Here is a 288,358-nt window from a genome sequence, read left to right on the forward strand (position 1 = left end):
GGGGCTCACGGGGGATTAAGTGTGTGTTGGGACAAGTGGTGGGAACTGTAATGATATCAGCAAATAGTGATGGTATTTGCCTGTTTGATTATGATGCCTTACCAGCATATTTGCTTGTTTGATTACTTATGCCTGACCAACAGAGGGCATGTGAGAGACAAGCAGTTTAGTTTTAGTTTTGTTTTAGATGGATCTCTAAGATGGTGCCTCCTGTAATGCTGTTAACTGAGTTGAACATACTTTAGATAAAAAGTCATTCTCTTTCATGAATGTGTCGTCATTGAACCCACATACAAATCGATACATGGTGTCAGAAGAAGTGATTGAAAGAGATGAAGAGGAAAAATCTGAAGTTAAATCAGCTCTCCACATATTAGCAAGCCAAAAGAGAACATCGTTGCTTACCATTGGAGAATAGCTAATGAAGTGAAAAAATGGAAGGTTTACACCCACCGGCGAAGCTTCAGTTGACAGGTAATGTGGCAGAAAATTGGAGAAGGTTCAAACAACATTTGGAGTTGTATTTATCAGCAATCGGAGCTGACGAGAAAAGTGATAAAATGAAAGTGTCAGTGTTCTTACATGTCGTGGGTGATGAAGCGCTGGAGGTGTATAATAACTTCACATTCGCTGCTGATGGAGACAAAATGAAGCTAGATAAAATAATGGAACAGTTTGAGGCCTACTGCATACCTAAACGTAATGTGACGTTTGAGAGGCACAGATTTTTCACATGTGTACAGAAAACGGGAGAGACTATTGATCAGTATGTGATTGAACTGAGAAACCGAAGCAAAACATGTGAATTTGGGGGACTGACAGACTCGCTGATAAAAGACAGACTGGTGTGTGGTATTCCAGATAATGGTCTAAGGGAAAGACTGCTAAGAGAGCAAGATCTAGACCTGGGAAAAGCCATAGCACTGTGTAGGGCTACAGAGACTGTGAGGTTGCAGGCAAAGGAGCTGTTCAGTGACAGTAGCTGCAACGTGGATGCAGTGAGAAAGAACGGACACAAACCGTTTAACAAAAAGAGCACCAATGTGAAAAAAGAGGTGTGGCCAGCGAACAAAAATGAAAGGGGCAATCGAAAGTCATGTGGTCGATGCGGTAGACAGCATACACCAAAAAAGTGTCCAGCATATGGTAAAACATGCAATAGTTGCAACAAAAACAACCATTATGCCCGTTGCTGTAAGAACCAAGCGCAACAAAGCAAGGTCCATGCAGTAGATGAAAGCGAGATAGAGGAGTTCTATGTAGATGTTGTGTCTGAAAACATAAAAGAAAAAAGAGACTGGATGTTGACACTAAAAGTGAATGACATACATATTCCATTTAAATTGGATACTGGAGCACAAGTTAATGTGATATCAGAGACTGATTTTAAGAAAATTAGACCCAGACCAAAGATACATGGAATAAAAGTGAAAGTAACAGGATACTCAGGTACTGATATACCAGTGAAAGGAAGATGCATTGTCAAAGTGACACACAAGGACAGAGAGCACACGCTAGCATTAATCGTGGTGCCAAAGGATATGCAAGCCATACTAGGTTTAAAAGCCTGTGAGAGACTGAACCTGGTAAAGAGAGTCCTCGTTGTGGAAAGCGAAGGAGAGACAGTCTATGATGAACTCATGAAAGAGTACAACGACCTATTTCAGGGTCTAGGCTGCATTCCAGGAGAACACACGATCAGAGTAGATAAAAGTATGCCAACGGTCATACATCCATGCAGAAAAGTTCCGTTTGCTCTTCAAAAGCAACTGAAGGCAGAGTTGGACAGGATGGAAAGCCTGAACGTGATTCAGAAGATAGATGAGCCAACTGAGTGGGTGAGTTCCCTCGTCGTTGTGGACAAAAAGAATGGAAAGCTCAGAATTTGCCTGGATCCAAGAGATCTAAACAGAGCAATAAAGAGAGAGCACTTCAAGCTTCCTACACGTGAGGAAATTATGTCACAGTTTGCAAATGCAAAGTATTTCAGCAAGTTAGATGCATCATCAGGATTTGGGCAGATGAAACTGGATGAAGCAAGTTCAAGACTGTGCACGTTCAACAGTCCATTTGGCAGATACAGATTCCTAAGGTTACCATTTGGCATTGCCTCAGCTCCTGAAGTGTATCACAAAACTATCCATATGATCTATGAGCACCTGGAGGGAGTTGATACATCAATGGATGACATCATAGTATGGGGAACCACGAGAACTGAGCATGACGAGAGACTGAAAAAAGTGCTGGAAGCAACAAGGAAAACAAACCTGAAGCTGAATAGAGAGAAATGCCAGCTCGGGGTGACAGAACTGACATTCGTGGGAGATATCCTTAGCAGTGAGGGCATCAGACCAGATCCCAGAAAGGTGTCCGCCATTGAGAATATGCCAAAGCCACAATGCAAAAAGGACGTGCAGAGGTTTAATGGAATGATCAACTACATGGGTAAATTCATATCCAACCTCTCAGAAAAGATGGCGCCACTGAGAAGACTAACTGAAAAGAACATAGAATGGGAATGGAATCATGAGCATGAGAAGTCATGGAGCGATCTAAAGAAACTGCTCACAGAGGAACCAGTTCTGAGGTTTTATGACCCAGCGAGACCCATCAAGATATCATCAGATGCATCACAGAGTGGGCTCGGTGCCGTTCTTCTGCAAAAATATGACTACTGGCAACCTATTGCATATGCATCGTGCTCAATGACAGACGCGATATGCTCAAATAGAAAAGGAGCTGCTCAGCATCACATACGCCTGTGAAAGATTTCACCAGTTTGTGGCAGGACAAGCAATCAGTGTAGAGACTGACCATAAGCCCTTGATTGCATTGTTCCAAAAGCCACTAAATAGCTGTCCGCTTAGAATACAAAGAATGATGATCAGGCTGCAACGCTATACACTGAATGTTGCGTACACACTGGGTAAGCTGATGTATACAGCAGACACGTTGTCCAGAGCTGTTGACCCAAGTGAGCCCGCAAACACCAAAATGGATGAAAAAGTGAACGCCTACGTGGACATGATCACAAGTGCACTGCCCATAGCAGATGCAAAAATGGAGCTCATAAAGACTGAGACAAACAAAGATGAAACACTGAGACGACTGAGGAAAAGCATCTTGGATGGATGGCCCAACATGAAGCAAGACTGCTCACCTGACATGGCAGAGTACTGGAGCTGCAGGGCGGAACTATCACTGGTCGAAGACATCATCTACAAAGGAAGTAAAATAGTTATCCCAAAGAGTCTGAGAAGAGAGATGCTAAAAAGGATCCATGGAGGACATCTGGGAATCGAAAAGTGTAAGAAAAGAGCACGAGAGGTGATTTACTGGCCACGAATCAACCAAGATGTGACAAATGAGGTGTCAAACTGCACAATATGCCTGAAATATCGAGCAAGCAATCTGGTAGAACCACTAAAGCCACACCCAGCGCCAGACAGACCTTACCAGAAGGTAGGCGCTGACCTATTCGTATGTCAAGGGAAGGACTATCTTGTAGTCACAGACTATTACTCCCTGCATCCAGAGGTTTGTAGACTGTACACCACCACTGCAGATGCTGTGATAACATGTATGAAAGCCATATTCTCCAGACATGGCGTGGCAAGCGAGGTCTTCACAGACAACGGACCCCAGTTTTACAATGCAAGTTTCCGACACTTTGCCAAAGAGTGGGACTTTGTCCACACAAGGTCAAGTCCTCACTTTCCACAGTCCAATGGACTAGTGGAAAAATCGATCCAGACAGTGAAAAGACTGATGTACAAGGCAAAAGACAGTGGAACTGACTTCTACTAAAGCATGCTTGTATACCGCACAACGCCGCTCGAGTGTGGTATGTCACCAGCCCAACTCCTTATGGGACGTCGGCTAAGGTCAAACCTACCCATCCCGGAGAACCTCCTGAAAACAAAAGAGAGGGAGAAAGTGAGGAAGTTCAAACAACAACAGAAAGAAAAGCAAAAGTACTACTATGACAGAGGAACACAAAACCTACCTGAACTCCACACTGGTGACCAAGTAAGGTTCAAAGACAAAACAAACATATGGACTCAGAAGGGAACTGTCCTGAATGAAGTCCAACCAAGATCATACACTATTCAGACAGATGAGGGTGCTGTTCTGAGAAGAAATCGTCGGGATCTTCTCATGGGACCAGCCACAGCAGGTCAAAAGACTGATACTGTTGAACAACCTGATCACACAGCAGGTCAAAAGACTGATACTGTTGAACAACCTAATCACACAGCTGAGAAACCATCATCTGAGGCAACAACTCAGATTCAAGGACAATCAATCAGAAAATCCTCAAGACACGTGAAGCCTCCTGAGAGACTCATTGAGCAAATTTAAGGACTCTTGTTATAGAAGGAAGTAATGTTATCTTATTCTTTCTTCAAGTTATAGGCCTAGAAATTGAGTTTTGGCGCAGCCAGGGCTTTAGCGCCGGAAGTTAGTGCCGGAGCTAAGTCGCGCTGGTCGGGCCCAAAATTCAATAGTTTTGCGCCCAAACGGCTGCCGGCGCTGCTGAGAGGTGTTTGCGCCTGAAAACTGGCGCTACGTGCTGAATATTGGCGCTATTCCGGCGCTGCGGCGCCCGCTGCGGTGCGGCAGGTTCGGGAAGTGCAGGCCTCCTCCTTCCCTTAAGGAGGAGCTGCCTGCACCCGGCCGCGGCCCGCGAAAATCGTTCTAAAAATGAGCCCGGCACCTCGGACAAGTGCCGGGCTTGCTTCTGTTCCGGGGGGGGGGCGGGGGGGAAGTCCGGGGAGGGAGCTGCGGCCAGGCGGCCGGCGGGAAGGCGGCCGGCCGCCGCGGGGCCTTTAATGCGCCGGCGCAAAGTCAGGTAAGACTCTGTTGCCAGAGTCTTAGTTGCGGCTGCCACGGGCGAGGCGGCCGCAACTGAATTTTGGCGCTGGGGCCCGTCGCCATGGCAACCGGGACGCTGCGCACACCGATGACGTCATCGGTGCCGGCGCAGCGCTACCGGTCTAGCGCGGCGGAAGGGCCCCAGGCAATTTCGGCGCCGGCGCCAATTGCAGCGCTAGGCCCTCTAGCGCCGCAAAAGCGGCGCTAAGGCAACTCAATTTCTAGGCCATAGTGTATTTACATATTTCATGTGAACACACAAAGCAAGGTTAAAAAACCTTGATAATGATAATGATAATGTAAGTTCATTAAGTGTTACAGTTAAAATGCAGATTAATACAAAGAAAACATGTTGTTAGTTAAAAGTAAAATACTTTTGTTTTAAGAAAGGGAGATGTAATGATATCAGCAAATAGTGATGGTATTTGCCTGTTTGATTATGATGCATTACCAGCATATTTGCCTGTTTGATTACTTATGCCTGGCCAGCAGAGGGCATGTGAGAGACAATCAGTTTAGTTTTAGTTTCGTTTTAGATGGATCTCTAAGATGGTGTCTCCTGTAATGCTGTTAACTGAGTTGAACATACTTTAGATAAAAAGTCATTCTCTTTCATGAATGTGTCGTCATTGAACCCACATACAAATCGATACAGGAACCGGACCAAGGGATTTATGTCTGTGTGTGGGTCAGAAAGGGTCTGCCCCACAGGCATGTCCATCATTTTCCACCGGCAGTGGCAAGACGCCGGGGAGGGGATGAAGTGGGATACCAGCCTGAAGGTGTGCACGGTCCCATACTTCCCGATCCCAGTCAATGCCACTGAGCTTGTAACCCACCTCCGAAAGCCCCTGCCCATGACCCAGGCAGCAAGGACACACAGGGAAGGGTGCCCCACCATCACCAAGTGACCAGGGAATGGGCTGGTACTAGTGCCTATGGATCAGGTACTATATCAGGGGGTTCACTACGCGGTAGCCTCCGTGATTTTAAATCTCACTGAGGTACATTTACCGGAGTGGTGACCCAAAGAAACAGCAGCTATACCAGGCCCTATTAAAGGAGATGTTCAGGAAATTTTATGAGTTCGATTTCGCCAATGTCGATAAACCGATCTGTACACCACACCCCATGAGTTTTTGGGTAATGCAGGGAGACAAAGAGGGGGAGTGTGGAATTATGTTTTTATTGCATTTAACACTGGGTCCTCTGTCATCAACAGTTTGGATGACATAGAATTACAGACCCAGATAAACAGTTTCAAGACTCAGTTGAAGAAAATATTGATGGATGAGAATAAGTTAGTGGGCTCAGAGTTGCATGAGGACCAGGCCATGACAGTCCATTTAAAGGAGATTATAGCGGAGTTGGAGAAGCATGCAAAGACCGTAAATGCCCTCATAAGGGAGGACAGAAATGCTTCTGACCAGGCTGCGCAGAACGAGGTGTGCGTGCTGTATGGGGCGTGGTTGCTGGGTGAGGGCCGCAGTAACCTGGAGGATTTAAAACAGGGTTTAGTTCCTTCCTGGATCAGCAACAAGCACCTCGTAGCCCTCCATCCATTTGAGAATGCATTAAGCCCGTGCCAACTCCAGCTAGCTTCTGAAGCCTACCCAGTCCCAGTGGATTGTTGATGGTCCAACCACACCATTATGGGTATAGTAGTTAGAATGTCGGTCATTGGTAGGACAGCCTGACCCACGCCAGTGTACAGGGTTGAGAACATTGGAGTCATTCAAGGGGGTGCGCACATTCATTTCACAGCGGTCCCACCTTACATCATAAAGTAGGAGCACGCTATGACAGGTACTGACCTCTCGGAGTGCCGGAGCCGGGGAGCACACATAATCCTGTGTCCCCAGCACTTGAACGCCTATTTCAAACCACAGTGTGGGTTCAGAGCTGCTGGCGCAAAACCTATAAATGATACCATGGAGGCAATGGCACAAGGCCATGTTCCCCCGCAGGTAGCATATATAGGAGGTGGGACATATTGTGTCACCACAGGAGAGCCCCACTACCAGCATGGACAGCATAGCTCATGTCCGGTTAGTGACAGCAGTTTCTGCTTTAATCCCAAGGCAGAAGTTCAAGTGGCCCAGGAACGAATTGTCCCCATTCCTGAACCCTCCACTGTTCACCTCACTGTAAAAGAGAATTTTACAAACTTGCAAAACTATGTAGTGCTTTTCGGCTACAAAATTCCCCCTCTCCCTGAACATTTTACCAAAATACTCAAAGCAGTTATAGTTTCACAGAAACATTTTTACACTCTGGAGCAGTAAACAGTAGAGATAGGGGCTAAGATACTGGACATTGTAGTTCCACCCTGGTGGGACAGTTTCACTAATATAGAGGTCCATTCGTGGATCAGACTGGCTTCCCACATTCTCGTGGTTTGCCACTTGGGGATAATATTGTACCTAGTATGCACGCAGTGCAGGGAAAAAGTCAGATACTAGAATTCCGAAACCAAAGGACCTGGAAGGAACATTATGTTAAGATGGAGGGAGATACACGTGTTTGAATTTGCTATTTCTATCGTTGATTAAAGATTGTGGGTTTTTTTTAATGTTCTTTTATTGTTTTTATTAAAGATGTTCAAACATGTTTGTAATAAAGATAATGTGTAGCAAGTGGTGCAGGGGTATCGGACCCCCTCCGTGCTTGGGGGTGTGTAAACGAGTGTAATATTATTCTATGTATGCTTATGTACACTACATTTTTACAGAATGGGAAATGCATGTGTCGTGGGTATATTAGATAGATAATTAGAGGAGAAGGTTAACTATGGAGGGTCGGAAAGTTTGCTCACCTCGTCAGGATGATACGTAAAGCAAGTTTAGTATCAACAGGGGGGAGTGTAAGTGCAGGGTTCTCAAAATTCCTGCACTCTCCAAATTATGGATCAAGGGGCCCTGTTTGGACAAGTTATTAAAACCAGGGTACCCAAAATGGCTTCTGCAGCCTCGTGACCAAACCGACAGGATTTTTAAAGCAAGGTTCTGCAGACAAGCAGGCCCAGAGATGAAACTTAAAATGCAGAAATCTTTGCAAAGGGACTCTCTGGAGCCAGCCAGACAAAGTAAACACAGAATATGCATTCATTCGACTTGAAACAAATCAAGCTAGAATGGGCCTAGAATCGAGGCCATTAGGTTTCTACATATTTAATCAGTAACAGCTCACAGTAGCCATCAAGTTAGGATGGGGACAATTAAGTCTTATCCATGACAAACAACCAGGACATCGGGGCCATTAGACCTGGAGACAACCACTCCAAAAGTCGTTAAAGTAAATGGTTGTAATCATTTAAACAAGCCCACCAAAAGTTAAACAATGGACTGACCTGATTTGGCGCACAGATAAGGAGTTGAAGAACGAGTATAATTGTAGGCCCATCAGTGGTAATCGCTCACTTGGCGCTTGCTCCTGCTCTCATCGTTTGGCCTTTAGCCTGCTGCCGCTTGTACTCACGCCCTGGCCTCGTGGTGGGTTCTCTTCTCGCTCCCCACACCGCTTAACAACCAAGGACGCCCATTACACCAGGGCCAAACGCGGGAGGAGAATGAGACCCGAGTTCAAAACCACACAGGACACACAGGCCACAAACGGGCAGACGAGACGAGACGAGGAAGAAGGTAAACCGATAAAAGCAGAGAGGGGCAGCGAAAGACACATTGGGAAAACCCAAAAGCCTAGTTATAAGCTGGCATTTGGTGAATAAGTCGGCAGTGCATGCATGGACAGTGAGAATAAGTTGGCGTTGCATGCATGAACATTGCGAATAAGGAGGCGTTCGAAGAGTGGGTGGAAGCGCCCGTGACAAATAAACTAGCATTCGAAGCATGGGTAGTAAAATCTTTTAGACGATAAAGACCGCCAATCGACTCCGATCGTAACATTACTGCCGACGACCGCCCGAGGGAGAAGAAGAAGAAAACCCATCGCGACGAGACGACGACGGTAGCTGAGGACAAGGGAGGGTGCTTCGCATCAACAACTTCAGCGCCGCGCCCTGAGACCACGTGGCGATGGGGTACCCCAAAGGACAGCGGGAGCGGACCTCAAAACTCATAACCATTTAAGCAACAGGTTTTGGGATCGGTGAGCATGAATTCCTGGCCCCTCATAGCTTAATCTAGTTAGGTACTACCTGTCTACTCGATTTTCTGTATCGCCGCCTGTACCTAAGTCCGGTGTCTAGAACCCAGGGGTGTGGGAATGATTCGAACCACTCAAAGGGGACAGCCAGAGGCAAAGCTGGCTGGGCACGACACATCACCCCCTACAGGAGGTGACTGAGAGGTGATCCTATAGTTATATAAGATAGTTAAGGAGATGTAAAAGGTAAATCTAGACTATTACTTTAAATTAAATGGTGAAAGTAAGACACAAGTGGGAATGGGTTTAAACTATAAAAGATAAATTTCAGACCGATATCAGAAAATTCTTCACTCAAAGAGTGACCAACACATAGTATGAACTCCTGGATAGAGAGGAGGCAAATACACTGGAATCATTTAACGAACAATGAGGGAATGCTGGGCCATTATAGATGCATTATTTAGGATGGACTAAACAGCCTTCCCCATCTGTAATTATAACGTGAGCTGAACTTTTATTTTTCAAATATTTCTTTCTTTTTTAAAGGCTATTATCGATTCTGCGATCACCACTATTTCTGGTAAGGTGTTCCATGTACTAACAATTCTCTGTATAAAAAATACTCTCCCATCATTCTTTTGGTAACTATCATTAATTCGTACCCTCTAGTTACCAACCAGTGGAAAAAGTTTTCCCAATTCCCTAAGAGGGTGCTAATGGGGCGCAAAGCAACTAGCGCCCAGGCGCGGCGATGAGTGCGCTGCTCGCAAAATTGACCAAACATTTTGCGGCGGTGCTAAACACTACCACCACGATCTCCTGCGCCCGCAGATCATGACGTCAGTCAAGCGTGCAATGCCCCAGTAACGCCCCGATCCGGATATTGAATGGCGCCCCCTGCCTGACCGCCTGCCGCTAGCAACGACAGGTTGAGGGGAGCATTTTGTAGTTGGGAAGATACTGGGAGAGTGCTATTTAAAGGTAATTTAGATGAGATCATTGGGCCTGCACTCTGAGCTCTTTCCCTGGGTCTCTCCATTGTTCTTTCCAGCAGATTTGATGTACAGGTCTCTCCAGGCCAAGATTCAAGGCTGCAATGAGCAGGGTGTGGATGGAGAGCAAGATCGACCCTCCCCTTTAAGAACTGGCCAGCGCCAGTGTGTCTGTGTTCCATTGCTGACTGACATCACATGAGTTTCGCCAGCGCTCTGAGGTAGCGCCTCGCTCCTCGACACTATCACCTTAAGAGAGGTGTGTAGCGCTTAATTTAGCGCCAAGTTTGCAGTCGGAGGCGATAGTTAGTGCCAGGCGCTAAATTTTGCGCCCGGCCGATAATTGCACCCCAAATGGGGTGATACCGAATTTCTTCCCCATAATCTATTAATGTCCCATGGCAACTTTCTACTCCCATCTACACTATTACTGTGCCACCTAATTTAGTGCCATCAGCAAACTTAGTTGTATGTCTCTCTATTTCATCATCTAAGTCATTTATAAATATCGTGAAAAGCTGAGACCCCAGTACAGATCCCTGGGAGACACCAGTAGTCACATTCTGCCAATTGGAGTACATACCCAGTAACCATAGTTTCTGTCTCCTACCTCCTAACTAATTCCCTACCAATGTCAATAGGTTGCCTCCAATTCTCTCAACCCTGTTTGCTCTAATGAGAAGAGTCCAAGGGGGTGAAATTTGATTAAGCTGAAAAACGGGCGTGGGGAGCACAAAGTGCGATCTGCCTGCACCTGTTCAAAGTGGTGCAGGCAGCATGCAAAATTCCAGACTCAATATCGAGTTCAACAATTTCAGATCATAACCTCAGCCCCTATTACATTTTTACTTATATTTTTTTTCCACCCCTTTGTTTTGGATCTTCCCTCCCCCCCCCTTTCCTTTTTTTCCCCTCTCCCACACGGCAGCTGTCTCTCATCCTGCCAGTACACTTCACACCTAATCTTGCCGTCTTTTGTCTCCATTGTCCTATTACCATCTCGCCTGGTTTTGAATACCTCTTAATGTCACTTTTACTTCTTTTACTTCTTTTGTTCTATCGCAGCCCTGCCTTCGATCTATTTTATTTCCTTTTCAGTTTGAAAAAGGGTTAGACCCGAAACGTCACTCTAATTTCTCTCCACGGATGTTGCCTGGCCAGCTGAGTTTTTCCAGCATTTTCTGTTGTTATTGCAAAATTCATGCTGCCTGCTCATTATAATGGTTGGACTGCTGAACTCAGCACTAAATGCGCTACTGGTTGGCTTAGCGCTCAACAGGGGGGCCAATATTGGGTGAAGTCTACTGGCCAATGAAATTTTGCCGAGGCTCTCTGCACTACTTAAAGGGGAGTTGCATTGTTGCAGAAACGACTCATTGTCACTCTGAAGCCATGGCTCAACAGGGAAGAGAGAGGACAAGGAGGTTCTCAGATGCAGCACTGGAGGCCTTGGTCCTGGGGATGCACGGTAGATGACAGGCTCTCTACCCACAGAGGGGGAAGGAGGCCTTCCAGACAGCACACCAGAAGACAGTGGGAGGAAATAGTACAAGCCGTCTGTGCCACGTGAGTTGCCCACAGGCCCCGGATCCAGTGCCGCAGGAAGTTTAATGACTTCACACACATGTGGTCAAGGTGAGTGAATGCATCTTCAAATGCCATTTCCAACAACTGCACTACTAGCCTCATACACTGCTCAATGCACCATACCCCTGTAGTGTATGTACCTTTAAGAGCCCCTGTGTACTGTAATACCGGTAGTGACCACTCGGGTATATAAGCCTGCATAGCGTCTTGTATCTTTTAGTTCACCTCCAGACTTTGTTCAGTAAACACCTGTTAAACCAACTCCTGCATTCCGTGTCTCCATTAACACACGGATACAACAGTGGCGACGAATTGGAAACGGACTTACCTGCAATTCGGCAGCACCTCAAGGAGATCGATTCCTCAGACGAAGGTTGAAGAAAAAAAAAGAAAAAAAACTGTAGTTTCACCAGCTAGCCGGGCTGGTGGCAGGTACTGCACTAATCCTTCCTGGGCAGCGGGCTGGGGCTCGATCGGGTGGCTCTGCAGCGGGGCCGAGCAGCGAGTCAGAAGGCGAAGGCAAACAGAGACGGAGGGTGGAGCACTCGGGAGACGGCCGGCGCTGCAAAGCAGGTCGGCATTCGGACCAAGCAGAGGGAGGGAAAAGTCCCAGAGAGTCCGGCGGGAATGAGTCTCCAACTATTAAAAATATCTGTCTAAATAAAAACCGCTGAGAACAGCGTTGTCAACAGTGGCAGTGGCGGGAAAGCGCGGGAGGCGCCATTTTTTCTTGGCAGGGAAGAAAGGAAAGCGCGGGAGGCGCCATTTTTGATTTTCAGGATGCCTAAGACTGGCAATATTACTGCTTTCGATAGTGATATAGAGGATTGGACCACATATGTGGAAAGAGTGGAGGTATATTGCACAGCGAGTGAAGTAGAGGATGATAAAAAGGCATCGGTACTTCTAAATCTGATGGGCGCAAGGACATACGGGCTGTTACGAAACTTAATCACTCCAGCCAAACCGATGGACAAGAATTTTAAGGAGATTGTTGATACCCTACAGGAGCACTTAAACCCAACACTGCTGCTGATAGTGGAACGATTCAAATTCTTCAGGAGGAATCAGCACAAGAATGAAAGTAACGCTAATTACCTCACCGAATTAAGAAAGCTGTCAAAGCACTGCCAATTCGGGGCAGGACTGGCAGATTCTCTACGAGACAAATTCGTCTGCGGCCTCCTAAGTGAAGGAACACAGAAAAGGCTACTTTCTGAGAAAGATTTGACACTGGACAAGGCTTTCAGTGTGGCTGTATCATACGAAGCAGCAGCAAGAGGAGCTGCAGAGATACAGCAAAAGCCACAGGACTTCGGCACCCATGAAATGACACAGGGTTTCGAGAGATGTTATCGCTGCGGCAGATCCACCCATGACCAGAGGGACTGCTGGTTCAAGGACAAAGCATGCAGGCAATGCGGAAAGATGAGACACATTGCACATGTATGCCGATCTGGAAACAAAAAATCCACTGACAGGAAAAAAATCAATAAGGAAAAGTACAGAAAGATACAAATGATGACGGACAGTAGCTCTGAAGACCAGAAGAGCCATAGCGACTCCGGAAACAAGAGACTAAGCTGTCTCAAATTACATAATGTAATTGCAAAAGAAGATTACCAGACCATTTGGGTTACCCTCACGATAGCGGGGTCCCCAGTTGAAATGGAGCTAGATACAGGATCAGCTCTGACCGTGATAAGTCAACAGGATTACGAGCGGCTATTTCCGCATATACCTTTGAAAGACACATCCATTATCTTGAAGACATATACGGGGCAGAAAGTATACCCCAGAGGGAAAATAAAGGTGCCTGTTGTATACAACGGCAAGGAAATACAGAAGTTGTATTTATATGTTCTGCAAGATGGTGGTCCACCGTTGTTGGGATGTGAATGGATCAGGAAGATACGTTTAGACTGGCACTCCATTCAGGCACTGACGGTGACCAGTAAGAAAAAAAATGATGATGACGTCATACATGAACGATTAAAAGACATCTTGGCTAACGCCAAAGAAATGTTTCAACAGGAACTAGGAACCTTGAAAGGCGTCACCGCCTCAATAAAAGTGGAAGATGCTGCAATTCCCAAGTTTTTAAGGCAAGGCCGGTGCCATACGCAATTCGTCCAGCAGTCGAGGCAGAGCTAGAGAATTTGGAACAAGCAGGCGTGTTATCCAAGGTAGATTGGAGCGAGTGGGCAACACCCATCGTCCCGGTCATGAAGAAAACGTTGAATAATGATAAATCTGAAGAACAGAGAAAAATTCGCATCTGTGGGGACTTCAAGGTAACTGTAAGCCCGGTCCTTCACACGATACAGTATCCTCTTCCAAGGATAGAAGATATTTTTGCCTCACTATCCGGAGGGAAACGTTTCACCAAAATTGACTTGGCACAGGCATATCTGCAGATGGAGGTTGAGGAAGCCTCTAAAAAGTATCTCATGATAAACACACACAAAGGCCTGTACCAGTACAATCGACTGGTTTTCGGAGTAGCATCAGCTCCAGCTATCTGGCAAAGAGCTATGGAGCAAGTCCTGCAAGGGATTCCGGGGACTCAATGCTACCTAGACGACATCCTTGTAACAGGAGAAAACGACAACGAGCACCTTGCCAATTTGGAGCAGGTGCTCACTAGGCTGAGAGAACGGGGCCTATGAGCAAATCGCCCTAAGTGCGAATTTTTCCAGAATCAAATATCATATTGTGGCCATATAATTAACGAAGAAGGGTTGCATAAGTCACCTGAAAAAATTGAAGCGGTCATAAAAGCCCCAGCACCTGAAAATGTCTCACAATTAAGGTCGTTCCTGGGATTAATAAATTACTATCATAAATTTTTACCGAACTTGTCAACTGCTCTGCACCCTCTTAACGCACTGCTACAAACGGGAGTAATTTGGAAATGGAGCGAAGACTGTAAACGTGCCTTCCATAAATGCAAAGGCTTGATCACGTCCAAGGAAGTGTTGGCTCATTACAACCCATCACTGCCAATCAGACTGGCGTGCGATGCATCCCCTTATGGCATAGGAGCGGTATTATCGCATAGATTCCCTGATGGCTCGGAGCGGCCGATAGCTTTTGCGTCACGCTCATTGAACTCAGCTGAGCGTAACTATGCCCAGATCGACAGGGAAGCACTCAGCCTGGTGTGGGGAGTGGAGAAATTCAACCATTACCTACACGGACAAAAATTTACCTTGTTGACTGACCATCAACCCCTCGTCTCCATATTCAACCCTAAAAAGGGCGTTCCCATTATGACAGCGCAAAGGCTACAGAGGTGGTCCCTTTTCCTAGGGGCACACCAATATGACATAGAATACAAAGGATCAAAACAGCATGGGAATGCTGACGGTTTATCGCACCTACCGTTGCCAATGGTAGAAGAGGCAACTACAGTGGACCCAGTGGAGATGTTCCACTCAACCATAGTAGAGCGTCTACCAGTAACAAATTCTACCATTGAAAAGGAAACGAGAAATGACCCGACTCTCTCACGAGTCTACGATTTAATGGTGAAGGGATGGCCAGCACATGGCAAACCACTGTTGTCAACATTCTCGCAAAGAAGAGAACAGCTGTCAGTGTGCCGAGGAACCTTGATGTGTGGATCCAGAGTGGTGATTCCACCCAAACTCCAGGATAAAGTGCTAAAGGAGCTTCACGAGGGGCATCTGGGTGGAGTGAAAATGAAGAACCTAGCCAGAGCATTTGTGTGGTGGCCAGGTATCGATGGAGACATCGAAGAAATGACCAAGAGCTGTCTAGGATGCCAGAAGGTCCAAAACGCCCCACCACAAGCCCCTCTACATCCATGGGAGTGGCCCTCATCTCCATGGCAAAGGGTACATATCGACTTTGCTGGTCCATTTATGGACTCAATGTTCTTAATCGCAGTTGATGCACACTCCAAGCGGCCGGAGGTAATAAAGATGTCCTCCACCACCACGGAAAAGACCATCACAGTATTAAGGGCCATATTTACCAGGAATGGGCTGCCTGAACAGATCTGTTCTGATAATGGACCGCAATTTGTGTCCGAAGAATTCAGGAAGTTCTTAAAAAAACAATGGGATTAAGCACTACACGTCCGCCCCATACCATCCCGCCACCAATGGATTAGCTGAAAGGTTTGTCCAGACCTTCAAGAAGGCCATAAAGGCCATGGGTAATGAAGACATAAATCTACAACATAAGGTAGATAACTTCTTGTTTGCATACAGGAATGCAACACATGTGGTTACAAACCAAACTCCCGCCATGATGTTTTTCAATAGAAGACTAAGATGCCGGCTGGATTTGATCAAGCCAAACATCAGAAGGGATGTAGAGAACCGACAATTTCAAGGCATGAATGAAAGGCCAACTAGAACCTTCCAGATAGGTCAACAAGTTTTGGCCCGGGACTACCGTACCGAGAAATGGCAGCCTTGAACTATTTGCACACGACTAGGACCGCTGATGTATACCGTGGACATTGGTGAAAGCATAATAAGGCGCCATGCTGACCAGATCATAGAGTCATCTGAAAAGGGACAACCTACACCACAACTCTATACGCCTAATGATGAAGCAGAGATACCCATAGTATCTACCTCCAATCCGGTGATACTGGAACCAGATGAACCTGACACTGGCATTCAAGCCGAATCGACCTTGTCAAAAGAACCTACTACACCACCGAAAACTATTACACCACCGAGGCGTTATCCGGACCGAGTCAGGAAGCCTCCAGAGAAACTGACTTATAATTGATTAACTGCAGCAAATGTGTAGATTATTGTTCTTGTAAACATGTTAATTAATGATTACTTAAAATGTTATGTACTAATTATCTAAAAGGGGAGGAATTGTAGTGTATGTACCTTTAAGAGCCCCTGTGTACTGTAATACCGGTAGTGACCACTCGGGTATATAAGCCTGTATAGCGTCTTGTATCTTTTAGTTCACCTCCAGACTTTGTTCAGTAAACACCTGTTAAACCAACTCCTGCATTCCGTGTCTCCATTAACACATGGATACAACAACCCCCATTACTCACCTACCAATAATCTCTAGCAATCACGACTCATACCTCACACTCATAGCTTCATCTCTCCCTCACACAATTAGCACTGCTGCACTGACACCCACATCTCACACCTTCTACACACTGCCAGCTATTCATGGCAGGCACATCACCCAAGCATATTGCACCACACTCACTGACACACTTCCCTTTCTCTTGCAGGCAAAGGTGGCACACAACCGCCGGGAGCAGCAGCAGACGGGCGGAGGGAAAGCCCGTCTTCAGAACCTCACTGAGCTGGAGGAGACAGTGCTGGAGATCATTGGAGCGGCCGTCACTGAGGTCGTGGCGAGCGGTAAGCGGCGAAGTTGAAAGCATTGCTGATGACGGTATGCTCATACCTAATCCTTATTCTCACATCCCACTTCCCCCTCATCCCACAATCTCTTCTCACTTACAAGCTTTCACCCCCTCCCCTCACCACAACCTGAACATTGTGCCTTTCTCCTTTCAGATACCCAAGAACTGCCAGCAGCCCAGCCTGTCCCAAACATTGTGGAGGAGGAGAGTGAAGGAGAAGAAGATACACCGTCCTCTCTCAGGATAATACCATTCATACCCCCACCCCTGCCACTCTGCCATTGCCCTTGCTTCTGCCTCTCAGCCAGCCCAGCCCAGACTGCTGCTGCCGATGCCAAGGTGGTGCAGTCTACGGACGGACCTTCTAGGCCCAGAGCTGCTTGAGGTCATCCTGCAAGGCCATCTGTAGTCTCCCCCACAGAAATTCAGCAGCCTTCCCCCAGCCATGCTGCAGCCACTGTGATGTGGGCGTCGCTGGCAAGGCCAGCATTTATTGCCCATCCCTGGTTGCCCTTGAGAAGGTGGTGGTGAGCTGTCTTCTTGAACTGCTGCCATCCTTGTGGTGAAGGTACTCCCATAGTTCTGTTAGGGAGGGAATTCCAGGATTTTGACCCAGCGACGTTGAAGGAACAGCGATATATTTCCATGTCAGGATGGTGTGTGACTTGTAAGGAACTTGGAGGTGATGGTGTTCCCATGTGCCTGCTACCCTAGTCCTTCTAGGTGGTAGAGGTTTGGGAGGTGCTGTCGAAGAAGCCTTGACGAGTTGCTGCAGTGTATCTTGTAGATGGTACACACTGCAGCCACTGTGCGCCAGTGGTGGGAGGAAGTGAATGTTTAAGGTGGTGGATGGGGTGCCAATCAAGCGGGCTGCTTTGTCCTGGATGGTGTCGGGCTTGTTGACTGTTGTTAGAGCTGCACTCATCCAAACAAGTGTAGAGTATTTCAACACACTCCTGACTTGTGCCTTGTAGATGGTGGAAATGCTTTGGGGAGTCAGGAAGTGAGACACTCACCACAGAATACACGACAGAATAAGTTGAGTAGGAACACTAGAGTAGGCAAAGGAACACGAAAGACAGACACTAAGGTAATGCACAAGGGTGATTAGTTGACGTTGTTATGTAGTTTTGCATTGATTAATTTATAAATTATGTTTGGAAAGTTTGTTTTGTGGTGGCTCTCATTTCAGCTTTGTGCCCAAGAGGATGCTATGATGTTCTGTGACAGAGGGAGGGTAAGGTGGGGAAGTGGTGAGCAATGGGGATCTGGGGTTTCATTCAGGGGAAGCGTATTCTGACGTGGCGCTCGTGGACAGCCCATCCAGAACGGGGATCTGCTGTATGCCTCATCCTTTCCTCTTCCTTCTCCTCCTCCTCCTCCTCTTCCTCCTCCTCTTTCTGAGGTGGTCACGGAACCCCTGGTGGCAAGGGCTGTGCCATCATGATGGCCAAGTTGTGGAGGATGCAGCAGACCACCACGAAATGGGATACCCGCTCCGGCATGTACTGGACGACTCCTCCCCAGCGGTCAAGGCAGCGGAACCGTTGCTTTAGCACCCCGATGGTCTGCTCAATGAGGTTTCTCGTGGCAGCATGGCTCTCATTATATGAGTGCTGGCCACGAGTGTTGGGGTTGCGGAGTGGAGTCATCAGCCAGGTATAGAGCGGATTGACCTTGGCCAAAATTTTCCCGTTGACGAGCGTTTGGATTTGGGGACAGGTCGGCAGTACAAGTTCCCAGACGTATCGAGCACTTCGGGAACCCGCCTCGCACATTTAACTCAGGCGGTTTTGTAGGCGCGACACGGACCCGATCGGCAGGGGCAGGTGACCTCATTGAAATCAATAAATGCTTGTTGAGAGATCCTTAAGAGTGATTTAATGCCAGCATTTGACTTTAAGTGCAGCATGGGATTCACAGAGGTCAGGTACCTCACCTGTGAAGGGGAGGTGGAAGCTCAGTGGCCATTGGCAAGTTCATTCATTGACAGCTGGGAAAAGCACATAAATACTGCAACATTACACCTCATTACTTGCCTCATGGAAAGGCTCTTGCTCACTCCACTTTGTCCACAGATTTGGGTGTCAGCAGCTTGCAGGTCATTTTTGAAACCTCGGAAGCCACTCTCACCACATTGCTACTCACTATCACAACATTGAAGGATTGGTCCTCTGATCTCCACTTTACCTGCCATCTATTACATCAACATGGGTGCCACTTATACTGTCTCACCTTGGTCCTCAGAATCAGACCAAGATGAGCCCCATCACCAACAACACCGGCCTCACCAGCAGCAGCAACCACAACAGCAGCCTTCTCCTCAATGACCTGATGCTCCACAGGAGAGAGGGGGGGGCACCACAGGGCTGCAATGCCCAGAGACGATACCCCAAACATAGGGTATACAGGCAGAGGATGAGCTTCCTCAACATGACTGAGCACCAGTGCTTCAGGAGGCTCAGGCTATCGTGCCAGGTCGTCGCAGATATTTGTAGCTTGCTGGAACAAGACCTGCTGCCCAGGGGTCCTGGTGGACACGTCTTACCAATGGCTGTCAAAGTCACCACCGCCCTCAACTTCTTTGCCTCAGGCTCCTTCCAGGGATCTACAGCAGATATTTACAGCATCTCGCAGTCAGCTGCCCACAGATGCATCACACAGGTGATCAATGCCATGTTTCACAAGTCAGCCAATTATATCAACATTGCCACTGACGAGGCCAGTGTCACTGAGCGGGCACTCGGCTTTGCGGCCATGACTGATTTCCCACAGGTGCAGGGCATCATCGACTGCACACATGTGGCCACGAAGGTACCCCATCATCACCCAGGTGTGTTTGTGAACCGCAAGGGCTTCCCCTTCCTCTGCTCGTCTGCAACCATAAAAAAATGATTATGCATGTGTGCGCCAGATTCCCTGACAGCTGTCATGACTCTATCATTCTGCGCCTGTCCACCCTCCCTCAGCTCTTCACAGCCCCAAACAGACTTACCGGCTGGCTGCTTGGAGACAAGGGCTATCCACTGAAGACGTGGCTTAGGACACCCTTGAGGATGTCAAGTACTGAGGTCAAGGAGCATTATAATGAGAGCCACACCTCCACCAGATATGTCATAGAGCAAACAATAGGCATGCTTAAGATGCGCTTCAGATGCTTTGACAGATCTGGAGGAGCTCTTCAGTACGCACCAGCCAAGGTCTCCAGAATCATCGTCGTCTGTTGCACGCTGCACAACATAGTGCAGCAGCAAGGATTGGAACTGCAGGAGGAGCAAGGCGTACAGTGCACAGCCTTTTCAGAGGAGGAGGAGGAGCAGATGGAAGATGAGGAGGAGGAGGAGGAAGATGAGGATGAACCTGAGGTGGAGATGGCACCAGCAGCGGTGCACATTGCTGCTCAGGAGGCCCAGGATGGCCTCATCATGGCCAGATTTACTTAACTTGCTCCAATGCAGCCACATGGCTGCCACATGCTGTACTAAATTCCCCCCCCCAACAACGCCATAAAGCATCCCTACAATGACCAAGCCATTCCTCTCACCCAAAGCCCCAGTGCTCGAGGTTAAGTAATATCTCACCATTCACTCCAAGTGACATCCAAGGTTTGAGGCAAAAATGGACAAGACCCGAAAGTGGTGCAAAGAAAAATATTTATGTGTGTAATCAAAATAACTGAAACTTAACATTAACATTTTTTGATACACCCATATGCATACCTGTGTGCACCTACTTTTGTGTCATTTTTCTTTTCCGAGTGCTTCTATGAGGTGCAACCACTGTGGCTTCAGCAGATGGAGAGGAGGCTGCTTACTTCCCTGCTGTGACTCATTAGACACTTTTGGCGGACGTCCTCTGGGTTTTGGAGCCTGTGATGGCCCTGCCAAAGTTTGCTCCTCCTGTGACTGTGCAGGGGCAGACTCAGCCATTGGGATCCGCGGAAGCATGTGGGGCACTGACTGAGGGGGAGGCAACAGGGGAGAATTGGGAGCACTTGGAGAAGAGCCGCTGCTTCCATGTCCACTCTCGCCATCATCCCGCTCATGGGTCACCCGCGCTTCTCTGCTAGCAAGGAGCTGGAGAGCAACTTGTTGTACAGCAGTGGGGTGATGAACGCCCAAGTCTACATTTATATCCCTCCTAGAGAGGAAGTCTATGAGCGCCTACCATCTGTTGTCCACAGCGAGCATGTGCTCACATGACTGCCGCATTTGCTGCTCCATGCAGGCGGACATCCTTTCCATGGAACAGCACATCATCGCTGTTATAAATCTCATCATCATCAAGAAACTACTCATGATATAATGCTGGACGGCCAGCTGGTGGTGCCGTCCAAGGAGTATAAATACTCGGGCGTGGGCCCAGCTTTCCAGGGACATTTTATAAGACAAGGAACTAGTGAAGTACAACTAGACCTCCATGTTCTGAAACAAGTTGATTAAAGCCTTGCTTTATGCTCAAACCAAGTGCGTAGTGAGTTTTATTACGTCAGTCGCCATCGCCTGTGACATTGTGGTGCTCATGTTGGAGATGGACTCCTCCATTCTCTGAACATTTGCAGACATTGCGGCTGTGAATGATGCCAGTGCTGCATGCAATCGTTGCTGCCCCTCCAAGATCACCCTCTTTCTCGATGGACCCCGAGGCTCAGCTTCTGCATTCATCTCAGCATAACTTGGAGCACCCTGCATCCTCCGGCGAGGACTCTCCACTGCTGTCCCTGTCAACACTACCTGCTCTTGCTCACTTGTGAATTGTGAGACACCAGGTGACAACTCTACTCTATGGTGCACAAGACCCACCGAGGTGTGTGTATCCACTCTCGTGCTGGGTGCGCTTGGGTCTGCGGATGGTGCACCCTCAGAGGCAAGTCATTCTCCACTTGCAGCATCACTCCCTGTCATCACCTCACCAACTTTAAATAACTGTAGAAAGCTCCAAACAGTTGCACAGACTTACACAGGGCCAGTAGAAATCAAAAGACAGGTCACCAGCAAGATGTTGCTGATCCCTTTAAATAGCGCTGGTGGGGGTCCCACGTGCAGCTGAACACACGTTCAGTTTCACAGAATTTCACAGAATCCCCACAGTGCAGATAGAGGCCATTTTGGCCCATCGAGCCTGCACCGACACATATCCCACCCGATCCCCGTAACCCCTACACCAACACATATCCCACCCTATCCCCGTAACCCCACGTATTTAATCCCCCTAACACTAAGGGTCAATTTATCATAGCCAATCAACCTAACCCGCACATCTTTGGACTGTGGGAGGAAACCGGAGCACCCGGAGGAAACCCACGCAAACACGGGGAGAATGTGCAAACGCCACACAGACAGTCACCCGAGGCCGGATTCGAACCCGGGTCCCTGGCGCTGTGAGGCAACAGTGCTAACCACTATGCCACCGTGCTGTTGTTCATGTTTTGGAAAGGGTGTCGAATGATGCAGCGACGTAAAAAATGGCAGGTCATACATCAAATCAGCGTTGCACACTGATTGACATCACGATCTGCCTCATTACCATTTTTCTAGTGAGCACTGGCAATGGCTGCGCTGCCGACCTGCCCAAAATGGCGGCCGCCACAGGACGCACCGGAAGTCGCAGCGGTTCAAGAAGGCAGCTCACCACCACCTTCTCAAGGGCAATTAGGGATGGGCAATAAATGCTGGCATGGCCAGCAACGCCCACATCCCATAAACGAATTTTTAAAAAGTGGAAGCGAGGCGGCCACCATTTTTTGCCGAAACTGGCCTTAACAGCCAGCGCTATGGCGCCGAATTACACGGTCCAAGTCTTTTCTCCTAACTAAAGTCTCTCATTCCTTAACACAAGTGGGATGAATTTCCTCAGGCCCTTGCCCACTCCACCACCATAACTTCGGTGATTCTGCAGGGAGAAACTCCGAGGAATTTTACCCCCAATAGGGTACTGGCAGAAATTGTAACTGTTACAGACAGATCAGTACAGTACAATAGAGAACTGGCAATATGTTTGGAAATTGTGGTTAGAGGTTATAACGAACTAAATCAACTAATGTTAATATTGGGAAGCTGCCTGAATTGTAACACTTCATTTTCCCACTTCTTGCAGCAGCAGGTCTATTGCAGAATCAGAAAACCTGAGGGCTCTGCCATGGTGATGTTCCATTATAAGTCTGTAGACAGCAAACAAGCAATTACATCTTCTTCCCAATGTTTGCCTGGAAAGAAATTACCTGTCCTTTAAACGGCAGCTGCAGCCCTTTAAACAGTTGCATCTACATCAGAAATACTGCCCCCAAATTTGTAAGCTCCCTGTAACTAGTGAGTTATATGCCAGGAGCTTGGAGGGAATACATAATTAGGTCTGACCCTGGAAGCTTTGTTGGGATTGGGTGTGTGTTGCTATGATGGGCACAAAGCCCACACTACAATGTTCAAACAAGAACTACAAACAACACAACAAATCTTCTCCCTTTTTAATGCCTTTCTCACACTATTTTTCTCCTTCTTGCTCTATTTCTCTCTATCCCTGTGGTTCTCAATGAGACATCCAAGGGCTACGTTAGTATCTTGTCTCTCTAGTTCCTTACCACAGCTGAATAAGCCTTGTGGTGTCACTGCTCATTATCTGCTACAGTTGGACAGATGCCCGCACCCTCCATTCATTCCCCAATGCCTGGGAAGATCCTCTGCTTAAAATGTAACTCCATCTTGTGAATGAAAAGTAAATTTGGCATACAGTGAGAAAATGTGTCTCTAGCTCTGCTCAGTTACCGTACTGATGTTACAGTGCTAGTTAACTTTCTGAGTTAATGATTGGACTACCGATAATTGAGTCAATGTGTAATTATTAGATGAACAAGACAATGTAGCTTTATTTGCTCAAGTTTCAGCATAGGACTGCTCTATTACCAAGTAACAGTAAATAATAGAGCAGATACCATGATAGATGCTCATTACCTTTTAGTCCCTATTTTTGAGTCTATTTTCACGCCTTATTTGTATCTGCTTCATAGAGGCAGCTGCACATAACAGGGGCAAAAAAAATTGATTGGACAAAGGATCTAATCCAGAATCTAAAACTGGTTTCAGCCACTCACTTCAAATAAAGAGTAAGTGCAGTAATTGGCTTTATTTTAGCATCCCTGCCAGTGCCTGGAGAATTTCCATGGTTTAAATGTAAAACAGGGAGTGGACATGGAATGGCGAGGAGTTTTACTCAATTGAAACTTATTAGAAAGAAAGAACTTGCATTTATATAGCACCTTTCACCTCGAGACATCCCAAAGCGTTTTACAGCCAAGGAATTACTTTTGAAGTGTTTTTAAAATTCATTTATGGAATGTGGGCATCACTGGCAAGGCCAGCATTTATTGCCCATCCCTAATTGCCCTTGAGAGGGTGGTGGTGAGCCGCTTTCTTGAACCGCTGCAGTCTATGTGGTGAAGGTACTCCCACAGTGCTGTTAGGGAGGGAGTTCTAGGATTTTGACCCAGCAACGATGAAGGATCGGCGATGTATTTCCAAGTCAGGATGGTGTGTGACTTGGAGGGGAACTTGGAGGTGGTGGTGTTCCCATGCGCCTGCTGCCCTTGTCCTTCTAGGTGGAAGAGGTTGTGGGTTTGGGAGGCGCTGCCGAAGAAGCCTTGGCGAGTTGCTGCAGTGCATCTTGTAGATGGTGCACACTGCAGCCACGATACACCGGTGGTGGAGTGAGTGAATGCTTAAGGTGGTGGATGGGGTGCTAATCAAGCGGGCTGCTTTGTCCTGGATGGTGTCGAGCTTCTTGTGTGTTGTTGGAGCTGCACTCATCCAGGCAGGTGGAGAGTATTCCATCACACTCCTTACTTGTGCCTTGTTGATGGTGGAAAGGCTTTGGGGAGCCAGGAGGTGACACTCGCCGCAGAATACCTAGCCTCTGACCTGCAGTTGTTGCCACAGTATTTATGTGGCTGGTCCAGCTAAGTTTCTGGTCAATGGTGACCCCCAGGATGTCGATGGTGTAAGGGGTTCTTAGATCGCAGAGGTCTCTCTCTCTCCAGAGGCCTCTCTCTCTTGCACAGTAAACTTTCGAGTGGTTCGACCCACTCCCCCTTAGATTCTATACACTGGACTTTGAGGCAGGAACTACAATGCAGAAAATACTCTATAGACCAGGTTTAATGAAAACAAAATGAAATTTTATTGCAAAAGAAACAAATCAAACTGCAAGCCAATAAGAGGGTACATGGGAGGGAAAAACAAATCATAATACAGTACTAGCTAAGATATATACAGGCATATTATACTCTACAGAAGTCATCACGAAATGGGGAAACACACAGAACATCGAGGGACAACAACTCATAATGAATTGCCCCTGAAATGCCCACCCCCTAAGCCTATCTAGATCAGATTATGAGGGGCCAGAAACATGCTCACCAATCCATTTGGAAAGTATAGAGTTTTGAAAAAGGTCTGCGTTTTGATCCTCTCAGGCGTCCTGTCTCCACGTGGTCAGCGGAACATGCGGGCTTGTACACACCTTCTTCTCCCTCGAGGTGAAGATCACGGACAGGCTGGATGTCAGCAGGCCTGGATGTCAGTGCGGGGAGAGACCAACTGTTTGACCATTTTCGTATGGGTTTCGTCGCACAGCCCAGCTGGTTTACCATTTTCATATGGGTTTCTCCCTGTCTCGTCAGCATCCCAGGGTTGGTCGATGATCTCCCGACAGTTACCCCGGGGCTAGATGCTGACTTGATCTCCCTTCTCGAACCTCGATCCTCCGTCGTCTCCACTCGAACTCTGCACCGATGAAGCTGATGCTCCTCAATGGTTACCGAAAAGGGTTGGCTGGCTGGCGTACCGATGGCTGGCGTTGCACAGCGGGGTAGTTATTATGTTTTAAAATACTTTGGGATGGCCAGTAATAGCTATCTCTGGTCTGGAATGACCCTATATTGTCTTTAATGTCCTCTTAATGTCTTTAACGGTTCTTGATGTTCCCCCTATGAATTTGAAACTGTTTTCCTTTGTCTGGGTAAACATTTAGATGGCCTTTATCTACAGGCCGATCTGACTGGATCTGCATCCAATCCATATGTATGTGGTTCTGTCTGGTTTCATTTTCTCCGAAACGGCCTTCCAGAACTTACTGTGGGCTGAATCCACAAAGGCTGTCTGGGGACTGCAGGGACCATTTTAAAGTGTCCCAAAAAGCTGGTCACGGGGTCTGGCGGCCATTTTTGTATGCCCCTTTTTCTGGGCTTCTTTTAAAACAGTCTTTAAAATTAAGGTCTCTTCTGCCAATGGACCCTTATAGGACAATGTTCAATTTTGCGAATCTTACAATGGTGGGGGAGTCGGCGATTATAAATGCCATTGAATGTCAAGGGGCGGTGGTTAGATTCTTGCTTGTTGGAGATAGTCGCTGCCTGGCACTTCTGTGGTGCAAATGTTGTTTTGTAAGCGAATGCAGCAATAAGCTAATCTATTTTTAGTGCTGTTGGTTGAGAGATAAATGCTGGCCAGGACAATTGGAGGACATCCCCTGCTCTTCATCAGATCTTTCCACAGGATCTTTTTACCCATCTGAGAGAACAGATAGAACCTCAGTTCAATGACTCATGCCAATGACAGCAGCCTGACAATGCAGTACTTCTTCAATACTACACTGACATGTCAGTCTACATTATGTGCTTAAGTACTGGAGGGGGGTTTGAATCCACAACCTTCCTTCAAGAGATATAAAAGCACTACCACTAAGCCAAAGGCGACAACAAATTACAGAGATTCCCATAGTTAGGAATTTACTACTGTGATGTGCAATGTGTGATATGGGTATGGTAGTGTAGTGGTTATGTTACTGGACAAGTAATCCGGAGGCCTGAACTAATAATCTCTGAGAGGTGAGTTCAAATCCCACCAAGGCAGTTTGTGAATTTGAATTCAGTTAATTATATAAATCTGGAATGAAAAGGTAATACAGTATTAGTAACAGTGACCATGAAGCTATCGGATTGTCATAAAAAGCCAGTCGGTTCACTAATCCCCTGTGGGAAGGATATCTGCTGTCCATACCCAGGCTGGCCTCTATATGACTTCAGACCCACAGCAATGTGGTGTAAGATCCAGATCACAGATTACCCAAAGGATCTTAGGAGTTGCAAGGCTTTTTATTAAAGAGCTACAATTTTAAAGCATAATCAGATATTATGGTTTAAGCGGAGTATAATAGACATACAACCCGTGACAGTAGAAAGTGATCTACGATTCCCGAATCAGAATGCCACAACTGGACGGATGGTTGGTTAGATGTCTGATGAGACAGCGTGGAGGTCTCGGGTCAGCAGGTGTCTGCAGCCAGTAACAGCAGTCACTTCTGTTGATTCGTCCCCCGAGCTGGTGGAGGTGTTAGGCATAAGCCAGCATTAATCCACCTCAGAGGCTAAACTTAGTCAAGGTGTTAGGCCTGAGCCAGCATTGATTTCCACCTTGAAGAAGCCTTCGCCCCTCGCTGTCTGATTCCATCTCTCAACCCTTTATATTTATAGTTATTTCGGCGGGCTGTGATCTATCTAGTGTCAATCATCTATAATCCATGTGTGGTGCGGGAAGACATTTCTCACTGCCCCTTTCTGCATGGTTGACGAGGCCTTTCTCTTATCTTTCTGAGGAATGTTTTGTTATGTTTCTTTAAGGACATTTTATGACTTTTCGGCTTCATTTTGTCTAGCTATGGTACTGTAAGGGGGGGGGGCTTCTTTTAACTGGTTTAAGGTAATTCACCTGGTCTGCAGCCTTTGCCTGCACTCTGACCAATTCCGAATAAACCAATTTTAAAACAGCGGTTTTGAATCGCTACCCCACCTTCCAGTTCTGACTGCAGGACTTATAATTAATGATATTAAAACAGACACGTGGTTTGGATGAAAGAAAAATCAAGTTTTATTAACTAAAAGAAACTATAATCAAATATCAAACTATACCACACGAACACAGTAATTACAGTAAAATTGCTTAAATGGGGAATGCAGATGGTAAAAATGAGGGGTAAGTGACTACAATGTTACTTAAACAATCTTAGCAATATCCCCTTAATTCACCATCCCCCAACTCCTTACTAGGTTGCTTTGCTGAGGAGTCAGAAACTCTGCTCACATGTGGTCCAGCGAAATGAGAGAGAGAGAGGCTCACCTGTGGTCCCAGGAAGTAAAGAGAGAGAGAGTGATAGCTTCTCAGGAGCTATCATATACACCTTGTGAGCTCCCCCCCCTGCTGTTTGCCTGTCTGGAAGATTCACGCCCAAAAAGTTCCAATTCACAAGAGAAAAGCTGTGATTGGCTAACTCAAAGTGGTTGGACTGGGTTAGTGTGTCTGCACTGTGGGGCTGAAATGTTCCCGCCCACATCCGGAGCCCACCTGGGCTAAAACAAAAGGGAAATTCAACTGCACTATTGTCCAGAATAATAGGTGATTTAAACCCATTCAGTTCTTAAACAGTTGCAGATCAAAAGTCCATTTCAGGGTTTCAGTCTCTCATTGTCTGTGAGGGAGCTCTGAATGGCTGTGTGAACAGAAGCAGTTTCAAATGGATTGTCCTGCGGTCAGTTCTCAAGTGGGCAATTGCTTAAGTCAATAAACAACTTCAAGTGTTGAGAGGGAACCTCCCTTTGATTGGCAGGTCTGACTCAGCCACTGCTAGATCCTCCCACTTTATACACACAGACAACTCGAGCTGCAAGCTGTTCCTTTTGCCATGCCTTCTGTGGCCATTTTAAAACCTTTTGTGATTGCCCAAACTCCAGGGAACGACTTTATTCATGAACGCACTGTCTTCAGGTGTGTGAATATTTTCCACAGAATTCCTCGACTCCCGTGTTGTCCACGTTCTGTCCATCTCAGAGCAGTCCTTTGCGGTTCTTGGCACATTTTAAAACACTGTAGACCAGTCACATCACCCAATTCTTCATCCACGATGTGGACCAATATTTTCAATCTTCAGGGCAATAGGGGAAATTTTGCAACCCCTACAGTACCACCACCCTGTGTTGTCTTGCATTTTATGATCTCCTTATCACTTTCAGGCCTCTTGGTGTTTGTTATTTGACCTTGTTGTCAGTCTCTGTTCTAAGAATTAAAACCTAACAGCTATTTCTTACAGTGGTTAAATCTTAACTGCCCTCTAAAATGGCCTAGCAAGCCACTCAGTTGTACAAAAAAGTGTTATATGAATACTTCCGGCATCAACCGAGCATTAGAATCGGACATGACAAAGGCACAATCGACCCTGCAAAGTCCTCCTCACTAACACCTGGGGACTTGTGCCAAAATTGAGAGAGCTGTCCCACAGACTAGTCGAGCAACAGCCTGCCATAGTGATACTCGCAGAATCACACCTATCAGCCAATATCCCAGACTCCCGCATCATGGTGGGTGTGTCCCAGTGGTATACAGTCAGGAGGGAGTGGCCCTGGGAGTCCTCAAAATTAACTCGAGGTTTCCTTGCCCATGTATGATCCCATGAAGTCTCATTACATCATGTCATGGGCAAGGAAACCTCCTGCTGATTGCTGCCTACCACACTCCCTCAGCTGATGAATCAGTACTCCTCCATGCTGAAGACCACTTGGAAGAAGCACTGAGGGTAGCAAGGGCACAGAATGTACTCTGAGTGGGGGACTTCAATGTCCCTCACCAAGAGTGGTTCGGTAGCACCACTACTGACTGAGCTGACTGAGTCCTGAAAGATATATCTGCCAGACTGGGCATGCAGCAGATGGTGAGGGAACCAATAGGAGGGAAAAACTTACTCAATCTCGTCCTCACTAATCTGCTTGTCGCAGATGCATCTGTCCATGACAGTATTGGTAGGAGTGACCACTGCACAGTCCTTGTGGAGACCATGTCCCATCTTCACACTGAGGACCCCCTCCATCGTGTTGTGTGGCACCATCACCATGCTAAATGTTTTTTTGTCTGTTTTTTGTTTTTCATACAGACCCCAGCATCTGCAACATTTGACCCCTTGTGACCCCACCTCATTGTTCTTTGATGTAATGTTTTCCTGACTAACCTGTTTGGACACCATTCACACCTTTGATCGCTGTGATTATCTCTCTGCCGAGGTGTGATAAATGGCAGTTAGAAAGATTACTGTAATCATCTGGCATTATTCTCTGACTATATAAGCTGTGTCTTTATGCATCTCTCCACTTCACCTGACGAAGGAGCAGTGCTCCAAAAGCTTGTGATTTCAAATAAAACTGTTGGACTATAACCTGGTGTTGTGTGACTTCTTACATTTGTCCACCCCAGTCCAACTCTGGCATCTCCACACCATGGCTAAATGGGATAGATTCAGAACAGATCGAGCAGCTCAAAACTGGGCATCCATGAGGAGCTGTGGGCCATCAGCAGCAGCATGACATTCTGTGACCTCATGCCCGGCATAACCCGCATGCTACCATTACCATCAAGCCAGGGGGCCAACCCTGGTTCAATGAGCAGTGTAGAAGAGCAGGCCAGGAGCAGCATCAGGCTTACCTAAAAATGTGGTGCCAATCTGGAGAAGCTACAACACAGGACATGCTAAAGAGCAGAAGCTAAGTGATCCCACAACCAATGAATCCAGTCATGAATGGTGGTGGACAATCAAATAACTAACAGGAAGAGGAGGCTCCATGAACATCCCATCTTCATTGATGGCGCAGCCCAGCACATGAGTGCAAAAGACAAGGCAGAAGCATTCGTGACAATCTTTGGCCAGAAGTGCCAAGTGGATGATCCAGCTTGGCCTCCTCCTGAGGTCCCCATCATTGCAGATGCCAGTCTTCAGCCAATTTGATTTACTCCATGTGATATCAAGAAATGGCTGAGCGCACTGGATACAGCAAATGCTATGGGCCCCAACAATATTCTGGCTGTAGTACTGAAGACCTGTGCTCCAGATCTAACCGTGCCTCTAGCTAAGTTGTTCCAGTACAGCTACAAGACTGGCATCGAACCGACAAAGTCTAAAATTGCCCAGGTATATCCTGTCGACAAAAAGCAGGACAAATCCAATCCAGCCAATTACCACCCCTACTCTCAATCATCAGCAAAGTGATGGATAGTGTCATCGACAGTGCAATCTAGCAGCGCTTACTTACCAATAACCTTCTCACCGATACTCAGTTTCAGTTCTGCCAGGACCACTCAGCTCCAGACCTCATTACAGCCTTGGTCCAAACATGGACAAAAGAGCAGAATTCTAGAGGTGAGGTGAGAGTGACTGCCCTTGACATCAAGGCAGCATTTGACCGAGTGTGGCACCAAGGAGCCCTAGTAAAATTGAAGTCAATGGGGATCAAGGGAAATCTCTCCACTGGCTGGAGTCATACAGAGCACAAGGGAAGATAGATGTACTTGTTGGACACCAATCATCTCAGTCCCAGGACATTGCTGCAGGAGTTCCTCAGGGCAGTGTCCTAGGCCCATCCATCGGCAACTGCTTCTTCAATTACATTTCCTCCATCATAAGGTCAGAAGTGGGGATGTTCGCTGATGTTTGCACACTTTCAGGTTCATTTGCAAATCATCAGATAATGAAGCACTCTGAGCCCGCATGCAACAAGACCTGGATGACATTCAGGCTTGGGTTGATAAGTGGCAAGTAACATTTGGGCCAACTAAGTGCCAGGCAATGACCATCTCCAGCAAGATGGTCAGTAAAAGTGACAATGAAATTGCTGGATTATTGTAAAAATCAAACTGGCTCCTTTAGGGGAGAAAACCTACCATTCTTACCCGGTCTGGCCTATATGTGACTCCAGTCCCACACCAATGTAGTTGACTCTTGTGCCCTCTGAAGTGGCCTAGCAATTCACTCAGTTGTATCAGACCCCTACCACCAACGGTTCAAGAAGTAGGCGTGCCAGCACCTTCTCAACTCGGAATGGGCAATAAATGCCGGCCTTTCCAGCGACACCCACATCCCAAAAATAAATTATTAAAAAAGCACCGGATCTCTCTGGAAATCAAATCTGCTTTAAGCACTCAGATTCCCTCTCTGCAGTTTCTAAATCCTCTGTAATCTTTATTTTTGTGTAGTGTAGATTAGTTTTTCCCCAAGCAATAAAAATCATTGACTGCTGGATAAAACTACAGTTAAAGCAATGACCAGCCCATGTCCCACTGCATCTTCAAAGTAACTCTTCATCTTCACCTGTCAGGAGTCCTACATTCAGAGCTATGAAAACAGCAAAGACAAACAGGGCAGCTACTGACAAAAGCCCAGAAATTCGGGTCGAGGGCTTCCCGCGGGTGTAAGCCTCCGACCTGCACTTACCTTGTGCACCAGCCGTTGAGCTGTGGGCCCCCGTGGAATTCCGATCCTGGGCCTGCTCCAACTGCCGGTGTGCAGTGCTTGCGTAACCCAGGGCGCAGTTAGTTCGATGCGTCCCCTGGGATCACGTGGGCCATGGGGAGAAAATAAGAACATAAGAAATAGGAGCAGGAGTAGGCCAATCGGCCCCTCGAGCCTGCTCCACCATCCAATAAGATCATGGCTGATCTGATCCTAACCTCAAATCTTCTATCACTCCCCATCCCACCCGAACCCATGTGATCTCCCGGGAGAGGCGAAAAACCAGATAAAAAACCCAATGGTCAATTTGGGAGAAAAAATCTGGGAAATTCCTCTCCGACCCATCTAGGCGATCGACAATCGTCCAGGAGATCACTCTGTCCCTATATTTTCTACAGTACTTACCTTCTGTAAAGATTTCCATCCCATCCAGGAACAGGAATAAAACCATCTCCTGAAATCTAACACAGAATTAGAACACAAGAAGTAGGAGCAGAACCAGGCTACACGGCCCCTGGGCCCGCTCCACTACCCACAGGGCCATGACCATTCCGAACCTAGACTCATGTCCAATTTCCTGCCCGCCCCCCGTAACCCTTAATTCCCTTTACTTCTAGGAAACTATCTATTTCTGTTTTAAACTTATTTAATGATGTAGCTTCCACAGCTTTCTGGGGCAGCAAATTCCACAAACCTACCACCCTCTGAGTGAAGAAGTTTCTCATCTCAGTTTTGAAAGAGCAGCCCCTTATGCTAAGATTATGCCCCCTAGTTCTAGTTTCACCCATCATTGGGAACATCCTCACCGCATCCACCCGATCAAGCCCCTTCACAATCTTATATGTTTCAATAAGATCGCCTCTCATTCTTCTGAACTCCAATGAGTAGAGTCCCAATCTACTCAACCTCTCCTCATATGACCACCCCCTCATCCCCGGGATTAACCTAGTGAACCTTCTTTGTACTGACCCTTTTCTTAAGTATGGACACCAAAACTGTATGCAGTATTCCAGGTGCAGTCTCACCAATACCTTGTATAACTGCAGCAATACCCCCCTGTTTTTATATTCTATCCCCGTAGCAATAAAAGCCAACATTCCATTGGCCTTCTTGATCACTTGCTGCACCTGCATACTAACTTTGAGTTTCGTGCACCAGGACCCCCAGATCCCTTTGTACTACAGTACTTTCCAGTTTCTTGCCATTAAGATAATAATTTGCTCTATGATTTTTCCCGCCAAAGTGCATAACCTCACACTTTCCAGTATTGTATTCCATCTGCCAAATCTCTGCCCACTTACTTAGCCTGTCTATGTCACTTTGCAGGTTTTTTATGTCCTCCTCACTCACTACTTTCCCTCCCATCTTTGTATCATCTGCAAACTTTGATATGTTACACTCGGTCCCCTCCTCCAAATCATTAACATAGATTGTAAAGAGTTGGGGACCCAGCACTGACCCCTGCGGAACACCACTAGTTACTGATTGCCAGTCTGAGAATGAACCATTTATCCCAACTCTCTGCTTTCTGTTAGATAGCCAATCCTCCACCCACGCCAGAATATTACCCCCAATCCCGTGATTTTTTATCTTGAGCAATAATCTTTTGGGTGGCACCTTGTCAAATGCCTTTTGGAAGTCTAAATACACTACATCCACTGGTTCTCCTTTATCCACCCTGTATGTTACTTCCTCAAAGAACTCAAGCAAATTTGTCAAACATGACTTCCCCTTCATGAAACCATGCTGAGTTTGTCCTATTAAATTATGTTTATCCAACTGTCCCGTTAATGTCTCCTTAATAATGGACTCTAACACTTTACCAACCACAGATGTTAGGCTAACAGGTCTATAGTTTCCAGCCTTCTGCCTACTACCCTTTTTAAATAAGGGTGTTACTTTAGCAGTTTTCCAATCTGCCGGGACCTTTGCGGAGTCCAGGGAGTTTTGGAAAATTATTACCAATGCATCCACAATCCCTACCGTCACTTCCCTCAAGACCCTAGGATGTAAGCCATCAGGTCCAGGGGATTTATTCAGCTTGAGTCCCATTATTTTACCAAGTACCACTTCCTTAGTGATTTTAATCGTATTTAGCTCCTCTCCCCCTAGAGCCCCCTGTTTGTCCAGTGTTGGGATATTCTTAGTGTCCTCTACTGTAAAGACTGATACAAAATATTTGTTCAGCATTTTTGCCATCTCCATGTTTCCCACCATTAATTTCCCGGTCTCATCCTCTAAGGGACCAACATTTACTTTAGCCACCCTTTTTCTTTTTATATAACTATAGAAGCTTTTGCTATCTGTTTTTATATTTTTTGCTAATTTATTTTCATAATATATCTTCCCTTTCTTAATCAATCTGTTAGTTATTTTTTGCTGTCTTTTAAAGACTTCCCAATCTTCTATCCTCCCACTAGATTTGGCTACCTTATATGCCCTTGTTTTTAGTTGGATACTATCCTTAATTACTTTACTTAGCCATGGATGGCTATCTTTTCTTTTACACCCTTTTTTCCCCTCAGTGGAATATATTTTTTTTGGAAGTTGTAAAATAACCCCTTAAATGTACACCACTGATCATGTACCGTCTTACCCTTTAATCTATTTTCCCAGTCCACTCTACTCAATTCCGCTCTCATACCTTCATAGTCTCCTTTATTCAAGCTCAGCACGCTTGTTTGAGATCCAACCTGCTCACCCTCTACTTGAATATGGAATTCAACCATGTTATGGTCACTCATTCCAAGGGGATCCTTTACTAGGACATTTTTAATTAATCCTGTCTCATTACACAGGACCAAATCTAAGGTTGCTTGCCCCCTGGTCGGTTCAGTTACATACTGCTCAAGAAACCCATCCCTAATACACTCAATGAACTCATCCTCAAGGCTGCTCTGCCCAATTTGATTTGTCCAGTTAATATGATAGTTAAAATGCCCCATAATTATAGCTGTTCCCTTATTACAAGCCTCAGCTATTTCCTGATTAATACTCCATCCAACAGAGTTGCAACTGTTCGGAGGCCTATAGACTACGCCTACTAGTGTTTTTTTCCCTTATTATTCCTTATCTCCACCAAAACTGTTTCACTATCCTGCTCCTTTGACCCAATATCATTTCTCTGTATTATAGTGATTCCTTCCTTTATTAACATAGCCACCCCACCTCCCCTCCCTTCCTGCCTGTCCTTCCTGATTGTTAAATAACCTGGTATGTTTAATTCCCAGTCATGGTCACCCTGCAGCCATGTTTCTGTAATGGCCACAAGATCATACCCATATGTAGTTATTTGTGCCGTTAACTCATTCATTTTGTCATGAATGCTACGTGCATTCAGATAAAGAACTTTCAAATATGTTTTGTGACACATAGTTCCTGTTTTTTCCCCTTTTACTACTTTACCTTTTACTCCATACCTTCTGTCCCTTCCTGACACGTTCTGTTTTTTAATTTCCCCACTGCTACCTAAGTCTATGACCTTCTCCGTTGTCATTTCTGTTATTTGCTCTCTAGAATCCTCCCCCCCACTAATTAGTTTAAAGTCCTCTCTACAGCCCTAGTTATATGATTCGCCAGGACTCTAGTCCCAGCACTGGCCAAGTGGAGTCCATCCCAATGGAACAGCTCCCTCCTGTCCCAGTACTGGTGCCAGTGTCCCAAGAAGCAAAACCCATTTCTCCCACACCAGTCTTTGAGCCACGCATTTAACTCTTTAATTTTATTTATCCAAGCCAAATTCGCTCGTGGCTCAGGGAATAATCCAGAGATTATTACCCTTGATGTTCTGTTTTTTTAATTTGACTCCTAGCTGCTCATACTCCTTTAACAGAACCTTCTTCCTTGTCCTATCTACGTCGTTTGTACCAACATGGACCATGACAACTGGATCCTCCCCCTCCCACTCCAAGTTTCTTTCCAGCCCAGAAGAGATGTCCTTAACCCTGGCACTGGGCAGGCAACACAGCCTTCGGGACTCCCGCTCTTGACTGCAGAGAACCCTATCTATCCCCCTAATGATACTATCCCCTACCACTACAACATTTCTTTTTACTCCCTCCACTTGATTGGCCCCCTGTACCACGGTGCTGTGGCCAGGTTGCTCATCCTCCCTGCAGTCCCCGCTCCCGCCCTCACAGGGAGTAAGAACCTCGATCCTGCTTGACAAGAGCAAGGGCAGCGGCTCCTTCAACACTACATCCTGGATCCCTGTACCTTCCTCACTCGTAGTCACACCGTCCTGTCCCTGACCATGGACTACATCTGCAGTAATTAATTTCATAGGTGTGACCACCTCCTGAAACATAGAGTCCAGGAACTTCTCCCCCTCCCTGATGTGTCGCAGTGTCTGAAGCTCGGTCTCAAGCTCTTTAACATGGAGCTTGAGTTCCTCTAGCAGCAAGCACTTATCGCAAATGTAATCACCGTGAGCCTCAATGGGGTCCACCAGCTCCCACATTTCGCAACAGTGACACATCACCTGTTCACCCATATCTGTGTAATTAATTAAATATTAGTTATGAAGACCCTGTGCCCTGATATAGATGATAATATTACACCACTATTTAATAGGACTTACCAACTTAAAGGTATAGAAGAGAAGGTAGAGGATCTACCAACCAGCTGATCACCAACATCCCTCGTGAATGCTGTCTGGGGGACCTGTCCGGTTGAATTGTCTCGCTGCTCCACGTCCGCAGTGTTGGATTAACCTGAGAGTGGGAAGCAAAACAGAGCAAAAAGCAGCCCCTCACCTCCCACTTGACTGAACTCTGCCACTTACCAAACTCTACTTACACTCAATGCGACCGTACTCAGCGCTACCGCACTAAGCCCGCCCCTTTTTATACCCGGATTCTACTTCCAGTTTAAAGTCCCCAACAGCTTAATTTACTCTAAAAAATTAAACTTACTTCAAATAATTCACTTTTTTACTCACTAACATTCAGTAAATGCACTTAAAAGACTTTTTCTGCCACTTACCAAAGTCTGCTTAAACTCAATGCTGTAAAGTCTGTGGGTTGTACAGTTAATAACGACACAGACTTCAGGAATAACAAACAAACAGGTCTTTACTATTCGAAGGTCAGGGCGAATCTGCCCAAGGAATCATGCCACAACACTTATATACCGGTGTGGTCACCGTCGGTATTACAGTATACAGAAGCCAAACAAGTAGTGCCACACCTAAAGTAGTTCTCTTAAAGGTGAACGGTTACATACAATAGTTCTCTTAAAGGTAGATGGGTACATACACTACAATCCTCCCTTTTTAGCTTATTACATACAGAGTCCCCATTAAACATAACATATCTTCAACTTCATATAAAACAATTTACAGACATAGTCTCGGTGGGAAACAGTTCACAGGTTCAGTCTCTGCGGGAACAGTTCACAGATTCAGTCTCTGATCTTGACTCGGTCCGAACAACATCTTTGGTGTAGATGGTTCACATTGCTAGCGTGACTCCTCCATATCCTTTTCTTGACGTAACAGCTTGAACTTTCGTCCTGCTGAACCAGCAGTGCTGACTTTTACAACAACTGGGTTGCCTTGATATTTTCCTACTTCCCAACTGATTTAACTCCTTTCGTAGGGTCCACGCATGATCTGGTAGAAGTGATAATATTTGCGATAGTTATCATCTTCTGCTTCTTCTTTTTCTTTTCTGCTTTTTGGAGACTCTCGGGGCTCCCTTATCAGCTGCCAGCTGTAGCGCCACCAACTCTCTATGTTCCTTCGACTTTAAGTGCTTCATCCTGATTTCGGCACTTTGGGAGTTCATCACAAACTGGGCAGACCACATCCTCGTAATATTCAGTGTCACTCAACAGGTCATGGTAATATTCGGGTTCGTCCTGAGTTAGGCCAGCGAGAGGGCCTTCTACTTCCTCCTTACCCATCTGGACGTTAGCTGACTGTGGTTCCTTCCCTAGACATCTTTCTTGAAAAGACTTCTTCATGCATTCATCTTCATCCCGCTCTTCCTGGGTTTCCTGCAAATCCTTCACTAATGACCTCATTTGTGATTTCAATACTTCCCCTTCCCTCGGGGATTGATTGATCGGGCTATTCAATCCTTCTACTGGAGCAGCTGTTTCAACATTCTGTTGTTCACATAGACGCGATGCAGCGTACTTTTGGCATCCCAGTAAAGTCTGTTTTGCAACCTCAGCTATTTCCCAAACTTTTGAGAGCTCCGAACTCCTTCCCATTGAAGATTGAAGCTCGTGTTCAGATTGTTCCCATTGCAGAGTCTTTTCCCTCAGCATATGAAGGAGTTGTCTGACCGTTAACTCTTCCATGGGAACACTGTGGATCAGAGTCTTCTCCATTTCATCCACCTTTTCCTCCAATGCTTCCACCTTCTGTTCCTCTTGTACTTTGGCTTTCAGCGCTCGGAAAAGTTGCGCCCTGATGCTCTCTAGCTCATGTTCAGGGACCATTCTTACAGTCTCTGTTTCTTAGTTTCCTTTTCTTCCACTGAAAAGATTCCCAGTTGAATCTGTTCTTCAAGTTGTTGAACCTCGGACATTGCCGCCTCATATTTGTCTTGGGTTTCCTTCAATATCTTTATGAGTTCTTGGACATCTTGTCTTTCATGTTCTGCCATGTCTTTCACCTCTAATTTCTCATCTATGGATGGAACTTCTACCGATGAGTCTGTCTTGGCCTTGAGCTCATCAAGAATTTCCTGCAGCCTTTGGACTTCTTGCTCATGTTCAACCTTTAGTTGTTCATATGCTTCTACTGAAACTAGCTTTTCGGAGGTTGCCGAGTTAACCCCCTCCAGAATTGTAGCCTGGGCCTGTTCATACTGTTCTTTCAACTTCTCACACTCTGCTTGTAAGGAGTCGTAGAGAAGAACTGGAATAACATCCTGGCTTCCTGAAGATTCCTCTTCATTTGCTTCTTTCGCAATTTCCTGTTGGAGTTCAGCCAAGGCTGCTATGCTATCTGCCTCTCGAAGTCTCACTGCCATCAAATCTTCTTTATCCTTGCAGTCTATCTCAGCCATTTTCCGATTACTTTCATTTAACTGAGTGAGTGGTCCCTTATTCTGGGCTGAGAGATATTGCACCTTCTCATGTAGACCGTAGCACTCCTTCTCTGCTTGACATAGCTGGTTACTACTGATTTGGTTCTGTGTTTCAAGTTCCAACATCCTTTGCTTAGCTTCTTTCAGTTTCACCCCTATAAGCTCCTCTTGCAACATGGCCACATTATTCACATCAGGTAAAGAAGCGTTTCTCTTTTCCATGTCCAAGATTTTTTTCTGCATATCTTTAAGTGCACACTGCGATTCAGCTTCTCTTAACCTTGCTTGCACTAGCTCCGTCTCCAATTGCAGAACAAAATCCTCAGTGTAGCGTGGTTTGCCTTTATGCTGTATCTCTAGATCATGCAAATATTCTAACTCCTGAACATCATAAGGGAGATGTGATCGGTAATTGGTCACGATGGCTCTATGGTCGCTCTTTGCTTGAGCTAGCTGCCTCTGCTGTCTTTCCAGGTTCTCCCATTCGGTGTCCCAGAACTTTTCCATTGTTTTCATCTCTTGTACGAGACGGTAACTCAACTGTTCTAATTGTTGTCGTACTTTGAAATAAGTTTGAGTCCGAGTTCGGTGTTCTTCCATCGTGGATAAGTCCTTAACTTGAACAGGCTCAGAATTCTCTGTCAAACTGGAGTTCTGCTCTGAAGCTTTATTCTTCTCGGTAGCATAAGCCTTTATGCATGTCTTCGTTTTCTCCACCATAGTCGGCAAGTTCATTTTAGCCTTGTCTTCCATATTTGAGTTGGTCTTATCGTCATCCATTTCAGAATCTGAGCTGATAGCTTGCACCGAGTCCTCACTCATTATGGCTTTTAGATAGTGCCATTCCATGTCTATTTTCTTGATCCACTCTCGTCCTAGAAGTGGTGGTCCTCCCTCAGATAATACGTACAAGTTCATTCTTGGGTGTTCTTTACCCCTATCTCTCACCTTGACTCTTATCTTCCCCATGGGGTATACCTTATGCCCAGTGTATGTCTGCAATACGAACTTGGTATTTCTTAAGGGTATGTGAGAATAGCCGGTGGTAGTCCCTTCGATTTATGACTGATAGAGCTGATCCAGTGTCCAACTCCATTCTTACTTGGACTCCAGCTATTTTTAGTATGACCCAGATAGTTTGTAGGTCAGCTTCCTTACTCACATTGTGAATTCTCAGACTACCCAGCTCCTGGCTGTTTGGGTCTGAGTCTGAATTCTGTTCGTCTGAACTCTTCTCAGCCACCTTGTGTACCTTGTTGTACTTTTCTTGTGGTGGCTTCCTTTGGTTGTTGGTCTTCTTCCCTGACCAGCATACCTTAGCGATGTGACCCAGTTTGCCACATTTCCTACGTTCTTAAACCAGCATTGATTCTGGTCGTGTGTTGTCTTCCCACAACGATAGCATTTTGTTGTACTTGAGGTAATTTGGTCCACCCAGAGTGCCGCTGCCTTTAGCTGCATTTCCGCCGTTCCTTTCGCTGCGGCTTCGTGCGATGCAGCTATAAGGACAGCCCTGTCAAGTATGAGGTCGTTCTCTTCGAGTAGTCGCTTTTGTGTCCCTTCCTTGGACAATCCGCATACGAACTTGTCTCGCAGTGCCTCTGTCAGATTCCCTCCGAACTGGCAGCATTTCGCTAGCATACGGAGTTCGACCTAATATTCCGCGTTCCTTTCGTCTTTCCGTTGCGTTCTTGCATAGAATTTGAATCGTTCAGCCAACATCAACGGTGTGGGGTTCAAGTGGTCCTTCAGAACAGCCACAATCCCTTCGAAAGTCTGATCCGCCGGTTTAGCTGGTGCTAGTAGATGCTTCAAGAGCCCGTATGTCTTTGCGCCCATCGAGTTTAGCAATGTTATCACTTTGTCGTCTTCCTCTATTTTGTTGGCTTCACAATAGATCTCGATGCGTTCCACGTACGTGGCCCAGTCTTCTATCTCAGAATTAAAATCGTTAATATTCCCTCGCTTAGGCATCTTCCTTTCCTTGGGAGCAGCACAAGTATTTCTTTAAATTCTTATTTATTATTTATTTATTTCTAAGATGGCGGTTTTTCCCGCGAAAATGGCGGTTTCCCGCTCTTTCCTTCTCTCCCCGCCACTTCAATGGCGGTCTCCCGCGTCTGTCGTCTTCTCCGCCTAATGGCGGCTTCCCGCGTTTCTTCCCTGGTGGGAGGGGTACGCTTTCCCCACAGCGGACAGGTTCAGCCGCTGGGCTGGCTTCCGCACAGCTCCCCTTACTCGGCTCTGTCTTTCTCTCCTGCTCGCACGGCTCTACCGGCGCTGGGTACCCCGTTCACGGAGAACAGTTCAGCCGCTGGACTGGCTCTCGCGCAGCCTCCTTTGGTCGGCTCTGCCTCTCCCACATGCCCGGCTCCCGTTTGCCTCCCAGCCCTCACGCAGTCCGGTGCTTCCCTCAGCGGCTGAGTTTCTCTCTTCCCGCGCCTGCTCCCGGTCTCAGCGCTTCGTGGCTTTGGTCGCTGCCCGGCTTTTCCCGCCGATCGCGGTCCGGCTATCGCACGACGCCGTTGGACCCGCCTTCCTGACCAGCTCTGCTCCCCCTCGACCGTGGTCGAGTGCACAGCCCTTATCCTCCGGATTTCGTTACACTTTTCCCTACTCACAGTCTCCGCGGCCGCCTTGTTTCCTGCTGATCGGCTCACTCCGCACCGTGGTAGAAGGGTAGTCAGTGCCTGTTGCTGATGGAAGCTTTTGTTGCTAAAGTCTTCCTCCTTTCTATTGCTGCAGCCTCGTGTTTTCTTCCAGCAGAACGACGAGGGTGGTTGCCTCTCTGACGCTCTTTAGTTGCTTTGGTAGTCTTGCTGCAGGGTACGATCAGACTCGTCGCCACTGTAAAGTCTGTGGGTTGTACAGTTAATAACGACAGACTTCAGGAATAACAAACAAACAGGTCTTTACTATTCGAAGGTCAGGGCGAATCTGCCCAAGGAATCATGCCACAACACTTATATACCGGTGTGGTCACCGTCGGTATTACAGTATACAGAAGCCAAACAAGTAGTGCCACACCTAAAGTAGTTCTCTTAAAGGTGAACGGTTACATACAATAGTTCTCTTAAAGGTAGAAGGGTACATACACTACAAATGCAACTTGCACTCACAGCCAATCGGAGCAGGGAATGCTTCATTCATAAGTTTGACAGGAAGGGCTGTCAAACTTATAAATACTATAAGCCCCAAAACATCACTAAATCTTCAAATAAATTTTAAAAAAACATCACATTTTTAAAATAAACTATAAATTACATGAAATAACTATTTTAAACAATAATTTAAATTCTTGAAAAAATTAATTTTATTTTCTAACGGGGCTAAAAATAAACTTACCTTTCTTTAAAGTATTTAAAAATAACAAACCTGTGGAAAAAATGTTTTAATTTTAATTAGTTCACCACTTACCTTGTAAAACGCAGGCCTTGCGGCTGCTTTTTACATGTCTAACTTCTGGAGACTTACCCTCCCGGGAAAACCTGCAAAAAAATGTAAGTTCAATGCGCACGCGCAGCCTCTCCTGCGCATGCGTTCGAACTCTGAACCTCTTTTTTAGGGGAACGGAAGTGCCGGTTTCCCGCGCATGCACAGTGCATGCAGGAAACTAGCACTTCCATTGGGCTTACGGGTGAGTGCCCCGTGCGTACTCACTCGTGGAGACCCGAATTTCTGGGCCAATGAGTGAAATTGGATTGAGTCCACTTTAAAGAGTGTAGAAGTGCCTTACTTCTTAGCTCTGGGTAATGACTCAATACACACTTGGATTCGTCAGACGGACAGGCCTTTTATTTCACTTCTTGCAAGGGGAATCAGCACCTCTACTCAAGGGGTGAGGCTACTATTCCAATGATACAGCGTAAGCGTTCCATATTTATACAGTGTAACAAACAAGTTTAATTGACATTCCTTTGTTCCTCTATCAGGATACATTTTAGATTAATCATCAGGTATTAATGACATATTGACAGAAGGATCCTGGACACATAAGTCAACCGTTAATCTATAACAGGGCATGAATCGTGTAACCGGAGGTCCTCTTTAATCTTAATCATGTATTGGGAGGCTAGGTTTGCTTATGGCCACAAGTTGTCAGGTCACTGGTTACTTCAAAAACGGAACCCATTGTTTCACTTCTACATTCTCATTAGGTGGGCAGGCATCTGTTCTTGGCTGTAATCCAAGTACGTGCAATAGCTCTAGTTACACATCGACTCTTGACCGGTGTCAAGTCTGAAAACTTTTACCAAGCAAGCACTTGAAATTAACCCCTTATATCATGTAGATTTCCTCATTCCCCCCTTTTGTCCTTTCTAAGGACAATCTATTTCGCTAAGTTTAAGAAATTCCACATCAAAGGTTTCACCCTTAATATCCTCATATTCAGACATCATGGGTACTGGGGGAGTTGATGTTAATGAGGAAAGGACTTTTGTACACAATTTTAAACAACCAATCAATAAACTAATTAAAATTATCATCACAATTGCGATTAAGGCTTCCAAAATTTGCTTTCCTAGTGCTCCTCCCCATCCTGAAATCCAATTCCACATGGACCGCGGTTCAGGTTGACGTAGTTTCTCTACAGCCTCCTTTATGTGGTTTACCAGGTTGGTGATATTTTCTGAGCTCTCTGGGATATAGGTGCAACATTCAGTTTTTATGATTGCACATGTGCCCCCTTCTTTTGCCAACAAATAGTCCAGAGCCATGCGGTTTTGTAAGGCAACAGTGCGCAAAGCCACCATTTCTGCGTTTACATCACTAAGAGCATCAGCAGTATCATTGGCTATTTGTTCCAACACTGCTGCCATGTTTATAGATTCTCTTGCTAGCTTCCCTGTTCCATACCAGGGAAATGCTATAGCAAAGAACCTTTCAGTTTCTGTAATGGCTCGTTTTGCTCGTGTCCCAGGGTGGCTATCCAAAGATGAAATATGATGTATATAGGGCACTACATATCCCAAGTAACATGACCCAGTCCAATTTTGTGGTAACTAAGGGTATGCTCTATGCCCACAGATGAAATAGGTGTTATTATAGGCTTCAAATTTGTTCCATATCTGGTGCAAATAACTCATGTATACAAAGGTATTAACATGATGATAGTTATGCTTATTTAACAGTCTTCCACCTCTCCCTCCTTGTTTCTTAGCGGTCCTATTAATTTTTCTTTTCTGAGTAATTGATGTTGAAACGAGGGGTTGTGTAAAAGGATTATCACAAAACATTGACTTAGCTGTCAGGGCCAGTCCTCCTCTCGAATTACCATTACAGATAACCCCTCCGTTCGCAGTTCTGTCACTTGGTAATACAGTATCAGGGCATGTGACCCATAGCTTATCAAGCCTTTGTCCACTATCTTCTTCTACTATCTTACCCTGAGATTTAGGGGTTGATACAGGGGTACCTGCATAGTATGGTCCTGGAGCTGGATTTTCATGGTCTCATTATAACATATAATATAAAAGAGATTTTTGGTTAAAAGTACACATTCTTTTATGCATGGTTTGCCTTGCAGAGGATCTGGGTAAATCCATATGGCAGTTTCAATTATTGTTGACAAAAAGAACACAGTCTTGTTAAAGTCCAAATCCAGTTCATCTTGGCAGTGTATCGCCTTCAACTGATGCCTTCTTACAATGGGACGCATGTATCCATGTTGGTCGCTCCTTTACTTTCACAGCGGTGTTTGTGGTCAGGAGTACTTGGAAGGGTCCCTCAAATCTGGGTTGAAGGCTATTCTTTCGCTTGAAGATTTTTATATAGACGTTATCTCCTGGCTCGAAAGTATGGCACTTTCCTTCAGCGGGATCGACCTGGGCTTCCTTCACCTGTTGATGGAAACTAGAAATGCATTTGGTTAGTGCAATGCAATAACTCAACATATCTTCCTCCATTTTATGAATGTCCATTTGTTTAGCTGTTAAAGGTGCCGAAAAGGGCAATCTTTGTGGTCTTCCCATGACGATCTCGTGAGGCGACAATCCTGTAGTTCTGTTGGTAGCAGACCGCATTGTCATTAAAGCTATGGGTAACAAATTAACCCATTTAAGCCCAGTTTCTTTACACAGTTTTGCAAGCTTGTTTTTCAGCATCCCGTTATATCTTTCCACTAGTCCAGCCGACTGTGGATGATAACTGCAATGGAGGTGCTGGTTAATCTGTAAGGCTTTGCATAGTTCCTTAATCAATGTTCCCGTAAAATGGGACCCATTGTCACTTGACAGTTTTGCTGGTATCCCAAAGCGAGGTACAATGTCCTTCAATAAACATTTCGCAACAGTAGTGGCGTCACTCTTTCTACAAGGAAACGCTTCAATCCATCTTGAAAACATATCAACAATAACTAATACATATTTAAAGCTCATACACACAGGTAGTTCAATAAAATCCATTTGCAAGTGTACAAAAGGGCCCATGGGGTTTGGGTGGGATGCGGGCTGTACCTTCCTTATTTTCCTTGCATTCATGGTCTGGCAGATAGTACAATTTTCACATATTTGTTTTGCCAACTTTGAGATTCCTGGTGCATACCAGGTCTTGAGGATATAGTCCGCCATCCCCCCTTTGCCCGCATGGGTGAATTTATGAACACATCGGGCAATTGGTGATAGTAATGATTTGGGTGCCACCATGCGGCCGTCATGATGAACCCATAAGCCGTCAGTGTTTTTAAAACAATGATTAACAACCCATTCCTTTACTTCATCAGAACTGGCCCTTTCTTGATGGGTCAGCACATCATCTAAGGACGGGGGCTGCGGTATCTCTGGCTTTTCCCTAACAGGGAAGGCTGAAACTTGTCGTTCAGTACTTGATATAGCTACTGACTTAGCAGCGCTATCTGCAGCAGCGTTTCCAAGCGCAACCTTGTCCAAATGCCCCGTGTGCGCTTGGCACTTAATAATTGCAATCTGTTTACGTCTCTGAATAGCTAGTAACAGATTTTGCACTTCTTGTGCATTTTTAATCTGGGTTCCCGAGGAAGTCAGGTAACCGCGAATTTTCCAAATTTGTCATGCTCATGTCCAATAGTGCTCTGGTTATTTCTAAATAGTTCAATATCCATTGTCTACAATAGCCAGTCATTCCTAGAAAATGCTTCATTTCTCTTTTAGTTTTTGGCAACGATGTGTTGCAAACGACCTTTATTCTATCCGGCGTTAACTCCCTGTTTTAACAATGATTCCATCACTTGCTCAATTCCTTTTTCTGCTTTCTCTGACAATGGATACTGTGACCTTTTGGGTAATGGTGCAGCTGGATTAATTGTAACTTTATAGGGCTATGCAGTCTACATCTTTCCTACCTCATTTGGGTGTTTTGCCCACAAAATATCGGGTAATTGTTTTAAAAGCGTTTCAGCCTCTTGGCATAGCCACGTTCTTGCTTCCAATTTTTCTTCTCTTGTCAGGAGTCCGTTGAAAGTTATTTTCTGATTTAATCTAACGGAAAATCCCTTATCTCCGTATTCTGTAAGTGTGGCGCCACCCCTACACCAAGTTTTTGAGGTGGGCAAAGAGCCCATACGCTTTACCATAGGTCCTAAATCTTTAGAATGGTGAAATTTGGCTACTGTAAGAGTGCAGTGAGGATCGGCATCATTTACCTTGTAGAGTGCCTTCGTAAACAACGGGCATTTGGTGGTCTGTGGCGCCTGGGGCTGCTGGTGTCAGTCAGTAATTCTGATCTCTATTTCTCCTAAATCCCTGTCCGTTTGTAGGGTAACCTCCTGACTAGTCTGAAAAAGGGTTATGGACAGTGAAATTAGGACCTTTATTCTCTAACGGAGGTCCATTATTGGAGGTTTGGTTCTGACGATTTTTCGCAGGACATTGGTTTGCCCAATGTCCGGGTTGTCCGCAATTGTAACAATTACCAGATCGTCCATACCCTCTTACTCTACCACGTCTTCCTCTATATTCCCCTCTATTCGTCCTTCTATAGTTATCCTACCATAATAGAGGAGAAAGGTGTTTCTTCGGGGTAATTTTTTTTTTCTTCTAACTCAACAAACATAGAGGCAGTCTTTTTATCTGGCTGTTCTCTATTTCTCTCTTGTCCGTTAAACATTCCTCGAGACAAGTAATTCTTTCTATGTTAAATGAACCATCTGAGGGAAAGGGTCTAGTCTTATTTACAGTCCATTTGGACCAATTTAGTGGGTGATCAATGAATGATTGACCACAGTTCTTTAACATAAAGGCTGCTGGCGTGCCTTTCTCGGGTGGCTTACTGGTGCTAGCACCCATTTTAGCAGCTTAAATGGTTCACTTAAAACAATCCAAACTCCCGTGACATTCCGTGATCTGCGTTGTACGCCCCTACAGATCAGATTAATAAACTATACATACGTATAAAACTCGAGGGTTCTCAACCCTCGTGGAAGGTATTTCTAACTGGGGAAAATACTGAATCTACAATAGCTTAGTGGATCATGTAAAAGACATCACTATTTTCTCAACAATACATTCCGCCGCGGGACTCACTTCCCCGGCTTGGGTCTTTTCCAACCCCTTCTGCAGTGTTTTTTTCAGCTTAAATATTTTAGTTAAAACATACAACAATTCTGTAACACTCTATGATCTGCGTGGGATGCCTCTACAGATCAGACATGACTAAACATTAATACATATAACAATAAACAATAAACAATATACTTGTTAAACAATAACCAAAGTGTTACTAAATCCCCAACCTATGCAGCCTTACTGGACAAAGTTGCAAAGTTGATTGATAATAACAAGTAGTTAAATACTCACTCTCATAAACATTAAACGTTGACACTGTGTTTCAGACAATCGCCCACTCTTCTCTCCTTTTACCCTATTCCCTTTAGCCAAATCTTTAGCAAAAAGGGCCTTCAATTTGTCCCAGCTAACTTCACCCACTCGCTCTCCCTCTACCCTACTCCCTTTAGCCAAATCTTTGGCAAAAAGGGCCTTCAATTTGTCCCAACTAACTTCAAGCTGGAACCTTGCTAGTTCAATTTCCAGTAAATCGCTAGCTCCTTAGTTAATCAAATTCCTGACTTAACCTTCTCTCTCTGGTACCTTTATACAGTCCTTTTCTGCACGATCCTGTTCGCGGGGCGTCAGCGCCTCATGGCTGGTCCTCTGTTCCGTTTCTGAAAGGGAAGCAGTCACAACGGCAGTTTAACCTCCGAACCTTGTGAGTCAATTACCCGATGGCAGTACTGTCCAATGGAATAAACAGACTATGCGCAGCTATGCTTCTGGCAGGGAAAGTCCCAAAAATGTGGCAAAACACCACCTTCGGCCGATGGGATTTTCCCAACCGAGCAACGTACTCGGCATCTGTTAACTCACCAATTGGTACAGCAAGCCATCTCGGTGGAACCTCCAAATTGTAGAAGTGCCTTACTTCTTAGCTCTGGGTAATGACTCAATACACACTTGGATTCGTCAGACGGACAGGCCTTTTATTTCACTTCTTGCAAGGGGAATCAGCACCTCTACTCAAGGGGTGAGGCTACTATTCCAATGATACAGCGTAAGCGTTCCATATTTATACAGTGTAACAAACAAGTTTAATTGACATTCCTTTGTTCCTCTATCAGGATACATTTTAGATTAATCATCAGGTATTAATGACATATTGACAGAAGGATCCTGGACACATAAGTCAACCGTTAATCTATAACAGGGCATGAATCGTGTAACCGGAGGTCCTCTTTAATCTTAAATCATGTATTGGGAGGCTAGGTTTGCTTATGGTCACAAGTTGTCAGGTCACTGGTTACTTCAAAAACGGAACCCATTGTTTCACTTCTACATTCTCATTAGGTGGGCAGGCATCTGTTCTTGGCTGTAATCCAAGTACGTGCAATAGCTCTAGTTACACATCGACTCTTGACCGGTGTCAAGTCTGAAAACTTTTACCAAGAAAGCACTTGAAATTAACCCCTTATATCATGTAGATTTCCTCAAGAGGAAGGCCATTTTAAATAGACTCTGGCCATCCGGAGCACAGTTCAGGCAGTCGGATTACATCATGAAGCCAGGACAGCATTAGCATTTTTCAGACTTGCAATGAGTCTGGCACACGACAGGTGATAAATTGTAACACAAGGCTCTGGCACCTGATGTACAGAAGCCTGTTGATGCCAAAATCACATTATCAGTCACATCCCGGCATGATGGGCTGAATGACCTCCTTCTATCATTCTGTGATAGTCGTTTTTTTCCTAACTCCATCCAAGCTCTATGTTGCAAAACAATTGTTGCTAACAAAGGCTGAGAAACATATCTGCCCAAATTCATTTCTTCTGGTTTCGTGGTCAGGTAAGAAACAGTAAAATGTGAAATTCTATCATGGCCAGTATTTCCTAATCTTTTGAATATTGGAACTTCCCAAAATGTAAAGTAAGACAAAGTTTATTCCCTAATTTACTGATATTAAATAGAATTAAACATTCCAACCATCTATGTTTGACAGAGATATCTGGGTACTAGGGTTCCTGGCAAAAATCAGAGCACATCAGGCAATCCCCCCAAGGCACTATTCTTGTTCCTGCTGCTCCTAAAAGTGATTGCTGCCATTCCATGAGATCAGGAATCAATTACTTAAGCAAGAGCAGCAGGAGATGGAAGATGGAAGATGGAAGATGGAGATGGGGGCAAGAGTGGAGAAAAACCGAAAGCATTGGTGTGAGGATGGGGAGAGTGGAGAAGCTGAGATCAGTGGTTTGGGGCGGGAGGAAGATGGATGAGGCACTTTGGAGGGCGGGGAGGAGGGAAGTCAGAAGTAGGGCTTTGTAGTGTCAACATTAATTGAGGATAGGAGGAAGAAGAGATTGCCAACAAGAAAAGGGAATGGAAAAGAGAAATGGGGGAAAGGGAAGAGTGCCAGATTGAATCGATTGGGGTAGGGAGAAATCTGTCATGGTGAACTGGACGGAGGGAGAGTAGAGTGACAAGTTTAACTGGGGGGGGGGGGGAGGAAATAGGGAGAAGAGAGCCAAGTTGAACTGAGGGAGTGATGGAGAAGGTTGCCAGCATAAACTGGAGGATGGAAAGTGAAGGAGTGTCCCTGTGAAAGTGTGGGGGTAGCGGTTGGACGAGGTATAGTGTCTTTGTGAACTGAGTCTGGAAGAAGTAGATTACCTCTGTGAAATATGGGGGTTAGATGTAGGTGAGTGACTGGCCTGAGTGAGTTGGTCTGTTGGCAATCCAGTGGGCCACAATCTCAGCAGTTATACCAGGATCACACCCGCCAGTGCCTTCTAGCACCGACCCCATCTGAGGTCCAGGGTCAATCAAAGGGCACCTAATTTACATAGGTCCAGAGGGCATATGCTCCAGTCCAGCATCCACCTGTCCCATCTAGTCAGAAGGGCACTTCCAAGCACTCAATTGGTCCAATGAAATCTTCCCTCGGCCCTCAGTCACAAAATGCCCCCTCCTTATCAAGAGAAAAAATGCAATGTTCATATTCATTGCAGATAACAAAATACTGCAAAGTGCATCAAATAACCTGATAAACATCTAGAAAGACAAACGATATTTAGAGGTTACAGCACGGCAACAGGCCATTCGGCCTAAACAGTCCGTGTCAATGTTTACCCTCCATGTGAGCATATTGCCCTAATCACATTACCCCCCAGATTCCAATCTCTTTAGCTTCTTTTCCTTCATCAACCTATCCAATCTAATATTGAATATTGACATAGTTTCTGCTCCAACCACTAACCATAGAAGTGAGGGTTGGTGAGTGTGTTAGTGTGATAAGAAGGAGGTGCAGTGGTGTGTTGCAGTGATTGTAGGAGAATGAAGGGTAGTGGGGACGAGGAGTCTTGTGAGTAGTGAGGCTGGAGGTGGTGGAGGTTTAAGCAGAGAGTAAGAGAGCAGGGTTATTACCTTGACAAATCTGGTGAGGTCTTGAACTTCTTCCAACATTGTAACCCTGTCCTGAGTGCTAGACTCCTGACATTGACATGCTCTGCTACCTCCTCCCACTGTTGGCGGAGTTGATGTCTGGAAACCTTCCTGGCTCTTGGGGATAAGAGGTTGTTGCTCCTCCTGTCCACTATTTACACCAGGACCTCCAAAGCAGCATCAGAGACCCTCAGTCATCTCTCAAGGCTTGTCTCCGCCATTTCCCTCCTTACAAGTGTTTACCTGGTAAATGTAGCCATCATGCACCTGCCTTTTAAGAGGTGCTGGCTGCCTTTAAGTAGTGTCAGAGATGCCCGATATCTGGCCCCACCAATAGGCGTGCAGCTAATGAGTAGCACAGGTAGTGCAGGCTGCATGTCTGCTTGATTAAAGTGATCAGGCAAAACGAATATCACGTGCTGCCTGAGTCAACATTAACAGGTGTCTGCAGTGCACTCCCGTCGGGTGCGATCGGATTTCTAGATCCATACACACTAAATCCACTGCATTTCCCCATCTACCATGTCTGTTACCTTCTCGAAGAATACTATGAGGTTTGTCAAGTACGATCGTTCCTTCATAAATCTATGCTGGCTGCTTCTGACTATTTTCTCTTTATCTAAATTTTCTTTTGGAGAGTTCCACCCAGACCCTCACAAAATAAATCTTGTACTTTCAACACTTGTGTCACCCTTCAGCCTTTCACATACTTATTGCTCCCCCTTCCATTGGGAGTGAAAGAACATTGGGTATACCTATAGCTATAAGGCACCACCTTCGCAAAGGCAATTAGGGATGGGAATTAAATGCTGGCCTTGCCAGCGACACCCACATCCCATGAACGAATAAAAATGTTTTTATAAAAGCCATGTCCTGCTGTACTTTCAGTGTAATGATTTGCTTTCGAGTTGACAAGTTTTTGGGGCTGTATCAGCGTTTTTGAAACCGTTGGCCAGTTTTTGCTAGTTTTGCAGATTGGCATGAATGTGGAAACTGGTGCTATAAAGTGAGATCATTGTAGATTCACAATATTTTGGGTTTATGTCGGCACGATGGAGAGGAGCATGGTCTGAGCAGGTCCTCCACATAGACCTTGAAATTGCATTTGACTTCTGTTTTTACAAAGGTCCCATCAGATTATAGATGTGACCTTTCTTAGAGAATGTATTCTGTTTTTGATTTCTATTTAAGTGCCAATTAATGAATAATATCTTAATTGTTCAGCAGATCAGACAGAGAAGATGTTTCTTATGCAATTTTTGATTATGTATTGATAAAGAGCCCTACTTTAACCTAGCTTTTTCTTTCAGATGCTGATCGACCTCCCCTTCAAAACTGCTGCCACTATCCCACCTCAAAAATCTCACCCTCAACATTTACTTTTCACCCCAACTACTTATCTTGAACCTCCATTTTCTCTCCAAGACATTGCATATTTTGTTGCCTCCCAACTCTGTGCTCAACTCTTCCAAAATCTTTGATTCTCTTCAGTTTCACTTCTGCCATGCTCACAGCACAAAGAACACCCTGGTTAAAGTCACTAATAATATCATCATGACTGTGGCCACAGCACATTATCGCTCTTTGCCCTCTGCAAGGCATTAGACATGTTCAAATTGAGTTAATGATGCTATCTTTCTCTTCTGAGTTCTACCTCCACAGGACTACCTTTACGTGGTTCCTATTCTACCTGCTCCAGTGTAACCAGTACATCTTAAGCAATGGCTTCTCCTTCCTCTTTGCATGGTCTCTTCATATGCATCGCAATATTGCCTCCTTAGCCTTTGCCTCCAGCCCATGTCCTCGGCACCACCAAGCCCGCTTACTGTGCAGCATTGCTTACTTCTGCCTCTCATTCCAACAGTGTAAGCCTTACTCCCCACTTTTGTCACATCCAGAACTTATTTCTCTGACACCCTCATCACTGTCTTTCCAAGCTCCACCCTCCAAAAATTCCAATTCATCCAAATTTACACCACTTGCATGGAAGTTGCAAGGCTGGAAACTATAGACCGGTTAGCCTAACATCTGTGGTAGGTAAAATATTGGAGTCCATTATTAAGGAGACAGTAACAGGACATTTGGATAATCATAATTTAATAGGACAAACTCAGCATGGTTTCATGAAGGGGAAGTCATGTTTGACAAATTTGCTGGAGTTCTTTGAGGAAGTAACATATAGGGTGGATAAAGGGGAACCAGTGGACGTAGTGTATTTAGACTTCCAAAAGGCATTTAACAAGGTGCCACACAAAAGATTATTGCTTAAGATAAAAAATCACGGGATTGGGGGAAATATTCTGGCATGGATAGAGGATTGGCTATCTAACAGAAGGCAGAGAGTTGGGATCAATGGTTCATTCTCGGACTGGCAATAAGTAACTAGTGGTGTTCCACAGGGGTCAGTGCTGGGTCCCCAACTCTTTACAATCTATATTAACGATTTGGAGGAGGGGACCGAGTGTAACATATCAAAGTTTGCAGATGATACTAAGATGGGAGGGAAAGTAGTGAGTGAGGAGGACATAAAAAACCTGCAAGGGGACATAGACAGGCTAAATAAGTGGGCAGAGATTTGGCAGATGGAATACAATACTGGAAAGTGTGAGGTTATGCACTTTGGCAGGAAAAATCGTAGAGCAAGTTATTATCTTAATGGCAAGAAACTGGAATGTACTGAAGTACCAAGGGATCTGGGGGTCCTGGTGCACGAAACTCAAAAGGTTAGTATGCAGGTGCAGCAAGTGATTAAGAAGGCCAATGGAATGTTGGCTTTCATTGCTAGGGGGATAGAATATAAAAATAGGGAGGTATTGCTTCAGTTGTACAAGGTATTGGTGAGACCGCACCTGGAATACTGCATACAGTTTTGGTGTCCATACTTAAGAAAAGACATACTTGCTCTCGAGTCAGTACAAAGAAGGTTCACTCGGTTAATCCCGGGGATGAGGGAATGGGCATATGAGGAGAGGTTGAGTAGATTGAGACTCTACTCATTGGAGTTCAGAAGAATGAGAGGCGATCTTATTGAAACATATAAGATTGTGAAGGGGTTGGATTGGGTGGATGCGGGGAGGATTTTCCCGATGATGGGTGAAACTAGAACTAGGGGGCATAGTCTTAGAATAAGGGGCTGCTCTTTCAAAACTGAGATGAGGAGGAACTACTTCACTCAGAGGGTGGTAGGTCCATGGAATATGCTGCCCCAAAAAGCTGTAGAAGCTACATCATTACATAAATTTAAAACAGAAATAGACAGTTTCCTAGAAGTAAAGGGAATAAAGGGTTATGGGGAACGGGCAGGAATTTGGACATAAGTCTAGGTTCGGATCGGTCATGGCCCTGTGGGTAGCGGAGCAGGCCCAGGGGCCGTGTAGCCTGATCCTGCTCCTATTTCGTGTGTCTAATTCTGTTAGATTCAGGAGATGGCTCTGTGATAGTAGATTGGCGGTTAGGATCAGATCAGCCATGATCTTATTGAATGGCGGAGCAGGCTCGAGGGGCCGATTGGCCTACTCCTGCTCCTATTTCTTATGTTCTTATGCATCCTCATACATTCATTTCTGCTTGACCATTACTCCAATATTCAGCAACTTATGTTGGGACGCTATTCCTTAAAGCATTAATTACTCCTGAATCCCTTCCAAATCCCCTCCACCTGTTTCCATTTTTCCAACTGAAATGGCTTCTGATAACCAAACTATCCTTTTGGTCGCCTCTTCTAACTCCCCCATTTTTGTTCCATGTCCATTTTCACGCATCAGTGAAGCCGTCGGTTGTTTATCTACAGCAAAGGTGCTTTAGAAATAGAAGTTTGTTGACTGGATAGAAATACTTTTTGCTCTGGATGTGTTGGGCTGGCTATTGCTGGGCTCAACAATAGGTGGAAGATTTCCTCCGTTCCCTATTACTATGGATAATAAAAATGCACGTTACTTCAGATCTTATGTCTAATCCATTGAGTTGAGAAGAGGCTGTTTCTGCCTTGCTGAGCAATGACAGTAATGCACCTCTACCACTTCTATATTTGCTACAGACTCCCACTTGGAAGCTGTGAGAAGCATCATGTGAACACTGAGCTGGGCCCATTTTCCTGATGGTGACAATAAGACTCCGGTAATGATGGACTGGATCCATTGTACCCACTACGAAGAGTCCCACAAACCAGAGCTTTGTGTGTCGGGACACTAGTGGGAATTCGGATGCGGAGCTGCATTAATCAACAATTATGCAAGGAGTGCTGACCCCCGTACTTGAATTCCCAATATGCACTCTGTCCCATGGGGCATCGGGAGCATTAATTTATAAAATCTACCCTACTGCCTCAGTGCCTTGGGTTTGGATCCAGCCCAGTCTTCTCTCTCTATTGGCTGCCAAATAACAGGGGCTTGGGTCAGTTCCAAGTGTAGAAAGCTAGCCATACTTCGGTACAAATCGGCACTAAATCGTTCCCCTACTCAGATAGGCAGCATGGAGAACTGGCACTGAAACTGGATGTCCTCATGACACCCTGGTCCAGTAGGAATCTTTTGTGGCAATAAAGCTGGGTCGAGGGAGATTTACTCTACACATCTGGCCCATGATAAACCTTTCGCTGCTGACACTTGCTGAAAACTGTTCAAAAAAGTTTCCATTCCCAGTGCTGACACTCTTCCTCCTGATAATGTAAAATTCATCAAAAAAATTAATGAAAAGCAGATCTAATGTAACGATTACATTTTAGACCAATGTTCCTGTATACATTGGGCGCTGTACCTACCTGTAGTGCAGAGAGCCGGCCGGTGCTGGAACTCACGGTCAGCTCACTCCCATTTTATCATGCTAATCCCATCACACAGCGCATGATGCATTCAGAGCACAGCAAGGTCAACGGACAGGCTATCTGGCATCAGTAGCTCTTAAAGACTCCGGGCCACCCTTACTGGTGTCTTGGCAGAGCTTTAAGGACACCCAGTGCTCACATCGAGAAAAACATAAAATTAATCAAAAATTTTAATAAATTAATAAAAAGAGGAAGTAATGTGAATAATAAATTTCAAAACACTGTTTCTGTGTATCCTTGTAAAAGAGGAATTTGATTCTTAAGCAACACTCTGAAAGACAGGAACCAATCCCATTTAATTAGTTTATTACTTTCTTCAATTTCCCAATCAGTGATGTTGCCATAGGACTTGAGGGGTGGATCCTGAAGGCAGGGTGACTAGAGTCGGGGACCTACTCGGTGGCGGAGGAGCGGGCTGGATGGCGCCAGAGGAGCTGGCGCGACGCATGTCGTGGGACAACGTCCGGCTCGCGGTCAATGCCATCGGGGCGGTGAAAGCGATGTTGCCCCCCGGCGCCACGAGGTGTGTCGAGGCGGCTCGGGCATGTGGGGAGATCCCGTCCGAGCTTACTCCCGTTCGGACGGAATTCCTTATCGGCGCCTTGCCCCGAAACTCCCCTCGGGGATCGGTGCCTCACAACTTGAGCCGTCTCGAGGAAATACCCTCCGTGCTTTTTCATTCTGCGTGGAGGGGTTTCTTGTACGGGCTGCTCTTGCACACCTTCCACTTTGCCATCTTCGCCTGCCGTCCGGACACGCCGTGGCGTGCCGTTTTACCTCCGGACGGAGACGGAGGTCCCCAATGGGGGGCTCTCTATGCGGGAGTCCTCCCTTGTTCTATTGGGGACTTGGCCTGGAGGGTGTTGCACAGAGCAGTTCCGTGCAATAGATTTTTAAATAGGTTTACGGACTCCCAGACCGCCTGTTTGTTTTGCGGTCTGGAGGAGTCCGTATTTCACGTATATATGGGGTGTGAGAGGTTGCAGCCCCTCTTCCATTTTTTGAGGGGGCTGCTCCTCAAATTTTGGTTGCACTTCAGTCCCACGCTCCTGATCTACGGTCACCCCGTGCGGAGGGGAGCGGGCAGGTTGGAGGACCTCCTCGTGGGCCTGCTCCTGGGCCTGGCCAAGAAAGCCATTAATTGGTCCAGGCAGCGGGCGGTCGAGGGGGTCGTCCGACCGGATTGCCTCCCCCTCTTCCGTGGCCATGTTCGCGCCCGGGTGGCCCTAGAGATGGAGCACGCGATGTCCGCCGGCGCGCTCGAGCTTTTTTGTGACCGGTTGGCGCCCCGGGGACTGGAGTGCATAATTAGTTTAGACAACCAAATTTTAATTTGATTGGTGAAGGGTTATTTAAAGGGTTATTGGATTTTTGTTAGTTTATTTGTTAACTTGTTTTGGTTGTACAAAAAGAGGAGGACTTGAGGGGTGGATCCTGAAGGCTGTGTGTATATAAAGTGGGAGTACACTCACTGTTTGATGGAGCTGCACTCAGAGGGTAAGATCATGCCAAGGTGAGAATGCTAATGTAAAGTTTCTGTCTCATTCCTTCTGGCATTCATTGATGGATGGGTTGGGATGGAATTTATGCAGATTTTGTGTGTATGTCCAGATGGAACGGGGTACAAATTCCTCAGTTTCAGTGTTTTGGGGAAGTGGTTTAACCTGTTTTAAATCACCAGGTTAATGAACTTCTCCTCTTTGTTTTTTTAATATTTGTTCTCAGGATGTGGGCAATGCTAGCAAGGCCGGCATTTATCCCCTGTCCCTAGCTGCCCTGAGAAGGTGGTGGAGGGCCTTCAATTTCAACTGCTGCAGTCCTTGTGGTGAAGGTGCTACCACAATGGTGTTAGGTAGGGCTCTCCAAGATATTGACTCAACGACAAGGGAGCGGCAATATATGTCCAGGTCAGGATGGTGTGTGACTTGGAGGGGAACTTGGAGGTGATGGTGTACCCAAGACATTGCTGCTCTAGTCCTTCTTGGTGGTAGAGGTTGCAGGTGAAAGAATAACCTTTTTAAATTTGCTAAAGCACATCCTGTAGATAGTAAATACTACAGCCGTAGTGCAGGGAAACTAAGTCTAGTAGCAGGGGCACCAATGAAATGAAATGTTCTATCCTGGATGCTGTTGGGCTTCTTGAGTGTTGTTGCGGCTGCAGCCATCCAGGTGAGTGGTGATTATTCCATCATACTCTGGACTTGAACCTTGTAGATTTTGGAGAGGCTCTGAGGGGTCAGGAGTTGAGGCACTTATCCCAGAGAACCAGACTCTGCCCTGCACGTGTAGCTATGGTGTTGATATGGCTGGTCCAGCCCAGCTTCTGGTCAATGGTATATACTATAAATAGGAATGTGCTAGCATAGGAGGGGTTTTATTTTTTTTGAGAAACCAAGATAGAGGGCCAATGCCCAACAAACAGAATGCCATGTTTGTAAAAGAATAGGAGTTCAGGGAAGCTAAATCAAGGAGTAGTTTGGCAATGCCAAGTTTGTAAAGTATTATAATGTATTTAAAGCGCAGAAACTGACCCTTCAGCACAAAAAATCCATGCGAATGTTTATGCTCCATGTGCCTCCACCCACCCCTCTTCATCTAAGCATATCCTTATATTTCTTATCTAGCTTACCCTTGAATGCATCTATGCTGTTCGCTTCAACTGCTCCCTGTGGTAGTGAGTTCCACATTTTAACCACTCTGGGTAAAGAAGTTTCTCTTGAATTCCCTATTGGATTTACTACTGACTATCTTATAATTATGGTCCCTAGTTCTGGTCTCACCCTCAAGTGGAAACATCTTCTCTACGTCTACCCTATCAAACTCTTTCATAATCTAGAAGACCTTTATCAGGTCACCCCTCAGTCTTCTCTTTTCTAGAGAAAAGATCCCTGATAGGTATAACCTTTCAGTTCTGGTATCATTCTAGTAAATCTTCTTTGCACCTTCTCCAGTGCCTCTATCCTTTTTTATTATATGGAGACTAGAACTGTTCACATTACTCCAAGTGTGGTCTAACTAAGGCTTTATACAAGTTTAACATAAGTTCTCTGCTTTTCAATTCTATCCCTCTAGAAATGAACCAAAGGGCTTTGTTTGATTTTTACAAGATCTTATTAACTTGCGTCACTACTTTTAGTGATCTGTGTGTCCGTACCCACAGATCCCTCTGTTCCTCTACTCCATTTAGTCATTTATTTTCCAAGGAGTATGTGGCCTCCTTATTCTTCCTACTAAAATGTATTGCCTCGCACTTATCTATATTGAAGTTCATTTGCCAATTGCATGGCCATTCTACAAGTTTATTAACGTCTTCCTGTATTTTGTCATGGTCCTCCGCTTTATTTAACTACACCCCGAATTTAGTGTTTAACACCAATTTTAAAATTGTACTTCCAATTCCCAAGTTAAAATCATTTATATAAATGGTGAACAACAGTGGTCCTAGCACTGATCCCTGTGGAACACCACTTTCCATCATTTGCTAATCTGAGTAACTACCTTTAACCCCTACTCTCTGTTTTCTGTTTTGTGAGTTCGAGGATCCTGCAGATTGTCGAGGGAAGGAAGGCCTGAGGGAGATAAGGAGTTCCACAGTTTTGGGACAGTGGTAAAGAATGAGCTGGAGGAGGAGATGGTGATGAGTCCTAAGGGTAGAAATAGCCATTGCCAAGTTATTGTACAGACATTTAATAAACTCACACCAAATTCCTAACTCCACCATATTAGCAAAGACATTAAGCCATATATTACAAAGCAGCAGAGAATGGGTTTTGATATCAGTGCAGTCGGTATCCTTGCAATAACATCGCAAATAGTACTTTCTACCCGTTGATCTCAGACAGTGAGGGCGGAGGGGTAGAGGAGGAGCTGTGTGTAGGCTAGTGTATTTAAAGCAGGAATAAGGAGGGGAAGGTCCAGGAGAGACTGACCATAATACTACAATGTGTACGATATGTATGTGTGCAGTGCGTGTAATTATTTACATTGTATAGAATGTGTGCATGTCAGTGCGTATATATATGATAATAATCAGTACAGTCTAATTGTAATACAATCACAGTGAAATAGCACAATCTGGTATGCAGTGGCTGGTGTTCAGTTCTGCTGCTCACTGGGGCTATGACTGGGGGCGGGGGGAGGGGGAGGACTCTGTTTCCAGTGATTGCAAGTATCCCTTTGAATGTTCACCCAGTATTCAGAGAGAGCAATTCTTGCCTTTGCTCTTGACTGGTGTGGGGCTTTTTAAAATTCATTCTCGGGATGTGTGCATTTCTGGCAAGGCCGGCATTTATTCCCTGATGTAGCTTGCTGGGCCACTTCAGAGGGCAATTAAGAGTGAAACACACTAGTGTGGGACTAGATTCATATATAGGCTAGACCAGGTAAAGACGCCCATTCTGCGAAGAAAGGGGATTTTGGGAAGAAAGAGAACCAGTTGGGTTTTTGTAACAATCCAACAGCTTCATGTTCACTTTTATGGCTGAATATAGTGACACAACTGTTCCTGGCCAGAGTGGAGTTAATTGGGTAATTCCCCCATCAATTAAGCCTGGCGACCACACTTTTATTGATACCAGTTTTTTTTATTTGCAGATGGTGGGATTTGAACTCCTGTTCGCTGGATTATCAATCCAGGCCTCTGAAGTACTAGTCCAGTTACATAACCACGTCACTGCTACTGTAGTTACTTGAGCCATTAACTTTCTGACTCAGAGGCGGGAATGCTACCACTGAGCCAAGGCTCACTCATCACTTCAGTGCAATTTAAATTAAGTTCACATGTTTTCTTTATAATCTGCTCTTTCAGATAATTGGTCTTAAATTTTGAACAACATTATTTAAATAGACTTGATGGGCAGGATGATTCCAATCCACTATGGTCGTGCAGTATTATTCTGTTCAGTGAAGCTAAGATGCAAAAATGTGAGAGCAATTGAAAGATGATTGGGGAGAATACTATCTCCATATATTGCTCTCCATGCAGAGTAACTTTATAAAGCAATATTTTCATAGTAATCTATGAATATTGTCCACTCCATGACTAATGCCCCATTAGATTGTCCATCATGAAGTTCTCTGTTTCTGGGCTGTGTGGTTGTGTCTATTCTGGTTGTAGCCTCAGGCCACACATTTGATTCAACACTGGATGAAGGTTGGAAGAACTGGAAATCACAGTATGAGAAGCAGTACACGGAGGTAAAAGAGAATTTGTTAGTACGGAACCTACTCCAAACTTTCAGCTCACTCACAAGGGGGAGGGGATTCTATGAACTTACTAAATTATTGAGCATTCCCAATTGGAGTTAAGGTGGGAGAGTTGAGTTCCCTGTTGGATGGAATGGCTATGTGAAGTGAAATTGAAATCATATTGGCCCTGAAATTCCATGGGAGTCCTCCCAGACTCCGTAACTCCAGTAGAAGACTGGCAGGGAAACAGCAGAGACTTGGTGTAACTCAGATCACTGGGGATACACTGGTCCTTGTTGAATTACCGCAGAACCCATAAATAACCCTTGGGAAGCTTCAGGCCCATTAAGTTTAAATACATTGTCATTGGCACCACACACGGCAATCAGAACATATCTCCCCTACTAATGGAGTACAGGTGACAAAATCTAATCTGTGAAATACATGACCTATATCCTTCCACTATTATCCAATTTCGATGTTGCTCACTCCAAAATATTATGTCCAGGAATAAAGATGTTGATATTGCTCAGCTGTTTATTCCTACTGTACTTAGTGTTGATCTCTCAATCTACTTTAGGTTTGAGTGTGTATGGGAAGGGTAATTAGTGCACCCTCTCTGATATGGATGAGGGGATAGAAACCTGAATGCAAAATATTATTTCACCTTTTGCACAGGGATTTTAAAACTGTTGTATAATTACACCAATAAAAGGTGCTAGAGCTTGGCTGGCTAAATGTCTTTTTCAGGAAGAGGAGGCGTACAGAAGAATGATATGGGAGGACAGTATGAGATACATCAAACAGCACAACCTGGAGCACTCAGCGGGGAAGCACACATTTACTGTGGGAATGAACCAGTTTGGAGATCTGGTGTGTACAAGATTTGTAATATGGGGGTCTATTAGATGACAGTTATTGAGGTGTTATTACTGAATGAGGTGTGATATAGTTAGTGATATCACAGCACCTCATTTTAACAAAGGGGGAGAAATTCCCCTCGAAGGCCATTTGGGGCATGTTAGGATAAAATTTGGTTTAAGCGATATAAAGGGGTCCTCCATATTCGACCGGTATAAAACTGTCTGAAAGGTACCATTTAGTCTTGTTAGCTGGAAAACGAAACACAAAGCACCATAAGAACATAAGAACAGGAGTAGGCCAATCGGCCCCTTGAGCCTGCTCCACCATTCAATAAGATCATGGCTGATCTGATCCTAACCTCATCTACTATCACACTACATCCCTCCTGAACCCATGTGATCTCCTGGGAGAGGCGAAAAACCAGATAAAAACCCAATGGTCAATTTGGGAGAAAAAAATCTGGGAAATTCCTCTCCGACCCATCTAGGCGATCGCAACTCGTCCAGGAGATCACTGTCCCTATATTTTCTACAGTACTTACCTTCTGTAAAAGGTGATCTCCACCCCAGCCAGGAACAGGAATAGAACCATCTCCTGAAAACTAACACATAATTAGAACACAAGAAGTAGGAGCAGAACCAGGCTACATGGCCCCTGGGCCCGCTCCGTTAACCACAGGGCCATGACCGTTCCGAACATAGACTCCTGTCCAATTTCCTGCCAGCTCCCCGTAACCCCTAATTCCCTTTACTTCTAAGAAACTGTCTATTTCTGTTTTAAATTTATTTAATGATGTAGCTTCCACAGCTTTCTGGGGCAACAAATTCCACAGACCTACTAACCTCTGAGTGAAGAAGTTTCTCCTCATCTCAGTTTTGAAAGAGCAGCCCCTTATTCTAAGATTATGCCCCCTAGTTCTAGTTTCACCCATCATTGGGAACGTCCTCACCACATCCACCCGATCAAGCCCCTTCACAATCTTATGTTTCAATAAGATCGCCTCTCATTCTTCTGAACTGCAATGAGTAGAGTCCCAATCTACTCAACCGCTCCTCATATGTCCATCCCCTCATCCCCAGGATTAACCGAGTGAACCTTCTTTGTACTGACTCGAGAGCAAGTATGTCCTTTCTTAAGTATGGACACCAAAACTGTATGCAGTATTCCAGGTGCGGTCTCACCAATACATTGTACAACTGCAACAATACCTCCCTGTTTTTATATTCTATCCCCCTAGCAATAAAAGCCAACATTCCATTGGCCTTCTTGATCACTTGCTGCACCTGCATACTAACTTTTTGAGTTTCGTGCACCAGGACCCCCAGATCCCTTTGTACTACAGTACTTTCCAGCTTCTTGCCGTTAAGATAATAACTTGCTCTATGATTTTTCCTGCCAAAGTGCATAACCTCACACTTTCCAGTATTGTATTCCATCTACCAAATCTCTGCCCACTTACTTAGCCTGTCTATGTCCCTTTGCAGGTTTTTTATGTTCTCCTCACTCACTACTTTCCTTCCCATCTTTTTATCATCTGCAAACTTTGATATGTTACACTCAGTCCCCTCCTCCAAATCATTAATAGATTGTAAAGAGTTGGGGACCCAGCACTGACCCCTGCGGAACACCACTAGTTACTGATTGCCAGGCTGAGAATGAACCATTTATCCCAACTCTCTGCTTTCTGTTAGATAGCCAATCCTCCACCCATGCCAGAATATTACCCCCAATCCCATGATTTTTTATCTTGCGCAATAATCTTGTGTGGCACCTTGTCAAATGCCTTTTGGAAGTCTAAATACACTACATCCACTAGTTCCCCTTTATCCACCCTGTATGTTACTTCCTCAAAGAACTCAAGCAAATTTGTCAAACATGACTTCCCCTTCATGAAACCATGCTGACTTTGTCCTATTAAATTATTTTTATACAAATGTCCCGTTACTGTCTCCTTAATAATGGACTCTAAAATTTTACCAACCACAGATGTTAGGCTAACCGATCTATAGTTTCCAGCCTTCTGCCTACTACCCTTTTAAAATAAGGGTGTTAAATTAGCAGTTTTTCAATCTGCCGGGACCTTTGCTGAGTCCAGGGTGTTTTGGAAAATTATTACCAATGCATCCACAATCCCTACCGCCACTTCCCTCAAGACCCTAGGATGTAAGCCATCAGGTCCAGGGGATTTATCCACCTTGAGTCCCATTATTTTACCAAGTACCAATTCCTTAGTGATTTTAATTGTATTTAGCTCCTCCACCCCCCCCCCCCAAGAGCCCCCTGTTTGTCCAGTGTTGGGATATTCTTAGTGTCCTCTACTGTAAAGACTGACACAAAATAATTGTTCAGCGTTTTTGCCATCTCCATGTTTCCCACCATTAATTTCCCGGTCTCATCCTCTAAGGGACCAACATGGGATACTTGGCTATATTAACCCTATTTAGACTAACATAAATAAAAATTAGCTGACATTCTGAAGTGTTGCTTGTAATTACAACTTGGTAACTGTTTGGAAAGAGCCTGTTCTTGAAAGAGATAAGAGTACAAAGGCATGATTAAGAAGTAGCAGCAAATAAGGCCTTGAAGAAGTAGTCAGCCAGCTGCATAATTCAATGTGGCTTTGTATCCAGCTAGCCATGTCTCTGCTGGAAAATACTTTCCCATACTGATAACAAGAGTAAGAGATAGCTCATGAATATGAAGCCTCCTACAGTTGACAAGCTTTTTACTGACATATTCAGGGGGTACTCGAGTTCGAAGGACAAGCTTAGTAGTTGATTGATTAACCATGTAAACCAATGAAGTATCAATATTGTAGGGGGGCATCTTTTAACTGGTTTACGGTAATTTACCTGGTCAGGCAGCTTTGCCTGCACTCTGACCAAGTCCAACCTTTTACCTGGTTTACGGTAATTCACCTGGTCAGCAGCCTTTTGCTGCTACACTGTAACCCAATTTCCAAACAGTGATTTCGAATCACTACCCCACCTTCCAGTTCTGACTGGAGGGCTTATAATTAATGATATATTAAAACAGACAGCTGGTCTGGGTGTGAGAGTCAAACTTTTATTAAACTAAAGAAACTATAATCAAACTTAAACTATACCACACAAACACAGTAATTACAGTAAAATTGCTTAAATGAGGGAAAGGCAGATGGCAAAAACGAGGGGTAAGTGGCTACAATGTTGATTAAACAATCTTAGCAATTTCCCCTAAATTACCACCCCCTAACTCCTTACTAGGTTGCCTTGCTGAGGAGTCAGAGACCCTGCTCACCTGTGGTCCAGCAAAGTAAGAGAGAGAGATAGCTTCTCAGGAGCTATCTTTATACCTGGTGAGCTCCTGCTGTTTTGCTGTCTGCAGAATTCGCGCCCAAAGTCCGAATATACAAGAGAAGGACTGTGATTGGCTGACTCAATGTGTCTGCACTCTGGGGCCAGAATGTTCCGCCCACCTTCAGAGCTCCCTGGGCTGAACAAAAGGAATCCAACTGCCATATTGTCTGAGTCAATGGGTGATTCAAAACCTCATTCATACTGCTCTGTCCCCTATCAAAGTCCTTTTTCTGGGGTTTAGATATATCCATTGTGTGTAAGTGCTTTGAATGGGTTTGGATTTCTGTGTAAATAGAAGCCGATTGTTCTGCGGTTTGTCTCAAGTGGGTTAATCCCTGAAGTAAATAAACTTCTGCAGTTTCGTGTAAACAAACCTTGCCTCTCCACAAAAGGGAAACTCCCTGGTTTGATTGACAGGTCTGACTGCCACTGTATCCTCCCACTTTTTCACAGACATACTCCAAGCTGCTTTTTAAGCCCCAGTGTCTTGGTCAATGCTTTCTGATGGCCATTTTAAAACCTTTTGTGATTGACCAGGCTCAAGGGCACAATTTTATTCAAAAGTACTGTCTTAAGGTGTGTGAATATTTTCCACAGAGCTCCTGGATTCCGGTGTTGTCCATGTGCTGTCCATCTCAATGCAGCCTTTTGTGGTTCTGGGCATGTTTTAAAACATTGTAGACAATTCACATCACCCAATTCTTCATCCACGATGTGGAACAATATTTTTGAACTTCAGGGAAAATAGGGGAATTTTGCAAACCCCTACAATATTCCCATGTATACACCCCATTAGTAATAAGTGGGTGTTGTCTAACAAACTGTATAAACTAAGCTGTATTGTCACTTTTCCTCTGAGAACGGTGCCTCTAGCTGGGGGTGGCTGAGGTGGTTCTCCCGTGTGCACTTGTAATAAAACTATTGATCTGGGTAACACCTGAGTCTGTTAGTTCTGTTTTACCATCCAGATTTTCCTTGCTTACAGCTTGGTGTCAGAAGTGGGATACCACCGGACTGCTGATCGATCTTCCACAACGACATACACGGAGGGATGAGTAGCAATATTCACCCGTAACGTGGAAGTCCGCGAGGTGGATCAGGGTAGCGGTGGTATAAAGAACAGTGAGTGAAGGAGCAACAGGCTTCAGGTGTGGACCAATAGGATGTGTTTTAGGGTACAAACAGACACAAGGAGTTTAGAAACTCTCGGGAGGGAAAGGCACTAGGTGGGAAAGCGCAGGGTTTAGAAACCCAAATCGGGTGGGGAAGCGCTAAAGGGTTTAGAAACCCATGGGGAAGGAAAAGCGCTGGAGGGTTTAGAAATCCAAGGGGAAAGTGCTAAAAGGGTTCAGAAACCCTCGGGAAAGGTGCTAGAGGATTTAGAGACCCTCAAGGGAACAGGTTAAGTGTCGCCGACGGGCTGGGGGAAAGAGCTTAAAGGGTGTCTCTCTGGGGGTAGGGGATCCCCATGATAGAAAATACCAGGTGATGATCCAGAGGGATTAAAGGGTAGTTAGAGTACAAGCATTTGTCTGCTTAGAGCATAAGTGTTTGTCTGCTTAGAGCATAAGTGTTTCTGTTTAGAGTGTAAGTTTTTTGTGTCGTCGTTCCGATAAAGCATAAGATTGGATCCTTGAGAGACATGGGGTGATCGACACGGACAAGGGTGATGCACTATCTCAAACACCTTGCCTGAGCCTGAATTAAGAGGACGTAGTCCCACGTGATGGCCAGGATCAAGTAGGTGTAGGGAACAATAAACACCACAGGATCGTGATCCCGTAACGAGTGAGTGTGCGCAAAATAAGTGTGTGTGGGTGAATGGTAGAGTAACATAAGAACCAGGGTTGTGATCCCGTGGTGAGTGAGTGTGCACAAAAATAAAGTATAAGATAAGGAAATGATAAAACACGATGCCTAAAAATAAGCAAGACAAGGAAACCCTCACTGAGACCAGTGATGAGTCCGGAACGGGTAAAGGAAGGTGGAAGCACCGGACTCAGTTAAAAATATATAACAAAGACAATGGGGTCGATTTTCAGTGTGCCGTGGAGTCAGGATTGGAGGCGTGTGGGGGGTTAAATTCCCGAATTCGGGGGTCCCAACACCATCCCGCCCAAAACCCGCCTCCATGTAAGTTTCAAAGGAGGCGGGTACCCGCCCCGCACTGGGACCCGCCGACCCGAAGCGGAAAGGGATTAGTGCCAATTAACTGCCTGTTAATAGGTAGTTAACAGGCAGTTTTTAGCCTAATCCCTATTTTGAAGGTTGTTGTGTGGGATTCCCAACGGCTAAAAAACCACGCCAAGTTAGAGGAGTCAGGCAGTTGGGTTGAAGGACTTGGAGGGGTCGAGATGTCAGTGTTCAGGTGAGTAATGGGTGCATGAGTGCAAAGGTAAGAGTGTTTGTGTCTAAAGTGTGTAAAGATGTTTAAATTACCTGTACTTACCTTTACAGCCTTCCTTCCTCTAGGTTTTGGGAGTCCATCATTCAGCCAGCACAGAAAGCAGAATGGCTGTGAACTGTCAAAAGTGACAGCCTGCAGCTTTCAGTGCCGGTGAGATTTCTAATTGAGTCTGCGTAGAAGTACTCAGATTAGAAGTAAGACTGTCAGTGTTTAACAGCTTCAAACAACTGTGAAACACTGATATTTCATCTGTCAACACGTCTTGACAGATGAAATTTCAGTCTGTGACATCACCTGTTGATGGGTGGCCCTTAATTGGCCTGCTGAGCCCGCTGGGCGGGTTCAACAAGGTCAATCAAGTTAAAATCGCGTGGATTGGCCGCATCTCGATGGAGGCGGGAGTTTTTTTTTAAATGGACGATTTTTTCGTGTCGGCCAGCCATCGCGCCTTTAAATGGTGCCCCCCGAGTGGTCGGCCTCAGTGTTCGCAACCCCTGCAGCAGTCGGTAACATCGCACGACACTGCTGCGGAGCGCGAGGGGGAATTTTTCTCCTGCGAAACTGCGCCTCTCGCGAAATTATCGGCTCGGGGGTGAAGAGCTACCTCCCACCAGAGGCGCAAATGAGGGGAATTTCGCCCCCAAAACTCTAAAATGTCTATCTATATCAATAGTTTCTCCTTTCTGTAATGTCCGTGTGTAATTGAGACACGGACTGCAGACGTTGGTTATAAGAGGTGTTTACTGAATGGAGACAAAACTGGAACTGTTATACAAAGTTACTGCACAGGCTTATATACAGGGGTGGTCACTACTGGTACTGCAGTATACAGGGACCGCAGAATATAGTTCCTCCTTCAAGGTACATACACTACAATTCCTCCCCTTTTAGCTAAACAGTACATAACATTCGATTAATAATTAAATAACATATTTACAGTTGCTATATACATTAGCTGAAGTTAATCAATTATAAATTCAGTCTTTGAGGAGGCTTCCTGATTCTGTCTGGATAACGCCTCTTTGGGGTATCGGGTTCTTCTGGCAAAGTTGATTCAGGATCAACGTCGTTGTTTGGTTCGTCTGCTTCCAATATCACCGATTCTGAGGTAGATGCAATTGGTACTTCGGTTTCATCACCAGGTGTATAGGATCGTGGTGTAGATTTGACGTTTTCCAGTGACTCTAGAATCTGGTCAGCACGGCGTCTTACAATGCTCTCTCCAATGTCCACGGTATACATTAGAGGTCCTTGCCGTGTGCAGATCGTTCCTAGCTGCCATTTCTCTGTGCGGTAGTCCCGGGCCAAAACTGGTTGACCTATCTTAAAACTCCTGGTTGGCCTTTCATTCATATTCTGAAACTGCCTGTTCTCCACATCTCTTTTGATGTTTGGCTTAACCAAATCCAAGCAGCATCTTAGTCTTCGATTGAAGAACATCATGGCTGGAGTTTGGTTGGTGACCACATGTGTTGCATTCCGGTAGGCAAACAAAGTTATCCACCTTGTGTTGTAGGGGTATGTCTTCATTACACATTGCCTTGATAGCCTTCTTGAATGTTTGAACAAACCTCTCAGCCAATCCATTGGTGGCTGGATGATATGGGGCGGATGTGTAATGCTTAACACCATTGTTCTTTAAGAACCTCCGGAACTCTTCAGACACAAACTGTGGTCCATTGTCGGAGCAAATCTGTTCAGGCAGCCCATTTCTGGCGAATATGGTTCGTAAGACTGATAGTTTTTTCTGTGGTGGTTGAGGACATTTTTATTACCTCTGGCCACTTTGAATGTGCATCCACCGCAATTAAAAACATCGAGTCCATAAATGGACCAGCAAAATCAATGTGTACCCTTTGCCATGGAGATGAGGGCCACTCCCATGGATGTAGAGGGGCTTGTGGTGGGGCGTTTTGGACCTTCTGGCATCCTGTACAGCTCTTGGTCATCTCTTCGATTTCTCTATTGATTCCTGGCCACCACACAAACGCTCTGGCTAAGTTCTTCATTTTTACCCCTCCCAGATGACCCTCATGAAGCTCATTGAGCACTCTATCCTTCAATTTGGGTGGAATTACTACTCTGGATCCACACATCAAGGTTCCTCGGCACACTGACAGCTATTCCCTTCTCGGCGAGAATGCTGGCAACAGTGGTTCGCCATGTGCTGGCCATCCCTTCACTGTTAAATCATAGACCCTGTAGAGTGTCGGGTCATTTTGTGTTTCCTTTTCTATGTTTGCATTCGTCACCGGTAGACATTCGACTATGGTCGAGTGGAATATCTCCACAGGATCCACTGCAGGTGCTTCTTCCACCGTCGGCAACGGTAGGCACGACAATCCATCAGCATTCCCATGCTGTTTAGTTCCTTTGTACTCGATGTCATATTGGTGTGCCCCTAGGAAAAGGGACCACCTCTGTAGCCGTTGTGCTGTCATTATCGGGACGCCCTTCTTAGGGTTGAAAATGGAGACAAGAGGTTGATCGGTTAGTAGAGTAAATTTCTGTCCGTGCAGGTAGTGATTGAACTTCTTCACCCCCCACACCAGGCTGAGGGCCTCTCTGTCAATCTGGGCGTAGTTACGATCGGCTGAAGTTAACGAGCGTGACGCAAAAGCTATCGGCCTCTCTGAACCATCAAGGAATTTATGTGACAGTACCGCTCCAACGCCGTAGGGAGACGCATCACACGCCAGTCATATTGGTAGTGATGGGTTGTAGTGAGCCAATACTTCTCTTGAAGTGATCAGGCCTTTACACTTCTGAAAGGCCCGCTTACATTCATTGCTCCATTTCCATGCTACTCCAGTTTGTAGCAGGGCGTTCAGTGGGTGCAGAATTGTGGACAAATTCAGCAAAAACTTATGGTAGTAATTCACCAATCCAAGGAATGACCTCAGTTGCGACACATTTTCAGGCGCTGGAGCCTTAACTACCGCTTTAATTTTGTCAGGGGACTTATGTAACCCCTCTTCATCAATCACGTGGCCACAATACGATATTTGTTTATTAAAAAACTTGCACTTGGGGCGATTGGCTCGTAGCCCATGTTCTCTTAGCCTAGTGAGCACCTGCTCTAGGTTGGCAAGGTGTTCACTGTCATTTTCACCTGTCACTAGGATGTCGTCCAAGTAACACTGGGTCCCCAGAATCCCTTGCAGGACTTGTTCCATCGCTCTTTGCCATATAGCCGGAGCTGATGCTACTCCGAATACCAGTCGATTATACTGGCAAAGACCTTTGTGTGTTTATCGTGAGATATTTCCTAGAGGATTCTTCAACCTCCATCTGCAAATATGCTTGCGCTAGGTCAATTTTTGTAAAACGTTTCCCTCCAGATAGTGAGGCGAAAATATCTTCTATCCTCGGAAGAGGATACTGTACTGTGTGAAGGGCTGGGTTCACCATCACCTTGAAGTCCCCACAGATGCGAAACTTCCTTGGCTCCTCAGACTTATTGTTTAATGTTTTCTTCATGACAGGAACGATGGATGTCGCCCACTCGCTCCAGTCTACCTTAGATAACACGCCTGCATTCTCCAGATTCTCCAGCTCTGCCTCGACGGCTGGGCGAATTGCATACGGTACCGGTCTTGCTTTGGAAAAACTTGGGAATTGCATTCTCTTCTACTTTTATCGAGGTGGTTACGCCTTTGAGTTCCCAGTCCTTGTTGAAATACCTCTTTAGCGTCAGCTAAGATTTTTTGACAATCGTCCAGGTGTGACGTCATCCTTTTTACCAGCCACAGTCAGTGCCTGAATGGAGTGCCAGTCTAAACTTATCTTTCTGATCCATTCACGTCCCAATAACGGTGGTCCACCATCTTGCAGTATGTACAGATACAATTTCTGTATTTCCTTGCCGTTGTATTCGACAGGCACCCTTATTTTTCCTCTGGGGTATACTTTCTGCCCCGTATATGTCTTCAAGACAATGGATGTGTCTTTCAAGTGTATGTGTGAGAATAGCCGCTCGTAGTCTCGTCGATTCATGACGGTCAGGGCTGATCCTGTATCCAATTCCATTTTGACTTGGGACCCTGCTATCGTGAGGATGACCCAAATGGTTCGGTGATCCTCTTTTGCGATTACGTTGTGTAGTTTGAGACCACTTAGTCTCTTGTTCCCGGATTCACTATCGCTCTTCTGGTCTTCGGAACTACTGTCCGTCATCTTTTGTACTTTTCCTTATTAGTCTTTTTGTTGTCGTTAGTCTTCTTCCCGGACCTGCAAACTCGTGCAATGTGTCCTATCTTTCCGCATTGCCTGCATGTTTTGTCCTTGAACCAGCAGTCCTTCTGGTCATGGGTTGTTCTGCCACAGCGATAACATTTTTCAAATCCCCATGTCATTTCATGGGTGCCGTATTCCTGTGGCTTTTGCTGTATTTCCGCAGCTCCCCTTGCTGCTACTTCGTACAATACTGCCACGCTGAAAGCCTTATCTAGCATCAGCTCTTTCTGAGAGTAACCTCTTCTGGGTTTCTTCACTCAGGAGTCCACAGACAAATTTGTCCTGTAGGGTATCTGCCAGTCCTGCTCCAAACTGGCAGTGCTTTGATAGCTTGCGTAGTTCCGTAAGGTAATCAGCATTGCTCTCATCTTTATGCTGATTTCTCTTGTGGAATTTAAATCTTTCTGCTATCAGCAGCGGTGTAAGATTTAGGTGTTCCTGTAGGATATCAACAATTTCGTTAAAACTCTTCTCCATCGGTTTGACTGGAGTGATCAGGTTCCGCAATAGGCCGTACGTTCTTGCGCCCATTAAGTTTAGTAGCACCGATGCCTTTTTCTCATTGGCTACTTCATTTGCCTTGCAATATACTTCGACTCTTTCCACATACGTTGTCCAGTCTTCTATTTCATTATCGAAGACAGTGATATTGCCAGTCTTCGGCATCTTGGAGATCTAAGATGGTGCCTCCCGCGCTTTGCCTTCTTCCCCGATTGAACAAAATGGCACCTCCCGTGCTTTTCCTTCTTCCCCGCTGGATTAAGATGGCGCCTCCTGCGCTTTCTGTCTTTTCCGCTGCTGTCAACGCTGTTGCTGGTGTTTTTATGCCTTGATGGCGATGCCCTATGGTCTTCGCGTGCTTCCCCCCGCGCTGCTGCCAACGCCGCTCTCCGCGGTCCCCGTGGCAAACTGCAGCTCCTCGCGGCTTTCTGCACTTCTAATTTATTTTTTCTTTTATTTTAATTACTGTTCCCATCGTCAGAGCAGACCCTATGGGACACTTTCCTCCCTCTTCTCGGGTCTGTATGCTGCCCGGCTTCATAGCACCGGCCGCGCCCTGTGTGCTCCACCCTCTCTCTCTCTCTCTCTCTCTCTCTCTCTCCTCTCCCCGACAACGCTTCTCGGCCCCGTTGAAAAGCCACCCGATCGAGCTCTAGCCCGCCGTAGCCCAGGAAGGATCAGTGTACTACCTGCCACCAGCCCGATTAGCTGGAACACCATAGCCTGTAGAACCAAGCCCTGCTCTCGACAGCCTCTCCTGCAAATCTTCGAATTCGATGAATCAGAGGGCGGTTGCCCACGGTCGACGCCCGTTTCTTCTGTTTTTTTTTCTTTTTGGATTTCTTCCTTCTGGCTTCGACCTCTAATAACTTCGCTTCAGGGATGGATCCCCGTGAGGTGGTGCAGAACTGTAGGTAAGTTCGGATCTGTTCGTCGCCAATGTAATGTCCGTGGGTAATTGAGTCACGGACTGCAGAAGTTGGTTATAACAGGTGTTTACTGAATGGAGACAAAACTGGAACTACTATACAGGCTTATATACAGGGGTGGTCACTACTGGTACTGCAGTATACAGGGGCTGCAGAATATAGTTCCTTCTTCAAGGTACATACACTACACTTTCCATTTTATATCTCATTATTATGTTCTATTTGCTCTGGTTAAACAGCCATCACCATGGGCTGGGGCACTGCCCTATGTCTGCTGTACTTTTTGTTTTTGCCAGTGTGAATAAAAAGAATGGAATGGCGCCACCTGCACCAAGCTAACTGGCACCATAGAAATGATGGGTGGTGTTGGCAGTGCTCAACACACCAGCTGCATTAATCTCTCCTTGGCCCTAACCTCCCCGCAGTGATGGACTAAAACCCAACATTGGGATCAGTGGGAACTAAAAAGCAGGTGGGTTTGGTGCATGGGGGTAGTTAAATTGTTTAAAATCAGAATCCCAACCTGAACCCACCTCCAATTCGCCCACATCCGGTTTTGACGGGGGCGGGCAGCCAACCCGCTGCCAGGAGGAGGGACATCAATATGTTAATGAGGCTGGAAGCCTATTCTTTAAGCTCCATTTGTTTTTAACTGTAGTTGAACGGGTTTCACACACCTCATAAAACCCGGCGGTTACAGCAAGGCAAGGACTCCTGCATCCAGGTGGTTAGTGCTTTTATACCTAACTCCAGGATCCAGGTTCCCTGCCTAGCCCACCCTCTTCAATCGGCGAACCTCCCATGAGGCCTCTGATCACCTTCCCCCACCCCCCATCAGCATGAGGCCGGCCACGATCCTCCGGTGGCCAGCCCCGATCTTCTCTTCGCCCCACCAATCCACCCCAGGCCCCGATCTTCCTTCTCCCCTTCCCAATCCTCCGGAGGCCGGCACCAGCCCCCACCCAATCCCTCACTCCCTCCTCTGCGCTGCTTAGTGCCACAGGCCTACACGCCCAGAGCCAGCCAGCCTTTTCATCTGGCTGGCTGCGGATGGAAAGCAGAGGCTTCAGATGCAAATCAGGTCCTGCTGTTAAAGTCGGCAAAGCCCGTGGGAAACCTGTTCTCCTGGGTGTTCTGCCCGCATCGGAACCCCCACCACCACCCCCAACCCGCCTTCCCCCATGAAAATCCAGCCCTTTGTCATTATATTTTATCATAAAAATCGATTCAACTGTTGGAAAATTGGTGTGAAACAAGGGCAATGACTCATGGGAGACAGGCCCATAGGCAGCCTTTGTTTTCTCAGTCTTGATGTGTGACCCTCAACGGTTAGCGTGGGCAGAGTAATTGACCAGGGCAGCATCAAAACCAAACCTGATCCTGTGTAACAGCTACTCTCCAGTGCACTGAATTGTGATCAGAAATGGGAATCCTGCCTGACTTTCTCCTCTAAGTCCACGGGCACAAAGGGCAATTATAGGCCCCAACTGCAGCCCGAGCTGAGATCAGTTAATTAAGCACAGGCTGGTGGTGGAACCTGAGACCCTCCTGATCGATATGGCTCAGTTAGGCACCAATATACTCAGCCATCATGGGGGAATGGCAGCTTTTACCCTTTCTCCTCAAGACATGATAGGCCAAATGGCCACCTGTGCTGTAAATTTCTATGATCCTATGAAAGTGCTCTAAGTTTCTAATTACCATAGAAGATTAACAAATGGTTTCACGTAAAATAAGGCGCACATATAATAACTGCTGCCATTTTGATTATTGTACCGTAGACCAGAGAGATGCTTTATCACCTGCAGCCTGCACAACCCCCCACTTTATACTGGCCTGTGAAGAAATGGATGGAATCATGTTCCCCTGCAGTTCCTTATTTTAGCCAGAGATTAGACATGAGTATGGAGTGTGAGCACTGCTTGATACACTCATCTCCCTTTGTCACTAGATTCAGTGAATGGATGAAAATGTAACCCTGGGAGGTGATCTACTCTCTTGCTGCACATTCTCCATGAAAAGTCAGTCAATTCATTAATGACGTCCATGTACTTGACTTTCTAGACCACTGAAGAGTTCAATAAACTCATGAATGGATTCCTCCACGCCGAAGTTCATAACTCGACTAAAGAAGTTGATAAAGATGATGAAAGTGATGATGTTGGAATGGCTGTAACTGTCGACTGGCGCATGCATAGCTATGTTACTCCAGTAAAGAACCAGGTAAAAATCAGAAGAAATCCTTCTAGTAATTCGCGGCTGGAGAAGAACTTGGAGGGGGAGGATCCAGTTGTCATGGTCCACGTGGGAACCAACAACATAGGTAGGACTAGGAATGCGGTTCTGCTGAGGGAGTTTGAGGAGCAAGGATCCAAATTAAAAAGCAGAACCTCAAAGGTAATAATCCCTGGATTGTTACCTGAGCCATGTGCATATTGGCATAGGGACAAACAGATTAAAGGTTTAAATGTGTGGCTCAAAGAGTGGTCTGGGAGGAAGGGGTTCCAGTTCATGGGACACTGGCACCAGTACTGGGGAAAGAGAGAGCTGTTCTGTTGGGACGGGCTCCACTTCAACCGGGCTGGGACCAGTGTCCTGGTGAACTGAATAACGAGGGCAGTAGACAGGACTTTAAACTAATGAAGGGGGGTTGGTAGGATTCAGGAAAGAATAAATTTAAAAACAGTGAGAAAATGTCAAGGCTCTAAAGCAGAGTACAGTTTTGGGTAAAAATAAGCAGAGTGGGTCAGGAAGGGACAGAGAGAGTAACAAGGCATCAGTGACTAAGGTGACATCAGGGGAAAATAGAAATAAGTCAAAGCTAAAGGCACTATATTTGAATGCGCAAAGCATTCGCAACAAAATAGATGAATTAATAGTGCAGATAGAAATGAGCAAGTTTGCTCTAATAGCCATAATGGAGACGTGGTTGAAAATTGGCCAAGGTTGGGAACTAATTACTCCAGGATATTTAACTTTTAGAAGAGATTGGCAAAATGGAAAAAGAGGAGGGGTAGCCCTGATAATAAAGAATGGGATAAAGACAGTAGAGAGAAAGGATCTTCGCTCCGAAAATCAAGAAGTAGAATCAGTTTGGGTGGAGCTAAGAAACAGCAAGGGGCAGAAAACATTGGTGGAAGTTGTTTATAGGCCCCTAAACAGTAGTTGTAATGTAGGGCAGTGTATAAATCAGAAAATTAGAGGCACATGTAACAAGGGTAATACAATGATCATTGGAGACTTTAATCTACATATAGACTGGGCAAACCAAATTTGCAGTAATAGTGTGGAGGACGTATTCATGTAATGTACGCAAGATAGTTTTCTAGATTAGTATGTTGAGGAACCAACTAGGGTACAGGCTACGATAGCAAAATACTGCGGATGCTGGAAATCCAAAATAACAGAAAATGCTGGAAAAACTCAGCAGGCCAGGCAACATCCGTGGAGAGAGAAATAGTCAACGTTTCGAGTCAAACTCTTTGTCAAGACTGCAGTCTTGACAAAGAGTTTGACTCGAAATGTTGACTCTATTTCTCTCTCCACGGATGTTGCCTGGCCTGCTGAGTTTTTCCAGCATTTTCTGTTGTTATTAGGGAACAGGCTATTTTAGATCTAGTATTGTGCAATAAGAAAGGGTTAATTAATAACCTTATAGCAAAGGGGCCTTTAGGGAATAATATGATAGAATTTTATATTCAGTTTGAAAGTGGATTAGTTAAATCTGAAACTAGGGTCTTAAATCTAAACAAAGCAAACCATGTAGGTATGAGGGGCGAGTTGGCTAAGGTAGATTGGGAAACTACATTAAAAGATATGATGGTAGACAAGCAATGGCTAGCATTTAAAGAATTAATACATAATTTACAACAAATATACATTCCTGTTAGAAACTAGGGGTGCCCAAAAATGTATATGGCTACACGAATAATACTGGGTTTAAATGTTGGTTTCATTTTCCTGGAAAGCTTGCATTAGAATTTGAGACAGTCTTTTTAATCAGTTAGATTAGGTGAAGCATAAATATTCCACACGGGGGCCCATATGATGGCCCTACCAGGCTAGATATCTGTTGTTTATAAGTTAGGGTTTTGACTTTGTTAATGTATCTTTAATTTGGCCAGTGAAGGCCCAACCTATGTTTCTTCCATTATTACTAATAACCATATTATAATCTCTACAGATAGAATTTGGAGTTTGCTTAGCAGAACTACTTGCAAAGATAATTAAAAGTTAATTAGGAAAAGACATGGGGCTGGATTTTGCCAATGGGGAGCTTTTGGAGGTGGGACTCCCACTTGTTGGGATTCAGTCCTGCCTCCATCAACTTCTGGCCAACCCACGCTATTTTCCCTTAATTGACCTTGTTAAGCCTGCCCAGCGGGCTTAGCAGGCCAATTAAGGGAAAGCCGATTACAGAGAACGTCAATTTTTGACAGATGAATTGTCATCGTTTGACAGCTCTGTGAAGCTGTCAAACACTGACATTCTCTGTAGTTTGATGAGTCCTTGAATTCAATGGTTCTTGCATTGGAGAATGCATCTGCCATCTGTCATCTCTGCCGCGGAGGTGCGAGACTCTCCGCATACCTACTGATTGAAGCCTGCAGGAAGAAACAAAGGTAAGTAAACTTTTTCTATCACTTTAAACTTACCTCACATACTCCCCTCTCGACACTTGCACCCATCACTTACCTTCACAGCACACTTTTGCACCCCTCCGACCCCCGCAGACCCACTACTCGCCTCGGTGACCCTGACGGGGTTCGGAACCTTCGGGAAGCCCGCACTTGTGTAGGTACAATGGGGATAATCCTCTTATCATCAGCCTGTTAACTACCTGTTAACAGGCAGATAAGTGGCACTAATCCCCTTCCCGCCTCCAAGGAGATGGGACCTGGCGCGGGTCAGTTACCTGCCCCCTGGCAAGATGGCACGGAGGTGGGTTGGGCACCTGCCCCCAGATTCTGCCATTTTCCCGGCAGTCCCGCCTCCATACCCACCTCCCCAGGGCTGGCAAGATCGCGCCCACCGAATGAAAGGAATTTGAGGAGGCTAAGGTATCCATCTTAGAATGGGCCATTTGCTAGATGGTGAGATAGCGATTGGCTAACCTGCGACAGCTCTGGCTGGGGCCATGATTAAGAGGGACAGGGTCAGGCCTTGTACTTGCTAGGTCAAGGAGGATAGAGTCAAGAGAGATAAGACACGAATTCGAAAGGAAGAACCTTCAGGAAGATTAAACAATAAGACAAATTGGATGAAGTAATGAGACCCACTTTTGGGGAGGGCTTTAATCCAAGAACCAAGGCAAAGGACTTGAGGTGTCATTGGTTGATGTGGTTTTAGAGGAACCTCTATAGGCTTGTCAATAACTTGGCCTCAGGCCCACCCCTAAAAAGAGAATAAAAGTGAGACCCCAAGGGCTTGCCCACACAGACGGTGAAGGGAAGAACTGAACAGAAGCTGCAAAGAGAAGTTGGGCTGGTCGAACGCTCTTTTGAGAGTGATCCCACGCTCACCATTGGAGGTTCTAGGGGGAGAGAGAGAGGCCAGAAGCCAGAGAACTGTTCACGCATGCCAGCCGTCTGTCCGATCGGGTCCGGTACCAGCTGCTTGTCATGGTCGTATATTTTTGCTGTATTACAAGTGTGTTATATTCCATCCTAAACTCTGATCAAACACAATATACCCACTATATTGGTTTGCATTCGATCCTGTTTACCAGAGATACGTGAACCTCTACATTCCTTTAAGGCACAAAAACCCAACAGGAAAAGTGGTCCAACCACGGCTAACAAGAGAAGTTAAAGATAGTATTAGATCAAAGGAAGAGGCTTATAATGTTGCCAAAAAGTGTAGTAAGCCTGAGGATTGGGAGGATTTTAGGATTCAGCAAAGGAGGACAAAGAAATTGATAAAGAAAGGTAAAATAGAATATGAGAGTCAACTAGCGAGCGACATAAAAACAGACTGTAAAAGCTTCTTTCGGTATGTAAAAAGGAAAAATTAGCAAAAGTAAATGTGGGTCCCTTACAGGCTGAGACAAGAGATGTTATACTTTGAGTTGGATTTTCTCAGCCCCGAAGAGGCGGGCATGGAGGCGGAACTGCTGGTAAAGTAGCAGAAAGTAGGGGCGGATGGCAAATCCAGCCCCATCCCGCCTCCGTGCCCTTTTGCCAGGAGGTGGAAGGTGTGCTGCTCTTGGCCCCATCTCCTGGAGGCGGGAAAGGGATTAAATCCTTTTAACAGGCAGAAAAAAGGATTATTGCCATATTACCTTCTCAGGTGAAGGCTTCCCAACCTCGAAGAACCCCGTCGGGTTGGAGGAGACATGAAGGAGGTCTGCAGGGGTCGGAGGGACCTGAAAGTAAGATGTAGAGGTGAGTGATGGGTGCAAGTGTGGTGTGGTAAGTATGGAAGGTGAGTGTTAAGTGTTAAAAAATGTTCACTTACTTTTTTTTCTGCCTACAGCCTTCATCCACCCTGGATCGGAAGGCCCAACATCTTCCTTGTTGATTTCACAGACTGGTTGTTGGATCCTCCGACCCAACAGCCATCTGAAACCTACAAAGTTGAATTGTTTGAGTCTTGAACACAAGGGCTCATCGAACTACAAGAAGTCTTGACAGCTAGCACGTCAGACGTTGAGGTGCTCTGACAGTGACTTCCCCCCTAATTGGCCTGCTGAGCCCACAGGGCGGGCTTAACAAGGTCAATCAAGGAAAAATCCCTCTGGTTGGTCTGAAGATGATGGAGGCGGGACATTGACCCGAGAAGCAGCAGTCCCGCCTCCAACTCGTCTCCATTGAGAAAATCCAGCCCTTTGTGTCTGCCTTCATGGAAGAAGATGCAAAAAACTTCCCAGAAATAGTGGAGAGCCAAGGCTCTAGCGAGAATCAGGAACTGAGAAAAATTAGTATTAGTAAAAAAATAGTACTGGAGCAATTAATGGGACTGAAAGCTGAGAAATCCCCTTGACCTGATTGCCTACATCCTAGGGTTTTGAAAGAGGTGGCTATAGACTGTGTACATTAGTGGTCCCTGCTGTGTGCATATCATTCCTGGCTGCCATTTTTCTGTTTGGTAGTCGCGGGCCAAGACTGGTTGCCCTATCTTGAAGCTCCTGATTGGCTTCTCATTGATGTGCTGGAATTGCTTATCCTCAACATCTCGTCTTATGTTTGGTTTGAGCAAATCCAGGCGACATCTTAGCCTTCGGTTGAAGAACATTATGGCTGGAGCTTGGTTGGTGACTGCATGTGTCGCATTCCGGTAAGCAAACAAGAAATTATCCACCTTGTGTTGTAGTGGTATGTCGTCATTATACATTGCCTTTATTGCCTTTTTAAAGGTCTGAACAAACCTCTCAGCCAATCCATTTGTGGCTGGATGATATGGGGCAGATGTGTAATGTTTCACCCCATTATTCCTCAGAAACCTCCAGAAATCCTCGGACACAAACTGTGGTCCATTGTCGGAGCAAATCTGTTCTGGCAAGCCATTCCTGGCGAAGATGGTCCGTAGGACTGCAATAGTTTTCTCCATGGTGGTGGAGGACATTTTGATGACCTCTGGCCATTTCGAATGGGCGTCCACAGCGATTCAGAACGTTGAGTCCATAAATGGACCAGCAAAATCAATGTGTACCCGTTGCCATGGAGATGAGGGCCACTCCCATGGATGTAGCGGGGCCTCTGGTGGAGCATTTTGGACCTTCTGGCATCCTGTGCATCTCTTGGTCATATCCTCGATTTCTTTATCGATTCCGTTACTCCTTTTAGAGTCCCAAGTCCTTGTTGGAACACCTCTTTCGCGTCAGTTAGAATTTTTGACAGTCGTCCTGGTGTGATGTCATCATCCTTTTTATCAGTCACAGTTAGCGCCTGAATGGAATGCCAATCCAATTGTATTTTTCGGATCCATTCACATCCCAATAATGGCGGTGCTCCATCTGGTAGTATATATAGATACAGTTTCTGTGTTTCCTTGCCGTTGTATTCAACTGGCACCCTTATTTTTCCTCTGGGGTAGACATTTTGCCCCGTGTATGTCTTCAATACAATGGACGTGTCTTTCAAGGGTATGTGTGAGAATAGCCGCTCATAGTCTCGTCGATTCATGACAGTTAGGGCTGATCCTGTGTCCAATTCCATCTTTACTGGGGACCCTGCTAGCATGAGGGTGACCCAAATGTTTTGGTGATCCTCCTTTGCGATCACGTTGTGTAACTTTAGACAACTTAGTCTCCTGCTCCCGGAGTCCTTATCACACTCCTGATCTTCCAAACTACTGTCTGTCAATTTCTTTACTTTCTTGTACTTTTCCTTAGTAGTTCTTGTAGTGTTGGTTTTCTTTCCCGACCTGCAGACTCTTGCTATGTGTCTCATTTTCCCACATTGCCTGCATACTTTGTCCTTAAACCAGCAGTCCTTCTGATCATGGGTTGTTCTGCCGCAGCGATAGCACTTTTCTGCTCCATACGCCTTTTCGTTAGCGTAGTATTCCTGTGGTTTCTGTTGTATTTCCGCAGCTCCCCATGCTGCTGCTTCGTTGGATACTGCCACGCTGAAAGCCTGTTCTAGCGTCAGGTCCTTTTCCGAAAGTAATCGTTTCTGGGTTCCTTCACTCTGGAGCCCGCAGACAAACTTATCCCGTAAGGTGTCTGCCAGTCCTGCTCCGATCTGGCAGTGCTTCGATAACTTGCGTAGTTCCGTAAAATAGTCAGCATTGCTCTCATCTTTGTGCTGGTTTCTTTTATGGAACTTGAATCTTTCTGCTATCAGCAGCGGTGTAGGGTTTAGGTGTTCCTGTAAGATATTAACAATCTCTTCAAAACTTTTCTCCATTGGTTTAGCTGGGGTAATTAAATTCCGCAATAGGCCGTACGTTCTCGCGCCCATCAAATTTAATAATACCGATGCCTTCTTTCCATCGGCCACCTCATTTGCCTCGCAGTACACTTCAATTCTTTCCACATATGTGGTCCAGTCTTCTACCTCGTTGTCGAAAGCAGTGGTACTGCCACTCTTCGGCATCTTGAGTGATTTAAAATTGCAGCTCCCGCGCTTTTTCTTCCCCAATGGAATAAAATGGTGCCTCCCGCGCTTTTCCTTCTTCCCCTTCCACGCTGCTCCTAGCATTCTACAGGGTAATGGCGGCGACCCGCGGCTTCGGCGCGTATCACTTTTCCTTCCCCCTCGTTCTATCCTCTCCACGCTGCCCGGTTCTTGAGCACCGACCGCGCCCTGTGCGCTCCTCTCTCTCTCTCTCTCTCTCTCTCTCTCTCGACGACAGAGCCGCTCGATCGAGCCCGAGCCAGCCGCAGTCCGGAAGGGTCAGTGCACTACCTGCTACCAGCACGACTTGCTGGAACCCCTCGACTGGGGAGCCAGGCCCAGCTCTCCACAGCCTCCCCTGCAACTCTCCGATGGATCCCTGGGCGGATGCCCATGGTCGATGCCCGCTGTTCTGACTTCGACCTCCAAGAAGCTTCTCTTCAGGGACAGATCCCCGTGAGGTGATGCAGTACTGCAGGTGAGTTCCAACCTGCCCATTGCCAGTGTAGTGTCCGAGTATCAATAATACTCGGACTGCAGGAGAACAATAAAACAGGTATTTACTGAACAGAGGGGAACTCAAGACTGAAATACAGAAGCCTGCTATGGCTTTATATACAGGGGTGGGTACTGCAGTATAAAATCAGTTCTTCTCTTAAAGGTACATACACAACAACTCCCACTAACGTTTTCTGCCCCTTGGTATTTCTCAGTTCTACCCATACAGATTCTGCATCATCAGAGCTAATATCCTTCCTTACAATTGTGTTAATCACCTCTTTAACCAGCAATGCTACCCCACCTCCTTTTCCTTTTTGCCTATCTTTCCTGAATATTGAATACCCCTGGATGTTGAGTTCCCAGCCATGGCCACCCTGGAGCCATGTTTCCGTAATCCCAATCATATCATATTCGTTTACCTCTATGCGCAGCTAATTCATCCACCTTATTACGAATGCTCCTCGCCTTAAGGCACAAAACCTTCAGGCTTGTTTTTTTAATGCTCTTAGATCTTTTAGAATTATTATTTACTGTGGCCATGTTTGATTTAAACCCTTGATTTCTCTGACTGCCAGCTTTGTTTGTCTTTTGCTTTTACCCTTGTTTCCCTTTCCTCTGTCTCCCCGCTCAGGTTCCCAATCCCCTGCCATTTTAGTTTAAACCCTCCCCCAGAGCACTAGCAAACACTCCCCCTAGGACATCGGTCCCGGCCCTACCCAGGTGCAAACTGTCCGTTTTGTACTGGTCCCACCTCCCCCAGAACCGGTTCCAATGTCCCAGGAATTTGAATCTCTCCCCCTTGCACCATTCCTCTAGCCACGTATTCATCTGAAATATCCTTCTATTTTTACTCTGACTAGCACGTGGCACTGGTAGCAATCCTGAGATTACTACCTTTGAGGTCCTATTTTTTAAATTTATCTCCTAACTCCCTATATTCAGCTTTTAGGACCTCATCCCAGTTTTTACCTATATCGTTGGTACCTGTATGCACCATGACAACTGGCTATTCACCCTCCCCTTCCAAAATGTTCTGCAGCCGATCTGAGACATCCTTGACCCTTGCACCAGGGAGGTACCGCTACTCCCATCCTGGAGTCTCATTTGCGGCTGCAGAAACGCCTATCTATTCCCCTTACAATAGAATCCCCTATTACTATAGCTCTACCCCTCTTTCCTCCTGTCCTGTGCAGCAGAACCACCCCTGGTGCCAGGAAGTTGGCTGCTGCTGCCTTCCCCTGTTAAGTCATCCCCCCCTCCAGTATCTAAAGTGGTATATCTGTTTGAGAGGGGGATGGCCACAGGGGACCCCTGCACTACCTGCCTGTGCCTACTACTCTGCCTGTTGGTCACCCGCTCCCTTTCTGCCTGTGCAACTTTTACCTGCGGTGTGACCAACTGATTAAACGTGCTATTCATGACGTCCTCAGCATCGCGGATTGTCCAGTATGTATCCAATCGCAGCTCCAGTGCCGCAATACGGTCTGTCAGTAGCTGCAGCTGGATACACTTCCTGCACACATGGTTGTCAGGGACACAGGAAGTGTCCCTGAGTTCCCACATAGCGCAGGAGGAGCATACCATGGGGCCGGGCTGTCCTGCCATGACTTACCCTTTAATTAATTCAAATTAAATGAAATCAAATCAACCCCGCCAATTACACTACAGTTTAATGATATACTCAAGGGCCCTTGTTTAACAGCAGTCCCCACTACACAACAGAGCCTAGAACTATAAACCATAAAATTTAAGTTTGGAAAAAACGAGAGAGAGAAATACTCACCAACCAATCACTTACCTGCTTTCTGGTGACGTCACACTTTGTACTTCTCTCTCCCGTTCGTGCTCGGAGCTCTGAGGTTGGTAAGCCTACCTGTGCCTTGGGCTCGCCTTTTATCGCCACGGCCGCGCTGCTTCTCCCAGGTCCGCACTGCCGCCGCTGCTGCTGCTGCTGTGGGGCCTACCTGTGCCTTGGGCTCGCCTTTTATTGCTGCCGCCGCGCCGCTTCTCCCAGGTCCGCACTGCCACAGCCGCTGCTGCTGCTGTGGGGCCTACCTGTGCCTCGGGCTAACCTTTTTTCGCCGCCGCGCCGCTTCTCCCAGGTCCGCACTGCCGCCGCCGCCGACACTTGACCATCATTAACCCTTTTTAACTAAGTACTGTAGAAATAGTGGACCACAGCATATTTACTAGACTCTTGGGCCTAGAAATTCGGTGGGCTGCGCCACCAGTTAGTGCCTAAAGAGGGCACCTGGTGGTTTTAGCGCCACTGGCCACGCCGCCCGCAAAATTTAGCAGGGTGCTAATGGCGGAGTTAGCCTGTAGCGCTGCGCGGCCACCGATGATGTCATCGGTGTGCGCAGCGCCCCGCTACTGCCCCGAACGTGATATTGGGTCGCACCCCCCCCTTGTAGCGCCGGTTGCAAATCGCGACTGGTTCAGGGAGGCCTACCTGTGGCGGTAGTGGCATGAATTAAAGGGGAGGTGCGGGGCGTTCATTTTTTTCACTGGCCGCCTGTCAGCACCACATCGCGCCGCCGTCCCCGGCCTCCTAATCCCCCCCGCCCGGGCAGTGCCGGCTGTGTCACAAGAGCCCGGCACGTCTCCTCGGTGTCGGGCTGCAGCATGTTGCGCTGCAATATTCAGTTTCAGCGCCCCAAGAGGGACGCGGGGCGCCTCGAGCAGCGCCCCACTTCCATTTGGGGCGCTCAAACTGAATATCCCGCTGGCACCCCTGGCTCCTTCCGGGGCGGGACTTCAGGCGAGCTTGGCGCCCCAAACGGGGTGCCACCGAATTTTTAGCCCTTGGTCTCCATCTTTGTTGTTATCAGTGTTACAGAAGCAGTGTTTAATGCAGCTGGCTTTCTGAGAGATTAGGGAAACGGAACTTCATAGGGAGTTGGCCATTTCTATCTTTGCCTCAAACACCTTATCTTCCTTTGTAATGTCTGCTCGCAACCAAAAGCTGACATTGTTTATTATCTCAAGAATTAAGCAACCTTGCTCACAGAAGCTAGATGTCGAAACTAGGTGTTATGCTGTATGTCAAAGAAAACTTCAGGGCGGCTCCCGACATTGAGCGACTAATTACCCAACCAATAAGAGAGTAACTGTAGTGACATTGTCTGTAGGTGTACGCTCACTTTTGTAACAAATGGGCGTTGCTTATTGAAAGGTATATAAAATGCTTGTATGCTGTATTTCCTTAGAGAGACAGGTGTGAGTCTGAGGAGGCTCCTTCCCCTCCCTTGTGCACAAGACCTTCCGGCCGTTTTCTAATAAACTTTAACTTTGTCAGCAGTTCCGTCTCTCCATCTGGTTTTACTCCAAAATTCGAATCTAACACTCTAATTTGGGGGAACACTTCGGAATATACAAGGGAAAATAACAATAGACAGTATACTTCACCCCTCCCAATCCCACTTCACTAGCTAAGTTGGGCTCCAGAGGACCAGGGATAATGCTCACCAAATGAATCCTTGACAGTTGAGCTGGTTCGCGGTTTCGGGGTACGCTGGATGTGTTGGTTGGTGCCTGCCGTACCCTGGACATGGTAGAGGACTTCGACTGCGTGTCTGGTGATGTTCTGGATCACTGGCACTGTTAAGAACTTCTGTAGAGAACTGGTGCTTCCAGAAAGAGAGCACTCTTGTTGCTTCCAGAGAGAGAGAACTGCTTTTCTGAACTGACTGCTGAACTCTGTAGGGAGAGAGAGAACTGCTTGAACTGCTTCTTGATGATTTCCTTGATGAACTCCCCTCGATGAACTCCCCTCGATGAACTAACTGCTTTCTTGTAAAAACAGTCCTCCAATTATACTAAACGAGGCCTGCTAATCTTCGCGCCAAATCAATCCTGCTGTATTGTTAGATTTTGGGTGGGCTCGTTAACATTGATCTGTTCAAATTGTTTGATTGGTTTCGGGATAGTCCCATCGATTGTTTAAACTCTTGTTTAATTGTAGTGAATTGTCCTTAGTCTTTAAGTTTCCTGTGGGGCCTTGAGATTCTTTGTTGGTTGATGGCATGTTTTGGATGGTTCTGTAATTTGGGCGGGAACTGCTTTTCCATTGGTCTATTGTCAGTATGTAAAATGACGGAGACAGTCTAGATAGTCCCCAGACAGCTCCGTTAATGCCAATACCCAAAACTGTCAATTTACAGAAGCCAATCCCAATTCTTTTGTTGCAGCCTTTTTCCTTCCACAGGCTCGAACATGCTTTTAAAAATAAAACCAAAATCCTGGGGTCTTTGATTTTAAATCTCCCTTAGGCCGAATATTCTTATACCATTCTGACATGGTTTATTAACAGTTCAAAAATCCCTTCTTTAGGGTAATTTCCTTGGTTTTGGGGGATCTGCTGAATTTTGAGAATCTTAGAGTGAGAGAGAAAACGGGGAACTAAAGACTAGTAGTAGGGAAAATGCTAGAATCTATTACTAAGGACGTGGTAACAGGACACTTAGAAAATAATAATAGGATTGGGCAGAGTCAACACGGATTTATGAAAGGGAAGTGTTTGACAAATCTGTTAGTTTTTTGAGGTTGTAACTAACAGAATAGATAAGGAGGAACCAGTGGATATGTTGTATTTGGATTATCAGAAGGTATTCGATAAGGTGCCACACAAGAGCTTATTAAACAAAATTAGGGCTCATGGGATTGGGGGTAATATACTAGCATGGATTGAGGATTTGTTAACAGACAGAAAACAGAGTGTAGGAATAAGCAGGTCATTTTCCGGTTGGCAGCCTGTAACTAGTGGGGTACAGCAAGGATCAGTGCTTGGGCCTCAGCTATTCACAATGACATCAATGATTTGGATGAGGGGACCAAATGTAATATATCCAAGTTTGCTGATGATACAAAGCTGGGTGGGAATGTAAGTTGTGAGGAGGATGCAAGGAGGCTTCAATGGTATATAGACAGGCTAAGTGAGTGGGCAAGAACTTAGCAAATGGAATATAATGTGGAGAAATGTGAAGTTATCCACTTTGGTATGAAAAATAGAAAAGCAGAGTATTTTTTAAATGGTGAGAGATTGGGAAATGTTGGTGTTCAGAGGGACCTGGGTGTCCTTGTACACGAATCACTGAAAGTTAACTGGAAGGTACAGCAAGCAATTAGGAAAGCAAATGGTATGTTTGCCTTTATTCTTATACTCAAATCCTCTTGTAATAAAGACATCTTACTGCAATTATATGGGGCCCTCGTGAGACCACACCTGGAGTACTGAGTACAGTTTTGGCCTCCTTACCTAAGGAAGGATATACTTGCCATAGACGGAGTGTAACGAAGTTTCACCAGACTGATTTCTGGGATGGGGGGATTGTCCTATGAGGAGATTGTCCTATGACTAGGCCTATATTCTCTAGTGTTTAGAAGAATGAGATGTGATCTCATTGAAACATACAATATTCTTACAGGGCTTAATAGGGTAGATGGAGGGAGGATGTTTCCCCTGACTGGGGAGTCTCAAGCCAAGGGGCACAGTTTCAGAATAAGGGGTCGGTCATTTAGGACTGATGAGGAGAAATTTCTTCACTCAGAGAGTGGTGAATCTTTGGAATTCGCTACCCCAGAAGGCTGTGGAGGCTTAGTTGTTAAATATATTCAAGACAGAGATCGATAGATTTTTCAATATTAAGGGACTCGAGGGATATGGGGATAGTGCAGGAAAGTGGAGATAAGGTAGAAGATCAGCCATGATCTTATTGAAAGGCGGAGTTGGCTCGAAGGGCCAAATGGCCTACTCCTGCTCCTATTTCTTATGTTCTTATGTTCTAATTATTACATGTAAGGTTCTGAAGAAATGTTGAAGTTATGACGGGCTTGTAGGAACCGGTGAGAAAGGTGGAATTTTGGTTTTAGCTCCTATTTGCCTGAAAGTGCCTCTCCTGCTTGCTGATTGCTGCTGTTTACGTGCACTGATTATGGCCAGGCATGAACAATGGAGACATGGCGTAAGTAATCTGTCTTAAAGTTCAGTCTTGTGCACAAAGAGGCTAGAAGGTGTTTTATTCCAAAGTCTAAAAGCTTTATTAAGAGGTTAGAATAGATTTTAAAATACAAGTGTAAAAAGTACAATTATAAAATACTAAATAAGACGTTGAGCGACAACCTGGCAAGCTTAACACCAACAAGGTTGGTACACTCTCAAAGGTCCTTGTGATACCACTTGAGCATGTCCAGTCTTGCTCCGAGAACGTGCTAACATGTACGCTTTACACTCTAGCTTATATGTCCACAATCACATTTTAGTTCTGCTGGACCTTGAGCCTGCATCAACCATTCTCTCTGTCTCCAGGCAATGCTTACTCCTGCACATTCCACAAGGCGGCAGAACATGCTGCTAAGGATGGGAGTCAGTGGGCTGGATTTTGTCAATGGAGGTGACTTGGAGGCAGGACTGCTGCTTGTCGTGCCAATGTCCCACCTCCATCCTCGCCTGACCATTCAGAGGGATTTTCCCCTAATTGAGCTTGTTAAGCCCGCCTGGCGGGCTCAGCAAGCCAATTAGGGAAGAAGTCACTGACAGATCACGTCAACGTCAGACGTGCTATCTGTCAAGACTTCTTGAAAGAAGAAATGACAGCATTTGACAGCTCTGTGAAGCTGTCAAACACTGACATTCTCTTGAGTTTGACTCGTTTTTGTGGTGAGGACTGAAAAACATTGTAAAAAAGTAAATTTCAGATGTCTGATGGATCGAAGGGTCCATCAGCCATTACCTGAAATTGACAAGGTGGATGTCCGCTCTCCCGATCCAGCACGGCTAAAGGCTACAGAAGTAAAAAAAGGTAAGTGAAGATGGTTTTTAAACTTATCACTCACCTTGCATACTTACCACTCCACACTTGCACCCATCACTCACCTCTACACCTTACTTCCAGGTGCCTCCGACCGCCGCAGACCTCCTCCACGTCTCCTCCAACCTGTTAACAGGCAGTTAAAAGGATTAAAAGCCTTCCCGCCTCCAGGAGATGGGACCCAAAGCTGCACATCTTCCCTCCTCCTGGCAAAAGGGCACGGAGGCGGGATGAGGACAGGTTTGCCACCCGCCCCCAATTTCTCCGATTTTACGTGCTGTCCCGCCTCCATGCCCGCCTCCTCGGGGCTTGGAAAATCAAGGCCAGTGTGTCTCATTACTTGCCACTCATCAAGGACAAAACAATCTATGCAAGGTTTAAACAATCTTCAACAGAAGGTTAACAATATTCAGTCGAAAGCCTGTAAACTGCTTTTCTTGCCCATCCCATCTGTTGGGCCGACAAGATATATTCCTGTAGGCTCTCATTTCCAGCCCATTCTTTAGCTCACGGCTCGCAAGCGCAAAACAGTCATTTGCATATTCAGCCTTTTATACATTAAGGATACTACACAAAGTATTAGGATTGCTATCTCCATAACATTATGAACGTTTACTAGGATCAGGACCGAGCTTGCAATAATGGTAAGCAAAGTCCGATGTTATTACACAGTAACGACCTCTTCCCATGTATCTGTCTTTCTCATCCCAATTTCCATCTTTGAACACTAAGGGCCCGATTTTCGGCTTGTGTGGGAAATGGTCGGATTTCCCTGAATGTGGGGTTTCTGACACACATAAAGTGTCAGCCAGCCCCACGCAATTTTCCCTCAATTGGCCAATTAATTCCCAGCATGTGGGAAGCCTTGCTAATTGTCTAAATCGAGTCTGAAATCCCCACACTATGATGTCATCATTCGTGGTGCTTTCAAAGTGTCCAGCAAGTTTCTCCACCTCTGCAGGCTTCTCAACCACTCTTGCACAATGGCAGAGGAGCCTGCACCAGCTGCTGCCAGCGGCAGAGGCCGAGTTGCGGGCAAATTAAACGAGACGTCATTGCAGACCTTGGTGGATGGGGTAAGGGCCCACGGAGGTCCTCTACCCTCGCTCAGGGAGGAAGAGGCCTCCCAAAGAGTCCACAGCTGCCTGGATGGAGGGGGCAGCAGGGGTGAACTCTCTGGATGTCACCCGTCGCACCTAGCTGCAGTGCAGGAAGCGCTTCCATGACCTTCACCACACAGGGAAAGCAAGTATGAAGTTTCCATCACCCTCAACCTCATCCCCATTGCCTTTCCCCAACAGCACTCAGCTTCAGCAATCTCTTCTTCCACTTCACAGTCACATCCATGCACCCTTACCCATTCCGTCTCTCTCAATGCTCACATTCACATAACTATTACACCATCCAGTCTTGTAAGTAGTTTTAATGGCATCATTTTCCTGTACATAAACTTTGTTGCCAGCTGCTGCAGTTACGGCGTCTGTCATTTGGCGAATGTGGATGTCACATAGAGGCCTTAGGATAAATTGCAGATGACTGCAAACTGGTCAAAGTTGTTGGTAAGTGCAGGCATGGGCCAATGTCCATGGTCAGTTCAGAAGCAGTGAGGCTGCAGTGTTTGATGTATCAGACTACGCAAATCTGGCCAGGATGAGTGCGTTCCTTGCATTCCACCCAGCAATGTTCTCGCGCACTGGTGCCGCTGGTTGGCAGGCCTCTGCAGGATGCTCGTTTCCGACCTCCTCCTCCTCCTCCTCCTCAGGATCATCCTCATCCAAGGCGGCTCTGTGAGGAGCTTCTTGGTCCTGCGGAATCTGCAAGCCACGATGCTGTGCCATGTTGTGAAGCACACAGCATACCACAATGATTTTGGAGACCCTGGCTGATGAGTACTGTAGGGCTCCACCTGATCTATCGAGGCATCTGAAGCGCATCTTCAGCAAACCGATGGTTTGCTCGATTATGCATCTGGTGGTCATGTGGCTGGAGTTGTAGCGCTCCTCAGCTTCGCTGACTGGTCTCCTCAATGGCGTCATTACCCAAGTGCGCAGGGCATATCCCTTGTCTCCAAGGAGCCATCCTTGAAGTTCGTTTGGCGGACTGAATAGCGGAGGCACAGTAGATTCGCGCAGTATAAAGGAGTCATGGCAGCTGCCAGGGTACTTGGCACAAACGTGCAAAATCACCTTCTTGTGGTCACACACCAGCTGAACGTTAAGGGAGTGGAAGCCCTTGCGGTTGACACAAACTCCTGGATTGCGGTGGGGTGCCCTAAGGGCCACATGTGTGCAGTCAATGACGCCCTGCACCCTTGGAAAGTCTGCCAGCTCTGCGAATCCACGTGCCCTCACACTTGCGTGATCCCGGGTGAAATGGATGTGATTGTGCGCGAGGGCAAAGAGGGCATCGGTGACCTGCGTGATGCATGTGTGTGCAGCCGCCTGTGAGATGCCGCTGATGTCTGCTGCTGATCCCTGGAAGGAGCCTGAGGCATAAAAGTTGAGTGCGGTGGTGACTTTGATGGCCACTGGCAAGTAGTGTGGACCTGTTGCTCTGGGCTCCAGGTCTTGCTGCAGCATTGCGCAGATGTCAGTCACAACCTCTCGCGAAAGTCGGAGCCGCCTCTGGCACTGTTGCTCAGTCATGTTGAGGTAGCTGACCCTGTGTCTGTAGACCCTGTTTGGGGGGTATCTCCTGCGCCGACAGCCTTCCATGTTCTGGCCTGTGCTGCCCCAGGTGGCTGAGCCGCAACCTGCCGCTCCTGCTGGTGCGGCTGGTGTTGCTGTTGCTGGAGTTGCTCCAGTCTCCTCTGCTGTTGGAGATCCTCCAATGCCAGGAAGGGAAGGAACCAAAGGCCTCCCATGCTTCTGGCAGATGCGTTGGTTGAGGAGGTCCTGAGTTACAGTAGTGAATGGGGCTTCCCAGGAGCTCACACTGGAGAAGTGTGTGAGGCTCCAACTTTCTGCAGCTGCTCCTAAGGCTTCAAAAAGTTCCCCCAAGCCTTGGTCAACAAGGTCCTGCAGCCTGCAAAGGTTGCCTATTTAAATGTCTTCAGCCCTCAGCAAGCCAGCTGGTTTCACGCCAGCTCTCATCGGCGGAGTTCCCCGCAGGCGTGTTTCACGTGGGGAAAGCCCCAAAGTCGCAACGGCGCCGGAAAATCGCACTTAACAAGGTGATCATTGCTGATTAGTGCTCCGACGAGCAGTCCCGCCAGCGGCGGGCGGGACTGAAGTGGGGCGCGGGGAAATGGCAGTCCGAAAGTCGGATGGGGCGGGGGGGTCCCGACCCGCTTTTTATGCGATTTTTTTTTTTTTTTTTTTCGGACCATGGCCGCATGAAAAGCCGCCCGACAGCTGCCCTAAAATCAGGGCCTAACAGTACAATTAGGGGAGTGCTCATCTAGGGAGAAACCACAAGCCGGACACTCTTCTGGGTGACAGCACACCGACACATCCATGTGCCCTTGATCAGAGTACAGCTAGATAAATCTGGTGCCCCAGGGTTCACGATCCTTTGCCAAAACCTTGGGATAGTTGACCAATTACTAATGTATGTTGTTGCTGCTGCATAGGGTGTGTCTGTCTCAATGGCTGCTTGTCTATCTCTCACACTCTTCCGTGCTGGAGCTAAAATTGAAGTATAAAACTAGAATTATTTATACCCCTCTGCTCATGAAAGCTCTCCCTCATATGGATTTGTTATTCACATTACTTGACCCATTATCAGAATGACTCAGGGTCTGTACATACACAAACTCCCTATATCTTGACACACCCAAGGTCTACATACCCTCAACACATTCTCAAAGCTGCCCTTATCGTGTCTGAAAGATGCATAAACCTGCAATATGAGCAGCTTTCAGCATTACCTCGCTCAGCCTGTCCTTCTGTACACTGGGTAAGTTTTAACTTAGCCATTCCATGATTCTTAGCTACTATCCTACAATCCTAGCTATCTTATGTTTATAAGCGTGTCTGTTTATTTATTAAGATGCCTAATCTAAACGTGAGTGGTGTATATAGTTTATATGTTAAAAAGCACCCAACCTAAACATAAGGGGCTAAAAATCCCCTTATGACTGCAATAGAACTGAATATCAGGTGTTGCGTATAATGGGCGGCCGATCCGATGCCGCCCGTTTTGCGACACCTTTCAACACAAATTTCCAGCCCAATTTTAAATGCTACAGGAATTAGTTCCTACCACCTCAGCCTTTAATCAAAGCATTTAATTCCAAGTTCTGGGTTTTCTGTGATAGTCTCTTAATTAATCGTTTAAACCAGCACATTGTTCCAATTAGAATAATGAGGACAATTATCTGGGCTTTAACAAAACCCATTGAAATTATTCTAGCCCATGGGTGCTAACGTATGTTATAAACTGTCTCCCACCATGCATGATTTCCAAGGGTAGATATCCCCTTTTTAATGACAGCATAACGTTGTTTCATATGCATGTCAGCCTTTCAATATTAGGGTTTTTAAACTACAGAAGTAATCCAAGAAAATAATTTCTTTTACTATTTTTCAGTCTTAATCTCCAACACATCCTTTCTAAGGTCCTTATCTTGTTAGAAACACATACCTTTCTCAAGCCGCTCTTTTAGTCTAAGTTTTATTTGGCTAATATTACACATCATGATACAGACAAAGAAAATCATAATACATTTTACAGAAAGCTACACTGTATCATAGAAACATAGAAGATAGAAGCAGGAGTAGGCCATTCGGCCCCTTGAGCCTGCACCGCCATTCAATGAGATTATGGCTGATCATCCAATTTCAGTACCCTGTCCCTGCTTTCTCCACATATCCCTTGATCCCTCTAGCCTTAAGAAATATATCCAACTCCTTCTTGAATATATTTAATGAATTGGCCTCCACTGCCTTCTGTGGTAGAGAATTCCACAGGTTCACCACTCTCTGGGTGAAGAAATTCCTCCTCATCACTGTCCTAAATGGGTATTCCTTATCCTTAGACTGTGACCCCTGGTTCTGGACTCCCTGGTCATCAGGAACATCCTTCCTGCATCCAGTCTATCCAGTCCTGTTAGAATTTTATAAGTTTCAATGAGATCCCCTTTCATTCTTCTAAACTCCAGTGCGTATAAGCCCAATCGACCCAATCTCTCCTCATACGTCATTCCTGCCATCCCAGGTATCAGTCTGGTGAATCTTCGCTGCACTCCCTCCATGGCAAGAACACCCTTCCTCAGATAAGGCGACCAAAACTGCATACAATATTCAAGGTGTGGTCTCACCAAGGCCCTGTACAACTGCAGCAACACATCCTTGTTCTTGTACTCGACCCCTCTCGTTATGAAGGCCAACATATCATTTGCCTTCTTAACCGCCTGCTGCACCTGCATGTTTACCTTCAGCGGCTGGTGCACAAGGACACCCAGGTCTCGTTGCACTTCCCCCTCTCCCAATCTATTGCCGTTCAGATAATAATCTGCCTTCCTGTTTTTGCCACCAAAGTGGATAAGCTTGCATTTATCCACATTATACTGCATCTGCCACACTTCTGCCCAATCACCCAACCTGTCCAAATCATACTGGAGTTTCTCGGCATCCTCCTCACAGCACACACGCCCACCCAGCTTTGTGTCATCTGCAAACTTGGAGATATTACATCTAGTTCCCTCGTCTAGATCATTTATATATATTGTGAATAGCTGGGGTCCTAGGACCGATCCCTGCGGTACCCCACTAGTCACTGCCTGCCACTCGGAAAAAGAGCTGTTTATTCCAACTCTTTGCTTCCTGTCTGCCAACCAGTTTGTTATCCAAGTCACTACCTTGTCCTCAATTCCATGTGCCTTAAATTTACACGCTAACCTCTTATGCGGGACCTTATCGAAAGCCTTCTGAAAGTCGAAATATACCACATCCACTGGTTCTCCCTTATCTATTCTACCAGTTACATCCTCAAAAAATTCCAGTAGATTGGTCAAGCACGATTTACCTTTTGTAAATCCATGTTGACTTTGTACGATCCTGTCACTGTTTTCCAAGTGCTCTGCTATTACATCTTTTATAATGGACTCTAGCATTTTCCCCACTACTGATGTCAGGTCTATAATTCCCCGTTTTCTCTCTACCACCTTTTTTGAATAGTGGGGTAACATTAGCTACCTGCCAATCCATGGGAACTGTTCCAGAGTCCATCGAATTTTGGAAGATGACCAGCAATACATCCACTTTTTCTAGGGCCACTTCCTTAAGTACCCTAGGATATAGATTATCAGGCCCTGGGGATTTATCGGCCTTCAATCCCGTCAATTTCCCCAACACCATTTCCCTACAAATACTGATTTCTTTCCGTTCCTCCCTCTCATTAGACCCTATGTTCCCCGACATCTCTGGGAGTTTATTCGTGTCCTCCTTTGTGAAGACAGAACCAAAGTATGTATTTAATTGGTCTGCCATATCTTTGTTCCCCATTATAAATTTCCCTGATTCTGACTGCAAGGGACCTATGCTTGACTTCACCAATCTTTTTCTCTTCACATATCTATAAAAGCTTTTACAGTCAGGTTTTATGTTCCTTGCAACCTTACTCTCATACTCTATTATCCCCCTCTTAATTAATCCCTTTGTCCTCCTTTGCTGAATCCTAAACTGCTCCCAATCCTCAGGTTTACTGCTTTTTCTGGCCAATTTATATGTCCTCTCCTTGGATCTTATGCTATCCCTAATTTCCCTTGTTAGCCACAGTTGAGTCACCTATATTGTTTTATTTTTATGCCAAACAGGGATGAACAAATTCTGTAGTTCACCCAAGCGATCTTTGAATGTTTGCCATTGCCTATCCACCATCAACCCTTTGAGTAACATTCCCCAATCAACCCTTCCCAACTCGCGCCTCATACCATCGTAGTTTCCTTTATTTAAATTCAGGACCCTAGTCTCTGAGTCAACTACTTCACTTTCCATCTTAATGAAGAATTCTAACATATTATGATCGCTCTGACCCAAGGGGCCTCGCACAACAAGATTGCTAATTAATCCTTTCTCATTACATAATACCCAGTCTAAGATGACCTGATCTCTAGTTGGTTCCTCGACATATTGGTCCAGCAAACCATCTTGTATACACTCCAGGAATTCCTCTTCCACAGTATTGTTACTAATTTGGTTAGCCCAATCTATATGTAGATTAAAGTCACCCATGATAAGTGCTGTGCCCTTATTGCATGCGTCTCTAATTTCCCATTTAATGCCATCCCCAACCTTCGCATTACTGTTTGGAGGTCTGTATACCACTCCCACTAACGTTTTCTGCCCCTTGGTATTTCTCAGTTCTACCCATACAGATTCCACATCATCAGAGCTAATATCCTTCCTTTCACTTGTGTTAATCCCCTCTTTAACCAGCAATGCTACCCCACCTCCTTTTTCTTTTTTGCCTATCTTTCCTGAATATTGAATACCCCTGGATGTTGAGTTCCCAGCCTTGGTCACCCTGGAGCCATGTTTCCGTAATCCCAATCATATCATATATCCGTTTACCTCTATTTGCCCAGCTAATTCATCCACCTTATTACGAATGCTCCTCGCATTAAGACACAAGGCCTTCAGGCTTGTTTTTTTAACACTCTTACACCTTTTTAGAATTATTATTTACTCTGGCCATGTTTGATTTAAACCCTTGATTTCTCTGACTGCCACCTTTGTTTTTCTTCTTCATTTCTTTTGCTTCTATCCTTGTTTCCCTTTCCTCTGTCTCCCTGCTCAGGTTCCCAACCCCCTGCTATTTTAGTTTAAACCCTCCCCCAGAGTACTAGCAAACACTTCCCCTAGGACATCGCTCCCGGTCCTGCCCAGGTGCAAACTGTCCGTTTTGTACTGGTCCCACCTCCCCCAGAACTGGTTCCAATGTCCCAGGAATTTGAATTCCTCCCCCCCTTGCACCATTCCTCTAGCCACGTATTCATCTGAAATATCCTTTTATTTCAACTCTGACTAGCACATGGCACTGGTAGCAATCCTGAGATTACTACCTTTGAGGTCCTATTTTTTAATTTACCTCCTAACTTCCTATATTCAGCTTTTAGGACCTCATCCCATTTTTTACCTAAATCGTTTGTACCTATATGCACCACGGCAACTGGCTGTTCACCCTCCCCTTCCAAAATGTCCTGCAGCCATTCTGCGACATCCTTGACCCTTGCACCAAGGAGGCAACATACCATCCTGGAGTCTCGTTTGCGGCCGCAGAAACGCCTATCTATTCCCCTTAAAATAGAATCCCCTATTACTATAGCTCTCCCACTCTCTTTCCTCCCATCCTGTGCAGCAGAACCGCCCACGGTGCCAGGAATTTGGCTGCTGCTGCCTTCCTCTGATAAGCCAGCTCCCTCACCAATATCCAAAGCGGTATATCTGTTTGAGAGGGGAATAGCCACAGGGGACCCCTGCACTACCTGCCTGCGCCTACTACTCTGCCTGGTTGTCACCCATTCTCTTCCTGCCTGTGCAGACTTTACCTGCGGTGTGACTAACTCCCTAAACGTGTTATCCACGACCTCCTCAGCTTCGCAAATGCTCCAGTATGTATCCACTCGCAGCTCCAGCGCCACAATGTGGTCTGTCAGTAGCTGCAGTTGCTACACTTCCTGCACACATGGTCGTCAGGGACACAGGAAGTGTACCTGATTTCCCACATAGCGCAGGAGGAGCATACCACAGGGCCGAGCGCTCCTGCCATGACTTACCCATTAATTAATTCAAATTAAATTAAATCAAATCAATCCCACCAATTTCACTACACTTAAATGATATACTTAAGGGCCCTGGTTTACCAGCAGTCCCCACAACACCACGGACACCCTATAAATTATAAACCACAAAATTTAGGTTTGGAAAAAAGGCGAAAGAGAGAAACACTCACCAACCAATCACTTACCTGCTTTCTACTGATGTCGCACTTTGATTACTTTTTACTTCTCTCCCTCCCTCGGAGATTGGTAAGCCTACCTGCTGCTGCCGCCACTTTTACACTCGCTCCACCGCCGCCGCTGCCTCCCCCAGGTCCGCCACCGCTGTGGGGCCTACCTGCTGCTGCCGCCCCTTTTAACCTCGCTCCGCCGCCACCGCTTCACCCAGGTCTGCCGCCGCTGTGGGGCCTACCTGCTGCTGCCACTGCTTTTAACCTCGCTCCGCCGCCACTTCACCCAGGTCCGCTGCCGCTGTGGGGCCTACCTGCTGCTGCCGCCACTTTTAACCTCACTCCGCTGCTGCTTCACCCAGGTCCGCCGCCGCTGTGGGGCCTACCTGCTGCTGCCGCCGCTTTTAACCGCTCCGCCGCCGCTGCTTCACCCAGGTCCGCCGCCGCTGTGGGACCTACCTGCTGCTGCCGCCACTTTTAACCTCGCTCCGCCACCGCTGCTTCACCCAGGTCCGCCGCCGCATATTATCAAGAAATCATGGACTTAAAAGATGCTCCATCTTGTGAATAATTCTTGCTAAGTATTATTTCTCCTTGCACTCAGTTATCCCAATTTCATTGTTACTTCAAAGGAAACCAACTCTCAATTTTGGAAATCCAAATTCTCAATCCCTCTGATATGTACCAATTGTTTCATCGATTAGTCGGTTTCTCTATGGAGCATGTGTCAGTGCCTTGATTAAAAGGTTTTCACACTCTCCTGAGCAACTTTACCCATTTCATGTTGTGGTGCTGTCAGCATGATTAAACATGGCTGAGACCCATTCTTCAGTTCATCTTCATCATGTATTTATGCATGCAGCCTCACATTTGCACACACACATCCCAAGACCATGCCATGCGTCACTTCAGATGCAAACCATTCCTGTGCTTTCAAGTTATCTTATAAAAAGATCGGAGGTTTCTCGAGGTCTTTGCTCATCGTCCTGTGTATGGCCCCAATGTCTCGAATAGTGTTCAGTATGGGCAAAGATACAAACATCTCCAAGAAAAAAGCTATCAATCAACAATTTGTAACTAGACTTTCCTGACTTTCACTAGATTGTGCATTGATATCAGATTGATATATTTTGGTGATTATGCCTAGGTGATTTATGTTACTTGTGGTTGCAATCACACATCTTTCTCTAACCCCTTTTCTTCAGGTCCTGAAATTCATCCATAATCACCTAGGATAATGAACTTAGGTACCCCATTTGGTGGTGTAATTTTTCTGTTTCTGTATTATATCCTCAATCACTTCCTCATACAATTTTACACATCCTATTAATTACCATTTCATCTCATGCATGGAGGAACTCTGCTGTCCAATACAATATTAGCATTAACCCTTAAAGCATAGTCCAAACGTTCCCAACTTGGTCCAAATTATCAACACATTTTTGTTTATTTTACTTAACCTCTTCCTAGATCAATCCCACTATATTGTGCTTGAGTTCATTTTATCATTTCAAAATTATCCCAAATCCAGAGAGCAGAATTGTTGGAATGATATGACTTGTCAATGTTCAATTTTATTTTCCCAAAAATCTTTCCATCTTAATGCATCACATTGGCCAGGAACCACCTAGATTGCACTTTTTTAATAAAAATTTGATTATCCCCTTAAGCCTCAGGTAAATTTTCCCTTCTCAAGTGCTTGAACAGCAATTCATATCAATTTATCTTATCAATTCCAATTTCAGAAACAAATGCGTAGAGACAGAAGTGCTTGCAATTAGCTTTAGAGGTAACTTCCATATCTCCCCGCGCCCCCCACCCCCCGATCAATTTTCTTTGTGTTATAATCACATGCCAGAATTAAAGATTTTCACGTAATTTACAATAACCAGAATTTCACTGTGGCCACAATAAGAGTCTGATTTTCACAATTTAATAGCTTAGTTAACCTCAATAACTCCAATATTCAGTAGAAAGCTGGTGAACTGCTTTTCTTATACATGGGGAAGTACAGTTTCCGTTCGGTTTCACTGGTGTTTTCTGCGCAATTTGCCCAAGACTGGTGTGGGAGAAATGGGTTTTGCTTCCTGGGACACTGGCACCAGTACTGGGGCAGGAGGGAGCTGTTCCGTTGGGACGGGCTTCACTTGGCCAGTGCTGGGACTAGGGTCCTGGCGGATCATATAACTAGGGCTGTAGAGAGGGCTTTAAACTAACTAGTGGGGGGGAGGTTCCTAGAGAACAAATAATAAAAATGACAACAGAGAAGGTCACAGACTTAGGTAGCAGTGGGGAAATGAAAAACCAGAGCGTGTCAGGAAGGGGCAGAAGGTATGGAGCAAAAGGTAAAGTAATAAAAAGGGCAAAAGCAGGAACTAAGTGTCAAAAAACACATTTGAAAGTTCTCTATCTGAATGCACGTAGCATTCATAACAAAATAGATCAGTTAATGGCACAAATAGCTACATATGGGTATGATCTTGTGGCCATTACAGAAACATGGCTGCAGGGTGACAATGCCTGGGAATTAAACATACCAGGTTATTTAACGATCAGGAAGGACAGGCAGGAAGGAAGGGGAGGTGGGGTGGCTATGTTAATAAAGGAAGGAATCACTGTAATACAGAGAAATGATATTGGGTCAAAAGATCAGGATAATGAAACAGTTTGGGTGGAGATAAGGAATAATAAGGGGAAAAAAAACACGAGTGGGCATAGTCTATAGGCCTCCGAACAGTTGCAGCTCGGTTGGACGGAGTATCAATCAGGAAATAGTTGAGGCTTGTAATAAGGGAACATCTATAATTATGGGGGATTTTAACTATCATATTAATTGGACAAATCAAATTGGGCAGGGCTGCCTTGAGGATGAGTTCATTGAGTGTATTAGGGATGGGTTTCTTGAGCAGTATGTAACTGAACCGACCAGGGGGCAAGCAACCTTAGATCTGGTCCTGTGTAACGAGACAGGATTAATTAAAAATGTCCTAGTAAAGGATCCCCTTGGAATGAGTGACCATAACATGGTTGAATTCCATGTTCAATTAGAGGGTGAGGAGGTTGTATCTCAAACAAGCGTGCTAAGCTTGAATAAAGGAGACTATGAAGGTATGAGAGCAGAATTGAGCAAAGTGGATTGGGAAAATAGATTAAAGGGTAAGACGATACATGATCAGTGGTGTACATTTAAGGAGTTATTTTACAACTTCCAAAAAAAGTATATTCCACTGAGAAGAAAGGGTGTAAAAGAAAAGACAGACATCCGTTGCTAAGTAAAGAAATTAAGGATAGTATTTGACTAAAAACAAGGGCATATAAGGTAGCCAAATCTAGTGGGAGGATAGAGGATTGGGAAAACTTTAAAAGACAGCAAAAAATAACAAAGATTGATTAGGAAAGGGAAGATAGATTATGAAAGTAAATTAGCAAAAAATATAAAAACAGATAGTAAGAGTTTTTATAGTTATATAAAAAGAAAAAGGGTGGCTAAAGTAAATGTTGGTCCCTTAGAGGATGAGACCGGGAAATTAATGGTGGGAAATATGGAGATGGCAAAAACACTGAAGGTATTTTGTATCAGTCTTTACAGTAGAGGACACCAAGAATATCCCAACACTGGACAAGCAGGGGGCTATAGGGGGGGAGGAGATAAACACGATCAAAATCACTAAGGAAGTGGTACTCGGTAAAATAATGGGACTCAAGGCGGATAAATCGCCTGGACCTGATGGCTTACATCCAAGGGTCTTGAGGGAAGTGGCGGTAGGGATTGTGGATGCATTGGTAATAATCTTCCAAAACTCCCTGGACTCAGCAAAGGTCCCAGCAGACTGGAAAACTGCTAATGTAACACCCTTATTTAAAAAGGGCAGTAGACAGAAGGCTGGAAACTATAGACCGGTTAGCCTAACATCTGTGGTAGGTAAAATTTTGGAGTCCATTATTAAGGAGACAGTAACAGGACATTTGGATAATCATAGTTTAATAAGACAAAGTCAGCATGGTTTTATGAAGGGGAAGTCATGTTTGACAAATTTGCTGGAGTTCTTTGAGGAAGTAACATACAGGGTGGATAAAGGTAAACCAGTGGACGTAGTGTATTCAGACTTCCAAAAGGCATTTGACAAGGTGCCACACAAGATTATTGCTTAAGATAAAAAATCACGGGATGGGGGTAATATTCTGGCATGGATAGAGGATTGGCTATCTAACAGAAGGCAGAGAGTTGGGATAAATGGTTCATTCTCAGACTGGCAATCAGTAACTAGTGGTGTTCCGCAGGGGTCAGTGCTGGGTCCCCAACTCTTTACAATCTATATTAACAATTTGGAGGAGGGGACCGAGTGTAACATATCAAAGTTTGCAGATGATACTAAGATGGGAGGGAAAGTAGTGAGAGAGGAGGACATAAAAAACCTGCAAGGGGACATAGACAGGCTAAGTAAGTGGGCAGAGTCTTGGCAGATGGAATACAATACTGGAAAGTGTGAGGTTATGCACTTTGGCAGGAAAAATCGTAGAGCAAGTTATTATCTTAATGGCAAGAAACTGGAAAGTACTGAAGTACAAAGGGATCTGGGGGTCCTGATGCACGAAACTCAAAAGGTTAGTATGCAGGTGCAACAAGTGATTAAGAAGGCCAATGGAATGTTGGCTTTCATTGCTAGGGGGATAGAATATAAAAATAGGGAGGTATTGCTTCAGTTGTACAAGGTATTGGTGAGACCGCACCTGGAATACTGCATACAGTTTTGGTGTCCATACTTAAGAAAAGACATACTTGCTCTCGAGTCAGTACAAAGAAGGTTCACTCGGTTAATCCCGGGGATGAGGGGATAGACATATGAGGAGAGGTTGAGTAGATTGGGACTCTACTCATTGGAGTTCAGAAGAATGAGAGGCGATCTTATTGAAACATATAAGATTGTGAAGGGGTTGGATCGGGTGGATGCGGGGAGGATGTTCCAGATGATGGGTGAAACTAGAACTAGGGGGCATAGTCTTAGAATAAGGGGCTGCTCTTTCAAAACTGAGATGAGGAGGAACTACTTCACTCAGAGGGTGGTAGGTCCATGGAATATGCTGCCCCAAAAAGCTGTCGAAGCTACATCATTACATAAATTTAAAACAGAAATAGACTGTTTCCTAGAAGAAAAGGGAATTAAGGGTTATGGGGAGCGGGCAGGAATTTGGACATGAGTTTAGGTGCGGATCGGTCATGGCCCTGTGGGTAGCGGAGCGGGCCCAGGGACCGTGTAGCCTGATCCTGCTCCTGTTTCGTGTGTCTAATTCTGTTAGATTCAGGAGATAGTCCTGTCATAGTGGATTGGCGGTTAGGATCAGATCAGCCATGATCTTATTGAATGGCGGAGCAGGCTCGAGGGGCCAGTTAGCCTACTCCTGCTCCTATTTCTTATGTTCTTATGTAACATCAGCATAACCGACAAAAAAAATTGCAGAATTTTAAGTGCAAATTATGTTCAACTCAAATCGAGTTTCCGCAATCTTCTGCGCTAGTCTAAAAAAAATTGCGCTGGCCATGCCCCCAGGATGAATGAATCACCCATTGTGAGTTTCCGTTAATTCTCAGGTACTGTGGCCCTCTCCTTCAAATCTGATTTCATCACCCCTCTCCTCAAAAAAACCCTTGACCCCCCCTCCGTCCTTGCAATCTACCGCCCCATCTCCAATCTCCCTTTCTTCCCCAAAGTCCTTGAAAGTGTTGTCACCTCCCAAATCTGTACCCATCTTTCCCAGAATTCCATGTTTGAATACCTCCAATCAGGTTTCCGCCCCTGCCACAGTACCGAAACGGCTCTTATCAAAGTCACAAATTACACCCTATGTGATTGTGATAAAGGTAAACTATCACTCCTCATCCTCTCGACCTGTCTGCAGCCTTTGACACGGTTGACCACTCCATCCTCCTCCAACACCTCTCCACCATCATCCAGCTGGGTGGGACTACACTTGCCCTGTTCCATTCTTATCTATCTAATCATAGTCACAGAATCACCTGCAATGGCTTCTCTTCCCACACCTGCATCATTACCTCTGGTTTCCCCCAAGGATCTATCCTTGGCCCCTTCCTATTTCTCATCTACATGCTGCCCCTTGGCAACATCATCCGATGGCATCAGTTTCCACATGTGCGCTGATGACACACAGTTTTACTTCACCACCACTTCTCTCGGCCCCTCCATTGTCTCTAAATTGTCAGACTGCTTGTCCGACATCAAGTGCTGGATGAGCAGAAATTTCCTCCAAATAAATATTGGGAAGAACAAGGCCATTGGGCTCGAATTTCATCGGGCCGTTGAGCTGGGATTGGAGGCATGTGGGGGGTTAAAAACGCAAAATCGGGGGGCACAAACCCATCCTGCCCCAACCCGCCTCCATGCCCGTTTCACAGGAGGCGGATACTCGACCTGTGCTGGGAGCCACCTCCCCGAGGCGAGAAGGGGATTAGTGCCAATTAACTGCCTGTTAACAGGTAGTTAACAGGCAGCTTTTAGCCTAATTGCTATTTTTATCCCTGAAGTGTGGGCTTCCCGACGGCTCCAAACCACGCCAAGTTAGCGAGGCGGACCGTCTGGCTGAAGGACTTGGAGAGTTCGAGATGTCCGGTGTTCAGGTGAGTGATGGGTGCATGAGTGCAGAGCTAAGTGTGTTTGGTGTATGTAAAGTGTTTAAATAAGTTTTACTTACCTTTGCAGCCTTCCTTCCTTCAGGTCTCGGGAGACCCTCATCTCACCAGCACAGAAAGCAGAGCTGTCAAAATCTGCAGCATCCTGCTTTCTGTTCTGGAGAGATCTCTAAATCAGCCTGAGAGGAAGGAATTAACTTAGAGTACAGATTGTCAGTGTTTGACAGCTTCAAAGAGCTGTCAAACGCTGATATGTCATCTGTCAAAAGCTCTTGACAGATGAAATGTCAATCTGTGATGTCACCTGTTGCTGGGTGGCCCTTAATGAGCCTGCTGGGTGGGCTCAACAAGGTCAATCAAGTGAAAATCGAGTGGGTTGGCCACAACTCGATGGAGGGGGGACTACAACCCCAAAAGTTGTACTCCCACCTCCTACACGCCTCCGTTGATAAAATCCAGCCCATTGTCTTCAGTCACCACCACAAACTCCTTTCCCTAGCCATCGACTCCATCCCTCTCCCTGGCAACTGTCTGAGGCTGAACCACACTGTTCGCAGCTTTGGAGTCATAGTTCACCCCAAAATGAACTTCCATTCACATGTCCGCGGCATAACTAAGATCGCCAATTTCCACCTCCAGAACATCACTCGACTCCACTGCCCCGCCTCAGCTTATCTGCTGCTGAAACCCTCATCCATGTATTTGTTACCTCAAGACTTGACTATTCCAAAGCACTCCTGGCCAGCCTCCCATGTTCTACCCTCTGTAAACTTGAGGTCATCCAAAACTCTGCTGCCCGTCTCCTAACTCGCACCAAAACCCATTCACACATCACCCCAGTGCTCGCTGACCTACATTGGCTCACGGTTAAGCAACGCCTCGATTTCAAAATTCTCATCCTTGTTTTCAAATCCCTCCATGGCCTCGCCCCTCCCTATCTCTGTAACCTGCTCCAGCCCCACAACTCTCTGAGATATCTGCGCTCCTCTAATTCTGACCTCTTGAGCATCCCCGATTTTAATTGCTCCACCATTGGTGGCCGTGCCTTCAGCTGCCAATGCCCTAAGCTCTGGAATTCCCTCCCTAAACCCCTTCACCTCTCTAGCTCTCTTTCCTCCTCTAAGTCGCTCCTTAAAACCTACCTCTTCGATCAAACGTTAGGACATCTACCCAAATATCTCCTTATGTGGCTCTGTGTCAAATTTTGTTTTATAACGTTCCTGTGAAGCGCCTTGGGATGTTTCACTCTGTTAAAGGTGCTATATAATTACAAGTTGTTGTTGTTAATTGTGCTCGTTTGCAGGCCTTCGAGGAGGCTCTAAAAATTGAGCTGGAGCTTTTGGGTGCAGGGACATTTTAAAAGCTTTTGAATGTAATATTGCTTTTAATTTATTAAGAAACTGACTACTGTACCCCAATATAACTAGAAAATGGTTCTGAATAAAATTGGGTTACTCACAGGTGGTGGATTGGCACTGTGATTAAAAATGCTTATTATTTGTGATAAACTCATTTTTAGCTGTATTAATCAAACTGCACCAAGTTACTACAGTTAAATATATCAAGGAATGCGTTTTAAAGCTAAATTTAAAAAAATTACATTTTAAAACTCAGCCCGAGCGTGCTGGTTCATGGCAGATTTTGCATTTGGTTATATGCAAATGAGTCTGAGTGGAAACTCGAGAAAAATAAACACTTCGCAAAACGGGTGCAATTTTGGGCTCAATTTGCACACGGATCGTCGATTGTGCCCAAAGCGGAAACTCTACCCCGGGATGTTTATAACAGAGCTGGAAGAAAAGACAAAAATATAACAACAGAAAGTAAGGTAAACAGAAGAGAGATGTAAAGCAAGTTCCCAGAAAAAAATCTAGTTTAAAATAAAATGAAACAATTACCAAAGTGTTAAGGAAAGGAAAATAGACAGAGAATAATGGGGAAACTGGAACAACTTTAATTAGAAGATGGAGGTAAAAAGGAAAGTGTGGGGAAGGAGAGTGACTGGAGGTCAGAGCAAAAAGATACAAGTTTGGCGGGTGGGGGGAACACAGTCTGTAACATTTTGCACCTGTTTCTTTCCTTTAATATTTTCAGTTAATTTGTGATGATTGAGGTGAAGGTGTTGGTGCTGAGAAGGGAACACTTTGCTAATTCAACCACCCACTGCCAAGCACTCCCAGGTTAGGTACGGCACAGATTTATTGCACATTAAAGCTCCCTTTATTCTTCACCAACAATGTTGTTCAACTCCAGTGTCAGGTGAACACCTATTCCTACACCAGTGACATTTCAATTTCCCACCCCAGCCATCCTTTATGTCTCTGTGTGAGATTGCTAATTCAGTGCCAATTTGTGGGCATTTTTGCACCTTGGTCTCATGCTTATTAAGAAGTGGGTTGTGACGGTACAATTTCACATATGATTTTTAAACCCCTCAGTGAGATTTTCACCCTATCAGTCTGAGTTGGATTTAAACCTGGGTCACAGGCAGCATACTGTGCCCCTGGCTCCATGCCTAATCTATCTTTTTTAAATTATTCTGCAGTGAATCATGCCTCAGCTCTAAGAAGCAAGAGCCCAAGCACTGCCCTTCCAACCCGGGCACACAGATACTCATTGATTCCCATGTGTTTCCTATAAACCTCACTAAAGAAGATGGACTAACATCATCAGTGTAAATCTGCACTCCACATTACAAAAGGTGGAAAGAAAATTCTTTTTACATCAGCATGTTTCTAAAGTGATTGTATTTCTGTAATTACCAGGGACAATGTGGCTCGTGCTGGGCTTTTAGTGCAATTGGTTCCCTCGAAGGACAGTGGTTTAAGAAGAAAGGAAAACTGGTTCCTCTGAGTGAACAGAACCTGGTTGATTGTAGCAAACAATATGGAACCCATGGATGTGACGGTGGATGGATAGGGAGTGCCTTTGATTGTGTGAAGGACAATGGAGGCATCAACTTACCCATACACTGGAGAGGTAAATCTCTTTTAAACGTGTTTTCAAATTCACCAGATACAATATATTTACAGCATTCATGGCATTAGACAGCAGAGCTCAGTCCAAATAGAATGTAAGATGACATTCTAATTTGGATCATAGTTCTCTTCTCATTTGAACATGGTTGTGTCTTCAATTTCCGAAGCACTGCACCATCTTTAGGGTTCAAGGGGCTGCTAAAGATCTTGTAAAGATATCGCTGGTACTTTGAAAAGCATGGTATTAATGAACTTTAACCTTTAACATTTTCTTTATCACTTAGGATGGCTACTGCAAATTTCAGGAAAGTAAGGTTGCTGCCCCCATTACAGGACACAGACTCGTCCAACACAAGACCGAACGAGCTTTAGCAGAAACAGTGAAAAGTGTTGGACCCATATCTGTTGCTATTGATGCAAGTCCTAAGACCTTCCAGTATTATAGCAGTGGTAAGAAACTGAAGCTATGGATGATAAGTATGAATAAACCTATCAAACTTTTCCATTATATTCTGCACACACTTCCTCTGACAACATTTTTTTATTACCGATTCTTTTTCAATATTTATAATGGAAAATACTATTCCCCTACAATGCCTTCAAGTTTTACCAACGCCTGGTACATGCTTTCCAGTGCTGTCAAACACCACAACTCTATCCCAGTGTTCACATATCCCATAATCTCCCCATAGGCTCCAAAGCGGCTGAAGGCTGTAGGCAGAAACAAAGGTAAGGAGGCTGATGATCCATGATGCAGTTGCGCTGTCGAGGACGGAGACCACTGTGGTAAACCACTAATCTGCCTGTACAGAACATGTCTGGGCATGCCTCAGCTGGCTCTGCCCCTGGCTCCACTCCTAAGCCCAGGTATAAAGGTGATTGACCTCCAGTCCCCCTGGCTTTAAGGATCGGTCTACCAGCAGAGGCATGCTCATATTCTCTTGTTAATAAAAGCCTACTTGTTATAAGTTTAACTCTTAGTCTTCTGGAGTTATTGATGGCGCATCAATTTTATTAACAAAAGGTTTTGAAATGGAGCAAATCCTGAAACCGGAACGCCTGGAACTGGACCCTCAAACGGCGGATGCATCAAATAACTTTGAGCACTGGCTGAGCTGCTTCGAAGCATTCCTGCAGGCCTCCAGCACTACCGTCAGGACCGAAGCTGACAAACTGCTAGTACTGAACTCACGGGTGAGCCACCAAGTATATTCGATTATCCAAGACGCTGTATCCTACACGGTCGCTATCACGATACTAAAAGAACAATATACTAAGCCAGTCAACGAGGTCTACGCTAGACACCTCCTGGCTACCCGCAAACAGCGACCCGGGGAATCGGGTGATGAATACCTACGGGCACTGAGAGTCCTCGGCCGGGACTGCAAGTGCAAATCGGTGACGGCCGCGGAAAATACTGATGACCTAATCAGAGACGCCTATGTCGCTGGCATCAGGTCCAGCTACACTCGACAGAGACTGCTAGAGCAAAGTGGGCTCAACCTGCAGAAGGCTGTGGCCCTTGCTAACTCGCTGGATGTGGCCCTCCGAAACATGGATGCCTACCCCCCCGACCATACGGCCCTCCCCGCCCCGTGGATGTCACGGGGGCCGCCATCTTGGGACACGGTAAGGCCACAGGCCTGCGCCACGCCACCACCGCCACGGCCCACCTGCAGCCCAACTACAGCTGCGATGTCCAGAGGCTCAAAGTGCTATTTCTGTGGCCAGGCCAAGCACCCCAGACAACACTGCCCAGCGAAGGACGCGATCTGCTCCAAATGCGGAAAGAAGGGGCACTATGCCAAAGTGTGCAGGGCGAAACTGACCAACTCCAGCAGCGCCGCGTGTGAGCCATGCAGGTCGCCATCTTGGACATCACCAGCCGCGTGTGAGCGGTGCGGGCCGCCATCTTGGATGTCACTTTGGGACCAGGCCCCTGACTCCCCCACTGCCTCGCGCGAGTACAACAGCAACCCACCGACCTCAACGATGGCCTCCATCATCCTGGACCAATCCAGGCCTCACCAACTGGCCAGGTCCACGATGGACATCAAGGTAAACGGTCACGCAACAAACTGCCTATTTGACTGCGGGAGCACGGAGAGCTTTATCCACCCCGACACGGTGCGACGCTACTCCCTATCAGTCATGCCCACGCGCCACCGGGTCTCTATGGCCTCCAAGTCCCATACGACGGATGTCGGCGGCTACTGTGTAGCGACCCTGACAGTAATGGGCACAGAGTACAAAGACTTTAAGCTCCTTGTCCTGCCACAGCTCTGTGCTGCTGTGCTACTGGGACTGGATTTCCAGTGCCACCTAGAGAGTGTCACGATGGCGTACGGCGGGCCCCTGCCCCCACTTACAGTCTGCAGCCGGCAAAATTTAAAACAACCGCCGCGCTCAATATGCAGCCTATCCACCCTGAAAGTCAGCCCCCCCCCCCCCCCCCCCCCCCCCGTTGTTTGCTAATCTCGCCCACGACTGCAAGCCCATCGCAACAAAAAGCAGGCAGTACAGTGCCGGGGATAGAAGCTTCATTAAAATAGAAGTAGAGAGACTCCTGCGGGAGGGGATTATCGAGGGCAGCACCAGCCCATGGCGAGCCCAAGTAGTGGTCGTGAAGACCGGCGAGAAACAGCGCCTGGTCATTGACTACAGTCAAACAATCAATAGGTATACCCAATTAGACGCATACCCCCTTCCCCGCATATCTGATATGGTCAATCAGATTGCACAGTACCGGGTATTCTCTACCATTGACCTGAAGTCGGCATACCACCAACTCCCTATCAGGCCTGAAGACCGTCAGTATACTGCCTTTGAGGCAAACGGCCACCTCTACCACTTCCTCAGAGTCCCCTTCGGCGTCACCAACGGGGTCTCAGTCTTCCAAAGGGAGATGGACCGGATGGTTGACCAGAACGCGCTGCAAGCCACTTTTCCCTACCTGGACAATGTCACCATCTGCGGCCATGACCAGCAGGGCCATGACGCCAATCTAGAAAAATTCCTCCGAACAGCCCAGCGCTTAAATTTGACATACAACAAAGAAAAGTGTATGTTTCGCACCACTCGCCTCGCTATCCTTGGCTGTGTAGTGGAAAACGGAGTCATCGGCCCCGACCCCGACCGAATGCGCCCCCTTCTGGAACTACCACTGCCTCACTGCCTCAAAGCCCTGAAGAGATGTCTGGGGTTTTTCTCTTATTACGCCCAATGGGTGCCCAATTATGCGGACAAAGCCCGGCCCCTTATCAAGTCAACCTCCTTCCCCCTGGCGGCAGAGGCCCGTGCAGCCTTCACCCGCATAAAAGAGGACATTGCAAAGGCTACAATGCATGCTGTGGACGAGTCCATCCCTTTCCAAGTGGAGAGCGATGCGTCTGACTTCGCCCTGGCCGCAACCCTTAACCAGGCGGGGAGACCCGTGGCCTTCTTTTCACGAACCCTCCAGGGCCCCGAAATTAGACACTCCTCAGTCGAAAAGGAGGCCCAGGCTATAGTGGAGGCTGTACGGCATTGGAGGCATTACCTGGCCGGTAAACACTTCACCCTGCTCACTGACCAACGATCAGTAGCATTTATGTTCAATAACAAGCAGAGGGGCAAAATCAAAAATGACAAGATATTGCGGTGGAGGATCGAATTATCCACCTACAATTATGATATCTTATACCGGCCCGGGAAACTTAATGAGCCCCCGGACGCCCTATCCCGTGGAACATGTGCCAACGCACAGGTCGATAGGCTACGGGCCCTCCACAACGATCTCTGCCACCCGGGGGTTACCAGGTTTTTCCACTTCATTAAGGCCCGCAACCTGCCTTACTCCATCGAGGAGGTCAGGACCATGACCAGGAACTGCCAAGTCTGTGCCGAATGCAAACCGCACTTTTATAGGCCAGACAGGGCGCACCTGATAAAAGCCACCCGCCCCTTCGAGCGCCTAAGCGTAGATTTTAAAGGGCCCCTCCCCTCCTCTGACCGCAACACGTACTTCCTCAACATCATTGACGAGTACTCCTGTTTCCCGTTCGCTATCCCCTGCCCGGACATGACCAGCGCCACAGTCATCAAATGTCTCAATGACCTCTTCGCCATATTCGGTTTTCCCAGCTACATCCATAGTGACAGGGGCTCGTCGTTCATGAGCGACGAGCTGCGCCAGTACCTGCTCGAAAAAGGGATAGCCATGAGCAGGACCACCAGCTACAACCCCCGGGGTAACGGACAAGTAGAAAGGGAGAACGCGACAGTGTGGAAAACCGCCATGCTAGCCTTAAAGTCCAGAGGCCTCCCAACCTCCTGCTGGCAAGAAGTCCTCCCCGATGCGCTTCACTCCATACGGTCACTACTCTGTACCGCCACGAACGCCACCCCTCACGAGAAAATGTTCGTCTTCCCTAGGAAATCCACCTCGGGGACATCGTTACCACCATGGCTGACGTCTCCAGGGCCCGTCTTGCTCAGGAAGCACGTGAGGAGCCATAAAACAGACCCCCTGGTCAAAAGGGTCCACCTCCTCCACGCCAACCCACAATATGCATACGTGGCGTATCCTGACGGGCGGGAGGACACGGTCTCCATACGAGACCTCGCACCCTCAGGTGCCACCGAAAACACCATTACCCACTACCCATTACCATTACCCACTACCATTACCCACGACACACCCCTAGAAGGGAATCCACATCTAACCCAAGTAGACGGCACGCCAGGGCCCTGTGACCCACCCTTATACACTCACCGACCCCGCACCCACGAAGACGACACGCCGGTGCTCCGGCCCACGCGAGAAACGGCCGCGGGAAAAGAACTGCCGCAGCCGGCACCACGACGATCACTACGGCAGACAAGACCCCCGGAGAGACTTGCCTATACGAACTTCTGAGACACTTCACCCCGCCGGACTCATTTTAAACAAGGGGTGAATGTGGTAAACCACTAATCTGCCTGTACAGAACATGTCTGGGCATGCCTCAGCTGGCTCTGCCCCTGGCTGCACCCCTAAGCCCAGGTATAAAGGTGATTGACCTCCAGTCCCCCTGGCTTTAAGGATCGGTCTACCAGCAGAGGCATGCTCGTATTCTTTTGTTAATAAAAGCCTACTTGTTATAAGTTTAACTCTTAGTCTTCTGGAGTTATTGATGGCGCATCAACCACGTAATAATAACGGGTCTGATCCGCGATGATGTTCCTAAATTGGAAACTGCTAGAACACATCAATAACAGGTCTGCTCTCCTTGAGGGCTCCATGAGGACTGATCCTCTGGTCAGAAGACTGACGTCATGACGTCATCATGTTCTTCCCGCCATTGGGGCATCACGTGACTAACAGCATGACATTATCACGTTGAAACCGCGCTGTAAAGGTAACTAGACATTGTACAGTCAAACAGTGTCATTAAAGGTACAGGCACAGACAGTAACTACATTGCTGTTAAAGGAATTATGTACAATCGCTCTGAGTCCTTTGGTGGCTCCGCCACATGCGCCCCACCAGAATTGCCTTTAACAGAAAAAGTGAGGCGAGGAGGAGGCCTGACAAGCCTGTCCGATCGACTTCGATACCCTGGTAGAGGAAGTTGACGACCGGTGGTCGAGTTGGCAGTCGGTTGCGGTTGAGCAGGCACGGCTAGCGCGGTCGAGTTGGCAGGCAGCGTTGGTTGATCTGGTGTGGCGGCTGCGGGCGGTCGGCCACGTTTGGGTGGTTGAGCGACTATGACAGGGTGGTCCAGGTCCAGGTGAGCCAGCTTCAAGCGGTCCACCGAGATGTGATCCGGCTTCCCTCCGACGTCGACCGAAAAGGATTTGTCTCCTGGTTCGCTGACGCGGAAAGGACCAGTGTAAGGGGGCTTGAGCGGATCCCGGTGAGCGTCGTGGCGGATGAATACATACTCCGCATTCTTCAGTCCCGGTGGCACGTAGGAGTTCTGCAAACCATGATTGGACGTAGGTATCGGAGCGAAGCATCTGGCCGCTTCCTGGTGGCGAACGAGTTGCTAGGAGGTGGACCATGGCTCTGTGGGAGAAGGGAGGAAATCCCCACGGAGCGGCTGGCCATGGACGAGTTCAGCTGAAGACGATTGGAGGTCATCTTTGGGCGCCGTACGAAGACCCAAAAGGACCCATGGAAGTCTGTCCACCCATCCTGCACCTTGAAGGCTGGCCCGAAGAGAGGCTTTAAGCGACCTGTGGAATCGCTCGCAAAGGCCGTTTGCCTGTGGATGATAGGCGGTGGTGCGATAAAGTTTGGTGCCAAGCCCCTGAGCCATAGCATTCCAAAGCTCCGAGGAAAATTGCGGCCCGCGGTCAGAAGAGATGTCCGCCAGTACCCCGAAACGGGCAACCCAACAGGAGATGAAAGCTCTAGCGACGTCTGCTGAAGTGGTGGAAACCAAAGGAATTGCCTCCGGCCACCTAGTGGTGCGGTCCACTATGGTGAGGAGATGAGTATAACCCTGGAGGTCCACATGAACGTGGTCGAAACGATGCTCCGGAACAGTGAACGCAGCCACTGGAGCCTTGACATGATGCTGGACTTTGACCTTCTGGCATACGACGCAGGTATTAGCCCAGTCACGGACATCGATGTGCATACCTTTCCAGACGAACTTAGCCGACATAAGCCATTGCAAAGCCTTCATCCCCGGGTGCGACAACCCGTGTATGGCATCAAAAACCTTCTGGCGCCATGCGACTGGCACGATAGGTCGAGGAAATCCCATGGAAATGTCGCAAAGGAGCGTGGCACCTGAGGCCTGGAAGATGACGTCGGTCACTTGGAAGCTAGAGGGAATGGTTCGATATGATTGGACCTCAGAGTCCGAGGCCTGATCTGCAGCCATGAGGGCGTAGTTGATCCCCAGGTGCACCGTGTGGACCGTCGCACGGGAAAGGCAATCTGCCACCAGGTTGTCCTTACCAGACACATGTTGAATGTCCGTGGTAAATTTGGAAATGAACGTCAAGTGACGTTGTTGACGAGTGGACCACGGTTCGGCGGTCTTGGCCATGGCGAACGTAAGGGGTTTGTGGTCGACAAAAGCCGTGAAGGGACGCCCCTCCAATAAAAATCGAAAATGGCGAATGGCGAGGAAAAGGGCCAGTAGCTCCCTATCGAAGGTGCTGTACTTTTTTTGGTTTTTGGGACATCTTGTGGGTGCACTGGAACCTGGTGATATCCACAATGAGGTCGACTTTAGAGAAGATTGAATTTCCCGCCAAATGGGCCGAGAAATCCTGGATATGCGGGATCGGGTACCGATCCGGAGTGGTGGCGTCGTTGAGGCGTCGGTAGTCACCGCATGGCCGCCAGCCGCCGCCTGGTTTCGGCACAATGTGGAGAGGCGAGGACCAGGGACTCTTGGATCGCCGAATGATCCCGAGCCGCTCCATCGTGTCGAACTCTGCCTTCGCAGCTGCAAGCATGCCGTGTTTGAGCCTTCTAGCCTGCGCATAAACCGGGGAGCCAGTAGTGGTGATGTAATGTTCAACACCATGTTTCATCGCCGAAGAGGAGAAGGTGAGCCTTGTCAGCTCCGGAAACTCCCTGAGGAGCCGCGTGAAGTCATCCGGAAGAGGGAAAGCACAGGCAATGGAGCGCGCCACGGAGGTACCGTAGTAGCATGGAATCGAGTGGAAAGTGGCCGCGTTGATCAGCCGGCGGTGCCGGACATCGACAAGTAGGCTGTTGGCACACAGAAAATCTGCCCCTAGGATAGCCTGTGAGACTGTGGCCATGACGAATTCCCAAAAGAAGCGCTGACAACCGAAACAGACTTCGACCCGTCGCTTTCGGAACGTTCGAATTGCTGTGCCATTAGCCGCTACGAGGGAAAAACCAAGGTTCCCAGTCTGCATGTCAAGCTTCGACGCAGGTAGAATGCTACACTGCACCCTGGTGTCACAAAGAAAATGGCGGCCTGAGAGGGAATTGGTGATATAGAGGAGTTTCCCCATAGAACCGACGGCCATCGCCACCGCAGAACGCCCGTTAGACTTGGTCATCCATCGCCAGGGACGCCGCCTGCGCTTTCTTGGGGTTTTTTTTGGCGAAAAACTGCAGGGGGAACGGCAGCATCGTGCTTTCGCGCCAAAACGGGTGTGGTAGGAGCACCAGGCCGCTTTAGGAGAAGCAGGAACCGCGTCTGTGGGGGATGGGCGCCTCGTGGCCGCGCAGCACTGCTGGGTAACTGTGAAAATCTTATCGGCTTCGGCCACAAGCTTGGCGCAGTCTGTAATGTCGGATCTGGCTAGGGCAGCCTGAACCTGTTCAGGCAGTTGATAGAGGAAAAGCTCCCAGAAGAGGAAACATTCCGGTTCAGCACCCAAGAGCATGAGCATTTGGTTCATGAGCTCGGATGGTTTGGAGTCCCCGAGGCCGGGCAGCGTGATGAGCCGACGAGCGCACTCCGACTTTGAGAGCCCGAAAACCTGAAGCAACCGCGCCTTAATTGCACCATACTTGCTGTCAGTAGAAGGACTACCGAGGAGGCTGATGATCCGTGATGCAGTTGCGCTGTCGAGGGCGGAAACCACATAATAATAACGGGTCTGATCCGCGATGATGTTCCTAATGGCGAACTGGGCTTCAGCCTGGATAAACCAGGCATCTGGTTGTTGCTCCCAGAACTGTGGCAGTTTCAGCGTGACGGCGTTCGTGTCCATGTCGAATCTTCCACGAAAATAGTTCGTAGAAGTCGGGGTCACCAATGCAGGAACGGAGGTTCCTATCAAAAAGACTGAGTTCGACTCAGGCAATTAAAACAATGAACTTTAATGAAACGAAACAAGTTTAAACTGGAAACTGCTAGAACACATCAATAACAGGTCTACTGTCCTTGAGGGCTCCACGAAGACTGATCCTCTGGTCAGAAGACTGACGTCATGACGTCATCACGTTCTTCCCGCCATTGGGGCATCACATGACTAACGGCATGACGTCATCGCGTTGAAACCACGCTGTAAAGGTACAGGCACAGACAGTAACTACATTGCTGTTAAAGGAATTATGTACAACCGCTCTGAGTCCTTTGGTGGCTCCGCCACAAGTTAACATTTTCTAACACTTTGCACTCACCTCACATACTTACATCGCACTTTCAGACCCCTCTGGCCTCCGCAGACCTCCTACTCAGCTCCTACACCCTGGCGGGGTTCCCCCAGGTCGGGAAGCCCGCACTTCGGAACGAAAAATGGGGATAATCCTATTTTCTGCCTGTTCACTACCTGTGAACAGGCAATTAATAGGTTTCAATTCCCTTCCCGCCTCCAAGGATACGCGACCCGGGGCAGGATGGCTTCTCGCCTCCTGGCAAGAGGGCACGGAGGCGGGTTGGGGCAGATTTGCCACCCGCCCCCAAATTCTGCAACTTTCCCGGCAGTCCTGCCTCCATACCCACCTGCTTGGGGCTGAGAAAATCCAGCCCATTGGCACTTAGGATCAAGCTCAATCTCCCTGGTGCCTTCTAACTCCTTAACTGACTTTTGAGGTAAAGTCAATTTCACATGTACCATTCGACAAACTTTTGAAGATGTACTGAACAAAGAGCATTAGGAAATAGTATCTCTCATAATTACATTAGATAAACAACTATTCACAGGTTCCCAATTACACAGAATGTTTGTTTACAAAAATACATCTGCCATTACAGGAAGGTTCAAAGGCTTCTCTCAGCCTGTCTGTCTGTACTTACCCAAAATGCTAGGCTGACCAAAGTACGGTAGCATTGTGGTAATGTTACTGGGCTAGTAATTCAGAGACATGAGTTCAAATCCCACCACTGCAGTTGGGGAATTTAAATGCAGTTAATTAAATAAACCTGGAATAAAAAACTACTATCAGTAATGGTGACCATGAAATTGCCATATTGTCATCAAAACCCATCTCATTCACTAATGTCCTTTAGAGAAGGAAATCAGCTATCTTTACGCAGCCTGGCCTACATGTGACTCCAGACCCATAGCAATGTGGTTGACTCTTCACTGCCCTCTGAAATGGCAGCTCACCACCACTTTCTCAAGGGCAATTAGAGATGGGCAATAAATGCTGGCTTTGCCAGCGACACCCACACCCTGTGAATGAATTTTAAAAATGACCAATTACACAGAATGTTTGTTTACAAAAATACATCTGCCATTACAGGAAGGTTCAAAGTCTTCTCTCAGCCTATCTGTCTGTACTCACCCAACATGTCAGGCTGGCCAAAGTGAATAGAATGACATCTAAGCAGGTGTCAAGAAATGCTTTATTGAACAATATACTTGTGATGAAATAACTCTGTGTTCTGGATTGTCTGTTGTTGTACTTGTTAATGTCTGTAAATGTTTTACAGGTGTAACCAGTAATGTTCCTCCCTAGCTCTGCCTTTATGGATCCTCCTGATTGGTGTGAGTCTTATTTATAAGAGCTGGGTTTCACTCATAAGGGCTGGGTCGGTGATGAATGATGGTTGCCCTGTGTTAACTTGATGCCAAGATTCTTACTTAATAAAAGCCCTGAGTTTGAAGCCTTGACCTGGACAGAGTGTCAAGGCAGGGACTGGACCTGCTCAGCTCATTCTCAGCCTTGCTGTCTAAGGAGAAACAGTGTGGAAAGTGGTGGTCTCCTTCTACCATCAACTTCAACTACTGAGGTGCCTGGAGAGAGAGGACAGAGGAGGAGAGGAGGAAGGGGAAGGCCAACTTCATCATCAACCAGGGGAGAGGCCCTTCCCATCACTGCCTCCCCAAATTGACCTCCTTTTCAGGAGAGGGAGAGAGGGGAGAAACAACCACCGACCAACCTTTTGGAAGGAGGGAAGAATAATAACATCTACAGGTGGGTGTTATTAGGTGCAATCTCTTAAAGACTTTGTTTTGTATGTGGGGGGAGGAAAGAAGACAGAAGACAGAAGGCCGGAACACCAAGGGGTGTCTGTGTGTGTATGTGGCTCTTGTAAAATACTAGGCCACACACACACCACTATTAAAACACCCCTTCCACTGCCTGACCTGGGACAGCTGGAGCTGCCTAGGCGAAGTCAATCAACCCATTTAAGACCTGGTGTAAAAGACTGAGCCTGGGCATTCTCCAGCTTTCCCGGGTGAAGAAATCTTCTCCCCCCACCGGAAGACCAACAACAAACTTTATTTTTCCATCGGAGAGTGCACCCCTGCCGATACCCACCCACCATCCTGAGTGGTGACCCTGTCCTTGCGGCCTCCCTCCTTCCCAACCCCCCCTCTCTCTCTCTCTTCATCTCTCTTTGCCTCTCTCTCTGAGGCACCTCTAATTTATATACATTAATTAATTGCCACTTGAGCAGAGGGGAGAGGGCCCCTCTCCCAATTTTAGTTAATAAGGGGAGAGGTGTGCCTTCAATTTAACAGCTCCCTCTGCTCAAGAGAAGACACTAATTAACCTGAGGCCATTAACACTTTCAGGCCTGTGACTTGGGGTGAGTGTGGCTCTTTTTAAAAAAAACACCCATAATGGTGACTACATCATCGCCGGTGACGGGGTCAGCAAGGTCATATGCGGCGGTGGCAGCCACAGCCATGGCTGCTCCCGCTGCTTCTGCTGCCCCGTCACCTTTCACTTTAATAACTAAAAAGCTTGGGGTGAAGAGCTACACTCACCCCCACATGACTATTGAGGCCTGCGTAAAAGCCATGGCTGGGGTTGTCGGCCCCTCAGCCATCGTCGCGGCCTCAAAAATGTACGTTAAGGCTGTGTTCTTCCTGGGGTCGGAGCGGGCGGTGTCCCTGGCCATCGCCAAGGGGCTCACCATGGGCGGGACCTTCCTGCCAGTGGATCCTCTCGAGGCCACCGCGCGGAGGATCGTTATTTCCAACGTCCCGTCCTATATTCCTGGTGAGCTCCTCCTCCCCCACTTATGCCATCTTGGGGAGGTGAGGTCGGGGATCACGCCTATCCTGCTCGGCTGCCGGGAAGCCAGCCTTCGGCACATCTTCTCCTTCCGGTGCCAGCTCTTTATTCAGCTGGCGCTGGAGGAGGACACTGACGGCGCTTTCGTCGTCCACCACGAGGGGACCGCCTATCGCGCCTTTTGGACAGCGGATGGTTTGCGGTGCCATGCCTGTAAGGAGGTGGGGCACATCAGGAAAAACTGCCCCGCCTCCAAGGCCGCCGGTTCGTCTGGTGCGGCCAAGGCGGGCGCCGTCGCTGCTCCTCTCCCCGGGTCTGGCCGCGCCCCCCAAACAACTGATGCGCTGTCATCGTCGGAGGCCGATGCCATCAAGGCCTCCGGCGGGGGGGAGGGAGTGCGTCCGGGCGGAAGGAAGGCGCGGAGAAAAGCCAAACACCTTAGGGTGGGTCCCCCGGGGAGGGCGAGCCCTTGAACCTGGAGCCCCTGACACCCGCGCTCCTCGCGGAGTTGCTCGGGGCAGACGAGGGTGGGAGGGACCTCGTGCCCGAGCCTGTGGTCGCGACCGCCGTGGCGGAAACGTCAATACCTGCGGCCGGGCTCGGGCCCGGGGAACCCGACAAACCTGCTCCACTGGAGGGAGCAGAGGAGGAGGCCTCTGGAGACATGGAGGTCTCCCTCGCTCCCTCCGTGCTAAAAAGGTGCGACCCCCTAGAAGAGGAGGAGGACCGGGAGGAGGAAGGCCCCTCCGACCTGGGGGAGTCGTCGCCCGCCGCGGGTACTGCGCCCCCCCCCCCGCTGTCATCATCACCGGCGATCGGCAGGGGTCGCCTGTCCCTCGGGAGGCTGAGGCAGATGTGTCTGTCCAGCACGTGCCTCCCGGGGATGGGGATGAGACCCTGCTCATGGGGGGGATCGCGGAACAACCCACGGCAGAAATTGATATTCTTTTGGTGCCGTTACCCCTCGCCGGGTCGGGCGGCCTGGGGTCTGGGTCGGGCGAGCTCGAGTAAAATGAGCTCCCCCAATGCGACCCACACATTCCCCAGGGGCTGCTCGACCTGGTCGGGGTGTTAGTCCAGTACACCCCATCCGCTGGGTCAGAGGCTGGTGGCGAGGAGGTGGAAGGCCCCCTGACTGTGTCTCCGGCGCCGGACGTCCTGGTGGAATTTCAACATGTTTTCTCCCCAATTTCTCCGGGCATTCTGGTGTCTGAGGCAGAGGGGGACTCCGAATCGCCGCCGTCTTCTGGCCCGGCGCCCCCGGAGGAGCCCAGGGAGGAATCCTCTGCCACCGATCCTGGGGGTGGGATCCGGGCAGAGGCAGAGCCGGCCGATGCGGCCGAGCCGTTCGCTGCGCACTGCGCGACGGACGGGTCGGCCGCTGGTGGCGACCCCCCGGAGGAGGACGGGGACACGGTGATGGGCGCGGAGGATGAGTTGGATTCCATCGCCGATGAGGCGATGGATGACCTCGTGCCCCTCGCCGAGTCTCCCCTCATTCCCGTCAGGGAACTCCGGGATTTTATGGCCGCGTGCCAGGGTCGTCAAAACAAGACCCAGCTGGCCCTCGCCAGGTGGTCGGAGCTGGCGCTGCTCATCGGGTCGGTCCGCGCCGCCGTCAAGATCATGGGCGCAGACGCGGACGTGAGCCCGTTCGAGCTGCGTCGGCTCAGGTTGTTCCTCACTGGGCTGCTGAGGGAGTGGCGGTCGCCTAGCGGCTGTGCTCCCTCCTCCCGTTAGGTGTAGGTAGAGGTTGCACTATGCTTCTGATATGAAGATAACCATAGCCAGCCTCAACATCAACGGCAGCAGGGAGGCTCGCCACAGATTTAATAACCTTTCGGTCCTCCGGGACGGGAATTATGCGGTGTGCTTCCTGCAAGAAACCCACACTGTTCCGGGAGACGAGGCCACGTGGCTCCTGGCGTGGCAAGGAGGGGTCAGCATGAGTCACCTCTCCAACGTTTCCAGCGGGGTGGCTATCTTGCTGGTCCCGCATTTTCAGCCAGAGATCTTGGGGGTCAAGGAGCAAATGTCGGGCCACTTGCTCCAGGTCACTGTTCACCTGGGGGGCGTGCCGCTCCATCTAGTGAACGTATATGCCCCTCAGGCCGGTGCGCAGCAAGTGCGCTTCTTTGAAGAGGTGTCCGCTCTTCTGGGCTCCATCGACGTGGGCGAGTGCGTCATCCTCGGGGGGGATTTTATCTGCACCCTCGAGGCGAGGGACCATCCGGGTCCCCCGCGATGCCCGGCGGCGATGGAGAAGTTGAGGGACCTGGTCAAGTCCTTTGACTTGGTGGACGTCTGGCGAAATCTCCATCCCGACTCCAGCGCCTGCACTTACATGGGGTCTGGAGGAGCAAGGTCCAGAATCGACCGCCTTTACATTTCCCGGGCGTACATCTCCTGCGTTCCGGCAGCTTCCATGCGGCCAGTGCCGTGCACGGACCACCACCTGGTGTGGGCAGAGCTCGTTCCGCTGCGCACGCAGGGGAGGTCCGCGTACTGGCATTTTAACAACCTGCTGCTGGAGGACGCGCGGTTCCGGGATTCGTTTTGTCGGTTCTGGGCCGACTGGAGAAGGAAGCAGGGGGGCTTCCCCTCCTTGAGGCTATGGTGGGACATGGGCAAGGCTCATGTCTGTCTCTTCTGTCAGGAGTACGCGAAGGGGTCGACCAAGAGGCGGGAGGCCCGGGTCGGGCGGTTGGAGAAGGAGGTGCTCGACCTGGAGTCCCGTCTCGGTCAAGTCGTCGAGGACCCGGCCCTGCGGAAGGTGTACGAAGAGAAGAAGGGCGTGCTGGAGGACCTGCAGCTCGTCGGGTCCCGAGGCGCGTATGTGAGGTCGCGGATCCAGTTCCTGCGGGACCTGGACCGCAGCTCCCCCTTCTTCTACTCACTGGAAAAAAGATTGGGATCCATAAGCAGCTCTTGGGGCTGCTGGCCGACGACGGATCTCTGGTCTCGGATCCGGAGGGAATCAGCGCAGAGGCCCGCGCCTATTACAGGGCTCTGTTCTCTCCAGATCCGTCCAGCGAGGATGCGCGCAGAGTTTTGTGGGAGGACCTGCCGAAGGTCGGCCTGGAGGGCGCCGAAGAATTGGGCGCTCCTCTGAATCTGGAGGAGCTGACCGGCGCCCTCCGCCAGCTCTCCAGGGGAAAGTCCCCGGGGCTGGACGGGCTGACCGTGGAGTTCCACAGGGCGTTCTGGGATGTCTTGGGGGGCGACTACGCGCGGGTCCTGGGGAAAAGTTTGGTGACTGTGGAGATGCCCCTCTCTTGGCGCAGGGCGGTTATTGTCCTGCTGCCTAAGAAGGGCGATCTCTGCCTCCTTAAGAACTGGCGACCGGACTCCCTCCTCAGCACGGACTATAAAATCTTTGCCAGGGCTATGTCTGCCTGCCTTGGCGCCGTGCTGGCCCACATGATCCACCCCGACCAGTCCTACACGGTCCCGGGCCGGACTATCCATGATAACATCCATCTGGTCCGGGACCTGGTCCACCATTCCCAGGGGGCTGGTCTGTCGGTCGCCTTCCTTTCCCTGGATCAGGAGAAGGCGTTCGACAGGGTGGATCACGAGTATCTCTTCGGGACTCTGCGCGCATTCGGGTTCGGGACGCATTTTTTCGACCGGATCCGACTTCTGTACGCTGCCGCAGAGTGTCTGATTAAAGTTAACGGGCCCTTGACGGCGCCCCTTCGCTTCGGGAGCGGGGTGCGTCAGGGATGCCCCATGTCCAGTCAGTTATACACCCTTTGCGTAGAGCCTTTCCTGCGTCTCTTGCGGAAGAGGTTGACGGGACTGGCTCTGCAAGGGCCGGGCATGGAGGTGGTCCTCTCGGCTTACGCCGATGACGTGCTCCTCATGGTCACGGATCCCGCTGACTTGCGGAGGATGCGGGAATGCCAGCAGATTTACTTGGATGCATCCTCCGCCAAGATCAACTGGGAGAAATGTTCCGGACTCCTGGTGGGTCAGTGGCGGGTGGACTCCCTGCCGGAGGAGTTCAGGCCCTTTGCCTGGAGCACGATGCACCTCCTCTACTTGGGAGTCTACCTTAGCCCTGCCGAGGACGCCTGGCCGGCGAACTGGCAAGAGTTGGAGGCCAAAGTCACCACTCGCTTAGGATGCTGGACAGGACTGCTCCGAGTGTTGTCCTACAGGGGTCGAGCGCTGGTCATAAACCGGCTGGTGGCCGCCATGTTGTAGTACCGGTTGATCAATTTGATCCCCCGCCCTGCGTTTGTCGCCAAGATGCAGAAGAAGATCATTGACTTCTTCTGGGGCAAAAGGATGCACTGGGTCTCTGCCGCGGGTCTGAGTCTCCTGCTTAGGGAGGCCGGTCAGGCGCTGGTGTGCCTTCGCACCCAGGCTGCGACTTTCCGTCTTCAGATGCAGCAGAGATACCTGTATGTCGAGAATCCTCCGAGATGGTGTGCGCTGGCGACGTATTTTTTCCGCCAGCTGCACGGCCTCAATTACGACATGCAGCTCCTGTTTGTGAAAGTGGGCGGCACGCGTGCCAGCCTGCGGGAGCTGCCTGTCTTCTACCAGGAACTGCTATGGGTTTGGAACTACGTCGCTTCCAGGCGCAGCTCTCCCCCATCAGGAATGGCGGCTATCCTTTGGGAGCCGCTGCTCAGGAATCCGCACCACCATGTCCGCAGATTCGGGTGGCTGGCGGAGCGCAGGGCTGTGCCTGGCAAGGTGACGAGAGTCGGGGACCTGCTCGATGGCGGAGGAGCGGGCTGGATGGCGCCGGAGGAGTTGGCGCGGCGCATGTCTTGGGCCAACGTCCAGCTCGCGGTCAATGCCATCGAGTCGATGAAAGTGACACTGCGCCCCGGCGCCAGAAGGTGTATCGAGGTGGCTCAAGCGTGTGGGGCGATCCCGCCCGAGCTTTCCCCCATTCGGACGGAATTCCTCATCGGCGCCCAGCCCCGAAACTCCCCTCGGGAGCCGCGCCTCACAACTTGAGCCGTCTCAAGGAAATACCCTCCGTGCCTTTTCATTCCGCACGGAGGTATTTCCTGTACGGGCTGCTCCTGCACACTCTCCACTTTGCCATCTTCGCCTGCCGTCCGGACACGCCTTGGCGTGCCCTCTTGCCTTCCGGCGGAGGCGGAGGTCCCCAATGGAGGGCTCTCTATGCGCGAGTCTTCCCTTGTTCTATTGGGGACTTGGCCTGAAGGGTGTTGCACGGAGCAGTCCCGTGCAGTATATTTTTAAGTAGGTTCATGGACTCCCAGGCCGCCTGTCTTTTCTGCGGCCTGGAGGAGTCCGTGTTTCATATATACACGGAGTGTGAGAGGTTGCAGCCCCTCTTCCATTATTTGAAGGGGCTGCTCCTCGATTTTTGGTTGCACTTCAGCCCCACGATCTTGATCTACGGTCACCCGGTGCGGAGGGGAGCGGGCAGGTTGGAGGACCTCCTTGTGGGTCTGCTCCTGGGCCTGGCTAAAAAAGCCATCAATTGGTCCAGGCAGCGGGCGGTTGAGGGGGTCGTCCAGCCAGATTGCCTCCCTCTCTTCCGCGGCCATGTTCGCGCCCGGGTGGCCCTGGAGATGGAGCACGCGGTGTCCGCCGGCTCGCTCGAGTACTTTCGCAACCGGTTGGCGCCAGGGGGACTGGAGTGCATAATTGATTTGGACAACCAAATTTTAATTTGATTTGTTAAAGTTTATTTAAAGTTTAATTAGTTTCAGTCTATTTGTTTGTTTGGTTCAACCAAAAGAGCGCTTTTATGGATCCTCCTGATTGGTGTGAGTCTTATTTATAAGAGCTGGGTTTTACTCATAAGGGCTGGGTCGGTGATGAATGATGGTTGCCCTGTGTTAACTTGATGTTCTGTTCTGACTTCATCAAAGCGCTGAGTTTGAAGCCTTGACCTGGACAGAGAGTCAAGGCAGGGACTGGGCCTGCTCATTCTCAGCCTTGCTGTCTGTGGAGAAGGTGAAGGAGAAGCTGAGTGGGAAGTGGTGGTCTCCTTGAGATCGACCAGCCTGCAAGCCACCACTACCACTACCACCAACTTCAACTACTGAGGTGCCTGGAGAGGGAGGAAAGAGGAGGAGAGAAGGTAGGGGAAGGCCAACTTCAACATCAACCAGAGGAGAGGCCTTTTCCCATCACTGCCTCCCCAATTTGGCCTCCTTCTCAGGAGTGGGCGAGAGGGGAGAAACAACCACCGACCATCAACCATTTGGAAGGAGGGATGAATAAGAACATCTACAGGTGGGTGTCATTTTGTGCACTCTTCTAAAGACTTTGTATTGCAGGTGAGGGGAGGAAAGAAGACAGAAGGCCGGATCAACAAGGGGTGTCTGTGTGTGTGTGTGTGTGTGTGTGTGTCTCTTGTAAAACACTAGGCCACACACACCACTATTAAACACCCCTTCCATTGCCTGCCCTGGGACAGCTGGAGCTGCCTAGGCGAAGTCAACAAACCCATTGAACATCATTAAGACCTGGTGGAAAGGACTGAGCCTGGGCATTCTCCAGCTTTCCCAGGTGAAGACATCTTCTCCCCCCACCGGAAGACCAACAACAACAGACTTTATTTTTTTCCATCGGAGAGTGCACCCCTGCCGACACCCACCCACCCACCATCCAGAGTGGTGACCCTGCCCTTGCGGCCTCCCTCCTTCCCACCCCCCTCTCTCTCTCTTCATCTCGCTCTGTCTCTCTCTCTGAGGCACCTCTATTTTATATATATTGATTACCACTTGAGCAGAGGGGAGAAGGCCCCTCTCCCAATTTTAGTTAATAAGGGGAGAGGTGTGCCTTCAATTTAACAGCTCCCTCTGCTCAAGAGAGGACACCAAATAACCTGAGGCCATTAAACAACTTCAGGCCTGTGACTTGGGGTGAGTGTAGCTCTTCTAAAAAACACCACTCATAATGGCGACTACTTCATCGCCGGTGACGGGGCCAGCAATGTCATATGCGGTGGTGGCAGCCACAGCCACAGCTGCTCCCGCTGCTTCTGCTGCCCCGTCACCTTTCAGATTGATCACTAAAAAGCTTGGGGTGAAGAGCTACACCCACCCCACAATGACTATTGAGGCATGTGTAAAGGCCATGGCTGGGGTTGTCAGCCCTTCAGCCATCCTCGCCACCTCAAAAATGTATGGGAAGGCTGTGTTCTTCCTGGGGTTGGAGCGGACGGTGTCCCTGGCCGTCGCCAAGGGGCTCACCGTGGGCGGGACCTTCCTGCCGGTGGATCCTCTCGAGGCCACCGTGCGGAGGATCGTTATTTCCAACGTCCCGCCCTATATTCCTGGTGAGCTCCTCCTCCCCCACTTGCGCCACCTTGGGGAGGTGAGGTCGGGGATCACGCCTATCCTGCTCGGCTGCCGGGAAGCCAGCCTTCGGCACGTCTTCTCCTTCCGGCGCCAGGTCTTTATTCAGCTGGCACGGGAGGAGGACACCGACGGGGCATTAGTTGTCCTCCACGAGGGGACGGCCTATCGCGCCTTTTGGATGGCGGACGGTGTGCGGTGCCATGCCTGCAAGGAGGTGGGGCACATCCGGAAAAACTGCCCCACCTCCAAGGCCGCCGGATCGTCTGGTGCGGCCGAGGCTAGCTCCGCCGCCGCTCCTCTCCCCGGGTCTGGCCGCGCCCCCCGAACAACCGATGCGCGTTCGACGCCAGAGGCCGATGCCATCAAGGCCTCCGGCGGGGGGGAGGGAGCGCGTCCGGGCGGAAGAAAGGCGCGGAGAAAAACCAAACACCTTAGGGTGGGTCCCCCCGTGGAGGGCCGGCCCTTGAACCTGGAACCCCTGACAACCGCGCTCATCGCGGAGTTGGTCGGGGCAGACGAGGATGGGAGGGACCTCGTGCCCGAGCCTGTGGTCGCGACCGCCGTGGCGGAAACGTCAATACCTGCAGCCGGGCTTGGGCCCGAGGAACCCGACAAACCTCCTCCGCCAGAGGGAGCAGAGGAGGAGGCCTCTGCAGACATGGAGGTCTCCCTCACTCCCTCCATGCTAAAAAGAAGGTGCGACCCCCTAGAGGAGGAGGAGGACCGGGAGGAGGAAGGTCCCTCCGACCTGGGGGAGTCATTGCCCGCCGCGGGTACAGCGCCCCCCCCCTCCGCTGTCATCATCACCAGCGATCGGCAGGGGTCGCCTGTCCCTCGGGAGGCTGAGGCAGATGTGTCTGTCCGGCACGTGCCTCCCGGGGATGGGGATGAGACGCTGCCCATGGGGGTGGTCGCGGAACAACCCGCGGCAGAAATTGAAACTGAAATTGATATTCTCTCGGTGCCGTTACCCCTTGCCGTGTCGGGCGGCATGGGGTCTGGGTCAGGCGAGCTCGAGGAAAATGAGCTAGCCCAATATGACCCGGACATTCCCCAGTGGCTGCTCGACCTGGTCGAGGGTTTAGTTGAAGGCACCCCTTCCACTGGGTCGGAGGCTGGTGGAATGGAGGGGGAGGGCCCCCTGACTGTGTCTCCGGCGCCGGACGTCCTGGTGGAATTTCCATCTTTTTACTCCCCGATTTCTCCAGACGTTCTGGCGTCTGAGGCGGAGGGGGACTCCGAACCGCCGCCATCTTCTGGCCTGGCACCCCCGGAGGAGCCCAGGGAGGAATCCTCTGCCACCGATCCTGGGGGTGGGATCCGGGCAGAGGCGGGGCCGGCCGATGCGGCCGTGCCGTTCGCTGCGCACTGCGCGACAGACGGGTCGGCCGCTGGTGGTGACCCCTGGAGGAGGACGAGTTGGATTCCATCGCCGATGAGGCGATGGATGACCTCGTGCCCCTCGCCGAGTCTCCCTTCATTCCTGTCAGGGAACTCCGGGATTTTGTGGCCGTGTGCCAGGGTCGTCAAAACAAGACCCGGCTGGCCCTCGCCAGGTGGTCAGAGCTGGCGCTGCTCATCGGGTCGGTCCGCGCCGCTGTCAAGATCATGGGCGCGGACGCGGACGTGAGCCCACTCGAGCTGCGTCGGCTCAGGTCGTTCGTCACTGGGCTGCTGATGGAGTGACGGTCGACTAGCGGCTGCGCTCCCTCCTCCCGTTAGGTGCAGGTAGAGGTTGCACTATGCTTCTGATATGAAGATAACCATAGCCAGCCTCAACATCAACGGCAGCAGGGAGGCTCGCCGCAGATTTAATAACCTTTCGGTCCTTCGGGACGGGAAGTATGCGGTGTGCTTCCTGCAAGAAACCCACACCGTTCCGGGAGACGAGGCCACGTGGCTCCTGGAGTGGCAAGGAGGGGTCAGCATGAGTCACCTCTCCAACGTTTCCAGTGGGGAATCTTGCTGGCACCACATTTTCAGCCGGAGATCTTGGGGGTCAAGGAGCACGTGCCGGGCCGCTTGCTCCAGGTCACTGTTCGCCTGGGGGCATGCCGCTCTATCTAGTGAACATGTACGCCCCTCAGGCCGGTGCGCAGCAAGTGCGCTTCTTTGAAGAAGTGTCCGCTCTTCTGGGCTCCATCAACGTGGGCGAGTGCGTCATCCTCGGGGGGGATTTTAACCGCACCCTCGAGGCGAGGGACCGTCCGGGTCACCCGCGATGCCCGGCGGCGATGGAGAAGTTGAGGGACCTGGTCGGGTCCTTCGACTTGGTGGACGTCTGGCGAAATCTCCATCCCGACTCCAGCGCCTTCACTTACGTGGGGTCTGGAGGAGGAAGGTCCAGAATCGACCGCCTTTACATTTCCCGGGCGTACGTCTCCTGCATTCCGGTTGCTTCCATGCAGCCGGTGCCGTGCATGGACCACCACCTGGTGTGGGCGGAACTCATTCCGCTGCGCGCGTGGGGGGGGTCCGCGTACTGGCATTTTAACAACATGCTGCTGGAGGACGCACGGTTCCGGGATTCATTTCATCGGTTCTGGGCCGACTGGAGAAGGAAGCAAGGGGGCTTCCCCTCCTTGAGGCTATGGTGGGACGTGGGCAAGGCTCACGTCCGTCTCTTCTGTCAGGAGTACGCGAAGGGGTCGACCAAGAGGCGGGAGGCCCGAGTCGGGCGGTTGGAGAAGGAGCTGCTCGACCTGGAGTCCCGTCTCGGTCAAGTCGCCGAGGACCCGGCCCTGCGGAAGGTGTACGAAGAGAAGAAGGGCGCGCTGAAGGACCTGCAGCTCATCGGGTCCTGAGGCGCGTTTGTGAGGTCGCTGATCCAGTTCCTGCGGGACCTGGACCGCGGCTCCCCCTTCTTCTACTCGCTGGAAAAAGACGGGGGGTCCGTAAGCAGCTCTTGGGGCTGCTGGCCGACGACGGATCTCTGGTCTCGGATCCGGAGGGAATCAGCGCAGAGGCCCGCGCCTATTACAGGGCTCTGTTCTTTCCGGATCAGTCCAGCGAGGATGCGCGCAGAGTTTTGTGGGAGGACCTGCCCGCCAAAAAGTTGGACGCTCCTCTGAGTCTGGAGGAGCTGACCGGCGCCCTCCGCCAGCTCTCCAGGGGAAGTCCCCGGGGCTGGACGGGCTGACCGTGGAGTTCCACAGGGCATTCTGGGACGCCTTGGGGGGTGACTACACGCGGGTCCTGGGGGAAAGTTTGGCAACCGGGGAGATGCCCCTCTCTTGGCGCAAGGCAGTTATTGTCCTGCTGCCTAAGAAGGGCGATCTCTGCCTCCTTAAGAACTGGCGCCCGGTCTCCCTCCTCAGCACGGACTATAACATTTTTGCCAGGGCCATGTCTGCTCGCCTTGGCGCCGTGCTGGCCCACATGATCCACCCCGATCAGTCCTACACAGTCCCGGGCCGGACCATCCACGATAACATCCATCTGGTCCGGGACCTGGTCCACCATTCCCAGAGGGCTGGTCTGTCGGTCGCCATCCTTTCCCTGGATCAGGAGAAGGCGTTCGACAGGGTGGATCATGAGTATCTCTTCGGGACTCTGCGCGCTTTCGGGTTCGTGACGCATTTTGTCGCCCGGATCCGACTTCTGTACGCTGCCGCAGAGTGTCTGATTAAAGTTAACGGGTCCTTGACGGCACCCCTTCGCTTCGGGAGGGGGGTGCATCAGGGATGCCCCATGTCCGGTCAGTTAAACGCCGTTTGCATAGAGCCTTTCCTGTGCCTCTTGTGGAAGAAGTTCACGGGACTGGCTCTGCAAGGGCCGGGCATGGAGGTGGTCCTCTCGGCTTACGCCGATGACGTGCTCCTCATGGTCACGGATCCCGCTGACTTGCGGAGGATGCGGGAATGCCAGCAGATTTACTCGGACGCACCCTCCGCCAAGATCAACTGGGAGAAATGTTCCGGACTCCTGGTGGGTCAGTGGCGGGTGGACTCCCTGCCGGAGGAGTTCAGGCCCTTCGCCTGGAGCACCACGCACCTCCTCTACTTGGGAGTTTACCTTAGCCCTGCCGAGGACGCCTGGCCGGTGGGCTGTCAAGAGCTGGAGGCCAAAGTCACCACTCGCTTAGGACGCTGGACAGGACTGCTCCGAGTGTTGTCCTACAGGGGTCGAGTGCTGGTCATAAACCGGCTGGTGGCCGCCATGTTGTGGTACCGGTTGGTCACTTTGATCCCTCCCCCTGCGTTTGTCACCAAGATGCAGAAGAAGCTCATCGACTTCTTCTGGGGCAAAAGGAAGCACTGGGTCTCTGCCGCGGTTCTGAGTCTCCCGCTTAGGGAGGGCGGTCAGGCGCTGGTGTGCCTTCGCACCCAGGCTGCGACTTTCCGTCTTCAGACGCTGCAGAGATACCTGTACGTCGAGAATCCTCCGAGATGGTGTGCGCTGGCGACGTATTTTTTCCGCCAGCTGCACGGCCTCAATTACAACATGCAGCTCCTGTTTGTGAAAGTGGGCGGCACGCGTGCCAGCCTGTGGGAGCTGCCTGTCTTCTACCAGGAACTGCTATGGGTTTGGAACTACGTCGTTTCCAGGCGCAGCTCTCCCCCACCTGGAATGATAGCTATCCTTCGGGAGCCGCTGCTCAGGAATCCGCACCTCCATGTCCGTGGGTTCGGGTGGCTGGCGGAGCGCAGGGCTGTGCCTGGCAAGGTGACGAGATTCGGGGACCTGCTCGATGGTGGAGGAGCGGGCTGGATGGCGCCGGAGGAGTTGGTGCGGCGCATGTCTTGGGCCAACTTCCAGCTCGCGGTCAATGCCATCGAGTCGATGAAAGCGACACAGCGCCCCGGCGCCAGAAGGTGTATCGAGGCGGCTCAAGCGCGTGGGGCGATCACGCCCGAGCTTTCCCCCGTTCGGACGGAATTCCTCATCAGCGCCTGGCCCCGAAACTCCCCTCGGGAGCCGGCGCCTCACAACTTGATCCGTCTCGAGGAAATACCCTCCGTGCCTTTTCATTCCGCACGGAGGTGTTTCCTGTACAGGCTGCTCCTGCACACTCTCCACTTTGCCATCTTCGGCTGCCGTCTGGACACCGTCTTGCCTTCCGGCGGAGGCGGAGGTCCCCAATGGAGGGCTCTCTATGCGGGAGTCTTCCCTTGTTCTATTGGGGACTTGACCTGGAGGGTGTTGCACGGAGCAGTCCCGTGCAATATATTTTTAAGTAGGTTCACGGACTCCCAGGCCGCCTGTCTTTTCTGCGGCCTGGAGGAGTCCGTGTTTCATATATACACAGAATGTGAGAGGTTGCAGCCCCTCTTCCATTATTTGAAGGGGCTGCTCCTCGATTTTTGGTTGCACTTCAGTCCCACGCTCTTGATCTATGGTCACCCGGTGCGGAGGGGAGCAGGCAGGTTGGAGGACCTCCTTGTGGGTCTGCTCCTGGGCCTGGCTAAAAAAGCCATCAATTGGTCCAGGTAGCGGGCGGTTGAGGGGGTCGTCCAGCCAGATTGCCTCCCTCTCTTCCATGGCCATGTTCGCATCCGGGTGGCCCTGGAGATGGAGGACGCGGTGTCCGCCGGCTCACTCGAGTACTTCCGTGACCGGTGGGCGCCGCGGGGACTGGAGTGCATAATTGATTTGGACAACCACATTTTAATTTGATTTGTTAAGGTTTATTTAAAGTTTAATTAGTTACAGTCTATTTGTTTATGTTTGGTTCAACCAAAAGAGCGCCTTTATGGATCCTCCTGATTGGTGTGAGTCTTATTTATAAGAGCTGGGTTTTACTCATAAGGGCTGGGTCGGTGATGAATGATGGTTGCCCTGTGTTAACTTGATGCCAAAATTCTTACTCAATAAAAGCCTTTAGTTTTAAGTTGTAACCTCATGGATTCAGGCAGTTATTTGGCACATCAATTTTATTAAGTAACAACTTTGGAAGATGGATCGATTTTTGAAACCAGAGCGTCTGGATATCGATCCCCATTCAGCAGATGCATCGAAGAAATTTACGCATTGGCTTCGATGTTTTGAATACTTCATCGCATCGATCGATCCGACGGTTAACAAGTTGGGTCTTTTAACCAACTTGGTAAGTCATCAAACTTACTCTATATTTGAAGATATTACTACGTATGAAGAGGCCCTTGCAGCTCTTAAGGCCCAATACCTTAAGTCGGTTAATGAAGTATGCGCCAGGTATCTTTTGTCTACTCGCATGCAATTACCCGAGGAATCCCTGATTGATTTTCTGCAGGATCTTAGGGTTTTGGCTAAGGATTGCAACTACAAGGCTGTCTCTGCCATATTGTATCAGGAAGCAACCATCCGCGATTCTTTCATATCTGGCCTTCGATCTAATTATTTTAGATAGAGACTCCTCGAGAATGACTCATTAGTTTTAAAAACAGTCATTGTTACGGCTCGATCGTTAGATGTAGCCCAGGAGAATTTAGAAGTGTATGCATCAGCCCATGCGTCTCTCTCAGCCTCGTGTGTTCCGAGTATGGAGGCATCCATAACGTCAATGGAGCCTCCACTTAATCCTACTGTTGCGGCTGTACCCCATGGGTCTAAGTGTTATTTTTCTGGCCAACCTAAACACTCCAGGCAAAGATGCCCAGCCAGAGAGGCTATTTGTTTTAAATGTAAGGAACGGGGACATTTTAGTAAAGTGTGTAAGGGTAATCCTGTACCTGATGTCTTCTCTGCTGCCGCCTATTGTTTTACTCTAGCCTTGGTTATGGTTGACCAGACCATACCGTGTTCCCTGTCAAAATCTATGATGGACAATAAGATTAATGGTCGTCCTACTGGGTGTTTGATAGACTGTGGCAGTACTGAGAGTTTTATACATCCCAACCTTGTTAACTCCTGTTCATTGAAGGTGTATCCTACTCAAACTGAAATTGTGATGGCGTCCAAGTCCCTTACTTCGGAGGTAACTGGATACTGTAAAGTCACATTGACCATTAAGGATACGGAGTATAAGGACTTTAAACTCCTTATATTACCTCAGTTGTGTGTGAACATAATTTTAGGTTTGGACTTCCAGTGTCAGCATGAGAGCATTACCCTTAAGTATGGTGGGTCTCAGCCTCCACTAACAGTCTGCGGCCATTCTACTTTAAATGTAAGTCAGCCTTCTTTGTTCGTGAACCTTGCTCCTAATTGTAGACCTATAGCGACTAAGAGTCGACGGTATAGTTCAGAAGATAAAACATTTATAAAAGAGGAAGTGGAAAGGCTTCAATGGGAGGGAATCATCGAACATAGTAACAGCCCGTGGCATGCCCAGGTGGTGGTGGTTAAAGCTAATGAAAAGAAAAGACTTGTGGTCGATTATAGCCAGACTATAAACTTGTATACCCAATTGGACGCCTATCCTTTGCCTCGTATTTCTGAGATGGTGAACCAGATAGCTCAGTATCGCGTGTTCTCCACCATTGATTTAAAGTCTGCCTACCATCAATTCCTATCAAAATAGAAGACCGGCCTTATACGGCCTTCGAAGCTAATGGGCGCCTGTATCAATTTCTTAGGGTGCCCTTTGGAGTGACGAATGGGGTATCCGTCTTCCAACGGGAGATGGATCGTATGGTGGATGAATACGCGTTGGAGGCAACATTCCCGTACCTGGACAATGTTACTATCTGTGGGCGTGACCAATGGGAGCATGATCAAAATCTCGCGAAGTTCCTAGAGACGGCAAAGAGGTTAAACCTGACCTGCAACGAAAACAAGTGTACCTTCAATACTACACATTTGTGTATTCTTGGTTGCGTTGTGGAGAATGGGGTAATCGGGCCGGATCCTGAAAGATTACGCCCACTTAAGGAATTACCTTTACCTCACACTGTAAAACTTTAAGAAGGTATCTAGGATTCTTTTCGTACTATGCCCAGTGGATGGCTAGCTACTCAGATAAAGTCCGATCTCTTATTAAGTCGACGTCTTTTCCGCTATCGACGGAAGCTCAGGAGGTTTTCTGTAATATCAAACGGGACATTGAGAAGGCAGTGGTATGTGCCGTGGATGAGAAGATCCCTTTTCAAGTGGAAAGTGATGCATCTGATTTTGCGTTGGCAGCAACTCTTAACCAAGCTGGTAGACCAGTAGCTTTCTTCTCTCGTACATTGCAAGGACCAGAAGTTCGACATTCTTCAGTGGAAAAGGAGGCGCAGGCGATTATCGAAGCAGTCAGATATTGGAGACATTATCTCGCTGGCCGACGTTTTATGCTTATTACTGACCAGCGATCTGTGGCCTTTATGTTCAATACTAAGCAGAGAGGCAAGATCAAAAATGATAAGATTTTAAGATGGCGAATAGAACTGTCAACATATGACTATGATATTCAGTATAGGCCTGGAGTATTTAATGAGCAATCGGATGCTTTGTCACGAGGAGTATGTGCTAGTCTAGGTATAGATAAGCTTCAAAGTCTCCACTGTTGTGTATGTACCTTTAAGAGAAGAACTGATTCTATACTGCAGTACCGGCAGTGACCACCCCTGTATATAAAGCCATAGCAGGCTTCTGTGTTTCAGTCTTAAGTTACCCTCTGTTCAAGTAAATACCTGTTTTATTGTTCTCCTGCAGCCTGTGTATTATTAAGGCGCGGACACTACAGTGGCGAAGAACAGGTTCAAACTCACCTGCAGTACTGCATCACCTCACGGGGATCTTTCCCTGAGAAGAAGCTTTTGGAGGTCGAAGTCAGAACAACAGGCGTCGACCGCGGGCAACCGCCCAAGGATCCATCGGAGTTCGGAGAGTTGCAGGAGAGGCTGTGGAGAGCTGGGCTTGGCTCCCCAGTCAAGGTGTTCCAGCAAATCGTGCTGGTAGCAGGTAGTGCGCTGACCCTTCCGGACTGCAGTGGGCTCGAGCTCGATCGAGCGGCTCTGCAAAGGGGCCGTGCAGCATCATCGGGATGAAAAGAGAGAGAGAGAGGGTGGAGCACACAGGGCGTGGTCGGTGCTCAAGAACCGGGCAGCATAACGAAAATAAAACAAGGGGAAGGAAAAGTGAGACGCGCCGAAGCCGCAGGTCGCCGCCATTACCCTGCAGAACGTTAGGAGCAGCGTGGCAGCAAGGGGAAGAAGGAAAAGCGCGGGAGGCGCCATTTTATTCCATTGGGGAAGGAGGAAAAGCGCGGGAGGCGCCATTTTAATTCATTCGTGAAGAAGAAAAAGCGCGGGAGGTGCCATTTTAAATCACCCAAGATGCCGAAAAGTGGCAGTATCACTGCTTTCGACAATGAGGTAGAAGACTGGACCACGTATGTGGAAAGAATTGAAGTGTACTGCGAGGCAAATGAGGTGGCCGATGGAAAGAAGGCGTCGGTATTATTGAATATGATGGGCGTGAGAACGTATGGCCTATTGCGGAATTTAATTACCCCAGCTAAACCAATGGAGAAAAGTTTTGAGGAGATTGTTAATATCTTACAGGAACACCTAAACCCTACATCGCTGCTGATAGCAGAAAGATTCAAGTTCCATAAAAGAAACCAGCACAAAGATGAGAGCAATGCTGACTATCTTACGGAACTACGCAAGTTATCGAAGCACTGCCAGTTCGGAGCAGGACTGGCAGACACCTTGCGGGATAAGTTTGTCTGCGGGCTCCAGAGTGAAGGAACCCAGAAACGACTACTTTCGGAAAAGGACCTGACGCTAGAACAGGCTTTCAGCGTGGCAGTATCCTACGAAGCAGCAGCACGGGGAGCTGCGGAAATACAACAGAAACCACAGGAATACAGCGCTAACGAAATGGCGTATGGAGCAGAAAAGTGCTATCGCTGCGGCAGAATAACCCATGATCAGAAGGACTGCTGGTTTAAGGACAAAGTATGCAGACAATGTGGGAAAATGGGACACATAGCAAGAGTCTGCAGGTCGGGAAAGAAAACCAACACTTCAAGAACTACTAATGAAAAGTACAAGAAAGTAAAGAAATTGACAGACAGTAGTTCGGAAGATTAGGAGAGTGATAAGGACGCCGGGAGCAGGAGACTAAGTTGTCTAAAGTTACACAACGTGATTGCAAAGGAGGATCACCGAACCATTTGGGTCACCCTCATGATAGCAGTGTCCCCAGTAAAGATGGAATTGGACACAGGATCAGCCCTAACTGTCATGAATAGACGAGACTATGAGCGGCTATTCTCACACATACCCTTGAAGGACACGTCCATTGTAGTGAAGACATACACGGGGCAAAAAGTCTACCCCAGAGGAAAAATAAGGATGCCAGTTGAATACAACGGCAAAGAAACACAGAAACTGTACCTATATATACTACCAGATGGAGGACCACCATTATTGGGACGTGAATGGATCTGAAAAATACAATTGGATTGGCATTCCATTCAGGCGCTAACTGTGACTGCTAAAAAGGATGATGACGTCACACCTGGATGACTGTCAAAAATTCTAACTGACGCGGAAGAGGTGTTCCAACATGGACTTGGGACTCTAAAAGGAGTAACGGCAATGATAAAAATTGAAGATAACGCAAGCCCAAAATTTTTTAAGGCCAGATCGGTACCTTACGCGATCTGCCCAACCGTTGAAGCAGAGCTGGAGAGTCTGGAGCGTTCGGGTGTGCTGTCCAAGGTGGACTGGAGCAAGTGGGCCACACCCCTCATTCCTGTAATGAAGAAATCATTGAGCAGCACGCCTGGGGAACCGAAGAAGGTTCGCATCTGTGGGGACTGCAAGGTAACTGTGAACCCAGTCCTGCACACAGTACAATATCCACTTCCACAGATAAAAGGTATTTTCGCCTCACTATCTGGAGGGAAACGTTTTACAAAGATTGATCTGGCCCAAGCGTATCTACAAATGGAGGTGGAAGAAGCGTCTAGGAAATACCTCACGATAAACACTCACAAAGGCCTTTACCAGTACAATTGACTGGTATTCGGGGTAGCATCAGCCCCGGCTATTTGGCAGAGGGCGATGGAATAAGTCCTGCAAGGGATCCCGGGGACCCAGTGTTATTTGGACGACATCCTGGTTCCGGGCGAAAATGACAGTGAACACCTTGCCAACCTGGAGCAGGTGCTCACGAGATTACAGGAATATGGGTTACGAGCCAACCGCCCCAAATGCGAATTCTTCAGGAGACAAATCTCGTATTGTGGCCACATGATTGATGAGGAAGGGTTGCATAAGTCGCCGGACAAGATTGAGGCAGTAGTCAAGGCTCCAGCACCGGAAAATGTGTCGCAACTGAGGTCGTTCCTCGGGTTGGTGAACTACTACCATAAGTTCTTGCCGAATTTATCTACAATTCTGCACCCACTGAACGCTCTACTGCAAACTGGAGTAACATGGAAATGGAGTGATGAGTGTAAGTGTGCCTTTCAGAAATGTAAATGCCTAGTCACTTCAAAAGAAGTATTGGCCCAATACAATCCAACACTACCGATTTGGTTAGCATGTGATGCGTCTCCCTACGGCATTGGAGCGGTGCTGTCACACAAATTCCCTGACGGTTCAGAGAGGCCAATAGCCTTTGCGTCGTGCTCGTTAACCTCAGCCGAGCGTAACTACGCCCAGATTGACAGGGAGGCCCTCAGCCTGGTTTGGGGGGTGAAGAAGTTCAATCGCTATCTGCACGGGCAGAAATTCACCCTACTGACTGATCATCAGCCCCTGGTCTCCATTTTTAACCCAAAGAAGGGCGTTCCGGTGATGACGGCGCAGCAGCTGCAAAGATGGTCACTTTTTCTAGGGGCACATCAGTACGACATAGAATACAAGGGTACGAAACAGCATGGAAACGCTGATGGGCTGTCGCGCCTACTGTTGCCTACGATAGAGGAAGCACCTGCAGTGGACCCTGTTGAGATATTCCATGCGACCATAGTCAAATGTCTACCTGTTACAAACTCAAGTACAGAGAAGGAAACCCGAAATGACCCGACACTCTCTCGGGTCTATGATTTGATGGTGAAGGGGTTACCAGAATGAACCACTTCATTAAGTCCCACAATCTACCCTACTCTATTGAGGAGGTCCGGACAATGACCAGAACCTGTCGTGTTTGTGCTGAATGCAAACCCCGCTTCTATAAGCCGTCTGAGACAGCTCATCTTATTAAAGCAACTCGACCATTTGAGCATTTGAGTCTTGATTTTAAAGGTCCCCTTCCATCGAGCGACCGTAATGTCTATTTTCTTAATATTATAGACGAGTACTCTCGGTTCCCTTTTGTCATCCCCTGTCCAGATGTGACTAGTGCTGTTGTAATTAAATGCCTCTGCCAACTGTTTACTTTGTTTGGCATGCCTAACTATATACATAGTGATAGGGGTTCTTCCTTTATGAGCGAAGAATTGCATCAGTTTTTGCTATCGAAAGGAATTGCAATGAGTAGAACTACCAACTATAATCCTCTTGGTAATGGGCAGGTCGAGAAAGAAAATGCGACAGTGTGGAAGGCTATCGTATTGTCTCTGAAGTCGCGAGGCCTGCCGATCTCTCCCTGGCAGAATGTCCTGCCAGACGTGCTGCATTCCATAAGGTCTCTTTTGTGTACAGCGACGAATGCCACCCCTCATGAAAGGATGTTTAGCTTTCCAAGAAAAGCTACTAATGGAGTATCGTTACCCACATGGTTGACAACCACAGGCCCTGTGCTGTTGCACAGACATGTGAGAGGCCACAAGACTGATCCACTGGTGGAGGAAGTACAACTCCTTCATGCTAATCCCCAGTATGCGTACATTCAATATCCGGATGGGTGAGAGGATACGGTCTCTATTAAAGATCTTGCACCTGCTGGTGCTCGAAAAGAGTTCGACTCTGAGAGTAGAGTTTTTAATCGTGGTAATGGACCTTAAGAGACACAAACCCTCAGTGTGGAAAACACTGATGATTCTGGGAATTTGGATGAACCGGAGTTGGTACTCCGGGAGGAGCCTCGGCAAGAGTTGCGTCATTCCCAGAGGACTATCAGACCTCCTGACAGATTGAATCTATAGCAGGGGGTGAATGTGATGAAATAACTGTGTTCTGGATTGTCTGTTGTTGTATTTGTTAATGTCTGTAAATGTTTTATAGGTGTAACCACTAATGTTCCTCCCTAGCTCTGCCTTTATGGATCCTCCTGATTGGTGTGAGTCTTATTTATAAGAGCTGGGTTTTACTCATAAGGGCTGGGTCAGTGATGAATGATGGTTGCCCTGTGTTAACTTGATGCCAAGATTCTTACTTAATAAAAGCCTTTAGTTTTAAGTTGTAACCTCATGGATTCAGGCAGTTATTTGGCACATCAATACTGAGTGGCCATTTTGCATTCCAGAGTGTAATGTAGCTTGCAGAAACCGATATTGACCAAAGAACCCAAAAAATAATTAAAAATAAGAAATATTTGTTTATTGTCACATGAATTTACAGGAACTGCATGCTAAATGCAAAACTTTTAACAGATTTCTAGTAAATTGCCCCAGTGCTGCCTATGGTCAGTTGATGAATATACATTTTTTTATATATATATGATGCAATGGAGTTGAGAGATTCAGAAAGTCAGTCCATAGAATCACCTAGTGACCAGAGCCCGCAACTACATCGTGATGGATGACAGCAAAACTGAATGCGAAATGTGGGCAATGGTAAACAGTGACACAAAAGCATGACCAAAAATTATGACAACAGGAAGTGTGCAACCTAGACATGATTTTTAATAACTTACCAATCGATTCACATGGTGAGTTCAGTTGAAGTGGGTTTAAAGTTGTATATGCTGTTCTTAATTTTGTATAATACTTTGATAAAACGTTATTATTTGAAGTTAATTAGCAAAGTTTCCAGCAATTTTGGAATTAAAGTTGGTTGGAGCACAGGAGTTTCTCTGTAGTATGAGCTGAGGGGCTGGGAGATGTAAATCTGAGGGGCTGCAGCACAACCACTGGTTGGCAGGTGTAATTACAACATGACAAGTTTAGAATCAACATTTTTCATTAAAAATGTGGACATTGGGAAGTAAGGTTTTGTAAACAAGATTGTAGACTGGAAGATAACTAGAGAGGGAATGATGATAAAGAGCAAATATCTGCAGGAAGGGAGTAATGGAGATGTTATATTATACATTTTTCAGTTATATCATGTTAAGGATAAGTGTCTGCTTACAGGAGTGTATTATGATCCAAGATGCAGCTCGATGGCAAACCATGCAGTGCTGGTGGTTGGATATGGAAATGAAGGAGGAATGAACTATTGGATTGTTAAAAACAGGTACAGTATGTACTTTAAAAATGACATACAACTGATCACAGCTGGGGCAGTGGCAGAACACTGCATTTGGTCTCAGTACTCCTGGGGTAGGGAGGAAAACATCAGCCAAAGTTTCCACTGCTGATTACTATCCAGAGACACTGGAGAAGGCACATAAAAGATTCACAAGCATGATACCAGACTGGTATACTGATATACTTATCAGGAAAGGCTGAACAGGCTGGGGCTCCTTTCTCTAGAAAAGAGAAGGCTGAGGGATAAACTGATAAAGGCCTTTAAGATTATGAAAGGGTTTGATAGGGTAGACGCAGAGAACATGTTTCCACTTGTGGAGGATCCAAAACTAGGGGTTTAATATAAGATAGTCACTAATAAATCCAATGGGGAATTCAGGAGAAACTTCTTTGCCTAAAGAGTGGTAAAAATGTGGAACAAGGAGTAGTTGAGCCGAATAGCACAGATGCATTTAAGGGGAAGCTAGATAAGCACATGAGGGAGAAATAATAGGAGGATATGTTAATAGGGTTAGATGAAGAGGGGTGGAAGGAGGCTCGTGTAGAGAATAAACACTGGCACAGACCAGTTGGGCCAAATGGCCCATTTCTGTGCTGTAGTCTATGTATCTATGTAACCAACACTGGAAAATGTGTTTCTGTGGATGTGAAGGGTTGATGGTGTAAGGGGTTTTCCTTGAGAGATTTCCCTGAGGTTTCTCTCTCTAGAGGCCTCGCTCTCTTGCACAGTAAAACCTTGAGTGGTTCGACCCACTCGCCCCTTAGATTCTATACTCTGGACTTAGGTGCAGGAACTACGATGTAGAGAAAACTCTTGTAGACCAAGTTTGATGAAACAAAATGAAATTTTATTGCATAAGGAAAAATATAAAATCAAATGCAAGCAGAGATAAGGGAGTACATGGGAGGGAAAAACACACAAACAAATCATAACGACACAGTACTAACTAAGGCAAATACAGGCATCTTATACTCTACAAAGATCATCATGAAATAAGGAAACACACGGAACATCGAGGGACAACAACTCATGTTAATTGTACCCTTAAATCCACCCCCTTATTAAACCTATCTAGATCTGATTGTGAAGGGCCAGAAACATGCTCACCAATCCCACTAGGAAGTGCAAAGTTTTGAAATCGAGTCTGTGTTTGGTCCTTTCAGGCGTTTCGTCTCCACGTGGATTGTAGAGCCCCTGCGAGCTGCGCCACACCTCTCTCCTGAGGTGGGGGTCGGGGCGGCTGGACACCGGCGGGCCTGGATGTCGGCGGGGTCGAGGAGCTTCGGCTCGACCCTGGTTAGAGGAGCCTTGGGCTGACTCCCATCGCTTCTTCAGTTTTCTTTCTCTCTTCTCCCGAGCCGGGGTGGCTGGAAGGTTTCTTCTCTTGGGACCTTTATTTTTTTGTTTCTTCTCCCAAGTTGGGTCGATGGCCTCTCGTTCTGGCAATGGCCCGGGGATGGTCGATGATCTCCCGATGTGCTTCCCCGGGGCTGAACGCCGGTTCCGAGACAGCCTTCTCGATGTTGGCTTTCTTCTTCCTCCTGCGAGTGCCTGCTTCTTCTTCTGAGTGTCCGGATTCGAGCTGTGTTTCAAACTCTGCACTCAAGCTGCCAGCTTCCCCGCTCTAGCTTCTCCCAACTGCTGAAAAGTCTTCCAGATATACTTTCTTCCAGAAACCTCCGTCTCCCGCCCAAAATCAGGTTAGTCTTTGTTTTACTTTTGGCGGGCTGGGAGCACAGTGGGGTAGTTATTATGTTTTTAAATGTTTTAAACGGCTGGTAAAGGCCCATCTCTGGTCTGGAATTACCTTCATTGTTTTTAATGTCCTGCTGATCTCGTCATCTAGTCCTGGGTGCTATTCTCATGAATATGAAATTGTTCCCTTTTGTCTGGGTCAACATTTTGATGGCCTCTGTCTCCAGGCCGATCTTGACTGGATCTGCATCTAATCCATATGCATACGTGTGGGTCTGGTTTCGTTCTCTCAGAAACGGCTTCCAGAACTTGCTGTAGGTTGAATCCACAAAGCTGTCTGAGGTTGCGCAGGAACCATTTTAAAGTGTCCCAACAAGCTGGTCACATGGTATGGTGGCCATTTTGTATGCCCTTTTTTCTGGGCTATTATGTCCGTGTATGATTGAGACACGGACAGCAGGAGTTGAACAAAACAAGTCTTTACTGAAAGGAGTAATTCGGGAAACAAACTACAGAGGCTTACTAGCGTCTTTTATACAGGGGTGGTCACTGCCGGTACTGCAGTCTGAGACCAGTTATTCTCTTAAAGGTACATACACAACAATTCCTCCCCTTTTAGATAAACAGTACATAACATTCATTTAACAACTAAATGATAACTAATTACAATCACAATTACGGTTGCTAGATACATTGGTTAAGTTTAAGCAATTATAAGTTCAGTCTTTGCGGAGGCTTCCTGATTCTGTCTGGATAACACCTCTTTGGGGTATCAGGTTCCTCTGGCAAGGTTGAGTCAGGATCAATGTCGTTGTTTGGTTCATCTGCTTCTAATATCACCGATTCTGCGGTAGCTGCAATTGGTACGTCGATTTCATTACCAGGTGCATCAGATCGTGGTGTGGAGTTGATGTTTTCCAGTGACTCTAGAATCTGGTCAGCATGGCATCTTACAATGCTCTCTCCAACGTCCACGGTATACATGAGAGGTCCTTGCCATGTACAAATCATGCCTGGCTGCCATTTCTCAGTGCGGTAGTCCCGGGCCAAAACTGGTTGACCTATCTTAAAACTCCTGGTCGGCCTTTCATTCATATTCTGAAACTGCCTGTTCTCCACATCTCTTCGGACGTTTGGCTTAACCAAATCCAAGCGGCATCGTAGTCTTCGATTGAAGAATATCATGGCTGGAGTTTGGTTGGTAACCGCATGTGTCGCATTCCGGTAGGCAAACAAGAAGTTGTCCACCTTGTGTTGTAGGGGTATATCTTCATTACACATTGGCTTGATAGCCTTCTTGAATGTTTGAACAAACCTCTCGGCCAATCCATTAGTGGCTGGATGATATGGGGCAGATGTGTAATGCTTAACACCATTGTTCTTTAAGAACCTCCGGAACTCTTCAGACACAAACTGTGGTCCATTGTCAGAGCAAATCTGTTCAGGCAGCCCATTCCTGGCGAATATGATTCGTAAAACTGTGATAGTTTTTTCCGTGGTGGTTGAGGACATTTTTATTACCTCTGGCCACTTTGAATGTGCATCCACCGCAATTAAAAACATCGTGTCCATGAAGGGACCAGCAAAATCAATGTGCACCCTTTGCCATGGAGGTGAGGGCCACTCCCATGGATGTAGAGGAGCTTGTGGTGGGGCGTTTTGGACCTTCTGGCATCCTGCACAGCTCTTGGTCATCTCTTCGATTTCTCTATCAATTCCCGGCCACCACACAAACGCTCTGGCTAAGTTCTTCATTTTTACCTCACCCAGATGAACCTCATGAAGCTCATTGAGCACTCTATCCGTCAACTTAGGTGGAAGTCCTACTCTGGATCCACACATCAAGGTTCCTCTGCACACTGACAGCTGTTCTCTTCTCGGCGAGAATGCTGGCAGCAGTGGTTCGCCATGTGCTGGCCATCCCTTCACCGTTAAATCATAGACCCGTGATAGTGTCGGGTCATTCCGTGTTTCCTTTTCTATGTTTGCATTCATCACAGGGAGACATTCGACTATGGTCGAGTGGAATGACTCCATTGGATCCACTGCAAGGTCTTCTTCTTCCACCGTCGGCAACGGTAGGCGTGACAATCCATCAGCATTCCCATGCTGTTTAGTTCCTTTGTACTCGATGTCATATTGGTGTGCCCCTAGGAAAAGGGACCACCTCTGCAGCCGTTGCGCTGTCATTATCGGTACGCCCTTCTGAGGGTTGAAAATGGAGACAAGAGGTTGATGATCGTTTAGTAGAGTAAATTTTTGACCGTGCAGGTAGTGATTGAACTTCTTCACCCCCCACACTAGGCTGAGGGCCTCTCTGTCAATCTGGGCGTAGTTACGCTCGGCAGAAATTAACGAGCATGACGCAAAAGCTATCGGCCTCTCCAAACCATCAAGGAATTTAAGTGAAAGTACCGCCCCAATGCCGTAGGGAGACACATCACACGCCAGTCTGATCGGCAGTGCTGGGTTGTAGTGAGCCAATACTTCTCTTGAAGTGATTAAGTCCTTACTCTTCTGAAATGCCCGCTTACAGTCATTGCTCCATTTCCATGCTACTCCCGTTCAGAGCAGGGCATTCAGTGGGTGCAAGATTGTCGACAAATTCGGCAAAAACTTATGGTAGTAATTCACCAATCCGAGGAATGACCTCAGTTGCGACACATTTTCAGGCGCTGGGGCCTTAACAACCACTTCAATTTTGTCAGGGGACTTATGTAACCCCTCTTCATCAATCACGTGGCCACAATACGATATCTGTTTCTTAAAAAACTCGCACTTGGGGCGGTTGGCTCGTAGCCCATGTTCCCGTAGTCTAGTGAGCACCTGTTCCAGGTTGTTAAGGTGTTCACTGTCATCTTCACCTGTCACAAGGATGTTGTCCAAGTAACACTGAGTCCCCGGAATCCCTTGCAGGACTTGTTCCATCGCTCTTTGACATAGCGCCGGAGCCGATGGTACTCCGAATACCAATCGATGATACTGGTAAAGGCCTTTGTGAGTGTTTATCGTGAGATACTTCCTAGAGGATTCTTCAACCTCCATCTGCAAATATGTTTGTGCTAGGTCAATTTTTGTAAAATGCTTCCCTCCAGACAGTGAGGCGAAGATGTCTTCTATCCTTGGAAGAGGATATTGTACTGTGTGAAGGACTGGGTTCACCGTCACCTTGAAATCCCCACAGATGCGAACCTTCCTTGGCTCCTCAGACTTATTGCTTCACGTTTTCTTCATGACAGGAACGATGGGTGTCGCCCACTCGCTCCAGTCGACCTTAGACAACACGCCTGCCTTCTCCAGATTCTCCAGCTCTGCCTCGACGGCTGGGCGAATTGCATATGGTACCGGTCTTGCTTTGAAAAACTTGGGAAATGCATTCTCTTCTATTTTTATCGAGGCGGTTACGCCTTTAAGAGTGCCCAGTTCTTGTTGAAATACCTCTTTGGTGTTAGCTAAGATTGTTGACAATCGTCCAGGAGTGACGTCTTCATCTTTTTTACCGTCCACCATCATTGCATGAATGGAGTGCCAATGTAAGCTTATCTTCCTGATCCATTCACGTCCCAATAACAGTGGTCCACCATTTTGCAGTATGTAGAGATACAATTTCCGTATTTTCTTGCCGTTGTATTCGACAGGCACCCTTATTTTTCCTCTGGGGTATACTTTTTGCCCCGTATACGTCATCAAGATGATGGATGTCTCTCTCAAGGGTATGTGTGAGAATAGCCGCTTGTAGTCTCATCGATTCATGACGGTTAGCGCTGATCCTGTATCCAATTCCATTTTAACTTGGGACCCTGCTATCGTGAGGGTGACCCAAATGGTTCAGTGATCCTCTTTTGTGATTACATTGTGAAGTTTGAGACAGCTTAGTCTCCTGTTCCCGGATTCACTATCGCTCATCTGGTCTTCGGAACTATTATCCGTCATCTTTTGTACTTTCTTGTACGGTTCCTTAGTAGCCTTTTTGTTGTCGCTGGTCTTCTTCCCAGACCTGCAAACTCGTGCAATGTGTCCCATCTTTCCGCATTGCCTGCATATTTTGTCCTTGGACCAGCAGTCCTTCTGGTCATGGTTAGTTCTGCCGCAGCGATAACATTTTGCAAATCCCCGTGTCATTTCGTGGGTGCCGTATTCCTGTGGCTTTTATTTGAATTTCCGCAGCTCCCCTGGTTGCTGCTTCGTACGATACTGCCACGCTGAAAGCCTTATCTAGCATCAGCTCTTTCTCTGAGAGTAACTTCTTCTGTGTTCCTTCACTCAGGAGTCCACAGACAAATTTGTCCCGTAGTGTATCTGCCAGTCCTGCTCCGAACTGGCAGTGCTTTGATAGCTTGCGTAGTTCCGTAAGGTACTCAGCATTGCTCTCATCTTTATGCTGAGTTCTCCTGTGGAATTTAAATCTTTTGGCTATCAACAGCGGTGCAGGGTTTAGGTGTTCCTGTAGGACAGCAACAATTTCGTTAAAACTCTTCGCCTTCGGTTTGGCTGGAGTAATCAGGTCCCGCAATAGGCCGTACGTTCTAGCGCCCATTAAGTTTAGCAATACCGATGCCTTTTTCTCATCGGCTATTTCGTTTGCCTCGCAATATGCCTCGACTCTTTCCACATACGTGGTCCAGTCCTCTATTGTATTATCAAAGGCAGTGATACAGCCAGTCTTCGGCATCTTGAAAATCTAAAATGGCGCCTCCCGCGCTTTGCCTTCTTCCCCGATTTAACAAAATGGCGCCTCCCGCGCTTTGCCTTCTTCCCCGATGATTAAGATGGCACCTCCCGCACTTTTGCCTTCTTCCCCGCTGTTGCTAGCGCTGCTTTCCGCGGTTTCCATTGCAACCTGCAGCTCCTCGCGGTTTCCTGTGCGTTTAATATTTCTTTTTTTTAAATTATTTTCCCATCGTGGAACAACCCTGTGGTACTCTTGCCTCCCTCTTCTCGGGTCTATACGCAGCCCGGCTTCGTAGCACCGGCCACGCCCTGTGTGCTCCACCCTCTCTCTCTCCTTTTCCCGACAACGCTGCTCGGCCCCGTTGCAAGCCACCCGCTCGAGTTCGCGACCGCCGCAGCCCAGGAAGGATCAGTGTCCTACCTGCCACCAGCCCGATTAGCTGAAGCACCGTCGACAGGAACCAGGCCCCGCTTTCGACAGCTTCTCCAGCAATCTTCAACTCCGCTAACACAGGGCGGATGCCCACGGTCGACGCCCGTTTCTACTGCTTCTTTCTTCCTTCTGGCCTCGACCTCTGCTCACTTCGCTGCAGGAATGGATCCCAGGAGGTGGTGCAGACTGTAGGTAAGTTCGTATCTGCTCGTCGCCAGTATTATGTCCGTGTATGATTGAGACACGGACAGCAGGAGTTGAACAAAACAAGTCTTTACTGAAAGGATTCAATCGGGAAACTGAAACTACAGAGGCTTACTAGCGCCTTTTATACAGGGGTGGTCACTGCCGGTACTGCAGTCTGAGACCAGTTATTCTCTTAAAGGTACATACACAACATGGGCTTCTTTTAAAACAGTCTTTAAAATCATGGCCTCTTCTGCCATTTGACCCTTATTAATACAAAGTCCAATTTTGCGAATCCTACAATAGCAGAGTTGGGCGGAATGATATCAGGGTTGGATGGGGTGGTGGCAGGTTTGGGTGAGGTGGATTGTATCAGGGTTGGATGGGTCGGTAGAATGGTTGGATGAGGTGGAAAGTGTTATGTCCGTGTATCTTAATGTTGTGTCCTTCAATAATCAGACAACAGACTGCAGGGAACGATTCAACAGGTGTTTACTGAATAAGGGTTACTCTAGAACTAACTGTACAGATCACTACTCAAGGTTTATATACAGGTGTGGTCACTGCCGGTGCTACAGTATACAGGAGCTGTAAAAAGTAGTTCTCTCCCTTAAGGTATATATACATTCCATACATTACAATTCCTCCCCTTTTAGATTAACAGTACCATAATACTCATTTAACAATTAACATTTTTAATATACAATGTTATATGAAAATAGTCCATTCATATATTCAGTCTCTGGGGAGGCTTCCTGATTCTTTCTGGATAACGCCTTTCCCGAGTGTCTCGCTCTTGGTGTGGAGGCAGTTCTAGCACCCTGTCATCAGTTGATTCATCAGCTTCCAATGCTATTGTTTGTGAGGTAGATGCGACCTGTACGTCGGGTTCCTCACCAGGTACGTATGGCCGAGACATGGGGTTGACTCGTTCCTGTGACTCTAGGATCTGGTCAGCATGGCGTCTCACAATGTTCTCCCCAACATCCACTGTGTTCATTAGTGGCCCCTGCCGTGTACACATCGTTCCTGGTTGCCATTTCTCTGTTCGGTAGTCGCGGTCCAAGACTGGTTGCCCTACATTGAAGCTCCTTGTCGGCTTCTCATTGATGTGCTGGAATTGCTTACTCTCAACATCCCTTCGTACATTTGGTCTGAGCAAATCCAGACGAGATCTCAACCTTCGGTTAAAGAACATCATGGCCGGGGCCTGGTTGGTGACTGCATGTGTCGCATTTCTGTAGGCTAACAGGAAATTGTCCACCTTATGCTGCAGTGGAATGTCATCATCGCACATGGCCTTTACTGCTTTTTTAAAGGTTTGTACGAACTTCTCAGCCAATCCATTTGTGGCTGGATGATACGGGGCGGATGTGTAATGCCTTACCCCATTCCTTTTCATAAATCTTCTAAACTCTTCGGACACAAACTGTGGTCCGTTATCAGAGCAAATCTCCTCTGGCAAGCCGTTCCTGGCAAAAATGGTCCGTAGGACTGCAATAGTTTTCTCCGTGGTGGTGGAGGACATTTTGATCACCTCAGGCCATTTCGAGTGCGCATCCATGGCTATTAAAAACATTGAGTCCATGAATGGACCAGCAAAATCAATATGCACCCGTTGCCATGGAGACGAGGGCCACTCCCATGGGTGTAGAGGGGCATGTGGTGGTGCATTTTGGGCCTTCTGGCATCCTGAGCAGCTCTTTGTCAGGTCCTCGATTTGCTGATTGATCCCCGGCCACCACACATAAGCCCTAGCAAGGCTTTTCATTTTCACCCCTCCCAGATGACCTTCGTGAAGCTCATTGAGCACTCTCTCCCTTAACTTGGGTGGAATTACCACTCAGGATCCACACATCAAGGTCCCCTGGCATAATGACAGCTGTTCTCTTCTGGATGAGAATGCTGGCAACAGTGAGTCGCCATGTGCTGGCCATCCCTTCACCATCAAATCATATACCCGAGACAGTGTCGGGTCATTTCGGGTCTCCTTCTCTATACCAGCGTTAGTTACTGGCAAGCATTCAATTATAGTCGAATGAAATATTTTGACAGGATCCACTGCTGGTGCTTCCTCCGCAGTAGGCAGTGGCAGGCGTGATAGCCCATCAGCATTTCCATGCTGTTTCGTGCCCTTATATTCGATTTCATATTGGTGCGCCCCTAGAAAAAGGGACCATCTTTGTAGCCGTTGCGCAGTCATCACCGGAACGCCCTTCTTTGGATTAAAGATGGAGACAAGTGGTTGGTGGTCAGTCAGCAAGGTGAACTTCTGCCCGTGCAGATAGTGATTGAACTTTTTCACTCCCCACACTAGGCTGAGGGCCTCCCTGTCAATCTGGGCGTAGTTACGCTCGGCTGAGGTTAGTGATCATGACGCAAAGGCTATTGGCCTCTCTGAGCCGTCTGAGAATTTGTGCGACAGCACCGCTCCAATGCCGTAGGGTGACGCATCACATGCCAACCGAATTGGTAATGCTGGGTTGTAATGGGCCAATACCTCTTTCGATGTGATTAGTGTTTTGCTCTTCTGGAAAGCTCGTCTACATTCGTCACTCCTCTTCCATGGCACCCCAGTTTGCAGTAGGGTGTTCAGTGGGTGTAGTATTGTAGACAAATTTGGCAAGAACTTATGGTAGTAGTTTACCAGCCCGAGGAACGACCTCAGTTGTGACACATTTTCCGGTGCTGGAGCCTTGACTACTGCCTCAATCTTCGCTGGGGACTTATGTAACCCCTCTTTATCGATAACGTGGCCACAATACGAGATCGTTTTTCTAAAAAAACTCGCATTTGGGGCGGTTAGCTCGGAGCCCATATTCCTGCAATCTAGTGAGCACCTGCTCCAGGTTGGCAAGGTGATCACTGTCATTTTCGCCCGTGACCAGGATGTCGTCCAAATAACACTGGGTCCCTGGGATCCCTTGCAGGACTTGTTCCATTGCCCTCTGCCAAATAGCCGGAGCTGATGCTACCCCAAATACCAGCCGGTTGTATTGGTAGAGACCTTTATGGGTGTTGATTGTGAGGTATTTTTTTGATGCTTCTTCTACCTCCATTTGCAGATACGTCTGGGCCAGATCAATCTTAGTGAAGCGTTTCCCTCCAGATAGCGAGGCGAAAGTATCTTCAATCTGCGGAAGTGGATATTGTACGGTGTGAAGGACAGGGTTCACTGTTACCTTAAAGTCCCCACAGATGCGAACCTTCCTTGGATCCCCAGGCGTGCTGCTCAACGACTTTTTCATCACAGGGACGATGGGTGTAGCCCACTTGCTCCAGTCTACCTTGGACAGTACACCTGAACATTCCAGACTCTCCAGCTCTGCTTCGACGGCTGGGTGGATCGCATAAGGTACCGGTCTGGCCTTAAAAAATTTTGGGCTTGCGTTTTCTTCAATTTTAATCATTGCTGTCATGCCTTTTAGTGTTCCGAGTCCTTGCTGGAACACTTCTTTCGCGTCAGTTAGGATCTTTGACAGTCGCCCAGGTGTGACGTCGTCATCCTTTTTGTCAGCCACAGTCAGTGCCTGTATGGAATGCCAATCTAGCTGTATCTTCCGGATCCATTCACGTCCTAGTAAGAACATAAGAACATAAGAAATAGGAGCAGGAGTACGCCAATCGGCCCCTCGAGCCTGCTCCGCCATTCAATAAGATCATGGCTGATCTGATCCTAACCGCCAATCCACTATCACAGAACCATCTCCTGAATCTAACAGAATTAGACACACGAAATAGGAGCAGGATCAGGCTACACGGCCCCTGGGCCCGCTCCGCTACCCACAGGGCCATGACCGATCCGGACCTAGACTCATGTCCAAATTCCTGCCCGCTCCCCGTAACCCTTAATTCCCTTTACTTCTAGGAAACTGTCAATTTCTGTTTTAAATTTATGTAATGATGTAGCTTCTACAGCTTTTTGGGGCAGCATATGCCATGGAACTACCACCCTCTGAGTGAAGTAGTTCCTCCTCATCTCAGTTTTGAAAGAGCAGCCCCTTATTCTATGCCCCCTAGTTCTAGTTTCACCCATCATCGGGAACATCCTCCCCGCATCCACCCGATCCAACCCCTTCACAATCTTATGGCCTAGAAATTCATTGACGCCACTTTTGGGACGCTAAAGTGGGGCGTCCGCTAAAGTTTGCGGCCGCCGCCAAATCTAGGCCACTTCTCCGATATTCATTAGCTTCGCCCTACTAGTTCGGGCGAGCGCTAAAACTGCTGCTGGACGCCTCTCTTTGGGCGCTAAGCCGGAGGTGGTGATCGATAGCGTCGAGGCCGGGCGCAGCGCAGGTGCGGCCATCTCGTGACTGACAGCAGACACCCTGGCGCCGGCCAGCTCTTAAGGGGGAAGGGTCAACTGTGTCTGCTGCCACGCCCTGGATAGTGGAGCCCTCCAGCTAGGCCTGAACACTGCTGCTGGACCCAAATAACGCCTGAAGACATGGAGAAGGCCCGTGAACGTGCGCAGCGCTTCTCAGAGCGTGATCTGAGTGTGCTGCTTGCTGCTGTGGAGAAGAGGCGCCATGTTTTGTACCCGGACAATGGCAAGAAGGCGACGGTCCGCGTCTACAGGAGAGCCTGGAGGCATGTCGCCAGCAAGCTGTCAGCCAACAGCGACGTCCCCAGGACCGGTGCCCAATGCCGCAAAAAGTTAAATGACCTCACACGCATTGTCAGGGTGAGTACCCTTTCCAATGACCTCCTCATCCTTGCATGTGCACCTCACATTATGGGCAAAGGGACCTGAAAGCTCTAATGGCCAGCCTTCATCCAGCAGCTATGGCACAGGCATGAGAATCAATTGCACATTCTGCACTGAACACACTGGCCAAGCTATTCCACCATGGGAGGCATTGCACACCAGATCATGGCGACACACTGGCCAGGCTATTCCACCATGGGAGGCATTGCACACCAGATCATGGCGACACACTGGCCAGGCTATTCCACCATGGGAGGCAGTGCACACAAGATCACGGCGACACACTGTACTTAGAGGCCGTCCTTTCTCTTGCAGGCCAAGCTGGCGAATAATCGCAAGAGCCGGACTGTGACCGGGGGAGGACGACCCCATATCCAGCCACTCACCGACCTGCAACATCGCGTGGAGCGCCTCATGGGTGGCCGGGTGATTGGGCCCGTTGCATGTGGAGATGCCGACCCTGTTCTGGGCAGCAATGGTAAGGACATCACCTTTTGCACCTCTCTCGTCCCACTTGCGCATCAGATCTACATCCTTTGCCACTGTCCGACCAATGCGCTGAATTCCACCACTCATGCATCCCGCACTGACGCCCTCTCTTCACTCTAAAGCTACTCTTGTGCCTTCCTGCTTTCAGATGGTCAAGAGGAGGTCCCTCAACTTGCCAGTGACAGACCCTCCGAGGAGGAGCAGGAGGAGGAGCAAGAGGAAGGCGGCCCATCAGGGGAACCCTCAGCCGCGGCCACCCAGGCCAATGTAGGGGACACGTCTTCCCTGGAGGGCAGCGTGGCGGAAGTGTCGAAGGGGAGGGGAGCTCCTGGGACCTGCGTGCTGCAGAAAGGCGGGAGGGGGGTGGAAGCTCGGCGGCCTTCTCCCCAGAGGGGGGATGCGTCGGAGGGGAGTCCAATTGCTGGGCCCAGCGGCCTCCAGCAACGCAGGAAGGGTCGGCCAGCTCGGCGGCCTTCTCCCCAGAGGGAGAGTCCGGCCTCCAGTCAGGAGATGCTCTTCGCCGAGGAGATGGAACACCTCGAAGACTTGTCCGCGGACTCGGAGCGCCGGCACACGGAGCTCATGGCGGCAGTGGCACGGTTGCCTGAGTCCATCGATTCGCTCTCTCGGAGTGTGGCCGAGTTCGGGCCCTTAGAGGCCACCAGTCGGGCGGAATACCGGGCAGATCTGTCAGCGACTGGCCAGGTGATTAGTGGTGCCGTCCAGTCACTGGCTGCTCTGCTGCGGTCAGTGAACAGGTCAACATGGGCACTCACTGCTGCCACACTCGCGGTGTCAGCCAGGCATCGCCAGGGCACCCGGCGCGCTGCAGCAGCACATCGGTCTGTCCCTCGGCAGATTGGTGCGAATGCTGCAGTGCTGGGCCGGGCGAGTGCCAGTGTCTCAGGCGACCAGCGAGCGCCTGCCATCCGCCAGCTTGCCGCCATTCCTCCAGCCGCCACTGCCACTCCCCCAGTGGAGCTGCCAGGAGCTACTGCAGCGACTGATGCTGGCCAGCCACAGCTGCAGCAATCAACAGCCGGCCGCTCGACGGCCAGACCTCGACTAGGCCGACCCCCAAGGGCATCTGCCGTCACGACATGTGCCCCTCAGGAGCCTGCCCCCAGCCTTGCAGCAGCCAATGGCCTTACTTTCAGGCGGAGCAGCAGGGCGGGCAGGGGCCACCCAAAGATGGCCAAGGCATCGCCATAGCGGGCCAAATAGTCGAATGTGTGGCCATTTGTGTTTGTTTCTTGAGGCCGAGAATTGGATGTTTGTTTTTTGAAGGCCGATGATGTGATGTTTGTTTTGGACGAAGGCCGAGAATGACGGCCATTTTAGTTGCCCTATTTTGTTAATCCTCCCCAGGTTGTGGAAGCGAGTAATGTGTTTGAGTGTTTTTTGGGGGTTTCATCTGTTTTTGGTTTTCATGTGGGAAGGGCCCAGAGTTTGTACAATAAAGCATTTTATTTATTCACATTGTCCATGTTTGATCTTTGAAGTGTTTGTTGCCTTAACCGGCTGAGGGCTTGCGGAGCGGCTGCAATCATGTTCTATCATTGGCACAAGCCATTCCCTGACAGGGGGCCTAGAAGTGACGTTCAATAAGCCGACGACGGGCGGCCCTTGGACCTTGTGCGTCCCTCCTGGGCTGGTACTCCTCGTCCTCGTCGTCCTCATGCTCCTCCTGCTCCTCCTCCTGAGGTGGTGGTCCAACGTGAGGTGGCAGTGCCTGAGTCCTGCGGATAGCCAGGTTGTGCAGCATGCAGCAAACGACGACGAATTGGGAGACTCGATCCTGCGAATACTGGAGGGCTCCCCCGGAGCGGTCGAGACAGCGGAACCGTTGCTTGAGCACGCCGATTGTTTGTTCTATGAGGTTCCTCGTAGCTTGATGGCTCTCGTTGTATGCCTCTTCAGCAGGGTCATGGGCGCGCGGAGCGGGGTCATGAGCCAGGTACACAAAGGATAGCCTTTGTCCCCGATAAGCCATCCTCTTGGGGGAGGCTGTGCCTGGAACATGTCAGCCACAGTTGTCTGTCGCAGGATAAAGGCATCATGGCTGCTGCCTGGAAAGCGGGCATTGACAGCTCGGATGCGCTGCCTGTGGTCACACACCAGCTGTACATTGAGGGAATGGTAGCCCTTCCGGTTGCGGTACTCCTCGGCATGCTCAAGAGGTGCCCGCAAAGCCACATGCGTGCAGTCAATGGCGCCCTGCACCATGGGGAAGCCCGCTATTCTTGCAAACCCCACTGCACGCTGCTGCTGCTTGTCCAGGGTCATGGGGAAGGAGATGAATTGATGTCTCCTTCTGAAAAGGGCTTCGGTCACCTGGCGGATGCAGCAATGCACGGCGAACTGGGAGATGTTAGCGATGTCCCCAGTAGCGGATTGGAAGGAGCCGGAGGCATAGAAGTTGAGAGCCACCGTCACCTTCACTGCCACCGACAGAGACATCCTGCGCATCAGCTGTGGCTGCAGATCTCTCTGAAGCAGCCGGCAGATGTCTGCAACCACCTCCCTTTGGAATCGCAGCCTCCTAACACACATCGCGGCAGACATGGTCAGATAGGAGGTCTGCGGGCGGTATACCCTGCGTGGGTAAGGCCTCAGTTGGCGACGTCTGTTGCCCCCTCTGCGTCTAGCCAGGGCTGCCACTCTCTCATGGCGTCTGTAAGCCCTTCTGGCATAAGGCTGAAATTCTGCGTTGCCACCCAATGCAGCCCCCATTATATGCTGGCAAACACTGAGCTCTGAATGAAGACAAAGATAATTGGTAAGCTCTGGCCTGAGCCAAAAATACCTGTCCAAGTGTTGGTCCAAAGCAGTAAACTCTCCTCCTTGGTCTCTGTCCAAAAAACCGTTGCACAAGAGTGAATGCTGCAAAATGGCTGGCCTTTATACTGCTGGGTAAGTGCCCTTTAATTAGCGCTCCCCCCAGCCTGGCTGGCCTGTGTACCGTTCCACTTCACAGTCGCTCGGGACGCCCGGCGCACAATGGGCCGGTGCGAGTGAAGTTCCGGTTTGGGGCGCACAAAGGGCGTTGCACTATTAAATGACGTCATGATCTGCGCGCGCAGCAGGGCGCGCGCTAAGAATTTGCGCCGGCGCTAAATGTGTCCTGAAGTTGGGGAGAGGCGCAGATCGCGCTGCGCCCGGGCGATAAGTGCCTAGTGCTCGAGATCTACTCCCCCTAAGGCGCTAACGGCTGGCGCGCCCAACTGAATTTCTAGGCCCACATGTTTCAATAAGATCGCCTCTCATTCTTCTGAACTCCAATGAGTAGAGTCCCAATCTACTCAACCTCTCCTCATATGTCCATCCCCTCATCCCCGGGATTAACCGAGTGAACCTTCTTTGTACTGACTCGAGAGCAAGTATGCCCTTTCTTAAGTATGGACACCAAAACTGTATGCAGTATTCCAGGTGCGATCTCACCAACACCTTGTACAACTGAAGCAATACCTCCCTATTTTTATATTCTATCCACCTAGCAATGAAAGCCAACATTCCATTGGCCTTCTTAATCACTTGCTGCACCTGCATACTAACCTTTTGAGTTTCGTGCACCAGGACCCCCAGATCCCTTTGTACTTCAGTACTTTCCAGTTTCTTGCCATTAAGATAATAACTTGCTCTACGATTTTTCCTGCCAAAGTGCATAACCTCACACTTTCCAGTATTATATTCCATCTGCCAAATCTCTGCCCACTTACTTAGCCTGTCTATGTCCCCTTGCAGGTTTTTTATGTCCTCCTCACTCACTACTTTCCCTCCCATCTTAGTATCATCTGCAAACTTTGATATGTTACACTCGGTCCCCTCCTCCAAATCATTAATATAGATTGTAAAGAGTTGGGGACCCAGCACTGACCCCTGCGGAACACCACTAGTTACTGATTGCCAGTCTGAGAATGAACCATTTATCCCAAATCTGTTAGATAGCCAATCCTCTATCCATGCCAGAATATTACCCCCAATCCCGTGATTTTTTATCTTAAGCAATAATCTTTTGTGTGGCACCTTGTCAAATGCCTTTTGGAAGTCTAAATACACTACGTCCACTGGTTCCCCTTTATCCACCCTATACGTTACTTCCTCAAAGAACTCCAGCAAATTTGTCAAACATGACTTCCCCTTCATAAAACCATGCTGACTTTGTCCTATTAAATTATGATTATCCAAATGTCCTGTTACTGTCTCCTTAATAATGGACTCCAAAATTTTACCGACCACAGATGTTAGGCTAACCGGTCTATAGTTTCCAGCCTTCTGTCTACTGCCCTTTTTAAATAAGCGTGTTACATTAACAGTTTTCCAGTCTGCCGGGACCATTGCCGAGTCCAGGGAGTTTTGGAAAATTATTACCAATGCATCCACAATCCCTACCGCCACTTCCCTCAAGACCCTAGGATGTAAGCCATCAGGTCCAGGTGATTTATCCGCCTTGAGTCCCATTATTTTACCGAGTACCACTTCCTTAGTGATTTTGATCGTGTTTAGCTCCACCCCCCCTTTAGCCCCCTGTTTGTCCAGTGTTGGGATATTCTTAGTGTCTTCTACTGTAAAGACTGATACAAAATATTCATTCAGTGATTTTGCCATCTCCATATTTCCCACCATTAATTTCCCAGTCTCATCCTCTAAGGGACCAACATTTACTTTAGCCACCCTTTTTCTTTTTATATAACTATAAAAACTCTTACTATCTGTTTTTATATTTTTTGCTAATTTACTTTCATAATCTATCTTCCCTTTCTTAATCAATCTTTTTGTTATTTTTTGCTGTCTTTTAAAGTTTTCCCAATCCTCTATCCTCCCACTAGATTTGGCTACCTTATATGCCCTTGTTTTTAGTTGAATACTATCCTTAATTTCTTTACTTAGCCACGGATGGCTGTCTTTTCTTTTACACCCTTTTCTTCTCAGTGGAATATATATTTTTTGGAAGTTGTAAAATAACTCCTTAAATGTACACCACTGATCATGTATCGTCTTACCCTTTAATCTATTTTCGCAATCCACTCTACTCAATTCCGCTCTCATACCTTCATAGTCTCCTTTATTCAAGCTTAGTACGATTGTTTGAGATCCAACCTTCTCACCCTCTAATTGAATATGGAATTCAACCATGTTATGGTCACTCATTCCAAGGGGATCCTTTATTAGGACATTTTTAATTAATCCTGTCTCGTTACACAGGACCAGATCTAAGGCTGCTTGCCCCCTGGTCGGTTCAGTTACATACTGCTCAAGAAACCAATCCCTAATACACTCAATGAACTCATCCTCAAGGCAGCCCTGCCCAATTTGATTTGTCCAATTAATATGATAGTTAAAATCCCCCATAATTATAGATGTTCCCTTATTACAAGCCTCAACTATTTCCTGATTGATACTCCGTCCAACAGAGTTGCCACTGTTCGGAAGCCTATAGACTACGCCCACTAGTGTTTTTTTCCCCTTATTATTCCTTACCTCCACCCAAACTGTTTCATTATCCTGATCTTTTGACCCAATATCATTTCTTTGTATTACAGTGATTACTTCCGTTATTAACATAGCCACCCCACCTCCCCTTCCTTCCTGCCTGTCCTTCCTGATCGTTAAATAACCTCGTATGTTTAATTCTCAGGCATTGTCACCCTGCAGCCATGTTTCTGTAATGGCCACAAGATCATACCCATATGTAGTTATTTGTGCCATTAACTCGTCTATTTTGTTACGAATGCTACGTGCATTCAGATAGAGAACTTTCAAAGATGTTTTGTGACACTTAGTTCCTGCTTTTGCCCTTTTTATTACTTTACCTTTTACTCCATACCTTCTGCCCCTTCCTGACACGCTCTGGTTTTTAATTTCCCCACTGCTACCTAATTCTATGACCTTCTCTGTTGTCGTTTTATTATTTGCTCTCTAGGAACCTCCCCCCCACTAGTTAGTTTAAAGCCCTCTCTACAGCCCTAGTTATATGATCCGCCAGGACTCTAGTCCCAGCACTGGCCAAGTGAAGCCCGTCCCAACGGAACAGCTCCCTCCTGCCCCAGTACTGGTGCCAGTGTCCCAGGAAGCAAAACCCATTTCTCCCACACCAGTCTTTGAGCCACGCATTTAACTCTCTAATTTTATTTGTCCTAGCCAAATTCGCTCGTGGCTCATTATTACCCTAGTGGTTCTGCTTTTTAATTTGGCCCCTAGCTGCTCAAACTCCCTCAGCAGAACCTCCTTCCTTGTCCTATCTATGTCGTTGGTACCAACATGGACCACGACAACTGGATCCTCCCCCTCCCACTCCAAGTTTCTCTCCAGTCCAGAGGAGATGTCCTTAACCCTGGCACCGGGCAGGCAACACAGCCTTCGGGACTCTCGCTCTCGGCTGCAAAGAACTCTATCTATCCCCCTAACGATACTATCCCCTACCACTACAACATTTCTTTTAACTCCCCCCACTTGAATGGCCCCCCGCTCCACGGTGCTGTGGCCAGGTTGCTCATCCTCCCCGCAGTCCCTGTTCCCATCCTCACAGGGAGTAAGAGCCTCGAACCTGTTGGACAAGTGCAAGGGCTGCGGCTCCTCCAACACTACCTCCTGGATCCCCGTACCTGCCTCACTTCTAGTCACACCATCCTGACCCTGGCCACAGACTACATCTGAATTAATTAATCTAATTGGTTTGAATACCTCGTGATACACAGAGTCCAGGTAACTCTCCCCCTCCCTTATGTGTCTCAGTGTTTGAAGCTCGGACCCCAGCTCTTCAAGACGGAGCCGGAATTCCTCGAGCAGCCAACACTTACTGCAAATATGATCACCGTGAGCATCAATGGTGTCCACCAGCTCCCACATATTGCAGCAGCAACACATCACCTGATCTCCCATTCTATGTAATTAATTAAATGTATGAATATTATTCTTAAATACCCTCTGCCCCGATTCTAGATGGTGAATATCACACCTTAGAAACTATAAACCAAAGAGATTTAAGCTTAAAAAGAGAGAAATACTCACCAACCAATCACTTACCCGCTTTCTGGTGACATCACACTTGGATTACTTTTTACCTCTCTCCTTCCCTCCGAGTTCTGAGTTTGGAGACTGGTACGCCTTACCTGGTCTCTGGAGTCTTTTATAGCCCCGCTCTGCCGCTCGAGATTCCCGCCGACGCTGTGAGGCCTTACCTGGTCTCTGGGGTCTTTTATAGCCCCGCTCTGCCGCTCGAGATTCCCGCCAACGCTGTGAGGCATTACCTGGTCTCTGGGGCCTTTTATAGCCCCGCTCTGCCGCTCGAGTTTCCCGCCGACGCTGTGAGGTCTTACCTGGTCTCTGGGGCCTTTTATAGCCCCGCTCTGCCGCTCAAGATTCCCGTTGACGCTGTGAGGCCTTACCTGGTCTCTGGGGCCTTTCATAGCCCCGCTCTGCCGCTCGAGATTCCCGCCGACGCTGTGAGGCCTTACTTGGTCTCTGGGGCCTTTTATAGCCCCGCTCTGCCGCTCGAGTTTCCCGCCGACGCTGTGAGACCTTACCTGGTCTCTGGGGCCTTTTATAGCCCCGCTCTGCGCTCGAGATTCCCGCCGACGCTGTGTCCTCCATCTGGCAATACATATAGGTCCATTTTTGGTGTTTCCTTGCCGTTATATATAACGTTCACCCTTATTTTTCCTTTGGGGTAGACTTTTTGCCCCGTGTACATCTTCAAGTCAATCTTTGTATCTCTCAAGGGTATATGTGAGAATAGCCGCTTGTAGTCCCTTTAGTTTATGACTGTTAGGGCTGATCCTGTGTCCAATTCCAATTTCACTTGGACTCCTGCTATCTTGAGCGTGACCCAGATAGTTTGGTGATCCTCCATTTTGATCACATTATGTAGTTTCAGACAACCCAGCTCCTTGCTTCTGGAGTCTGTATCACTCTTCTGTTCGCCTGAACTACTCTCCGTCACCTTATGTACCTTCTTGTACTTCTCCTGTGGAGATTTCTTGCTGCTGGTTTTCTTTCCCGACCTGCAGACTCTTGCTATGTGTCCTACTTTTCCACACTGTCTGCACACTTTGTCCTTGAACCAGCAATCATTATGGTCGTGTGTTGTTCTGCCGCAGCGATAGCACTTCACTGTTCTGTATGACATTTCATTTGTGCCATATTCTTGCGGTCTCCGTTGTATCTCTGCAGCGCCCCGTGCTGCTGCTTCGTGTGATACTGCAATGCTGAAAGCCTTGTCCAGCATAAGATCCTTTTCAGATAGAAGCCGTTTCTGGGTTCCTTCACTTTGAAGCCCACACACAAACTTGTCCCTTAAAGTATCTGCTAGTCCCATTCCAAACTGGCAGTGTTTCGATAGCTTGCGCAGTTCCATTAAATACTCAGCATTACTTTCATCTTTATGCTGGTTCCTTTTGTGAAACTTAAATCTTTCTGCTATCAGCAGTGGTGTGGGGTTTAAGTGGTCCTGTAGGATTGACACTATGTTTTCAAAATCCTTTTCTACTGGCTTCTCTGGGGTTACTAGGTTTCGTAGTAAGCCATACGTTTTTGCACCCATTGAATTCAACAATACCAGCGCTTTCTTGTCATCTGGCACTTCATTCGCCTTGCAGTATACTTCTATGTGTTCGACATATGTCGTCCAATCTTCGACTTCATTGTCGAACGCTGTGATACTGCCACTCTTCGGCATTTTTGGGTGTGGTTAGACTGGCTTAAAATGGCGTCTCCCGCGCTTTCCTTTCTTCCCCACTGCGGCTTATAATGGCGTCTCCCGCGCTGCTGCCAACGCTGCTCTCGGCGGTCCTCGTGGCAAATGGCGACGCCCTGTGGGTTTCGTGCGCTGCTGCCAACGCCGCTCTCTGCGGTCCTCGTGGCAATGGCAGCGCCTCGTGTTTTCCTGCACGCCTCTCTCTCCCGTTGACGCTGCTCGGCCCTTGAACACCGGCTGCGCTCTGCTCTCTCTTGTCTCTCTCCCCCGTTGATGCCGCTCGGTCCTGAACACTGGCTGCGCCCTGTGCGCTCTGCCCTCTCTCTCTCCCCCGTCGATGCTGCTTGGCCTTTTTCTGTGCCGCTCGGTCGGGCTCTAGCCCGCCGCTGTCCGGGAAGGGTCTGCGTAGTACCTGTTGCCAGCCCGTTTCGCTGGACCACCATGACTGGAAAGCCAAGCCTGGCTCTCGACAGCCTCCCCTGCGATGCTCAAATCTCCGCTGGATGACTGGGTGGTTGCCCGTGGTCGACGCCCGTGCTTCTGGACTCGACCTTCTTCCACTGTTCTCCAGGAGCAAATCCCTGGGAGGTGATGCAGAGTTGCAGGTAGGTTCGAATCTGCCTCGTCGCCAATGTTATGTCCGTGTATCTTAATGTTGTGTCTTTCAATAATCAGACAACAGACTGCAGGGAACGATTCAACAGGTGTTTACTGAATGAGGGTTACTCTAGAACTAACAGTACAGATCCCTACTCAGGGTTTATATACAGGTGTGGTCACTGCTGGTACTACAGTATACAGGAGCTGTAAAAAATAGTTCTCTCCCTTAAGGTATATATACATTACATACATTACAGAAAGTATCAGCATTGGATGGGGTTTTAGGGTGATTGAGTGAGGTGGATGGTATCAGAGTTGGATAAGGTGGTAGAATGGTTGGGTAAGATGGATAGTATCAGTGTTTGATGGGGTGGTAGCATGGTTGGCTGAGGTAGATGATATGAGGTTTGAACGGGGTGGCAAAATTTGGAAGCAAGCCATTAGGATGTAATATCCTTGGAGGGCAAGATGCATGCGCACAAAAAAGGACAAGATAAGACCATCTGGTCCAGCAAGCCTGCCCCATCCTGATATGGTGCAACCTACATGCACCATCAACTATCCTCCGCAGTCACACAATCTCCTGCAATCTTAGGACGATGTAGGTAAAAATTCTTCTCCCCATAAGGCAATCAGGCAAGCTCCAGGACAGAACAGTGACTGATATCACTAGTCCCCACTAACCCTATAGCTTGAGATGTCTTCAACTCGCAGGATCTTGCCTAACTCTCTTTTGAAGGCTAGTACTGAATCCACACTCACCACACAGACTGGCAACTTATGTCAGAGGTCTCAAAGAAAATAAGTACTTCAGAGCACCTAACCTAACTTCCTTTTCTGGCTCCCATGTTAGCTGACATTGTTAACGGTTCCCTATCCTCAGGTACTGTCCCCCTCTCCTTCAAACCTGCCGTCATCACGCCTCTCCTCAACAAAACAACCTTTGACCCCTCCATCCTTGCAGTCTGCCACCCCATCTCCAACCTCCCTTTCCTCTCCAAAGTCCTCGAACATGTCGCCTCCCAAATCCGTGCCCATCTTTCCCGCAACTCCATGTTTGAATCCCTCCAGTCAGATTTCCGCCACTGTCACAGTACCAAAACGGCTCTCATCAAAGTCACAAGTGACACCCTTTGTGACTGTGACAAAGGTAAACTATCCCTCCTCATCCTTCTTGACTTGTCTGCAGCCTTTGACACGGTTGACCACTCCATCCTCCTCCAACGCCTCTCCACCATCGTCCAACTGGGTGGGACTGCACTCGCTTGATTTCATTCTTATCTATCTAATCGTAGCCAGAGAATCACCTGCAATGGTTTCTCTTCCTGCTCCAGCATCATTAGCTCTGGTGTCCCCCAAGGATCTATCCTTGGCCCCCTCCTATTTCTCATCTACATGCTGCCTCATCATCCGAAAACACAGCGTCAGTTACACAGCGTCAGTTTCCACATGTACACTGATACACAGACTTGCATTTATATAGCGCCTTTGACGACCACCGGATGTCCCAAAGCACTTTACAGCCAATGAAGTACTTTTTGAAGTATAGTCTGTTGTGATGTAGGAAATGTGGCAGCCAATTTGCACTCAGCAATTTCCACAAACAGCAACGTGATAATCACTTGATAATCTGTTTTTGTTGTTGATTGTGGAATAAATATTGGGCAGGACACCGGGGATAACGACCCTGCTCTTCTTCAAAATAATGCCATGGGATCTTTTACGTCCACCCGAGAGAGAAGGCGGGACCTCAGTTTAACGTCTCATCCGAAAAGGTGGCAGCTCCAGCAATGCAGCGCTCCCTCAGTATTGCACTGGAGTGTCAGCCTAGATTTTTGTGCTCAAGTTTCTGGAGTGGTACTTGAACCCACAACCTTCTGACTCAGAGATGAGACTGCTACCTACTGAGCCACGGGATGACACCCAGCTCTACCTCACCACCACTTCTAGCAACCCCTCCTCAGATTCTAAATTGTCAGACTGCTTGTCCGACATCCAGTTCTGGATGAGCAGACATTTTCACCAATTAAATATAGGGAAGGCTAAAACCATTGTTTTCGGTCCCCGCCACAAAGTCCGTTCCCTAGCCATTGACTCCATCTCTCTCCCAAACATCTGTCTGAGGCTGAATCACACTGTTTGCAACCTTGGTGTCATATTTGACCGTGAAATGAGCTGCTGACCACATATCCGCAGCATTACTAAGACTTCCTATTTCCACCTCCGTAACATAGCCCATCTCCGTCCTTGCCTCAGCTCATCAGCTGCTGAAACCCTCATCCATGCCTTTGTTACCTCTAGACTTGGCTATTCCAACGCACTCCTGGCTGGCCTCCCACATTCTACTCTACGTAAATTGAGGTCAGCCAAAACTCGCCTACCCATGTCCTAACCCGCACCAAGTCCCGTTTCCCCATCACCCCTGTGCTCACTGACCTTCATTGGCTCCCGATTAAGCAACACCTCGATTTCAAAATTCTCATCCTTGTTTTCAAATCCCTCTCCCTATCTCTGTAATCTCCTCCAGCCCCACAACCCCCTGAGATATCTGCGTTCCTCTAATTCCACCCTCTTGAGCATCCCTGATTATAATCGCTCAACCATTGGTGGCTGTGCCTTCTGTTGCCTAGGCTCTAAGATCTGGAATTCCCTCCCTAAACCTCTCCACCTCTCTATCTCTCTTTCCTCCTTTAAGATGCTCCTTAAACCTTACCTCTTTGACCAAGTTTTTGGTCACCTGCCCTAATTTCTCCTTATGTGGCTCGGTGTCAAATTTTCTGCCTTATAACACACCTGTGAAGTGCCTTGGAATGTTTTACTATGTTAAAGTCACTATAAAAATACAAGTTGTTGTTGTTGATATTTTCACAACTCATACTGATGTCGTCTAGTTCCGCTTGGCTATCTAGCTCAAATAACCTATGTACTTGGACAGAATCCAATTTCTCCATTATTTTAAAGATCTCAATCATATCCCCTCAAAATCTATACTTTACCAGCCTAAAATGCCCAATTCTTCAAGCCTGTCACTTGAACAGAACTGTGATGTTAATTTCATTCTTTTTTCTTATTTTCCAGCTGGGGAACAGATTGGGGTGACAAAGGTTACATCAAAATGGCTAAGGACAGAGATAATCACTGTGGAATTGCCAATGATGCAGTCTATCCAGTAGTGTAAGGGCTTACATGTTCAACCACAGCTTCATAGAACTCCATCTGAAAGAATGGTGGAAATGCTTCTGCTGATGTTTAAGTTCCTCGGAGTCCACATCATGGAAGACCTCTCCTGGTCCCTCAATACCTCCTCTCTGGTGAAGAAGGCCCAGCAGCGCCTATATTTCCTAAGGAGGCTGAAGGGATGTAACCTGTCACCCCTGATCCTCTCTAACTTTTACCGCTGCACAATAGAGAGCACCCTGACAAACTGTATCACAGTATGGTATGGCAGCTGTAGCTACTATGACCGGAAAGCCCTGCAGCGGGTAGTCAAAACTGCCCAACGCATTACCGGCACCCGGCTACCGACCATAGAGCACATATACCAGAAACGCTGTTTACGGAGGTCACGGTCCATCTGTGGTAAACCACTGTTTGTATTCCTGTTTGTCCTGTTTGTATTCCACTGTGTACATGCCTGGACATGCCTCGGCTGACTCCTCCCACAGGTCCTAGTATAAAGGTGACTGCTCCCCAGCCCTTTGTATCCTGGACCGGTCGACCACTCGAGGCAGACCTCCATTCTGTTGTTAATAAAAGCCTTTAGTTACTCTTCTAACTCTCAGTCTTTTATGAGTAATTGATAGCGCATCAATTTTATTAACAACATTTTTATAATGGAGAAGATCCTCACACCAGCATGCCTGGACTTAGATCATCGGGAGGCGGACTCATCCACCAAGTTTACTCACTGGCTTAAGTGTTTCGAAAAATTCCTGACCGCCTCCGAAGCAATCAAATCGGACGAGGACAAACTGGATGTCCTGACCTCCAAAGTGAACCACCGAGTGTACTCGGTCATCCAAGACGCGACCTCGTACGCGGATGCTATCAAGCTCCTCAAGGACCAGTACACGCGCCCAGTGAACGAAGTGTACGCCAGGCACCTCCTGGGGAGTCGTAAACAACAACCTGGGGAATCGACCATGGAATACCTTCAGGCACTGTCTGTGCTTGGCCGGGCCTGTGGTTGTAAGGATGTAAAGGCCGCCGTGTACACAGAGGAACTTATCCGGGACGCTTTTGTAGCGGGCCACAGATCCAATTACACACGACAGCGACTGTTGGAGCAGAGTAACCTCGACCTCAACAAGGCCTCTGAACTCGCACTATCGTTGGATGCAGCCTACCAGGGCATGGATGCCTACTCCTCTGCACCGTGGACGCCGCGGGGAATGACAGCCTGGGACATGGTAGGACCGCCTCATAGCGCCGTGCCACCCCAGCCACACCCCAACAACGGCCCAACTACCGCAGCAGTGTCCCAAGGCCAGACAGCAGTGCCCCAAGGCCAGAAATGCTACTTCTGTGGCCAGGCAAAACACCCCAGAGCGCGCTGCCCGGCGAAAAACGCGATCTGCTCGGGCTGCGGGAAGAAGGGACACTACGCTAGCGTCTGCAGGGCCAAAGCCACCCCGAACCCCAGCAACGCCGCGTGTGGGCCATGCGGGCCGCCATTTTGGACCTCCCCGGCCGTGTGCGAATCACCGGTACAGCAGCCATTTTGGACGCCTCCAGCCACATGGGGATCATGGACGCCGCCATCTTGGACGACAGCCGGGACACAGCAGGCCCCCGACACCGCCTCATCTGATACCCGCAGCGACACACCGACCCCTACGCTGGCATCCGTTACACTGGACCAAGTGAGACCGCACCAACTGGCCAGTTCCACAATGGACATTAAGGTAAATGGTCACGATACAATCTGCCTTTTTGACTCTGGGAGCACGGAGAGCTTCATCCACCCCGACACGGTGCGGCGTTGCTCTCTCCCAGTCCTGCCTGCGCAACAGCGGATTTCTATGGCCTCCGAGTCCCAGTCGGCGGACATCGGCGGCTACTGCGTGGTGACACTCGTAGTAGACGGGACCGTGTACGATCATTTTAAACTTCTGGTCCTGCCTGACCTCTGCGCTGCCGTCCTGCTGGGGTTAGATTTTCAGTGCCACCTTAAAAGTGTTACGATGGCGTACGGTGGACCCCTACCCCCACTCACAGTCCGCAGCCAGCAGCTTCCAAATTGCCCGCCGCGCACCAGGTGCAACCTCTCCACACTCAGAGTCACCCCCCCACCACTGTTTGCTAACCTCACCCCCGACTGTAAGCCCATCGCCACAAAGAGCAGGCGATACAGTGCCGGGGACAGGGTTTTCATTAAAACCGAAGTGGAGCGGCTCCTGAAGGGATTATTGAGGGCAGCACCAGCCCCTGGCGAGCCCAGGTTGTGGTCGTTAAGACCAGCGAGAAGCAGCGCCTGGTCATCGACTACAGCCAGACAATAAATCGCTACACCCTGCTGGACGCCTACCCACTCCCCCGTATAGCTGATATGGTCAACCAGATCGCGCAGTACCGCGTCTTCTCGACCATTGACCTGAAATCAGCGTACCACCAGCTCCCCATCCGCCCTGAGGACCGCCAGTACACTGCCTTTGAGGCAAACGGCCGCCTCTATCACTTCCTTAGGGTTCCCTTTGGCGTCACCAACGGGGTCTCCATCTTCCAAAGGGAGATGGACCGGATGGTAGATCAAAATGCGTTGCAGGCCACTTTCCCATATCTGGACAATGTGACCATCTGCGGCCGTGACTTGCAGGACCATGACGCAAACCTCGAAAAATTCCTCCGCACCGCCCAACTCCTAAACCTGACATATAACAAGGAGAAGTGCATATTCCGCACAAACCGCCTCGCCATCCTTGGCTGTGTTGTGGAACACGGAGTCATCGGCCCCGACCCCGACCGGATGCGTCCCCTTATGGAACTTCCACTGCCCCACTGCCTCAAGGCCCTGAAGAGGTGCCTAGGGTTTTTCTCCTATTACGCCCAGTGGGTCCCCTACTATGCGGACAAGGCCCGTCCGCTGATCAAGTCCACCTCTTTTCCCTTGACGGCAGAGGCCCGCTTAGCCTTCCACCGTATCAAGGAGGACATTGCCAAAGCCACCATGCACGCAGTGGACGAATCCATCCCCTTCCAGGTGGAAAGCGACGCGTCCGACTTTGCCCTGGCCGCTACCCTCAATCAGGCGGGGAGACCCGTGGCCTTCTTTTCACGAACCCTCCAAGGCCCGGAGACCAGACACTCCGCTGTTGAGAAGGAGGCCCAGGCGATTGTGGAGGCTGTGCGTCATTGGAGGCACTACCTGGCCGGAAAACGATTTACCCTGCTCACTGACCAGCGTTCAGTTGCTTTTATGTTTAACAACAAGCAGAGGGGCAAAATCAAAAATGACAAGATCTTGAGGTGGAGAATCGAACTTTCCACCTACAACTACGAGATCTTGTACCGGCCAGGGAAGCTAAATGAACCCCCGGATGCGCTATCGCGTGGCACCTGCGCCAGCGCGCAGATCGATAGACTACGGGTCCTCCACAATGACCTCTGCCACCCGGGGGTCACCAGGTTCTTCCACCTCATCAAGGCCCGCAACCTGCCTTACTCTATTGAGGAGGTCAGGACCATGACCAGGAACTGCCAAGTCTGCGCTGAGTGCAAACCACACTTTTATAGACCAGACAGGGCCCACCTGATAAAAGCCACTCGCCCCTTCGAGCGCCTGAGCGTTGATTTTAAAGGGCCTCTCCCCTCCTCCGACCGCAATGTGTACTTCCTCAATATTATTGATGAGTACTCCCGTTTCCCGTTCGCCTTCCCCTGCCCGGACATGACCAGTGCCACGGTCATTAAATGTCTGAACAACCTCTTCACCCTGTTCGGCTTCCCCAGCTATATCCATAGCGACCGGGGCTCATCGTTTATGAGCGACGAACTCCGTCAGTACCTGCTAACTAGGGGTATTGCCACAAGCAGGACCACCAGTTACAACCCCCGGGGGAACGGACAGGTGGAAAGAGAAAATGCGACAGTTTGGAAGGCCGTCCTGCTAGCCTTAAAGTCTAGGGGCCTTCCAACCTCCCGCTGGCAGGATGTGCTCCCCGATGCGCTCCACTCTATTCGGTCACTGCTCTGCACTGCCACTAACGCCACCCCTCATGAGAAAATGTTTGTCTTCCCAAGGAAGTCCACATCAGGGACATCGCTACCGCCATGGCTGACGTCCCCAGGGCTGGTCCTACTGAGAAGACACGTGAGGACCCATAAAATGGACCCCCTGGTCGAGAGGGTCGACCTCCTCCACGCCAACCCCCAGTATGCTTACATCGCATACCCGGACGGGCGGGAGGACACAGTCTCCATAAGAGACCTTGCACCCTCGGGGACCACAGTAACCCACTACCCACTACCACCCCCCCCCACGATCCGATATCCAGCCCCAGCAGACGGCAGGCCTGGGCCCCGCGACCCGCTCGACATCTACGAGGACGACACGCCTGTGCCACAGCCTACGCTGGACTTGACGCCGGAAGCTTCACTACCCCTGCCGTCGCCACGCCGATCACAGCGGCAGACAAGACCTCCGGAGAGACTCCAATACACTAACTTTTAATACACTTCACCCCGCCGGACTCAATTTTAAACAAGGGGTGAATGTGGTAAACCACTGTTTGTATTCCTGTTTGTCCTGTTTGTATTCCACTGTGTACATGCCTGGACATGCCTCGGCTGACTCCTCCCACAGGTCCTAGTATAAAGGTGACTGCTCCCCAGCCCTTTGTATCCTGGACCGGTCGACCACTCGAGGCAGACCTCCATTCTGTTGTTAATAAAAGCCTTTAGTTACTCTTCTAACTCTCAGTCTTTTATGAGTAATTGATAGCGCATCACCATCATCAAAGACCCTACCCACCCCAGCCACAGTCTGTTTGCCCTCCTGCCATCTGGGAGACGCTACAGATGCATTCGCACCCGTACGACCAGATTTAGGAACAGCTTCTTTCCCAGGGCTGTCATCCTACTGAACTCTACAAATAAACTCTAAAGCCTGCACATCTGCCAATGCACTTTATTATGGTTATGTTTATGTTAATGTATTACAAGCCAAATGTATGTTGAATGTTTAAATGTCTTAATCTAAATGTACACTCTCGGGAGCCGCAAGCCTACATTTCGTTGTACTGCACTTGTGCACTAACAATGACAATAAAAGTTGATTTGATTTTTTGATTTGATTTGATTACTCATTCTACACCATTGCTTTAACTGTCTGCTGCAATTGAAAAATTGTGTGTTCAGTGAAACAATAACAGCTTCTACACACTTCTATATTTTAGCATAAACGCCAATCCCATTGAGTATTTGATATCTGTAGTCACAGTAATGTACTAATGTTCTGAGAAATGACACTATCCAACTCGTGTAGAGACAATTGCCTGCATATACCAGTCGTGCCGAGCAATACAATAAACACCGCCAGCAATCACTTCAAGAGTCTCTTTATTCCAAAGGAACTTAATGAATGATTTTGTCTCTTTTTCCCCATGAATTGTCTAATTTAATTTGAAATGACATGGTTCTTAAAATAATGTACACAAATGCATAGAGCATTAAGAATAATGCTGCGGTTTTTGAAACTCCCGAGTTCAGACAAGGCACAGTGCTTGTAGTGTATGTGCCTTTAAGGGCCCCCTGTGTACTGTAATGCCGGTAATGGCCACTCGGGCTATATAAGCCTGTATATTGTGTTGCATCAGTTAGTTCACCTCCAGACTTTGTTCAGTAAACACCTGTGAAACCAACTCCTGCCTTCAGTGTCTCTATTAACACACGGATACAACAGTGGCGACGAATTGGAAACGGACTTACCTGCAATTCGGCAGCACCTCAAGGACATCGATTCCTCAGACGTCCAAAGTTGAAGAAAAACAAGAAAAAAAACAAACTGTGGTTTGACCAGCTAGCTGAGCTGGTGGCAGGTACTGCAATAATCCTTCCTGGGCGGGCTGGGGCTCCATCGGCTGGCTCTGTGGCGAGGCCAAGCAGCGAAGGCGGAGGCAAGCAAAAACAGATGGGGGAGAGCACTCGGGAGATGGCCGGCACTGCAAAGCAGGTCGGCGTTCGGACCTAGCAGAGGGGGGGAAAAGTCCCAGAGAGTCTGGCGGGAACGAGTCTCCACCTGTAAATAAAAAAATTTAAATTTTTTTTTAAAAACGCAGAAAACAGCGTTGTCAGCAGCAGCAGCGGCGGGAAAGCATGGGAAGCGCCATATCTTTTCTGCAGGAAAGAAAGAAAAGCGCAGGAAGTGCCATTTCTTTTCCAGGATGCCTAAGGCTGGCAATATTGATGCTTTTGATAACGATATAGAGGATTGGACCACATATGTGGAAAGAGTGGAGGTATATTGCACAGCAAATGGAATAGAAAATGATAAAAAGGCGTCAGTACTTCTAAATCTAATGGGCGCAAAGACATACGGGCTGTTATGAAACTTAATCACTCCAGCCAAACCAAAGGACAAGAATTTTAAGGAAATTGTTGACACCCTACAGGAGCACTTAAACCCAACACCGCTGCTGATAGCGGAACGATTCAAATTCTTCAAGAGGAATCCGCACAAGAATGAAAGTAATGCTGATTACCTCACCGAATTAAGAAAGCTATCAAAGCACTGCCAATTCGGGGCAGGACTGGCAGATTCTCTTCGAGACAAATTCGTCTGCGGTCTCCTAAGTGAAGGAACACAGAAAAGGCTGCTTTCTGAGAAAGATTTGACACTGGACAAGGCTTTCAGTATGGCTGTATCATACGAAGCAGCCGCAAGAGGAGCTGCAGAGATACAGCAAAAGATACAGGACTTCGGCACCCATGAAATGACACAGGGTTTCGAGAGATGTTATCGCTGCGGCAGATCCACCCATGACCAGAGGGACTGCTGGTTCAAGGACAAAGCATGCAGGCAATGCGGAAAGATTGGACACATTGCACGGGTATGCCAATCTGGGCAAAAAAAATCCACGGACAGGAAAAAAAAAATCAATAAAGAAAAGTACAGAAAGGTACAAATGATGACGGACAGTAGCTCCGAAGACCAGAAGAGTGATAGCGACTCCGGAAACAAGAGACTAAGCTGTCTCAAATTACATAATGTAATTGCCAAAGAAGATTACCAGACCATTTGGGTTACCCTCACGATAGCAGGGTCCCCAGTTAAAATGGAGCTAGATAAAGGATCAGCTCTGACCATCATAAATCGACGGGATTACGAGCGGCTATTTCCGCAGAAACCTTTAAAAGACACATCCATTATCTTGAAAACATATACGGGGCAGAAAGTATACCCCAAAGGAAAAATAAGGGTGCCTGTTGTATACAACGGCAAGGAAATACAGAAGTTGTATTTATACATTCTACAAGATGGTGGTCCACCGCTGTTGGGACGTGAATGGATCAGGAAGATACGTTTAGACTGGCACTCCATTCAGGCACTGACGGTGACCAGTAAGAAAAAAAATGATGATGACGTCATACCTGAACGATTAAAAGACATCTTGGCCAACGCCAAGGAAGTGTTTCAAGAGAAACTAGGAATCTTGAAAGGCATCACCGCCTCAATAAAAGTGGAAGATGCGGCAATTCCCAAGTTTTTTAAGGCAAGGCTGGTGCCATATGCAATTCGTCCAGCAGTCGAGGCAGAGCTGGAGAATTTGGAAAAGGCAGGCGTATTATCCAAGATAGATTGGAGCGAGTGGGCAACACCCATCGTCCCGGTCATGAAGAAAACGTTGAATAATGATAAATCTGAAGAACAGAGAAAAATTCGCATCTGTGGAGACTTCAAGGTGACTGTAAACCCGGTCCTTCACATGGTACAGTATCCTCTTCCGAGGATAGAAGATATTTTCGCCTCACTATCCGGAGGGAAACATTTCACCAAAATTGACTTGGCACAGGCATATCTACAGATGGAGGTTGAAGAGCCCTCTAGAACGTATCTCACGATAAATACACACAAAGGCCTGTACCAGTACAATCGACTGGTTTTCGGAGTAGCATCAGCTCCAGCTATCTGGCAAAGAGCTATGGAGCAAGTCCTCCAAGGGATTCCGGGGACTCAATGCTACCTAGACGACATCCTTGTAACAGGAGAAAACGACAACGAGCACCTTGCCAATTTGGAGCAGGTGCTCACTAGGCTGTGAGCAAATCGCCCGAAGTGCGAATTTTTCCAGAAACAAATATCATATTGTGGCCACATAATTAATAAGGAACGGTTGCATAAGTCACCTGAAAAAATTGAAGCGGTCATAAAAGCCCCAGCACCTGAAAATGTTTCACAATTAAGGTCGTTCCTGGGATTGATAAATTACTATCATAAATTTTTACCGAACTTATCAACTCTTCTGCACCCTCTTAATGAACTGCTACAAACAGGAGTAATTTGGAAATGGAGCGAAGACTGTAAACGTGCCTTCCATAAATGCAAAGACTTAATCACGTCCAAGGAAGTTTTGGCTCATTACAACCCATCACTGCCAATCAGACTGGCGTGCGATGCATCCCCTTATGGCGTAGGAGCGGTATTATCGCATAGATTCCCTGATGGCTCGGAATGGCCGATAGCTTTTGCGTCACGCTCATTGAACTCAGCTGAGCATAACTATGCCCAAATCGACAGGGAAGCACTCAGCCTGGTATGGGGAGTGAAGAAATTCAACCATTACCTACACGGACAAAAATTTACCTTGTTGACTGACCATCAACCCCTCATCTCCATATTCAACCCTAAAAAGGGTGTTCCCATTATGACAGTGCTAAGGCTACAGAGGTGGTCCCTTTTTCTAGGGGCACACCAATGCAACATAGAATACAAAGGATCAAAACAGCATGGGAATGCTGACGGTTTATCGTGCCTACCGTTGCCAACGGTAGAAGAGGCACCTACAGTAGACCCAGTGGAGATGTTCCACTTACCCATAGTGGAATGTCTACCAGTAACAAATTCTGCCATTGAAAAGGAAACGAGAAATAACCCGACTCTCTCACAAGTCTACGACTTAACGGTGAAGGGATGGCCAGCACATGGTGAACCACTGTTGCCAGCATTCTCGCAAAGAAGAGAACAGCTGTCAGTGTGCCGAGGAACCTTGATGTGTGGATCCAGAGTGGTGATTCCACCCAAACTCCAGGATAAAGTGCTAAAGGAGCTTCACGAGGGGCATCTGGGTGGAGTGAAAATGAAGAACCTAGCCAGGGCGTTTGTATGGTGGCCAGGTATCGATGGAGACATCGAAGAAATGACCAAGAGCTGCCTAGGATGCCAGAAGGTCCAAAACGCTCCACCACAAGCCCCTCTACATCCATGGGAGTGGCCCTCATCTCCATGGCAAAGGGTACATATCGACTTTGCTGGTCCATTTATGGACTCAATGTTCTTAATCGCGGTTGATGCACACTCCAAGTGGCCGGAGGTAATAAAGATGTCCTCCACCACCACGGAAAAAACCATCACAGTATTAAGGACCATATTTGCCAGGAATGGGCTGCCTGAACAGATCTGTTCTGATAATGGACCACAATTTGTGTCCGAAGAATTCAGGAAGTTCTTAAAAAACAATGGGGTTAAGCACTACACGTCCGCCCCATACCATCCCGCCACCAATGGATTGGCTGAAAGGTTTGTCCAGACCTTCAAGAAGGCCATAAAGGCCATGGGTAATGAAGACATAAAACTTCAGCATAAGGTAGATAACTTCTTGTTTGCATACAGGAATGCAACACATATGGTTACAAACCAAACTCCCGCCATGATGTTCTTCAATAGAAGCCTAAGATGCCGGCTGGATTTGATCAAGCCAAACATCAGAAGGGACATGGAGAACCAGCAATTTCAAGGCATGAATGAAAGGCCAACTAGAACTTTCCAGATAGGTCAACAAGTTTTGGCCCGGGACTACCGTACCGAGAAATGGCAGCCTGGAACTATTTGCACACGAGTAGGACCGCTGATGTATACTGTGGACATTGGAGAAAGCATAATAAGGTGCCATGCTGACCAGATCATAGAGTCATCCGAAAAGGGACAACCTACACCACAACTCTATACGCCTAATGATGAAGTAGAGATACCCATAGTATCTACCTCCGATCCGGTGATACTGGAACCAGATGAACCTGACACAGGCATTCAAACTGAATCAGCCTTGCCAAAAGAACCTACTACACCACCAGAAACTACTACACCACCGAGGCATTATCCGGACCGAGTCAGGAAGCCTCCAGAGAGACTGACTTATAATTGATTAACTGCAGCAATGTGTAGATTATTGTTCTTGTAACATGTAATTAATGATTACTTAAAATATTATGTACTGGTTGGCTAAAAGGGGAGGAATTGTAGTGTATGTGCCTTTAAGAGCCCCCTGTGTACTGTAATGCCGGTAATGGTCACTCGGGCTATATAAGCTTGTATATTGTGTTGCATCAGTTAGTTCACCTCCAGACTTTGTTCAGTAAACACCTGTGAAACCAACTCCTGCCTTCAGTGTCTCTATTAACACATGGATACAACAGTGCTAACATTCATGAGCTCAGATAATGCACAGTGCTAACACTCCCGAGTCCAGACATGGCACAGCGTTAATATAAGAATAAACGAGGAGATCTGGAGCTCTATGTTTATCATGAGCATTAAGATCCTGTATATTCTAAAAAATTATGGATAAATAAGGATGTAGAATGGGGTGTGGAGCAACTCAGGTCATAGATTGCTGCGCAGGAATAGTGGGGATAGGCCAGGGAGGAGTAGGGTGGGGGGGGGGGGTGCAGGGAAGGGGTTTCTTTTTTATATGAATGAAGATTTGAAGGTAAGGGAAATAATTAAACCTGCCATTATGGATTGAGATAAGTTGCCCGTTGTTGGGAGATGTTACAGAGTCATACAAATTCCAGTTGATCCACTTGGAGTTTGCCATCTGTTTGGAGGCTCTTTGCTGGTCAGTATTTTAAGTCGTTCCAAGTTGCTGAAAATCTGATCTATTCTGGCTTGGATTTCATGTCCCACCAAGTGAATAGACTGTGCGTCCACCTTCTCCAGCTGCCCCATGTGGAGTTTATGGACGCTGGAATATGCAAACAGATTAAGTAGGCATGTTTGATCACAAATGCAATGGTCATAGGGGATTTTAATTTACCAGCAATTAACTGAGAGGATTATAATGGGGGTAGAGCCTCCATGTAGCTGCAGTGTTCATCCAACAGCCTTTTTAGAGCAGGACACCTGAGATCAGAGTCCTGAAGCACTGGAGCCAGGGACTGAGTTCTGTGATGTCCCCACTCCCCACTGTCAGACTCCCCAGGTGCCCTCTACTTCTGTGACTCACCCAGTGATAAAACCTCATCCCAACTATCTCACTCAATAACCACTCCCCCCCCCACCAACCCCATTCCACCAAACCCCACCTTCCACCCCACCCTGAATGAATTTCTCTGGGCTGTGGAGTGAGAGAGAAAGGGTGAATAAATGTGTGAGTGAAGAGAGGTTTGTTAGGGCAGAGGTAAAAGGGTGCTGTCGACTTCTTCCTCCTTCTCCTCCTCCTCCTGCTCCACAGCTGCATCTTGCAATGTCTCATCTAAGGGGCAAAATAAAGGAATAGATATTAGAAGTTAGGCTTTTTACCAGAAATCTCATCAGCTGCATTTGCACAAGGTCAATCAGGTTTCTTTGACGGATGCTCTGGTACACAAGTCAACATTATAGATAGATCCTGGTGGGTGTGCCAAACCTGCAGCTGCCACAGACTCTCTCAATTCATCATCTAGTGAGTGAGGATGGGCAGAAGTTACAACCCAGCACCCCAACTCTGATATAAAGAGAAGGACCACCCTAATATATCTTGTTAGCTAATCCTGTTGCCACATTTCCTGCATTACAACCGTGATTGTACTCCAAGGTCTAGAAATATGTTTGCCCCTGAAAATGGGTGCGAGAATTGTGATGCGCAATCACCCCATGCCCCTTCAAAGGAATGCAGGCAGCACACTAACTTCGTGCTGCCTGCTGATTAGCATGATTGCAGTGTTCAGTCCAACATTGAACATGCTTCTGAGTGGCTGAATGCTCAGCAGGTGGCCCAAGTTTGTGCAAGGCTAACACCAATTAAAACTAGCCTGTACTACTTAAAGGAAATCTGCACCTCTTAAAGGGGAGGTGCACTCTGCCTGCAGCAGCTCATTCAACTGGCTGGGGACGAGATTGAGAGGAGGGAAAAAAAACAATGATGTCGCAACAGGGGAGAGAGCATGCATCAAGGTTCTCCGATGAAGCACTGGAGGCATTGATGCAAGAGGTCAACTCAAGGAGACCCTCCAGGCAAATTTCTAAAATCCAATGTGTAAGGTTCTCTTTGTGAGATCTTTGATTCCAAAAGATTTGACGTTGATCCAAATTGGTAGCAAAGATAAAAACTTTAGTCCTTGATTTTATTAGTACAAGCAAGGATCAACATCCTACAATGGAGTTCCCACAATGTGTACAGGACCCCTTTCTAACCCAATATGTAAAAAGCAAGGGAGGCTTCACTATTGGATCTAGTAATGGGGAATGAACCAGAGCAGATAAGAGAAGTAAAAATAAGGGAACATATAGGCAATAGTGACCATACTATAATATGCTTTAAGATGATAATTGAGAAGTACATAAGTATGACGAAAACCAAGTTAATAGAGTGAAGAAAGCTGATTTTGAGGGGCTGAGAATAGAACTTGGGGAAAAAAACTGGGCAACAATATTGGCAAACAACGATGTAGAACAGCAATGGGAACCATTTAAAATGGTGTTCAACAGTGTGCAGGAAAAATATATTCCGCTAAAAGGAAAGAACAAACTAAACAATAATGAGGCTGCATGGATGAATAAAGCCATAAGGGAACAATTGAGGGTAAGGAAAGAGGCATACATTAAGTGAATAGACAGCAGGGGAGTGCATGATAAGGGAGAATACAGAAAGATTAGGCAAGAAGTCAAAAAAACAATTAGGGGGGCAAAGAGGAACTATGAAATTAAATGATCAAGTAACATAAAACAAAATAGTAAAATATTTTATAGGCACATCAATAAAAAAGGAAGGTTGAGATGGGAATAGGGCCATTAAGGCATAGGCAGGATAATACCACAGGTAATGATAGTGAGATGGCAGAAATATTAAATAATTATTTTGCTTCAGTATTTACCAGGGAGATAGAACAGGTGGACATGACATTAGATGATGAGACTAGTAATCAGATCAAATCAAATCAAATCAAATCAAATCAACTTTTATTGTCATTGTTAGTGCACAAGTGCAGTACAACGAAATGTAGGCTTGCGGCTCCCGAGAGTGTACAATTTGGATTAGGACACTTAAACATTTCAACATACATTTGTACATATATATTAGCATAAATATGACCATAATAAAGTGCATCGGCAGATGTGCAGGCTTTAGTGTTTATTTGTGGATTTAAAATAAAAATAAAATAAAAAAGGGGATATATATAACTCAAAGAGGATAAAAACCCTGATCTGGATGGATTGCATCCAGGCATTTTAAAAGAATCTAGGGAAGAGATTGCGGAGGCATTACTATGCATATTTAGCTAACGTAATACCGATATTTAAGAAGGGGGCTAGAACATGTTCAGGGAATTATAGACCAGTCAGCTTAACATCGGTGGTAGGAAAAATAATGGAATCCCTACTAAAGGAGCAAATAGAAGAACATCTAGAAACCAAAAATATAATAATGATGAATAATCAGCATGGATTTCAAAAGGGAAAGTCTTGCTTGACCAACCTTACTGAATTTTTTCAAGAGGTAACAGAGAGAGTAGACAATGGTAATGCAGTAAATGCAATTTATCTGGATTTTCAAAAGGCCTTTGATAAGGTACCCCATAATAGACTGATGAACAAGGTCAGAGAATGCGGCATCAAGGGACAAGTAGCAGAATGGATTGCTGGCTGGCTGGCTTCAGGACAGAAAGCAGAGAGTAGGAGTAAAGGGTAGCTATTCACAGTGCCAGAAGGTGGGTAGTGGCGTTCCACAAGGATCAGTGCTGGGACCACTGCTGTTCACAATTTACGTTGGGCCAGAACTTCGGGTCCCCATGGGTGAGTAGGCGCTGGGTACTCATGTGTAGGCCCAACGAAAGTGCCGGTTTCGTGCATGCACTGCGCATGCGTGGGAAACCGAAACTTCCGTTCCCTTAAAGGAAGGTGTTCACAGGTCGAACGCGTGTGCCGGAGAGGCAGCACGTACGCCTGGAACTTCCGGTTATTTTGCAGGTTTTTCCGGGAGGGTAAGTCTCCAGCAGCTACGCTTTTAAAAAGCAGTCAGAAGACCTGCTTTTAACAAGGTAAGTGGTGAATTAAGTAAAATAAAAACATTTTTTCCACAGGTTTATTATTTTTAAATAATTTAAACAAAGGTAAGTTTATTTTTAGCCCTGTTAGAAACTGTAATTAATGTTTTCAAAAATTTAAATTATTGTTTAAAATAGTTATTTTATGTAATTTATAGTTATTTTAAAAATGTGATTTTTTAAAAATTTATTTGAAGTTTTAGTTATGTTTTGGGGCTGAATTGTATTCATAGATTTGACAGGTCTTCCTGTCAAATCTATGAATACAGATTCCCTGCTACCATTGGCTCTCCATGGCCCACATGATCCCAGGGGACGCTTCGAACTAACTGCGGCCCTGGGATACGCAAGCACTGCGTGCCGGCAGTTGGAGCAGGCCCAACCGGAATCCCACGTGGGCTCACAGCATAACGGCCGGTGCGCTAGGTAAGTGCAGGTCGGAGGCTTGCACCCGCGGGAAGCCTCCGACCCGAATTTCTGGGCCAATTAACTTTAGACTTTGGAATCTAAAACACAATTTCTAAATCTGCAGATGATACCAAATTCAATAGTCAATACTGGGGAGGACTGCAACAAATTACAGGAGAACATTAATAAACTTGCAGAATGGGCATATAATTGACAAGTTTAATGAATTAAATTGCTGGACATATTATTCCAGAAAGATATTTTTATATATCAATTTATTATCTGACTATGAAATGAAAAACGTATAAAATTCTGACAGGGCTAGACAGACTGGATGCAAGAAGGATGTTTCCCCTGGTTGGGGGGCCTAGAACGAGGGGTCTCAGTCTCAGGATACAGGGTAGGACATTTAGGACTGAGATGAGGAGAAATCTCTTCACTCAGAGGGTAGTGAACCTATAGAATTCTCTACCACAGAAGGCTGTGGAGGCCAAGTCACTGAATATATTTAAGAAGGAGATAGATAGATTTCTAGACACAAAAGGCATCAAGAGGTATGGGGAGAGAGCGGGAATATGGTATTGAGATAGAGGATCAGCCATGATCATATTGAATAGCGGAGCAGACTCGAATGGCTGAATGGCCTACTCCTGCTCCTATTTTTCTATGTTTCTATGTTTCTAAAAGATTATAGATTTCAGTTGAGGCAAGAAGCTTGCAAGCGCACACTCAAAGTGGCCTGAAATTGTTCCAATCATTGGCTTAGTAATATTAATCCTTTTTTCTCTTAAAGGTGCTGGCTGCTGCAGGAACGGCAACCCCAATAGCTAAGGCTGCACCTAGGTTCAATGAGGGCCCTCTCCATGCTCTTGTTGAAGGAGTTAGAGATCGTCAGGAGCTTCTCTTCCCTGGAAACGGAAGGAGGAGGTCTCCCCAGTAAACCAAGGCGGCTTGGCTGCAAATTGCTGAGGAGGTGGGCTTGAGGTCTGTGTGCAGATGCACATGGGTTCAGTGTGGAAAAAGGTTTAATGATCTGCTGAGATCACCTAAAGTGTGGCCTCTGTGTTCTGGAAAATGGAAGTTCAAGAGTGAGGGCTCAGTGTGATTTCCATGTAGAATGTTGGTGGTGACACTGGGCACAAACAGATGATGCCTGGGGTTTTGCGAATGTTGGACTTACATTCATTTCCATGTGCCAGCCACCTGTGGTTGAAGTGTAACCTTTCGCGAATCTGGCATGGATGAGTGCATCCCTTGCCTGACGGCCAGCAATGTGGTCGCCTGCTGCTGGATTGGCCACATCCGGCCCCGCAAGGCGTCACTCCCCGTCCTCCTCCTTGTCCTCTTCCTCGTCTTCTTCCTCATCCTCTTCATTTTCCTCCAAGGGGGCTGTGTGCTGAGCCACTTGTTCATCCGGCAGCACTAAGCCGCGCTGCTCTTCCTCCGAACCTGACGACCAGGATGAGAGGATGTAAATGGTTCCCATCCCGTTGTTATAGATTTCAGTTGAGGCAAGAAGCTTGCAAGCGCACACTCAAAGAGGCCTGAAATTATTCCAATCAGTTCAAACAGCAGATGTGTGTCAGCTTGACCAGTCCCAAGGTCAGTAGATTTGCAAAATCTTATCCCAAATCTTCAACAAAGAAGTTGTTGCATTTGAATGCCAGCCATGTTACAGGGGCGCTTTTAAAGTTCTGCACCAATAATGACTACAGGTCATCCATCAACTCGTCTCCTTGCAGCAGGACTGTTTCTGACAAGACGGGAAACAGTAGCCAGAGGCACGAAAATGGGAAACCTCTGTCAAACTAGGATTATCAAGGCAGTTAACAGGCTCTTATCTGTCTTAACTACCTGTCTCACCGGTTGAAGTTGGGACAGTTTGGGAGCAGCTGAACAGACACTCACGAAAATCGCGTGGGGCGGAATGGAGGCGAGTTGGGTGTCTGAAGCCATTTTTTCCAATTTTAGCAGCTGACACGCCTCCAAACCCGCCTCCTCAGAGCTGTTAAAATTAAGCCCTTTGTGTCCTCCTCACAACTTGCTTTCCCACCTATCTTTGTATCGTCAGCAAACTTGGTGACAGTACACTCGGTCGCTTCATCCAAGTCATTAATACAGATTGTAAATAGTTGAGGCCCCAGCACTGATCCCTATGGCACCCCGCTAGTTACAGTTTGCCAACCTGAAAATGACCATTTTATCCCGACTCTCTGTTTTCTGTTAGTTAGCCAATCCTCTATCCATAATATATTGCCCCCAACAACGTGAGCTCTTATCTTGGGCAGTAACCTTTTATGTGGCATCTTATCGAATGCCTTTTGGAAATCCAAGTACACTACATCAATGGTTCCCCTTGATCCACCCTGCTCATTACATCCTCCAAGAACTCTAATAAATTTGTCAAACATGATTTCCCTTTCATACAATCAAGCAGTGTCAACATGGTTTTATTATAATTTTCTAAATGTCCTGCTACTTCTCCCTTAATAATGGATTCCAGCATTTTCCCAATGACAGATGTTAGGCTAACTGGCCTATAGTTTCCTGCTTTCTGTCTCCCTCCTTTCTTGAATAGGGACATTACATTTGCGGTTTTCCAATTCGCTGGGACCTTTCCAGAACCTAGGGAATTTTGGAAGATCACAACCAATGCATCCACTATCTCTGCAGCCAAGTTTTTTTACGACCCTAGGATGCAGGCCATCAGGTCCAGGAGACTTGTCAGCCTTGAGTCCCATTAGTTTGCCTAGTTCAATTTCTCTAGTGATAGTGATTGTTTAAAGTTTCTCCCTCCCTTTTGCCCCTTGATTATCTACTATTATTCGCATGCTTTTAGTGTCTTCTACCGTGAAGACAGATACAAAATATTTGTTCAAAGTCTCTGCCATTTCCTTGTTTCCCATTATTAATTCCCCTGTGTCATCCTCTAAGGGACCAACGTTTACTTTAGCTACTCTCTTCCTTTTTATATACTTGTAGAAACTCATTTGGCTTCATTTTGCCAGGCCCAAGGAGGCGGGTTTGGAGGCATGTGAGTTGTCAAAATCGCAAAAAATGGCAGGTGGGTCCGATCCCGCCTCCACCCACCTCTGAGCAATTTTCCCACATTCGTGGTTTCAGACCACTTAAGGCCCTTAACAACCAGTTAATTGCCTCTATAATCCCATTTTGAGAGGTCTTTCTGATTTTAACACATTTCCCCTGTCCTGCACATCTCCTCTGGAACATGCCAGGCGGCCTCACAAGTGGATTGCTTACTAACAGCTGCAGCTCCACCATTGAAAAGGAGTTTTCACCAATGATCATTTGCATGTGGCAGAAATTTGTTGTCTCAGGTCTGGGGGAACTTTTAGCAGGCCTATTCATTGTTGTGGAAGTTTGGAGCCTGACACCTATCTCCAGTGTGACCTCCTGGGAAACCCTTCTCCACACCTTGACTGAGCGCTTCCTCAACTGAGGTATATACCAGAAGCATGGGAACCATTTATTTCCTTTCCTCCTGGACATCAGATTTGGACGAAGACCAGCCGTGGCAGCAGCAGAAACCTGAACAACAGCACCACCAACAGCAGGAGCAACAACGGGAGTGCCAAGCTGCTGCTCACCCACCTAAAGCTGCACAGGCCAGAAGGCGCCAGCGCTTAACCACATTGCTGCCTGAGATGCAAGGGATGCACCCATGTTGGCCAGATTTGCTTAGCCTGCACAATCAAGCACTTTTGCCTCGCACCTTCTTACCAGAGCATCGACAATGGACAAGAACCTACGGATTCCTATCACTCTGACCACCATACTAACAATGGTAAGTCGCCCTAAGCCCTCAATGTGGAAGTCCCATTTTCGAAATTACACAGGCCACAACTTCAACAGTTTGACATCAAATTTGTTTATCATAACAATTCAAGGATGGCTTGTCAAAAATCAATACAACAGAACACCCAAGTGACTACCCTTGTGACTACTTGTGCTTTATCTTCCTCTTACGCATGCTTCTACGTGGTGCTTCCCCTGTGGCTTCAGCAGATGTGGAGGCCCCTTGCTCACTTTCTTGCTGCTCCTGTCTCGACACCTTTGGCGGCCCTCCTCTGGGGTTGCGAACCTGTGAGGGCTCGGCAAAAGTCTGCTGCTCCTGCAGCTGTGCAGGAGCTGAGACGCCAATCTCAGTTGGTTGAGGACTCTGGTGGGGCTCTGACCGAGGGCTTTGCAGTGGCATGGTCATGTGAGCGCTTGGAGAGGAGCCCCCACTTCCTTGTTGTCTGCCACCAACATCCCTCTCATGGGTCAGCCCCACTTCAGAGCTAGCAAGTGGCTTGACAGCACCTTGCTGCACTTCAGGGGTCCATGAGGACCCGTTTTGCACTGGAAGTCCTACTCCAGAGGAGTTCCATGAAGGTCTGGTTTCTATACTTAATAGCTGACCATCGCTCCTCAAGAGATGTCAGTCTATTCTGAACAATGACCATGTTTTCAATACCCTGGCGACTAAGCTCCTCCATGGCCGTAGCCATACTCTCCTCTACCATAGCCATCTTCTCCTCTACGGTAGCCAGCCTTACCATGGAGGTAGCCATCCTTTCCACGGAGGTTGCCATCCTTTCCATGGTGATGCGTTCATGCGCCAATGCCTCCACAAAGGCTCTGCTCATGTTCGCGATGGACTCCTCCATTCGCTCCACACTCGCAGTGACCCTGGAGACAAAACCTGCCAGAAACTCCTGCACCTGTTCCTGGAGTACCAACACCGCTCTCCTTCTGGATGGACCCGGAGGCACAGTGTCGACATGCAGCTGAGCCGAGCTGGCAGAGTCCTGTGCCTTCCGACGAGGACTCTCCACTGTTGTTCCTGTCTTCACCATCTGCTGATGCTCACTTGTGATCTGTGATAAACCAGGTGAGAACGCTTCTCTATCTCGCGAAGGTCCCACCGAGGTGTGAGTGTCTGCGCTGGTGCTGGGTTCACTGAATTCTGCTGAAGCTGTGCCCTCAGAGGTTGCAGCTTCCTCTGAGGAGTCTTGAGGTTCAGGCTGTTCCTCCTGGACAGTGGGGACGGGGGCTCTCGATGGTTCCTGTGGGGGTGTAAAGTAAAGAGTTAGAGATGTGAGGTAAAGGTTGCATGCACATTGAATTGTGCAGATGATCATAAGTCAATCTGTTAGAGCATCAGAATCATTATCAGTCACTCATGCAATGTGAATGAGAGAGATGCTAAACTATTCTCTCACCAGCTTGCTGTGATGTGCCCGTCTGTCCGTCCCCCACTTGCGAATCATCCTCCACTCCGGCGATCTCCAGGGCTGCGTCCTCTGAAGTCATGAGCTGGGCTACTGAGGGTGGCCCTCCTCCTATCCTCGCTCTTTTCCTCTTATTGTGGGCTCTCTTTTCCTGCAATGAGGGGCACAAGTGGAGTTTGAGTGAGAATGAAGGAGTGAGTATAGAGAATCCATAGCATAGATGCTTAGAAGGAGACAAAGGGCCCTCCCAGTGTGTCGTAAGTTGTTGTCATTGCATCACAGTGATAGGGAGTGTGTGGGCTGCATGGTTGAATAGTTAAGTGAATGTGACCATAGAGAGAGAGGGAATGGGTAAGGGTGCAGGGATGTAAGGGTCAAGTGGGATGTGGAGGAAGAGGTTGGCAAAGCAGACTGCTGGTGATAGGCGATGGGGATCAGATTGAGGCTGATGGGAATGTCACACTCACTTTTCCTGTGCGGAGAAGTTCATGAAACCTCTTCCTGCACTGCAGCCAGGTTCAGCTGCACATAGAAATTGTGTTTACCTCTTGGGCCATTTGCAGCCACACAGCTTTAGTCTGCTGGGGAGGCTTTTTCCTCCCTGAGGAAGGGAAGAGCACCTCCTTATTTGCCCTTGCTCCCTCCACCAGAGCTTGGAGGGAGGCCTCATCGAATCTTGGAGCACACTTTGGTCTACTGGTGGACATAATTGCTGAAGGAAGTGCTCAGAACATAAGAACATAAGAACATAAGAAATAGGAGCAGGAGTAGGCCAATTGGCCCCTCGAGCCTGCTCCGCCATTCAATAAGATCATGGCTGATCTGATCCTAACCGCCAATCCACTATCACAGAACCATCTCCTGAATCTTACAGCATTAGACACACGAAATAGGAGCAGGATCATGCTACATGGCCCCTGGGCCCGCTCCGCTACCCACAGGCCCATGACCGATCCGAACCTAGACTCATGTCCAAATTCCTGCCCGCTCCCCGTAACCTTTAATTCCCTTTACTTCTAGGAAACTGTCTATTTCTGTCTTAAATTTATGTAATGATGTAGCTTCTACAGCTTTTTGGGGCAGCATATTCCATGGAACTACCACCCTCTGAGTGAAGTAGTTCCTCCTCATCTCAGTTTTGAAAGAGCAGCCCCTTATTCTAAGACTATGCCCCCTAGTTCTAGTTTCACCCATCATCGGGAACATCCTCCCCGCATCCACCCGATCCAACGGTGGCATAGTGGTTAGCACTGTTGCCTCACAGCACCAGGGACCCGGGTTCGAATCCGGCCTCGGGCAACTGTCTGTGTGGAGTTTGCACATTCTCCCCGTGTTTGCGTGGGTTTTCTCCGGGTGCTCCGGTTTCCTCCCACAGTCCAAAGATGTGCAGGTTAGGTTGATTGGCTATGATAAATTGACCCTTAGTGTTAGGGGGATTAAATACGTGGGGTTACGGGGATAGGGTGGGATATGTGTTGGTGTAGGGGTTACGGGGATCGGGTGGGATGTGTGTCGGTGCAGGCTCGATGGGCCGAAATGGCCTCTATCTGCACTGTGGGATTTCTGTGATTCTGTGATTCTGTGAACCCCTTCACAATCTTATATGTTTCAATAAGATCGCCTCTCATTCTTCTGAACTCCAATGAGTAGAGTTCCAATCTACTCAGCCTCTCCTCATATGTCCATCCCCTCATCTCTGGGATTAACCGAGTGAACCTTCTTTGTACTGACTCGAGAGCTAGTATGTCCTTTCTTAAGTATGGACTCCAAAACTGTACGCAGTATTCCAGGTGCGGTCTCACCAATACCTTGTACAACTGAAGCAATACCTACCTATTTTAATATTCTATCCCCCTAGCAATGAAAGCCAACATTCCATTGGCCTTCTTAATCACTTGCTGCACCTGCATACTAACCTTTTGAGTTTCGTGCACCAGGACCCCCAGATCCCTTGGTACTTCAGTACTTTTCAGTTTCTTGCCATTAAGATAATAACTTGCTCTACGATTTTTCCTGCCAAAGTGCATAACCTCACACTTTCCAGTATTGTATTCCATCTGCCAAATCTCTGCCCACTTACTTAGCCTGTCGATGTCCCCTTGCAGGTTTTTTATGTCCTCCTCACTCACTACTTTCCCTCCCATCTTCGTATCATCTGCAAATTTTGATATGTTACACTCGGTCCCCTCCTCCAAATCGTTAATATAGATTGTAAAGAGTTGGAGACCCAGCACTGAACCCTGCGGAACACCACTAGTTACTGATTGCCAGTCTGAGAATGAACCATTTATCCCAACTCTGTGCCTTCTGTTAGATAGCCAATCCTCTATCCATGCCAGAATATTTCCCCCAATCCCGTGATTTTTTATCTTAAGCAATAATCTTTTGTGTGGCACCTTGTCAAATGCCTTTTGGAAGTCTAAATACACTACGTCCACTGGTTCCCCTTTATCCACCCTATACGTTACTTCCTCAAAGAACTCCAGCAAATTTGTCAAACATGACTTCCCCTTCATAAAACCATGCTGACTTTGTCCTATTAATTTATGATTATCGAAATGTCCTGTTACTGTCTCCTTAATAATGGACTCCAAAATTTTACCTAACACAGATGTTATGCTAACCGGTCTATAGTTTCCAGCCTTCTGTCTACTGCCCTTTTTAAATAAGGGTGCTACGTTAGCAGTTTTCCAGTCTGCCGGGACCTTTGCTGAGACCAGGGAGTTTTGGAAAATTATTACCAATGCATCCACAATCCCTACCGCCACTTCCCTCAAGACCCTAGGATGTAAGCCATCAGGTCCAGGTGATTTATCTGCCTTGAGTCCCATTATTTTACCGAGTACCACTTCCTTAGTGATTTTGATCGTGTTTAGCTCCTCCCCCCCCTATAGCCCCCTGTTTGTCCAGTGTTGGGATATTCTTAGTGTCTTCTACTGTAAAGACTGATGTAAAATATTCATTCAGTGTTTTTGCCATCTCCATATTTCCCACCATTAATTTCCCGGTCTCATCCTCTAAGGGACCAACATTTACTTTAGCCACCCTTTTTCTTTTTATATAACGATAAAAACTCTTACTATCTGTTTTTATATTTTTTGCTAATTTACTTTCATAATCTATCTTCCCTTTCTTAATCAATCTTTTTGTTATTTTTTGCTGTCTTCTAAAGTTTTCCCAATCCTCTATCCTCCCACTAGATTTGGCTACCTTATATGCCCTTGTTTTTAGTCGAATACTATCCTTAATTTCTTTACTTAGCCACGGATGGCTGTCTTTTCTTTTACACCCTTTTCTTCTCAGTGGAATATATATTTTTTGGAAGTTGTAAAATAACTCCTTAAATGTACACCACTGATCATGTATCGTCTTACCCTTTAATCTATTTTCCCAATCCACTCTACTCAATTCCGCTCTCATACCTTCATAGTCTCCTTTATTCAAGCTTAGCACGATTGTTTGAGATCCAACCTTCTCACCCTCTAATTGAATATGGAATTCATCCATGTTATGGTCACTCATTCCAAGGGGATCCTTTACTAGGACATTTTTAATTAATCCCGTCTTGTTACACAGGAGCAGATCTAAGGTTGCTTGCCCCCTGGTCGGTTCAGTTACATACTGCTCAAGAAACCCATCCCTAATACACTCAATGAACTCATCCTCAAGGCAGCCCTGCCCAATTTGATTTGTCCAATTAATATGATAGTTAAAATCCCCCATAATTATAGATGTTCCCTTATTACAAGCCTCAACTATTTCCTGATTGATACTCCGTCCAACAGAGTTGCCACTGTTCGGAGGCCTATAGACCACGCCCACAAGTGTTTTTTTCCCCTTATTATTCCTTACCTCCACCCAAACTGTTTCATTATCCTGATCTTTTGACCCAATATCATTTCTCTGTATTACAGTGATTCCTTCCTTCATTAACATAGCCACCCCACCTCCCCTTCCTTCCTGCCTGTGGGCATAAAGTTTAAAGGCTGAAAAAGAAGCAAGGCTGCTTGCAGGCCTTAAAGCCAGCAGCATTGACGACGTAATCGGAGGTGACTTTCTGTATGAAAAGGCTCATTGGGCCATGGGCTTCCACATGCTGGAAATCAAGTGCCCAATTAGGGCAAAACCGCTCTTTTGTCCCACTTCACATCGGAGTCGGGATCCTGACACGACGACCACCTGACATGCCCCCAGCCCACCCCAATGGCAAAATCGAGCTCGTACTGTCTGTTTTTACATTTCTTGCTAGTTTACTCTCACAATCTATTTTCTCTCTCTTTATATTTTTTTAGTCATCCTTTGCTGGTTTCTAAAAATTTCCCAATCTTCTGGCCTACCACTAATCTTCGCAACATTGTATGCCTTTTCTTTCAATTTGATACCATCCTTAACTTCCTTAGTTAGCCACAGATGGTTCATCCTTCTTATAGATTCTATAAGATTTGCAATATTTACAAAGTCCCAATTGTAAGTTTTGTGATATTTACAAAATCCGTAATGTATATTTGAATTGTCTGTGACTATAACAGACTACTCCTGGTACAGGTATATTGTGTATAAGTACAACAGATTTATTAAGCACTTTACATCCAGTACAAAGAAGTAATACTTAACAAGATGATAGTCGCAATCTGTCCCTTGAAACCCTAGTAGTGTGCCCACCGGGTGACTGCGGAGCGGTCTCTTTTCTCAGTCTTGCTGTGTTCTGTTGACTGAAGTTTCTCTTCCTCTGGTTTCACGCTGCCTATCTGTGTTCAATAGCTGTTCCTTTATACCTTTTTTTCCCTTCAAAATACATAGCAACTTGCAGCTGCTTGGGCTATCTCACCATTCTGACCTTCAATAATACAGTCTATGATTTTCTCCCTTTTTCTGCTATGAGCTTTTTATGAGAACTTTTACACAAACAAACTCCCCACGAATTATGACAGATATCTTTTGCCTTTCACATAGCCCATTATCTAGCTTTTCTGAAACTTCAGCGATAAGGGATGTTAGGTGTTGAAAACCTCTATTCTACTTTAAAATTTAATTAATGTTTGTCCTTCACTGGCTTCTTGTTTTTAATATAACAGGCCATTTTACAGAATTACATCAAGTTGGCATAATTTACCATCATGCTTTGCTTCTCAGCCTTGTGTCTTTTAACTAAGGTTATACATATTGTAACAGAGGCTTTATGCTTCTAACATACATTATTATATATCATAGTAATTTTAAGAAAAGCATTACATTTAAAACATTATCAAATCATAAGCTTTATTCTATAATATCCCTATCTTGAGGGCGAGGCATTTTTGCCGACCCCTCAATTTTATAAGCTCTATTATATGGGTTTGTTCTCCCACATTTGCTTAGTTCCAAGAGGTTATGCGCTGTGATTATGTCCAATTGTGACCTTGTCTTGTGCATTAGGTGCCTTAAATAGCAGGTGTAGAGCAGTAAGCACAGTAATACCATAAGTTGAGTTATGACCAGTTTTTATGTGTGAAATGATTCTAATCCAAGGGGGAATTTCTTTTCGCCACTCCTAAATTTTCTACTCTGAACAGAGGGTTGAGTCTGGTTCGATTCATTAGACTCTATTATTAGTCCTAACAATTTTTGACTCCCTACCATGTGGCATTCGTGTTTGACTGGGTAGATCTTAATCAAACTTCTGATCTTACATAGTTCAAAGTCTTAGTACACAGGTTGCATATATCAAATAAATATCATTACAAGTTGGAGAAAAACCAGAGCGTGTGAAATAATAAGAACCTAAGGGCATACTGATGTATTAAGCCCAATATCCCACCAGTGTGAATCGTCCTCTATGCTGTCAGTTTCAATATTAATGGGCCAGAAATTCGGGTACCCACAGGTGAGTACGCGCTGGGTACTCATGCGTAGGGCCAACGAAAGTGCCAGATTTGTGCATGCACTGTGCATGCGCGGGAAACCAGAACTTCCGTTCCCTTAAAGGAAGGGGTTCACAGGTCAAATGCATGCGCCGGAGAGGCAGCACGTACGCCTGGAACTTCCGTTTTTTTTACAGGTTTCTCCGGGAGGGTAAGTCTCCAGCAGCTATGCTTTTAAAAAGCAGTCACAAGGCTTGCTTTTAACAAGGTAAGTGGTGAATTAAGTAAATTTAAAACATTTTTTCCACAGGTTTATTATTTTTAAATACTTTAAAGAAAGGTAAGTTTATTTTTAGCCCCGTTAAAAACTGTAATTAATTTTTTCAAAAATGTAAATTATTGTTTAAAATAGTTATTTTATGTAATTTATAGTTATTTTAAAAATGTGATTTAAAAAAAATTATTTGAAGTTTTAGTTATGTTTTGGGGCCGAACTCTATTCATAGATTTGACAGGTCTTCCTGTCAAATCTATGAATAGAGATTCCCTGCTACGATTGGCTCTCCATGGCCCACATGATCCCAGGGGACGCTTCGAACTAACTGTGGCCCTGGGATACGCAAGCACTGCGCGCCGGCAGTTGCAGCAGGCCCAGGATCAGGATCCCACGTGGGCCCACAGCACAACAGCCGGTACGCTAGGTAAGTGCAGGTCGGGGGCTTGCACCCCCGGGAAGCCTCTGACCCGAATTTCTAGCCCAATATCTATTCACCAGTTGTCTTGCTCCAAAACATAAAAATGCTTTAAGGAGGAGTTCTATCACATCACGAGCTCACTGAAACCCTCAAACAACAGGGGAAAAGTTAAATATTTGGGATTCTGTTGGTTTAAGAAGAGTAAAACAAGGTTACACTGCAGTAGGAGTAAATTGGCACAGCAGGCAGTGGAAACCAGTCTTCTAACCAATCAGCAGGGGTGACTCATTTGCCTGTAAACAAACAAACAGTATAAAAAGACCAGTCCTAGTGCGAGTCATCAAAGAGTGCTTGTAATAAGGGAACATCTATAATTATGGGGGATTTTAACTAACATATTAATTGGACAAATCAAATTGGGCAGGGCCGCCTTGAGGATGAGTTCATTGAGTGTATTAGGGATGGGTTTCTTGAGCAGTATGTAACTGAACCGACCAGGGGGCAAGCAACCTTAGATCTGGTCCTGTGTAACGAGACAGGATTAATTAAAAATGTCCTAGTAAAGGATCCCCTTGGAATGAGTGACCATAACATGGTTGAATTCCATATTCAATTAGAGGGTGAGAAGGTTGGATCTCAAACAAGCGTGCTAAGCTTGAATAAAGGAGACTATGAAGGTATGAGAGCGGAATTGAGTAGAGTGGATTGGGAAAATAGATTAAAGGATAAGACGATACACGATCAGTGGTGTACATTTAAGGAGTTATTTTACAACTTCCAAAAAATATATATTCCACTGAGAAGAAAAGGGTGTAAAAGAAGAGACAGCCATCCGTGGCTAAGTAAAGAAATTAAGGATAGTATTCGACTAAAAACAAGGGCATATAAGGTAGCCAAATCTAGTGGGAGGATAGAGGATTGGGAAAACTTTAAAAGACAGCAAAAAATAACAAAATGATTGATTAAGAAAGGGAGGATAGATTATGAAAGTAAATTAGCAAAAAATATAAAAACAGATACTAAGAGTTTTTACAGTTATATAAAAAGAAAAAGGGTGGCTAAAGTAAATGTTGGTCCCTTAGAGGATGAGACCGGGAAATTAATGGTGGGAAATATGGAGATGGCAAAAACACTGAATGAATATTTTGTAACAGTCTTTACAGTAGAGGACACTAAGAATATCCCAACACTGGACAAACAGGGGGCTATAGGGGGGGAGGAGCTAAACACGATCAAAATCACTAAGGAAGTGGTACTCGGTAAAATAATGGGACTCAAGGCAGATAAATCACCTGGACCTGATGGCTTACATCCTAGGGTCTTGAGGGAAGTGACGGTAGGGATTGTGGATGCATTGGTAATAATTTTCCAAAACTCCCTGGACTCAGCAAAGGTCCCAGCAGACTGGAAAACTGCTAATGTAACAACCTTATTTAAAAAGGGGAGTAGACAGAAGGCTGGAAACTATAGACCGGTTAGCCTAACATCTGTGGTAGGTAAAATTTTGGAGTCCATTATTAAGGAGACAGTAACAGGACATTTGGATAATCATAATTTAATAGGACAAAGTCAGTATGGTTTTATGAAGGGGAAGTCATGTTTGACAAATGTGCCGGAGTTCTTTGAGGAAGTAACATATAGGGTGGATAAAGGGGAACCAGTGGACATAGTGTATTTAGACTTCCAAAAGGCACTTGACAAGGTGCCACACAAAAGATTATTGCTTAAGATAAAAAATCACGGGATTGGGGGTAATATTCTGGCATGGATAGAGGATTGGCTATCTAACAGAAGGCAGAGAGTTGGGATAAATTGTTCATTCTCAGACTGGCAATCAGTAACTAGTGGTGTTCCGCAGGGGTCAGTGCTGGGTCCCCAGCTCTTTACAATCTATATTAACGATTTGGAGGAGGGGACCGAGTGTAACATATCAAAGTTTGCAGATGATACTAAGATGGGAGGGAAAGTAGTGAGTGAGGAGGACATAAAAAACCTGCAAGGGGACATAGACAGGCTAATTAAGTGGGCAGAGATTTGGCAGATGGAATACAATACTGGAAAGTGTGAGGTTATGCACTTTGGCAGGAAAAATCATAGAGCAAGTTATTATCTTAATGGCAAGAAACTGGAAAGTACTGAAGTACAAAGGGATCTGGGGGTCCTGGTGCACGAAACTCAAAAGGTTAGTATGCAGGTGCAGCAAGTGATTAAGAAGGCCAATGGAATGTTGGCTTTCATTGCTAGGGGGATAGAATATAAAAATAGGGAGGTATTGCTTCAGTTGTACAAGGTATTGGTGAGACCGCACCTGGAATATTGCATACAGTTTTGGTGTCCATACTTAAGAAAAGACATACTTGCTCTCGAGTCAGTACAAAGAAGGTTCATTCGGTTAATCCCAGGGATGAGGGGATGGACATATGAGGAGAGGTTGAGTAGATTGGGACTCTACTCATTGGAGTTCAGAAGAATGAGAGGCGATCTTATTGAAACATATAAGATTGTGAAGGGATTGGATCAGGTGGATGCGGGGAGGATGTTCCCGATGATGGGTGAAACTAGAACTAGGGGGCATAGTCTTAGAATAAGGGGCTGCTCTTTCAAAACTGAGATGAGGAGGAACTACTTCATTCAGAGGGTGGTAGGTCCATGGAATATGCTGCCCCAAAAAGCTGTAGAAGCTACATCATTACATAAATTTAAAACAGAGTAGACGGTTTCCTAGAAGGGAATTAAGGGTTACGGGAAGCGGGCAGGAATTTGGACATGAGTCTAGGTTCGGATCGGACATGGCCCTGTGGGTAGCAGAGCGGGCCCAGGGGCCGTGTAGCCTGATCCTGCTCCTATTTCGTGTGTCTAATTCTGTTAGATTCAGGAGATGGTTCTGTGATAGTAGATTAGCAGTTAGGATCAGATCAGCCATGATCTTATTGAATGGTGGAGCAGGCTCGAGGTGCCGATTGGCCTACTCCTGCTCCTATTTCTTATGTTCTTATATAATATATTACCCGGATTGTGCCACATAATTGTGCAGCTCATACTTAAGTATCTCATTTACTGTCAGTTTCACTTGAGTATAAGTTTTGGTTGGTTGATGGGACAGGTCCTGTTAGACCCATAAAGCATGGTACAGGAAACTTTCGATTAACTGGCCCCTAAATAACCGGAACGCTCTATCCACCGGCAAAATTCAGGAGTCGGTTCAGGTAACTTTTTTTACTTTTAGTTACTTTTTTAAATTAATTTGTTGCTGTGCAAGGGTGCAGCTGAAGCTGTTGCTAAGCTACAGAGATGCTTGCAACTTGTGCCAATTGTTTTAAGCTGTCAACAGAGTTTGTTACTTTATACGGAGCTCTGAGCTCCGTATCTTTTACTATAGCGTTCGGTTATCCGGAATTGTTGATGAACCGGCAACACGTCGGTCCCGTCCGTGCCGGATACCAGAAAGTTTCCTGTAGTTGCGGTAGTAGTGACACAGGAGGCACCACCAAAACCACCTCATACTGGTTACATACTGGTTTTTTCCACACTCTGTTACTAACGAAACAATATTATTACAGTTACAAGTTATAATTCAGTCTTACAATCATTTCAAGTGACACAGTTTAACATCTAATCAAGAAATCATGGACTTAAAAGATTCTCCAGATCTCTCTTTTACTCATATCCATCTTGTGGATAATTCTTACTAAACATGATTTCTCCTTAGCCCTAAATTGTCCCATGTTGTGTCGGTACCTTTCTACCTAGACACAATTTAGGAATCAGAACTCAGAGATTCAAACATGAAGTGCTTTATTGGAAGGAAAGGAAGTTCTGGAAAGTTCCGAACAAAGAGAGCTAAAACTTAACAGAGAACACCCAACCATTTATCTCCTGTGACAGCGCCACCACAGGTGGGAGGAGAACACACAATAGAACACACAATACATAACATTTCCTCCCCTCTTAAATGGAAGGTCCACATTATTCCTCAACAGGTAAGTTACTTTCAATGCACTCAACGAACCTAGGGTAGAGGTAGACTGCCTCAAACCCTGGCTTTACCCTGGGGTTTATTCTGCCCCAGTCTTGTGGTTAAGTCACTAAGCCTACAGATCCAAGCGTCTTGGAGGCCGCCGCTCTCTGACAGGATACCGGCGGTCATCGCTGGCTTCCACAGCAGTAGGCATTGACACAGGCCTGGATGAAGAAGGTGCCTGTGTCAGTTGAAAGTCAGGAGTTTGCACAGGTGGCACTGTCTCTTTGACTTCCTGTGTTGGAGAAGAGCACTGTGGCAAAGGATGTTGTTTTGCGGTATCATCCGGAAACAGTTCAGGCCAACCAGCCGTTGGAGCCTCTGTGGCTGTCTCTGCTCCTAGCAACAGTTGATCTGTGTGTCTTCTCCAGACGACGTCCTCAGCAGTCTCAACCGTGTAAGACACAGGGCCCGTCTGTGTGATCACCGTAGCAGGAACCCATTTCGGTCCAGCGTTGTAGTTTCGAGCTAGGACGTGCTCTCCAGGGTGAAACCGTCTCTCCTTGGCTCTTTTCTCTCTCTTTTCAACTTGAGCTTGTTGTTGACAATGGACAACCTGTTCTGCCCTTGGAGGTTTGAGTAAGTCAAAACTTGTCCGCAACTGCCTCTTCATCATGAGTGAAGCGGGGGAAGTTTTGGTTGTGGCATGCGGCTCGTTCCTGTAGGACAACAGGAAGCTGTTCAGACGTTGGTGGATTGAGCCCTGACCTTGCGATGCCTTCAAGGCGTGCTTCAAAGTTTGCACAAACCTTTCTGCCTGGCCGTTAGTAGAGGGATGATAGGGCGCAGACCTGATGTGTTGGACACCATTCACATGCAGGAAGGTTGCAAACTCCTGTGATACAAATTGTGGACCATTGTCACTTACGAGTTGTTCTGGTGAGCCATAACGGCTGAACATCTCACCAAGTTTCTCAATTGTTTTCTCTGCCGTGGTAGACCTCATCACAGCGACCTCCGGCCACTTGCTACGAGCGTCCACAACCACCATAAACATCTTCCCTTCGAAAGGACCGGCGAAGTCCACATATACTCGCTGCCAAACTTCTGCAGGCCAATCCCAGGGGTGTAGGGTTGCCAGCTGTGGAACATTCCGGACCCTTTGACATGGGGAAAATGTTTTGGCTTTCTCCTCAATATTCCCATCGAGACCTGGCCACCAGAAGTAGCTTCTTGCCATTTCCTTCATCCGAACCATCCCACTGTGGCCTGTATGAAGTTGTTGCAGTATAGGTTCCCTCAGGGGTGGCGGAATGATGACACGGCGTCCCCAAAGAAGACAACCTGCCTGGATGGAGAGCTCATTTCTTTTTGAAACGTAAGGTTTCAAACTAGGAGAATCTCCTATCGCTCTCCCTCGAATCACATCGTCCATTACCTCAGAAAGGACTGGATCGTTACGGGTGTACCTTCGCACCTGAACTGCAGTGACAGGTGCTCCCTCCACTTGTCTAAAGTAGAAGATGTCTATCTGACGAGGCTCTGGGGGAGTAACAGGCAAGGGTAGCCTCGAGAGACCGTCTGCGTTGCCGTGCAAGTCTGATTTGCGATATTTGATGTCGTATGTGTGTCCTCACAACAGTAAAGCCCACCTTTGCATCCTGCTTGCAGCGAGAGACGGAGTTCCGGTGTGGGGCCCGAAGATTGAAGTCAATGGACGGTGGTCCGTCAGGAGTGTGAACCTTCTCCCAAACAGGTACTGATGAAATTTTCGAATTCCAAAAACGATTCCCAAGGCCTCGCGCTCGATCTGCGCATAGTTACTCTCGGCCTTGTTCAAGGTGCATGATGCGAAGGCGATAGGTTTCTCTTCACCCGAAGGCATGATGTGGGATATGACTGCTCCCACACCATATGGTGATGCATCACATGCTAGCTGCACGGGTAGCTTTGGGTCGAAGTGTGTCAGGACCTCCGAATTCAGCAATGCTTTCTTTGCTTGGGCGAAAGCTTCGTTGCACAGTTCAGTCCATTTCCATGTTTTGCCTTGATATAGCAACTGATGTAATGGCTTCAGCAATGTTGTTAAGTCTGGAATAAACTTCCCATAGTAGTTAAGTAGCCCCAGAAATGAACGTAACTGGCTCACATTCTGGGGTGCTGGGGCCTCCACGATCGCCTTGACCTTTGGCGGCGCCTTATGCAGGCCAGTAGCATCAATCACATGCCCCAGGAACTCAACTGAAGACTGAAAGAATTCACATTTGTCTTTACGAACTCTGAGTCCGTACTCTTTCAATCGTTGTAGTGTCGCATCCAAGTTCAGAAGATGATCCTCCTCATTTGTCCCAGTGACAAGGATGTCGTCCAGGTAGCACTGGACTCCTGGCAGTCCACTCAAAATCTGATCTATTGCCCTTTGGAATAGAGCAGGGGCCGACGTAATTCCAAACGGAAGGCGGCAGTACCTGTATAGCCCCTTGTGTGTCACAATTGTCAGCAGCTCCTTTGATTTGTCATCGACATGCATTTGTAGATAAGCCTGGCATAAGTCTATTTTGCTGAACTTTTGCCCTCCGGCCAGGCCCGTAAAAAGATCATCAATGAGGGGAAGGGGGTACTGTTCCACAGACAGCACCGGGTTAATAGTCACTTTAAAATCCCCGCAGATTCGAACAGATCCATCCTTTTTCAGGACAGGAACAATGGGTGTGGCCCATTTGCTCACGCTCACAGGCTCCAGGACTCCATTCTCAACTAAGGCCTCCAAGTTAGCCTCAACTTTTGGCCTAATTGCATAGGGTACAGGTCGGGCTTTGTGAAACTTCAGCTTGCTGTCAGGTTTAATGTCCAGTCTCACGCTGATCTTTTTCATGCTCCCAAGTTCCCCATTGAAGAGTTCTGCATGTTTGTTTAACACTGCAGTCAGACCTGACTCCCCTTTTGACATCATGCGGACTGCAGGCCAGTCCAGCGTGATTTTCTCTAGCCACGCACGTCCCAGTAGCAATGGGTAATTTCCCTTTACCACATATAGTGGCAGTTTTGCAGTCTGTCCATTCAATTTAACTGTCACCTCAATGACGCCTCTCATGGCCACAGGTTCGCCGGTATACGTCTTTAGCACAATGTTTGTTGGCTGAAGGGTAAGATGCTTCAGCATTTTGTTGTAGACAGTGTCTGAAACAAGGGACACAGCCGCGCCTGTGTCCACCTCCATCCGCACTGATTGTCCCTCCACCAGTGGCAACACCCAGTAGCCATTTGAATCACCTGCAACCGTCAGTATGTGCACCTCTTCCTCCTCAGAGGTGTCGCTCCCCTCTGTTTTGCTTGTTCCATCATACTGCACTGAATGAACACTCTTTTTCCTCTCTTGTCCAAATACAAACATTTTGCTTCCATGCTTCCCAGCTCTGTCTGTTCTTTTTTTACCTCTACAGGCGCGTTCAATGTGACCCTTTTTGCCACAATTTCGGCATTCCAGCTCCGTACACCAGCAGTCATTAGCGTGATGGCCCGTTTTCCCACAACGGTAACATGTGCCGTTCCGCGCAACTTTAGGCTCAGACGACACCTTGTGAACTCTCCCTGTTGAACTCAACTGGTGAGCCTCCTTTTCCGCTATCTCCATGGAGACACTGGCCTAGAAATTCAGTTGCGTTCGCCAGCCGTTAGCGCCATAAGAGGGGTAGATTTCGAGCGCTAGGCACTTAGTGCCCGGGCGCAGACCGATCGGCGCTTACGCCCAACTTCAGTTGACATTTAGCGCCGGCGCAAAGTGTTTGCGCGCGCTCAGCTGCGCGCGCAGCTTATGACGTCATTTCGTCGTGCAACGCCGTTTGTGCGCCCCAAACCGGAACTTCAGTGGCGCCCGCCCAATGTGGGCGTGGCGCTGTTAAGAACTGTGAAGTGGAACGCAGCAGAGGTCCTGCGGGCCTCGGGGAGCGCTAATTAAAGGGCACTTACACTGAACTATAAAGGCCAGCCATTTTGCTGCAATGACTTTAGTGCTACGGATTTCTGGACAGAGACCAAGGAAGAGACCTTACTGAATTGGGCCAACATAGGAGAGGTACTTTTGGCTTCTGGCCAGAGCTTGCAAATTTGTCTCATTGTGATTTCACTGTTTGCAAGTATATTATGGGGGCTGCATGGGGTTCCAACCCTCAGTTCCAGCATTATATGCGAAGGGCTCGCAGACGCTGTGTGAGAGGGGCAGCCATGCCTAGACGCAGAGGGGCCATCAGGCGTCGGCAACGTAGGCCTTACCCACTCAGGGAATACCGCCAGCAGGTGTCCTATCTCACCATGACTGCCGCGCAGTGTGTTAAGAGGCTGCGCTTCAGAAGGAAGGTGGTTGCAGAGATCTGCCAGCTGCTTCACAGAGATCTGCATCCACAGCTGATGTGCAGGACGTCTCTCTCGGTGGAAGTGAAGGTCACGGTGGCTCTGAACTTTTATGCAAGCGGCTCCTTCCAAGCCGCTGCTGGGGACATAGCGAACATCTCCCAGTTCGCCGTGCATCGCTGCATCCGGCAGGTCACCGATGCCCTTTTCGCAAGGAGGCACCAATTCATCTCCTTCCCCATGACCCTAGAGAGGCAGGAGCAGTGTGCAGTCGGATTTGCGAGGATCGCCAACTTCCCCATGGTGCAGGGCGCCATTGACTGCACGCATGTGGCTATGCGGGCACCTATCGACAATGCCGAGGATTACCGCAACCGGAAGGGCTACCATTCCCTCAATGTACAGCCGGTGTGTGACCACAGGCAGCGCATCCTAGCTGTCAATGCCCGCTTTCCAGGAAGCAGCCACGATGCATTTATCCTGTGCCAGACTACTGTGGCTGACATGTTCCAGGCACAGCCTCCCCCAAGAGGATGGCTTATCGGGGACAAAGGCTATCCTTTGTGTACATGGCTCATGACCCCGCTCCGCGCGCCCAGGACCCCTGCTGAGGAGGCATACAACGAAAGCCATCAAGCCACAAGGAACATCATAGAGCAAACGATTGGCGTCCTCAAGCAACGGTTCCGCTGCCTGGATCATTCCGGCGGATCTCTACAGTATTCGCCGGATAGAGTCTCCCAGTTCGTCGTCGTTTGCTGCATGCTGCACAACCTGGCTATCCGCAGGACTCAGGCACTGCCACCTCACGTTGGACCACCACCTCAGGAGGACGAGCAGGAGGACCATGAGGAGGAGGAGTATCAGCCCAGGAGGGAGCCACAAGGTCCAAGGGCCGTCCATCGGCGGCTTATTGAACGACACTTCTAGGCCCCCTGTCAGGGAATGGCTTGTGGCAATGAACGCACCTGAATGCAGCCGCTCCGCAAGCCCTCAGCCGGTTAACGCAACAACCACTTGAAACATCACACATGGATAAGCTGAATAAATAAAAAGCTTTATTGAACAAACTCAGGGCCCTTCCCACATGAAACCCAAAAACAGACAAGACCCCCAAAAAACAGTCAAAAACATATCTCACTCCCACAACCTGGGGAGGAATAACAAAACTTGTCCATCCAAATGGCCTTCATCCTCGGCCTTACCAAGACAAACCCCCCCATAGAGAACACAAACACCCCCATATAAAAAAAACATTTGCCTTCATCTTCGGCCTTACCAAAATAAACCCCCCCATAGAGAACACAAACACCCCCATATAAAAAAACATTTGGCAACACACTCTACTTTGTGTGCCGAGAGGGCGAGTCCTTGTCCAGGCTTTTCCGGCCCCTGGCCGACCTGCTGCTCCGCCTCAACCTGGGCCCTGTGGGTGTTGCAAGGCTGGGGGAAGGCTCCTGAGGGGCACAATGCGTGACGGCAGATGCCCTTGGGGGTCGGCCTAGATGAGCTCCGGCCCTAGAGGGGCCGGCTGCTGACTGCTGCAGCTGTGGCTGGGCAGCATCAGTCTCTCCAGCAGCTCGTCGCAGCTTTGCTGGGGGAGTGGCAGTGGCGGCTGCAGCAATGGGGGCAAGCTGGCTGATGCCAGGCGCTCGCTGGTCGCCAGAGACACTGGCAGTCGGCCGGGCTGGCACTGCAGCAAGCGCAGCAATCTGGTGAAGCCCAGACCGCTGTGCTGCAGCAGCGCGGCGGGTGCCCTGGCGATGCGTGCGTGACACAGCGAGTGTGGCAGCAGTGAGTGCCCGTACTGCCCTGGTCTGTGCCCGCATCAGACCAGCCAGTGACTGCACGGCACCACTCATCAACTCTGCACTCGCTGCCTGTTCTGCCCTGAAATCGGCCCGACTCGCGTCCTGTGATGCCCTGAATTCTTCGTGACCCCTGGCCTGTGCTGCCCCGAATTGTTCGTGACCCCTGGCCTGTGCTGCCGCGAGTTCTTCTAAACCCCTGGCCTGTGAGGCCCCGAAATTGGCCACACTATGAGCCAGGGACTCAATGGCCTCAGGCAACCGTCCCACAACCCCCATGAACTCGGTGTGCCGACGATCCGAGTCCGCGGACATTTGATCAAGGAGGCGCACCTCCTGGGCGAGGACCGTCTCCGGACTGGAGGCCGGACTCTCCCTCTGGGGAGAAGGCCGCCGAGCTGCCCGACCCTTCCCGCGTGGCTGGACGCCACTGGGCACAGGAGCTACACCCCCCTGCAACACTTCCCCCTGGCTCTCCTCCAGGCAAGACGTGTCCCCTCCATTGCCATCCCCTGGCGCGGATGAGGGCTCCCCCGATGTGCCGCCTTCCTCTTGCTCCTCGTCGTCCTCCTCTTCCGAGGGACTGACACTCGCAGCCTCAGGGACCTCCTCCTCACCAGCTGAAAGCAGGAAGGCACAAGAGTAGCTTTAGAGTGAGGACAGGGCGTCAGCGAGGGAGGCATGAGTGGTGGCATTATGCGCATTGGTCGGACAGTGGCAAAGGATGTAGATCTGAAGCGCAAGGGGAACGAGAGAGGTCCAAACGCTCATGTCCTTACCATTGGGGCCCAGCACAGGGTCGGCATCTCCAATTGCAACGGGGCCAATCACCCGGGCACCCATGAGTCGACCCACGCGCTCCTCCAGGTCACTGAGCTCCTGGAACTGGGCCCGGTGACAGTCCAGCTCTTCAGATTCTGGGCCAACTTGGCCTGCAAGAGAAAGGACGGCCTCTAAGTACAGTGTGGTGCCCTGTTGTTGTGTGCACTGCCTCCCATGGTCGAATAGCTTGGCCAGTGTGTAAAGTGCAGAAAGTGCTGTTGATGTTCATGCCAGTGCCATAGCTGCTGGAGGAGGGCTGGCCATTAGGCCTTTGAGGTCCCTTTGCCCATAATGTGAGGTGCACATGCAAGGATGAGGAGGACAATGGAAAGGGTACTCACCCTGACCAGCCGAGTGAGGTCGTTAAACTTTTTCCGGCATTGGTCACCAGTCCTGGGGACATCGCTGTTGGCTGTGACCCTCTGGGCGATTTCCCTCCAGGCTCTCCTGTACAGCCTCTTGGGAGCCTTCTTGCCACTGTCCAGGCACAAGATATCTCTTCTCTTCTCCAAACCCCTAAGCAGCACCTTCAAATCATGGGCAGAGAAGCGCTGCGCTCGCTCACGGGCCCTCTGCATCGTTGCTGGCGCTATTTCTCTCCAGCAGCAGTGTTTAGGCCTAGCTGGAGGGCTGCAGTATCCAGGGCGTGGCAGCAGACCAAGTCGACCCTTCCCCCTTTAAGAGCTGGCCGGCGCCAGGGTGTCTGCTGTCAATCAAAACATGACCGCACCTGCGCTGCGCCCGGCCTCGGCGGTATCAGTCTGCACCGCCGGCTTAGCGCCTAAAGATAGGGGTGCAACGCCAGTTTTAGCGCTCGAGCAAACTCCTTGGCCAAAGCTACTGAATATCGGCGAAGTGGCCTCCACTTTCCGGCGGGCGCAAACTTTAGCGCCCGCCCGACTTTACCGCCCCAAAAGTAGCTATACTGAATTTCTAGGCCACTAACTTCAATGGCCTTTTCAAGAGTAAGGTTGTCCTCAGTAAGAAGGCGCTTCTGTGTGGCTGCATTTTGCAGACCACACACAAGTCTGTTTCTAATGGTGTCATTCAGCACCTCCTTGAACTGGCAGTGTTCTGGCAACCTTTTTAAAGCAGCAATAAACATCGTCACTGATTCCCCCTCCTCTTGATTCCGTTTGTGAAATCTAAATCTCTCAGCAATAACCAGAGGTTTTGGTGAAAAATGCGCTCCAAGAATTTCCACTAGTTGCTTATATGTTTTAGTTCCTGGCTTATCTGGCTGCACGAGGCTGCGAAGTAAATTGAAAGTCTTCGGCCCGATTACACTCAAAAAGGTAGGCACGACCTTTTCATTTGCCACCGCATTCGCCAATACAAAATAGTCAAAACGTTCTGTATAAGCGCTCCATTGCTCCACATTTTCATCAAAATCACCGATGTTTCCTAATATAGTAGCCATCTCACGTTTCAAATTAAATTTTCTGTTTACTCACTGCACCCGTAACGTACGCAGATTCATCCGCTCCTCGTTGCCACTTGTTGTGTCAGTACCTTTCTACCTAGACACAATTTAGGACTCAGAACTCAGAGATTCAAACATGAAGTGCTTTATTGGAAGGAAAGGAAGTTCTGGAAAGTTCCAAACAAAGAGAGCTAAAACTTAACAGAGAACACCCAACCATTTATCTCATGTGACAGCGCCACCAGAGGTGGGAGGAGAACACACAATAGAACACACAATACATAACATCCCAATCCAAATTCCATGTAACTCTCCACTTCAGCTTCAGTTTCAATCCCTCTAACAGGTACCAGTGTGTTTAACTCTATTCATATTGTTTCATTAGATAGTTTCTCGATGGAATATGTGTCAATGCTTTAAAAGTTGTCTCACTCTCCTGAGCCACATTAAAGATTTCGGACTGGATTTTGCCAGCCCTGGGGAGGCGGATTTGGAGGCGGGACTGCTGGGAAAATGGCAGAATCTGGGGGCGGATACCCATCCCGCCCCCAACCCGCCTCCGTACATACCCATAGGGGCCTCGCAAGTGCCGGTTTCAGGCATGCGAAGCAATTGCGCTGAAAACCGGCACTTCCGATCTGTCAAGAACCCTCTTGACAGATCAGCCGCAAGCGCGGGACAGGTAGCCCTACCGGCTCAGATTTCCGATGATTTCTCAACTGCTTGAGTTCAGGTACATCCGAAACAGCTGCGACAAGTAAAAGCAGGCGCACAGCCTGCATTCTACCAGCAGAAGCTGCAGGAAGAAGACCGTTTTTAGCAGGGGGTTTGGAAACGGAACATTTTTAACTGTGAAAGTGAGCAAAGTTCTTTGTAGAAAGCCTGATGTAAGTTTTTAACAACTTTAATTTGTTAAATACTTTATCGGGTTTGGATCTTGTTTTGAGGAGTGTAGGTAATTTAAAGAGCAACTCTCGCTGTGTGCAAGGTAAGCATTCTATTGAATTAGATTTTTAAAAATTTAATGTGAAAATGACTGCTTAAAAATAATTTATTTCACATTTAACTAATGCCAGAATATATGAATTAGTTATATGTTAACTTTTCTATGCCCTTTAAAAATTGTATGTATGACTTTGTGAAAATGTAAAGTTCTTAGAAAATCATCTCGGGCCGTGATATTCATCAGGCGGGTATGATGTGCGCCTGATCCGATACCGCATGTTTCCCACCATAGCCCAACGTGAATTTCTAGCCACTCACTTTATTAAAATTACTTTTACAACTCTTTCCATTTTTTCCTTAGATGTACTTCATCTGTTTAAAGGGAAAGCCCGTGAGGGAGAAACATGCTCTTTGATGACGTTGCCCAGATCCTCGGTGTGATTCTGGATCATAGAATCAAAAACGCCAGATAACAACAAAGAAGACTGAGGCACCATCACCGTCTCCTGATCAGGAGGAACTACTACCCACCCCAGAGAGTGTACAATGGAAGCTGGCGTTTGAGACGCTGTCGGAGGAGTTGTGTGTGAGGAGGCTGAGCTTCAGTAAAGAGGCAATCGGCCGACTATGTGACCTGTTAAAGGACGACCTTCAAACACGCTCGAAGACCCGCACTGCCTTGTCAGTGAACATGAAGGTAACCACAGCACTGAACTTCTTTGCAAGTGGATCATTTCAGGCAGGCACCAGTGACATTTCAAACATCTCCCAGAGAGCTGCGAGGGCCTGCATTCACCAGGTCACAGATGCCATTTTCCGTAGGGCTTAAGAGTTTATAGACTTTGACTTGTCCACTTGGCATCAAAAGGAGAGGGCCCTTGCATTTTGCAGCATTGCTGGATTCCCCAAAGTGATTTGGGCCGTCGATGGAACCCATGTTGCATTGAAGGCACCAATTGATGCACCTGTGACATACATCAACAGGAAGGGGTTTCATTCATTAAATGTTATGATAGTCTGTGATGCGCAACTCAGGATCCTAAACGTGAATGCAGATTACCAGGGGAGTGCTCATGACTTCTTCATCCTTCGTCACTCGGACATATATGGCACCCTCAGCACATTGCCTCCAGGATCCGCATGGATATTGGGCGACAAAGGCTACCCGCTAAAACTATGGCTGATGACTCCCTACCACGACCAATAAAGAGGCTCAGGAGAGATACAACCAGGCACACGTGTCCACATGGCAAGTGGTGGAGAGGACAATCGGGGTTCTGAAATCACGCTTCCGGTGCTTGGACAGGTCAGGGGGGACCTTGCAGTATTCTCCTCTGAAAGTGGCAAGGATTGTGGTGGCCTGTTGTGCTTTGCATACCTTTACCCTGCGGGAAGGACTGACCCTTAACCCTGCAGAGGAGCTTCATGCTGAAATGGAGGACATGGACGATGCCAATGTGCCTGAGGCCAGGCCTGACACGGAGGAGCCAAGTAGCCAACACCTTCACGAGGTGATGATAGCGTCGCCTTGTACCTCACCCTCCCCCAGCAAGGCAAAGAAAGGAACACACACAATTTAAAGTGAAACAGTGAACCTTTATTGCAGCATCAAAGACTTTTGAGATTCAGTTTTGATGTTCTTAGTTTTTAACTTTTAAATGTTACCTAGCTATTTTCTACTTTGCAAACATTTGCAAAGGTAAATTTTTGGATAAAATTTGTAAACAGTTTAAAGTGACTTTTTTGGTTTCTTAGTGCAATAAAGACATTCAAGATGGAAACTAGTTATTTTCTCATTTTCAAACAGTTGTAATGTTGATTTTATTTGCAAATAAAAAAGTAGAATTTTTTTTCAAAGTGACTAGAGGCTGTACTTTTTAAACAAAACGGTTACATACACGTTCAGTCACAAATATATATTTCAATAAAAGCAACGCCAACATTTAAATAAAACAAAACATTAAAGAATTGAACGATTTGCCCCCTCGCATCTGTGCCTGAGGGTCAAAGGAGGTGGATTGTGCAAAAGGTGACGCCCTACTGTCTCCTGCACTTTCCCCTTCCCCGTGACCGGAGCCCTCTGCTGCCAAGTGAAAGGCACCTGTGTGCCATCTTTTGCTCTTCAGCAATTGGCTCATGACAGGGTTGCTGCTGCTGCTGCTGCTGCTGAAAGGCAACATTTGCTTGCATCAGATTTGTCGGAGCTGCTGTCTCGTGGGCCTGCACTGTGTCTGCGCTGGGAGCAGGCAAGGGCGGTTCTGCGGGAGTCAAAGTAATGGCAGCAGAAACTGTTTCAAGCAACTGCAAGTGTTGAACGAGAGACTCGTTTATCTGACCAAGCGCCATAATAACATCATCAATTGATTGTCTGATAGAGGCAAGAGAGTCAACTTTCTTCCCATAAAGAGTACATATATCTTGCCCCAACCCTTCAACCTGTTGCACCTGAGCTTCTATGTAATTCTGTTGCATTGAACGTCTTGCTGTTTCTCTCACCTGCTCTGCAGTATCAGGTTGGTGTGTGGCTGTAGAACCACAGTCATCTGTGCCTGGAACAGAGCCAGAGGGACCAGGAGATGGAGAGGTGCTGTGCAGCCACCCAGGGTCCATACCCTCCCCTTCCACTAGCTGACACAGCACAAATTCCTCCTCCTCCTCCACCTCACTTACTGCTCCCACCGTATCTATAACCCCTTCCCCAATGCCCTCTGCACTACAGACTCAATGCATTGTTCATCCCATTTGTGAGAAGGAAGCTGTCCACCCGTGGGAAGGAAACAGTAAACATTTACAAAGGTGAAGCACAATCTGCCACATCACAGAAGCTGATATTCAACACACACCTAACAGTTTTAAACATATAGCTGAGCAGACCAACTCACTGTTCCTGTGGTATCTTGAGCTGGCCATAGATGGAGACAGACACAGGTTAACTCCTTACATCGTTTAATCAACCCTTGCACATAAAAGCTTCTGCCATGAGGCAGCTTAAACAAAGAGTACAACAGTACAGATCAGACTTAACTCAGGAGAGCAATTGCCACAGCACCACCTGGTGGATCAGGTTACTCATAACCTCCCAGGTTACTACACTCCTCCCCCCTTAAGATTGCCGTATGCAATTCTTGAACAATAACCCTTACTAGGTACTACGTTTTAATTAACCAGTATGCTCTAACCATGGTTAACCCCTGACTAATTTAACAGGTTTGTATAAGTCTTTTTGGTTGCTTGCGAATCCTTTGTGAACGTCTTAATTCCACTTGTGGTGGATTCTCAGATTCATTCGCACTTGAGATTGGAGTAGTCTCTGATGTTGGTTTTACTCTGTCCCACTGTGGCCTGGCAGTACCAGTGTCCACTGGCAGCTTATAAGCTGTGCTGGGTCCTGGAACAGCCTCCTCTACTGCCTTTTGTTCCATCTGAGGCAGTTCCCTCTGCTGCCGGCTGAAAAGCTGATCCACATGCCGACAAACCCCTCGACCATCCCCTAGTAACACGGAGTACGACACAGGTCCTGTAATGTCCTGGATTAGTCCTGGTATCCATTTAGGTCCATAACCGAAGTTCCGGGTGTACACAGAGTCCCCTATGGCGAAATGGCGAGCTTTAGTATGTTTGTCATGGTACGCTTTTTGGTTTGTTTGTTTTGTCTCCACCTTGCTTTTGAGATCTGGGTGTATCAGGTCTAACGTGCACCGCAACTTTCTCCCCATCATCAACTCAGCCGGAGAAAGCCCTGTGGTAGCTTGGGGTGTTATACGATAACTAAACAAGGCTCTATTGAGCTTGGTCTCCAGGGTGTCACCTGAGCTCTTCCTCATGAGCTCCTTAAAAGTCTGCACGGCTCGCTCGGCTAACCCATTTGAGGCTGGGTGATATGGAGCCAAGGTGACATGTGTGATTCCATTCCTTACCATGAATTCTTTGCTCCCTTCACTAACAAAACACTGTGCATTGTCGGATACAATCATTTCTGGAATACCATGCGTGCTGAAGCTGTTCCTGAGACAATTCAGTGTGGCATCAGTCGTTGCAGAGCTCACTGGATAAACGTCGATCCACTTTGAGTGAGCGTCAACCAGCACCAAAAACATTTTGCCCATAAAAGGTCCCACATAGTCTATGTGAATTCTCCTCCAGGGTTTGCTGGGCCACTCCCAGGGATGGAGTGGTGCCCCGGCAGGCGCTTTCCTCTGTTCCTGACATATAGTGCATGACTTTACCTTTGACTCAATTTCAGCATCCAAATTAGGCCACCACAGGTAGCTCCTAGCCAGTCCTTTCATTCTAGTCATTCCTGGGTGCGATTGATGCAACTGTTCCATCAAAGTAGAGCGTCCCCGCTCTGGGACTATGATGCGTGCTCCCCATAGCACACATCCATCTTGGACACTGAGCTCGTGCTGTCTCTGTCTGTACGGCGCGAACTCTGGTCCCTCACGGTGATCTGGCCAGCCTTTCAACACATACTCACGGGCCCTTGACAGAACGGGGTCCTTGGCTGTCCAGCCCTGGATTTGCGCTGAAGTCATCAGGGGACTGATCTCCTGATCCAGCATCAGGACATGCTCCTCAGGGGAAGTACTGCGAGGAGATTTTGAGAGGGGCAGGCGGCTGAGAGCATCCGCATTCCCGTTTTCCTTGCCGGCTCTGTACGTGATCACATATTCATAGGCTCTTAGTATTACTGCCCATCTCATTATTCTCTGTGATGCCATTTGAGGCACCGCTTTCATCTCATTCAGTAAGCTAATAAGAGGCTTGTGGTCAGTACTGATTACAAACTTCCTCCCATATATGTACTTATGGAATTTCTTTACTCCAAATATAATGGCCAACCGCTCTTTATCAAGCTGTGAATAGTTCTTTTCCGCAGCTGTGAGCGTGCGTGAAACAAACCCGATGGGCCTTTCTGCTCCATCTGGCATGCGGTGGGCCAACACTGCCCCCACTCCATAGGGTGATGCATCACAGGACATTATCAGCTCCTTCTTCTCGTCGTAATGCACCAACACCCTGCTGGACTGAAGTAGCTCCTTTGACGCTGAAACGCTTTCGCTTGCTCTGGCCCCCAACGCCATGGATCCTCCTTTCTCAGCAGTTTGTGCAGGGGTGCCAGCAGCATCGATAAGTTTGGAAGAAACTGATTATAATAATTCAGGAGCCCTAGATAGGCTTTCAGTTCAGTCACTGAGGTGGGTGCAGGTGCATTCTGCACTGCCCGCACTTTCCCTGGTAATGGATGGAGGCCTGTGGCATCCACCCGATGTCCCAGGAATGTAACTTTCTTCTCCATGAAACTACACTTACTCCGTTTCAGGCATAGCCCCGCCTCTTCCAGCTGCTGTAGCACTTTGTCCAGTGTTTTTAAGTGGTCCTGATCGTCACTTCCTGTTAGCAGAATATCATCTAAGTACACGGCCACCTTTGGAATGCCCTGCAGAATGCCCTCCATAGTCCGTTGGAATATTGCTGGGCTAGAACTGACACAAAATGGTAACCTGGCATACGTGAACAGCCCCTTGTGCGTGTTCACTGTGACAAACTTTTTTGATTCTTCATCTAGCAATATCTGCTGATACGCATGACTCATGTCCAGTTTGCTGAATCTTTCTCCCCCAGCGAGCAATGTTAATATGTCCTCTATTCTTGGAATGGGGTACTGTTCCAGTGATGATACTCTGTTCACTGTTAACTTATATTCACCACACACCCTTACGTTACCGTCGGGCTTCAATACCGGGACTATTGGTGCCGCCCAGTCTGAAAATTTCACTGGTTCTATTACTTTGTCCCTTAGCAGGCGATCTAGTTCTGCCTCAACCTTGGTTTTCATTGCAAAAGGTACCGACCTTGGTTTAAAGAAACGAGGCGTGGCATCACTGGCTACATGAATCTTGGCTGTGGCTCCCCTTAAGGTGCCCAGTTCGTCCTTGAACACTAACTCATGCTTCATCAGCACTTCTTGCAGTGCCTCTGTACTGTCCTCCATTTTATTCATTGCCTGCCAGTACACACTCAACTCACTGATCCACCCTCACCCTAACAGGTTTGGCCCTGACCCTGCTACCACTACCACCGTAAGCTCTTTGGTGACTCCTTTGTGTTCCACTTGTACTTCGGCCGCCCCCAAAATGTCCACCTTCTGTCCTGTGTAGGTTTTGAGACTAATGGGGCATGTACCTAGCTCTGGTACTTTTGCTTCCCCCCATAGCTTGGCATACTCAGTCTGCGACATTATGGTTACACTACATCCGGTGTCAATCTCAAACTTTACTTGACCTCCGTTCACTATCAAATACTGAGTGAGAGGGGGTACGTTGGGCCTTGAAGTGTCTATACTGTATACAGTGAAAACCTCCTCACTAGACTCTTCCTCCTCTTGTATGTAATTTGCCCGCTTTGTGTACTTCTCCCTCCCCCCTTTTGCATGCTTTGCCCCTTTAGCACCGCTTCTCTCACTCACTGCCCTTTTACAGACTTTCTTTAAGTGCCCTATTTTTCCACAATTGTGGCACTTTGCCTTTGCAAACCTGCAGTCCTTTGCATAATGGCTCGTCCCGCCACATCGGTAGCAATCCCCAACCCCGACTGGTGGACTTTTCGCGCCAGCTTCCATCTTGAAAACAGCTCCTCCCCCTGGTTTACTCCATTTCTCCTTGCTCATACTGTTTAAGTCCTTACTGTCCTTGTTAGCCGTCTCCATGGCTTGTGCTTTTTTAAGTGCTGTCTCAAATGTTAATCCTTCTTCTGACAGCAACCTTTGCTGTATACTGTCGTCGTTAACTCTGCATACTAGTCTGTCCCTTAACATGACTGTGAGCGCATTTCCAAAATTACAGTCCTGTGCGAGCTTCCGAAGCTCCTCCACATACTCGGTAACGCTTTCTTCCGGCCTCCTAATCCTCGAATTGAATTTCCATCTCTGCACTATTTCACTAGGTTTCGGATTGAAATGATTCTTTAGTAGACTCACCAACTCGTCAAAAGATTTTTCTCCTGGCCGCTCCAGGCTCAGCAGATTCCTCATCCGTGTATAGGTTTGCGCTCCCACACAACTCAGTAAAATGGCCCTTTTCTTTTCAGCACTGTCCACCTCGTTTGCCATAAAGAAATGGCTCAGTATTTCAATATACTCCTCCCAAGACTGCGACTTGCTGTCAAAAGGTGCCACGGAGCCTACCGTTCCTGCCATCCTTGGAGTCCAGTCACTTCAGCCAAAAAATCAAACTCCGTTTCGACTCCCGCGGCCTAGCCTCGTGCTTTTCCGACTAGTTTGCTAACCAACCCAAACACCTCTTCCGAATACTCCAAAACTCTTCCGTCCTTTATTCTCGTCGCCATATGTGGTATCTTGAGCTGGCCATAGATGGAGACAGACACAGGTTAACTCCTTACATGGTTTAATCAACCCTTGCACATAAAAGCTTCTGCCATGAGGCAGCATAAACAAAGAGTACAACAGTACAGATCAGACTTAACTCAGGAGAGCAATTGCCACAGCACCACCTGGTGGATCAGGTTACTCATAACCTCCCAGGTTACTACAGTTCCTTACCCCAATGTCTGATTGGGCACCAGGCACTGAACAGCCGCTACTGATTCCAAGCAATTGCGTGACCATTTCCTCTTGCTCCGATAACTCTCTCAGAGTGACAACACCACCGCCTGTCAGGGCATGCTCTCTGGTGTTGTTAACAATTTTACTCTAAAATGAAAACCAGAAAAGAAAATGAAATGTCAGTTTTTCCTGCAGAGACCACCCACCTGCCTTTGAGACAGGACCACATGCTGCTTTGGAGATTTTTTTTTCACTATTTGAAATTTCAGAACTCAAAACTGTGCAGTAAAGATAAGAGGACAATGGATGACCCGGAGCTAACCCCAAAGCCATAAAATTTTATGACAAGCTTAGATGCCTGGATAATGAAGTAACTTTTGAACACCCATGCATTTAAGACACTTTTTTAAATAGTTCAGTGTGGCAGAACCACTGAATGACTCTGGCTAACTGTATATAATTCTCTTTAACGATGTTCTAACACCAGCCTAAACCTGTACCATTGTGTTAGGCATTACTGTGTTTTGTATATAGAGTTTGCATGTACGGGGCGTGGCCCCTTTAAGAGCACGGGAAAACGCGGGTAAACGCGATGACGTCACGGCGCAAACCACGGGGCTGCCCAGGCAGTCCTCGTGGCATCTCTGTTGAGTAAAGACCTGTTTAATTGTTCTCTTGTGTCGATCTCCGTTATTCGTAGGAATTCGTTATTCCTACATCAGTTAAATTTAAACAAATGTTACAGTTGACATTTCTAATAACTGTACAAACCTTGGCAGATTGCATCAAATCATTTGCGGCATTGTTCCGCTGTCCGTGGAATGGTGGAGTTCGCACTGACAGCCTGGGCAACTTCTGTCCAAGCTGTCATCTGTCCTTTGCGCAGCGCCCTGGACTTCTCATTCCCAATGGTCCACAGGCGCTTCGCCTCAACCTCATTGAGGAGTGTGCTGATGTCATCATCAGTGAAATTCTGAGCTCTCTTCATCATCACAACTGTGCTTGGTCCTTCCATTTCACTTTGCTGATGTTAGATTCGAATTTTGGAGAAACTCTAGATGGAGACGGAATTGAGGACAAGTACAAAATTTATTAAACAACTAAGGAATACATGTGCACACGGGAGAGTCATCCTGCTTCATCAAACAAGAGATGCACTCACCAGGGATAAACAGTGATTCATTCAAGTTATACAGTTCTATAAGCAATGCCCACTTACCATAGAATGGGGCGTATACGTACAAACAGTGTCATAACAGTTGCTCTTTATTGGTTTATGTGGTTAGTCACTCAACTGTCGGGTCCACCCCCTTTGAACTCAGGTAACCTCTGACCATGCTAGCCACAGATGTGGAGTGTAATTCTACTCCCGCATTTCTGTTGTTATCTTTTCCTCGCTACAGGCCTTGTTGTTAATTTGAGAAAACATGTCTTATCCTTATCTGTCAAACAGGCCAGGTAATTGCAAGGCCACATTGATTCATGTGTTCTGAAACTTAGTACAATGTTGGTTTTTAATTTGTACCCTTATCTCCTGGGAAACAGGGCAGTGTTTAGACACTGTTCTACTGAAGTGCTGTGGACACACATACCCCCATGCCCTTATCACTTCTATGTGTCGTTGATGTTTAATATTCAGCCTTGCTGCATCCCTGCTATCTGTTCCCAGCCGCATATTGTCAGTCTCTGGTCTGAAAATTAAAAAAAAACATCTTTGTCTTAAACAGCTAACATAGTCAAGTATCCCAGAGTTCATTGGGAACAAGTTGAACCTTTCAGTTTAACATAGTCAAGTATCCCAGAATTCATTGGGAACAAGCTGGATCCTTCAGTCCCCCCTTCCAATCCCCGGAAAGGACCCTTGAAGCGGGGTTGGAAAATGTGCTCTCTACGCTACGATAGTGCGATAAGCTGGTGGGTTTATAGTATTGCAGAAACGCATATAGATTTTTCCCGATCAAATAGCATGAATGATGAAGGTTTTCCTGTAACCTCCCCCCCCCCGCAATTTGTTCTATACTTCCCCACCCCCAGGCCTTTGGCTATTCCAGGTAGGCCGCACATTTGTTGCATATGGTCTGGTGTGAATCCTGTCGGGGTGGCTACCCGTCGAGGCACCAGATATGCATCAGATGAGTAAAGTTAATATTTAGGTACTCCCCAATTCATTATACAATTGCTTCATTATTCATACACTTGATTTTTCCAACAAGTTGTTAAAGCCATCATCTGAAACACTTGGAGTAGGAGCAGTACAAGCATTAACAGTTTTAACCACTTGTTTTGCAATTTGTTTCACCCGAGTCCGTTTACATTTTCTGCATGTCATACATAAAAAGGTCAGGACAATTACTAACTGCACCACGACTAATACATGTGAAATCAGTCGGATCCATGAATGGATCTGTAAATTTAGTTCCCAGTCTATCCTTTCTCCTCCGCCCACTGCTTCTATTGCTGCATCATATGATCTGGCAGTAACGGCCCTGATCTGATCCCTTACTTAAATTCAATTCACTGTTCCGGTGTTCCAATTCTGCCCCGCCTGGGATATCCTCTGTTTCTTCTATCTTTCCTGATGTTGCCCCGCCTGGGGTCTCCTCTACGTTGCTTTGGATCTTCTCTTTCCATGTGCTCAATTAATTTGTTAGTGCTGGTTAGTCATGGGCATGAGTACCCAATTGGCTTATGTATCTAAGTCTTACTCCACACATTACATATATCAAATACACTATCATTACAAGTTGGATAACTACCAGAGCATGTGAAATAATACAAACCTAAGGGTGTGCTGATATATTTAAGCCTAATATCCCACCAGTGTGAGCTGTCCCCTATGCTGTCAATTTCAATATCCATTCTCGAGTTGTCTTGCTCCAAAACATAAAAATGCTTTAGGGAGGAGTTCAGTCACATCATGAGCTCACTGAAACTCTCAAACAACAGGGGAGTGTTGTATCCGAGTATCCGAATTGTGCCACATAATTGTGCAGCTCCTACTTAAAAATGTGTTGGTTGATCACCTCATACTGGATTCGTACTGGTTTTTCCCACACTCTGTTACAGTCACAGTTAAATTCAGACTTACAATCATTTCAAGCGACATTACAGTTTAACATCTAATCAACAAATCATGGACTTAAAAGATTCTCCAGAGCCCTCTTTTACTCTTATCCATCTTGTGGATAATTCTTACTAAGCATGATTTCTCCTTAGCCCTCAATTGTCCCAATCCAAATTCTTCAACTTCAATTTCAATTCCTCTCACAGGTACCTGTTGTGTATGTACCTTTAAGGGAAGAGCTGGTTTTAGACTGCAGTACCGGTAGTGACCACCCCTGTATAAAAGGCCCTAGCAGGCTTCTGTATTTCAGTCTGACGTTGCCCTCCTGTTCAGTAAAGTACCTGTTAAACTGTTCTCCCGAAGTCCGTGTATTATTGAGGCGCGGACTTTACAGTGGCGACGAGTAAGTTCGAACTCACCTGCAGTGTGGCATCATCTCACGGGGATCTCGCCCTGAGAGGAGGTTTCTTGGAGGTCGTAGTCTGAGCAACGGGCGTCGACCGCGGGCAACCGCCCAAAGAATTCATCGGTGTTCGGAGAATTGCGGGAGAGACTGTGGAGAGCTGTGCTTGGCTCCCCAGTTAAGGTGTTCCAGCAAATCGTGCTGGTAGCAGGTAGTGCGCTGACCCTTCTGGACTGCGGCGGGCTCAAGCTCGATCGAGCGGCTCTACAAAACGGGCCGCGCAGCGTCGCCAGGAAAAGAAAACAAGAGAGAGGGTGGAGTGCACAGGGCGTGGTCGGTGCTCAAGAACCGGGCAGCGGAGAGAAAATAAACGGGGGGAAGGAAAGCGAGACGCGCTGAAGCCGCGGGCTGCCGCCATTACCCTGTAGAACGCTAGGAGCAGCGTGGCAGCAAGGGGAAGAAGGAAAAGCGCGGGAGGCGCCATTTTATTCCATTGGGGAAGAAGAAAAAGCGCGGGAGGCGCTATTTTAAATCACCAAGATGCCGAAAAGTGGCAGTATCACTGCTTTCGACAACGAGGTAGAAGACTGGACCACGTATGTGGAAAGAATTGAAGTGAACTGCAAGGCAAATGAGGTGGCCGATGGAAAGAGGGCGTCGGTGTTATTGAATTTGATGGGCGCGAGTACGTACGGCCTATTGCGGAGTTTGATTACCCCAGCTAAACCAATGGAGAAACGTTTTGAGGAGATTGTTAATATCTTACAGGAACACCTAAACCCTACACCGCTGCTGATAGCAGAAAGATTCAAGTTCCATAAAAGAAACCAGCACAAAGATGAGAGCAATGCTGACTATCTTACGGAACTACACAAGTTATCGAAGCACTGCCAGTTCGGAGCAGGACTGGCAGACACCTTATGGGATAAGTTTGTCTGCGGTCTCCAGAGTGAAGGAACCCAGAAACGACTACTTTCAAAAGAGGACCTGACGCTATAACAGGCTTTCAGCGTGGCAGTATCCTACAAAGCAGCAGCACGGGGAGCTGTGGAAATACAACAGAAACCACAAGAATACAGCGCTAATGAAATGGCGTATGGAGCAGAAAAGTGCTATCGCTGCGGCAGAACAACCCATGAGCAGAAGGACTGCTGGTTTAAGGACAAAGTATGCAGGCAATGTGGAAAAATGAGACATATAGCAAGAGTCTGCAGGTCGGGAAAGAAAACCAACACGACAAGAACTACTAAGGAACAGTACAGGAAAGTAAAGAAATTGACAGACAGTAGTTCGGAAGATCAGGAGAGTGATAAGGACTCCGGGAGCAGGAGACTAAGTTGTCTAAAGTTACACAACGTGATCGCAAAGGAGGATCACCGAACCATTTGGGTCACCCTCATGATAGCAGTGTCCCCAGTAAAGATGGAATTGGACACAGGATCAGCCCTAACTGTCATGAATCGACGAGACTATGAGCAGCTATTCTCACACATACCCTTAAAGGACACGTCCATTGTATTGAAGACATACACGGGGCAAAAGGTCTACCCCAGAGGAAAAATAAGGGTGCCAGTTAAATATAACGGCAAGGAAACACAGAAACGATATATGTATATACTACGAGATAGAAGACCACCATTATTGGGACGTGAATAGATCCGAAAAATACAATTGGATTGGCATTCCATTCTGGCGCTAACTGTGACTGACAAAAAGGATGATGACGTCGCACCTGGACATCTGTCACAAATTCTATCTGACGCGGAAGAGGTGTTCCAACAAGGAATTGGGACTCTAAAAGGAGTAAAGGCAACCATAAAGATTGAAGATTACGTAAACCCAAAATCTTTTAAGGCCAGACCGGTGCCATACGCGATCCGCCCAGCCGTTGAAGCTGAACTGGAGAGTCTGGAGCATTCGGGTGTGCTGTCCAAGGTGGACTGGAGCGAGTGGGCCACACCCATCGTTCCTGCAATGAAGAAAGCATTGAGCAGCATGCCTGGGGAGCCAAAGAAGGTTCTCATCTGTGGGGACTTCAAGGTGACTGTGAACCCAGTCCTGCACACAGTACAGTATCCACTTCCGCGGATAGAAGATATTTTCGCCTCGCTATCTGGAGGGAAACGTTTTACAAAGATTGATCTGGCCCAAGCGTATCTACAAATGGAGGTGGAAGAAGCATCTGGAAAATACCTCACGATAAACACTCACAAAGGCCTTTACCAGTACAATCGACTGGTATTCGGGGCAGCATCGGCCCCGGCTATTTGGCAGAGGGCGATGGAACAAGTCCTGCAAGGGATCCCGGGGACCCAGCGTTATTTGGACGACATCCTGGTTACGGGCGAAAATGACAGTGAACACCTTGCCAACCTGGAGCAGGTGCTCACGAGATTACAGGAATATGGGCTACGAGCCAACCGCCCCAAATGCGAGTTCTTCAGGAGACAAATCTCGTATTGTGGCCACATGATTGATGAGGAAGGGTTGCATAAGTCGCTGGACAAGATTGAGGCTGTAGTCAAGGGTCCAGCACCGGAAAATGTGTCACAACTGAGGTCGTTCCTCGGGTTGGTGAACTACTACCATAAGTTCTTGCTGAAGTTATCTACATTTCTGCACCCACTGAACGCCCTACTGCAAACTGGAGTGACATGGAAATGGAGTGATGAGTGTAAGCGTGCCTTTCAGGAATGTAAATGCCTAATCACTTCAAAAGAAGTATTGGCCCACTACAACCCAACACTACCGATTCGGTTGGCATGTGATGCGTCACCCTACGGCATTGGAGCGGTACTGTCACACAAATTCCGTGACGGTTCAGAGAGGCCAATAGCCTTTGTGTCGCGCTCGCTAACCTCAGCCGAGTATAACTACGCCCAGATTGACAGGGAGGCCCTCAGCCTGGTGTGGGGGGTGAAAAAGTTCAATCACTATCTGCACGGGCAGAAATTCACCCTACTGACTGATCATCAGCCCCTGGTCTCCATTTTTAACCCAAAGAAGGGTGTTCCGGTAATGACGGCGCAACGGCTGCAAAGATGGTCACTTTTTCTAGGGGCACATCAGTACGACATAGAGTACAAGGGTACGAAACAGCATGGAAACGCTGATGGCCTGTCGTGCCTACCGTTGCCTACGGTAGAAGAAACACCTGCAGTGGACACTGTTGAGATATTCCATGCGACCACAGTCGAATGTTTGCCTGTTACAAACTCGAGTATAGAGAAGGAAACCGGAAATGACCCGGCACTCTCTCGGGTCTATGATTTGACGGTGAAGGGATGGCCAGCATATGGCGACTCACTGTTGCCAGCATTCTCGCCAAGGAGAGAATAGCTGTCAGTGTTCCGGGGAACCTTGATGTGTGGATCCCGAGTGGTAATTCCACCCAAGTTGAGAGATAGAGTGCTCAATGAGCTTCCTGACGGTCATCTGGGAGGGGTAAAAATGAAGAGCCTAGCCAGGGCATTTGTGTGGTGGCCGGGAATCGATAAAGAAATCGAGGATATGACCAAGAGATGCACAGGATGCCAGAAGGTCCAAAACGCTCCACCACAGGCCCCGCTACATCCATGGGAGTGGCCCTCATCTCCATGGCAGCGGGTACACATTGATTTTGCTGGTCCATTTATGGACTCAATGTTTCTAATCGCTGTGGACGCCCATTCGAAATGGCCAGAGGTCATTAAAATGTCCTCCACCAGCACGGAGAAAACTATTGCAGTCCTAAGGACCATCTTCACCAGGAATGGGTTGCCAGAACAGATTTGCTCCGACAATGGGCCACAGTTTGTGTCTGAGGATTTCCGGAGGTTCCTGAAGAATAATGGGGTGAAACATTACAAATCTGCCCCATATCATCCAGCCACAAATGGATTGGCTGAGAGGTTTGTTCAGACCTTTAAATAGGCCATAAAGGCAATGTATAATGACGACATACCACTACAACACAAGGTGGATAGTTTCTTGTTTGCTTTCCGGAATGCGACACATGCAGTAACCAACCAAGCTCCAGCCGTACTGTTCTTCAACCGAAGGCTAAGATGTCACCTGGATTTGCTCAAACCAAACATAAGACGAGATGTTGAGGATAAGCAATTCCAGCACATAAATGAGAAGCCAACCAGGAGCTTCAAGGTAGGGCAACCAGTCTTGGCCCGCGACTAACGAACAGAAAAATGGCAGCCAGGAACGATATGCACACAGCAGGGACCACTAATGTACACAGTGGACGTTGGAGAGAGCATTGTGAGGCGCCATGCTGACCAGATTCTAGAGTCACAGGAACAAGCCAAACCCGTACCACGAGAAGGTGCACCTGGTAATCAACCCGAAGTACAGATTATGTCTACCTCAGAAGCAGTGGTATTGGAAGCTGATGAACCAACCAATGACAATGAACCAGAATCAGCTCCGCCACAAGAACAGGATACTCGAGAAAGGCGCTATCCAGTCAGGATCAGGAAGCCTCCTCAAAGACTGAACTTATAAATGATTATTTCAGTTGATGTATATAATATCCAGAAAGTTGTAATTAGTTATTATTTAGTTGTTAAATGAATGTTATGTACTGTTTATCTAAAAGGGAGGAATTGTTGTGTATATACCTTTAAGGGAAGAGCTGGTTTTAGACTGCAGTACCGGCAGTGACCACTCCTGTATAAAAGGCCCTAGCAGGCTTCTGTATTTCAGTCTGACGTTGCCCTCCTGTTCAGTAAAGTACCTGTAAAACTGTTCTCCCGAAGTCCGTGTATTATTGAGGCGTGGACTTTACAGTACCCGTATGTTTAACTCTATTCTGATTGTTTCATTAATTAGATAGTTTCTCGATGGAGTATGTGTCAATGCTTTAAAAGTTGTTTCACTCTCCTGAGCCACATTAACTATTTCATGTCTTGCTGTTGTCAAGTAACTGAGCATGTCTGAGACCCATTCTTCAGTGCAAATTCAACATACATTCCCGGATGGGAATTACCTCATACGTAATGAATCACATTTGCACATTTGCACACACATCTCCATATTGTGCCATCCGATACAAGCCTTTCTCGGGCTTTCAGGTGTCTTAGCAAAAGATTGTAGTCGTCTGGAGATCTTTGCTCATCTTCCTCTATATGGTCCCGATGTCTTGTGTAGTGGCTGGACTTGCAAATTCAGATTTTTTAAAAGTTCATTATAGGCAGGGACACAAATGTCTCCAAGAGAAAGCTATCAATTTACTATTCTTAACTACTCTTTCCTGACTTTCACTAGAAAATTTTGAAAATTCCCATTCAATAGTATAATTCTCCTGTTTCAATTTAAACCTCAATCACTTTCCTTTAATTACCATTCATATCTCATTCATGAGTCCTGGAGAAACTTTACTGTCCAGTACAATATTTAAGATTGAAAACATAGATCAAACATTCTCACTTGATCCAAGTTATTAACATTTTTTATTTATCATTATTTTAGAGGATCTTTTATTTTTTTCCAAAAGTTACCAAATATATAGTGCCTGGGTCCATTTTGTCATTTCAAAATTATTCCAAAATCCAAACAGCAGTACAGTTGAACAGACAGGTTTTGTCAATGTTCAATTTCATTTCTATCAATTTATCTTCCATTTCCAATTTCAGAAACAAGTGATTCTCAGGCTAAGTGGCTTACACAGTGTTATAACATTAAAGACAGAAGTGCTGCAATTAGTTTACAAGATAGCTTCCATATAACAAAAGAAAGAAGATAATCGATTGTGACTCTGCTTAGAGCCCAAGGTGTTAATTTATCAAATCATAATTTTCTTTCTATCACTGTGGGGAAATATTAACTTAACATTAAGAAACTTAAATTTAATAATGTCCAATATCTTTAAATTTCATTCAGTAATACTGAAATTGTTGCTTGGTAAACTTAAACAGCTGTCAGTGGAAAGGGGTAACTCCTCTGCAGGCTTTTAAGAAGGTGGAGCAAAACATTATCAGATGCACGCAATTGCATCACTTCATGTAAATTACAAAAAAACTTTCCCAATTGAAAAGAAAGTTGTGTTTTCACACTTTAACTAAACACAAACACTTTAATATTGTAGAGGGGCCTGCCACTATCGGATATTCTTGCGGAGCAGAGTTATCTTATTCAATTCGGACTACACAAATTTACACCAACCAGAATTTCACCATGGCCACAATGAAAGTCTGGTTTTAATAGGTTAATTAACCTCATAACTCCAATTTAATCCAGATCATTTTTTAAAAACTAACCAGTATCACTTGGAAAAGAAAGAAAGAAGCCATATTAACAAAGGAACAATCACTCATGCCTTGTAAACATTCAAATTCATTTTCTTCCAAGCACATTGGCAACTGTAACTTCAACGCTGAAGCTTATCTTTTGTAAAACAGTGAACAGATCAAACAGAATGAAATAGCACATTCTTGCAGAAAACAGTAAATTATGTCATATTTCTTATAGTCCTTTCTTCAGATGCCTTTCCAAAATACTGTAAAAATATTGAATATAACTGGAGAAAAAATAGTTTTTCACATTTAAACAAATCAAATCAAACTGCTTTGGAAGATTTCACCATAGCAACCGTGACTCCAAGGTTGAATCTTAGACTGAAACTTAATCTTTTGTTATACAAACTTTTTTTATTCTTCTCAGTTTTTACACACCAGCTTAACTTAAATTGTAGTAGTTTTTTTTTCTAGGGGCGCAATCTTATTCGCACATTCTTAAAACTTCCAAAATCCAAGACAAGACAAAAGAGTTAAACGCTTTTAACACAGAGAAGTGGGTGGAGCTAAAACAAACATGAAAGAATCTTTATTTTAAAGACAGACTTTTCAGACAAAAGAAATACTGTAACTTCTTCAAAATTTATAGTCAGGAAAACTTTCACACTTTAACACACACTTTCACACAAACTGAAATTCCAGCATTTTATCTTTAAGGTTCCTTTCACTCAGCAAATCTTGGGGGGAAAATTCAGCTGGTAGCACCACCCATTAGCACCTTAAGAGGGTGCTAAGTGGGGCGCAAACTGTTAAGTCCGTGAATGATTGAGACACGGACTAGCAGGAGAGAAACAAACAGAACTTTACTGGTGAAAGGCATAAACGAATCTAACCAACAGAGGCTCTCTAGCGCCTTTTATACAGGGGTGGTCACTGCCGGTATTGCAGTCTGAGACCAGTTATTCTCTTAAAGGTACATACACAACAATTCCTCCCCTTTTAGATAAACAGTACATAACATTCATTTAACACTAATGATAACGAATTACAATCACAATTACTGTTGCTAGATACATTGGTTAAGTTTAAGCAATTATAAGTTCAGTCTTTGAGGAGGCTTCCTGATTCTGTCTGGATAACGCTTCTTTGGAGTATCAGGTTCTTCTGGCAATGTTGAGTCGGAATCAATGTCGTTGTTTGGTTCATCTGCTTCCAATATTATCGGTTCTGCGGTAGCTGCAATTGGAACGTCGATTTCATTACCAGGTGTATCAGATCGTGGTGTGGAGTTGACGTTTTCCAGTGACTCTAGAATCTGGTCAGCATGGCGTCTTACAATGCTCTCCCCAACGTCCATGGTATACATGAGAGGTCCTTGTCATGTACAAATCGTTCCTGGCTGCCATTTCTCAGTGCGGTAGTCCCGGGCCAAAACTGGTTGACCTATCTTAAAACTCCTGGTCGGCCTTTCATTCATATTCTGAAACTGCCTGTTCTCCACATCTCTTCGGACGTTTGGCTTAACCAAATCCAAGCGGCATCGTAGTCTTTGATTGAAGAACATCATGGCTGGAGTTTGGTTGGTAACCGCATGTGTCGCATTCCGGTAGGCAAACAAGAAGTTGTCCACCTTGTGTTGTAGGGGTATATCTTCATTACACATTGCCTTGATAGCCTTCTTGAATGTTTGGGCAAACATCTCGGCCAATCCATTAGTGGCTGGATGATATGGGGCAGATGTGTAATGCTTAACACCATTGTTCTTTAAGAACCTCCGGAACTCTTCAGACACAAACTGTGGTCCATTGTCAGAGCAAATATGTTCAGGCAGCCCATTCCTGGCGAATATGGTTCGTAAAACTGCGATAGTTTTTTCCGTGGTGGTTGAGGACATTTTTATTACCTCTGGCCACTTTGAATGTGCATCCACCGCAATTAAAAACATCGAGTCCATGAAGGGACCAGCAAAATCAATGTGCACCCTTTGCCATGGAGATGAGGGCCACTCCCATGGATGCAGAGGAGCTTGTGGTGGGGCGTTTTGGACCTTCTGGCATCCTGCACAGCTCTTGGTCATCTCTTCGATTTCTCTATCGATTCCCGGCCACCACACAAACGCTCTAGCTAAGCTCTTCATTTTTACACCACCCAGATGACCCTCATGAAGCTCATTGAGCACTCTATCCGTCAACTTAGGTGGAATTACTACTCTGGATCCACACATCAAGGTTCCTCTGCACACTGACAGCTGTTCTCTTCTCGGCGAAAATGCTGGCAGCAGTGGTTCGCCATGTGCTGGCCATCCCTTCACCGTTAAATCATAGACCCGTGATAGTGTCGGGTCATTCCGTGTTTCCTTTTCTATGTTTGCATTCGTCACAGGGAGACATTCGACTATGGTCGAGTGGAATAACTCCATTGGATCCACTGCAAGGTCTTCTTCTTCCACCGTCGGCAACGGTAGACGTGACAATCCATCAGCATTTCCATGCTGTTTAGTTCCCCTGTACTCGATGTCATATTGGTGTGCCCCTAGGAAAAGGGACCATCTCTGCAGCCGTTGTGCTGTCATTATCGGTACGCCCTTCTGAGGGTTGAAAATGGAGACAAGAGGTTGATAATCGGTTAGTAGAGTAAATTTTTGACCGTGCAGGTAGTGATTGAACTTCTTCACCCCCCACACTAGGCTGAGGGCCTCTCTGTCAATCTGGGCATAGTTACGCTCGGCAGAAGTTAACGAGCGTGACGCAAAAGCTATCGGCCTCTCCGAACCATCAAGGAATTTATGTGACAGTACTGCCCCAATGCCGTAGGGAGACGCATCACACGCCAGCCTGATCGGCAGTGCTGGGTTGTAGTGAGCCAATACTTCCCTTGAAGTGATTAAGTCCTTACTCTTCTGAAAAGCACGCTTACAATCATCGCTCCATTTCCATGCTACCCCCGTTCGTAGCAGGGCGTTCAGTGGGTGCAGAATTGTCGACAAATTCGGCAAAAACTTATGATAGTAATTCACCAACCCGAGGAATGACCTCAGCTGCGACACATTTTCAGGCGCTGGGGCCTTAACAACCGCTTCAATTTTGTCAGGGGACTTATGTAACCCCTCTTCATCAATCACGTGGCCACAATACGATATCTGTTTCTTAAAAAATTCGCACTTGGGGCGGTTGGCTCGCAGCCCATGTTCCCGTAGTCTAGTGAGCACCTGTTCTAGGTTGTTAAGGTGTTCACTGTCATCTTCACCCGTTACAAGGATGTCGTCCAAGTAACACTGAGTCCCCGGAATCCCTTGCAGGACTTGTTCCATCGCTCTTTGCCATATCGCTGGAGCCGATGCTACTCCGAATACCAATCGATGATACTGGTAAAGACCTTTTGTGAGTGTTTATCGTGAGATACTTCCTAGAGGACTCTTCAACCTCCATCTGCAAATATGCTTGTGCTAGGTCAATTTTTGTAAAACGCTTCCCTCCAGACAGCGAGGCAAAGATGTCTTCTATCCTTGGAAGAGGATATTGTACTGTGCGAAGGACAGGGTTCACCGTCACCTTGAAATCCCCACAGATGCGAATCTTCCTTGGCTCTCCGGACTTATTGGTTAACGTTTTCTTCATGACAGGAACAATGGGTGTGCCCACTCGCTCCAGTCGACCTTAGACAACACGCCCGCCTTCTCCAGATTCTCCAGCTCTGCCTCGACGGCTGGGCGAATTGCATATGGTACCGGTCTCGCTTTGAAAAACTTGGGAACTGCATTTTCTTCTATTTTTATCGAGGCGGTTACACCTTTAAGCGTGCCCAGTTCTTGTTGAAATACCTCTTTGGCATTAGCTAAGATTGTTGACAATCGTCCAGGAGTGACGTCTTCATCTTTTTTACCGTCCACCGTCATTGCATGGATGGAATGCCAATCTAAGTTTATCTTCCTGATCCATTCCCGTCCCAATAACGGTGGTCCACCATTTGGCAGTATGCAGAGATACAATTTCCGTATTTTCTTGCCATTGTATTCGACAGGCACCCTTATTTTTCCTCTGGGGTACTTTTTGCCCCGTATACGTCGTCAAGACGATGGATGTCTCTCTCAAGGGTATGTGTGAAAATAGCCGCTCGTAGTCTCGTCGATTCATAACGGTTAGCGCTGACCCTGTATCCAATTCCATTTTAACTTGGGACCCTGCTATCGTGAGAGTGACCCAAATGGTTCGGTGATCCTCTTTTGCGATTACATTGTGAAGTTTGAGACAGCTTAGTCTTCTGTTTCCGGATTCACTATCACTCATCTGGTCTTCGGAACTACTGTCCGTCATCTTTTGTACTTTCTTGTACGGTTCCTTAGTAGCCTTTTTGTTGTCGCTGGTCTTCTTCCCAGACCTACAAACTCGTGCAATGTGTCCAATCTTTCCGCATTGTCTGCATATTTTGTCTTTGGACCAGCAGTCCTTCTGGTCATGGTTAGTTCTGCCGCAGCGATAACATTTTGCAAATCCCCGTGTCATTTCGTGGGTGCCGTATTCCTGTGGTTTTTGTTGAATTTCTGCAGCTCCCCTGGCTGCTGCTTCATACGATATTGCCACGCTGAAAGCCTTATCTAGCGTCAGCTCTTTTTCTGCGAGTAACTTCTTCTGTGTTCCTTCACTCAGGAGTCCACAGACAAATTTGTCCCGTAGGGTATCTGCCAGTCCTGCTCTGAACTGGCAGTGCTTTGATAGCTTGCGTAGTTCCGTAAGATACTCAGCATTGCTCTCATCTTTGTGCTGAGTTCTCCTGTGGAATTTAAATCTTTCTGCTATCAACAGCGGTGCAGGGTTTAAGTGCTCCTGGAGAACAGCAACAATTTCGTTAAAACTCTTCGCCTTCGGTTTGGCTGGAGTAATCAGGTCCCGCAATAGGCCATACATTCTAGCGCCCATTAAGTTTAACAATACCAATGCCTTTTTCCCCTCTGCTATATCGTTTGCCTCGAAATATACCTCTACTCTTTCCACATACGTGGTCCAGTCCTCTAATGTATTATCAAAAGCAGTGATACAGCCAGTCTTCGGCATCTTGCAAATCTAAAATGGTGCCTCCCGCGCTTTGCCTTCTTCTCCGATTTAACAAAATGGCGCCTTCCGCGCTTTTCCTTCTTCCCCGCTGTTGTTAGCGCTGCTTTCCACGGTTTCCTGCGTGTTAAATATCAATTCGTTTTCTTTTATTATCTTCCCGTCGTGGAGCGGACCCTCTGGGACACTTCCCTCCCTCTTCTGAGGTCCGAGCACTACCCAGCTTCGAAACACCGGCCGCGCCCTGTATGCTCCACCCTCTCTCTCTCTCTCCTTGCTTCCCGACTCGCTGCCCGGCCCCGTTGCAGCCCAGGAAGGATCAGAGCACTACCTGTCACCAGCCCGATTAGCTGGGAAACCACGGACCGAGGAACCCAGCCTGGCTCTGGACAGTCTCTCCTGCAAGTTTTGAAATCGATGATTGACGGTCGACGCCCGTTTCTCGAGTTTCAATGGCCTATTTTTTTTTCTTTCTTCTGGCCCCGACCTTCAACACGCCGTCGGAGCTGCTGCTGAGTTGCAGGTAAGTTCGTTTCTAACTCGTCGCCAGTGTTAAGTCCGTGAATGATTGAGACACGGACTAGCAGGAGAGAAACAAACAGAACTTTACTGGTGAAAGGCATAAACGAATCTAACCAACAGAGGCTCTCTAGCGCCTTTTATACAGGGGTGGTCACTGCCGGTATTGCAGTCTGAGACCAGTTATTCTCTTAAAGGTACATACACAACACAAACCAACTAGCACCCGGGCGCGGCGATGTTTGCGCCGCTCGCGAAATTAACTAGACATTTTGCAGCGGCGCTAAACACTACCACCACGATCTCCTGTGCCAGCAGATCATGACGTCAGTCGAGTGCGCAACGCCCCGGTAGAGCCCTGGACTGGATATTGAGTGGCGCCCCCTCCTTACCGCCTGCCGCTAGCAACAACAGGTTGAGGGGAGCGTTTTGCAGTCAGGAAGGGACTGGGGGAGCGCTATTTAAAGGCGACCGCTTCCTGCCTTTTTTTGTTGGTGACATTTTTGCACCACGCATTCTGAGAGAGAGAGAGACTTCTGGAGAGATTCTACACCGTGTGAAGGAGTTTTGCATACTGAGCAGCACTTTGCAGGTTCATTTTGATTTGCCTTTCCTTGTATCTATTTAGAAGAGACTGTGGGGGCTGCACTCTGAGCTCTTTCCCTGGGTCTCTTCATTGTTCTTTCCAGTAGATTTGATGTACAGGTCTCTCCAGGCTGAGATTCAAGGCTGCAATGAACAGGATGTGGATGGAGACCAAGATCAACCCTCCCCTTTAAGATAAAAACAGAAAATGCTGGAGAAACTCAGCAGGTCAAGCAGCATCTGTGAAGGGAGAAACAGAGTTAATGTTTCAGGTCGATGACCATTCATCAGAACTTCCCTTTAAGAATTGGCCGCTGCCAGTGTGTCTGTGTTCCATTGCTGACTGACATCACATGAGCTTCGCCAGCGCTGTGAGTTAGCACCTCGCTCCTTGGCCTTTGCGCCTTAAGACAGATGTGAAGCGCCTGATTTAACGTTCCAATCACCTCCAGGGGTGATAAAAGCCAAGTTTGCTGTCAGAGGCAATAATTAGCGCCAGACGCTAAACTTTGCGCACGGCCGATAATGGCACCCCAAACGGGGCGATACTGAATTTTTCCCCTCTTGTGTTTTATTTGCCTCGGCACAGACGTTAAAAACTTCCATGTCGGTAAAGCTTTAAATTTCTATTTTGTTTCACTTTTTAAATCGATGTCTCAGCAGATTTTCCCTGGCTTTCCAAATCCCTGTTTTTTTTTTCCCTTCCTTTGCTGAGTTTCCAAATTAGATCTTTTTCCTTCTTTATCTCTCCCTCTCTCTCCTGCACTTTATGCTTAAGCACCTGGCTATGTTTCTCTCTTAACCCGTTGTGTTTTTTTTTGAGACAGACTTTCCGAAATAAAGTTTATCATTTTTTTTTCCAAAGGGGACTCGGTCTCCTTTGATTAAACGTTCCGTCAATTATCAATTCACGGGCACTCCCCACGGAGTTTATCCCTCCTCAAGAGCAGCAGCTGATCAGAAAGCTACTCTCGAGGTCGGATCTATTACACAATTGTTACGTATATTCTTATATACTCTATCTTATACTTTATCAGCACAAACGTATCACCTTATGCTCTAAATCAGAAATATACACTTATCACTTATCAGAAATATAGACTTATGTCTAATGAATTCCGTCAGTCTGCAGTCTCCACGGGGAATAATTTACTCTGTGGGTAATTTAATACTGACTGGCCCGTACACGGTTTTTAGCCCTCCTGGTGAACGAGCGAGTCCATGTTCCTCCTAAAAGCCTTCCGCTGACTTAGCCGCTTAGGACACGACATGGTCTCACTTCAGCCGTCAATTCCAGTGCTTAACTCCTATGGTCCTTAGGTTACCTGCAGCATCCCTCTTCTGACACCAACTGTTAGATTCGAATTTTGGAGAAACTCTAGACGGAGACGGAATTGAGGACAAGTACAAAATTTATTAAACAACTAAGAGAATACGTGTGCACACGGGAGAGTCATCCTGCTTCCTCAAACAAGAGATGCACTCACCAGGGATAAACAGTGATTCATTCAAGTTATACAGTTCTATAAGCAACGCTCACTTATTATAGAATGGGGCGTATACGTATAAACAGTGTCATAACAGTTGCTCTTTATTGGTTTATGTGGTTAGTCACTCAACTGTCGGATCCACCCCCCTTGAACTCAGGTAACCCCTGACCATGCTAGCCACAGATGTGTAATTCTACTCCCACATTTCTGTTGTTATCTTTTCCTCGCTACAGGCCTTGCTAGTTTGAGAAAACATGTCTTATCCTTATCTGTCGAACAGGCCGGGTAATTGCAAGACCACATTGATTCATGTGTTCTGAAACTTAGTACAATGTTGGTTTTTAATTTGTACCCTTATCTCCTGGGACACTGCTCTACTGAAGTGCTGTGGACACACATATTCCCATGCCCTTATCACTTCTATGTGTCATTGATGTTTAATATTCGACCTTGCTGCATCCCTGCTATCTGTTCCCAGCCGCATATTGGGCCAGAAATTGCTGAACGGGGCTTGCAGCCCCGTTTTTGCACTTACCCCGCGCTCCTGCCGATCAGCTCCAGGGACGCCTGCAGTTGCTGAAACAGAAAGAAGAATCCCGGGCAGCGTATGACGTCACGCCGCCCAGGAGTGCAGCCAGCGCGAAGCCAGGAGTGTGCAGTGCAAGTGAGACACGCCCCTTGAGGTCTCAGTTTCACTGGACAGGCCCCCAATGTTTCTGTCAAGCTGCTAAGCATTTTTACATGCAAAGCAGCAGTTTAAATAGGTTTTTGGAAGTTTTTTGAAGATTTTGGTAACTTTTATAAACTTTTTAAAATGTTAACATTATTTTGAGTAATCTGAAGTAGTTTTAAAGAGAATTAAAGCAATTTAAAGACTTTTAAAAGCCCTAAAAGAATTTTTTTAATTCCATTTATTTATTTAGCAATGTCGTCGTCATACGTGTCTTCACACTGTTCCCTTTGGGGAACTGTATGAAGTGGTGGAAGGATTTATGGCCATGATTAACGCTCATTCCGTGACCGTAACCATCTTTGAACCAGCCATTAGGGCGGTTAGTCCTATGGCGGGAGGGTTTTACGGGCTCCCACAAGCTATACAAGGAGAGGGGGCCACCCACACCCACGGATGCAAATATCCCACTGGATGTCAACCCAGAATTTAGAGCCGGAGCTCCGACTCCACTTGCCGGGACTGTCTGGAGCGGGGTTCGAAACCCTACCCTGATCTGGCCCAGCGGCGGGGATCCTACCGCTATGACAAAGGCCCAATCCGATTAGCAACGTGAAATGGCAGCATAGGGCTCCAGTCACGGGGAGGGAAAAGGCGCAGGAAACTTTTGGGTGTCACCTTTTGTGCGGAGTGGGCCTTTTGCGTAGCAGTAAGCATCCCCGCCGCTGGGCCAGAAGGAGTAGGGTTTTGAACCCCACTCCAGACAGTCCCGGCAAGTGGAGTCGGAGCTCCAACTTTAAATTCTGGGTGGACATCCAGCGGGATACTTGCGTCCGTGGGTGTTGGTGGCCCCCCCCCCCCAGATGGGTTGTGGGAGCCCGTAAAACCCTCCCGCCATAGGACTAACCACCCTAATGGCTGGTTCAAAGATGGTTACGGTCACGGAATGAGCATTAATAATGGCCATAAATCCTTCCACCACTTCATACAGTTCCCCAAAGGGAACAGTGTGAGGATACGTACGATGATGACCTCTTGCGCAATGCACCTCCTTGGACCCTCAGTCGCAGATGCGAGGGGGCAAGTCGTGCAATTGTTAAATTTTTCATTTTATTGACATGTAAAATGTTGGCCCAGTAATTCCCTTCCAAATGCGCGAGTACGGTCGGGGTACTTACGCATCTGGCTGGATGAAATGCCGGTTTTCAGCATGCACAGTGCATGTGGGGAAAACCGGCATTTCCTGTCCTCTGAACAAAGGGGTTCAGAGGCAGAATGCGTGCGACTGCACAGGCAGCACGTGCGCAGTATAATTCGCCGCTTTCATTAATGCTTTCAGTGAGGTCAAGTCATTACAACTTACACATGAAAAAAGCATGGGTACAGTTGCTCCAGAGGCTGCGGAGGAAGATATTTATTATCGTGGAGCTTCTGAAAGTATGTATGTCTGTATATATTCCTTTGCGTGTTATGTATATATTCCTTTACTTATGTGTATGAATGTATTATTTAATTATGACTTTCAGAGAAATTAACTTATTGGAAAATCATAATTAAAAACATACATTCATACACATTAGTAAAGGAATATAAAACATACATACATATACGTAAAGGAATATATGTGGACATACATACATAACTCATTCTCACATTCCATTCACGCAGCCACAATTGCTCCTTCTACCTACCGTTCTGAAAACCCTTTTTAAAAAAAAAAAAATTTTAACTTTAAAACTTACTTAAAATTTCTTAAAATAACTTCCCTCCCTTTCCCAAACAAAAATATTGCATTTCAGAAGCTCCACGATAAAATATATCTTCCTCCGCAGCCAATGAACAACTTTACACTTGCTTTTTTCAAGTGTAACTTCTAAGGACTTACCCTCACTGAATCCATCATTGAAATCCACAAAGTTCACTGTGCAAGCGCTGCCTGTGCAGTCGCACGCGCTGTGAATAGACCTCGGGTCTGGAAATGCCGGCGTTCCCCGCATGCGCTGTTCCTGCTGAACGCCGGCATTTCCAACGGCCAGATGCGTGAGTACCCTGACCGTACTCACGCTTCTGGCCGCGAATTTCTGGCCCATGGTCAGTCTCTGGTCTGAAAATTAAAAAAAAACATCTTTGTCTTAAACAGCTAATATAGTCAAGTATCCCAGAGTTCATTGGGAACAAGTTGAACCTTTCAGTTTAACATAGTCAAGTATCCCAGAATTCATTGGGAACAAGCTGGATCCTTCACTGATTATTTAAAATTAGTGAAAAACATTTCAGAGCTTTTAAAACTCTTTAAATTGCTTGAAATCTCTTTAAAACTATTTAAGATTCTTCAAATCCATGTAAAAGTCTTTAAAAGTTTCTAAAAGGTTACAAAAGTTTTTTAAAAAACTATAAAGAAAGAACTTACCATTGAGATTCACAGCTACATTCAGTGTTGTTCGCCTCTGAAGAGTTAAAACAATCGGGGGCGTGGCCTATGAAAATATAAATTTGACAGCTCTTGTGGGCAGGTCTCCCCTCTGATCGAAACCTTAGGCTGCATACGCTGCCCAAGAGTCCTCATCCAGAAAGCGAAACTCTCCATGGGCGCAGTGACTTCAGGTCGGTGCAGATCCTTTTTGCTGGTCAGGGGCTTCCGTCCGTGGGAAGCCTCTGAGCGGACAATATGGGCCATTGTCTTTTCTTCAGATGCCTTTCCAAATGACTGTAAAAACATTGAATACATCTGGAGAAAAATTAGTTCTTCACATTTAAACAAATCAAATCAAACTGCTTTGGAAAATTTCACCATAGCAACCGTGACTCCAAGGTTAAATCTTAGACTGGAACTTAGAAACAAACTTTTTGTAGTTCTTCTCAGTTTTTACACACCAGCTTAACTTAAATTGTAGTTAAAAGTTTGTTTTTCAATTCTGGGTGCACAATCTTATTCACCCATTCTTAAAACTTCCAAAATTCAAGACAAGACAAAAGGGTTAAATGCTTTTAACACAGAGAAGTGGGTGGAGCTTTAAAGACAGGCTTTCAGACAAAAGGAGCACTGTAACTTCTTAAACATTCATATTTTAACATACACTTTCACACAAACTGAAGTTCCTTTCACTCAACAATCTTGTGTTTTATTTGTCTCGGCACAGACGTTTATAACTTCCATGTCGGTAAAACTTTAAGTTTCACTCTCTTTTTCTTTTTTTAAATCGGCGTCTCAGCAGATTCCCCTGGCTTTCCAAATGACTGTTTTTTTTCCTCTCTTTGCTGAGTTTTCAGTTTGATTAGCCTGCAAATTAGATCTTTTGTTAGGGTGCCTATCTGACACCTGGCTTCCTCAAGATTCTGTATGGCGGATCCTGCCTGAACTGTATTAACACTTTGTTGCTGCATAATTGCAGCAGATGAGGCAGCTTAACTTTGGAGAATTTTAATCTGACTCTGTTGTTCTAACATTTTATCCTCCTGTGTGAGGATAACATCATCATCTCACTCCGCACAATATGAAGCTGCATATGCAATCAAACTCATTGCTTTATCTTTCCCTTTCTATTTCTTATCTCCACCCAAACTGATTCTCTGAGACAAGATCATTTCTCACTACTGTACTGATCTCTTCCTTTATTAACAGAGCTACCCCACATCCTTCCAAAATGTCAAATACCCCTGAATATTCAGTTCCCAGCCTTGGTCACCTTGCAACCACGTCTTTATAATGGCTATCAGATCATATCCATTTATTATTATTTGTGCCGTCAACTCAGATAAAGAGTTTAGCTTGCATGTAGTCCTGTGTTGCAGCTTCCCCAGGTTGGTGCCTCATTTATAGGTATGCCTAGTGCTACTCCTGGCATGCTCTTCTGCACTCCTCATTGAACCAGGGTTGCTCCCCTGGCTTGATGGTAATGATAGAGTGAGGGGCATGCCGGGCCATGAGGTTATCCCATTTAGCACCTGGCAGTGGTAGTGCCAAACAACACGTTGGATAGTGTTCTCAGTGTGAAGACAGGACTTCGTCTCCACAAGGACTGTGCAGTGGTTACTGCTACCAATGCTGTCATGGACAGATGCATCCGCGGCAGGTTGATTGGTGAGGACGAGGTCAAGTAGATTTTTCCCTCATGTTGGTTCTCTCACCACCTGCCGCAGGCCCAGTCTGGCAGCTATGTCCTTCAGGACTCGGCCAGTTCAGTCAGTAGTGGTGCTACTTTAATTTATGTGACTGGTCCAGTTAAATTTCTGGTCAACGTTGACCTCCAGGATGTTGATGCGGAATTTGATGATGGTAATGCCATTGAATGTTAAGGGGCAGTGTTTAGAATCTCTTTTGTTGGAGATACTCATTGCCTGGCACCTGTGCGGCGCAAATGTTACTTGCCACTTATCAGCCCAAGCTTGGATGTTGTCCAGGTCTTGCTGCATGTGGGCACGGACTGCTTCATTATTAGAGGAATTGCAAATGGAACTGAACACTGTGCAATCATCAGTGAACATCCCCACTTTTGACTGTATGATGGGGAGAAAGTCATTGATGAAACACTGGACGATGGTTAGGCCTAGGACACTGCCCTGAGGAACACAAGCAGTGATGTCCTGGGGCTGAGAAGATTGGCCTCCAATAACCTCCATCTTCCTTTCTGCCAGGTATGACTCCAGCCAGTGGAGAGTTTTCCCCCTGATTCCCACTGACTTCAGTTTTACTGTAGCTGCACTGAATCTGCTTGGATAGAGTGGCTAGTTCTGGAGCACAGGTCTTCAGCACTACAGCCGGCATGTTGTCGGAGCCCATAGCTTTTGCTGTATCCAGCCATTTCTAGATGTCATGTGGAGTGAATCGAATTGGCTGAAGACTGGCGTCTGTGCTGGAGGAAACCTAAGGAGGAGGCCAAGATGGATCATCCATTCGGCACTTCTGTCTGAAGATGGTTGAGTTCGATTTAGCCTTGTTTTTTGCACGCACATGATTGACTCCACCATCATTGAGGAATGGAATGTTTTTGGAGCCTCCTCCTCCCGCTAGTTGTTTAATTGTTGACCACCAATCTTGACTGGGTGTGGTAGACTACAGAGCTTTGATCCGATCCATTGGTTGTGGGAATGCTTTGCTCTGTCTATAGCATGCTGCTTCTGCTGATTAGCATGCATGTAGTCCTGTGTTGTAGCTTCACCAGGTTGGCACCTCATTTTCAGGTAGACCTAGTGATGCTCCTGACATGCTCTTCTACACTCCTCATTGAACCAGGGTTGGTCACCAGGTTTGATGGTATTGATAGGGTGAGGGATATGCCAAGCTAAATGGGATAGAATAAAAACAGATTTAGCAATTCAAAACTGGGCATCCATGAGGCGCTGTGGGCCATCAGCAGCAGCAGAATTGTATTCCACTGTAATCTGTAACCTCATAGCCAGGCATATCCCTCACTCTACCATTACCATCAAGGCAGGAGACTGAGCCTCAGTGATTCTTCTAAATTGTGTCCAACATGGAGGAGTACTGATTCATTAGCTGAGGAAGGGCAGGAGGTGGTAATCAGCAGCAGTGTTCCCTGCAAGCTGCGTGACTGCGCGGCCACGCAGTGTTCCAGGAATCTCACGCAGCCGGCTTGCTGGCTTTCCAAAAAAAACGCACACCGCGACATTTCGAATGGCCTGCACAACCCCTTAAAGGGGCCATGTGGCGCGAAAGAAAATTAGAGGGAATATTGATCAGTAGGAGGTTCCCTTGCCCATGCTTGACCTGATGCCATGAAATTTAATGGGGTCCAGAGTGAATGTTGCGGACTCCCAAGGCCACTCCCTCCCAACTGTATACCACTGTACCCCCACCTCTGGTGGGTCTGTCCTGCCAGTGTGATAGGACATACCATAAGAACATAAGAATTAAGAGCAGGAGTGGGCTATACGTCCCCTTGAGCCTGTTCTGCCATTCAATAAAATCATGGATGATCTTCGACCTCAATTCCACTTTCGATCTCCATATCCCTTGATTCTACTAGAGTCTAAAAATCTATCTATCTCAGCCTTGAATATACTCAATGACTCAGCATCCCCAGCCCTCTGGGGCAGAGAATTCCAAAGATTCACAACCCTCTGAGTGAAGAAATTCCTCCTCATCTCAGTCTTAAATGGCTGACCCCTTATTCTGAGACTATGCCCCCTAGTCCTAGACTCTCCAGCCAGGGGAAACACTCTCAGCATCTACCCTGTCAATAGCCCTCAGAATTTTATATGTTTCACTGAGATCAGCTCTCATTCTTCTAAACTCCTGAGAGTATAGGCCCAATCTACTCAATCTCTCCTCATAGGACAACCCTCTCATCCCAGGGATCAATTGAGTAAACCTTCATTGCACCGCCTCTAAGGCATGTATGTCCTTTCTCAGATAAGGAGACCAAAACTGTGCACAGTACTTCAGGTGTGGTCTCACCAAAGCCGTGTACGATTGTACTAAGACTTTCTTAGGGGGTGATTTTCTCAATGGGGAGCTTTTGGAGGCAGGACTCCCACTTGTTGGGTTTTAGTCCCGCCTCCATCAACTTCTGGCCAACCCACGCTATTTTCCCTTGATTGACCTTGTTAAGCCCGCCCAGCGGGTTTAGCAGGCCAATTAAGGGAAAGCTGGTTGTAGAGAACGTCAACGTATGACGTTTCATCTGTCAAAATGAATTGTCATCGTTTGACAGCTCTGTGAAGCTGTCAAACAGTGACATTCTCTGTAGTTTGATGAGGTCTTGAATTCAAGGCCTCATTAAACTTCTTACTTTTGCAGAAATGAGATGGTTGTTGCATTGGAGAATGCAACGGTCATCTGTCATCTCCAACGCTGATGTCCGAGACTCTCTGCATACACACCGACTGAAGCCTGCAGGAACAAACAAAGGTAAGTACACTTTTACTAACACTTTGCACTTACCTCAGATACTCACCCCTCCACACTTGCACTCATCACTCACCTCCACAGCACACTTTTGCACCCCCCGACCCCCGCAGACCTCCTTACTCGCCTTGCTGACCTGACGGGTTTCGGAGCCTTCGGGAAGCCCGCACTTGTGCCAAAATTGGGAGAGCTGTCCCACAGACTAGTCAAGCAACAGCCTAACATAGTCATACTCACAGAATCATACCTTTCAGCCAATGTCCCAGGCTCCTGTTGACAGGCAGTTAATAGGCTTTATTCCCTTCCCGCCTCCAAGGAGACGGGACCCGGCGCGGGATGGCTACCCGCCTCCTGGCAAGATGGCACCCGTCCCCAAATTTTGCCATTTTCCCAGCAGTCCCACCCCCATACCCGCCTCCCCAGGGCTGGCAAGATCGTGCCCTTACTCTTGTACTCCAATCCTCTTGCAATAAAGACCAACAAGCCATTTGCCTTCCTAATTGCTTGTGTACCTGCATGCTAACTCTCTGTATTTCCTGTACAAGGACACCTAAATCTCTCTGAACACAATATTTAATAGTTTTTCAATATTTAAAAAATATTCTGTTTTTCTATTCTTCCTACCTTTCCTCACATTATACTCTATCTGCCACCTTATTGCCCACTCACTTAGTCTATCTACAGGAAACTCTCATTTAAACGGCACCTAAATATCCGGAATTCTCCATTAACCGGCGGAATAAAACAACACCTCAATAACCGGAAATGTTGCCGAGTCCGAGTCTCCCGCGGTGGCCGAGTTGGTCAGCGGGGGTAATTCTCCAAACTGCCACTACTCAGCTTCTTGGCGCTGTCGGAAGTCTGAACACCTCAATAACAGGAGTCTGACTCTCCCGCGCTGTATACAGTTGTTAACAGTAAAACAAAACTTATACAGTAAAGTAATTAAAGAGCTATGGATGACCCTCAACTGGCAGTACTGTACTTAATCAAGCATCTTCCACCATCCATTTAACACAACATCCTGTAGGTGAGTACCCAATTACTGTATACTGCACATTTCTTGATTTTTAAATTTTTGTTTGTTAAAAATAGCCTTGGTAGATAACCCTCGCCATCATCTGGAATTGCTAAAGAACCTGCACCATCCCGGTCCCATCGGTGCTGGATACCAAAGAGTTTCCTGTATATCCCTTTGCAGGCTCTTTGTGTCCTCTTCACAGCTTACTTTCCCACCTAACTTTGTATCATCAGCAAACTTGCATACATTTGCACAAGGTGCCTTCACCCAAGTCATTAATATAGATTGTAAATAGTTGAGGCTCAAGCACTGAACTTTGCGGCACCCCACTAGTTACAGCCTGCCAACCAGAAAATGACCCGTTTATCCCTAATCTGTTTACCAATCCTCTATCCATGCTAATTGTTGTGTATGTACCTTTAAGAGAATAACTGGTCTCAGACTGCAGTACCGGCAGTGACCACCCCTGTATAAAAGGCGCTAGTGAGCCTCTGTTGTTTTCAGTTTCACTATTGACTTCCATCAGTAAAGACTTGTTTGTTCAATTCCTGCTGTCCGTGTCTCAATCATTCACGGACGTAATACTGGTGACGAGCAGATACGAACCTACCCACAGTCTGCACCACCTCATGGGATCCATTCCTACAGCGAAGTGAGCAGAGGTCGAGGCCAGAAAGAAAAGAAAGTAAGTGGCAGTAGAAACGGGCGTCGACCGTGGGCATCCGCCCCTGTGTTTGCGGAGTTGACGATTGCTGGAGAAGCTGTCGGAAGCGGGGCCTGGTTCCTGTCGACGGTGCTTCAGCTAATCGGGCTGGTGGTGAGAATACCAAGGTCAAGGAAATAGAAACAAGAAACTGTGAAGGCAGCAAGAAGTAAAATAAAAAGGCTAAACTGATCTTTGGCTGCTAATATGGCTGGCGCCCACAATGTTACACCTTGCTGTTAGAAACAATGTAAGGCAGAGTGCAGAAGTTATACAGACAATAGGCGATCAGAAAACACATTACCATGATTGCAAACGCATTACCATAATGTTTAGGTGATCAGGAACCCATTACCAGGATATTTACTTAACTGTAACCCATTCAGTAAAATGTGGTTTCTTTATTTCAAACTGCCAGGCCAGGAAATCAAATTAATTGTATACGTGCACAGCTCGGGATTGGTGCAGACTGTACAATGTGTTAATGTCTTCTCAAATGCAAGTATAATAATGTAACACACTGTAGGACAAACTGCTTGCTCTGTTGGATTCGCAGACTCTTGCAGGAGTCGGTGTCGATATATCAGAGTAAGACTCCGCGGATAATAAATCGTTTGAATTCTCCAGTTGTTCGACTCAGTGTTTGCTGAACCAGACTGAGGGTAAAAGAATCCGTTCTATCATTTGGTGTCAGAAGTGGGATCTCAACGGACAGTCACTGAGAGTTTGCGAACTAGGAGCTGAATCATCTCGGACGTGGAGGGAGGAAATGAGCCCCCGATGTGAGTAATTTTTGTACTGCCTTGGTTTTCCTCCGATTCCACCAGTCCGACGACGAGTCGGCCAATCGCTAACTCCCGTGTGGTGTCCCGCCGAGATCCAGGTCAGTCTGGCGAATACTGGAAGGGATAGGTGATTAGGTCAGTGGTCGGATATCACTGAGGGTCAGTGATCGGATATCACTGAGGGTCAGTATACGTACTGAGGGAATAACTAGGAACTGTGTAAACTTAGAAATAAGCACTTGTGTCAGGTAAAGAGTGTCGACCTTGTATCTCACTTGGCCCGCCTAGGCTCTGAACAAGTTTAAAACGCGACTGTGTAAAGTTCACAAGGGGAGTAAGATGGGCAACTGTTTAGATACCACGACTGAATCGGGTAGCGCCTTACAGACCCTTTGTGAACAACATCCTGACAAAGCGAAGCAACTCAGACAGTTGTCGGGAGGATTGAATAAGAAATTAGGAAGTGATCAATGGCCACTAGGAGGAACTAAGAATCTAGATGCCGCTAAAAAGGCTCAAGAACTAATTTGGAAAAGTAACAGGGGCACCACTGCCAAAGAACTAATTGCCCTATGGAGACAGTACTGTCAGGAACTGAAAGAAACTTCCTTGCTAGCAAGTTGGCAGGATAATACCTTAAAATTAAGAATAGCACTTACAGGGGGAGGGGTAGCCAAATCAGTAGAGGTATTGAAAAAGGAATGCGCTCATGAGAAACACTCAAAACAGGAGTCTGAAAAGACCACGAGCGAGCCTGGAAAGGCTGATAAGAGTGGATTACGTAATCCAATGGTTGGCCTTGCCTTGACAGAGGGAGATGGTGATGATGATTTGGACGAATGGAATCACAGGGCTCAGGTTGTTCCCCACGCTCCCCCCCCGTACGTTAACATCTATCCCCCGGTGGCACCCGTACCAGCTGCACAAACCCCCGCGCCGACACCTCAAGTATCTGCCAGTGCCGTTTCCCCGCCGCCGTCAGTCACGGTTCAAGTAAATAATCCCCCGCCGGTCCAGATGGGAGACCAACAACCGGGTCCCCAGTATACCGACCCTGTTGCCTTTAACACCCGACTCAGGACTAAGAATAATCGGCCCCCGACGACACCCTCCCCACCCCAACCCAGTCCATCAAGGTCACGAAAACAGAGAAATCAAAGGCAGATGATTCAAAGTCAGAGACTAGAGAGTCAGAGCCAGAGTACCCTCAAGGCTTTAAGGTCCTTTTAGAGTGCCGGGACCATAGTGACATTGACAGTGGAGATTCAGGAGACGACTTGTCATCCCTGGAATCAGAATCCGATACCGAGAGACCCGCCAGACATAAACCGACACCCCGGCAGTTGCTGGTGAATCCGGCCTTGGGCGACTGTCTGTGTGGAGTTTGCACATTCTCCCCGTGTTTGCGTGGGTTTACTCCGGGTGCTCCGGTTTCCTCCCACAGTCCAAAGATGTGCAGGTTAGGTTGATTGGCTATGATAAATTGATCCTTAGTGTTGGGGGGATTAAATACGTGGGGTTACGGGGATAGGGTGGGATATGTGTTGGTGTAGGGGTTATGGGGATCGGGTGGGATATGTGTCGGTGCAGGCTCGATGGGCCGAAATGGCCTCTATCTGCACTGTGGGGTTTCTGTGATTCTGTGATTCTGTGAAATGCCTAACCCTGCCTTTAACACAAATATTCCAGTGGCCACCGATAACCCCCGAACCATAGGTATCTTCTACCCCTGGAAACCTAACGAGATAATGGCTATCTTAGCCGGGATGCCAGATAGGAAGAAATCCCCCACCCTGTTTGTAGAATTCCTCCGGACTACTATACTCGTCTATAATGCTGAATCAAGAGACTTATGGGCGTTAGTACAGCAGATCTTGAATCCCGCCGAACATGCAAGGTTTTTGGTTAACCTAGGCTTTGAGGACCATGCTGCATTAGAGGCTCAAAACGCACAGGGTGCTGCTCGTGAACAGGCCATACTCACTGCTTTAACCACCACCCTGCAGAAACCCATTGATATATCCAAGGTGTTGGATACTAAACCACGAAAGGGCGAGGGAGCAGAGGAATTCCTAGAGAGATTCTCTGAGGTATATCGGAGTCAGTCAGGAGATGCTAATTACCGGAACGGAGCAAACTCGCCGCAATACTGTGCTACCCTGATAAATTGTCTACCAACCTCGGTGTCTGAAGCAATTAAGACTAACAATATGGACTGGTCAGAGAATAGTCCCAGCCAGATGGCCAGGGCAGTGAAATATTATTGGAAAGAGAGTAAGAGTCAGGAGAGTCAGCCCCAGGTCAAGGTCAAGACCGAATATGTGATAAAAAAGGAAGAGCCAAAGCCCACCCAAGATGTGATAAGATATCAGACGGAGCCCCAGTACTGCGTCCCAGGGTGGGTTGATAGACAAGGGTACAGAGATACCAGCCATCCCAACGGACCAACCGTCCCTAATTATGGCCCACCCTACGCTCCCCCAAGACAAAATTTTGGCGATAGAGGAAGAGGACGGAGGCAAGCAGGGTCAGATACCTGTTTTAATTGTGGCCAGCAAGGCCATTGGAGCAGGGAATGTCCCTCCCGAAGACAAGGAAGAGGGGGCCACATGCAAAGACAACGGGGAGGTTGACAGGAAAATCGGGGACGAGGAAGATATACAGACTTCTCCCAGAATAATCCGTTTCCCCAGTACTGACTAGCCAACCTCGTGGCGAACGGGTTCCAGTCAGACAAGGAGCCCCTTTCTATCCCTGCTGATTGAAGGGAGCCGACATATGTTTCTGGTAGACACCGGAGCTGCTATGTCATCTGTCCGATCAGAGCTCAATCTCCCTAAATCCGGGGAGACACAAAGCCTGTCCGGATTCCAAGGACAAGTGTGCCAGTACCCGATATCAGAACCAGTTGAAGTAACACTGCGAAATGAGTCTGTGAAACACCAATTCGTGATCACAAATGGGCTGGATTGCAATCTCATGGCCAGAGACCTGTTATGCGCATTTCAATTAAGAAGCATTGTACTACTATCAACCCAGAATAACAACAGAAAATGCTGGAAAAACTCAGCAAGTCAGGCAACATCCGTGGAGAGAAATTTGAGTTGACGTTTCGGGTTTGACCCTTAACCCAGCATGTTTTCTCACAGAACCACCCCTCGAACAAACAGACCCAGGACATGATTGTCTATTTTAATCAAGGAAGATACCTCCATCAGGGAGGATCTATCTGATGCCCCAATGCAGAGTCCTGACACAACCATGTATGTAGATGGAAGTGCGTCCGTCAGTCCCCTTGGGAAAAGACTTTCTGGATATGCAATCGTAGATCAGGACAGTAATACTTTGGAGTCTGCCGCCTTTGAGTTTCCGTATTCCGCCCAACAAGCAGAACTGTTCGCATTAATACGAGCTTGTATCTTAGGGAAGGACTTAAAGGTTAATGTTTATACAGACTCGAGATATGCCTTCGGAGTGGTTCATGATTTCGGACAATTATGGAAAAACAGAGGGTTCCTAACCTCTGCAGGAACACAGATATCTCATCAAAAATTAGTATCTGATTTGCTACAAGCCCTCATGCTACCAAAACAGATCTCCGTGATAAAGTGCTCCGCACACACAGCAGGACAAACCCCAGTAGATATAGGGAATAGATGCGCTGACCAGGGAGCTAGGGAAGCGTCCCAGGAACAACGAGTGGTTGTGCCTAGAATGCTGAGCCAGACTAAAAGCTCAAATAAAAGCAAGTCTCCCTCGGAAAAGCCAATGCCAACCATCCAAGACGTCATTAAGTTACAGGAGGACGCTCCTGACCATGATAAGGGACTGTGGAAACAGCTCGGTTGTACATATGATTGTGTGTCTAAATTATGGGTCACCCCTGCCGAGCAAAACTTGTATGTCAGATGAGCTAGCATTATGGGTTATTGAATGTATACACTTTGCAACTCATTGTGGTGCCAGAGCAACTAGTGACACGTTATTAGCTACATGGTGGCATCCTAGATTACAAGCTCTGGCTCAAGGTATTAGCAGTCGCTGCCTCATTTGTCAGCAGCATAACCCGGGAAAAGGCATACCTTGTGAAATGGGTAAGACGCCGTTACCCACGGGTCCCTTTGAGACCCTCCAGATGGACTATATTGAGTTAGCAAGGTGTCAGTGTTATAAATATGTACTGGTTATTGTTGATGTATTTAGTAAGTGGATTGAGGCCTACCCGACTACGGATAACAAAGCCTCCACTGTTGTAAAAGTTTTAATGAGAGAAATTATTCCAAGGTACGGAATTCCAAACCGATTAAGTTCAGACAACGGCCCTCACTTTGTGGGTCTGGTAAACAAGGAGTTCTGCACTCAAATGGGCATCCAACAGCAGCTACATTGTGCCTACAGGCCACAGGCCGCCGGACTGGTCGAGCGGGCTAATCAGACCTTGAAAAATAAACTTGCCAAATTACAGGCCGAGACGGGAACTACATGGCTCAAATTACTCCCCGTGGCCTTGTTCCAAATACGTACTGTCCCGGCTGGTGCCACCCCAACTGCTGCCAAAGTAGAGGGAAAGAGTGCTTGGGTCCACCTCCACCACTGTAAAATTGTCAGTAATGCTATGCCTAAAACTTAAAGAATGCTAACCTCTCTTGCTTCCAAGAAATCTCTCCCTAAACAGACGTGCCGCGCCGACCAGCCATGCAGACGTCGCTGTGGATCCTCTCTATCAGTGCCCTGATCACCCTTGGAATAACTCAACGGCCCAGAAGGTGGACATGCCGGCGGAACCAACCCAAGCAGGTACACCACCTATGCCACGGAGACGTGCTTCGGTGCAATGATGATAACCCAGGCGGGTTCGGGAAATGGAACGTGATCAACTGGGACACCTACATTGGGCTTATTAGACAGCCCCACCGCTCGCTAATGCTGAGATACATACACAGAGGAACATTGCCATGCCATTGGACCAAGTGTAAATTTGATTACGTCTGTCGACGCCAGGTGACCAAGTCTGTTACTGCAGGACAATGCAACAGAACTACCGATACCAAAGGACAAAGCTGTTATCCAAAGTCCAACCAGGAAAAGAAAAGAAATGGACTGCCCCCTATGAGCAGCTTCGACTATTCGAGGGTAGAAGGTATCCTCACAAAGAGACGTGAACGAGATCTCCAACACACTTTCCCTGAAGAAACCCCGACGGGCAACCTATTCCTCCAGACTCACGCAGCCCTATACTCACCAGAGTCAATTGTTTGTTATCCGCCCCTGATATCTGTTGAGGGGGTGTTTGCCCCAACCCCGGTTATTGTTCCCCTGGGCTTTCTTTTAGATGCTCACCTTCTCCCTCCCACAACCAATATAACAATACCCTATACCTTAACCCCGCCCGCCAATTGCCTGAAACTAAGCAGGAACCCTGGTGGCTATGAGAATTGTTGGAATGGGACGGGCTATGGTTGTAGGTCAGTATGGGTTAAGCAGAACTACACCTGCTTGGTGACACGCTGCCTCCACCATCAGTGTACGATAGGACCAGACACCGGTAGCTGCACATGTGAGCAATCCGTATGTGTGTCAATAACCGAAGGAGTACAAGTTTTATGTGGAGAAGGGGATGGGACAACTCTGAAGGTAGGGGGGGAAACCTTTATGCTAGTAAAAATAGCTAATACCCAGCCTACTGATACTCGTGAGATCCAAGGTTTTGACTATTTCCTTCCCCCGAGCCAGTTAAGCACAAGGCAGAAACACGTATCCGTGATATATACCAAACCAGGCTACTTTTTCTTGAGCCAAGGAAGAGCTACTAATTACATGGTAATAGATGCCGCTCCCCGGACAGTAGCCATCGCTACCTTAACCCCTACCACAGTACCTTGCCCCTCCCAATGGACATCCCACCGAAAAATAGTAGTCAGGGCAGCCTCGAAAGAGTTTTGCTCCAAGTGGAAAGATCCTGAATCCCTAGGAGGACACGGAACCTCTATAGGATATGGATTTGCTGGCCTGTTCTCTATAAGCTATATTGGAGCCTATCTGGCCACCAATAACCAGAACTACCTTATCTGTGGCCTCACCATCCTGGGTAATGCTACCATGGGGGCCCTCGACGCAGTCACTAAAGAATTGTCGGAACTCAGGTTATTCACTATGCAAAACAGATATGCCCTAGACTACCTGCTGGCCCGAGAAGGTGGTGTCTGTGCAATAGTAAAAGGTAAATGCCTTATGGGAGTCCGAGACCAGACAAAGAACATCACCCGCTTTATCACTAAGATAAGGGAACAAATGGATAATATGAAGGAAGCAAGTAACTAGGGAGATTGGGGATTTGGAGGATGGTATGGCTGGTTGATAAATATGGCTATGTACCTAGTAGTTGCAATCGCCTGTATTTTTATTGGACTAGCAATCATGAAATGTGTGCTAGGAAGAATGCAGCTAGCTTTGGAAAAAATAGGTAGCCCGAAGATGTTAATGGTAAGACTGACCAATGAATGTGAAATGAAGGAAGTAAAGTACGATGACAATGAAGAATTTGATCGACTAAATAAGATAGACGTAACCGAATAACGGTTGGTTATCATAGAATGATAAAAGGAGGGAATGAGAATACCAAGGTCAAGGAAATAGAAACAAGAAACTGTGAAGGCAGCAAGAAGTAAAATAAAAAGGCTAAACTGATCTTTGGCTGCTAATATGGCTGACGCCCACAATGTTACACCTTGCTGTTAGAAACAATGTAAGGCAGAGTGCAGAAGTTATACAGACAATAGGCGATCAGAAAACACATTACCGTGATTGCAAACGCATTACCATAATGGTTAGGTGATCAGGAACCCATTACCAGGATATTTACTTAACTGTAACCCATTCAGTAAAATGTGGCTTCTTTATTTCAAACTGCCAGGCCAGGAAATCAAATTAACTGTATACGTGCACAGCTCGGGATTGGTGCAGACTGTACGATATGTTAATGTCTTCTCAAATGCAAGTATAATAATGTAACACACTGTAGGACAAATTGCTTGCTCTGTTGGATTCGCAGACTCTTGCAGGAGTCGGTGTCGATAGATCAGAGTAAGACTCCGCGGATAATAAATCGTTTGAATTATCCAGTTGTTCGACTCAGTGTTTGCTGAACCAGACTGAGGGTAAAAGAATCCGTTCTATCATTGGCAGGTAGTGCACTGATCCTTCCTGGGCTGCGGCGGTCGTGAACTCGAGCGGGTGGTTTGCAACGGGGCTGAGCAGCGTTGTCAGGAAGAAGAGAGAGAGAGGGTGGAGCACACAGGGCGCGGCAGGTGCTACGAAGCCGGGTTGCGTATAGACCCGCGAAGAGGGAGGCAAGAGTCCCACAGGGTTGTTCCATGACGGGAAGATAATTAAAAAAAAAGAAATATTAAACGCGCAAGAAACCGCGAGGAGCTGCACGTTGCAATGGGAACCACGGAAAGCAGCACTAACAACAGCGGGGAAGAAGCCAAAGTGCGGGATGCGCCATCTTAATCAGCGGGGAAGAAGGCAAAGCATGGGAGGCGCCATTTTGTTAAATTGGGGAAGAAGGCAAAGCGCGGGAGGCACCATTTTAGATTTGCAAGATGCCGAAGGCTGGCTGTATCACTGCTTTTGATAATACAATAGAGGACTGGACCACGTATGTGGAAAGAGTCGAGGTATATTTCAAGGCAAACGAAATAGCGGAGGAGAAAAAGGCATCGATATTGCTAAACTTAATGGGCGCTAAAACGTACGGCCTATTGCGGGACCTGATTACTCCAGCCAAACCAAAGGCGAAGAGTTTTAACGAAATTGTTGCTGTCCTACAGGAACACCTAAACCCTGCACCGCTGTTGATAGCAGAAAGATTTAAATTCCACAGGAGAACTCAGCATAAAGATGAGAGCAATGCTGAGTCCCTTACGGAACTACGCAAGCTATCAAAGCACTGCCAGTTCGGAGCAGGACTGGCAGATACACTATGGGACAAATTTGTCTGTGGACTCCTGAGTGAAGAAACACAGAAGAAGTTACTCGCAGAGAAAGAGCTGACGCTAGATAAGGCTTTCAGCGTGGCAGTATCGTATGAAGCAGCAGCCAGGGGAGCTGCAGAAATTCAACAAAAACCACAGGAATACGGCATCCACGAAATGACACGGGGATTTGCAAAATGTTATCGCTGCGGCAGAACTAACTATGACCAGAAGGACTGCTGGTCCAAAGACAAAATATGCAGGCAATGCGGGAAGATGGGACACATTGCACGAGTTTGCAGGTCTAGGAAGAAGACCAGCGACAACAAAAAGGCTACTAAGGAACCGTACAAGAAAGTACAAAAGATGACGGACAGTAGTTCCGAAGACCAGATGAGCGATAGTGAATCCGGGAACAAGAGACTAAGCTGTCTCAAACTTCATAATGTAATCGCAAAAGAGGATCACCGAACCATTTGGGTCACCCTCACGATAGCAGGGTCCCAAGTTAAAATGGAATTGGATACAGGATCAGCGCTAACCGTCATGAATCGACGAGACTATGAGCGGCTATTTTCACACATACACTTGAGAGAGACATCCATCGTCTTGACAACGTATACGGGGCAAAAAGTATACCCCAGAGGAAAAATAAGGGTGCCTGTCGAATACAACGGCAAGAAAATACGGAAATTGTATCTCTACATACTGCCAAACGGTGGACCACCGTTATTGGGACGGGAATGGATCAGGAAGATAAACGTAGATTGGCACTCTGTTCATGCAATGACGGTGGACGGTATAAAAGATGAAGACGTCACTCCAGGACGATTGTCAACAATCTTAGCTAATGCCGAAGAGGTATTTCAACAAGAACTGGGCACGCTTAAAGGCGTAACCGCCTCGATAAAAATAGAAGAGAATGCAGTTCCCAAGTTTTTCAAAGCAAGACCGGTAACATATGTAATTCGCCCAGCCGTCGAGGCAGAGCTGGAGAATCTGGAGAAGGCAGGCGTGTTGTCTAAGGTCGACTGGAGCGAGTGGGCGACACCCATCGTTCCTGTCATGAAGAAAACGTTAAGCAATAAGTCAGGGGAGCCAAGGAAGATTCGCATCTGTGGGGATTTCAAGGTGACGGTGAACCCAGTCCTTCACACAGTACAATATCCTCTTCCAAGGATAGAAGACATCTTCGCCTCACTGTCTGGAGGGAAGCGTTTTACAAAAATTGACCTAGCACAAGCATATTTGCAGATGGAGGTTAAAGAGTCCTCTAGGAAGTATCTCACGATAAATACTCACAAAGGTCTTTACCAGTATCATCGATTGGCATTCGGAGTAGCATCGGCTCCGGCGATATGGCAAAGAGCGATGGAACAAGTCCTGCAAGGGATACCGGGGACTCAATGTTACTTGGACGACATCCTTGTGACAGGTGAAGATGACAGTGAACACCTTAACAACCTAGAACAGGTGCTCACTAGACTACGGGAACAAGGGCTGCGAGCCAACCGCCCCAAGTGCGAATTTTTTAAGAAACAGATATCGTATTGTGGCCACGTGATTGATGAAGAGGGGTTACATAAGTCCCCTGACAAAATTGAAGCGGTTGTTAAGGCCCCAGCACCTGAAAATGTGTCGCAACTGAGGTCATTCCTCAGATTGGTGAATTACTACCATAAGTTTTTGCCGAATTTGTCGACAATTCTGCACCCACTGAACGCCCTGCTACGAACGGGGGTAGCATGGAAATGGAGCGATGATTGTAAGCAGGCCTTTCAGAAGAGTAAGGACTTAATCACTTCAAGGGAAGTATTGGCTCACTACAACCCAGCACTGCCGATCAGACTGGCGTGTGATGCGTCTCCCTACGGCATTGGGGCGGTACTGTCACATAAATTCCTTGATGATTTGGAGAGGCCGATAGCTTTTGCGTCACGCTCGTTAACTTCTGCCGAGTGTAACTACGCCCAGATTGACAGAGAGGCCCTCAGCCTAGTGTGGGGGGTGAAGAAGTTCAATCACTACCTGCACGGTCAAAAATTTACTCTACTAACCGATCATTAACCTCTTGTCTCCATTTTCAACCCTCAGAAGGGCGTACCGATAATGACAGCACAACGGCTGCAGAGGTGGTCCCTTTTCCTAGGGGCACACCAATATGACATCGAGTACAAAGGAACTAAACAGCATGGAAATGCTGATGGATTGTCACGCCTACCATTGCCGACGGTGGAAGAAGAAGATCTTGCTGTGGATCCAATGGAGTTATTCCACACAACCATAGTCGAATGTCTCCCTGTGACGAATGCAAACATAGAAAAGGAAACACGGAATGACCCGACACTATCATGGGTCTATGATTTAACGGTGAAGGGATGGCCAGCACATGGCGAACCACTGCTGCCAGCATTCTCGCCGAGAAGAGAACAGCTGTCAGTGTGCAGAGGAACCTTGATGTGTGGATCCAGAGTAGTAATTCCACCTAAGTTGATGGATAGAGTGCTCAATGAGCTTCATGAGGGTCATCTGGGTGGGGTAAAAATGAAGAACTTAGCCAGAGCATTTGTGTGGTGGCCGGGGATCGATAGAGAAATCGAAGAGATGACCAAGAGCTGTGCAGGATGCCCGATGGTCCAAAACGCTCCGCCACAAGCTCCTCTGCATCCATGGGAGTGGCCCTCATCTCCATGGCAAAGGGTGCACATTGATTTTGCTGGTCCCTTCATGGACTCGATGTTTTTAATTGCGGTGGATGCACATTCAAAGTGGCCAGAGGTAATAAAAATGTCCTCAACCACCACGGAAAAAACTATCACAGTTTTACGAACCATATTCGCCAGGAATGGGCTGCCTGAACAGATTTGCTCTGACAATGGACCACAGTTTGTGTCTGAAGAGTTCCGAAGGTTCTTAAAGAACAATGGTGTTAAGCATTACACATCTGCCCCATATCATCCAGCCACTAATGGATTGGATGAGAGGTTTGTCCAAACATTCAAGAAGGCTATCAAGGCAATGGGTAATGAAGATATACCCCTACAACACAAGGTGGACAACTTCTTGTTTGCCTACCGGAATGCGACACATGCGGTTACCAACCAAACTCCAGCCATGATGTTCTTCAATCGAAGACTACGATGCCGCTTGGATTTGGTTAAGCCAAACGTCCGAAGAGATGTGGAGAACAGGCAGTTTCAGAATATGAATGAAAGGCCGACCAGGAGTTTTAAGATAGGTCAACCAGTTTTGGCCCGGGATTACCGCACTGAGAAATGGCAGCCAGGAACGATTTGTACATGACAAGGACCTCTCATGTATACCGTGGACATTGAGGAGAGCATTGTAAGGTGCCATGCTGACCAGATTCTAGAGTCACTGGAAAACGTCAACTCCACACCACGATCTGATACACCTGGTAATGAAATCGACGTTCCAATTGCAGCTACCGCAGAACCGGTAATATTGGAAGCAGATGAACCAAACAACGACATTGATCCCGACTCAACATTGGCAGAAGAACCTGATACCCCAAAGAGGCGTTATCCAGACAGAATCAGGAAGCCTCCTCAAAGACTGAACTTATAATTGCTTAAACTTAACCAATGTATCTAGCAACCGTAATTGTGATTGTAATTAGTTATCATTTAGTTGTTAAATGAATGTTATGTACTGTTCATCTAAAAGGGGAGGAATTGTTGTGTATGTACCTTTAAGAGAATAACTGGTCTCAGACTGTAGTACCGGCAGTGACCACCCCTGTATAAATGACGCTAGTGAGCCTCTGTTGTTTTCAGTTTCACTATTGACTTCCATCAGTAAAGACTTGTTTGTTCAACTCCTGCTGTCCGTGTCTCAATCATTCACGGACGTAATACTAATATATTACCCCCAACCCCTTATCTTGTGTAGCAACCTTGTAGGATTCGCAAAATTGGACTTTGTATTATAAAGGGTCAAGTGGCAGAAGAGGCCATGATTTTAAAGACTGTTTTAAAAGAAGCCCAGATAAAGGGGCATACAAAATGGCCACCATACCATGTGACCGGCTTATTGGGACATTTTTAAATGGTTTCTGCGAAACCTCAGACAGCTTTGTGGATTCAACCCACAGTAAGTTCTGGAAGCCGTTTCTGAGAGAACGAAACCAGACCCCCACATATACATATGGATTAGATACAGATCCAGTCAAGATCAGCCTGGAGACAGAGGCCATCTAAATGTTGACCCAGACAAAAGGGGACAATTTCATATTCATGAGAACAACACCAAGGACTAGATAACGAGATCAGCAGGACATTAAAAACAATGAAGGTCATCCCAGACCAGAGATGGGCCTTTACCGGCCATCTAAAACATTTTAAAATATAATAACTACCCCACTGTGCTCCAAGCCCGCCAAAAGTTAAAGAAAGACTAACCTGATTTTGGGCAGGAAGTGGAGGCTCCTGAAGGAAAAGTATAATTGGAGGAGTTGGAGTTGGACGCACACACACGACCGAGTGGCAGTGGAACAAGAGGAGTTGGTTTGGGAGAAGATCAACGAACTCCTTTCCACCATCGGAGGAGGAAGAAGATTAAGCCAACATCAAGAAGGTCGTTCGAAGCCAGCGTCCCGCCCCGGGGAAAAACATCGGGAGATCATCGACCATCCCCGGGCCGTTGCCAAAACGAGAGGCCATCGAGCCAACTTGGGAGAAGAGACAAAAAAAATCAAACCCCGAGAGAAGAAACCTTCCAGCCACTCCGGCTCGGGAAGAGACAAAAATTAAACTGAAGCAACCTATATGAAGACCAGCCCAAGGCTCCTCTGACCAGGGTCGAGCTGACGATCCTCGACCCCGCCGACATCCAGGCCCGCCGGTGTCCAGCCGCCCGACCCCCACCTCAGGAGAGAGGTGTGGCGCAGCTCACAGGGGTTCCACGATCCACGAGGTGACGAGGCACCTGAAGGGATCAAAACACAGACTTGCTTTCAAAACCTGGTACTTCCTAGTTGGATTGGTGAGCATGTTTCTGGCCCTTCACAATCAGATCTAGATAGGTTTAATAAGGAGGTGGATTTAAGGGTACAATTAACATGAGTTGTTGTCCCTCGATGTTCCGTGTGTTTCCTTATTTCATGATGATCTTTGTAGAGTATAGGATGCCTGTATTTGCCTTAGTTAGTATTGTGTCGTTATGATTTGTTTGTGTTTTTCCCTCCCATATACTCTCTTATCTGCTTGCATTTGATTTAATTTTCCATATGCAATAAAATTTCATTTTGCTTCATCAAACTTGGTCTACGAGAGTTTTCTCTACATTGTAGTTCCTGCCCCAAAGTCCAGAATATAGAATCTAAGGGGTGAGTGGGTTGAACCACTCAAGGTTTTACTGTGCAAGAGAGAGAGGCCTCTAGAGAGAGAAACCTCTGCGATCTAAAACCCCTTACAGAAAATGGCGACCACGGCAGGACTCCGGCAGCAGGATTGCAATGTAGTAGATCCAAGTTTGAATGGTCGAAATGCAATGGATGAGAGGATAGCGGATTATGTCTTTGGCAAGGTAAATCTCACTAAACAGTGTATTTCCGATCTCTTGCTGGATGGGCGTCCGGTGGACGCAGCCATCAGGTGGACAGAGAGCAAAGAGCATAAGAAGTCAGTGGAGAAGGCAGTGTGGCTGATGTGTTACAAGAAGCAGGTCCAGATTTTGGACCGGGTCGTTGCAGCACAGGCAGCCAAGATCACAACCCAGGCAGCAGAGATAGAGGAAAAGGCCATCGGAGGGGAAAAACTCATCACAGCGCTTCAAGCGCTAAATCAGGAATGCCAAGCAGTAGCTAGTCAACATCAGGCTAGGATAGAGTACCTGGAGTGCTAGGTTACTGAGGCAAAGATCAATGAAATGAGGATCCGGGAGAAAAACGCCCGCCTCGCACAACAGCTAAGAACGCAGGAGGAGAGAGTAGTGGAGGTTAAGGCAGCTTGCAAGCTAGCCCTCGAGCACGGGTTTGAGAGCACAGACCACGGCCCCTGCCAAAAGACCATAGAGGACCTAAGAATGGCCCTGGTAAAGGCAAAAGGCATGGTGTGTCTCATCAGCCCGGAAGCTAGTCACATGGACTTTTTAAAGGAATCAAAACAGCCGATTCCAGCTGAGGTAATTGTGGTACCAGCCACCGAGCCTTCAGCACTGCCGAGCTATAGTGAGACTTGGCTGGAAAAGGAGGGGGTAGGGAAAGAGGAGGTAGCCGAGGTGGAGTGTGAGGAAGAACCACTGGTAGCAAAGCCAGGACCGGCACCAATGTGTCCCGCTCTGCACCAGAGGTTCGGTCCCAACGCTGCCGATGGCGGTATCGGACCCCACCAGAACCAGCTCGTGGTGCCCTACGCTGGCCCGCAATTAAGGTCCATGGTGAGCCATCTCGCACGACTCACCGTAAAGGGAGATCCCTCGATTCATTTCAGGGAGATAGAGGAAACAGCAGCCATTGATGACTGTGATGATCAGGAACAGGTGAAACTGTTGCTTTTCTCCCTGGATTGCACGATCCTTCAGTGCCTCTCAGAGGATAGTAAGAGGGGACGGAAAGGGTACACGGATCTCAGGGAGGAAGTTTTAGAAGTAATGGGAGTGGACGATGGTAATCCATTCGACCATGTGGAAGGGGCCGTGCAGCTATCTGGAGAACCCCCACGGGTTTTCGCAGAAAGGCTGTGGCCAGTGTATCGACGCAGCTGTCCGGGTATGCCTGAACGGGCTGCAATGAGCGACGAACAGCGGGTTCATTGGCTCCGCTGCTTGGTTACCAACAGCTAGCCAGAGATACGGGCCCTAGCCAGATCTTGGTTTGATCCCCAAGGTCCCGGTGTCACGGAGAAGACGGTGCTCCGTCAGCTCAATTTTGCGTACAAGAATTGTAGAGGTCAGGAAACACCTCCCCAGAAGGGAAAGGTGCATGAGGCAAAACCCGTAGCCCCAAGCAAGAAGGAATGGTGTCAGGAGGGGAATCGCCCTGTCCAAGCCAAGCTCAATTGCTACGGGTGTGGGAAGGATGGACATTGGCGCAAGGACTGTAGAAATCCGTGGAAGGATAATAAAGGGAGATTTCCTGCAGCCCAAGCCCAAGCCCAGACCGCCGCCCCAGCACCAGCCAAAACCCAAGCCACAGCTCCTGCCCCAGCACAAGGAGCTGGTGCAGTTATGGATCCCGCTGCGATTGAATCAATCATAGAGGCAATGCGGTCTCTGATGATTTCGCAGGGGAAAATAGCTGTCACCACCGGTCTTGTCGCTCCCAAAACCCCGACCGCTGTGCCCAAGTGACTAGAGTCGGCGCAGCCCGTCTACCTGTGTGCGCTGCGATATGATGTATGGAGATGACCCCTTGTGGAGATGGAAGTGGAGGAGGTGAAAGGGACCTATCTGTTGGATACGGGAGCATCGTGCACCGTAATCCACGCAGATAACCCCACCGCCTCGCCTCTGTCTACCGGGGTCACATACCTTCTGTCGGGCTTCACGGGCGAAGAACAGGCTGGCGCACATTCCCTTCCACTCTCCATTCGTTTAGGACCACTCCGCACCACGTGGAAGTGTACACTAATGAAGTGGGAGGTGGGAGGTGGAATGGGAGTCCTGGGGTCTGATTTTTTGGTGGCCCACGGGATCCACGTGGACCTGAGAAATCATTGTCTCTGGGGAGCGGGTACGAGTGTGAAGGAGATAGAGAGTGTTAAGGAAAACCCTACGAAGGCGCGGGTTGGCCGGCGAGAAGTAAAATTCTTGGGTCTAACCCTATGCGCTGGCGAGAGAGCCGTAGACCAGGAGGATAGGTCGGAATCGGTGGAAAATCCACCGGTCTACGCCACTCGCACAGTGGAGGTGTCCCGACGCAACAAGTGGTTTTGCATGAAGCGGTGCAAACTGTTTAAACCGGGTGCAAGAGCATCAGCAACCGAAGCCAGGTCTGAGGGTAAAGATCCTCAGCCTGAGGCGCGCGATGAGTCACAGACCACACAAGCTGGCATTGTGGCCTGCTTGGAAGGAAAAGCTGTCCCGCCCACCTGGGGGGAGGTTTCCCCGATGGCCTGGGACTTGGATGAGGAGGGGCCCGAACAACAAGGTCCCGCCCTCGACACGATTCTGGAGGAGGTGGAGTCGGAGGACGGAGGTCCCGCCCTCGACTCGAGCGTGGGGGAAGTAGAAATTGGGGGCGAAGATCCTCCACCTGTAGGGACAGGTGAGGAGGAGTCGTCTGCCACAGACCCAAATCCCAAAGGGGCGGAGCCTGAGGGGAGGGAGCCGAAGCCCACAGTCGTGGAAGAGCCACGGGCTGTGAGAGCTAAAGTCCCACCCGAAGGTCCACTCGCCAAGGGAGCCTGCCCGAATCCCAAAGGGGCGGAGCCTGAGGGGAGGGAGCCGAAGCCCACAGTCGTGGAAGAGCCACGGGCTGTGAGAGCTAAGGTCCCACCCGAAGGTCCACTCGCTAAGGGAGCCATGCCCAAAGTACCTCTTTGCAGGTCGACTCGAACGCCTTAGCCGGTAAAACCTTGGCCCGATTCCCCCGTTCTCAGTAAACGCCGACTTGAGAAATCCCTGACAAAACGCAGTCCCCGATTGACAGCAAAAGGCTGCGGGGAACCCAAGCCACAGGTCACTGCAATCCCACCGCAGGGAGCAGCGAGCTGCAGTCCAATCAGGGATTAGGCAAGCCGCCCGGGGATGGGCGGCGCTGTACATAAGTTAAGTTTAAGTTTAAGTTTAAAGGTGTGTAAATATTAAGGGGAATAGAGTTTAAGCAGTTTTGAAATCTGCCCAGTATGTGTGTATTTTTGGATCGAGGTCGAAAGACCCGATCATGCCGTCACCTAAGCCAGAATCTCTCGGGAGCCTGGCTATATTGTATGATTTGTTGCAGGAACCAGGAGAAAGATGAGAGGGATCCTCGTCATGTTCATGCTGATCGGATGGAGCTGGGCCTATCGGGGCCGCACTAAGGACTCCACCATTTACAGGTGCTCTGGCAACAGAGGCCCCATCGCGACTGATGGAACCGGCCCACGGGACGCTGAAGAGACTGCTGTCTACTTCCATGAAGGAAGATGGCCAGGCTGGCTGGGGTCAAACTCTACTGAATACTCCAGCCAGACGGGGTTCGCATACAGAGAAACGTCTCTGATGTGCCCCAGGGTGCGGATCATTGCACCCAGGATCAGCGTCACCGTGGGAAAGAAGATTTGTTTGAACTGTCTGGGACATGTACCTTTGGATCGTTGGTGGTGGCTGCACAAGTTGAGCAGCACCATGAAGAACTCCACTGTGGAGTGGGGGAGACTGGGTAACAACACCCATCGGACGATTATGGGAACTCATGGGGGGTTGAGTGTCTGTTGGGACAAATGGTGGGAACCAGATGAGGGGATCTACATCTGTATGTGGGGTTCAGAACGCGCTTGACCCACAGGCGTCTCCATCTTTTTCCAAAGACAGTGGCAGGATGCTGGACAAGGAATCAGGTGGGACGTCAGCACATGGGCGTGCGGAGTCCCATACTCTCAGATCCCAGTAAACGCCACAGAGCTCATCACCCGACCCCGCAAGCCCCTGCCCAGAGTTCCGGTAGCAAAAGCCCTCAAGGAAGGGTGCCCCACCACAACAAAGGGACCCAGGAACGGATTGGTATTGGTACCCACAGGTCAGGTGCTGTACCAAGGGGTACACTACATGGTGGCTTCGGTGATTTTAAACCTCACAGAGGTACGATTGCCAGAGTGGTGCCCCAGGGAAACGGAGCAATTATACCAGGTCCTGTTAACAAACATGTTTAAACAGTTTTACGAATTCAAATTTGCCGATGTCGACAGAGCCAAATTCTACACCACACCACATGAGGTCTTGGACAGAGTAGGGAGACAAAGAAGGGGTGCAGTAAATGATATTTTCACAGCTTTTAATACAGGAACTTCCATCAACGCACTGGATGACGTGGAGCTGCAAATCCAGATCAATGGTTTGAAAAAAAAGTTAAGAAAGATACTGACTGATGAGAATAAGGTAGTGGGTTCTGAGTTACATGAGGACCAGGCCATGACACTACACTTAAAAGAGATAATAGCGGAGCTGGAGAAACACGCCAAAGCGGTAAATGCTCTCATCAGGGAGGATCGGAATGCGTCCGATCAGGCTGCGCAGAACGAAGCTTGTGTGTTATACGGGGCGTGGTTACTGGGCGAGGGCCGCAGTAATCTGGAGGATATAAAGCAAGGTTTAGTCCCCTCCTGGATCAGCAACAAGCACCTCGCAGCCCTCCACCCTTTTGAGAACGCATTGAGTCCGTGCCAGCTCAGACTAGCTTCAGAGGCCTACCCAGTCCCAGTGGACTGTGGACGGTCTAATCACACCATTGTGGGTATAGTGGTAAGAATGCCGGTGATGGGAAAGACAGCAAAACCCGCCCCGGTATACAGGGTGGAGAACATTGGAGTCATTCAGGGGGGTGCGCACATTCGCTACACAGGGGTCCCAACTTACGTCATTTGATGGGAGCATGCAATGACGGGTACCGACCTCTCGGGGTGCCGGAGCCGGGAAGCACACATGATCCTGTGTCCCCAGCACTTGAATGCCCATTTAAAACCACAGTGCGGGTTCAGAACTGCTGGCGCAAATCCTATAAATTGCAACATGGAGGCAATGGCACAAGGCCATGTGCCCCCGCAGGTGGCATATATAGGAGGTGGGACATACTGTGTCACCACGGCAGCGCCCCACTACCAGCATGGACAGCACGGTTGGTGTCCGGTTAGTGACAGCAGCTTCTGTTTCATGCCCAGGGCAGAAGTTCAAGTGGCCCAAGGGCAAATTGTCCCCATTCCTGAACCTTCCACTGTTCAGATCACTGTGAAAGAGAATTTCACCGATCTGCAGCGATTCATTGCACATTTTGGATATATCATTCCCCCTCTCCCTAAACACCTCACCAAGATATTAAAAGCCGTTGTTGTTTCACAGAAACACTTCTACACACTGGAGCAGAAGACTTTATAAATGGGGCAGACATATTGGACATAGTGACCCCAACGTGGTGGGACCTGTTCACTAATATAGAAGTCCCTTCCTGGATTAGGATAGCCTCCCACATTCTTGTAGTGTGCCAGGTTGTCATTGTAGTTTATTTGCTGTTTGTACACTGTAAAAAGGTCAAACATTCGCAAAAGTATGAGAATAGAGGGGAATGGAGGGAGCATTATGTGCGGGTAGAAGAAAAGACACCCATTTAGATTTTGCTGCTTTATATAAAGTTAAAATTTTCCCTCCCTCCTCTGTATTATTTTTGATAAGTATTTGTAGTGTCCGCGCCTTAATAATACACGGACTGCAGGAGAACAATAAAACAGGTACTTACTGAACAGGGGGTAACTTAAGACTGAAATACAGAAGCCTGCTCTGGCTTTATATACAGGGGCGGTCACTGCCGGTACTGCAGGATAGAATCAGTTCTTCTCTTAAAGGTACATACACAACAATTCCTCCCCTTTTAGATAAAAAGTACATAACATTCATTTAACAACTAAATAATAACTAATTACAATTACAATTTTCTCTGTACTATATACATCAACTGAAATAATCATTTATAAGTTCAGTCTTTGAGGAGGCTTCCTGATCCTGACTGGATAGCGCCTTTCTTGAGTATCCTGTTCTTGTGGCGGAGTTGATTCTGGCTCATTGTCATTGGTTGGTTCGTCAGCTTCCAATACCACTGCTTCTGAGGTATACGCAATCTGTACTTCGGGTTGATTACCAGGTGCACCTGCTTGTGGTATGGGTTTGGCTTGTTCCTGTGACTCTAGAATCTGGTCAGCATGGCATCTCACGATGCTCTCTCCAACGTCCACTGTGTACATTAGTGGTCCCTGCTGTGTGCATATCGTTCCTGGCTGCCATTTTTCTGTTCGGTAGTCGCGGGCCAAGACTGGTTGCCCTATCTTGAAGCTCCTGGTTGGCTTCTCATTTATGTGCTGGAATTGCTTATCCTCAACATCTCGTCTTATGTTTGGTTTGAGCAAATCCAGGCGACATCTTAGCTTTCGTTTGAAGAACATTATGGCTGGAGCTTGGTTGGTGACTGCATGTGTCGCATTCCGGTAAGCAAACAAGAAAATATCCACCTTGTGTTGTAGTGGTATGTCGTCATTATGCATTGCCTTTATGGCCTTTTTAAAGGTCTGCACAAACCTCTCAGCCAATCCATTTGTGGCTGGATGATATGGGGCAGATGTGTAATGTTTCAACCCATTATTCCTCAGAAACCTCCGGAAATCCTCGGACACAAACTGTGGCCCATTGTCAGAGCAAATCTGTTCTGGCAAGCCATTCCTGGCGAAGATGGTCCGTAGGACTGCAATAGTTTTCTCCGTGGTGGTGGAGGACATTTTGATGACCTCTGGCCATTTCGAATGGGCGTCCACAGCGATTAGGAACATTGAGTCCATAAATGGACCAGCAAAATCAATGTGTACCCATTGCCATGGAGATGAGGGCCACTCCCATGGATGTAGCGGGGCCTGTGGTGGAGCGTTTTGGACCTTCTGGCATCCTGTGCATCTCTTGGTCATATCCTCGATTTCTTTATCGATTCCCGGCCACCACACAAACGCCCTGGCTAGGCTCTTCATTTTTACCCCTCCCAGATGACCCTCATGAAGCTCATTGAGCACTCTATCTCTCAACTTGGGTGGAATTACCACGCGGGATCCACACATCAAGGTCCCCCGGCACACTGACAGCTGTTCTTTCCTTGGCGAGAATGCTGGCAACAGTGAGTCGCCATGTGCTGGCCATCCCGTCACCGTCAAATCATAGACCCGAGAGAGTGTCGGGTCATTTCGGGTTTCCTTCTCTATACTGGAGTTTGTAACAGGTAGACATTCGACTATGGTCGCATGGAATATCTCAACAGGGTCCACTGCAGGTGCTTCCTCTACCGTAGACAACGGTAGGTGCGACAGCCCATCAGCGTTTCCATGCTGCTTCGTACCCTTGTACTCTATGTCGTACTGATGTGCCCCTAGAAAAGTGACCATCTTTGCAGCCGTTGCGCCGTCATCACCGGAACGCCTTTCTTTGGGTTAAAAATGGAGACCAGGGGCTGATGATCAGTCAGTAGGGTGAATTTCTGCCCGTGCAGATAGTGATTGAACTTCTTCACCCCCCATACCAGGCTGAGGGCCTCCCTGTCAATCTGGGCGTAGTTACGCTCGGCTGAGGTTAACGAGTGCGACGCAAAGGCTATTGGCCTCTCTGAACCGTCACGGAATTTGTGTGACAGCACCGCTCCAATGCCGTAGGGAGACGCATCATATGCTAACCGAATCGGTAGTGTTGGATTGTAGTGGGCCAATACTTCTTTTGAAGTGATTAGGCATTTACATTTCTGAAAGGCACGCTTACACTCATCACTCCATTTCCATGTTACTCCAGTTTGCAGTAGGGCGTTCAGTGGGTGCAGAAGTGCAGATAACTTCGGCAAGAACTTATGGTAGTAGTTCACCAACCCGAGGAACGACCTCAGTTGCGACACATTTTCCGATGCTGGAGCCTTGACTACAGCCTCAATCTTGTCCGGCGACTTACGCAACCCTTCCTCATCAATCATGTGGCCACAATACGAGATTTGTCTCCTGAAGAACTCGCATTTGGGGCGGTTGGCTCGTAGCCCATATTCCTGTAATCTTGTGAGCACCTGCTCCAGGTTGGCAAGGTGTTCACTGTCATTTTCGCCCGTAACCAGGATGTCGTCCAAATAACACTGGGTCCCCGGGATCCCTTGCAGGACTTGTTCCATCGCCCTCTGCCAAATAGCCAGGGTTGATGTTACCCCGAAAAGCAGTCGATTGTACTGGTAAAGGCCTTTGTGAGTGTTTATCATGAGGTATTTCCTAAATGCTTCTTCCACCTCCATTTGTAGATACGCTTGGGCCAGATCAATCTTTGTAAAGCGTTTCACTCCAGCTAATGAGGCGAAAATATCTTCCATCCGTGGAAGTGGATATTGTATAGTGTGTGCAGGACTGGGTTCACAGTTGCCTTGAAGTCCCCACAGATGCGAACCTTCTTCGGTTCCCCAGGCATGCTGCTCAATGATTTCTTCATTACAGGAACGATGGGTGTGGCCCACTCGCTCCAGTCCACCTTGAACAGCACACCCGAACGCTTCAGACTCTCCAGCTCTGCTTCAATGGCTGGGCGGATCGCGTAAGGTGCCGGTCTGGCCTTAAAAAATTTTGGGTTTGCGTTTTCTTTGATTTTTATCGTTGCCGTTACTCCTTTTAGAGTCCCAAGTCCTTGTTGGAACACCTCTTTCGTGTCAGTTAGAATTTTTGACAGTCGTCCAGGTGTGACGTCATCATCCTTTTTATCAGTCACAGTTAGCACCTGAATGGAATGCCAATCCAATTGTATTTTTCGGATCCATTCACGTCCCAATAATGGTGGTCCTCCATCTGGTAGTATATATAGATACAGTTTCTGTGTTTCCTTGCCGTTGTATTCAACTGGCACCCTTATTTTTCCTCTGGGGTAGACTTTTTGCCCCGTGTATGTCTTCAGTACAATGGACGTGTCCTTCAAGGGTATGTGTGAGAATAGCCGCTCATAGTCTCGTCGATTCATGACAGTTAGGGCTGATCCTGTGTCCAATTCCATCTTTACTGGGGACCCTGCTATCATGAGGGTGACACAAATGGTTCAGTGATCCTCCTTTGCGATCACGTTGTGTAACTTTAGACAACTTCGTCTCCTGCTCCCGGTGTCCTTATCACTCTCCTGATCTTCCGAACTACTGTCTGTCAATTTCTTTACTTTCTTGTACTTTTCCTTAGTAGTTCTTGCAGTGTTGGTTTTCTTTCCTGACCTGCAGACTCTTGCTATGTGTCCCATTTTCACACATTGCCTGCATACTTTGTCCTTAAACCAGCAGTCCTTCTGATCATGGGTTGTTCTGCCGCAGCGATAGCACTTTTCTGCTCCATACGCCATTTCGTTAGCGCTGTATTCCTGTAGTTTCTGTTGTATTTCCGCAGCTCCCCGTGCTGCTGCTTCGTAGGATACTGCCACGCTAAAAGCCTGTTCTAGCGTCAGGTCCTTTTCCGAAAGTAGTCGTTTCTGGGTTCCTTCACTCTGGAGCCCGCAGACAAACTTATCCCGCAAGGTGTCTGCCAGTCCTGCTCCGAACTGGCAGTGCTTCGATAACTTGCGTAGTTCCGTAAGATTGTCAGCATTGCTCTCATCTTTATGCTGGTTTCTTTTATGGAACTTGAATCTTTCTGCTATCAGCAGCGGTGTAGGGTTTAGGTGTTCCTGTAAGATATTAACAATCTCCTCAAAACTTTTCTCCATTGGTTTAGCTGGAGTAATTCAATTCCGTAATTGGCCGTACGTTCTCGCGCCCATCAAATTTAATAATACCGACGCCTTCTTTCCATCAGCCACCTCATTTGCCTCGCAGTACACTTCAATTCTTTTCACATACATGGTCCAGTCTTCTACCTCGTTGTCGAAAGCAGTGATACTGCCACTTTTCGGCATCTTGGGTGGTTTAAAATGGCGCCTCCCACGCTTTTTCTTCTTCACCAATGAATTATAATGGCGCCTCCCGCGCTTTTCCTTCTTCCCCATGGAATAAAATGGCGCCCCCGCGCTTTTCCTTCTTCCCCTTGCTGCCACGCTGCTCCTAGCATTCTGCAGGGTAATGGCGGCGACCCGCGGCTTCGGCGCGTCTCACTTTTCCTTCCCCTTGTTTTATTTTTGCTATGCTGCCCGGTTCTTGAGCACTGACCACGCCCTGTGCACTCCACCCTCTCTCTTTTCCTCCCGATGACGCTGCACGGCCCCTTTGCAGAGCCGCTCGATCGAGCTCGAGCCCGCATTAGTCCGGAAGGATCAGCGCACTACCTGCTACCAGCACGATTTGCTGGAACACCTTGACTGGGGAGCCAAGCCCAGCTCTCCACAGCCTCTCCTGCAACTCTCCGAACTCCGATGGATCCTTGGGCGGTTGCCCGCGGTCGACGCCTGTTGTTCTGACTTCGACCTCCAAGAAGCTTCTTCTCAGGGAAAGATCCCCGTGAGGTGATGCAGTACTGCAGGCGAGTCCGAACCTCCTCGTCGCCACTGTAGTGTCCACGCCTTAATAATACACGCTCTGCAGGAGAACAATAAAACAGGTATTTACTGAACAGGGGGTACTCTTTTATTTGGACCCAAAAAAACCAATTCGACTGTAAATAAACAAAAGTTCAACTAAAGCTTAACAAATCAAATTAAAATTTGGTTTTCCGTGTTGATGATGCACTCCAGTCCCCGCGGTGCCCACCGGTCGCGGAAATACTCAAGCGCACCGGCGGACACCGCGTGCTCCATCTCCAGGGCCACCCGGGCGCGAACATGGCCGCGGAAGAGATGCAGGCAATCCGGCTGGACGACCCCCTCGGCCGCCCGCTGCCTGGACCAATTGATGGCTCTTTTAGCCAGGCCCAGGAGCAGGCCCACAAGGAGGTCCTCCAACCCGTCCGCTCCCCTCCGCACCGGGTGACCGTAGATCAAGAGCGTGGGACTGAAGTGCAAACAAAAAACGAGGAGCAGCCCCTTCAAGTAGTGAAAGAGGGGCTACAACCTCTCACAATCCATATAAACGTGAAACACGGACTCCTCCAGGCCGCAAAAAATGCAGGCGGCCTGGGAGTCCGTGAACCTACTTAAAACCTTATTGCACGGGACCGCTCCGTGCAACACCCTCCAGGCCAAGTCCCCGATGGAACAAGGGAGGACTCCCGCATAGAGAGCCCTCCATTGGGGACCTCCACTACCGCCGGTCGGCAAAACACCACGCCAAGGCGTGTCCGGACGGTAGACGAAGATGGCAAAGTGGAGAGTGTGCAGGAGCAGCCCGTACAGGAAACCCCTCCGCACGGAATGAAAAGGCACGGAGGGTATTTCCTCGAGACGGCTCAAGTTGTGAGGCGCCGGTTCCCGAGGGGAGTTTCGGGGCCGGGCGCCGATGAGGAATTCCGTCCGAACGGGGGTAAGCTCGGACGGGATCGCCCCACGTGCTTGAGCCGCCTCGATACACCTAGTGGAGTCGGGGCCCAGTGCCGCTTTTACCGATTCGATGGTTTCGACCGCGAGCTGGACGTTGGCCCAGGACAGGCGCCGCGCCAGCTCCTCCGGCGCCATCCAGCCCGCTCCTCCACCATCGAGCAGGTCCCCGACTCTGGTCACCTTGCCAGCCACAGCCCTACCCTCCGCCAGCCGCCCGAACCCGTGTTCGTGGAGGTGCGGATTCCTGAGCAGCGGCTCCCGAAGGAGAGCCGCCGCTCCTGACGGGGGAGAGCTCCGCCTGGAAGCGACGTAGTTCCAAACCCATAGTAGTTCCTGGTAGAAGACAGGCAGCTCCCGCAGGCCGGCACGCCTGCTGCCCACTTTCGCAAACAGGAGCTGCGTGTCGTAATTGAGGCCATGCAGCTGGCGGAAGAAAAACGTCGCCAGCGCACACCATCTCGGAGGATTCTCGACGTAAAGGTATCTCTGCAGCGTCTGAAGACGGAAAGTCGCAGCCTGGGTGCGAAGGCACACCAGCGCCTGACCGCCCTCCCTAAGCGGGAGACACAGAACCGCGGCAGAGACCCAGTGCTTCCTTTTGTCCCAGAAGAAGTCAATGAGCTTCTTCTGAATCTTGGCGACAAACGCAGGGGGAGGGATCAAAGTGACCAACCGGTACCACAACATGGCGGCCACCAGCTGGTTTATGACCAGCGCTCGACCCCTGTAGGACAACACTCGGAGCAGTCCTGTCCAGCGTCCTAGGCGAGCGGTGACTTTGGCCTCCAGCTCTTGCCAGTTCGCCGGCCAGGCGTCCTCGGCAGGGCTAAGGTAGACTCCCAAATAGAGGAGGTGCGTGGTGCTCCAGGCAAAAGGCCTGAACTCCTCCGGCAGGGAGTCCACCCGCCACTGACCCACCAGGAGTCCGGAACATTTCTCCCAGTTGATCTTGGCGGAGGATGCATCCGAGTAAATCTGCTGGCATTCCCGCATCCTCCGCAAGTCAGCGGGATCCGTGACCATGAGGAGCACGTCATCGGCGTAAGCCGAGAGGACCACCTCCACGCCCGACCCTTGCAGAGCCAGTCCCGTCAACCTCTTCCGCAAGAGGCGCAGGAAAGGCTCCACGCAAATGGCATATAACTGACCGGGCATGGGGCATCCCTGACGCACCCCCCTCCCGAAGCGAAGGGGCGCCGTCAAGGACCCGTTAACTTTAATCAGACACTCCGCGGCGGCGTACAGAAGTCGGATCCGGGCGACGAAATGCGTCCCGAACCCGAATGCGCGCAGAGTCCCGAAGAGATACTCGTGATCCACCCTGTCGAACGCCTTCTCCTGATCCAGGGAAAGGAAGGCGACCGACAGACCAGCCCTCTGGGAGTGGTGGACCAGGTCCCGGACCAGATGGATGTTATCGTGGATGGTCCGGCCCGGGACCGTGTAGGACTGGTCGGGGTGGATCATGTGGGCCAGCACGGTGCCAAGGCGAGCAGACATGGCCCTGGCAAAGATTTTATAGTCCGTGCTGAGGAGGGAGACCGGGCGCCAGTTCTTTAGGAGGCGGAGATCACCCTTCTTAGGCAGCAGGACAATGACCGCCCTGCGCCAAGAGAGGGGCATCTCCCCGGTCGCCAAACTTTCCCGCAGGACCCACGCGTAGTCGCCCCCCAAGACGTCCCAGAACGCCCTGTGGAACTCCACGGTCAGCCCGTCCAGCCCCGGGGACTTTCCCCTAGAGAGCTGGCGGAGGGCGCCGGTCAGCTCCGCCAGACCAATTTTTCGGCGCCCTCCGGGCCAACCTTCGTCAGGTCCTCCCACAAAACTCTGCGCGCATCCTCGCTGGACGGATCCGGAGAGAACAGAGCCCCGTAATAGGCGCGGGTCTCCGCGCTGATTCCCTCCGGATCCGAGACCAGAGATCCGTCGTCGGCCAGCAGCCCCAAGAGCTGCTTACGGACCCCCCGTCTTTTTTCCAGCGAGTAGAAGAAGGGGGAGCCGCGGTCCAGGTCCCGCAGGAGCTGGATCCGCGACCTCACATACGCGCCTCGGGACCCGACGAGCTGCAGGTCCTTCAGCGCGCCCTTCTTCTCTTCGTACACCTTCCGCAGGGCCGGGTCCTCGACGACCTGACCGAGACGGGACTCCAGGTCGAGCACCTCCTTCTCCAACCGCCCGACCCGGGCCTCCCGCCTCTTGGTCGACCCCTTTGCGTACTCCTGACAGAAGAGACGGATGTGAGCCTTGCCCACATCCCACCATAGCCTCAAGGAGGGGAAGCCCCCCTGCTTCCTTCTCCAGTCGGCCCAGAATCGACGAAACGAATCCCGGAACCGTGCGTCCTCCAGCAGCAGGTTGTTAAAATGCCAGTACACGGACCCCCCCCGCGCGCGCAGCGGAGCGAGCTCCGCCCACACCAGGTGGTGGTCCGTGCATGGCACCGGCCGCATGGAAGCTGACGGAACGCAGGAGACGTACGCCCGGGAAATGTAGAGGCGGTCGATTCTGGACCTTCCTCCCCCAGACCTCACGCTAGTGAAGGCGCTGGAGTCGGGGTGGAGATTTCGCCAGATGTCCACCAAGTCGAAGGACCCAACCAGGTCCCTCAACTTCTCCATCGCCGCCGGGCTTCGCGGGGGACCCGAACAGTCCCTCGCCTCGAGGGTGCAGTTAAAATCCCCCCCGAGGATGACGCACTCGCCCACGTCGATGGAGCCCAAGAGAGCGGACACTTCTTCGAAGAAGCGCACTTGCTGCGCACTGGTCTGAGGGGCGTACACGTTCACTAGATGGAGCGGCATGCCCCCCAGGCGAACAGTGACCTGGAGCAAGCGGCCCGGCACGTGCTCCTTGACCCCCAAGATCTCCGGCTGAAAATGCGGGGCCAGCAAGATAGCCACCCCGCTGGAATTGTTGGAGAGGTGACTCATGCTGACCCCTCCTTGCCACTCCAGGAGCCACGTGGCTTCGTCTCCCGGAACGGTGTGGGTTTCTTGCAGGAAGCACACCGCATACTTCCCGTCCCGAAGGACCGAGAAGTTATTGAATCTGCGGCGCGCCTCCCTGCTGCCGTTGATGTTGAGGCTGGCTATGGTTATCTTCATGTCAGAAGCATAGTGCAACCTCTACCTACACCTAACGGGGGGAGGAAGCGCAGCCGCTGGTCCGCCGCCACTTCCTCAGCAGCCCAGTGAGAAACGTTGTGAGCCGACGCAGCTCGAGCGGGTTCACACCCTCGTCCGCGCCCAAGATCTTAACGGCGGCGCGGACGGAATCGATGAGCAGCGCCAGCTCCGACCACCTGTCGAGGGCCAGCCGGACCTTATTGCGCTGACCCAGGCACGTGGCCATAAAATCCCGGAGTTCCCTTACGGAAATGAGGGGAGACTCGGCAAGGGGCACGAGGTCATCCATCGCCACGTCGGCGCTGGAGTCCGAATCGTCCTCCGTGCCCATCACCGAGTCCCCATCCTCCTCCAGGGGGCCGTCACCAGCGGCCGACCCGTCCGCCGCGCAGTGCGAAGCGAACGACTCGGCCGCGCCAGCCAGCCCCGCCTCCGCCCGGATCCCACCCCCAGGATCGGCGGCAGAGGATTTCTCCCTGGGCTCCTCTAGGGGTGCCAGGCCAGAAGACGGCGGCGGTTCAGAGCTCCCCTCCGCCTCAGACGCCGGAACGACCGGAGAAACCGGGGAGAGAACAATTTCCAGCTCCTCCAGTACGTCCGGCACCAGAGACGCAGCCAGGGGGCCATCCTCCTCCCCGCCACCAACCTCCAACCCAGCGGACGGGGGGTTTTGAATTAAAAGCTCGACCAGGACGAGCATCCCCTGGGAGACGTCCGGGTCGCATTGGGCGAGCTCATTATCCTCGAGCTCGCCCGACCCAGCCCCCAGGCTGCCCGACCCGGCGAGGGGTAACGACACCGATAAAAGGTCAACTTCAATTACTGCCGCGGGTTGTTCCGCAACCCCCCCCATGGGCAGGGTCTCATCCCCATCCCCGGGAGGCACGTGCTGGACAGACACATCTACCTCAGCCTCCCGAGGGACAGGCGACCCCTGCCGATCGCTGGTGATGACGACAGCGCTGGCGGGGGGGGGGCGCAGTACCCGCGGCGGGCGACGACTCCCCCTGCTCGGAGGGACCTTCCTCCTCCCGGTCCTCCTCCTCATCCAGGGGGTCGCGCCTTCTTTTTAGCACGGAGGGAGCGAGGGAGACCTCCATGTCTGCAAAGGCCTCCTCCTCGACTCCCTCCGGCGGAGCAGGTTTGTCGGGTTCCTCGGGCCCGAGCCCGGCCGCAGGTATTGGCATTACCGCTGCGGCGGTTGCGGCCACAGGCTCGGGCACGGGGCCCCTCCCGCTCACATCTGCCCTGATCAACTCCGCGAGGAGCGCAGGTGTAAGGGGCTCAAGGGGCAAGGGCTCACCATCCACGGGGGGACCTGCCCTAAGGTCCTTCTTTTTTCCCCGCGCCTTCTTTCCGGCCGGACACGCTCCCTCCCCCCCGCCGGAGGCCTTGGTGGCATCGGCCCCCGACGTCAACCGCGCATCAGACGTACTTGACGCGCGGGCAGATCCGGGGGGGAAGGGCGGCGGCGGCGGCGCCAGCCTCGGCCGCACGAGATGAACCGGCGGCTTTGGAGGCAGGGCAGTTCCTCCTGATGTGCCCCACCTCCCTGCAGGCATGGCACCTCACACCGTCCGACGTCCAAAAGGCGCGGTAGGCGGTCCCCTCGTGGAGGACGATGAACGCCCCTTCAGTGTCCTCCTCCCGCGCCAGCTGGATAAACAGCTGGCGCCGGAAGGAGAAGACGTGGCGAAGGCTGGCCTCCCGGAAGCCGAGCGGGATGGGCGTGATCCCCGACCTCACCTCCCCAAGTTGTCGCAAATGGGGAAGGAGGAGCTCACCAGGAACATAGGGCGGGACGTTGGAAATAATGATCCTCTGCGCGGTGGCCTCGAGAGGATCCACCGGCAGGAAGGTCCCGCCCACGGTGAGCCCCTTGGCGACAGCCAGGGACACCGCCCGCTCCGACCCCAGGAAGAACACAGCCTTCCCATACATTTTCGAGGCCGCGACGATGGCTGAGGGGCCGACAACCCCAGCCATGGCCTTGACGCAGGCCTCGATGGTCATAGTGGGGTGAGTGTAGCTCTTCACCCCAAGCTTTTTTGTTATTAATCGAAAAGGTGACGGGGCAGCAGGAACAGCGGGAGCAGCTGTGGCTGTGGCTACCACTCTCGCATAGGTCCCGGCTGGCCCCGCCACCGGCGAAGACGCAGTCGCCATTCTGGGGTGCTTTTTTTAAGGGCTACACTCACCCCAAGTCACAGGCCTGAAGGTGTTAATGGCCTCGGTGTATATATATATTTTTTTGTCCTCTATTGAGCAGAGGGAGCTGATTAAAATGAGGACACACCTCTCTCCTTATTGATTTAAATTGGGAGAGGAGCCCTCACCCCTCTGCTCAATTGGCAATTAATAAAATAGATGAAACTAAGGTGCCTTAGAAAGACAGGCAGAGAGAGACAAAGAGAGAGAGAGAGAGAGGTGGGGGGGGTGGGAAGGAGGGAGGCCGCAAAGGGCAGTGTTGCCACTCAGGATGGTGGGTGGGTGTTGGCAGGGTTGCACTCTCCGATGGAAAAAGTCTTTGGCGGTCTTCTGGCAGGGGGAGAAGACGTCTTCACCTGGAAAAGCTGGAGAAGCCCAGGCTTAGTCCTGCAACAGGTCTTAACGATGTAATTAAATTAAATTAAGGACTTCACCTTGGGCAGCTCCAAGCTCTCCCAGGGCAGGCAATAGAAGGGATGCTAATTAGTGGTGTGTGTGGCCTAGCTTTTAACAAGAGCACACACACACACACACACTACACCCCTTGATGATCCGGCCTTGCTTCTTCTTTTCTCCCCCCACCTAAAATACAAAGTCTTGGGAGAGTGCCCCAAATAACACCCACCTGTAGATGTTCCGGATGAAGTTTTCTTCCCTCCTTTCAAGCAGTTGGTTTCTCTCCCCTCTCTCCCTCTCCTGAAGTGGAGGCCAAATTGGGGAGGCAGTGATAGAAAGGCCTCTCCCCTGGTTGATGTTGATGTAGGCCTCCTTTCTCCTTCTCCTTCTCTGTCCTCTCTCTCCAGGCACCTCAGTTGATGTAATGATGGTGGAGTTGGTGGTGGTGGTGGTGGTCCAACATTCTCCTCCTCTTCCTGGTCAGGGGACCACCACTTTAATCCACTCTCCAAAGTCTGGCTGCTCCCTCTGCTCGTGCTTGTAGCTGAACAGGGGGTAACTTAAGACTGAAATACAGAAGCCTGCTATGGCTTTATATACAGGGGTGGTCACTGCCGGTACTGCAGTATAGAATCAGTTCTTCTCTTAAAGGTACATACACAACAGTATTCATGTGCATTTTTGAATTTTTCGTGTGTGTACTTCATTTTATTATTGAAGTCTTATTAGATGTGTTGTTATTATTAAAAGGGTAATGTGTATGCACTAGGTGATGTAGGGGTATAAGGACCCCCTCCACGCCTGGAAGTAAGTTGTTAGATTTTTAACTCCAAGGTATTGCAATCTATAGATGCTTAATGTACACTAGATTTTTCTGAAATGGGAAATGCATGTGTTGTGGGGTCATAGATAGGTAAATACTGGGGATGGTTAGATTGTGGAAAGTCAGAAAATTTTGCTCACCCAGAATATGATACTTCAAGCAAGTTACAGTATCATCAGGGGGGAGTGTAGGATTCGCAAAATTGGACTTTGTATTATAAAGGGTCAAATGGCAGAAGAGGCCATGATTTTAAAGACTGTTTTAAAAGAAGCCCAGAAAAAGGGGCATACAAAATGGCCACCATACCATGTGACCGGCTTATTGGGACATTTTTGAATGGTTCCTGCGAAAACTCAGACAGCTTTGTGGATTCAACCCACAGTAAGTTCTGGAGCCGTTTCTGAGAGAACGAAACCAGACCCCCCACATATACATATGGATTAGATGCAGATCCAGTCAAGATCGGCCTGGAGACAGAGGCCATCTAAATGTTGACCCAGACAAAAGGGGACAATTTCATATTCATGAGAACAACATCAAGGACTAGATAACGAGATCAGCAGGACATTAAAAACAATGAAGGTCATCCCAGACCAGAGATGGGCCTTTACCGGCCATCTAAAACATTTTAAAATATAATAACTACCCCGCTGTGCTCCAAGTTCGCCAAAAGTTAAACAAAGACTAACCTGATTTTGGGCGGGAAGCGGAGGCTCCTGAAGGAAAAATATAATTGGAGGAGTTGGAGTTGGACGCACACACACACGACCGAGTGGCAGTGGAACAAGAGGAGTTGGTTTGGGAGAAGATCAATGAACTCCTCTCCACCATCGGAGGAGGAAGCAGATTAAGCCAACATCAAGAAGGTCGTTCGAAGCCGGCATCCCGCCCCGGGGAAAAACATCGGGAGATCATCAACCATCCCCGGGCCGTTGCCGAAATGAGAGGCCATCGAGCCAACTTGGGAGAAGAGACAAAAAAAATAAAGGTCCCAAGAGAAGAAACCTTCCAGCCACTCCGGCTCGGGAAGAGACAAAAATTAAACTGAAGCAACCTATATGAAGACCAGCCCAAGGCTCCTCTGACCAGGGTCGAGCCAACGATCCTCGACCCCGCCGACATCCAGGCCCGCCGGTGTCCAGCCGCCCCGACCCCTACCTCAGGAGAGAGGTGTGGCGCAGCTCACAGGGGTTCCACGATCCACGAGGAGATGAGGCGCCTGGTACTTCCTAGTTGGATTGGTGAGCATGTTTCTGGCCCTTCACAATCAGATCTAGATAGGTTTAATAAGGGGGTGGATTTAAGGGTAGAATTAACATGAGTTGTTGTCCCTCGATGTTCCGTGTGTTTCCTTATTTCATGATGATTTTTGTAGAGTATAGGATGCCTGTATTTGCCTTAGTTAGTATTGTGTCGTTATGATTTGTTCGTGTTTTTCCCTCCCATGTACTCTCTTATCTGCTTGCATTTGATTTAATTTTCCTTATGCAATAAAATTTCATTTTGTTTCATCAAACTTGCTCTACGAGAGTTTTCTCTACATTGTAGTTCCTACCCCAAAGTCCAGAGTATAGAATCTAAGGGGCGAGTGGGTCGAACCACTCAAGGTTTTATTGTGCAAGAGAGAGAAACCTCTGCGATCTAAAACCCCTTACAACCTTTTATGTGGCACCTTATCGAATGCCTTTTTGAAATCACCAGTGATGGTGATGGAGGAGTCTGGGACGTTGGCTGAAAGGTATGATTCTGTGAGTATGACTATGTCAGGCTGTTGCTTGACTAGTCTGTGGGACAGCTCTCCCAATTTTGGCACAAATCCCCAAATGTTAGTGAGGAGGACTTTCCAGGGTCGTCTGGGCTGGGTGTGCCTTTGTCGTGTCCGAATCCGTGTCCGAAGCTGAGTGGTCCGTCCAGATTTATTCTTATTATACTTCTTTGTAGCAGTTTTGATACAACTGAGTGGCTTGCTTGGTCATTTCAGAAGGCAGTTGAGGGTCAATCACATTGCTGTGGGTTTGGAGTCACAGATGGGTGAGGACGGCAGGTTTCCTTCTCTAGAGGATATTAGTGAACCAGTTGGGTTTTTATGACAATCCAATAGTTTCATGGTCACCATTACTGATACCAGCTTTTTATTCCAGATTTATTTAATTGCATTTTTTAAACTGCCGTGGTGGGATTTGAACTTATGTCTCCGGATCGTTAGTCCAGGCCTCTGGATTACTAGTCCAGGAACATAACCACAACACTATTGTACTCGATAATGACACAGGTGTGAGGGAAGGTCTCAGAAAAAAGCTCTGAGTTAATTTGAAGCAACGGTTGAACACTGTTTCCCTTGATGATCATCACCTTGAGAAATCCACTGTGGGCTGAGGGAAGGGGCAGTTCACTTGTGCGATGAATGCACAGATGGAACTGGCTGTGCACCACTTTCAGCTCCTTCATGCACTGGATCAATTCACAGTTATTCTGTTGGAAGAGGCTGGTTGGAACAAGAACACAGAGAGAGAGACACACATAGAGAGAGAGAGACAGACAAAACAAAGATTGGCAGAGAGAGACAGAGAGGCTGACAGACAGAGGCAGAGATACAGAGACAGACAAAGAGAGGTACAATGGGACAAATAGAGACAAAGATACGGACAGACAGAATAAAAGAGACAGTGAGAGTGAGAGTGAGAGTGACTCTTAACTGCCCACTGATGTGGCCCAGCAAATTCAAGAGGAAGGCCCACCACTACCTTCTCAGGGCCACTAGGGAAGGCCAGCAACACTGCAACCCCAGAATGAATATATTGTAGGAATGTCTAGTTCCTATCCAAAAGACTGAGGTCCACTCAGGCGATCAAATAAACGAGGTTTAATGAAAACTAACAGATTTTAACGGATAGCTACAGGAGAACATCGAATATAGGTCTAGTCAGTTCGGAGGCTCCACGAGGACTGCTTGGGCGGTCCCGTGGCTGACGTCATGACGTCATCACGTTTTTCCCGCCAGTGGGGGATCATGTGATGAACGGCGTGACGTCATCGCGTTTACCCGCGCTATTAAAGTGATCACACTCTGTACATGTAAACAGTGAAAACAAAGATACAGACTCAGGCTGTAGCTAACATATTATTAAAGGGAATTATATACAATTGATCGGAGTCCCTTAGTGGCTCCGCCACATGCGCCCCCCCAGAATTGTCTTTAATAGCAAAAGTAAAACGGCGAGGAGGCCTGACAAGCCTGACAGATCGACTTCTGTAGCCTGATGGACGGCGGGCGAGCTGGCGGGCGGTTGCGTTTGATCTGGCACGGCGACTGTGGGCGGTCGGCCACGTTTCGGCGGTTGTGCGATCTCGACTGGGCGGTCAAGGTCCAAGTGAGCCGGCTTCAACCGGTCAACTGAAATGTGGTCCGGTTTACCTCCAATATCGACCGAAAAAGTTTTGTCTCCCGGCTCTATCACGCGGAAAGGACCAGTGTAAGGGGGTTTGAGCGGATCCCGATGAGCGTCGTGGCGGATAAACACATAGTCGGCGTTCTTCAGCTCAGCTGGGACGTGGGAGCTCTGTAAGCCATGATGTGATGTAGGCACTGGAGCAAAACATCTGGCCGCCTCCTGGAAGCTGATGAGCTGCTGGGATACGGACCATGGCTCTGTTGGAGTCGGAAGGAAATCCCCTGGTACGCGTAGCAGCTGGCCATATACAAGCTCCGCCGAGGACGATTGAAGATCTTCTTTAGGCACCGTACGAAGACCCAAAAGGACCCATGGAAGCCTGTCCACCCAGCCTGCGCCTTGAAGGCTGGCTCGCAGTGCGGCTTTGAGCGACCTGTGGAATCGTTCGCACAGGCCGTTTGCCTGTGGATGGTAGGCAGTGGTGCAATGTAGCTCAATGCTGAGCTCCTGAGCCACAGTGTTCCAGAGCTCAGAAGAAAACTGCGGCCCACGATCAGACGAGATGTCCGCCGGTACCCCGAAACGGGCGACCCAAGAGGAGATGAATGCCCTGGCAACGTCTGCAGAAGTGGTGGATGACAAAGGAACCGCCTCCAGCCATCGAGTTGTGCGGTCCACCATTGTAAGAAGATGAGTAAACCTGTGCGAAGGCAGAAGTGGCCCCACCAGGTCCACATGCACATGATCAAACCTACGTTCCGGAACAGCGAAAGTGGCCAATGGAGCCTTGACGTGACGCTGCACCTTGGCCTTTTGGCAGACCACGGAGGTGTTGGCCCAGTCGCGAACATCCATGTGCATGCCCCGCCACACGAATTTGGATGACATCAGCCATTGCGAGGCCTTCATGCCAGGGTGCGACAACCTGTGTATGGCGTCAAAAACTTTCCGGCACCAGGCGACTGGCACGATAGGGTGAGGATCTCCTATGGAGTCGTCGCAAAGTAGAGTAGTGCCCGCGGCATGGAATTTGATGTCGGCCACTTGGAGGCTAGAGGGGTTGGTTCTGTAAGATTGGACTTCCGGATCTGAGGCTTGATCCGCAGCCATGAGGGCATAGTCGATGCCGAGCTGGACTGCATGAACGGTTGCACGGGAGAGGCAATCCGCCACCAGGTTGTCTTTACCGGACACATGCTGAATGTCAGTGGTGAATTCTGAGATAAACATCAGCTGACATTGTTGCCGAGCTGACCACGGTTCGGCGGTCTTGGCCATAGCGAACGTTAGTGGCTTATGGTCCACAAAAGCCATGAACGGGCGTCCCTCTAGCAAGAACTGGAAATGGCGGATGGCCAGAAAAAGGGCCAGCAACTCCCGGTCGAATGTGCTGTACTTCCGTTCGTTTCACCGTAGTTGACGGCTGAAAAACGACAGCGGTTGCCACATCCCATGCACCCACTGTTCCTGCACTGCGCCGATGGCGTAGTCTGATGCGTCGGTGGTAAGGGCGATGGTGGCACCTGGCAGCGGGTGCGCCAGCATGGTTGCGTTGGCTAAGGCGCCTTTTGTGTCGACGAACGCCCAGTCCATGTCGACCGTCCAGCTAATCGGATCCTTGCCGGACTTGCCCTTGAGGGCCTCGTACAGGGGCTGCATGAGCAGAGCTGCATTCTGCATGTGATGCGATGGCCTAAGAAATCAATCTGCTGCAGGCCGAACTGGCACTTGGCCGGGTTGATGATCAAGCCGTGTTGACTGAGGCGGCTAAAGAGGGTGCGCAAATGGCAGATGTGCTCCTCTTTATTAGGGCTGACGATGAGGATGTCATTGAGGTAGATGAATAGAAACTTGAGGTCCCAAAGCACGGAGTCCATCAAGCGTTGGAAAGCCTGTGCAGCGTTCTTCAATCCAAACGGCATCCGCAGAAGTTCAAACAGGCCGAATGAGGTGATGACTGCAGTTTTCGGGACGTCTTGCGGGTGTACGGGGACCTGGTGGTACCCACGGACAAGGTCGACTTTTGAAAAAATGGTATTTCCCGCCAAATGGGCAGAGAAATCCTGAATATGAGGGATCGGATACCGATCAGGAGTTGTGGCGTCGTTCAGGCGTCGGTAGTCGCCGCAAGGCCACCACCCGCCGCCAGGTTTCGGAACAATGTGGAGAGGCGAAGACCAGGGACTATTCGACTGGCGAATAATCCCTAGCCGCTCCATCGTGTCGAACTCCGCTTTTGCAGCCGCGAGCTTGCCAGGTTCGAGGCGCCGGGCCTGTGCGTAGACCAGGGAGCCAGTAGTGGTGATGTGATGTTCGACACCATGTTTCGTGGCCGTGGAAGAGAAAGTGGGTCTGGTCAGGTCTGGGAAATCTCCGAGGAGGCGAGTGAAGTCATCCGGAGGTGGGAACGCGCAGGAGACAGTGCGCGACACGGCGTTACCGCGGTGGCACGGGATGGAGTGAAAAGTAGCCGCATTGATCAACTGGTGGTGCCGTACATCCACCAGGAGGCCGTTGGCGCACAAAAAATCCGCCCCGAGGATGGCTTGAGAGACTTTGGCCGTGATGAAATCCCAGTAAAACTGCTGGCCGCCGAAGCACACCTGGACCCGCCGTCTTCCGAAGGTCCGAATGGCCCCGCCATTAGCCGCCTCGAGGGAGGGGCCGTGCCCCCGGCTTGTAGATCAAAATTTGACGTGGGTAGGTGTGGTAAACCACTGTTGTTAGTATTGTTGTTCACCACTGTTGTTAGTACTGTTGTTCACTGTTAGTACTGTTGTTCACTCTTGCATATTGTTGTACTTGTCTGTGCATGCCTCAGCTGACTCCGCCCCTGGCTCCACCCTCATGGCTGGGTATAAAGGTCGCTGCTCGGCAGCCCCCGGCCCTTTTGGATACCAGGCAACCACAAGAGGCATGCTCTGTTCTTTGGTAATAAAAGCCTGTTTATTACTTTCTCAATCTCCAGTCTTTTGTAGCAATTGATAGTGCATCAATTTTATTACCAAAGTTAAATGTTGGCTGCGGATGCTGATCAACCGATGGCGCAAAACGCTGAGCAGCAGGCGCTGCTGCGAGCCCTCAGACCAACATGCCTGGACCTAGACCCCCAAGAAGCTGGTTCGTCGACTAAATTCGCACAATGGCTGCGTTGCTTTGAGGCGTATCTGGAAGCCTCGACCGTGACTCTTGATGAAAATAAACTGAAAATCCTGGCCTCGAAGGTGAGCCACCAAGTCTATACTTTAATCCAAGATGCGACAACCTACGCGGCGGCTATCGACCTACTGAAAGGGCAGTATGCACGCCCGGTTAACACGGTCTATGCCAGGCACCTTTTAAGATCTCGCAGACAGCAGCCCGGGGAATCGGTGGAGGCCTTCCTACGGGCACTGCGGGTACTTGGACGTGGCTGCGACTGCAAGGAAGTATCGGCCGCGGCACATGCGGAGGGACTGATACGAGACGCTTTCGTTGCGGGTCTAAGGTCCGACTACTCCCGGCAGAGGCTGCTGGAGAAGGGTGAAATAGACCTGACAAAGGCAGTGTCCCTCGCGCTCTCGCTCGACGCGGCCCACAGAAATATGGACGCTTTCTCCCCTAATCGCCCCGCGCCGTGGACGCCGCAATCTTGGGCCATGGGACCGCCACCTCCGACTGCTGCAGCGATGTCCAAGGCACAAAAATGCTATTTTTGTGGCCAAGCTAAACACCCTAGAGCACGCTGCCCCGCGAAGAATGCTACCTGCTCCGGCTGCGGGAAGAAAGGTCACTACGTTAGCGCCTGCAAAGGGAAGACCGCTAACGCCAGCAGCGCCGCGTGCGAACCGTGGGCGCAGCCATTTTGCCCGCCATCTTGGGCTCCCCCAGCCGCGTGGGGATCGGGACCGTGGGCGCCGCCATTTTGTCCGCCATCTTGGACGCCTCCGACTTCGGTTACGGGGGACCCGGACTCCACCACCGCCTCATCGGACGACCGCATCGACGCGCTTGAACATACGCTGGCTTCCGTGACGCTGGATCAATCTCTCCCGCATCAACTGTCCAGGTCCATGATGGACATTACGGTAAACGGCCGCGCCACTACCTGCCTTTTTGACAGCGGGAGCACGGAGAGTTTTATACACCCCGACACGGTGCGCAGTTACTCTCTCCCGGTCCTGCCGACGTGTCATCGCATCTCTATGGCTTCCAAAGCCCAGTCAGCGGAAGTCGGTGGCTACTGTATGGTGACTCTTTCAGTGCGGGGTACTGAATACAAAAATTTTAAACTTCTGGTCCTGCCCGATCTCTGTGCTGCTGTCCTACTGGGGTTGGATTTTCAGTGCCACCTTAAGAGTGTCACTTTAGCGTACGGTGGACCCCTCCCCCCTCTCACGGTCTGCAGCCAGCAGTTTTTAAATCGCCCGCCGCGCGCCATTTGCAGCCTCTCCACCCTTAAAGTCTCCCCCCGCTCCTTGTTCACTAACCTCACCCGCGACTGTAAGCCCATCGCTACCAAAAGTAGGCGTTACAGTGCCGGGGATAGGGGTTTCATTAAATCCGAGGTAGCGAGACTCCTGAAGGAAGGGATTATCGAGAGCAGCAATAGCCCATGGCGAGCACAAGTGGTGGTGGTGAAGACTGGCGGAAAACAGCGCCTAGTTATTGACTACAGCCAGACGATCAATCGCTACACCCAGTTGGATGCATACCCACTCCCCCGCATATCTGACATGGTCAATCAGATAGCACAATACCAGGTGTTCTCGACGATTGATCTGAAGTCGGCATACCACCAGCTCCCCATCAGGGCTGAGGACCGCCAGTACACAGCTTTTGAAGCTGACGGTCGGCTCTATCACTTTCTCAGAGTTCCCTTCGGCGTCACCAACGGAGTTTCTGTCTTCCAACGGGAGATGGACCGGATGGTTGACCAGAACGCGCTCCAGGCCACTTTCCCATATCTAGACAACGTCACCATCTGCGGCCATGCCCAGCAGGACCACGACGTTAATCTAGGGAAATTCCTCCGGACGGCCCAGCGGCTGAATTTCACATACAACAAAGACAAATGTATGTTTCGTACTAAGCACCTTGCTATTCTTGGCTGCGTAGTGGAGAACGGAGTCATCGGCCCAGACCCCGATAGAATGCGCCCTCTTATGGAGCTCCCCCTCCCCCACTGCCAGAAAGCACTGAAGAGATGCCTGGGGTTTTTCTCTTACTATGCTCAGTGGGTGCCCAACTATGCGGATAAAGCCCGACCCCTCATCAAGTCTGCCTCCTTCCCCCTGACAGCAGAGGCCTGTGCAGCCTTCACTCTCATAAAAAGCGATATTGCGAAGGCCACAATGCACGCTGTGGATGAGTCCCTCCCTTTTCAAGTGGAGAGCGACGCATCCGACTTTGCCCTAGCTGCAACCCTTAACCAGGCAGGGAGACCTGTGGCCTTTTTCTCAAGGACCCTCCAGGGCCCCGAGATTCGACACTCCTCTGTCGAAAAGGAGGCCCAGGCCATTGTGGAAGCTGTGCGACATTGGCGGCATTACCTGGCCAGAAAATGATTTACCCTGCTCACTGACCAGCGTTCAGTAGCTTTTATGTTTCATAATAAGCAGCGGGGCAAAATCAAGAATGACAAGATATTAAGGTGGAGAATCGAACTCTCCACCTACAATTACGATATCTTGTACCGGCCCGGGAAACTCAATGAGCCCCCAGATGCCCTATCACGTGGTACGTGCGACAACGCGCAGGTTGATAGATTACAGACCCTCCACAATGACCTCTGCCACCCGGGGGTCACCAGGTTCTTCCATTTTATCAAATCCCGTAACCTGCCCTACTCCATCGAGGAGGTCAGGACCATGACCAGGAACTGCCAGATTAGTGCCGAGTGCAAGCCGCATTTTTATAGGCCAGACAGAGTGAGCCTGATCAAAGCCACGCGCCCCTTCGAGCGGCTGAGCATCGATTTTAAAGGGCCCCTCCCCTCCTCTGACCGCAATGTGTACTTCCTCAATATAATTGATGAGTACTCCCGTTTCCCGTTTGCCATCCCTTGCTCGGACATGACCAGTACCACGGTCATTAAATGTCTGAATGACCTCTTCGCATTGTTCGGTTTCCCTAGCTATATCCATAGCGACAGGGGCTCATCTTTTATGAGCGCCGAACTTTGGCAGTACCTGCTCGCGAGAGGCATTGCTACAAGCAGGACCACCAGCTATAACCCCCGGGGTAACGGCCAGGTGGAAAGGGAGAATGCGACAGTCTGGAAGGCAGTCCTTTTAAACTTAAAATCTAAGGGCCTTCCGACCTCCCGCTGGCAGGAGGCCCTCCCTGCGGCGCTCCATTCCATTCGGTCGCTGCTCTGTACACCCACCAATGCCACTCCTCACGAGAGAATGTTCTCCTTCCCCAGGAAGTCCACGTCGGGGATTTCGCTACCAACATGGCTGACTTCTCCAGGCCCCGTCCTACTGCGGAAGCACGTGAGGACCCATAAGGCGGACCCCCTGGTCGAGAGGGTGAGCCTCCTCCGCGCCAACCCGCAGTATGCTTACGTAGTGTACCCGGACGGGCGGGAGGACACAGTCTCCATTCGAGACCTCGCACCTGCGGGTGCTCCTGAAACACCCTCTTCGCCACCCACCGCTACTCCTGCCTACCCCCAGGACACAGTCTCCGCACGTGACCTCGCACCTTCGGGTGCCTCTGAGAGACCACCATCGCTGCCTCCAATTACCCATGCTCTGACCCCTGTAGACGGCATGCAGCAGCCCCAGGGTCCGCCACCTGCTACTCCTCCTCTGAACGAGACACCGGGTTCAACGTTGGATGCTGCACCATCACCGCCGCTGCTGCGACGCTCAGGACGGCTTACAAGGCCTCCTGATAGACTTCAGTACACGAATTTTTAGTGCACTTCACCCCGCCGGACTCAATTCTAAACAAGGGGTGAATGTGGTAAACCACTGTTGTTAGTATTGTTGTTCACCACTGTTGTTAGTACTGTTGTTCACTGTTAGTACTGTTGTTCACTCTTGCATATTGTTGTACTTGTCTGTGCATGCCTCAGCTGACTCCGCCCCTGGCTCCACCCTCATGGCTGGGTATAAAGGTCGCTGCTCGGCAGCCCCCGGCCCTTTTGGATACCAGGCAACCACAAGAGGCATGCTCTGTTCTTTGGTAATAAAAGCCTGTTTATTACTTTCTCAATCTCCAGTCTTTTGTAGCAATTGATAGTGCATCAATAGAATGCTGCACTGTGACCCGGTGTCACAAAGGAAATGTCGACCAGATAGGGAGTCGGTGATGAAGTATAGTTTTCCCGAATTACCGATTGCCATTGCAGCCGCGGGGCGCTCGTTATAACCGGTCCTCTTTCAACAGGGTTGCTGCTGTTTTCTTTTTGTCTTTGAGTGAAAAGCTGCAGGGAGGGCGGCAGCATCTTGCTTTTGCGCCAAAATGGGCGTGGTAGAAGCACAACTCCGCAGTTTGAGTGGCTGGAGCAGCGTCTGTGGGGGATGGGCGCCTCATGGCAGCGCAGTTCTGCTGTGTCACAGCGAAGATCTTGTCTGCTTCGGCAGCCAGCTCTGCACAGTCTGTGACTTCTGACCTGGCTAGGGTAGCCTGAACTTGCTCCGGTAGCTGGCTGAGGAATAGCTCCCTGAAGAGGAAGCATTCCGGTTCGGAGCCCAGGAGCATGAGCATTTGGCTCATGAGCTCGGACGGCTTGGAGTCCCCGAGGCCGGGCATAGCGAGCAGCCGGCGGGCGCGCTCCGACTTCGTGAGCCTGAAGACCTGCAACAACCGCGCCTTTATCGTTTCATACTTGCAATCTTCTGGTGGATTACCAAGCAGGCTGACGATCCGCAAGGCTGTGGCGCTATTGAGGGCGGAGACCATGTAATAGTAATGGGTCTGATCCGCAACGATGTTCATGATTCGAACTGGGCTTCAGCCTGGATGAACCACGCGGCTGGCTGTTGCTCCCAGAACTGTGGTAGCTTCAAAGCAACGGTGTTCGATTCCATGTTCAGTAATTTCTGCGATAACCGTTCGCAAAAGTCGGGGTCACCAATGTAGGAATGTCTAGTTCCTATCCAAAAGACTGAGGTCCACTCAGGCAATCAAATAATCGAGGTTTAATGAAAACTAACAGAGTTTAACGGATAACTGCAGGAGAACATCGAATATAGGTCTAGTCAGTTCGGAGGCTCCACGAGGACTGCTTGGGCGGTCCCATGGCTGACGTCATGATGTCATCATGTTTTTCCCGCCGGTGGGGGATCACGTGATGAACGGCGTGACATCATCGCGTTTACCCGCGCTATTAAAGTGATCGCGCTCTGTACATGTAAACAGTGAAAACAAAGATACAGACTCAGGCTGTAGCTAACACATTATTAAAGGGAATTATATACAATTGATCAGGGTCCCTTAGTGGCTCCACCACAATATAAATATATATATTCTGCTGTCGAATACTGCCGTGTTACATTTAGATAGCAATGCTGCCTTTTGTTGATGTTTAGCTAAAACTTGCAGTGGGTACATTTAAAGACCAAAAAGTATATGCGGTCAATGTGCGTAAAAATAAAAACCATAAATGCTAAAAATGCACAGCACATCGCAGTCTGGCAGTTTTGCAGTGTCACTGAGTGCCTCCTTTTCACCTGCTCCTAAGTATAGTGCAACTTTGGTAGCCAGTGGATGTAGTATATTTGGATTTCCAAAAGGCATTCAATAAGGTGCCACATAAAAGTCTGTTATGCAAGATAAGGGCTCATGGGGTTGGGGGTAATATATTAGCATAGATAGAGGATTGGTTAATGGACAGAAAAGAGAGTAGGGATAAACGGGTCATTTTCAGGTTGGCAAGTAGCAACTAGTGGGGTGCCGCAAGGGTCAGTTGCCACAAGACCTCAGCTATTTACAATTTATATTGGGGCAGAAATTCGGGTCGGGGGCTTGCCGCGCGTGCAAGCCCCCGATCTGCACTTACCCGACGCGCCTGCCGTTCACCCCCAGGGACGCCTGGAATTCCTGTTTGAAAGAGAAGAATCCCGGGCAGCGTCTGATGTCACGCCGCCCAGGAGTGCAGCCAGCGCGAAGCCTGTAGCGCGCAGTGCAAGTGAGACACGCCCCTTGAGGTCTCAGTTGAATAGGACATGCCCCCAATGTTTCTCACAAGCTGCTAAGCATTTTTACATGCAGAGCAGCATTTCAAATAGGTTTTTGGTATTTTTATGAAGCTTTTGGTAACTTTTATAAACTTTTAAAAACGTTTACATTATTTTGAAGAATCTGAAGTAGTTTTAAACAGAATTAAAGCAATTTAAAGACTTTTAAAAGCCCTGAAAGAATTTTTTTCATTCCATTTATTTATTTAGCAACGTCGTCATCATACGTGCCTTCACACTGTTCCCTTTGGGGAACTGTATGAAGTGGTGGAAGGATTTATGGCCGTGATTAACGCTCATTCCGTGACCATAACCATCTTTGAACCAGCCATTAGGGTGGTTAGTCCTATGGCGGGAGGGTTTTACGGGCTCCCACAAGCTATACGAGGAGGGGGGGCCAGCCACACCCATGGACGCAAATATCCCACTGGATGTCAACCCAGAATTTAGAGCCGGAGCTCCGACTCCACTTGCCGGGACTGTCTGGAGCGGGGTTCGAAACCCTACCCCGTCTGGCCCAGCGGCGGGGATCCTACCGCTACGCCAAAGGCCCACTCCGATTAGCAACGTGAAATGGCTGGAATGAGCACAATTCACGGCATTAAAAGAACTCACAATTGAACTGATGATGACCTCAGCAATCTCCTCAACGAGGTGGAGGCGCAGCGCCTGCTCATCATTGGTAATGAGAAGTCAAAGGCGCCGCAAAAAGGACAGATGATAGCTTGGTCTTTCAAGTGGCAGCATAGGGCTCCAGTCACGGGGTGGGAAAAGGCGCAGGAAACGTATGGGTGTCACCTTTTGCGCGGAGTGGGCCTTTTGCGTAGCGGTAAGCATCCCCGCCGCTGGGCCAGAAGGAGTAGGGTTTCGAACCCCGCTCCAGACAGTCCCGGCAAGTGGAGTCGGTGCTCCAACTATAAATTCTGGGTGGACATCCAGCGGGATACTTGCGTCCGCGGGTGTGGTTGGCCCCCCCCCTCAGATGGGTTGTGGGAGCCCGTAAAACCCTCACGCCATAGGACTAACCACCCTAATGGCTGGTATGAAGATGGTTATGGTCACGGAAGGAGCGTTAACGTGGCCAGAAATCCTTCCACCACTTCATACAGTTCCCGAAAGGGAACAGTGTGAGGATACGTACGACGATGACCTCTTGCGCAATGCACCTCCTTGGACCCTCAGTCGCAGATGCGAGGGGGCAAATCGTGCAATTGTTAAATTTTTCATTTTATTGACATGTAAAATGTTGGCCCAGTAATTCCGTTCCAAACGCGTGAGTACGTTTGGGGTACTCACGCGTCTGGCCGGAGGAAATGCCGGTTTTCAGCACGCACAGCGCATGCGGGGAAAACCGGCATTTCCTGTCCTCTGAACGAAGGGGTTCAGAGGCAGAATGCGTGCGACTGCACAGGCAGCACGTGCGCAGTAAAATTCGCCGGTTTCATTCATGCTTTCAGTGAGGTTAAGTCCTTACAACTTACACATGAAAAAAGCATGAGTACAGTTGCTCCAGAGGCTGCGGAGGAAGATATATTTTATCGTGGAGCTTCTGAAAGACAATATTTTTGTTTGGGAAAGGGAGGAAAGTTATTTTAAGAAATGCTGAGGTAAGTTTTAAAGTTTATTTTTGTTTTTTAAAACGGGTTTTCAGTACTGTAGGTAGAAGGAGCAATTGTGGCTATGTGAATTGAATTTGCTGTGTTTATTAAATGTGAAAATGACTCCAACATTTTTAAGAAAAAAACTTTTCATCAGTAATATATTCTTTTAAGTAAGTATGTATGTATGTCTGTATATATTCCTTTGCGTATATGTATGTATATATTCCTTTACTTATGTGTATGAATGTATGTATTTAATTATGACTTTCAGAGAAAGTAACTTATTGGAAAATCATAATTAAATACATACATTCATACACATAAGTAAAGGAATATATACATATACATAAAGGAATATATACGGACATACATACATAATTACTTAAAAGAATATATTACTGATGAAAAGTTTCTTTCTTAAAAATGTTGGAAATGTTACATTACTCATTTTAGAACAGTCATTTTCACATTTAATAAACACAGCAAATTCAATTCACACAGCCACAATTGCTCCTTCTACCTACAGTACTGAAAACCCGTTTAAAAAAAAAAAATTAAACTTTAAAACTTACCTCATCATTTCTTAAAATAACTTTCCTCCCTTTCCCAAACAAAAATATTGCCTTTCAGAAGCTCCACGATAAAATATATCTTCCTCCACAGCCTCTGGAGCAACTTTACACATGCTTTTTTCATGTGTAAGTTGTAAGGACTTAATCTCACTGAATCCATGAATGAAATCGACGAAGTTCACTGCGCACGCGCTGCCTGTGCAGTCGCACGCGCTGTGCCTCTGAACCCCTTCGTTCAGAGGACAGGAAATGCCGGTTTTCTCCGCATGCGCTGTGCATGCTGAAAACCGGCATTTCCTCCGGCCAGACGCGTGAGTACCCCGACCGTACTCACGCATTTGGAACGGAATTACTGGGCCATTAATGACATAGATGAAGGGACCGAGTGTAATATATCCAAGTTTGCTGATGATACGAGGCTGGGTGGGAAAGTAAGCTGTGAGGAGGAAACAAAGAGCCTGCAAAGGGATATAGACAGGTTAAGTGAGTGGGCAATAGGTGGCAGATGGAGTATAATGTGAGGAAATGTGAGGTTATTCACTTTGGTAGGTAGAATAGAAAAACAGAATATTTTTTAAATGGTGAGAAGTTATTAAATATTGGTGTTCAGGGAGATTTACATGTCCTTGTACAGGAAAACAGAGAGTTAGCATGCAGGTACAGCAAGCAATTAGGAAGGCAAATGGCATGTTGGCCTTTATTACAAGGGGGTTGGAGTATAGAGTAAGGAAATCTTGCTACAACTGTACAGGGTTTTGGTGAGACCACACCTGGAGTACTGTTGTAAGATTAGGATCACAGGTCACACATAATTACCCAAAGGGTCTTAGGAGTTGTAAGGCTTTTTATTAAAGAGCTACAGTTTTAAAAC

At 48.0% G+C, this 288,358-nt stretch overlaps 1 protein-coding gene and 1 pseudogene across 1 annotated transcript; both read left to right on the forward strand.

Annotated features, from left to right (window-relative positions):
- Positions 1-57,475: 57,475 nt before the first annotated feature.
- On the forward strand, positions 57,476-166,430 carry LOC147108351 (digestive cysteine proteinase 2-like; annotated as a pseudogene).
- LOC147108352 (uncharacterized) lies at positions 109,407-112,871 on the forward strand. The gene is made up of 2 exons (XM_086005969.1): positions 109,407-110,432; positions 112,788-112,871. Exons 1-2 carry the CDS (start codon positions 109,407-109,409, stop codon positions 112,869-112,871), a joined length of 1,110 nt encoding a protein of 369 aa, XP_085862095.1.
- Positions 166,431-288,358: the final 121,928 nt, after the last annotated feature.

This window comes from Somniosus microcephalus, chromosome 13 (assembly GCF_052327205.1).
Source record: "Somniosus microcephalus isolate GS21.2 chromosome 13, FLI_Smic_1.0, whole genome shotgun sequence".
Taxonomy (NCBI): domain Eukaryota; kingdom Metazoa; phylum Chordata; class Chondrichthyes; order Squaliformes; family Somniosidae; genus Somniosus; species Somniosus microcephalus.

Excerpts from the sequence above, each read along its gene's own strand:
- LOC147108352 (XM_086005969.1), top strand. The coding sequence starts at position 109,407 with ATGGAGCAAATCCTGAAACCGGAACGCCTGGAACTGGACCCTCAAACG. Across the intron at positions 110,433-112,787 it reads GGTCCACGATGGACATCAAG|GAAATCCACCTCGGGGACAT; the intron begins GTAAACGGTCAC and ends CGTCTTCCCTAG.